Below are 288,358 nucleotides of genomic sequence, written 5' to 3' on the forward strand. Positions count from 1 at the left end.
GTCATAGACGGAAAGCCAGTTACAAAGCCTTAGTTCAAGAATTGGCAGCTCATCCGCCACAGGTAGGAGCAGGTAATATCTCTATATATCCTGTCCATCTTCCAGCCACCATCCTGCTGTTGAAGAAGAGGCTTTGATTCTCAGAATAACATTATCTCTAGATGAGCTTTCTCTTCTGGAATATCACTATCAATTTCTTAAATCTCTCATCCAGACTCACATTCTGGGAATGGATATCACAGATCAGTTAAATGACTACCTCCATGCTGAATTTTGTGTACTTGATGGATCGCTTCGGGATGTTCAGATGCCCAAATTCTGCAGTTGTGAGTGTTGACCTACCCATTCAAATAAAAATGATAATACCCTCTCCTGCTGTCACCACAATGCCCTTTTTTCTCTGTATCCATCATATATTTCAATGTAATATCAATGATATTATAATTTTAATATGCACTTCGCATTCGTGATAACCTTGACGTCTATAGACGTCTTGGCCGGTAGCGTGATTAACCTTCTCACCTTTGGATTACATTTAGCCATTGCATCTACTAGATAGTTTTTGAAAATCCCCCAAGCTGCATTGATCTTTTCCAGCTAACTCCTTATTCCATGCTACACCAGCAAGCTGTCTCCTGAGCTCTTCATAATCACCCCCCTTGTAGTTCTACTTATACCCTTTTCTTATGGAGGTCCTCTCACTGCTGGCAACCATCCAGGTAATCACCTCATGGTCACACTCACCAATTGGTGGATGATTTGACACCTCATTTATAATTACATCCCCTGATGAGATCACTAAATCCTAGACTCTCAATCCTAGTGTGCCCTCTGTTACATACTGTCTGAGGTAGTTATCCCTCAAAAACTCATTCACTTCCAGTTGCTATCTCATCATTCCAGTCTATATTGCCATAATTAAAATCGCCCAAAATGATCACTCTTTTCTTATTTGATTGGCTAATTTGATTATACATTTCATAGTCACTACCATCCACATTTCCTGGTCTATAACATCCAACCAACTTTTTCATTTCATTCACCTCTACCTCACACCATACTGCCTCAAACCACTCACTATTTTCCTCTTGCATCTCTATTTTGTATGGACAACTCATCAATAGCACTGCCCCTCCTGTTTTACCCATCATATCCTTCCATCTCTATTCCTGTCAGGATGTCGTCCTCATCTAACCATGTCTCACTTATTCCAACAATTTTTGGGTGAACAGACTCAATTAGTGCAACCATTTGATCTGCTTGTTTTTTACACTTCTAGCATTTGTATATAAACACAAGTCCATTCCTGGATCTACGGCTAGTTCCACTGATAACTTTAAGCATCCAACTTTCGCTTTCATTCATTCTTTCCGCTTTCGATCATTTTATCACGCTATTTCCGGTTTCTTTCGTTCTCTCAATTTTGTTTCCTTCTGCCACATTCGCCTCACTTTCGTTCTTTTCATCATCCGTTACGGTTTTCAAATCACTCGTTTTCTATGCTTTAATTTTTCGCCTTTCTTTCACACCATGATTATCTTTCGAACGAACACTCATTCTTCCCGCGACATTCTCGCTGCTAACACTTTATCAAATGCATATTAGCAGTCATCAAATCCTCCTTTAACTCGCACTTCTCACATACCCTCCTTTCATCAGCCCTAAATGTCCACAAACCATCTATGTGATCAAAAGAATGCATATAGCACACCTTGCACTTTACGAAACGACTGAAGTCTAAGTTAAAGTCATGCACTGACAAAGCTGCCGCCATCTTTCCTCTGCCGGTTACTACTCGTTGTTTTTGGCTTAAGAGCCAAAAACAACGAATTTGTAATTAATTTTAAGCAAAATATCCCACACCCTAATAATATTAGTAGCGCTCAACTTTCATAGCTGCTCTTACTCAATCACTCATATACAATTATGTATTTCAATTTCAAGAATAACTTATCTGAATCCAGAGCTCTTCTTACACATTTTTGGAGTTTGATTGACGGATTATACCTGTATACCTGTACCATCGTGAATAGGTAGTGGAGTTGGTGAGGATTGACAGTTCTTTTCAGTAATTGTACGGTGCAAGGTAAAATTTTTGACTTTTAATGCATCTTCCCCAGGCCCTCTCCTGTTCCCTGCCCAGTGGCCGTCAGTAGTCTTCTGCCTCCAGGAGATTTCGACTGTCGGTCTACACTTGGTGGTAGGAAAGGACAAGGCAGGTCCGGAACCACGCAAAGCTCCCATTAAATCACAGGTTAGGCCTAGAGATGGACTTTCCTTTCGAAGACCAAAATTTTAAACAACTGCTCGCAGTATTCAAACAAGTAGAAATATTGCTACATACCAAATGGCCGGGCAAAGTAGCGCTCCATAAGATCCCTGCAGTTGAATCAGGACTACCATCCCCTGACCCTCTCCCCCATACTTCTCAAGACAACACTAGACAGAATGTGTCAATAGCCGACGTTAAGTCCTTAGAAGACACAGACGACTACCAAGTAGTCAGCAGGAAAAAGCGTAGGAAGGAGCCTCCAGCCGCAGAGCCTGAAGCACCGATGGACACAGCGGCTCAGCCCGAAGAGAGTAGCACCGACGGACACGGCGGCACAGCCCAAAGAGTCCCACGGGTAATTCGAAGAGCCAAAGAAAAATGGTCGACAGTTACGGAGGTGATGAAAAACACCGAAATTAAGTTCATAACAGCTAAAAACTCCGATTAAGGAGTTCGCATTCACCCCGAAGGAGCATTGGACTACCGTCGGTTTACTAAGATCATGGACGAAATGGAAATTGCATACTATACATTTCAACTAAAGAGTGAGTAAAACTTAAAAAGGTAGTCATCAGAGGTCTAGTAGAAACAATAACATCAGAAGAAATAGCCACTGACCTCAAGTCACAAGGCTTAAAGTCCATAAAAGTCTCGCGTATGTATCGAGCAGACAAACGTTCCATGCCTCTGGTTTTGGTGGAAATCAGCAGATCAGAGAGAGATTTATGATCTGAAGACTGTTTGTAGTCTATAATAAAGACTCAGAAGGAAAACATGCAGGACAATGCCACCGCTACCAGAAATACGGACATGCGCATTAGCTCTGTAGAGCAGAGTACAAATGCGTAAAATGCGGAGACAATCACCCCTCTCATATGTTCCAACCCACGGACTACTCCCGCTAAGTGCGCAAATTGTGGCGGTCTGCACCCGGCGAACTACAAAGGCTGCACACTCCACCTATCTAACCTGATGAAAGCTAGGGAATGTCCCTATTTTACGGGAATGTCCATTATTACGAGTTTGTGTCCTGGCGTCCCGATGACTTTTACCGGGACGCAAAATTGTCCCGTAATTGGTGGATTTCTGTTTAACATTCCCATTTTTAAACATAAAACATGTAATTGCCAAGAAATCGATATTAGTTATTGATCATAAAATTGTCTTATCAATTGACAATACTGACATGTTGCGAGAACAGTGCAACTAGCAGGTGTTGTAATAACTAAGCACGGCTTATTTGATATGACACAGATCGGTTATGAAACGTAATTAGTTTTATTTTATATGCCTTTAAAATGCCGAAGAGAAAGTGTGTTCTCACAGAAAAGCTAAGGACTGAATACCCTTTTATTATAGCATGTAATTGTGATGGCAAGGTCGACGAGAAAGTGAAATGTACACAATGTAATGCAATATTTACAAAATGCAAGTGTAAGTAAAGTGTCAAATTATTTTTCTAAAAAAACAATCTGTGAAATGGAAAGAAATCTTGCAGCTGATGAAGCTACATTTGCATATCATGTATGCATGCACAACCAGAGTTTCAGTTCGATGGACAGCACGTCGAAAATAATCCGGAAACTATATGACAAAAAGTTCACTTGCGGTCAAAAGAAGACTCAAGTTATAATTGTGAATGCATTAGCACCTTGTGCAATGGCTGTTTTTAGAAACGAACTTGAGAAAGCTAATTATGTGTCAATAATGATTGATAGACAGACAGTTCTAACCACGGTGCTTTGAAAATAGTTCCAGTTCGATATTTTATACCAGAAGAGGCCATCAACACTATGGTTCTAGAGTTTTTAGATTTACCGTGTGAAACTGCAGACCAACTTACAGAATATGTATGGCAACTAGTGACAAAGTGGAATATTGAAAAGAAAGTTGTTTCCTTGTCAGCAGATAATACTAATACAAATTTTGGTGGAAGTTCCAGAAGCGGAAAGAACAATGTTTTTCATAAATTGAAATCAAAATTGAATCGTACGTTGATAGGAGTTGGTTGTTCATCCCATATCATAAATAATACTATACAATGGGCAGCTGATAACATTGCCCATGGACGTTCAAGTTGTCAATGAAAAATCATATCAGCATTTTTATATCTATACTGTTAGAGTGCATACACTCAAAGGTTTTTGTGACTTTTTAAATACTGAGTACAAGACAGTGTTAGGGCACTCAAAAACGCAATGGTCGTCTCTGTACCCTGCTCTCAAAAGGATGAATGAGATGAGATACACGAAGTTTTCAAATCATATGTTCTTTCACTTGATAAACCACCATTGCTTCTAAAAAATTTCTTTAGTAATCAAGTTTCAAAGCTAATAGCCACATTTCTAGAATGCCGATCTGAAATGTTTCATGCAACAATTTGTGCAATTGAAGGTGAGTCACTCTTGCTGAAGCAAAATCCATTATTGAAAGCCTCTTAGAGAAACTTCAGCAGAGACGAGATAATGATTTTGCAACAAGGAAAGAACAGTCCTTACTGAAGGCATTAATTGAAGATGGAGTCATCACTGAGAAGAATTATGGTAATTATAAAAATGAATTTTATAACACCTGTATAGAATAATGGTCATCCAATAATGGTCTTCTGACACTCTTACTTTTGAAAGTGTGTCTTGGATTTTATTGAAGAATCCAGAAGCCAGTCCCAGTTTGAAAAGTAACTATTGAAGAGGTCTGCCCAAACACAAAATCAATGAAACTGAACTGTTTGATGAGGTGATCTTGAAAAAGACAATTACAGAGAAAAAAGAAGAAATTAAAGCAAAATCTACAGGAGAAATTTGGTATGAATTATTCAACAGTGTTGGAGTAAAGGAATTAATAAATTTGAAGAAGGTTGTTGAGTTCTTCTGCTGCATTCCTGGCACAAATGCTAGCATTGAAAGACTGTTTTCCCCGATGAACTCCTTATGGACAAACGAAAAGAATAGGTTATCTGTAGAAACTGAAAGCTATGCTCATTGTTAAAGTGTTTTTCAATAAGGACTGTGTGGAATTTCATGATTGGTAAAACAATCATTCTTTACTTGAGAAAACACAGTCATCTGAGAAGTATATCACAGGCAAAGATCAATTTTAAGATTGCTATAATTAATTAAATTCTTTTCTCTTTGCTGATGTGTTCGTAAGTAAGAAAAGCAAAACATTTTGCTGGTTTATTCAAACTGAAAGTGTCCCATATTTTTTTTAAAAAAATATGAACCCTAAACCTACAAGATGTCCTGGAAAGAAAACCATGCTCCACCATACTAAATTTAAAAGGAAAGACTGTTTTTAGAATCTGTCGCACTCAGAAAACAATTTAAAAATTTGAATAGATAAAACTTCAAATTTGGGAAACAATTGTCAAAGGTCCCACTTTACATCCTAGACCACCTACAAATGCCCATAGAGGGTGCACCACCTAGATAAGATTTTAAGAGTCACCCATATGTTTCATTTAGTATTGTGTTACAAGAATTATTTGTAATCTCCAAAGATGTCTCAGTGACAGATGAAATATTGGAAGCATTAAAATGAATTTTTAATCCTTTCCTAGTGCTGTAAATTTTCCATTAAACCTCCAACATGATCTTCTCCCAGTACTTAAGTCTTAAGAATCTTCACACGTGGCTTTCAACTGAAGGTGAATTAGCCGGTCTCATACAAGTGGAATATCTCAGTAACTCTAGTTTGTCATGCAAAATAGGAAAGTAGGCTGGAAATTGCATGTAATGAAATTAGCATGCTAAGTTTTAGCAACTTAGGCCATTAATCCAAACCTCTACCAGTGAATGAATATAAGATCTAGACACTTTTAGGCGCATAAAGACCATGAGAGAAATTGCTGCAGTGATGAGATCACTGTAGCATCAATGAGTAGAAGTCAGAAGATTACAGTTCGACTTCAAAAAGGCTGATTAGATGCATGTTATCACATTCCTATGCAGATTGCATTCCTTCCTGCATTAATCCTTGAGTAATGGAATGCGATTTGAATTTTATCAGATTAATATAGAGGAGATTATTCATAGAGTGAGGAAGTTGTAAAGGAAGAGGATGGGAAAGATATTTTCTTTACTTTCAGAATGATGGGCGAGTAGTGCATTGCAAGATTGTGTGTGTGTGTGTGCGCAGAGAGAGAGAGATAATAAATAAGTCAAGACGTTAGTAAAAAATCAATTAAAGTGCAGAATACTTAATTAAAAAATGCAGCTTTTATTAATTTTAACAGCTCAGGACACACTAATTACATAATATTTTTACTTCTTTTTACAAACAATATTTTAATTCCTTCTATACAACATAAATTACTCTGTACAGACACAGCAATAAATTACATTTTCATAGTGCACTCACTCTCTCTTAGTTTACTACAACTTTTCACATTTCAGAATAACAAGTGTATATATATATATATATATTATATACATATAAGAGATGATATTTGGGAAACATAATATTTTCCACTTATGAAAATGGTATTACAAATTCTCGACAAATTTATAAAAAAAAAAAAATGCCAAGCTTATTAACATGGTGAAGAATGACTGGGTATATTAAATAAAACAATGTATAATTTACATCTACATTAACATTATACATAAATCATCCGACTGGGGGAAGGATAATAAATCGTCTTACCTGAAAGATTAAGTTCAGGTTTTCCAAATGCAGTGCACGCACATTGCATTCAAAAGATGTAGATAGATTTATCGGTGTAGTGTGCACTAATTTTAATGCATATAAAAATTTATAACTTATCCTTAAATCCACATTTTGTCACACTGCATGTGGTGGCGTACACAGTAAGGCATCGTATACTAAGAACACATGCCTTCCGTGAAATTTTTACTAGGCACACTTAAGAGATCAAACTAAATTTAAATACACATTAATTAGTCATCTGTTTATGTGAATTTCCCATCAGCTTCTATTGTGAATTACGTCAATAGTAATATGGAGGGAAGAGGTTACAAAATAAAATTTTATATTTGTTCCACTTAGCTCTTGTTTTCTTAAGCAATCAAAGCAAAATTTCTATTATAGATTAATAAACTATTAATATGCATTAAGAACTGTCATCAAGACATGCTTTTGAGTTTATATCATTACTAGGAAGCAATATTTGAAGTAGCTAAATCTATATGTACAACATTCATAATTTTTTGGGAGAAACTATTTTGACTAATTTATTTTTAATCCAACAAAATATCTTGTTAGATTAAGTATAAATTTAGTGAAATGCCAAACGATGCATTATATACTGTAATAACTATTACAGGTTACTTTTAAAATGGCAGCTTGTTCTGATATAATTAGTATCAAGACTGAGTTTAGGAAGAAGACATAATAACACTTATAGAAATACATATATATACACAATAGTGTAAAATTGTTGGTCTTTGTTAATTATTATAATAGTAATGGTGATTAAAAAGAGTATATATATCAAAAGAAGGTAAAGATATGTATATAAGTATCCGTTGTTATATTTAACAAGCTGTGAAAATCAGTGACGCACCCAGAGGGGGGGGCCAAGGGGCCTGGGCACCCCCCAAAGAAAAGGAAAAAACACTAGAAAAATTTCCAGAAATCTTTTCCTAATTAAAATTCATTTTTTTTATATATGTTGTGTGCTACTTATGAATTAGCGATCACTGCAGATGCTTATAGGTCGTATGCCATGTGTAGTGTGTATTCGCAAAACGTCTACTCAACTTCGCCCCCCCTCCAAGATTAAATCCCGAGTGTGCCACTGGTGAAAATGAATCTGCATTGAACTTCAGCACGATCTATGCAGGAAAAAAATTAAACAGTGCCTTGCCACTAATGATAAATGTTAACAAGCTGAAATGCATTGTTATAACCAGAATAAAATGCAAAGGATTAAAAATATTTTATACAGCACCTGTATAAAATACTAATACCAATCACAGAAATAACTCAAAAACAAAAATAGGACTAGAACATTTTAAACATTATTTACATATCATGCATATTATAACGGAATCTTAAAAGGGGATTTTCCACCTTTCTAACTAGTTTCACTTTGATGACTATATATATGAACATTATGAAATTACAAAATTAATAACCTTCCTAGGTTAGTAAGGTATGTCTAAATTCATGTAATGGTTTTATTTATTAATGGCAAATAGTAATCATTTTACTTTTTTTCTCTCTCCGTCAGAAGAAAAACTGGAATGATAACAACATTCTGGTTGGCTGTGATTATCGTTTATGGTTTAGCAATAGTTTGATTTTGAGAATACTTAGCCCCATTTAAACACTATTTTGAAGAGTTCTACAAGGAATTATCATTTTTATCATTGCAACGATTGTGAGGAGAGAAATTTTTGCTGTAATGATTGGGATCCATTTACTAGCATATCCATTTAAAATGACTAAATGATATGATTTTTCCAAGTACTACTGGAGTTAAAAAGGCATCATTTTTATCATGCTGCAATTGTTAAAAAGTAATAATAAGAGTATATTTCATGGTCTTTAGAAAATATCTTTGCGACTGCCTCTGACCACTTGGAAGACTATAATGCTACACTTACCCACAACGGTTTAAAGTGAATTGTGCTTGTAAAAATTTTGACAAACAGTAGTAAATATACACAGACCAGTTTTAGTTGACCTTTTATAAAGTGGATGTAATTAATCTCTTAAAATCTTGTACTGATTTTAAGAGAATGAAATTAGTATCGGACACTAGGATTACATTTTTAGTGCACTGTACACTTTAAGAGCTGGAAAGCTGAGTACTTAAAATACTTAAACTAGAGTTTAGTGTACCTCTGCTTACTCTGGAATGTGATAAATTTTACACATAATGTAGTCAAGAATTAACAGCAGTTAATTCTTGACTACATTATGTGTAAAATTTTGCTTTATGTGAAATTGCTGAAAAAAACATGTTTTTTTCAGAATAAAAACATTTTCTATCACTACTACTGCCTTTTTTAAAGATCCTCTTCTCCCTGATCAAAGATTTCAGAAAATGTATCCTCCTAACAAGTCTTACAGCTCTGAAATAGCAATAATATTATCAAACAAGCTGCAGGTTTGAATCCTACTGTGAGCATATGGATATTTGTGAATATCCACTCTCTTTAGGTAACAAATGGATTTCACTCAGTGTGAGGCTACTGCTCCATTTATTGCAGGCCTGAAGTGGCCTACTCTAGAGACTAAACACAAAGTTGTGTTTAGTCTCTAGAGTAGGGGTTTCTGTATGTAAAAAAATAAATAAAAATCTATAATAAAAAAAAGGTAACTTAAAAAAACACTTAATCCACCTACAGTACTGATGTACTATGGGTTTTTGCAGATGAAAGCAACATATATAAGCTTTCTATTGCTGTCACTTAAGATCACTCCCCCCACCCCCTCAAGAAATGAAAATTGTGTGTATATTTAATTTAAATAAGAGGATGAATTTGCACTATAATGCAACTTTTCACATCTCTATAAAATGTAATCAGAAACTACTCAGATATGTCAACACTGATACGAAAGAATAATTCCGCTTTTCATCTTCTGTTTCATAATATACCAGTCAGTGATTTGTGTACCACTCAAGAAAATGGTAGTTAGTACATATGACTAAGTATTACAAGAGTGCTGTTAGCAAGATTTAAAACAGCTTGAGAACTACCATGCAAACAAAATGGCATGTATCCTCATCAGTTTCATGTGCTCCAAAATAATAGCAATGTCTTTTGCAGGCATGCGAGAATGAACATTTACTTTCTTGTGAGAAATGGGATAGAAATTTTTTTGCTGTCAGGTGATGCTATGACCATAATTAACTATGCTAACTCCTGGTATGCAGCCAGTTTTCCTGCACCTTTATTTGCTGCTTATATCAGTGGTCAATTCATATTTAGTTTTTTTTTTTGTTTTTTTTTTTGCGAGTTCTGAAATTACTTCAGAAGGATATTTCACTGTTTACAGTGGACCTTATTGAACAATATTCCAACTAAAAATAGCAATCCTAAGAATAGGATTTTGAAATGTAATGTTGATATATTTTCTCAAGAGATTACCAATTTTGCATAGACTACCAATTTTGCATTATAAAGTGGATGAAATTTTGTTCATATTTGTTTCACTTTTAATGTGAATATTTCATGTCATTCTAGCAGGTAAGTATTGTTTATTTGGATGATTAACAAATATCTATTATTATTATTTTTAATATTGATGACTAATTCTTTGTGAAGATATATATATATACAGAGCTATGGGTACTATATCAGTAAGATGTAAAATTATGTTTAACTTTTTATGATCTAGTTATAATTTTTATAACTAGATAATTAATCACCTAGTTATAAAAATTATTCAGCACAGAGATTTCTCTTTAATACAAGAATAATCAGAGAAATATAAGTCTACATCATCAAAATGCTTAGTAATTATGGGGCAGAATTACTGTGCTTGCTTATATATTACTAGCATCCTGGTGTGAATAAATCCTAGGATAAGTAGCTACTGCTAAAGTTACCATACACACTATATATACCAATTAAACAACCATTTTGAGAGACTGCATACAGATAACAGCTGTGAAGAAACATACTATTAGCTATAACAAATTAGGTTCCCATAAAAGTAGAAATACAGTATTAGAATCTAGATTCTGTATAATTTAGAATCTGCAAGTGAAAAAATGCACCCAATAAGCAAAACCACCTTCAATTCCCTTTGTTTTTTAAGGCGGTGTCAAGGATTTTTCTACATTTAACCGCTACAGTATTGAGGATAAGATGATAAGATCCAGCCCTTCTTTCAAAGTACATAAATTTCTACAATATGATTGAAACCGAATGGTATTTTATCATAAACTCTTATGGCAATTATTTTTACAAACTATCTTTACTATTAACATATGGTAATGACAATCATCTTACACTGCAAGTATCTTAAATTCATGAACACTTCATAAATATTTTGTGCGACTAATTGCCAGATACCAGTAAAAAAATCAGATATTTTTATTGTATACGTCTGCACAGTTAGCCTAGTGGCTTTGCGCTTTGCAACTATATGCCTGGGGAAGGAGTGTCCTAGGTTCGATTCCCATCGGCAACAAGAGGACTCAAGAAAGGATTTTCCTCAACCATAGCCAAGTTAGCTGGTCTTGGGCGTAGACAGCAGAGTTTTTCTCCCTAGTTTAGCTGGGGTTTTTCATTCCGGAAACAGGCAAACTGGCCCCGTGAACGCACACGGATACAGTCAGGAATACCTAAAACGATCCCTCCAGCCATAGGTCTGAATTGTCAGCTATACCGGTCCCAAGCCTGAATAAAAAGGGGGGGGGGTTGAGGTGGTACCGTACCTCCCTGTAATAGGGACTCACGGCAGTTGAATCACCATACAAAATAAATAAATTGTATACATGTTAGGGCTGCAAAAAATTACTGAAAAAAACTGGTCCCCAGCTATGTAAAGTTTGAGAAATTATATACACAGTATTATGTTAAACCAAAAATCTGATGCAAAGTTAATAACATTCTTACTAAATTATTATCAGATTTAAATTACCTGCTGATTTATGAGAATGTGATATTCTCCTGTCATATTTACAATTTTCATTAATGTGGAATTCCAGTGTAACATGAATAGCTGGCCAGACAGAACTTGAAATATTACTTTGACTGCATCTGAATCAGCTTTTCAACATTTTCTGACATCAAATGGCAGTGTTATTTTAGTGGCAGTAATGCTTTAATATAAGACTTAAATTTAAGGGTGTGAAATGCTACAGGTGTGTAAACATAGGAAATCATAAATGCTATGCATTTATGATTTAAAACAGATATTTTAACCAAACCGTTGCAGCACCTTTTCTATACCCTTTGAAACATTCCTTACAGCCTATGATTTAATGCTAAAAATAAATTAAAATGCATAGTGATTACATATAATGGGATAAAATTATTTTCCTTGAGTTGAACTTAACTTTTTTTTTTAGTTATACACACACCAATTGAACAATAGGTGAAGGTCAATAGGTCAACAACAAGTCACAAGCTTGCATGATTTAATTTCAAAATGAAATGTACTTTTGTACACAAAGATGATCTTTATGATACCCTGTTCTTCAACACAAGCATAACAAGCTTACCGAAGCAAAGCAGAAAAAATAAAATGTATTCTTCCTTTTCACATCCACTACTGTTCCACTGGTTTGTATGTTCTGAGAAAGCAACCCAAGAAGTATAACAGGTTCTTAATTTGTTGTACAGTCAATTATATGGCAATTGGTGCAGTCATGTTAAAACACATGTTCTGCTTATTCGTGTTTCTAACTTCAGCTTAATAATCTGCCACATGCATTGCTCATCCTGAAGATGCCCCTTCTCTACAATTTCTGGAATATTTATATACTTTGTGTGGTCACCTCTGAATTAAAAGTATTGCCAGGGGGTATAATCTTTGTTTGTCCATGGCTGTCTGCTAGCATGTTGCTGATGGTGTTGCTTCCTCCAGTGCCTTCAGTGGTAAAAATAAATAAAAAATAAATGTTTAAAAAAATTATACATATGTATAGACATAGATTTTTGCCCTATTTATTGCAAAAAGAAAAGTAGATAACATACTAACTTTTTTTAAAAACTAAAGATCATAAAATTTTGAATAAATATATATATTTTTGGATATAATGCTTATTTGCATAAAAAGTAAACACTGCAAACTGTTTATGTTTTGATTACAAATCTGTCCAGTTAAATGCATAATGCTTATTATGCATACTTAAGCCAAATAGTTTCTTGGAGTTGCTCATTTTCTAATACATTTTATAATGGTTAAATACCCCCCCCCCTCCCTCTCTCTGCCAAATATTCTTCAGAAACTTGCAATTTTTAAATTTGCTGGCTCTTGAAGATGCTTCCCACATGCAGTCATAAATATTATACAATGTAATATATGCTGCAATGTATATATCTGTGTTCCCATGTTGAACTTTCTTGAATCAAGAAAGTGTAACTGAATGTGTAAGTTAAAACATATTTTAAACATTTTATTTTTACTCACTGACATAACAAAAACAGAAGGACTTAGAGATCAAGAGCCTGACCTGGTCACAAAATGAAACAATAAAGTATATGGAATATCACAGTCACAAGTGTTATAAATGGGTTTACTTATACTTGAAATATTTTAATTACAGTATTTGCATTTTTGTGTGTGTGTTTCTTCAAGAAACAAATGAAATGTGTTTATTTATGCTATAAATGTATTAATATATCAATATATAAGCAAATCACCAGGTACATGTAAGATGTTCATACTACCAATGCGTGCATGTGTATGTGCATATATGTATCTTTAATGCCATGAAAACACTTAGCCAGTAATTCTGGACAGTAAGGTCTGTCCCGATAACTGCATATGCAATTAAGCATTATAGTCTGCATTTATAAAGAATAATAAAATTTCAAAAGCACAAAGCAGTAAGGACAGGCCACACTTGAAGGCATGCAGTATAATATCAATGATAATATTTAATCTAATGAAAATTGAACTATAACACAATTTTATAATTATTCAAAACCTGTCTAAAGCATTAATATAAAATCAAACAACCTGTTGCATGCGCATTCCAAGAATTGTTAAATGTTTAACAAAGGTTTTAGTGAGTGAAAAAAAAATGCAAACTGCTACCCTTAAATTAATAATTTGGCTTTGAAATGCTGATAATATTTTTATTGTCTAGCTAAACAGCCAACTTCAATTCCCAGACTTCATTAGTCATCACCATCCCAGAATCCATTTCATAACTGAACAGGAACCTGACAATCATCTTTTATTCTGTACGTATCAAAAATGCACTGATTCATACCAGAATATACATGCATGAAGAATCACATGGGGGGCTAGTTTTTTCCCCACTTCTTCATGTACTGAAAAATTTCTTATCAATCTTATAGAACCCATTAGTAATGGGTTCTATAAGATTGATAAGGTCAAGGTCTTCCTAGACACCTATCATTAGGCAGGCGTGTGACTAAGGTCTTCCTAGACACCTTAGTCACACGCCTGCCTAATGATACACTTACCTTCACCGTATACAGAAAACCCACACACAGGCAGATACATTCACAAACTCTCCCACCACCACCCCTCTCAACAATATGGCATTATTAAAACTCTTACCAAGAGAGCCCACAATCTTTGTTCCAGTGGAACCGCCCTCACTACTGAGCTTAACCACATACACAGCACTTTCCTCTCCAATGGCTACAGCAATCACAGTATCAAAAAAATAATCAACTCCTCCCCCATTCCCCGTCAACAACATTTTAAAAATGCCATCACCATACCCTACATCCGTGGCACATCCGAAAAAATAGCCAAGATACTAAAACAGTACACCCTACACACAGCATATAAGCCCCACCGCAAACTCTACCCTTATCCGTTCTACGAAAGATCAGCTCCCTCCTCTCTCTCTGCCTGGAGTTTACAAAGTACCCTGTTCCTGTAAGCTGGCGTACTTTGGACAGACAGGCAGATCAGCATCCATCCGTCTAGAGGAACACAAGTCTTACATCTTCAAACACAACTATGGCCATTCAGGCTTGGCTGACCATGTTTTGGACACCACCCACAGGGTATCATGGAAGAAAACCACCATGCTCCACCACAGCAAATTCAAGAAAGAGAGACTTTTCTTAGAAGCAGCAGCAGCTCTCAAAAACCAACCAAATCTCAATAAATATGGTTGCATTAAGCTTCCGAAGATTTGGGAAACACTCATCACCAGAGTTCCCACCTTACATTCCAGGCCACCTACTACTGCCCTTAGAGGGCGCTCTACCTAGATAGGACTTTAGTGTCACCCACGTGGTTGGGCTTAGTATTGTTTGTTATTTGTGTATATGTTACATTAATTGTTTTTGTAATCCCCGTAGATATCCTAGTGACTAGGACGAAATATAGGAAGTATTAAATTCTATTTTAATTCTTTTTGAGTGTTGTAAAAAATCCATTAAACCTCCTACATGATGTCCTCACAGCACTTAAGCCTCTACACACGTACCATCAGCAACAATTAAGTTATCCGTTCATCCTCTTGCTTTTTAAATAGTAGGAGGAAAAAAAATCTTTAGTTAATAAGCAGGCAAAAGGAAATCTAATGTCATCTCAATCTGATTTGGCTTTTCTTATCATGCTAGTCACCCTTTTTGCCTGTTCTTTGAATTGTTCATGGGCAGGCTGATCACCTTTTTCTTTATATGTCATGTATGTTTTGTTTTTTTCCCCCAGCTCCTACTTGGTTTATCTTCTTGACTGAATATGCAGTCTGATACTGTTTCTCTCAGACAATTCATTACCATATCCCATGCATTGACATTTTCCTTTGTCATTTCTTATGCCATGGCATGCCTCTCAAGTTTGTTATAACTGCTGGCTTTGTAGTTCCACACAGTTCTATAAATTCCCCTTCTTAAGTGAGAAGACCACATGTTTAGCAACCTCTCAGGACAAGACTGAGGTAATTTTTCCTGTTCAGAGGCAGAGTGGTTACCTTGGTTCCAGCACTCAAATTCTAGGTCTATCACATGATGTTTCAGATAATTATCCTTTAGTAACTGAATAACTATTTGCATCTTGACATGTACCCTTTCCTCCTTCTAATCTATGTTGCTGCAGTTAAACTGCACCATAATAATGGCTTGGCCAACTCATTATCCCAATCTGTGGATATATCATGGCATCCACTTTCTGTATACTCCCTCCACACACACACATACACAGACCCTGCCACCTATAACAGCAATCAAATATATTATGTGCTTGCCTCAATTTCACACCAAATAAACCATCATCTTCAGTTCCTAAAATCCTCTTACCTGCTACGTTTGCTGGTTGCATTTCTTAGGCTATCAATAATACCTCCTCCCATCCTGTTTCCTCAGTCTTCTCTGAAAACAAAATACTCTTTACATGCTATTCATATTATCATCTTCAATCAACCAGGTCTCACTGACCAATGCCAAAAATTCCCCTTTATTTCTGATGCTTCTGGCATTTGTATAAATGCATCTCAACATCCCTTTGGACCCACAATTACCCTTGCATGATGTAATTACCAATGCATTTAGAATTTGAAAACTTTGGAACTGCATGTAGTATTGTATGCTCATTTGTCTCAGGGGAGGACAGACCCACACTTGACTGTATCCACCCCACACTTCTAGTTTCTCTGATTTTGTGCTTTCAACCTCTCACCTCCAAAATTATACAATATCAGTGGTTTCAAACTCAGGGCTATCTATTTAGCCATATTCCATGCTTGCAGGCTGACCAGAAATTTTCTTGATATATTTACTATAGGATTTGGCAAAGAAATGGCAGTCCGGTGAAACCTGCAAATTTAATACTCCTACTTGACAATTATTCTACATGTATTTTATGAAATTACATGTCTTCAGAAATTCAAATGTAGCAGTAATGAGTTTCTTTCTTCTCAACCTTTTTATATACCCACAGTGCTACACCTACTCAGGTTTGTTAAGCTCACTATTTCTGCATGCACTCACTCACACTTGTTTTTAACCCAATGCAGAAAAATATTTTAGAATTTTGAATAATACAAGTCAAAAAAGTTTTGAGATGTATATATCTCATACCTTAAAAATATAATGAATATGTATTGATAAATTAATTCTGATAACTGATGTTATCAGAATTAATTTTATAATTTTAATTAAATAACTGATGAGTTTATTAATGACTGCAGTCCTTAGTTAACATTTTTAATGTAATCAGTAATCGATAAATAGTATTGGCACATGTCTGTGAAGTCGCAGGACAGTGTTGTCATCAAATTTTGCTTAAAGAAATAACCAACTAATTCTAATTAGGAATTAGATTGTAAATTTTTTTTCAACAAACAATTAAGTTTTAACCATCCTGCTGGCCATGATGTATTTAGAGATCAACCAAAACATGGATGTAAAGTATGTCACTGAGACACTGTTGAAATAACATAAGATGGTTGATACATTTCATTCATCATAACCAGCTAGGTGATTAATGAAAGACTGCTTTAGACAGGTTTTAATGAATACATATTTTTAGTAATGAATATATTTAAGAATTTGGGAATTAATATTTTAAACTTAGAAAGAAAAATAGTGTCATGCTTGACAAGCACACGTAAAGTAACACACCTGAAGGGATGGACAGGTGTTGGTGTGTCTGTCTTGAAAGCAGAGTGAGCAGAGGCTCGCTGTGCTATAAAGCAAAGTTAACGATTATAGTATGCAAATTTATTAAAACAGAACTTTTTTTTAAAAAAATGTAAAATTTAAATTTTTTTTAAAATAACAATAAAATTAAGATAATTAAGGACTAGAAAAACTTAGTTTTTAATTAAACCACCATTAAACAATTTCAATTCACCAACTAAAAATAAGTAAATACTATTATTGCACAAATCTAACCAATTGTCTGCAGATTAAATTAGTAACTGCCAATTTAGCAGGTGCAAGTGAGGGTTACCAATTTTGAAAGTGTACATGTGTCTGACCTAGAAATTCTGGATCCCTTTGATAAATGATTATATTCAAACGACTTGCCTGGTTGGCTGAGTTGTAGTATATTCCTCTCCAGGCTGTGGGTTTGAATCCCACGGTGGATATGGATGTTTGGGAATGTCTTTAGGTGGAAGATGAATTTTATCACTCAGTGCGAGACCACAGCCCAGCTTACTGGAAGTCAGAAGTAGTTCAGAAAAAGTTCTACGCTCGATTTCTACAACAGAGTTTTTAGAATGTGTAGAAAAATAAATAAAAAAAATTTTAACATACCCATAGTACTAAGGAACTATAGGTTTACAACCTCCTGTGGGTGGAAGTCAAAAACTTTTCAGTGACTGATATTTGTCTGACTATTATATACAAGATGCTATTATTATTATTATTTTTGTTTTTAATGAGAAAATGTCAAAAGAAATTAAAATATACACAAAGCAATATTAATCTAAAAATTCAGCACAATGATATATTTATATTTTAAATTATTTCTTCAGCTTTACAGCAAACAAAATTTGTTTGTATTATCTCAGCAAACATAAGTTTTAATGAGTCACTACTTAAGAGATGTCCAAGCACTGAATTTATTGGTGCTACTAATGAAAAATAGTTATCATAATCATTAAAAAAAAAAAATTGAGTATTTGTTTATGTAACTCTCACCCACAAAAGGTGGTAAACTAATAGTAGTATATTAATACTCTGGATCAGCTCATGGCTTTTTTGTTATATATATATTTAAAAATATAAAGAACTTGTAGATCAGTCAGTATTGACTATGTCTTTTGGTTGAAAAGACCTGGGTTCAAATCCAATCTAGGATGTTTGTAAATTGCAAAGAACCTTTATCAGTTTTTCAAGTAGAGGTGAGTTAGCCAGTCTCATACAGAGGTTACAGGGTTTCAGAATCTAGAAACTCAGGATTTTCATCCTGCAAAAGGCAAACCAGTTAGGACACACACAATTTACAAACATAGCAGACAATGCAGATTGGATTAACTACCTATCATATGCAATAAACAGGTTTCTAAGAGATGTCAAATTACTTAAATCGATTGGCTGTAGCTTGCCATTGAGCCTAACATGAAATGGAGGATGGAATTCCCCCCCCCCCATATAATCGAATCCTGCTCTAGAACCCAAATATGGAACTTTTCAAGTCACTTCAGGCCTTCAACAGCAATAATTACAAGCTTGCAGTACAGTGTATGCACAATTTTAGATTAGTGCTAAAACACATTTCAAAATGATTTCAGAAAATAACATCAATGTCATCCACCTATGAATTTAGATGCCATTTGGTTTCACTCTTGTCCTAGTGCCTCTTAGTTTCTGTTTTCAATCCTTTTGACTTGTTAAAAATAACATCTATAATGAATTTTATTAAGAAATTCAAAGCCCATAGAACCTAACCTAAAAGTGAGTGAAATTTCTGTATAGAGGTTGGCAATCCTAGTACTGATGAAACCTGAATAATCAAATTAATTTTGTGCTGATATGCCCACAAAATTAATGACAGCAAAAGTTGTTTCTTACCATGAAAGTGAAAACTAACTAATGGAATAGGTTTTTCTTTCATATATATGGAACAGCCAGTTCTAAAACTGCAAGCATTATTCTGTGCTTCACAGATAGTTCACTAGTGCTCGTTATTATTAATGATTTAACAATGATAATCTCTCCTACCCAGAAACATGAAAACTATACAACAGACTTAACCAAAGCAGGAAGTATTTAGTCAGATTGTCAAGATGGACTCGACAGAAGGAAAAGTGCAATGGCAACAAAACATATTTGGAATTAGAAGTTGTTGCACTGATTCCTTAAATAAAAAACAAGACTTAACTAGAGAATTAGTTAACAAAAATATAAAGATAAATGCATATCAAGTAAAAAAGAAAGGTAAAAATAAATGAAACAATTATAATAAGATAAAGAAAGAGTTAATGTGAGGATTTTCAAAAATGAATGTGTATGCAGATGATACCACCTTGCTAGCAGAATGCAAAGAAGATTTGGAGCAACTTATTATGAAAGTTAAAGAAGAAAGTGCTAAATAAGGTCTTAAACTTAACCTCAAAAAGACAATTATGGTAACATGTGAACTTAATGATTTTGAAGTAGATGGGGAGAAAATTGAAGCAGTTAACAATTTTGCTCCTAGGATTCCGAATTAATAAAGATGGTTATTGTACTGAAGTAGTTAGAAACAGATTATTACTCAGAAAGAAAGCAACGACAAATTTAAGCAAGATCTTTAAAGATCTTAGCCTCCCAACAAAAATCAGAATCGTGAAAGCAATGGTATTCCCTGTGGTACTGTATGGATGTGAAAGTTGCACCCTGTGAAAGAGTGAAGATAGATGCATTTTAATTATGGGTTTGGAGAGGCTTACTAAGAATAGCATAGACTGCAAAGCAAACCAATAAATCAGTGATAGACAGAATAAAGCCAGATTGCTCCCTCGAAGCTATGATCATCAAGCAAAAATTGTCACACTTCGGACATGTTATGCAAGCAAATGACAGTCTAGAGAAGATGATGATGCTTGCTAAAGTTGAAGGAAGCAGGAGAAGAGAAAGACCAAGAATTAGATGGGTGGATGGAATTAAAGAAGCAACTGGAATATGCTTGGAAATTCTGAAAGATATGGCCAGGGACAGATCTGAATGGAGAATGTATGTTCATAGAATCACCAGGAGTCATAAACGACTCGATGGAACATAACAATCTGAAAGATATTTGGGACAAAAATAGAAATGCAAAATATAGATACAGAATACAGACAAAACCCAAAAGGAGATTTTTATTATATATATATAAAATTTTATTTACACATTTTCTTTCATACATGTATTAATAATTAAATACTATTTATATAAAATTTATTTAATAATACTGCATAGAGATTTAAATGCAAGAATTGGAAACAACTTAAAACTAAAAATATGACAAACATTCAACGAAATGATTGAAAACTCAAATGGAATAAGATTTAATTTTATGGATAATGAACTTAGAATAAATAATATATTTAAATAATAATCACAAGAATCAAGATAAAGTAATATGGAGAAATAATATAGGATTATTTCTCCATATAGTTTGGATTATATGGAGAAATATCTTTTACACACTCATAGATTATATAATCAGAAATATAATGAAACCAGATGAAATATTGGATATTAGAGTTCAAAATATTTGCAGTAATAAGAATGATACAGATTACTGGTAAGAAAATTTGACAACAAAATAAAATGAAAGAAATGTAAAAGAAATTCAAAGAAATAAATTTCAAGTAGAATAGTGTAAGAGTATGATAACAAAAGAGGCTAAAAGGATAATTTCAACAAAATATTTACAATGAGGAAGATATAAGCTCCTGTTTGGTAAAATTTAAAAAAAAAATGAAGCAGCATTTGAGCTTCACGACAAAAACAAACTAGAAAAACAAACCAGGACGACATCAGGTAACACCGAATCCAGTGGGGGCTAGAGGAGATAATGATAGGTATAGAAGCAGTGACATTATGCTTTATACTAATGCCAGGAGTATCCAAAATAAAGGAGATGAATTGGCAGCACTGATAGCATCAGCCTGGCCAAAGATTATTCGGATTTCTGAGACGTGGTTGATGGAAGATGATATAATAACAGGAATTAAAGTAGTAGGGTATAGCATTTTTCAGCAGGATAGGAAAGGAAAATGTGGTGGAGTACTGCTTATGATGAGACTTATGTCCTCTAAGAGTGGAGGCTTTAGAAGGCAGCAACACTAATGGTTTTGAAAGCATATGGTGTGAGGTAGAAGTGGCCAAGACAGGATATTTAGTGGGATGTTGCTACAAACCAAGGAGCACAGAGGGGTGGGGAGCAGGAGATGTTTAGGCAGTTGAGCTTATCAAATGCAAGAAGAATGATTGTTATGGGAGATTTTAACTACAGCAGTATAAGCTGGGAAGAAGAAAATGCATGTAGTAATAAAGGAATGGAATTTCTAAAATTCTTGAGGGACAAATATCTTAGGCAACATGTAATAGAGAGAACAAGAGTTTTGGATTTGGTCATAGCATCAGAAGAGCTGTAAGTGAGATGACATCTCTCACCAGTTGAAGAGAATGACCATGTGGTTTTGACTTGGAAGATGAATAGACATTCAGGAGTATCAAAAAAAAAAAAGGGGGACGTATGTTGAATTATAAGGCAGGTGATTATAATAGTCTTAGATATCAACTAGGGGCAGTTCCATTGTGAGCGGAATTGGAAGGCCAGAATATCATTAATGCTTGGGAAATTTTGAAGGAATATTTGTTAGCAGCAATAGTAAGCTGTATTCCACAAGTGAAGAAGCAGATGCAATTTGGTATAAAGTGGATGACAAACAATATCAAACAGCAACTGCAGTTGAAAAAGAGATATAAGAAGAGGGCAGATACACAAAGAATATAAGATGCAGGCCAGGAGAGTGACTGGTATGGTGAGGAAGACAAAACTGGAAGAGATTGGCACTAAGATCCAAAGAAAATCCTAGGGAATTTTCTAGCTATGTGGCCAGTAGGAGGAGAAATGATAGTGGAAGAATGACATTTGAGATAAAAATGGGAATAGAGTGACTGATGGAGATGACATAGTGGAGTTGTTCAATGAGCACTTTCTTGGAGTATTTCATCCTGGAGAAGAAGGTTTTAACACTAGAGAATAGGGCAGGTTCAGGGTTTAGAGGTGCAAGAGGAGAGTGTGTTCCAAACACCGAGTACTCTGGATGTCAGTAAAACTGTGGAACTGGAAGGCATTTCACATGGGTTTTGAGAGAATGCTCAAGAAATGACAGCTCCATTGACCTGGCTCTTCAATAAGTCTGGCTGTGGGAAAGGTACCCAAGGAATGGAAAGAAGGTAAGATAGTGCCATTGCACAAAAGGCAGTAGCAGACTGGAAGTGTCTAATTATAGGCCAGTTCATGTGTCATCAGTAGTTGTTAAGTCTTGGAGAAATTAATGAGGGACTATATACAGTGTTGGGCAGATGAGGATGATTTTATTGTGAGAATCAATACGGATTTGTTAAGGGGCACTCTTGCTTTAGTAATAACGACTGCCTTTTTATAATAAAAGTGACAAGAGCAGTTGATAAGGGATAGGTATATACTGCCATTTTTTTGGATTTTGCAAAGGCATTTGACAGGATGCCACATGATAAGCTGATATTTAAGTAGCAGCACATGGATTTAAATATCAGGTTAGTCAACTGGATTCAGGATTAGCTGTCTGATAGGTATCAGAGAGTTGTGTATGGTGGGGCAATATCAAGGAAGCAGAAGGTTACAAGTGGGGTTCCATAGGGCTCAGTGCTAGGAGCTGTATTGTTCAACCTCTATATCAATGACATTGTCAATGGATATTGACAATGTCATTGATATAGAGGATATTCAGCTGTTTGCAGATGATGTAAAGCTGGGAGGGGTTTATCAGTAATAGTGCAGATGTGGCTTCCAGGGATGGAAGCCACATCTGCACTATATCACCTCTCCTTCTATCCACCAAACTCTACTAGACAGGTGGGAAAATGAATGGGGGAGGTGTCGGTTTAATGCAGCAAAATGTAAAGTCTTGAAGTTTGGGATCCATTGATGTGAGGCTGCATACTTGATTTGAAGAGCTGTACTGGAGGAAGTAGGGGAGACAAGATCTCGGGGTGATGATTGATAGAAAACTGAAATTCAGGGAGCATATTGCAAAGGTGGTGAAGGTAACCCAGAGGATTGCTGCAATACTGAGAAGGATGCTGACCTGCAGAGATAAGAGTTATCATTCCGTTGTATAAGACTCTGATCAATCAGATCACACTTAAACTATTGTTCTCAAATTTCGTCCCCAGGATTTGTAGGGGATAAATAACTGTGGAAAGGGTACCGAGGCAGAGATGGTTTCAGGAACTGTTAGTTTTGAGGATCAGTTGAGGGAATGTGGACTGCAGAGTTTAGTGGATAGAAGGAGAGGTGATATGATCGAGACTTAAACTGTTGAGAGGCAGTTACAGGGTGGACATTAGAGAGTTCTTTTGCTTGGTGGAACAGCAGGAAGGAGCAATGACAAGGGGGCCATCCCTGGAAGTTACGAAAGGAAGCTGTGAGCAAGAGGGCGAGGAGTGGTTTCTTTGCATGGAGGGTGGTTGAACCGTGGAATGCATTGCCTGAGTGAGTGGTGAGAGCAACAACAGTCAATGAGTTTAAGGAGTGGTATGATAGACTGTTTCCTAAGGACCTCTCTCAATGAGTCTCTTGACTCCATGGAGGCCTGAATAATAATAATAAAATGTAAAACAATGTATAATGCAGCAAAATCCAAGAAGAAATAAATATGTGAAATTAAAGGGGGGGAAAAGTATTTAATGTACATTTACAGGATAAAACTGATATAGCCAAATAAGAATATAAAAGAATTAGAAATAAGAGAAACAACAAAATAAGATGTCAAAATCTTGGGATGATTATTCTAAATAGAATATAATTTTTGTTATTATACAGCAGCAAAATTTGGGCAATAAACAAACAAGAAATAAAAAAGTGAAATGAGATTCATGAGAAGAACAAAATACACATTAAAAAAAAAAGGAATGAAGATATTTTAAAAGAACTAAAAATAAAATCTATATAAGAACAATTACAAGCAAAATTGGATAGAACATAAACTGAATGGCCAACACCCAATATCCTAAACAATTAATACAATATAAACCAACTGGAAAGAGTAAGCCAGGTAGACCTTAAAAGAGGATATTAGTGGATAGTTATTTTTATTCATTATTAATATCTTTAATATCTATATCTTACCTCTACAGAGTCAGAGACTCTGTCATGGGAGCTACACACTATTGCACACAATGCTTATCCAACCATGTTTTAAACTGATTCAATGTGTCGACATTCACACTCAGACAATGCATTCCACTCTCCATGCAAAGAACCTTCTCCTCACTCCTCTGCTAACACCCTCCTTATACAGTTTTCCAGCAATGGCTTCTTGTTCCCCTCCCCTCATTCTATGAAAAATCTCTTCCACATCAACTGGATAACAACCCATGACTAGCTCATGTCTCAATCATATCCCCCCCCCCCCTCCTCTCGTATTCATGAGGCTTTGCAATTTACATTCTCTCAATCTGTCCTCATACTCCACACTCCAAAGACCATCTTTGTGAATCTTCTCTGGACCCTTTGTAACATATCCTCTTCACCATGAAAACCTGGTGATCTGTGCAATAATCAGAATGGAACAGACCAATATAGTGCATATCTGTAATTAGTATTATGATGATAATTTATATGTAGTACACAAATAAATATGGAAATGATTCAGAATCAAAGAAAAGAAATACAGTACATCAATTATAGAAGAACAAACCATGAGGAATTTATTTTACAAATTATATGGAAGCAAAAAATTACTTCAAAAAATTTATTTAATTCAGTTCATTTGTCAATCAATAATCTCAAAACTGAAAAATAGGAAATCAGTTGAAATTGACTAATTACATTTAAATGAAATGGTCAATATGTTTTAAGATATTGAACTAATCTTTAAGAAAAGAAAGATCCTCAATAAATGGAAGATAAATATTGAAATATTAATGTTTAGGAAAGAAATAAAATCTGAAGCTAAAAATTATCAAAGAATTATATATATATATATATATATATATATATAATGTAATACACACACACACACACACACACACACACACACACCTGTGTGGAAAGTTAAAAATATACACAAAAATTACCAAAAATAAAATTTGAATAATATCTTAGCAGCCAAGTGGTTATATACCTGCTCTCCAACCAACAGTCTACAGTAAATGAAAGATACCAAGAATTATATACTTGGTTTAATCCTTTATCTAAGTATAAAGAAGAAGTATTGCATCTAAAGTATTTTCAGGACTAGGGCAACTCATATATAGAAGCTCATGACTTTACATCACTTGCCTTAGTATCCCATAATGCAAAGCACATATCCTTGATGCTATGCATTATGGATTGAAATTCAATAAAGGTCAAAACCTAGACCAGTTTCGACTTTTATTAAGATCTCATCAGTGGGAACGAGAAGCGGTTCTTTTAGAAGAGGTTCTAAAAAGAACTGGGTGATAGACTGAGTCCTTGACTCTTTATCCCGTCATCTTAATGAAGAGAATCTGTGTGAATGGGGTGTTATTGAGCTAAAAGTCCTAGTCATGGCTGAGTAACGGCATTGGCCGAGCCTCAGTTAAAGCTTTATTGGCTACAGCATTGCCATCCGCTACCCTGGAAGTCCTAAAAAGGACTGGGTGGTAGAAGCAGAGGGGATACTAAAGTTGAAGAAATGTAGAAGTCATATAAGAGTAGCCAAAAGGTTTCACAACTTATTAAAATACTCTGGATTAGAGATAGTTGTTGGAAGTTTTTCCCACTTGGTTAATACTATAAATTAAAGATACCAAGAAATTATATACTTGGTTTATCCAACTGTATTTGCTTACACTTGGACATGTATAATGCATAGTATAACATGTTCATAAGGATATGTGCTTTACATTATGGAATACTAAGGCAAGTAGTGTGAAGTCATGAGCTTCTATATACGAGTTGCCCCAGATTATTGAAAATACTTCAGGTGCAAACTTTGTTTGCTAACACTTGGATAAAGGATTAAACCAAAAGAGAAACAATGCCCACCAAACTACGTTAGCTCAATTCTTTCTTAAGAAGTAGAATAATAAATTTATATTCTGAATATGTTTTATTGTCTTTCAGCTTCATGGTTTTCCTTTAACTAGGCCCTGAGATATACCATAATTCTTTAAAAAAAAAAAAAAAATTAAGGGTCAAAAAGGAAATTTGAGGAATGAATTATACTTTTTCCTATAGGTTATTATATTCGATAAGTGTATTTTCGATTAATGTGTCTGTTTTAAAGAACACATTAGGCGCATTAATCGAGGGATTGCTGTATACAACATTTTGATAATCAATATATATGACATTATGAGAGTTAATCTCTGGTCACTATTAGTTTGTCAATCTTCTTCAGACTATTCCATTATTTGCTTATCATTTGCTATTCAAGTAAGAAATTAAAATCGTTCTGTTATGAGGTTCTCACCATCAGGTTTATAACGTAAAGTGCACTCTCGACCACCTTTGCAGCTCCTTAGCCTGTTCAATTGTTGTCTTAATTCTTCTAATATTCCATAGTCAAGATCATATACTGCATTTCTTAGCTAAAAAAAATAAAATAAAAATTCTTAATTTAACAGAAGTTAATTAAAATATATGCATGCATATAATAATTTAATGGCATTATCTCATAACATTTCAAGAACAAAAAACTATGATATGTTAGGAATTTAAGATGCCTGATATTTCACTAGATTTTAAAACCATCATCTCTGAAGCACCAAGAACAGGACACTAAAATGTAATTTGTGTGTGTTGGGCCCTACCAAAATTTTGGTAAATTAATACATGATCATTCTCCAATCAACACACCTCCCCTGATGGTATCACCAGATCTACTGTTTCAGATAATTACCTCTTAGTAGCTGCAGAAATTTTATTTCCGTTTATTTACAACTACATCAGTTATATATATTCCCTTGTTGGCATCTATTTCATCTATATTGTGAATGGTTATGTAAAATTGTTGATTTTTTTTTAATCTGTTTTGTTGTGTTTTTGCATTAGAAAATGAGCATTATAGTGTATTAGTGTAGATTTGTGTTTTTAGAGTATTTAGTGTCTTTATAACATTTTTATTGTGATATTGTCGGCATGGCACCAATGTGACAAACAATGGCAGCAAAGACCACATTGTTTGGCGATTTGAATTTGCAGGATTTTATTCAGTGCAGCATGTACAGAATGTATTCATTGAGAAAATTAAGGAATATGTGGAAGAAAATTGAAACTAGAGAGAAAGAGAGAGAAAGTGTTTCAAAAGTGAGTGTCTGTTAGGTGACAAGAACACAGCAAATACAGACTGTAAGATCGAAAATGATGTTATTAATGTTGAACATGCAGCTGTAGAAACAGAGAATGAAATAGGCATTAATAAAGAAATAGTTCACTTTAATGTTATCCTTCGTAGGACAAAGTGCAAAGTTATAAAAATTGCAGAAGCAGCAAGAGATTAGCAGGCCTGAAAATAGAAAACAGGTGGTATAAAGGAATAATAAAGACCGACCGAACAAACAAAAAAAGCAAGTTCAGGAGAAAATTATGTACAGAGACTCAATGATCAGGAGAGTACTTAACGAAAGTGACAAAATCCTGTTTCCAGGGAATGGGGGGTACTGCTTATGATAGCAGATGAATTGCAGCAAAAATTCAGGATATTAGTCATCCCATCGAAATGCAAAAAAAAAAAGGTAAGTCAAAGGAAATTATTGTCTTGGTTGGTACAAATGATTTGAGAAGCAAGAAGTATTCTATGAGGGAGGATTAAAGGAGTTGTTAGAAGAGGCAAAACTAAAGAGTAAGGTGAAGATTGTAAGTCTATTATAGAAGTGAACTGACGAGGAGGGCATTGATAGCTGAGCCTATATGTAGATTGTGCAGAAGGAATAATGTGGGATTTGTTAATCTGTGGTCTGTGTTTGACAGAAAGAAGGATTTGCACAATGCTGATGGACTGCATCTAAATGGTTTTGGTGTTAGGTATCTGGAGAGAGCTTTGTTCACCAAGCATGCTGAAGCCCAAATTCAAGAAAACCTAATTAGGATAGAAGCAAGTTAGTTTGTATGAAGGCACCCAAAATATTGAATAGGGTAGTCAATTCAGGAAGTAAAGGTGGGCAAGAGATGCTGCAGTTTCTATATACTAATACCAGAAGTATCAGGAACAAGAGGAAGGAGTTTTTGGCATTGGTTAATGCAACCTCGCCAAAAGTTATAGGCTTGACTAACAGCAAATGACGTAGTTACAGGGACAGAATGTGAAGGGTTCAGTATTTTCAGGGAAGATAGAAAACAACAGGATGGGGGGGAGGTACTGCTGATGATAGCAGATGAATTACAGCAAAAAAGAATAAGAGATAGGTGGGAGGGTGGTTCGTTTGAAGCAGTCTGGTGTGAGATCAAGGCCACTAAGACAAAATGCATGGTTGGTTGTTGCTATAAGCCAGAGTTCCATGGATGATATGGAAGACATGCATTGCCAAATTAGTACAAAGCACAGGTCGAGTGATTATTATGGGGCCTTCAACTATGAAGATACAGACTAGAAGGAAGGAAGATCACATGGAAGGAAACAAAAAGAATTTATACACTTGCTAAGAGATAATTACTTAAGTGAGCATGTAATGGAGGGGACTAGGGTGGGAGAGTATTGGACCTGGTCATAGGATCAGAAGAGCTATCCATAACCAAGGTGACCACATTGCCTTTAATTGGTGAAAGTGATCATGTGGTTTTGACTTGGGAGTTCCACATATATCTATATGTGGAACTACAAGGCAGGTGATTATGACAAGCATTGGAAGAAGCTTAAATCTGTGCCATGGCATAAAACACTGCAGGGTAGTAGTGCATGGGATATAGTATTGTGTACCTAGAGTAAGGAGGGTTAATGAGGTAGGAGTTAGATGGATGAGTAATATCATTAAACACGAGGTGCAGAAGAAGAAAATGCTGTGGAAGATATATAAAGAGAAAGGTGACCAGCAAACTCATGAACAGTACAAGGCTCAGGCAAGAAAAGTGACCAAGCATGGCAGGGAAGGCAAAATCACATGAGAAGAATCTAGTGAAAAAGGCCAAAGGTAATCCCAAAGAGTTATTTCATTATGTGGCAAGAAAGAGGAAGAATGACTATGGAAGATTAACCTTAATGATTGATGATGGTCAGAGGGAGATAGAAGTAGATAAAATAGTTAAGTTATTGAGCAACCACTTTATCATCCTAGTGAGGTTACTGCTTTAATCTACGTGACAGACACTAATGTGGGAACAGATGTGGACGAATTGGAGGTTCTTAGGATATTGCAGAATCTCAATGTAAATACACTTGTGGGATTGGATGGGATATCAGCTAGGGTTTTGCTAGAATGTGAAAGGAAAATTGACAATGCATTAGGCTCTTTAATTTAAGTCTCAGCACTGGTAGAGTTCTAAGGGAGTGGAAAGAGGGCACAATAATTCCCTTGCAAAAGGGAGGTTCTAAGGCTGCAGTAGCAAATTATAGACAAATCAGTATCTCAGCCATGGTGGTCAAAGGACTAGAAAAATTGGTAAAAAAAAAAAGAGAATTCAAGAATGGGTAGATAAAAATATGATACTGCATGAGGGTCAACATGGATTTGTGAAGGGTTGGTCATGCCTTAGTAATTTACTAACTTTTTATAATAGAGTAACAGCTGAGTTTGATAAAGGAATGGCTACACAATGATTTTGCAAAGGTTTGACAGAATACCACATGGAACTTGGTTACACAAATTAGGGCAAATGAGGGATGGATATGACACTGGTCAAGTGGATGGCTGCTGGATAGATATCAAAAAGTGTTATATGGAGAGAGACAGAATCAAGGCAAAAACAGGTGACTAGTAGTGTGCCACAAGGTTCAGTGCTGGGACTATTGCTGTTTAATTTGTACATAAATGATATAGAAAATAACCTGAAAGGAAATATTCAGTTGTTTGCTGATGATGCAAAATTAGGTAGAAAAATAGTTAATCAAGGCGATGCAGAGAGCTTGCAAGACTATTTCAATTGTTGTCGGTTGAATGTCGAGAAATGTCAAGTTATGCACTTTGGAATAGATTACAAGCTGTGTATTGCATTGATGACACTGTACTCCAAGAAATAGATGAAGCTAGAGATTTGGGGGGTGGTGGTAGACAGAGTTAAAAGTTAAATGATATATTGCTAAGGCTCAGAATAAGTAACAAAAGAAGTGCAAAAATGTAGAGATGAAGATAAAGGTGATTAAGCCCATAAGATTACTTGGCTATTGAAGAACAATTAACATTAACAAGTAGAGATAAGGAAGTTATTCCTCTTTATAAGGCCTTGATATGCCCACATCTGGATTACTGGGTTAAAGTCTGGTCTCCCTGGGTTTCTTGGGAATGAGGAAGCGGTAGAGAGAATTCAGAGGTGAGTGACCAAGATGGTGAGTGGTCTGTGGAATGTTCTCTGTGAGGATAGATTGAAGGTTTGTAGATTGCAAAAGTTGGTCAATAGGAGAAAAGAGTGGATATGATAGAAACATTTAAGCTGCTTAAAGGATTTTATAGGATACATGCAGGGGAAATGTTTCAGCACTTGCTAGAGGGACCAGAACAAGTCGTCATCCCTGGAAGTTGAATAAAGATGTGGTTAAGTAGGGGTGTGGGGACTAGATTTTTTGCTTGGAGAGTTGTGAATGAGTGGAAGGGGTTGCCAGAGTCAGTTGTGAGTGCTTTGTCTGTTAATGGGTTCAAGAAGAGGTATGATAGATTGTGTGGATAGATTGGGTCTCTTGTGATGAGTCTTTGGACTCCATGGAAGTGCCCCTGTATGTCCATCCCATGTCTGCTTTCTGTTGGTCTTCTACTCTTCTGGATGCAATTCTTCTATAATCATCAATCCCTCCCATCCTGTTTCCTCTGTCCTGTATAAAAATAAACCCAGGAAATTTTCATCTCTATAATAATTATATGGTATGATAGGCATTGTGCAGATAATGGTTTTTGTGTACCTCCTTTGATGAGTCTTTGCACTCCATGGAGATGCTTAGATAATAATAATAAATTTATATTATTATATTAAATCCATAAACAAATATCCTTTGAAATAATCAAAAGCATTAGAAATTGGAGAAAGTGATCTGACAATTTTCATCTGGGATGGGGGGGGTAGTCATACACTGCTTGGAAAGAAGTCAATGCAAACCCCAATGGGCAAGGTGCATCAAGTCACATGTTTGTTGCTGGTGTAAATTGGATAATACGATGCTCACAAGTCAGTGCAACTGTTTCCTGGTGAAAGAGCTGTGAGTATGGAACTGGCAAAGTTTGAAAGAGACTGTGATATGATCCTATGTTGCAAGGCTATCTGTTTGGAAAATTGTTGACAAACTGTGCCATTCCTGGTCAGCAGTCATATCATACTGAGATGGAAGTGAGGGGAGTCAACTGCAGTGGACAATCCATCACACTCACTAAACATGACCACAGAATGCTATGAAGATAATATGTTAAAACCACTATTCATTGGCCAATATGTTGCATGTGGAATTCTCGGCACTGACTAGAACACACATCTGCACAAAAAAATTCAGAAGCAAGGCTCACAACATGGGGTTGCAATGGTAGGACTGAAATATGCAAGTCCCAGATTACCCAAACCAATATACAGCATTGTCTTTAGTGCAAAGAGCACATATAGGGAACATGGAAACTTGGAAAGCTGTTATAGAGTGACAAATCACACTACACCCTCTACTGAGCAGATGGGCAGGTGTGGGTGTAGCAGATGCCTAGTAAATATCTCTTACCAGAGTGCATAACCCCAACTATTAAATTCAGAGGTGGCAGTATGGTCCTTTTTTTTTCCCTAGTTTGGCCTCGAAGCTCTGTTTGTGGTGCCACGAACATAGAACTCCGAGAGGTATCTGAACATTCTGGACAGTGCAGTGCTTCCTACTTTGTGGCCTTTCTACAGAACTCACCATTGTCTCTATCAGCAAGACAATGCACCATGTCATAAGGCTGCTGCTGTGGTAACTACATGGTTTGTGGACATGAATGTCACCACACTTGATTGTCTTCCAATCTCGACCCTACTGAACATCTGTGGGATCAACTGGAGTGTTGAACGCGGTCAAGGGACATCTGCCTCACAACAATCCCACAGGATTAGATGCCCACAGGAAGAATGGTCCACAATTCCCATTGATCACTATCACACGCTTGTGGAAAGTATGCCTTATAGCAGGGATTTTCAACCTATGGTATGCGTACCACTGGTGGTACATGAGCCACTGCCTTACTGGTACATCAAATATCTTGAATTAAATATAGTGGTATGCCACTGGAAAAGGTTGAGAACCCCTGTCTTAGGTTTCTGCAGTTATCACAGTAAAAGGGGATCCTACATCTTAAGGTAGGCACTATGGTTGTCTGTTGACTTCTTTCCAAGCAGTGTAGTTCTTTTGGTATATGACAAGTAAAAGGAAAGAATGACTCTGGAAGGATAACCTTAATAAATGTTGATAGTAGGGAGGTGACAGAAGCTGAAAAAATAGACAGTACCCAACTTATATAAAAATTATGTTCTGCAAGCTTTATGTAACTCAAATTTTACATAAGTTGGATTTAATTCCCTTGCCTATTAATCAGACCCTATTGGTTATGTGTTTACAGTGCAGTAATATGTTTTTTAAAGCTTATTTCTGTACGTTTCATTCATAGGATGCACACACAAATTATATTTCAGTATGTAATTATTAATGCAGAGTAATATAATAAAGTATAAATAATATAAAAAAAATTATTTCATTTGGACATTCAGCGTTAAAATTATTAAAAGATGACTAAACAGCAGCTTTTTTTTTCCTTCTCTTCATAAAGCTAAAACATCATTTATTTCTCTTTGAACCTTTAAACACCATGAGGCATTAGGATCTACCCTCTAATTGTGTTGCCAACCTTCATTGACATTAGAAACGTCTTTACTGGTGTTATCCAGAAATATGTCATGAAACTGTTACGTTATAGAATCACATTCAAGAGTGCTGTATATGCATATAGCAAGGGAGAACTTTTATAGTAAATACATTTTGAATGCTCTGTGACATGAAAATTAACTTTGAAAACTTCTAAATATGCAGCAAGATACATTGTGTACCTGATAGAAAATCCTTTAAAAGATAATTATTAGATAAGTGCCAGATAATTTAATTTTTTTTTTCTTTATAATTTTAATTTTCAGCTCCAGATCAGTTTTGATGTGTTTATGCATGAGTCCACTTTTTCTGCTTTTGTTCCTTTTTCCAGTCATGATTGTACTACAGGGTACACTACTTCAGGTACACAAAGCTGTCTGCCTTGCGGATGATCAATGTTGGGTGGCATCAGAGTAAGGTGCATGTGATAAGTCAACTTTTTATTTTATAATTTGAATTTCTTTTTCATGGCCCTTTCAGAATAATTTGCATAAGCCAAATTTACATAAGCTGGGGATTGTTTGTAGTTGAGTTAGTGATTATTTTGTGAGGGTGTATTATTTGGGTGAAGATAGATACTGCAGTGGAAATAAAGACAGAAAAGCTGGAAGTACTGATAGTGGAAAATCTAAATGTGAATACAAACATGGCAGGAATTAGATTGGATGTTCACCCTTGTGTTATGAGAATGTGCAGGGGAATGGACAGTGTCTCTAACCAGGCTGTTTAAGTCTCAGGTAAACTTGTCTTTTTCTATTCAACCAGGCTGTTTAAGACAAGGTTCACGACATAAATGAGTCTTGAAGACAGAGGTAGCAAATTATATTCGGTATCACAGGAGTAGGTAAGGTACTGGAGAAGTTGATCAATGGCAGAATTCAGGAACAGGCTGATTAGAATATGATAATTCAAAGCAACATAGCCTAGTGAAATATAGATCTGATCTTAGTAATCTACTCACTCTCTATATTAAGTGACTGCTGAGTTAAATAAAGGACTTTGTAAAGTTGTAAAGGAAAAAAATGTTTTTAAATTGAAATATAGTTGGGTTTTTGTCTCAAATTGTGCTACAGTTGCGCTTCAGTTGGATACAAGTGTTCCTTCAGTGGTGTTGTTGAAACTTTGCTGTTTATATTGTGTTTTCACTACTTGTTTGTTGCACTGCTTCAGCGTCTAAAGATGTCGTTCACAAAGAGATGTACGTCAGCAGCATGGATGAGTTCTGTACGAAAGTCTAGCTCTACCTTGGATTTTTCCAAATGGATGTGTTGCAAAAACTGTTATATGTATGATCTAAGGAATGTTGAGGATCTGTGGACTGTTTGGCTAAATGAGAAGAATGAAAGCGTTAATGTATGTGAGAAGTGTCTAGATAGATTAGAGCGACTGGGAATGGAAGCAAACGTTGAGACCGTAGCGGAAGAGCTTCGGCAGGAGTTCATGAAAATGAAAAGCGACCTTCTCCTGCAAGAGGAATTGGAAGTGCTCAGTAAGGAGGTTCAGGATATGAAGACTGATTTAAATGTGTTGAATAGAGAAATTAGGACTATGGAGATTACTTTAGCTGAAGTAACTAAAACAGGTTTAAGTAAGTTGAAAGTTTATTTTTCACTTGGTTAGAGTATAATAAATTTAGTTTAATCTTTTATCCAAGTGTGAGCAAACAGAGTTTGTGCCTGAAAGTATCTTCAAGACTGGGGTAAGGTGGTACAACACCAGGGCACTCCTTGCAAAGGTGGAGCAAGCTACCGACACTCCTATGTCAGTATCTCCCATAATGCAAAACACATCTCCTTGCGGATATGTCTAATGTTATGCATTAAGGGAAGGGCCACAACCCAGACTAGTTTCGACCTTTATTGAGGTCTCTTCAGTGGGAGCCAGGCCCAAGTGGAGATACCAGGCAGAAGCATTAGCAGGTCATTATTACCTATAGGAGTTGCCAAATGGTGTGCCACCCTTTTTTGATATATTACTCTGGATTTAGAGAAAGATGTTGAAAGTTTATTTTTCACTTGGTTAGAGTATAATAAATTTAGTTCAATCCTTTATCCAAGTGTGAGCAAACAGAGTTTGCGCCTGAAAGTATCTTCAGGACTGGGGTAAGGTGGTACAACACCAGGCACTCCTTGCAAAGGTGGAGCAAGCTACCAACACTCCTATATGAATTTGTACCACCTTACCCCAGTCCTGAAGATATTTTCAGGTGCAAACTCTGTTTGCTCACACTTGGATAAAGGATTAAACTAAATTTATTATAGGTTTAAGTAAGGGAGAGTCTTTGGTGAATGATGAAGTAATGAATAGCATGGAAGTGATTGGGAGTCAACAGAATGAAAGCACAAGATGTCTAGAAGAAATGAGATGTTGTGAAAGTGAGGGAGTAAGTAAAAGAGTGTTGAAAGAAAGTAATGAAAATGGGAGAGGCATGCTGAATAGTGTAGAAAACAAGTCATCATCCTAGGCCATGAGTGATGCTGAATAGGTGTAAAAAATGAGGCCATGAGTGATGTTTGTTTGGGTTTGAATGAAATTATGAGATAATATATGGCAATTCAATGATTAAGGGTATGGAGAGTGGTATGCCTGAGGAGTGCTTGTCTGGAAGAACAATATATATATATATATATAGAGAGAGAGAGAGAGAGAGAGAGAGAGAGAGAGAGACTTTAGCAATAAAGACAGGGCATGATGCAGAAAAGATGATAGTTATGGTGGGTACAGATGACCTGAGTGGTAGTATTAATAGGGTGGCAAAAGATTTAAGAACATTGTTAGATATCCTGAAGAAGAAAAGTGTCAAAGGGAGGATAGTGTGTGTGTGTGTGTGTGTGTGTGTGTGTGTGTGTGTGTGTGTGTGTGTGTGTGTGTGTGTGTGTGTGTGTGCTGCCTCATTGTGGCAATTATGAGTTAAGTAGATGAGCAATGATAATGAATGATATGATTGCAAGAATGTGCAAAAAACGAGGTCTGGAATTTGTTGATGTCTGGATGCGTTTGAAGGCAAAAGACAGTTGTATGCAAGAGATGGGTTGCATTTGAACATGAAAGGTCATAAGTGTTTGAAGAAGTTACTGGTGTCTGAACAAGTTGAAGTAATTAGGCAGGGAAACTAAAATTGAAAAGGGTTGAGTAAGAGGGAGGGAGAAACTTATGCTATGAATGTATATTTGCTGGTCCTTTTTTGCAGAATAATTTGAAGAATAGAGTGGATAAAAATTGGCATGGGACTACTGAAATTAGTAGAATGGATATCAGTTCTAAAGCTGGTACAAGAACTAAAGGGAATCTGCAATTCTTGTATACTAATGCAAGAAGCATTCGCAATAAGAGGAAAGAATTTTTGGCATTAGTCAGTGCAATCTCACCAAAAGTTGTAGGTATTAATGAAACTTGGCTGTCAGCAGAAGATGTGGTTACTGGAACTGAATGTGATGGGTACAGTATTTTCAGGGAGGATAGAGAAGATAGAATGGGAGGAGGAGTACTGTTGATGATGGTTGATGAGTTGCAGCCAAAGGTAGTATATCAAGAGGATAGACATGTGAATGATAGTTCATTTGAGGTGGTCTGATATGAAATAGTGACCAATGCAACCAAATATACAATTGGTTGCTGCTGTAGACCAGCAGATACAGGAGGTGATATTGAATTCGTGCATCAGCAAATTAGTGAAATGAGTGCAGGATTAGTAATTATTCCTTCCAATTGATATCACCATCAATTGGAAGGAGGAAATATCATGTGGCAAAAAGGAAATGGAATTTATACCCCTTCTAAGAGATAATTACTTGAAATAGCAACATAACTGAAGGGACTCGTGGTGTGGATGTTGGATCTGGTCATAGGTTCAGAGGACATATGCATAAGTAATTTTACTCTTTAGAGACACTTGTGACATTATTATTATGAATTACAGACATTTTTACGCAAGAATATTTTAATATTTGCCAAATATTTCAGTCTGAAAATAACAGCCCTATCTTCAGGGGCTACATAGGAACCACTTTTTAACAAGGTGGAATACCAACAATTGATCATTCAAAAGTAGAACGAGCCAGGTGATGTTACATTGCTAAGCATTAGAGGAAAAAATTTCATCAGAGTGATGACTATATTATAGGTATTAATTCACAATTTCAATCTTAATTTATAAATAACAGACTAATGTAGGAATTAAAAGACTCAATTGAAAATAGGAATTAAAAGACTCAAAATTAATAATAATGTGTTATCCTGATTAAACTTTCCCATATTTTTGATAAGGATATACAACCATTTTGATTCAAGTTAGGGCGTTGAAGTAAGGCCTCAGCACTCTCTTTAAATAGGCATTCAAATTTATAGCAACATTTGTGTAGAAGGTGAGTCTTGGACCAGAAGATGTTGTGGCTTGTCTCTATTCCGTGCTAAGCCAATCCAGACTTATCGGATTTGTTGTGCTGAATATGATTAAGATTTAAAAGAAGTATACCGTGAGTAGACATATCGATACAAAATTAATAACGGAAAAAACTCAAGTACAAAGATTATTTAATAGTATAATTCGACTAATTTTTATAATTAGTATAATTAGATTATTTAATAGTATAAAGTTATTGACCTTTTTAATTATCTTACACCAGCTACTTAGGTGACGCTTTTTGGAATTGTCAGTTATTGTTTAATTTGAGCATAATGTACTGAAGATGCCTGTGACACACAGGTGAAAATTATACTATTAAATAATCTTTGTACGCGAGTTTTTTCCGTTATTAATTTTGTATTGAATGTATGATTGATGTTCTTGAATTCTTTTTCCTACAGAGCATCCTGTTTTGTCCAAAGTAGGACAGATTGCAGTTACAAGGAACTTGATACACACCAGGCAGAGACATAGTTTAGCGTTTATCTTTAGAAGAGGGGAAATAGGTGGATATTTTGTTAATAAGTGGCTGTTAAATCATATTTCTTCAGAATTCTTGAAATTGCTTCTGAAATCCCAGAAATATATGGAATTGGAACTAGACGTATTGAATTTTTGTTGTTCTGGATTGGATTAGGAATCTAATAGATGTGTACTTTTTTCGGAGAAGCCATTTAATTTCATGTGATGTTTGATAGTTGAAAGTTCTTTCTGTAATTCATGAGAAGTTGAACAATTAGTTCTGGCTTGTCGGATTAAACATTTTATGATTCCTGTTTTTCTGATAAGGATGATGAGCAGATTGTTTGAGAATATAACGTCTAGTGAAAGTGGGTTTTCTGTAAACTATTTTTTCTGTAAACCTGAAGGTGAACGGAGATGAGGAGGACGTCTAAAAAGGATAACTTGTCTTTTTCAATCTCCATGGTAAACTTAATACAAGAATGCAAGGAATTGATTCTGGCTAAAAAGGAAGGTAAGGAATCTCTGTTATGAGGTCACACTGAAAAGATGTCATCTATATATCTCATCCAAAAGGATGGTTGAGGGAATATAGATGAAAACAGGATGTCTTCTAGATGTTCCAAATAAAAGTTGGCTAGAACCGGTGAAAGTGGACTTTTCATGGCTGTTCCTTCCATTTGGTTGTAGAATTTGTTTTGACACAAGAAATATCCAGAGTGCATCATGAAATCAAATAATTTTATAATGTCTTGTGGGAAGATGTCGGCAAGTAATTGTAAAGTCTCTTTGAGAGGTACATTAGTATATAGAGATTCTACATCGAAGCTCACCATAAGATCAGTAGGTTGTAATGTATTGCAAAGTGGTTCCTTTGTATAAAGGTGGCTCTAAGACTGCAGTAGTTAATTACAGACCAATCACCATCTCGAGAGTCGTGGTAAAAGTATTGGAAAAGTTGGTTAAGGACAGAATTCAAGAATGGGAGTATCATATTCTGATTCACCTATAGGGACCAACATGGTTTTGTTAAAGGTCAATTGTGCCTTAGCAATTTATTAACTTTTTATTCAGAATAACATCTGAGATGGACAAGGGAAATGTCTACACAGTGATACTACTGGATTTTGCTAAGGCTTTTGACAGGATACCCTCATGAAATACTGTTGTGCAAATTACAGCAGATGGGGATGGATACTGGTGATATGGATAAGAGAATGGCTCATGGAGAGATACCAAGAAGTAGTGTATGGAGGAGAAGAGTCCAGGATGAGGCAAGTGACCAGTGGTGTGCCTCGGGGCTCTGTGCTTGGGTCGTTATTGTTTAATTTGCACATAAATGATATAGGAAATGGCTTGAAAGGAGATATTCAGTTGTTTGCTGATGATGCAAAGTTGAGTAACACAATAAAAAATCAAGCTCATGTTGAGAGTTTGCAGGATGATTTAAATAAGCTGGCAAAATGGACAAAAGGTAACAGATGTCAGTTCAATATGGAAAAGTGTAAAGTTATGCATTTTGGGATTAAAAGATTACCAGCTGTGCACCACATTGATCGAATGGTACTCCAAGAGATTGATGAGGCTAGGGACTTGGAAGTGTTGGTGGATAGGGAGATGAAGTTCAGAGGGCACATTGCTAAGGTGTCCAAGATTGCACATAGAATTACTTGGTTATTGAAGAACACACTTCATGTTGAAGAACACAGAGATTAAGGCACTGATACAAGTCTGGTCACCTGGATTCCTTGGAGATGAGTAGGTTGTGGAGAGGGTTCAGAGGAGAGTGACTAAGTTGGAGAGTAATGTAAAAAAAAAAAAATGCTCCCTACATTGATAGATTGAGAGCTTGTGGATTGCAGAGGTTGGTTGACAGGAAGAGAAGAAGGGATATGATAGAAACATTTAAATTGCTAAAATATTTTTATAGGATTGATGCAGAGGAAATATTTCAGCTGTGTGATAGTGATGGAAGAACAAGAGGTCATCCCTGGAAATTAAGTGTGGTTAACAAGGGTGTGAGAACTAGATTTTTTGCTTGGAGGGTGGCGAGTGGGTGGAATGCATTGCCTGATTCAGTTGAGAGTTCTTTGTCTGTAAATGAATTCAAGAAGAGGTATGATAGATACTGTTTTGATAGTTTGGGTCTCCCGCGATGAGTCTACTGACTCCATGGAGATACCAGTAATAATAATAATAAAAGTTGATTTGGATTTTGCAAAGGTGTTTGACAGGATACTGGGTGGAACTCTTTATATAAGATGGAGTACATGGAGACAGATATAAAGCTGATCATATGGATAGTTGGAGGATAGTTGATCAGTTGACATCAAAGGGTAATGTACAGAACAGAAATTTCTGAAGATGGATGTCCAGTGGAATAGCATTAGGCTCTGCATTTGAGTTGCTTCTGTTTAATTTGATGATAGTGGAAATGCTTTACAGGGGAATATTGAGTTGTTTACAGATATTGCAAAATTGGGTTGTTTAATTCAAGAAGAATGACAAACAGATTGAGATTATGGGCAAAAGAAAATGGTTGTGGTTTAATGTGGCCAAGTGGGAAGTTAATGCACTTTGAGATGTCAATATTACAATCTATGTACTATCTTGACAGAACTAGGGTGCAGAAAATAGATTAAACTAGGGATTTGGGGATGATGGTGTAGGTGTTTCAGAGGACAGACTGAAACTATCTCTGGTTTAGGAGGTTATTATCCCTCTTTTATAAAGCTAAGATAGAAAAGTGGTATAATAGCAACATCTGGGCTACTGTACATTATTTTGTGATATGTATCTCAGGAATGAGGAAGAGACAAGTGACCAAGATATTGACACATCTATGGAATGATCCTTATGAGGATAGACTGAAGACTTGTGCATTAAGAAATATGCTGCTATGATATCTCTTTTTTATCTAACAGGTAGAAAAGAGGGTGCATGATAGCAACATATGTTACTTTAGAAAATTATAGGATTGATGTTAAGGTTTCAATATTAGAATTTTTGCATCCAGAATGATGAATGAGTGGAATGTGTTACCATAGTCAGTTATAAGTGCTCTGTCACTAATGAGGCCAAGGAGAACTATTTACATATTGTGTAAATAATGATTAGTGTGAGCATCCTAAGATGCATCAATCTTCAGACTTCACGGAGATGTCTGTGCAGTAGTAGTAATAATAATGTCAAAAAATAAACAAATACCAATGAATAAATTGGAATTAAAAACTAAAAATTAGAAGTCCAACTTCAAATAACATTTTCCTCTCTTTTGATAAGTTTTTAATGTCAAATTATCAATCTGCCTTAAAGTGACTAGAATGCATTTAATTGTAATATTTAATATGCTTTAAGTGGTTTTCAATAAAGCATCAATCAATAAAATTCAACATAAAAAAAAACTGTAATATCCAAATATTGAAATTTTTCATATATTTTACAAATTCATAACTTACTTGATATGGATCTACTTTGAGGTCATAATATGTGATAAATCCTGTTATAAATTCACAATAAAGAAAATTATGAGTATCATTTATTGTTCTTAAACACCAAAATGTGTTGTTGTTTGAATTTTGGCAAAAGCAAAATGGTCCATCTGAAAGGATAAATGAATATGATAATAAGATGATCATTTAATTTTCTATGAATACTAAATATCAAAACTTTAAATAGTATGTGTAATATATATACCAGCCATTATTTAAATTATCAGAATGAAGTTAGATATCTAAAAATTTAATGCAATAAATAATAAAATAAAAATAACAAAAGAACTGGAGAGAATGCATACAAACAAATGGAAGATTAACAAAGGAAATAAATATAAACTAAAAGAAAATAGACACAGGAAGGCCTAGGAGAAGAATGAGAGTATAACCTTTGAGATGGCAAAAGCATCGGTATCTAAAACCTGTTTCAGCTTCTTGAAGGAAGAAGATTTTAAGCTATGTTGTCTGCTGAATGACAGCACCTCTCTGTTGTACAACTGATGTATACTAGCACAAATACCATTATAGTGAATCTGCATGCTATTATAAAAAATATTCCAGCAGAAGCTCATGTTAAAAGTTTAAAGGAGTGAAAACAGCATAGGAAAGGATTAAAAAGTATTTTAATTCTTCCAATATTTCATCTCAGTTACAAAGACATTGTCAGGTAGTACAAAATTAGACTTTTATTATTATTATTATTCAGGCCTCCAAGGAGTCAAAAGACTCGTCGTGGGAGGTCCTTCCTAAGACAAAGTCTGTCAAGACTCATCTAGGGAAGGTCCCCCCCTGAGAAACACAAAGTCTATCAAACCACTCTTTAAACTCACTGACCGTTCTCGCTCCCACCACTCCATCAGGCAATGCATTCCACGGCTCAACCACCCTCCACACAAGGAAACCACTCCTTACCCTCTTGCTCACAGTTTCCTTTCGTAACTTCCAGGGATGGCCTCTTGTCATAACTCCTTCCCGCTGTTCAACCAAGCGAAAGAACTCCCCAGTGTCAACGCTGTAACAATCTCTCAACAGTTTAAAAGTCTCAATCATATCACCTCCTATTCTTCTATCTGCCAAACTCTGCAGTCCACATTCCCTCAGCCGATTCTCATAACTATCCTTGTACAGTCCTGAAACCATCTTTGTCATCCGTCTTTGTATCCTTTCCAAAGTTAATTTATCCCCTTCAAATCTTGGGGACCAAATCTGAGAACAATAGTCCAAGTGTGGTCTGATCAGAGACTTATACAATGGAATGATAACCTTATCTCTGCAGGTCAGTGTCCTTCTCATAATAGCAGCAATCCTCTGTGTTACCTTCACCACCTTTGCAATATGTCCCCTAAATTTCAGGTTTCTAACAATCATCAACCCCAGATCTCTTGTCTCCCCTACTTCCTCCAGTATAACTCCTCCCATAGAGTATGCAGCATCCCATCGATGTTTCCCAAACCTCAAGACCTTACATTTTGCTGCATTAAACTGACACCCCCATTCATTTGCCGATCTATCTAGCTTATTTAAATCCTCTTGCAGGGCTACCACATCTGCACTATTACTAATAATCCTTCCCAGCTTCGCATCATCTGCAAACAACTGAATATCCCCCTGCAATCCACTGGCTATATCATTGATATAAAGGTTAAACAATATAGGTACTAGTACTGAGCCCTGTGGGACCCCACTTGTAACCCTCTGCTTCCTGGAAACTGCTCCACCATACACAACTCTCTGATACCTATCAGACAGCCAATCCTGAATCCAGTTGACCAATCTGACATCCAGACCCATGTGCTGCAACTTAAATATCAGCTTGTCATGTGGCACCCTGTCAAATGCCTTCGCCAAGTCTAAGAAAATTGCAGTATATGCCTTTCCCTCATCTAATGTTCTTGAAACTTTATTATAAAAGGCTAGCATATTGCTAAAACAAGAGCGTCCTTTCACAAATCCATGTTGATTCTCACAGATAACATTACCCTCATCTGCCCAGTGTTGTATACGGTCCCTCACTACTTTCTCCAAGATCTTAACAACTACTAATGACACATAGACTGGCCTATAATTAGACACTTCCAGTCTATTACCACCCTTATGCAATGGCACTATCTTACCTTCCTTCCATTCCCTGGGCACCTTTGCCGAAGCCAGACTTTCATTGAAAAGCCATGTTAAAGGCACTGTCAATTCCCTAGCACATTCTCTCAAAACTCGTGGTGAAATACCATCCAGTCCCACAGCTTTACTGACATCCAGAGTACTCAGTATCTGAAACACACTCTCCTCCTGTACCTCCAGACCTCAAACCAGTCCTATCTCTCTAGCATTACAACTGACTCCTCTAGGATGAAATACTCCAATAAAGTGTTCATTGAACAATTCCACTATGTCCTCTGCATCAGTCACTCTATTCCCATTTTTATCCCACAATATCATTCTTCCACAGTCATTTCTCCTCCTATTGGCCACATAGCCAAAAAATTCCCTAGGAATTTCTTTGAATCTTAGGGCCAATCTCCTCTCATATTCCAGTTTCGCTTTCCTTACCACACTAGTCACTCTTCTGGCCAGTGTCTTATATTCCTCATGCATCTCTTCACCTGTCTCCTTATACCTCTTCCATAGCCTCTTTTTCGCATGCAATTCCTGTTTAATATTGTTTGTCATCCACTTTACTCCAAATTGCGTCCTCTTCTTCACTCGTGGTATACAACTTACCATTGCTGCTAACAAATATTCTTTCACAATTTCCCATGCACTAATGATATCCCGGCCTTCCAATTCCTACCTCCATGAAACTTTCCAAAGTTGACATCTAAGACTATTATAATCACCTGCCTTATAATTCCACATAAGTTCCCGTCTCTTTGATACTCCTGCATGTCTATTCATTTTCCAAGTCAACACCATATGGTCACTCTCTCCAACTGGTGGGAGAGACATCAACTCAATTATTATCAACTCTTCTGATTATATAACCAAATCCAAAACTTTTGAACCTCTTGTTCCCTCTGTTACATGTTGCCTAAGACATTTGTCCCTCAAGAATTCTAGAAATTCCATTCCCTTATTGCTACATGCATCTTCCTCTCTCCAATTTATACTACTGAAGTTAAAATCTCCCATAACAATCATTCTTCTTGCACTTGCCAAACTTAACTGTCTAAACATCTCCTGGTCCCCATTCTCTGTGCTCCTGGGTCTGTAGCAACACCCCACTAAATATCCTACCTCTACCTCACACCATACGCTCTCAAAATCATTTGTCTCACTTCCTTCCAAATTCTCCACTCTTAGAGGACATAGGTCATCACTTATCATAAGCAGTACCCCACCACCACGCTTTCCCCTCCTATCCTGACGAAAAATGCTATACCCAGCAACTTCTATTCCTGTTGTTATATCCCCTTCTGTCAACCACGTCTCAGTGATCGCAATAATTTTTGGCCAGGCTGATGCTATCTGCGCCACCAATTCCTCTCCCTTATTCTGGATACTCCTGGCATTAGTATAAAGCATATAAATGCCATTGTTTCTATACCCAGCATTATCCCTTCTAGACTCCACTGGGCTCAGTGTTACCTGACATTGTCTCCCTTTTCCCAAGTATCCATTCCCACAAGAGGCCACCCCTGCTATCATCCTCCCTGGGACACACTGACTCATTCAGAACAGCAATCTCTCCAGATGCCTACATCCTTCCTCATTCAAATGTAAACGGTCTCTCGCATACAATTCCTCTCTTTCCTCAAATGCACTCCAAGCATCCACATATACCAGTCCTCTTGTCACACATTCTCGCTATTATGCCATTCAATATCACCGCTCTTCTTCTCAGCTCATCATTATCATACCTAGGCAACACACACTAATTTTCCTCTCTCTGTCTTCTTCCGTACAGTCTCAAGCAAAAATCTCATATCTCTTGCTGCCCGACTTACATTACCACTCAAGTCATTTGTTCCTACCATCACAATCATCTCATCCACCCTTTCACCTCTCTTAATTGCCATAGCCACCCTTTCTATTGTTCCTCCTGGCAAACACTCCTCACGCATCCTATCTTGAACACCACGGATCATTGAGTTGCCATACATTATACCTCTTACCATTCCCTCGCTCCTATTGTTTCCATTCTCTCCTCTTCTTAAAAAATTGGTTAAGTGCCACGAAGTAAGCGGCAGTGCCTTAACCTTATATGTATTAGGCGCAGAGGCCGGTCCGTCCTTATCAAGGGGAGTGCTAACCTTCTCTCCTTTCATACAACACATACAAACTTGTGACATACATACAAAGGCAGTACGAAACTAAGTGAAACACCTGGACAAAAGAGTAGAGTTCTAACTAGGTGGGGGTCACCCTCCATAGACATCTGTCAGTAGCCTAGGATGTAAACTGGAATCTCAAGTTTACATCCTAGGCTACTGACATGGTAAACACTAACACTCAGTATTAGTGTTTACCATATTTTGGGATATTTTATGCAACCATATTATTCAAATTAAGCTGATTTTTAAGAGCAGCAGCAGATTCTAAAAATCGTTTTTCACTTCTAAATTTACTGTGATGATTAGTCTGCAAAGCCAGATTGACCATAGTCATGACTGCACATGCATTTTTTTATGTTTTTCCATTCAGATGGTAGCTGATCTTCCTGTCTGTCCATAGTAGGCCAACTTGCAGGAACAAGGAACTCTTTATACACCTGGAACTGAGAGAGAAGAGAGTTTGTCTTCAGTGGAATGGATAAGGGTAACCAGTTTAAAGTGAGAATGTGCCTCGGACATAGGGGATAGCATTACTAAAATCTTTCTGAAGAAAAGGTCATGGATAAGTAGAGGATTTATTATTATTATTATTTTTTTTGATACTGTGAGAATTGTAGCTATTAAATAAAAAGTGTGGTGTATTTCCCATCACCCTTCCCTCTCAACAACATAATGTCATAAAAACACTAACCCATAAAGCCTATAACATTTGTTCCAATGAGACCTCTCTTGCAGCAGAACAAGGTGATGGGAAGTTTCTATCTGGCTGACTGAGTGGGCTGATTTCCTATATACTGAAAAGGACAGGTTACCATTAGGCAGCAGGTAGGCAGCCATGATATCTAGGAAGGCTAGGTTATTATTAGTTTCCTTTTCATTGTAAATTGGATTCTAGGGTGAAAACAATAAAAAAATACATCGGCAGTCATAACCATGGTCAACCTAGCTTTGCAGACCATGCTTTGAATACAGCCCACAGAATTAATTGAAAAAATCATTTCGTACTTTTTTTCTTTCAGATGAAAAAATAACTAAATAAAGTAAACTCAAAACAGTAAACATTATGACATAAATATAATAGTAGTTTTGTATAGTGAAAATATAACAGGAATATCTATTTGTAAAAATTATAATACTTTTTAGCTGTGAATGCTTGGTCCAGAAGAAAAGGCAAATTTGTAGCTGGAGAAATCAAATTACAAAAAAATTCTGGTTTTAAAAGCACCTATTTCAACAGAGCGACATGTATTTCATTTATTTATTTATTTTGAAATGGTAAATGAATGAGTTTAATGAGAGATATAATAGATATTATGTGAATAATGGTTAGTATGAGCCTCGTGTGATGAGGAACTCAGAGATGCCTGTATTGCTAAACTTTCTATTTCAAAGAAGCGGAATCACATGCTGGGCATTTCATTTCTTGGTGCCTCAATGGTTTGGCTTAGTTACTTTGATCATGAGTTCATGATAAGGTGCCAAAAATTTCAAAGTTAAATGACTGGCCAGTGTCAATTCTAAAACTAGGATTTTATAGTAAAAACAACAGTATATAATGAAATTTTATGCATTAAAACACGTTTAACATGCCATCTCTCTCTCTCTCTCTCTTGTTGTCACAAGCTCAGTAGTGCATTTAAAACTGTAGCTACTTATGGAAATATCCTGCATGTATATATGCAGTGGAGATGTGGGGATAGAGGAATTTGTGCCAACTACAAATATGATATCTAGATTACCTGTGGATCAATATATCATTATAGTTTTCTAATTATCCAAAACTATATTTTCACTTTCAATCCAACCATTAGTTTTCTTTGAAAAAAATATCTTCATATTTTTTTTGATTCATTCAGAGGAGAACAGCATATCTAGATACAGTTAAAACCTGTTCTTCCTTCTCATTCCAAGTCAGGCTTCTCTTTTATCGATTTAAATCAAATTGCCTTCTACCCTTTAGAACTTCCCTTTCTTTTTGTGTATTTCTTGAAAATTACCACCCATAACTAATCAAAATCCAATGTTAATAAGTTTCTTCTTTGTTCTCAACCAGCAAGTGATCCAATAACGTTTGTGTTTGAGATTAAATTTTAAAAAAGTCTTATATTCAGATTAGTACATTATGTTATTACATTATTATTCATGATGTAATAACATAATATGCTTATTCCCAGACTAACTAATGTTATTACATCAGTTAATCTGGGAATAAGCAATTCTTTCTGCTCTTGATGCTCTCTATATTTTGTAGCTTTACTTAATTCTGTAAGGAAAAAAAAATGTTTACTTGGATTATAATTTATTCTTACTTGTACAATCATGCACAACATATGATCATGAATTATAAAACATTAAACCTACATGTCCAAAATGGAGGAGTTTTCCAATGATTATTATCATGAGTGAAACAGTTCATCTTCTCTACATTACATGCCATATTCTCAAACTTTGCCTTTCTTCTCAATTTTCTTTCTTTTTTTTTCAACTTTTCTTCTTTTCTCCATTGCCTTTCATCTCGCAGTTGATCTCTATGTTGCCTCCATTCTTCTTGAAGCTGTTTCCTGAAACAGAGTTAGTACCATTTGATGGCTGTTACCAAGAAATTTTGACATTATTGCTCTTTTCAAAAAAGCAAAATAAAATTCTTGGAAAATTAGTATATACAGGAATACCTTGTATAGTACGGTTTTGAACAACACAGGTTTTGGTCTAACACGGTTTTTATTATTATACTTATCATTATTACAGTAACATTGTTAACACTGACTGGCTACTCCCAGGCACTGCAAGTTACAGTAGAGAGCAACATTTATGCAGTAGTTATTCGATTGGTTCTCACGTAGACACGTTCTTTCCCCGCGGCATTTTATTATTTACATTAATATTAGTATTTAATATTTTTTATTTATTAATTAAGTATGAGTGACAAGAGACGAAACAAAAAAGACACTGTTGGAGTAACAAAAAAACGCAAGTGGTTGAAATTAGAGAAGAAACTTGAAATTATAAAATGTCACGACAATGGTGCTTCGTTTGCTAAAATAGCACATGAGAATTCAATGAATGAGTTATCCGTACGAACAATTATTCAGAGCAAAGAAAAGATTAAACAACATGGAATGAGCACCGCTTCTTATAATGCTCACGATCTTGTGAGACTGTGATCACGAGAAATCGATCTTCTACAATGGAAAATATGGAACGCCTTCTAATGATCTGGATTGAAGATTGTAATCAGAAAAAAAGATTCCTTTGAGTCAAATGATAATCCAGGCAAAAGCAACAAGTCTATATGACAAAATAAAAGAAAATGAAAGCGAAAATGAAGGAGGTACAGCCAGTGAAACGTTTATAACAAGTCGCGGGTGGTTCTACAATTTCAAAAAGCGTATGGTACTCCATAACGTGTAAATCCAAGGTGAAAGCGCAAGTGCTGACACTAAAACTGCAGAATTATTTTCCAATGAATTGAAGGAGCTTATTGGCTACACAGATAATCAAATTTTTAGCGCTGACGAGACTTGCTTGTTCTGGAAAAGAATGCCATCGTGCACATTTCTAGCAGAGAAGGAAAAAACACAAGCTGGGTATAGTGTCAAAAGACCGATTGACACTTTCACTAGGAGGTAATGCATCAGGTGATTTAAAATTGAAGCCACTGTTAGTGTACAGAGCAGAAAACCCAAGAGCTCTTAAGGGCTTTACAAAGAACAATTTACCCGTTCATTGGCGTTCGAATAAAAAACGAGGGTGGCTCGTTCAATTTTTTAAGACTGGTTTAAAACTTGTTTTTGCCCTGAAGTTAAAAACTATTGTAAAAAGAATGATATTCCTTTCAAAATTTCGCTTTTATTAGACAACGAGCCAGGCCATCCAACTCTATTGACTGACTTAGATGAAAATATCAAGATTCGTTTTATCCCTCCAAACACAACATCAATTCTGCAGCCGATGGATCAAGGCATTATCTCCACTTTCAAGGCTTACTATTTAAGACTAACTTTTTCTCAAGCTATTAAAGCTGCAGCAGAAGAAGATTCTTGGACTTTGAGTGAATTTTGGAAGAAATTTAACATAAAAGATGCCATTCAAAATATTTATGAATCTTGGCAAGAGGTGACTCAAAGCAACATGAAAGGCATAATATCTTGCCGCATTGTTCAAAGGACTTTGTTGCCTTTGCAACACAGAAAGAGGAAATCTTGACAGAAATTGTGCAGATGGGCAAAGATCTTGGTTTTAAAAGTTTAGATTGTAACAATGTGAATGAATGTATTGATTCTCATTCAAATGATCTGGATGATGAAACCCTTTTGGAGTTGGAACAACAACAAGCCTATGAAGCAGAAGAAGACGAAGATGACCCCACTGATGTCATGGATGAAGAATTTTCCTTTGCTGACCTTTCAACTTTTGTGAGAAAAATCGACGAAGCTTCCGACTTTCTAATAAATGCCACCCCGAATTTGGAAAGAAGCATCAAAATGCTACAGAGATCTAGTACTTGAAGAGACAAGGAAGACAAGGATGATTCAAAAACCAACACTAAAAGACTACTTTAGTAAAAAGTAAATTACTGTATTTTAAAATTGAAGCAATATTTGTTTTGTTTTCTACAACTTTTATATCAGTTTAAAAGGATTTTATTTGTTATTTAGTTAATAAAAATAACAATTTTTTTCATTTTTAAACATTTTTATTATCCTAAATTTTTGTAATAAACAAATTAAATTGAAAACCTTTATAAATAGACCTCGAACAACGCGGTTTTGCATAGTGCGGACGCTTATTGGAACCAATTAACCGCGCTATAGGTATTCCTGTATATTGATATAGTACTGCCAAGACTTCACAGCAGCTTATGAATCATAATTTCTGAAAATGAAGTGACTAAAAACAAAGACCTCAGTTAATTTTATACTAAGTAACGCAATTTTTTTAATAATAAAAATTAGTTTCGTTATAATATTTTATGTTTCTTCAGAGGAAATTATGCTACATGCCATTATGCAGTACAGAACATATTTTAAGTTTAATATAATGTAAACTTATATGAACTATAGACTATAATAAATATATAAAAATATGGTGATTTCTCAATCATAGGACTGTGCACTCCCTAGAATTCTGTGGATAGTACTAAAAGATCCATGAAATGAGCTATATTGTACTCAGTAAAACATATTTATCCCATTTTGTTTTATTACTATTGCTGTTTGGATTTTTTTTTTTTTTAATAAATTTTGGCAATTTAATACAGGTTTTTACAAATTACGTATCTAAATTTTATTTGTAAAAATTTAAATTTTAAATGCTATTTTTAAAAGCAATAAAAATTAAAAAGTAATAATAAAAATAAACATTCACTTTTTATAGTATCATGTGACTCCTATTCTATGAAGAGTTGTAAACCTACAGTAAATTAGCTATGGATGTGCTAAAAGTTTTTTTTTTTTAATTTATTTATATTAGTTTTTATTTTTATTATTTATTTAATTTTACATAATCAGGAAGCCTTCCTGAAAGAAACCTTCTATAGAGCAAACAAACTTTTTCAAGTCACTTTAGGCATCTAGTAAGCAGCATGGTAGTGATCTCACACCAGGGAAATATCCAATAGACATTGTCAACCTGTTCACTATGCATTGAACTTTCTATTCACTATGCTATAACCTTGAACAAAAATCACAGAACCATTTCCACCAGAAACTGTTGCATTATCGAACACTGTAATCACATGTTATTCTGATTCCAAGACAAATTCTGAAAGGAAGGCCTAGTAACGAGCTCGTCACTACCTCCACTTTTAGCTAACCTGTTTATGAAATCATTTGAAAAGCACACCCTACGAGACTAGAAACTAAACTTTGGCTTTGCTATGTAACTGATTCTGTTATATGATGAATATGTAACTATGTAACATATTCATCATATGACCCTGCTCAGAAACATAAGTACAGGACGAGGTTTTTACTTGAGACTGGACAGAAGAAGACAGAGAGAGGAAAAATACTGTGTGTGTTGCCTAGGTATGATAATGATGAGCTGAGCAGAAGAGCGGTGATATTGAATGGCATAATAGCAAGAATGTGTGACAAGAGAGGACTGGTATATGTGGATGCTTGGAGTGCATTTGAGGAAAGAGAGGAATTGTATGCGAGAGACCGTTTACATTTGAATGAGGAAGGACGTAAGCATCTGGAGAGATGCCTATGTCCTGTTGTTCTGAACGAGTCAGTGTCTCCCAGGGAGGATGATAGCAGGGGTGGCCTCTTGTGGGAATGGATAGTTGGGAGAAGGGAGACGATGTCAGGTAACACTGAGCCCAGTGGAGTCTTGAAGGGATAATGCTGGATATAGAAACAATGGCATTTATATGCTTTAAACTAATGCCAGGAGTATCCGGAATAAGGGAGAGGAATTGGTGGCACAAATAGCATCAGCCTGGGCAAAAATTATTGGGATCACTGAGACGTGGTTGACAGAAGGGGATATAATAACAGGAATAGAAGTTGCTGGGTATAGCATTTTTCGTCAGGATAGGAGGGGGAAAGCGTGGTGGTGGGGTACTGCTTATGATAAGTGATGACCTATGTCCTCTAAGAGTGGAGGCTTTGGAAGGAAGTGAGACAAATGATTTTGAGAGCATATGGTGTGAGGTAGACAAGACAGGATATTTAGTGGGGTGTTGCTACAGACCCAGGAGCACAGAGGATGGGGACCAGGAGATGTTTAGACAGCTAAGTTTGGCAAGTGCATGAAGAATGATTGTTATGGGAGATTTTAACTTCAGTAGTATAAATTGGAGAGAGGAAGATGCATGTAGCAATAGGGGAATGGAATTTCTAGAATTCTTGAGGGACAAATGTCTTAGGCAACATGTAACAGAGGGAACAAGAGGTGCAAGAGTTTTGGATTTGGTTATAGCATCAGAAGAGTTGATAGTAACTGAGATGACATCTCTCCCACCAGTTGGAGAGAGTGACCATATGGTTTTGACTTGGAAAATGAATAGACATGCAGGAGTATCAAAGAGACGGGAACTTATGCGGAATTATAATGCAGGTGATTATAATAGTCTTAGACATCAACTTCGGGAAGTTTCATGGAGGGAGGAATTGGAAGGCCGGGATATCGTTAGTGCGTGGGAAATTGTGAAAGAATATTTGTTAGCAGCAATGCTAAGTTGTATACCACGAGTAAAGAAGAGGACACAATTTGGAGTAAAGTGGATGACAAACAATATTAAACAGGAATTGCATGTGAAAGAGGCTATGGAAGAGATATAAGGAGACAGGTGAAGAGAGGATGCGTGAAGAATATATGACACAGGCCAGAAGAGTGACTAGTGTGGTAAGGAAAGCGAAACTGGAATATGAGAGAAGATTGGCCCTAAGATCCAAAGAAAATCCTAGGGAATTTTTTAGCTATGTGGCCAGTAGGAGGAGAAATGACTGTGGAAGAATGATATTGTGGGATAAAAATGGGAATAGAGTGACTGATGCAGAGGACATAGTGAAATTGTTCAATGACCACTTTATTGGAGTATTTCATCCTGGAGGAGTCAGTTTTAATGCTAGAGGGATAGGGCAGGTTCAAGGTTTAGAGGTACAGGAGGAGAGTGTGTTTTAGATACTGAGAACTCTGAATGTCAATAAAGCTTTGAGACTCGATGGTATTTCACCACGAGTTTTCAGAGAATGTGCTAGGTAACTGACAGTGCCTTTAACCTGGCTTTTCAATGAAAGTCTGGCTTCGGCAAAGGTGCCCAGGGAAGGAATGGAAGGAAGGTAAGATAGTGCCATTGCATAAGGGTGGTAACAGACTGGAAGTGTCTAATTATAGACCAGTCTGTGTGTCATCAGTAGTTGTTAAGATCTTGGAGAAAGTAGTGAGGGACCGTATACAACACTGGGCAGATGAGGGTAATGTTATCTGTGAGAGTCAACATGGATTTGTGAAAGGGCGCTCTTGTTTTAGCAATATGCTAGCCTTTTATAATAAAGTTAAAAGAACATTAGATGAGGGAAAGGCATATACTGCAATTTTCTTAGATTTAGCAAAGGCATTTGACAGGGGTGCCACATGATAAGCTGATATTTAAGTTGCAACACATGGGTCTGGATGTCAGATTGGTCAACTGGATTCAGGATTGGCTGTCTGATAGGTATCAGAGAGTTGTGTATGGTGGAGCAGTTTCCAGGAAGCAGAGGGTTACAAGTGGGGTCCCACAGGGCTCAGTACTAGTACCTATATTGTTTAACCTTTATATCAATGACATAGCCAGTGGATTGCAGGGGGATATTCAGTTGTTTGCAGATGATGCGAAGCTGGGAAGGATTATTAGTAATAGTGCAGATGTGGTAGCCCTGCAAGAGGATTTGAATAAGCTAGACAGATAGGCAAATGAATGGGGGTGTCAGTTTAATGCAGCAAAATGTAAGGTCTTGAGGTTTGGGAAACATCGATGGGATGCTGCATACTCTATGGGAGGAGTTATACTGGAGGAAGTAGGGGAGACAAGAGATCTGGGGTTGATGATTGTTAGAAACCTGAAATTTAGGGGACATATTGCAAAGGTGGTGAAGGTAACACAGAGGATTGCTGCTATTATGAGAAGGACACTGACCTGCAGAGATAAGGTTATCATTCCATTGTATAAGTCTCTGATCAGACCACACTTGGACTATTGTTCTCAGATTTGGTCCCCAGGATTTGAAGGGGATAAATTAACTTTGGAAAGGATACAAAGACGGATGACAAAGATGGTTTCAGGACTGTACAAGGATAGTTATGAGAATCGGCTGAGGGAATGTGGACTGCAGAGTTTGGCAGATAGAAGAAGGAGAGGTGATATGATCGAGACTTTTAAACTGTTGAGAGATTGTTACAGTGTTGACACTGGGGAGTTCTTTCGCTTGGTTGTACAGCGGGAAGGAGTGATGACAAGAGGCCATCCCTGGAAGTTACGAAAGGAAACTGTGAGCAAGAGGGTGAGGAGTGGTTTCTTTGCATGGAGGGTGGTTGAGCCATGGAATGCATTGCCTGATAGAGTGGTGAGGGCGAGAACGGTCAATGAGTTTAAGGAGTGGTATGATAGACTTTGTGTTTCTTAGGGGGAACCTCCCCTCGATGATTCTTGACAGACTTTATGTTCTTAGGAAGGACCTCCCACGAAGAGTCTTTTGACTCCATGGAGGCCTGATTAATAATATTAGCAAAATTCACTCTCAAGTTATAGAACGACAGATCCCTGCCTTTTAAAAAAAAACATTCTTCTGGAGGTCCCTGAACAAAATAAACTTATCTATTCAATCTACAGAAAATCAGTGCACATGCAATGTCTCACCACCATACATCAATTGTATTATAAAACACTGACATACAAAATGGTATTATAAAAATCTTATGAGACAAGATATAAAGAATTTCCAGCAGCATAGCAAAAGCCAAGACCTCAAACACCTTGGTCTTATCCTTCCAAAAAATGGTTATAATGAGAAAATAGTAGAGAACATTCTAGTAACGTTCCCTAGACAAACAAATGGATAGCAAAAACTATATCAGTAAACTAGATCATTTGTTCATGTGGAATCTATTATGTGGATAAAGGAGGCAGTCAAGTGATATATGCATGTCAGAAAACATAAATTAGGACTAGCAACACATACAACAGAGATCCTGTGATGAGTCTTTTGACTCCTTGGAGGCCTAAATAATAATAATAATAAAGCATCACGTATTTTGGCAGCATACGGAAGCGCCCTACACTGATTACAATTTCTACATCAGGGCATTCAAAGAGTCATTGGAAATGTTAAAAACTACTACTGAATTGTAACATGAAACAAGGAATGATCCTACATCAGGTTTGGTGGTCTTTTATCAAAAACCTGGTGCACAAAGATATCCTACACATTGCATTACTAGCCATCATAACAATGTGAATTGAATGTATGCAACATCTTTAGGGGTGAGGAGTAGAGAATCCACAGGTCAGTGATTAAGATGGTATCAGATCTATGGAATGAACCCTATGAGGGCAGGTTGTGTTATGGAAATTGATTGACAGGTGGAAAAGGAGTCATATGATTGGGGTTTTTACAAGATTAATACAGAACAAGGAAATTTATCAGAACAAGTCTAGTGATGGAAGAACCAGGACCATCCTTGGAAACTGAGCAAAAGTGTAGTTAGCAGGGGTATTAGGACTATATTTTTGCTCGAGTTGAATAGGTTGTCAGAGTCTGTTGTGGGTGCCATGACTGTGAATGAGTTCTAAGCACAAAGTATGACAGATACTGCACAAATGTTGATTGTGCTTGGCATGATGTTTAGGGCCTCCCTTTATGAGTAAGGACTCCATGCAGTTGTCCATAATAATAACATTGTTAGTCTGTTTCAAATATGCTTGTTACAATATCAGTCATGAGCCTCCGTAGTTCAGTCATTATAGATGAAGCCCTTTGGTCAGAAAGATCTGGGGTATTTCCGTCAGTGACATGAGGAACTTTTATCTAGTCTCTTTCAATGAAAGGTGAGTTAGCTGCTCTCATACAGAGGTAGGGTTTTTTTTTCACTTGGAAAAATCGGATTTTTCGTCCCGCAGAACAGGCAAGCCCGGCCCTGTGAACACATATGCATATACAGACATAGAACGCACCAGGAGGAATTGGACTAACCACCTTATCCTCAAGTTACAGTTGTGGTTGCGAAGTCCAAGAATAAAACTTTGACACCATAAAAGGCAAAAGAAGAGGATTAAGTCAAGTAAAAGTAAAGTAATATCAGTCGTGTCATTTTTTATTTTTTTATTTTTTATTTTTTTGTATTTCAACCTCCTGAAGGAGTGTACTATACTGCACATGAAACTGGTTGAGATCAAAACATATATTTCCTATCAAAGTCTTTTATGGTTTAGATACCAGACAAACATTCAACATGTTCCCATCCACAGAAGTCTCCCTCACTATAGTGGATATCTTGAAAAATTTTGTGCTGACTCACTAGTTGGGTGTGTCAGCATTGATACTAGGCTGTCTAACATATCTTACTTGCCTGTTCAATCCTAGATCCAGTCAATTTATGAGCTTTTGTTAATGACTGATTTCTTGTTTAACTACCATTGTTAAAGGAAATGAGTTTTTACATATTAGTGAGTGTATCAGCTTGTGAGATAAGAAAAAAACTAGCTATTTATTATTATTTAAATATCTATCTATTAACCATGCTACCAGCCAAGACGTCTATAGACGTCAGGGTTATCATGGATGCGAAGTGCATATTAAAATTGTAATACTATTGATATTACATTGAAATATATGATGGATACGAAGCATATGAGGATGCGTATTTGATCCATAATAGCCAGTAAGGTGGTTAATGATACACGATCATTTTCACACAATCTACAGTTCTAATACTACAGTTCTAAGACAGCTCTAATATGCTGTCTTGAATCACAGTTATTAAAAAAACTCTTCTTTGCCATTATAAACAAATGCTGAGGATAAAAACATTCAAAATCACATCACAATTCAACTAAGTGAACAACCATTGGCCACACATACATATTAGTGGGTTTTCAAAATTCTGACAAGCTCTTTACATTAGCAGATAGATAGCCAATGACAATAGCAACTGAGAAAACAATTAGTTTTTTTTTCCCCAAATCAGTATAAAGAATTATGTATTTTACAAAAATAAAAAAATTTCCAAGTTTTAATATCCACTATTAATGGTTCAATTTTTAAATTTTGTTAAATTTTTCTCAAATTTGCAAGCCCCTTGTTGTTCTTGTTTACTTTTTTATTTTTTCAAAAAAAAAACAATTTTGAAATATATTAAGCGACAAACTCATACGGTAACCTTACAAAGTGATTTTATTAAAAAAAAATATTATAGTTACTGTTACTACCATTTTACAAATAAGAATTCACTTTTGGTAATTGAATATAAATAAATAGGACTATAAAATAATGCCCCTTGATTGGTACCATTGATTATCACTTGAAGTATAAAACAAAGAGAAATATAATGTACTTTAATATTATTGTTTTTAGATAATATTTATTTATTATTTATAGAGTGTTTGTCATAAAAACTTCTATCGCAAACAAAAGAAATTCATTTTGTTTATAAAAAATGTGGACTATTTCATAAGTGTGATTATAAAAGATTTTATTCTTATATTTTGATAGTAAAAAATGTTTTTCTTATGTAAGATAAACGAACACAGATGATTGTGCATAAATATTTCATGTTTAGATCATGAAATATTGGTTTAAAAATGATAGCCTTTACAGGTTGTCCCTTCATACTTTTTGATTGGTATTTGTACATAAGCAGTATTAATAAAAGTTTGTGTGAAATACGTTTTTTTTTGCTCGACGATGTGATCCCTTTATTAAAATTTCCGCTCACCACTGAGTATAGTCCATTATTAGATATAAAATAACTAATAACCACTGTGCGCGTATTTCAAGTGATTATTTCACAATTAGCTGTTACTTAACTTAGCCTGAACACTAAAAAGATTCATGTGTGTCCTACTTTCTTAATGATTGTATTCCATTATGCAAAATCAGAGATAATTGACAAAACAGACATTTTTAATAACCAGCATGTCCCAATAGGCACAATACATATAGTAAAAATACAAAAAACTAATAACATAAAATGTGACATATTATTATTATTCACATCTGACCTCCATGGAGTCAAAGGACTCATCATGAGAGGATGATGAGTCATGCAAAAAGATCAAACTGTGCCTTAAACCCATTCACAGTTTCCACTGTCAAGCTCCACTTGCCAATTACTCTCTCTCTCTATGCAAAGAACCTGCTTCTCACTTCCCTGCTCACATCCTCCTTATAGGGATGACTTCTAGTTCCACCCTTGCCTCCCTTTACTTTATGAAAAATCTCCATATTAATCTGGTAACAACCCCAACTCATCTCAATCATATCCCTTCTACTCAAGGCTTTGTAAGTTGCACTCCTTCAATCTCTCCTCTCATATCTGACATTCCAAACACCTGACACTGACTTCTCTGGACCCTTTCCAATACATCCTTACCCCCCCCCACCAAAAAAAAAAAAAAAAAAGGCAATTAAATCTGCTCACAGTAGTCCATATGCAGTCTGATCAAAGCTTTATATAAGGGAACCATAACTTCTTTGCTTTTACATATCAATGTCCTCCTCATTATTGCCATAATCTATTGTGATGTTCTTAGAATTTTAGCAATGTGACCCCTAAACTTTCAGTCTCTGTCCACCATTACTTCCAGATCTCTCAATCTCCTCTGCCTTCTTTAAAATTTCCTCAGCAATTGTATACTCTTTGCCTACTCGATTTCAATACTTTGAAACATTAAACTGAAGCTTTAATCATTTGCTCACTCACAGTCTATTCAGATCCTCCTGCATGGCCACATCTGCTCTATTTCTCATAGCTCTTCTCAATTTTGCATCATCAGCAAACAGTTGCACATCTCCAGTTACGCTGGTCCCAATGTCAGTAATGTACAAGTTGAACAATAATGATTCCAAAACAGATCCCTATGGCATAGAACTGGCATTATGTAAATAGAGGTTCTGATTAAACTGAAACTCTTCTTGTGATTTTTTTTTCCACCCAACTCAACTAAAAATTCTCTCTGTTCATGAATGAGTAGAATATTTTTTCAAGCTGTCTACCCCTGTGCTTCCTACAATTGTGCTACAGTGAGAGTCAACTATAATCAGTTATAATTCTGGGAAGTGCCATAAAGATTTAGCTAATCTTTACATTAAGAATTATACAAACATTCATTTCGAAGTACTGAATTGTCTGTTAAATGTTAAAAAATAACTTGGTTTTTATATGCCGTAATATTACAAGGAAAATAAATTAACCTACTAGCTGTCATGTAAAATTATCAACTCTAAACTAAAAATACTACTAAGCAAAGCCTGTACAGTAAGTTGTAAATGAATGCTGTCTGCTGCATTATTGTAATATCTTTATTCTATTCTTTATAATAATTAGCAGTGTGCGCTTTTCCTCTCTTAACCTTTCTCACTTACTCTACTGCATATTATGTTTATCCACCTTCCGTATTTACTAGTCATATGTCTATGAACACTGGAAAATTTGTTAGCCTGCGCCATCCAATATATCAATATTCAGCATAAGACTCAATTAAACGTCCGGTAGATCTCTCTCATACTAGCGTAAATTGCTTCAACAAAGTTTACATAAACAGTCGTGGTTCTTAAGTAATTAAACTGCACATTTAATGCCTTAGTTGTTTCCCGCTCACAAGTTTGATTTATTTAGGAACAGTGCAGTTGTAAAATAAAGGATCAGGCAGCACTCTTTTAACAAATAATTAAAACACATTTATTTACATTAATATGAAATATACATGGATCAAACGACAGGGAGAATTGCTTTCTCTACCCATCTAAAAAAATCTTTAGCATGAAATTAGAAGCCTTTTACTTCAACACTAAATAATAATCTCTTTAACTCAAAAACTTATTTACTCTCTGCTTACAAATTCAACTTATTAAACTTCTAGTTTACTTGCAAAGAGGTTAGCTAACTCTCTATTAAGTTAATTTTACAATTTTGATATCAACTTCCAACATGCCAATTGATTCTCTTAAGGACACTTCTTATTACTATTAACCAAATTCTTAATAGTCCATCTATAACATATTATAAGAGGAACTGTACAAAAGTATGGAACTTAAAAAGGCTCTGTATCGCACATTCAGTCAAAAGTCTTGCACAAAAAGTTCTATGGCAATTCTTTCATCTCAGATCGAGCTTCCTCAGGAATGTCTGGCATTAGCAGTATCTCGTCAGGAAAATAGTGGGCTGTGGACTGCGGTACTCTTACAGCTCTGGCAAAAGGTTGTTCTTCCACGGTGAAAAGAAAAACTTCCGAGCGAAGCTACTTCGGGTAATTTACATCACCTTTTCTCCTCTAGCTTGGGCTCGCTGTAATGCCTGTACGACTGGCTCCTCTATCTTGCCATCTCCAATAGATCAAACTGCTGCCGCCAATAACTGAAATTGCTGCAAACTCTCATTTGACTGCCGAATGGGTTCCCTCTCTTTTCTCGGCGACTGGAACCCTTACTGCTCGGCTCCATCCCTTTTTATTATGCCTTCTCTGAGACCTCACACGAAGGGTTGTAACCCCTTAAGAATTCGGCATGACTCTTTCATCTTCTTTTAAGTTCAACCCGCTCTTTGTTCTCTTCCATGCACTCTTTTGATCATAAGTTGCCAGCCAGTGGAAAGTTGTTTGAGCCTTTCAGACCGACTTTGGAGGTGTTTATGTGCAGAGCTTGTAAGCACTTTCTCTTACACACAAAATTCATAAACAACCTTTCTTATGCCCTCATAGAGAGCTGCTACATAATGTTCTGGTGGCAAAACATTGCCTTTGTTTTTGACATTCTAAAATATTCTAGTTAAAGAAATAAATACAGTTAATTTCCAAAGGTTATTTACAATAATATCTAGCACAAAATATACAGAGACAAACATGGTTATTTTTACAACATTCTCATGGGACTTAAGCTCTGTAAAAATCAATGTAAAGCGCTTTGGTATTTTTAAGCTACATCAAATTTTACAAAGTAAATAAGTAATGTAACTGTAAGAACCATTTCAGTATGAACAGTGAAAACATATGGAAGACATGAGAGGTGCCGCAAGTTAATCACTATCCAGCATTGCTTTCAGATGGTTTGCTGAAAAGTGGAAATCTAGCATCTGAAAGGATCTAATGAGAAATTTCCAAATGTCACCCAAGAATCAAGGAATAATCTTATGTGAAATTTGGAAATTTCATCAGATAAAAGTTGATTCTTTTATCTGATGAAAGATGTCTTCTAAGTAGGGCATAGAGTTCTCTTCCAATGGATATTATGGGGTTGAGGGGGGGGGGGATGATAAGCTAGACCAGAGTTTTCTTTTCTATAATAAGAAACATCTCCAAGATATTAGTTTTTCTCATCTCAAAACTTTGAAGTCTAACCTATATATGACAGGCCATGTGAGCAGGAAATTCTGTAAACTCCAGGATGTTTATAGAAGGGATTATTATCTTTAGGAGAGCATACTCTGTATAATAAGAATAGGTTTATAAAATATGCTGATACAGGGTGGGCCAACAGTTCCTAGGTGATATGAAATAGTAATAACTATTGTGTATGAACTACTTTTCGAAATTTTAATTACACAAAAAAATTTACAAAGAATGAAGATTTTTTTGACATCATGTGAAAAAAATTGTCATGTAAATGTCTTCCATTTTCAGCTTCACATAACTCTGCTTGATGTAGACTATTCTCCATAATAGCTCTGAGAGTCTGTCACAGTATTATTATTTTTATTATTATTATTCTTCAGGCCTCCATGGAGTCAAAAGACTCATCGTGGGCGGTCCTTCCTAGGAAACACAAGTCTATCAAGACTCATCATGGGAGGTACCTCCTAGAAAACACAAAGTCTATCATACCACTCCTTAAACTCATTGACGTTCTCGCTCTCACCACTCTATCAGGCAATGCATTCCATGGCTTCACCACCCTCCATGCAAAGAAACCACTCCTCATCCTCTTGCTCAGAGTTTCCTTTCTTAACTTCCAGGGATGGCCCCCTTGTCATCACTCCACACTGTTCAGCGAAAGAACTCCCCAGTGTCAACCCTGTAACCACCTCTCAACAGCTTAAAAGTCTCAATCATATAACCTCTCCTATCCACCAAACTCTGCAGTCTACATTCCCTCAGCTGATCCTCATAACTAACATTGTACAGTCCTGAAACCATCTTTGTTATTCACCTTTGTGTACCCTTTCCACAGTTAATTTATCCCCTTCAAATCCTGGGGACCAAATCTGAGAACAATAGTCTAAGTGTGGTCTGATCAGAGTCTTATACAAAGGTATGATAACTTATCTCTGCTGGTCAGTGTCCTCATTATCGCAGCAATCCTGTGTGTTACCTTCAACACCTTTGCAATATGTCCCCTAAATTTCAGGTTTCTATCAATCATCAACCCCAGATCTCGTCTCCCCTACTTCCTCCAGTATAACTCCTCCAATAGAGTATGCCGAATCCCATCGATGTGTCCCAAACCTCAAGACGTTACATTTTGCTGCATTAAACCGATACCCCCATTCATTTGCCTATCTGTCTAGCTTATTCAAATCCTCTTGCAGGGCTACCACATCTGCACTATTACTAATAACCCTTCCCAGCTTCACATCATCCGCAAACAACTGAATATTCCCTTGCAATCCACTGACAATGTCATTGATATAACGGTTAAACAGTATAGGTCCTAATACTGAGCCCTGTGGGACCCCACTTGTAACCCTCTGCCTCCTTCAAACTGCACCACCATACACAACTGATACCTATCGGACAGCCAATTCTGAATCCAGGATTGAATTCAGGCAACTTAAATATCAGCTTATCATGTGGCACCCTGTCAAATACAAGAAAATGGCAGTATATGCCTTTCCCTCATCTTTCAACTCTGATGTTGTTCTGCAACTACTGAAGAGTTTGGGGTTTGTTTCAGTAACACATTCCCTTTCAAATAACCCCATAAGTAGTAGTCAGGCACTGTTAAATCTGGAGACCGTGCTGGAGACAATCAATTTTTGATGGCAATTCAATAATTATTGAATGATTATTTTCAAAGTAAAACTGCACAGTTTTCATTCTCTGGTTCAAAGTACAACCTGTATTATGAGGTTTAAAGAGATTAGCAATTTGCTTGAAAGTCTACCGATGTAAGGGATAGAAATAGTCTCTCTCTAATGCATATCAGGATTTTGCTGCAGAGTAAAATCCTGCTATGCATTATCCTGATACACAAGCAAAAGCAAAACAAGGGGAAAATCCTGATACACGGGAAAAGCAATTTTTTTGATACCCATTGAGTTAGTTGGAGTTGAGTTTGTAGTCCTTCATTAACCCTCTGATTTCTTAAGATGGAAGCAGCAGCACCCTTCACAAAAAGTTTTTTTTGTGAAGGGTGGTACAGTGAAAATGAGTGGAGATAATAATGATATGTGGTGGGTTGTGTATACATTGTGTAAAACATTTCATCTGCATTATCTCATTAAATTTCTATTTCCAAAGAAAATTTTATTTTTTTAGTGCAATGAGTTGGATTGAGCTAAAAAAAGTTCTTTAATTTGGCAGCACTGTTACCTAATTAAGATATTATTGACATATGTCCAGACTGAAGGTTTAGGTTGGCTGATCCTTATTCAAAATTTTCCATAAACAAGTCAGCATATGGTGGAAACTTACAGTGGCAAGGCAGCAAAACTGTTTGTAAATTTAGTTCCATTTAAAGTAATTAGAGTTGATGCAGAAGGGGTGCTTAAGGGTCAAAGCTATATAACTGAGAGGAGACCTCCACATAGCCTTTAAAGGAATGCAGAGAACTGACCAGGGCTTCTGACCTAATGTCCAATCCTCGCCTTCTCGTGGTGCACCCTGTTAGGTATTTCCCTGAATACTGAACGAACGAGGATGAGCTGGCAATTTGGGATTTAGTCGACCAAATTGTATTCTTATTGGCTAAAACCAAAATATCAAATGATGGTACAACATTATGGAATTTCATGCCGGACGGGCATCGCCCGGTTAAACAAGGCTTGTTTTCGCCACGGAACCAGGGCAAACAGTGAAAAGTCAGCTACTGGAACAAATCTGAAAACCCACCACAACATAACATCAGAGTTCAAGATTGGAACTATCAGCATAAGAAGCCTGAATGGCAAAGAAATGGAGATAGCTGAAGAATTGGATAGGCACCAGATCGATGGGTGACTGGCGAGATCTTTCTGAGCAATAAATACAAAATGTTATATTCAGGTAATGACAATCAAGGAAAAGAAGAAGTAGCCATAGTATTCAACACTAAATACGAGGCTAATCTTCTTGAATGGCAGGCCATACCAAGTAGAGTGATGTGGGCAAATATTAGAAAGGAGAACTGAACAATGAGACTTATTTGTACGAGTCTATGGTCCTGCAGAAGGGACCATAGGCTTGTACAAATTCCTCCACTTCTACTAAGATAGAAGTGGAGGAATTTTTTGAGGTTTTAGAGAAAGCAACTGACACATTGAAAAAGGAAAAGCTGGTCCTTGTTGGGGATCTAAATAGCAGAGTAGGAAATGATTGTCAGACATACAAAAATATTTTGTAGAAAAGAGTAAAGATAATAATAATAATAGCAAATACCTGTTGGATTTCTGCTCAGGACATGAACTTGTTATTACTAACACAATGTTCCAACATAAAAATGTGCACAAATTCACATGGAGAGAAGCAAGGAATAAGAAAAGTCTCATTGACTATGTTATTGTTGATAGTGATGTTTTCTCCCTGGTGCAGGACACCAGAGTGTACAGAGCATTTGAAATTGGAAGGGATCACCATTTAGCCGTGAGCAGGATAAAAAACTGAATTTCATACTGAAAAGAAGAACATCTAAGAAAGTTTTAAAGCAAATAAAAATTGAGCAGCTCTCAGATATGAACTGTAGACTAAAATACACAAATATTATTAGAAAAAATGAAAGAATTTGAGAACAGGAACCGAACCTTGGAGATTCAGTGGCAAGTCCTGAAGAAATCACTGATTGATTCATCCAGAGAGGCATGTGGTGAGGTTGTCTGCAAGGATAGAAAAATCAGAACTCCATGGTGGACACGGGAAGTTAAAGAGGCAGTGAAGGAAAAGAAGAAAGCATATCAAAAGTTCCTGGCAAATAAGTCAGCTTGTGCTCTTAGACAATACAGAGACAAATGCAAGAATGCTAAACACTGAGTAAAACTAGCTAAACAAAAGTCATGGGAGGACTTTGATAAGAACATAGAAAATAAATATTAAGAAGGTGGCAAGATATTCTGGAGGTTGTTGAAGCTCAGAAATGGAGGAAAGAGTGCTGTAAAAGGAGTTAGAGATGGTAAAAGTGACAAAAACTGGAGAAAAGGATATCCTTGAGGTGAGGAGTAATAACTTTGAAAGATTGCTAAATGAAACAAGCAGTGATGACAGCACAGTGATAAAAAAAACACTGACCAGGAATGCAGTCAGGAATACATATCCATACTTGAAGTAGAAAAAACTAAAGGTTTGAAATGTGGAAAGGCAGCAGGAGTAGATGATATTCAACCAGAAATGTTCAAGTATGGAGGTATAAAGGTCTTGCAGGGCCTGCACTGCATAGTAAAGAAGGCATGGACAGAGGGATGAATTCCAGGTGATTGGAGTAGAGCTCTCATAGTACCCATATATAAAAAGGGAAATAAAACTGAATGTGAGAATTACAGAGGTATTTCATTACTGAGTGTTCCTGGTAAGATATATGCAAGTATGCTTGAGAAACGGTTGAGAAAGATTGTGGAAGAGAAGCTTGGTGAAGAACAAGCTGGATTCAGATCAAATAGAGGCTGTCAGGATCAGATTTTTACTTTACAACAAATAGTTGAGAAATTGTAGGAATATAACAGATCTGTATTTAAGTTTTGTAGACCTGCAAAAGGCATATATATCAAGGTGACAATAGAGAAGCTTTTCAAAATGCTATAGGGGCATTATATCAAGCAATACTTAGTCTTTAAGTCAACAGTTAGAACTGAAGTACAGGAAGATGGTTTAATGTTAAATCTGGTGTCAAACAAGTATGTTCATTATCCCCTCTGTTATTCATATGGATCACATTATGAAGGAAAATGGTATTAAACCTGATATCAAAATTGGTAATGTTATTCTCAGCTCTTTGCTTTATGCAGATGATATTATACTTCTAAATAAATCTGCTACAAGTCTGCAGGATTCCCTGACTAAATTGAATAACTGTTGTAATAGATATGGTATGAACGTCAGCAATAACAAGACAAAGACAATGAAAATGTGAATGGAGAACCTATAGAACAAGTAAAACATTTCAGCTACTTAGGAATGATTTTTAATGAAGATGGTAAATTAAATATGGAAATAGACAACAGAGTCAACAAAACTGGCATGGTAGGAAGTCAACTGAATAAATTTATGTAATAAGAGAGAAATTAGTCAAAACACTAAATTAACTGTGTACAAGACAGTGTTCAAACCAGTTTTAACTTATGGATCTGAGAGCTGGGTAAGAAGTAAAACACTTGACGAAAGATTAGAGACCACAGATATGAGAGTCCTGAGAAAGATCAGGGGGGGGGATGAATAGATGGCATCAATGGCAATATATTAAAAATGAGGATATTAGGAAAATTAGGAAAGAACTTGACATTGTCAGCATCCAGGAATGCAATAGCAGAGCTAATCTCAGGTGGTATGGTCACTTAAACAGAATGGGAGAGAAAAGATTAGTAAAACAAGTGTTCTCTGCCAGGTTGGCAGGAAAAAGACCCAGAGGAAGACTAAGATATAGGGTGATTGATACAGTAGAAAGTGCCTTAGAAGACAGAAATATAAGATCTGATAATATTGGAGTCTTGAGGTAACAGACTGATTTGTTGGAAAATTGTAGACAGGAAGTTAGTAATGATGTAAATTTTTCATGTAGTACTATCATATCCTGTACACCCCTTGAGGGTGTATACCAGGAATTTTATGATGATTGAGAGTTGATGCAATGTTTGAATGGCTTAGTGAAGGAAAAAATTATCAGGAGAGGGAACAAATTATCAAGCTCTAGATCTTCGTTTACAGGGACATTAGTTAACAATAAAATGAAGTCTAGAATGGCAAAGGTGTCTGATGATATAATGGAAATATCAGATTGTTTCTGGACAAAATATCATGTTCTTGGTGTAGGAGTCTGACATTCAGACTACTTGATGTCTTGGAATTGAAAACGCTTCATAGTCTAAGTAATAACAAAAATCTTACTATTACTAAAGCACCAACAAAGGCAATATTACTCTCTTCAGACTTCGCTGAATATAAGCATAAAATATATATTCTCTTATGAGTTTGAAACACACATGTCGTAATTAGCAGGAATGACCCAACCAATAATCAACTGAATTATTTAACTCTTTATTAAATAAATGCAATTTCCCTTGACCCAGATACTGTTTTAAAGGCTTGGAAGCTATCATGCAAGACCACCCAGGATTAGTGACGTTCTTAAATTCTGGATGTCCTCTGCAACAAATTGTTGGCTCACTGGGAAGTCCTAAAATGTCAAAGTTTCTCTCTAATCTCTTTACTTTCTTTAATGGCTACTCTTTCTTTCTATAAAGAAGATCTCCGATTTTACTTCAAGAATTAGAAATCTGAAACTTGACACTTCTGATTTACCAATCAGTTTTGATATTACCTCACTTTTCACCAACATTCCCCTAAAATGACACCTAGGAACTTATCTTCTTAATTTCCATCAGAGATTGTGAAACTAAATATGTCACAAATTCTGGATATTTCAGCTAGAATGGAAAGCTTTAAAGACAAATTGAAGGAACTGTGATGAGCTCTCCAGTTTCCCCAATTGTGGCAAACTTTTACAGATGATATGTCTATCGCAAAGAAAAAAAGTATCTACTTTTGATCCAAAATCTTTGTTACGTGGACAGGAAGTAGATGTCTTACAAAAAAATAAATAGTCTTCATCACAGAATCAAATTTACCTCAGAAATAGAATGGAATGGATCTATATCATTTTCTTTATGTCCTTTTAAAAAGAGAAATGGATAGTTCCTTATCCACCTAATATACCACAGGCAGTCTTTCTCCAGACGATATGTTCATTACATGTTGGCAGAACATTCCTCACAGAAAATTTGGTATTAATAAATGCCAAATTTATTATGTTGATAAAGCTTATTATCAACAGCCCATGTCTGTTCTTCATCTAAATCATTTAAAAAAGAAATTTCATCTATCAAACAAACTACCTCTCTCTCTCTCTCTCTCTCTCTCTCTCTCTCTCTCTCTCTCAGTGGCCATGATCCAAAAATTATTGAGAAAATCAGGTTTTTCTAAACATGTTTCTTGTATCTTTAAGAAATTTCATCTTTCAACCATGTTTAAATCTATTAATCAAATCAGCTCTTTGTTGCCATCTACAAATCATCTAGAGCACAACTTTCGTCACTACCTAGAGGCTAAGTTCATGTAATTACAAGTTATTTTGTATGGCATTGCAACAAAGCCAAGTGGGACAATCTGTGCAATCACTATGCTATTATTTCTTTGGATGAATTATTGCTTCCAGCCATCTGACCCAAATTCATGTACCGAATGTATCGCAAAAATAATTCTTATCGGAATGGAAACTTTTCTCCATTCCACCCTGTGTTCCTGTCCACTATCTAAGCCTCGATTCTCCCACAGGTGTGCCAAAGCTGTACAAGAGAAGAATTAAGCATACCATAACCAGCTTGCATCCAAAACCCCATCCACCTATACCACTTACACTAAACTTCAGAATAGCTGCACGAAAACTATCAAGAGGTCAAAAATTGACTTTGAAAAATATATAATTGTTTGCATTTACGAATGCAATTATACACTTGCATCCCCCTGTACTAGGCTGGCTGAAAGTAGACTAAAGTTAAAGTCGAGTTGCCGACTGGAGGAACTTTTTCTAAGCCTATCTTCGACTGGGTTCTGAGTTAGTCAATCTCTGGCATGGGCAAGCATGTTTTTCTCCTGGAAACTCAGGTTTTTCATCCTGTAAACTCAAGAAAACTGACCATAGAACCCACATTATTTCAGACAGTAACATATCCTGTTAGGGTTAGATACTAAGAAATGGCAGCACTTGTTTGCCCATCTCTTCATCGGTTGCTGCTTATAATTAGTGAGTCGTGGGCCAGCTATCTCTGATTGGCTACTGGTGGAGCCTGAACTGCCTGCTCAATCTCCAAAAGCTAGACAGGGTTAAAAGGCCTTGCCTACTCTCTATAAGGGGAATTAAAGACAGATTATTATACACTTAGCATTGCTGGGTACCACCATGTGGCTAAATGGTAACATAACAAAAGGAGACTTAAATGTATGTTGTAATCCTCAAGGATTTACACAGAAATAAATAAAATAAACCTCAGCTATGATGATGATATTATTGCTCATATTATTTGCTCTAATCCCATATGAGTCACCTTAAAAGAAGCTAATTTTTTTTGTAGCTTTATGAAATACTATCATCTTCATGCAATGAGTTTAAGCATCTAATATTACATAAAATAAAACTATTGAATTCAGTATAATTTGAGGCAAAATATGAGAATGCATGGCATATGATGACACTTTTAAATATAAAAAAAAAAGATCAAGATATTTGAATTCTTAAAAAAAACAGTTAATTTCAATAAACAGCATCATGATATCAGTGCCATAACTAGGCAGATGCAATGGGTGCACAAGCACAGGACCCAAGTCGAAGGGGACCTGAAATGGGGTATCAAAAAAAAAAAATAATCAGTATTATATTTTCATTTTCAAATTTTAAATTTTGCTGTGGGGGGCCAATTCCATAACGTTTTTGGTTAAAAATTGACTGATCTATTTCTGTCATTTGTTTTTTTTATTGTTTTTCCAAAAAATGAGAGTCCAAAAATAATTTTAAAAAATAAAAAATAATCTTGCACATGCCCGTGAAAAGCTAGTTATGACACTATAATAAATTTAATTTAATCCTTTATCCAAGTGTAAGCAAACAAAGTTTGTGCCTGAAGTATTTTCAGGATTGAGGCAACTCGTGATAAAGGTGGCCTAAGCTCTCATCACTAGTTATGGCACTGAGTACAATGCATGATTTGTAAGGAGTGTGAGAGAGTGAACATTAATGCTTTTTGAAATCTTAACTTACTAAAAGTTAAATAGCTGTTATAAGGAATTTCTTAGATTACTTTACCTCACTTCAGAAGTTTCATCATCATCACAACTACAAGTCCTATCTGGATTTCCACTACTCTCACCTAAGATAGAATCTCCAAAATCATGAATAAAAGACTGAAGTGGCCTTTTCTTTTTCAGATGTCTTCGAATATCCTAAACCATATAAGTTTACACATCAAGTTTATATGTTACTTGTGTAATTTATTAGTTATACATATATATCTACCTTAAACCTGGTTTTACTCCATATCCCAAGTAAGCAAACAGACAAACAAGTCAAGTTTGCACCTGCAAGTGTTGCAAGTAAAATAGCTTGCAATCTTTAACATTTATTATACCCAAGGTAAAATACTTTCTACATATATATCTACCCTATATATATAAAATGATAAGCCTTTTTATGTAATGTTTCTGTGTCACGTTTTTGTCAAGTTATTTGAAATGTTTTGAAACTCAGGGGCTATCCTGAGAGTCGAGTTTTCAAAATTCGAGTCATCAGAATTCAAGAAGAACCGGCCTACCAGTCTGGAACTGGGGGGAGGGGGGGGGGGGGGCATGCTGTAGGCGCCAGGGAAGCAGAACGCCCTTTCGAGTTTGAGTTTTCAAAATTAGAGCATCAGAATTCAAGTAGAATTGGCCTACCAGTCCGGAACTCTGAGGGTTGGGCGCCGTAGGATATTCCCTTTTGACACTCAGGGGCTACCCTGAGTGTTGAGTCTACAAAATTCGAGTCATCAGAATTCAAGGAAAACCATCCTACCAGTCCAGAACTTGGAAGGTTGGGTGCCGTAGGCATCAGAGCCCCCTAGTGTGTGTGTGTGTGTGTGTGTGTGTGTGTGTATAACAAATTTACATATAACTAATAAATTCATTAAAATTCAATGCAGTTTTATGTAATAAATAAATCTGCTAATGTCTTTTATTCCCCAAAGGGAGTAGGTGAGGCAATTTCAGCTCTAACTTTTGGAGACTGAGGGGCAGTCAGTATCCATCCTTAGCCAATCAGAGACAGCCGAACCAAATTATCAATGAATATAAATGGTATCCAGTGAAGAAAGTATGGCAGGCAATTGCCGATTTTATGGCCATTACCCTAATTGCAATGATTTATATCTGTAATAGCGTGGGCTCTGCAGTCAATTTTCTTTAGTTGTACAATTAAAAAAATCAGGTTTCTGTCGGGGGGACCTTACTTTTCCATGCCAGAGATCGTCTAACTTGGGAACTGGTTGAAGAAAGGCTCAGAAAATGTTCCTTATTGGTGACTAGAATTGAACTTAGAATGTTCTTCGGGTGGCCTAGTACTGTGTATGTAAACCCCATTTCCACCAGAGGGCTACTACATAGGCCCACAGTTTTATGTAAATTCTGTAAAGATGCCAAAGTACTGAAAATAATTTTAAAAAGAACAGAGAATTGAGTGTGTTGATAATTCTCTTAGCAAGTAGTTGGTCAATACCAACCTTCCTACTGGCTACCATCCATATTTCAGTGAATATGAAAGCATATGGATGTGAAGCACACAACAGAACTGAATAATATGAATAAGTGCAAGCTATGAATTATATATAGCTGTTAAGAGGTGCGATAATCCTTCACACTCAGGAGAACAATTCACTGGATTAAGTTGCATTCAGAGCTGCAACTCAGAGCCAGTGCTAAAAAGTCCAAAATGAAGTTTCTTAGAGTATGTAGAGTATCTAAATTTAAATACACATATTAGACTAATTGTATCAATATTAGTTTAATACCTTTTATGATATAGTTTGCTGTTCATAGCAGGACAAATTAAGAGAAACTTCTATACTGTACTATATAATATTTTTTTTATCTTTGGAGATTAAAAAATAAAAAATGGCCAAGCCTGCAAGAAATGGTTCTAAATCATTTGCTGCATATAAACCCTTATTTTTTTCCCCCAAAGAATTTTACTAAAAATAATGTGAGTAGCACGAGTATAGACAATGAGAAAACAAGTAAGACAAACAGAGAAATAGGGGGAGACAGGAAACACTGCGTGAGAAAGGTTGATGCTCAAAGGTGTCTGGTGTGTAGGGGAAAAACAGATGGATTTGAAGATTCTGGGATGAATAAGGAGAAAATGAAATGGCTAGATGAAGGTATGGAGAAGTCACATCTAATAAGTGATAACAGTGAAACTTATTACAGATCCAGGAATAAGCTGTTATGTTTGTATATGAATTCTAGAAGTATCAGAAACAAGGGAAATGAATTATGACTTGGCAACAAATTCACAATCTTCATTCTTTTGCTCTTCTTTTTCACCTTATTCAATAACTATCATATCTCTCATTACTTTATCTCATATTCAAGTCATTCATTTCAACCAAAAGAAAATGTTTCTTTAGTTAGTAACTATAATTGATTTTATAAGAGAGCAGGAATGGTAGGAGGTATAATGTATGGTGACTCAATGATCCGTGGTGTTCAAGATAGGATGCGCGAGGAGTGTTTGCCAGGAGGAACAATAGAAAGGGTGGCTATGGCAATTAAGAGAGGTGAAAGGGTAGATGAGATGATTGTGATGGTAGAAATAAATGACTTGAGTGGTAATGTAAGTCGGGCAGCAAGAGATATGAGATTTTTGCTCGAGGCTGTACAGAAGAAGACAGAGAGGAAAAATAGTGTGCGTGTTGGCTAGGTATGATAATGATGAGCTGAGCAGAAGAGCGGTGATATTGAATGGAATAATAGTGAGAATGTGTGACAAGAGAGGACTGGTATATGTGGATACTTGGAGTGCATTTGAGGAAAGAGAGGAATTGTATGCGAAAGACTGCTTACATTTGAACGAGGAAGGACGTAGGCATCTGGAGAGATTGCTGTTCTGAACGAGTTAGTGTGTCCCAGGGAGGATGATAGCAGGGGTGGCCTCTTGTGGGAATGGATACTTGGGAGAAGGGAGACGATGTCAGGTAACACTGAGCCCAGTGGAGTCTAGAAGGGATAATGCTGGGTATAGAAACAATGGCATTTATATGCTTTATACTAATGCCAGGAGTATCCGGAATAATGGAGAGGAAATGGTGGCGCAGATAGCATCAGCCTGGCCAAAAATTATTGGGATCACTGAGACGTGGTTGACAGAAAGGGATATAATAACAGGAATAGAAGTCGCTGGGTATAGCATTTTTCGTCAGGATAGTAGGGGAAAGCGTGGTGGTTGGGTAGTGCTTATGATAAGTGATGACCTATGTCCTCTAAGAGTGGAGGACTTGGAAGGAAGTGAGACAAATGATTTTGAGAGCGTATGGTGTGAGGTAGACAAGACAGGATATTTAGTGGGGTGTTACTACATACCCAGGAGCACAGAGGATGGGGACCAGGAGGTGTTTAGACAGCTAAGTTTGGCAAGTGCAAGAAGAATGATTGTTATGGGAGATTTTAACTACAGTAGTATAAATTGGAGAGAGGAAGATGCATGTAGCAATAGGGGAATGGAATTTCTAGAATTCTTGAGGGACAAATGTCTTAGGCAACATGTAATAGAGGGAACAAGAGGTTCAAGAATTTTGGATTTGGTTATAGCATCAGAAGAGTTGATAATAACTGAGATGACATCTCTCCCTCCCGCCAGTTGGAGAGAGTGACCATATGGTTTTGACTTGGAAAATGAATAGACATGCAGGAGTATCAAAGAGACTTATGTAGAATTATAATGCAGGTGATTATAATAGTCTTAGACATCAACTTCGGGAAGTTTCATGGAGGGAGGAATTGGCCGGGATATCATTAGTGCGTGGGAAATTGTGAAAGAATATTAGTTAGCAGCAATGGTAAGTTGTATACCATGAGTGAAGAAGAGGACAATTTGGAGTGAAGTGGATGACAAACAATATTAAACAGGAATTGCATGCGAAAAAGAGGCTATGGAAGAGATATAAGAAGAACAGGTGAAGAGAAGATGCATGAAGAATATAAAGACAGGCCAGAAGAGTGACTAGTGTGGTAAGGAAAGGGAAACTGGAATATGAGAAGAGATTGGCGCTAAGATCCAAAGAAAATCCTAGGGAATTTTTTAGCTATGTGGCCAGTAGGAGGAGAAATGACTGTGGAAGAATGATATTGTGGGATAAAAATGGGAATAGAGTGACTGATGCAGAGGACATGGTGGAATTGTTCAATGACCACTTTATTGGAGTATTTCATCCTGGAGGAGTCAGTTTTAATGCTAGAGGGATAGGGTTGGTTCGAGGTTTAGAGGTACAGGAGGAGAGTGTGTTTCAGATACTGAGTACTTTGGATGTCAGTAAAGCTTTCAGACTGGATGGTATTTCACCACGAGTTTTCAGAGAATGTGCTAGGTAACTGACAGTGCCTTTAACCTGGCTTTTCAATGAAAGTCTGGCTTCGGCAAAGGTGCCCAGGGAAGGAATGGAAGGAAGGTAAGATAGTGCCATTGCATAAGGGTGGTAACAGACTGGAAGTGTCTAATTATAGACCAGTTTGTGTGTCATCAGTAGTTGTTAAGATCTTGGAGAAAGTAGTGAGGGACCGTATACAGCATTGGGCAGATGAGGGTAATGTTATCTGTGAGAGTCAACATGGATTTGTGAAAGGGCGCTCTTGTTTTAGCAATATGCTAGCCTTTTATAATAAAGTTACAAGAACATTAGATGAGAGAAAGGCAATTACTGCAATTTTCTTAGACTTAGCGAAGGCATTTGACAGGGTGCCACATGATAAGCTGATATTTAAGTTGCAGCACATGGGTCTGGATGTCAGATTGATCAACTGTATTCAGGATTGGCTGTCTGATAGGTATCAGAGAGTTGTGTATGGTGGAGCAGTTTCAAGGAGACAGAGGGTTACAAGTGGGGTCCCACAGGGACCAGTACTAGGATCTATATTGTTTAACCTTTATATCAATGACATTGCCAGTGGATTGCAAGGGGATCTTCAGTTGTTTGCAGATGATGCGAAGCTGGGAAGGATTATTAGTAATAGTGCAGATGTGGTAGCCTTGCAAGAGGATTTGAATAAGCTAGATAGATGGGAAAATGAATGGGGGTGTCAGTTTAATGCAGCAAAATTTAAGGTCTTGAGGTTTGGGAAACATCGGTGGGATGCTGCATACTCTATGGAAGGAGTTATACTGGAGGAAGTTGGGGAGACAAGAGATCTGGGGTTGATTATTGATAGAAACCCGAAGTTTAGGGGACATATTGCAAAGGTGGTGAAAGTAACACAGAGGATTGCTGCAATTATGAGAAGGACACTGACCTGCAGAGATAAGAGGGTTATCATTCCGTTGTACAAGTCTCTAATCAGACCACACTTGGACTATTGTTCTCAGATTTGGTCCCCAGGATTTGAAGGGGATAAATTAACTGTGGAAAGGATACAAAGACGGTTTCAGGACTGTACAAGGATAGTTATGAGGATTGGCTGAGGGAATGTGGACTGCAGAGTTTGGTGGATAGAAGGAGAGGTGATATGATTGAGATTTAAACTGTTGAGAGGTGGTTACAGGGTTGACACTGTGCACTGTGGAGTTCTTTCGCTTGGTTGAACAGCGGGAGTTAGTGATGACAAGAGACCATCCCTGGAAGTTACGAAAGGAAACTGTGAGCAAGAGGGTGAGGAGTGGTTTCTATTCGTGGGGGGGGGGGGGGGTTTGAACCGTGGAATGCATTGCCTGATGTAGTGGTGAGAGTGAGAACGGTTAATTAGTTTTGACAGACTTTATGTTCTTAGGAAGGAACTCCCACGATGAGTCTTTTGACTCATAATAATAAAGTCTGTCTGAGTCATGGCCATTACCATGGAATTACGTAGGCATCTAATAATAACAACAACAATGATGACAATGTAAAGTATCTATCAATTATGAATGAAATTTAATTGGAGATGAAAATTAAATGTTACATGATTTTTATCCAACTGAATGTATAAATGAATTTTCAGAGTAATAAAAATTTTTCATACAATTCACAACAAACTACTGAGAACTATACAAGTTCTATACAACTAATGCATTTTAAATGATATGCAATCAACAGAATAAGCCTTTCACAACAAACTAGTTCTTTGGTCCCTATAAGTTGGTTCTAGTAAGAATTGGTTATATATGAGGCATCAATGATTTTAAATGTATATAAAAATTTTGATTTTAAATTCATAACTGTACCTTCAGTTCATCAAGCTTTTGTCGTAAGTTTTTAATCATATTGTCTAAACGTTCTTTTTTCTGTCTCCATAACTTTGGATCACGGTACACCTCTTCCATACAGGATACCGAATTATTTGCTAAAATAATACATCCACCAGCAGTTGTTGTACTACTTTCCTGATGAGCTCTTATATTTGCAGACCTTTTTATAAGAGTATGAATTTCAGCAAGTTTATACTTAGCATCCTCATTTTTTTCATAATTTTTGGATTCCATAGGCCACATATCTGTATAATTATTTAGCCAAGAATCCTGAAAGAAAAATTTATTTAAATCAGATCATATATGAAAACTACACTTAAAAATTTTTTAAATCTTTGAAAATATTTCAAAGGCAAAAATATTTTCCTCACTGCTGACTATCGCAAATAAAGAACATCCACAAAATGTTCGTTTTGAAGACAGTGATGACGATTAAAATATGCACTTTATTTTATTTTGCCTAAAACATTTACGTATTATGGGCAATGAAGTTTACGTACAATTTGTAATTTTATACTATGTATTTTTCATGTTTATATGTTTTCTTAACTTAAATTAATTACCTGAATTAAATAAACATAATTTTTTGTTGGATATGTCATTGTTTATATAATCTTAAGGAAAAAAAAGATTTCGGAACCTAACCCTACTTTTTTATGTGATCTGAGTCTCGCATAACGCGATTTATATAACGCGGCATTTTTGTGGAACCAAACATCCGCGTTATACGAGGGTCACCTGTATTTTATTATCAACAGCACACTGTTGATTGGAAAACTTGGTTCTTTAATTGTCAATATTTTCAGCACAAAGATTTTGACATAAGATTATAAATATAAATTATAAATAATGGATCTTCATTGTGTCAGTACTTCATTGATATCATCCACATATGCAAAAAAGATAAAAAAATAACACTAAGATATACCAAATACCATACCAAAAATACATTATGTAAAATAAAAGACAGAATGCTATGCAATGTGCAATTGCAACAGATAGCTTAGCCATCAATTCTGAGTATTATCAAAGAAGAGAACAGTTCAAATTCTGACCAATCATGAAAGTAACCAGTTGCCACATTTCAAATATGAATATTCTTCATTGCCTTATGTCACTCCTTTCAGATTTAAATCTGATTTCAGATGCATTTATGTGCATTTGCTCTTTTTGTGTGTCATTCTATTGATTTTCTCTACCAAAGGAATCTGATAAGATTCATGTTTAAAAGTTGAATGGATTTATCAGAAATATGCACTAATTGCTGATGATGCAAAGTTAGGAAGAAGAATGAAAATGTTGTGGAAAAGTGAGTGCAGCTATCAGTTTAATGTTGCAAAGTGTAAGGTCTTGGAATTTGATAGCAGGATTGGGATGGAAGAGATGAGAGATCTGGGAACAATGGTGGGCAGAAACTTTTATGGATACACTGATAGCATTATGAGAACATCACACTACATCATGGCAATGATCCATTGTCAGAATCCATACTGAATGTTCAGAAAGTGTGTTTGGAAGTGATAGCAAAGAAAAGAGTTCTATTGATGACAAAGCAGACAATAATGACATTGAAAAACATTAATGGTAAGATTGTAAGTGAAATTGGTGGCAAACAAGCATGTTTGGCTAGTAATAAAATAGTGAGAGTGAATGGAAGCAAAAAAATTATGCAAAATTTGAAAGCTGAGTTGGTGAAGAGGTAAGAAATGAGACAGATGCAGAGTAAAATGAAGAGAATTGTAGATATGTATGGAAGAGTGAAGACAAAAACAAATGATGTCGTTATGGATAAAGATAACAAAATACCTGTGAATGGCATTGTATTCAATTATTACAGTTGATAAACAAACAAAAAAAAAATACACAAGGTTTGGTTTCTGGGAGGTAAAATGAATAATGATTGAGGTGCTGGATACGAGGAGTAAACAAGCAAAAGAGTTGGTAGTAGGGACAAATGATTTGACTGGGAACAAGGAGAATGCAAGATTAAATATTAGGAGGTTGTTGAGAAAGATAAAAGATAATAGCGTGATAGGAAAGATAGTAGTCAGTTTGCTCAGTTATGACAGTGATGAATTGAGATAAAGAGCAAGAATTATATGTCAACAGAAATGTGCAAAGAGAAATGAGTGCAGTTTGTTGATATGTGAAATGAGTTTGAAGGATGAATCAAACTGTACAAGAGTGATGGACTGCATTTGAATAGTTTTGGTGTTTGTCATTTGGATTGCTGCTGGAAGAGAGGGTAATGAATGCAGAGAATGAATCTGAGCAAGTAAGAAGCGATATGAAATAGTAGGAGAGTAAAGAAGGAGAGATTAAAACAGAGCTTATGAATAAAGAAGTGGGTAGCATGATATATTCACTTGATATATTTAATGAGCAGTTCATAAAGGTCTTTCATCCTTATGAAGGTGACATCATAGAAAGTTTGAGAGCAGTGGATGATGAGCAGAGACTGATCATGAGTGAGCAAGTAGTATATGGGGAAAATGAGCAAACTTGATGTTAATAAGACTGAGACTTGATATATCATCACATATTTTGAAGGAATGTGCGAGGGAGTTAACATATTCATTTAATATAAGTCTTACTTTGGGCCAAGTTCCAAAGGAGTGGAAGGAAGACAAGATTGTACCGCTTCATAAGGGAGATGACAGAACCCAGGTATCAAATTATATGCCAACCCAGTGTCAGGTGTCACGTTATGGAGGCTGGTGAGAGTGAGGATTCAGAATTGGGTTGATAACAGTAGTATTATCTTTGAGGGACAGCACGGATTTGCTAACAGGAGGTCATATTTTAGTAATCTATTCACTTATTACAATAAAGTTATAGCAGCATTTGATGAGAGAGATGGATACATAGTAGTATACTTAGATTTTGCAAAGGCTTTTATAGATTACCACATGAGTTGACAGTCAAACTAGAGTTGATGGTGTTGAATATCAGGCTACTGCACTGGATTGGAGATTGGCTATATGACAGATGTCAGTAAGTTGTGTATGGGGAGTAATATACCGGAGGAGAAAAGTCACTAGTAGTGTGCCTCAGGGGTCTGTATTAAGGGGCCTCATTACTATTTAACCTGTATTTTAATGATGCTGGAGAAGACTTCATCATCATTAAATTCCTGCCATGTACCCTCAAGGGGTGTACAGGATATGATAGTACTACATGAAATATTTACATAATTACTAACTTCCTATCTACAATTTTCCTCCAAATTAGTCTGTTACTTGTCAAGACTCCAACATTAACAGATCTTATATTTCTATCGTCTAAGGCACTTTGTACTGTATCGATCCACCTATATCTTGGTCTTCCTCTGGGTCGTTTACCTGCCAACTTGGCAGAGAACACTTGTTTTGCTAATCTTTTCTCGCCCATTCTGTTTAAGTGACCATACCACCTGAGATTAGCTCTGCTAACGCATTCCTGCATGCTGACAATGTCAAGTTCTTTCCTAATATCCTCGTTTTTTATATGATATTGCCATTGATGCCATCTGTTCACGCCTCTTTCTCAGGACTCATATCTACAGTCTCTAGTCTTTGGTCAAGTGTTTTACTTCTGACCCAGCTCTCAGATCCATAAGTTAAAACTGGTTTGAAAGTTAAATTCTGTAGTTATTCTGTGGTCTATTTCCATATTTAATTTACCATCTTCACTAAAATTTGTGCCTAAGTAGCCGAAATATTTTACTTGTTCCACAGGCTCTCCATTCACAACACAGTTGACATTTTCAATGATTCTGCCTATTTTCATTGTCTTTTTATTGCTGACCTTCATACCATATCTATTACAACAATTATTTAATTTAGTCAGAGAATTTTGCAGATTTGTAGCAGATTTATTTAGAAGTATAACATCGTCTGCATAAAGCAAAGAGCTGACATTAACATCTCCCATTTTGATATCCTGTTTGATACCACTTTCTTTCATAATGTGATTCATATAGATAATGAATAACACAGGGGATAATGTACATCCTTGTCTCACACCAGATTTAACATTAAACCATCTTCCTGTACTTCCTTCAATTCTAACTGCTGACTTACAACTCAAATAAAGACTAAGTATTGCTTGATATAATGCCCCATTGACACCATATAACTGCAGCGTATTGAATAGCTTCTCTCTTGGCACCTTGTCATATGCCTTTTCCAAATTGACAAAACTTAAATACAGATCTTTGTTATATTCCCATGATTTCTCCACTGTTTGTCGTAAAGTGAAGATCTGATCCTGACAGCCTCTTTTTGACCTGAATCCAGCTTGTTCTTCACCAAGTTTATCTTCCACAATTCTTCTCAACCGTTTCTCAAGTATACTTGCATATATCTTACCAGGAACACTCAATAGGGATATACCTCTGTAATTCTCACATTCAGTTTTATTTCCCTTTTTATATATGGGTATACTATGAGAGCTCGACTCCAATCATCTGGAATCCATCCCTCTGTCCAGGCATTCGAACTATGCAGTGCAGCCACTGTAAGACTTTTATACCACCATACTTCAGCATTTCTGGTCGAATATCGTCTACTCCTGCTGCCTTTCCACATTTCAAGCCTTTGATGGCTTTTTCTACTTCACGTATGGATATGTATTCCTGACTGCATGCCTGGTCAGTGTTTTTTTTTTTTTTATCACTGTGCTGTCATCACTGCTTGTTTCATTTAGCAAATTTTCAAAGTAATTATTCCATGCTTCAGGGATATCTTTTTCTCACGTTTTTATTTCACCTTTATCATCTAACTCCTTTTACAGCACTCTTTCCTCCATTCCTAAGCTTCTTCAACAACCTCCAGAATATTTTGCCACCTTCTTGATATTTATTTTCTATGTTCTTGCCAAAGTCCTCCCATGACTTTTGTTTAGCTAGTTTTACACAGTGTTTAGCTTTCTTACATTTGTCTCTGTATTCTCTAAGAGCACAAGCTGACTTATTTGCCAGGAACTTTTGATATGCTTTCTTCTTTTCCTTCACTGCCTCTTTAACTTCCTGTGTCCACCTGGAGTTCTAATTTTTCTATCCTTGCAGACAACTTCACCACATGCCTCTCTAGCTGAATCAATCAGGGTTTTCTTCAAGGCTTGACACTGAATCTCCAAGGTTTGGTTCCTGTTCTCAAACTCTTTCATTTTTCCTTCAATAATCTTTATGTATTTTATACGCTTTAAAACTTTCTTACATGTCATTCTTTTCAATATGAAATTCAATTTTATCCTGCTCAAGACTAAATAGTGATCACTTCCAATTTCAAATCCTCTGTACACTCTGGTATCCTGCACCAGGGAGAAAACATCACTATCAACAATAACATAGTCAATGAGACTTTTCTTATTCCTTGCCTCTTCTCTCCATGTGAATTTGTGCACATTTTTATGATGGAACATGGTGTTAGTAATAACCAATCCATGTCCTGAGCAGAAATCCAACAGGTATTTGCCATTATTATTAGCTTTGCTCTCTTCTCCAAATTTTCCCAAAACATTTTTGTATGTCTGACAATCATTTCCTACTCTGCTATTCAGATCCCCAACAAGGACCAACTTTTCCTTTTTCATTATATCAGTAGCTTTTTCTAGAGCCTCAAAAAATTCATCCACTTCTACCTTAGTAGAACCTTCTGTGGGACCATAGACACAAATAAGTCTCATTGTCCAGTTCCCCATTCTGATATTTGCCCAAATCACTCTACTTGACACTGCTGCCATTCAAGAAGATGAGCCTCGTAATTTGTGTCGAATACTATGGCTACTCCTTTTCCTTGATTGTCATTGCCTGAATATAACATTTTGTATTTATTGCTCAGAAAGATCTCGCCAGTTTTTATCTTTTTTGTTTCAGTCACCCCTAGTATGTCGATCTAGTACTTATCTAATTCCTCAGCTAGCTCCATTTCTTTGCCATTCAGGCTTCTTATGTTGATAGTACCGATCTTTAACTCTGGTGATGTTTAGTTGGGGTGCGTTTTCAGATTTGTTCCAGTAGCTGACTTTGCGCTGTTCACCCTGGTTCCCTGGCAAAAACAACAGGGGCCTTGTTTAACTGGGCAACGCCCCAGCCGGCATGAAATTTTGTCATGTTGTACCATCATTTTGTATTTTGGTTTAACCAATAGAAATACAATTCGGTCGGTTAAATCCCAAATTGCCAGCCCATCAGAGTGCACCACGAGAAGGTGAGGATTGGACATTAGGTCAGAAGCCCTGGTCGGTTCTCTGCATTCCTTTAAAGGCTATGTGGAGGTCTCCTCTCAGTTATACAGCTTTGACCCTTAAGCACCCCTGGAGAAGACTTGGCATGGAAAAATGATAGTGGCACATCGTGAGATAGACGTAACCACAAAAGACTTGCTGAGAGACCTGGTACATCCATCTAGGATGGATGTAGCAGTTTGCTCAGGCAGAATTCTTTCAGAATTCCCTTTGGCAGAATTGGCAGTTCACTATATCCATCTGGGACAGTAATGAGAGAGAGAGAGGTTTTACCTAAGACTAACTTATGGTAGAGTCCAGGAAGAAGGAAATAATTCAGAATGAAGAGCCCATGTTGAAATTTAAGAAGAGCTTTATAGAGAGAGAGAGAGAGAGAGAGAGAGAGAGAAGAAAAAAGATCCTAGGGTAGATAGGAAAGAGGAACAGCCTGTCAGAGAACATTGAAGTATCTCCATTCCATTAGAATCGAGATAGAGGTAAACTATCTCGATTGAGATAATTTCATTGTGTTGTGCAGGGAAACTCAAAAGTTCCAACCTTTGATTTCTTGTCTCTACCTGAGGGGACAAAATAAAATATGCTCCCCTTTGTCAGACTGATATTAAAGCCTTGCATTTGAAAGACTGCTTGGTTGAAGAGTTGCTACAAGCCTTTTCTAGTAGAGGCTATAAGGTCATCAACAAATGTTATAACAATAACAGTGGTTGTGTCATGAAGGTAGTCAACATGGCTTGGAAGAGAGCGAAAAAACTCACCAATGACAGACAACTGAAGAAAATGGGGAGGATGGATGTTGATTTGTAGTCCAGTGTCACAGTAAGGAAATTACAGAATAAATCTAATACACAGATCAGAAAAGCTTCTAGATATCCTGTAATAGACAGAGCTCAAAGTATAGCTTGAAGGCATTGTCAAAGTCTTTTGAAGGTCCATGGATACCACAAAGAGGCCGAAATTGGTGTCAGGATTCAGAGTGAAGAAGAAAGGAAAGAATGAAGATCATCTCATCACAGCCATCTGCAAGGATGAAGGTGCTCTGCCTAAAATCATTTTGGATGTATTACCACAGACATTTAGCTAACACTTTATGAAAGCGACGTAACAGAACAGGAGTAAATGTAATTGTATGGTAGTCAGAGGGTACAGATGCATCTTCCTTCTTTGGAATGAACACTGTTTTTGACTGCAAAGATATGATGGTAGACATTTGATAAACAGAAGTGGGTGAATCAAATCTTACAGGATATGCACAGGAACCTGTCAAAGCTCTACATCAGTAAAGCTGTCTGGTTCCACAGCTGATGAACTAATTGGAAGACTTTATTTCATCAAAAGAAGATAGATGGAAAAGTTCTGCTTTTGAATGGACCCCTGAAGGAAGGATTAAATTGTGTATGCATGGTGGCAGGGTTGGACAAACTCTTTGCACAGGTCACTTGGAGAAGGAGATGATCCATCTAGTATTGTTCTAGTACAAATGCTTCTTTTCTTTTAATATAATGCCTGCATTTTGGCATAAAGACACTTTCCCTCTTTCTGCTTGGATCAAACAGATAATGCAGGACAATGCTCTACTAACTTGGAAGGAGGACCATAAGAATGGATTTTGTGAATTTCATTACTGTATTAAATTTTTACTACCTATGAATTTTTATGAATTAAACTTTTACTATATATGAATAAATAATAACAAAGCATTAATTTACAGGAAATCAGGCTTTTCCTAAAGTACATTAGAACCCAATGCTTCACAGGAAAACTTAATCCCATTCATGCTTGAATAAAAAACATATCAAACTAAACCACTTTTCGTGTAGGGTGGTTTAGTTAGGAAGAGTTAATTTGTTTTCTTGCTATTGTTCTCTCTCACACACACACAACTGGTGTGCAATCTGTTCATCCCATATATAATCAAGATTAAAATAAACCAAAAAATTATTCCAAACGTCACTGTCAAAATTTTTTTTTTTTTTGCTTTCAGCATTTTTTTCCTACATAGAACTCTTGATTATTGAACCTCCAGAAAACCATCCAGGAACTACCATGACTATGAGATATTTGCCAGCATTAATATGTGAAGTATAAGTTCAACCTATTCCAAAGGTCAAAAGGTTGAATAATTTAGGTATCAAATAGATGAAGGGATTAAGCATAAAATCTGGATGAAGGCACTATGGAGGCAATGTAGATGAATAATGGAAATAATCAGTTGCATGAAGACTATAAAGAGTAGGTTATGAAGATAAGGACTGCAAAAGTGCAATATGAGCAAAAATTTGCAAATTGGGTCAAGAAAAAAAACTCAAGGGTTCTTTTATGTGGCAAATAGAAAAAAGAATAATTAGGGCAAGATGACATTAATTGATAAAAATTATCGATTGGCAACTGCTGTAGAGGACATAGTTAAAGTATTTGGTGAACAATTCATCAAGGTATTTCATCCTCAGTGTGATATCATCAGAAGCTTGAATGGAGAGGAAATGGGAGAGGATGGACTGCTAGTTGGCAAGCAAGAGGTACATAAGAAGTTAAAAAAGTTTGATGTTAAAAAAAAAAAAAAGATCCCATATCATTACATGCTTTAAGGGGATGTTCAGGAGTGTTAATGGTAGCCTTGGTGTACCTATTTAACAAGTCTTGCAGCTGCAATGAGTCCCAGAGGGTACTGGGATTTTACCCAGAGGATAAAATCATTCCACTTCACATAGATGGTGATAAGGCTACACATTATAAACCACCTGTGTATCTAGAGTTGTGATTAAGGTGTTGGAGGCATAGCCAAGGTACAGAATTAGGTTGATAATAACACTGTCCTCTGTGATGATCATTATGAGTTTGTTAAAGGGAGGTCATATTTTACTTTATACTACAACAAGGTGACAAATGCAGGAGACAAGGGATAGGCAGTATCTCTTGGTAGTATACTTAGATTTTGCAAAGGCTTTTTCAAATTAAGATGATAAAGACAAGTTGCTAATAAACCAGATTAAATACTAGATTAGTGAGTTGGATGGGTGATTGATCAGCAAGTTCTGTATGTAGATGTGTTATCCTGAAAGAGGAATGCCACTAGTGGCATGCTGTAGAGATCTCCTTTGGACCATAATGATACTGGGAATGGTATAACTGAAGATATGCAATGTTTGCAGATGATGATGAGGAATCAAGTGGATGTGGAGGATCTGAGAAGATTATGAATGGGCAAGTGAGTGGAACTATCAGATGTTTAAGAATCACACTGAATGAGTTGTGAAGTTATCACATGAGATTATGGCAATGGTATGTAGGACCTTGACATGCAGAAATAAAGAGATTATGATTCCATTGTATAAGGACTTGATCAGGGCCTTATTATTTGTGCACATATCCTCATATGGATTATTGTGCACAAATTTGGTCACCTAGTTTTCATGGAAGAAGACATTTAGATTAGAAAGGGATCAGAGATGATTAACTAAGGTGGTCTGGTTTTTAAAATGTGGAATATGAAGACAGATTAATGGAATGTTACTTGCAATATCATCTGAATAGGAGGAGGAAAGGCAAAATGACTGAGACACAGACGTAAAGGGTTGTTACCAAGTTAATGTGGAAGAAATTTTTCATAGAACAAGAGACTATCTGTGGGAATTATATAAGTAGTGTATGAGAAGGTTCTTAGCATGGAAAGTGGTTAGTGGGTGGAATGCATTACCTGGGATTATGGTGAATAGAGACACTATGAATGAGTTTAAAGCATAGTTTGAAGTTTGTGTGTTGTGTGTGTGTGCGCGCACACGTGCCCCTCAGTCTTTAACTCCATGGAGGTTTGGGTTAATAATAAAAGCTCTTTCAACTACTACACATAATATTAAGTTTTCATGAAAAAATATTGAATGGTAATCCATTGAGAAAAGAAAATCAAATATCAAATGAAAATGATTAAAAAAAAATTTTTTTTTTACACCTACTTTGAATTCTGTTGTCAAATCCAGTAAATGTGATAACTGAAAAACACCATTTAGATCAAACTCTTCTGCTTCTCTGTATGGAGATCTCTTTGGACGAGAACCAATAAATACAGGTTTGAAACCTGAAGAGAAAAGGTTTTGCAATGAAATGAGAGAGATAAGTATACAGTACACATATTTTATGTATTTTTGATGAGAACTTTATAGTCTTGTATTATACCAAGTGTGACAGTCATTGCTTTTTTTGCTGGTGGCTGTTTAAAAAATTTATTACTGCATATACTGTGAGTTGCGACTAAAAAATCATGAGAATTCAGTCAACAAGCAATGAAGATAATTCTTTTTTTCAATAAATTTATCAAGTGTTGCTTGATGTTGCTATTATATTGATACCATCTGTTAGTATACAAGAAATGGTGTTCTAATATAGAATGTGTAAAAAAAAACAAAAAAAAACATGGTTTTGTGACTCCTTTTTTTGAAAAAATGTGTATGTTAAAATAAATGAAACTTTAAATTCACTTTATAAAAAAATAAAATTAAATTAAAAAAACTTGGAAAAATTAAAATGTCATTTCTGGAAACTGAATATGAACTGTTTAAAACTGAATATTTACTATATTTTAATAATTAAAACTTTTTCTTTAGCAACCTGTTCAAAAAACAAAAACATGACCTTGTGCAATCACAACTTGATGAACAGTGCAGAAATACTCAGTGGGACAAGTGAGACATTCTCTAAGAAAACGTTAGCGTTATTGGATGAAGTTGAAGTCTGCAATAACATGCTTTCCACTAGTAGAAACAATGATGCTATGCTTTGTGATAAAAAGCTTACTTTTATAATTTAAGTTCTAAGCCTTGGAGTGTAGGCAAAACATTTCAAGGGTGATGCATTATTGACAAATAGGTTCTTAGTCTGCACTTAGAATGAAATAGCCTGCGTTCATAATGAACTGAAATAGAGCAGAGCTATCAGAAGAAAATTTGGCTTGGATGAGGTTCAAGGTATCTTTTGAGTGGGACATTGGTGAATAAGGAGGAGACATACATCAAAACTGACCACTATGTCAGTGTGTTGGAGTGAGTTTTTTATACTGGATTTAAAGTGGGCTGAATTTTTCATGTGTGAAGGTGTGTTGCCAGTATATTGTGTGAGCACTTTGGCTAAATGTCTGGCTAATTTGTATATGGGGGGGAATCAATGCCATCCACAATGGAACATAATGGCACATTCTGTTTATGAATTTTTGGTAGTCCATATATTCAGGGGGGGGGGGGGATATCTAGAGTTAAAAAGTTTTAGTTTGTTAGTCACTTCCACAGGCCAAGAAATAACCTTCTTAAGGCATCTATGGGGTGTACTGATTTGGGAGCTGGTGGGATCATATTCTATAGGGAGGTAGGTAGACTGATCTAACAGTAAAGAGGTAAGCTTACCTATGTAGTCAGTTTTTTTGTTTAGAACTACAGTGTCATTTCCCTTATCTGCTTTAGTAATTATTAGTTTACTGTTGTTTTTTTATTTCCTGCAGAGCTTTGAATTCTTCTTTAGATAGGTTGCTTTTTGGAGGTTTAGCTTGGGTAAGAACACTGGCTACATCCAATCTGATATTGTTGGCAATATGGTTGGGAAGGTTGCAGATACCATGTTTTTGCAACTACAAGGGACCTGGAATATACCATGTCCCCTGTAGTTGCAAACTGTCTTACTATGGCCAAACAGGCAGAACAGCTAATATCAGGATATCTGAACATAAGGACTATATCCAGTTCCACCAATACAGCCCTTCAGGACTTGCTGACCATGTTTTGGACACCTGCCACAAAATATACTTGAAGAAAACCACTTTACTAGACTGCAAGTATAAGTACACTGAATGACACACTCAAAAATGTTAAGAAGAAAAAAATGTCATATTAAATCAGGTACTAACAACAACTGTTAAAAATTTTATAAAGTCTGGTTCGCTTAAAACAACTGTAATCTTGTACAATACTTTAAAAACAGAATGGAACACACAATGATGTTATCTTGTAAATATAATTCAACTTTTGAAAGAGTTCAATTTATCTCTTCAGTGAACACAGGAAATGATAGTTATAATAAAACAGGGCATGTAGCCTGTGTAGCTCAGTGGATGTGGCATTTGCACACCATGGCACTTGGCCGCACGAAGGAAGACTTGATTTCGAGTCTAGTCGGCGACTAGAGGAAATCTTTCTAAGCCTTTTTTCGACCAGTTCCCGAGTTAGTCGATCTCTGGCATGGGCAAGCGGGTTTTTCCTACCAGAAACTCTGGTTTTTTGTCCCATAAACTCAAGAAAATCGACCGTAGAACCCACATTACTTCAGACATTAAATATATTGTGTTAGGGACCACGAGATGGCGGCACATTTGAGCCATCTCTCTTCACTGTGTACTGCTTAATTAGTGATAGGCTTGGGCCATCACTCTCTGATTGGTACCAGTGGAGATTGAACTGCCCACTCAGTCTCCAAAGTTAGATAGGGCTAAATGGCCTCGCCTACTCCTGTATACGGGAATAAAAAGGCGTTAGCTGATTTTTTTTTTTTTTTTAATAAAACAGGGCAAAAAAAGTAACCTTGTATTCAAGAAGTTCAAACTAACTGTTTTGATATGTTCAATATAAAATAGACCATATAAAATATTGGCATCCCTTATCTGCTCTAATGAAGACCTGCCAGTGTCTACCAGGTATCATGCAGATGAAATTTTCCCTACTATGGCCAAACAAGCAGGGCAGCCTTCACCTTCAATGCTGCCAAAATGCAGTCCTACCTTTTTTCTTACAAAAGGGATTTCAGCTCACCTTCCCTCATCCTTAGTAATGCATGCATCACCAGACAGGATGAATTCTCTCTTTGGACTGTCATTTACCTTCAACCCATCTTGGCACATTACACCAATAGCTTCCTCAGCTTCGAAATAAACTAGGAATTCTTTTCTGCTCAAGAAGCTATTTTACACTCATCCAGCTACCAACCCTATATAAATCCAAAAATCCACACATCCTTACAATATTGCACACACATTTGGGGTGGTGCTGATAAAACTTCCTTAAAAATTCTTGATTCTGTCCAGAGGAAAGCAATTTGGCTCAGGTGACGCTTCCCTCGCAGATGCAATTTTTCAGCTCTACAGATACTTCCATGGTTCACTAATTCACATTAATTGGCAAACATCATTCCTCCACTTGGTGTTAGCCTGTAACAAGAGTAGCTGCTATTCAACATCCTTTAACAGTACAACTACAAACTTATTGAACTTGCTTCTCCTCTTCATTTATTCCATCTACCTCAGTCCTCTGGAACAGCCTTCCTCATGATGTGTTTGCCAACAATTTCAACCTGCAGCTCTTAAAGAAGAAAATCAGGTTTCTTGTTTCTCAACAAGAACCTCATCTGTGCCTCAGTGATGTGCAGATGAGGTTCTTGTACCTCTTGTGTGTGTGATTAAAAAAAGCCAACATAAGAATTGCTAAACACAGATTACATCTGGTTCCACCATTATGGCTGCTCAGGGCTTGCTAAACTGTCTTGGACACCCATCACAAGATTGATGGAAAAAGGTCACCTTAATTCACAGGAACAAATTTAAATACAAAGGACATTTCCTGGAATCTGCCTTGACAAGGAACTACCCAAACCTAAATAAATTTCATTCTATGAAACTACCTGAAATCTGGGAAGTACTTGTTCTTAGAACTTTAGCCCAACAGCCAATTGACACCCATCCCAATCCACTAAGGGTACTATTTAGGACTTCAGACTTGCCTTTCTGGTTCTACTTCAGCCATGCTTACCTTATGTCATGCTTGAATGTACATATCAATTTATTCTTTGTATCATAAAGATGGCAGTTTGACTTTGCCAAAATATTGGATATATTAATTAAACATTTTAATTAATATATAGTGTACAGTGTAACTTTCTTAAGCAATATCATTTTGAATAACATATACCAGAATTTCCAGAATGGATATCATATACGAGGGTGGTCTGAAAAGTTCTCAGCCTCGACAATAGATGGCAACACTATTGGCACCTTTTTTCCCCTAAGTTGGTACATTTGTCATAAGCATCCATGTGAAATTGCCAGTCATTCTATCAAGTAGTTTGTTTTATACAGCAGTCTGAAGCAAAAGTGTAGTAGAAATGAATAAAATTGAGTATTGCGGTTATAAATAGTTTGTAAAAGAAGGTTTAATGCCAAAAGAAATTCATTCGAAGTTTTCATAAATTCATAAAAGTTTATGTGCACTCTTCTCCTTCATTTTCGACAATTAAGAAATGAGCTGCCAAGTTTAAACATGGCTGTACCAGCCCTGAAGATGATCCACGTGAAGGACGTCCAAAAAGTGTAACAATACCAGAAATCATTTATCAAGTTCACGATACGGTATTGCATGACCGGCGAGTCAAAGTGTGTGAAATTGCTAAGACTATAGGTATTTCAAAAGAAGGTCTATGTAGGATATATTTTGCATGAAGAATTGCAAATGAAAAAGCTTTCTGCAAGATGGGTGGCACGCTTGCTCACAGCAGAAAAAAAAATGCACTCGCATGAAAATCTCTGAACAGAGCATTTTAACAAGAATAAAACTGATTTTGTGTATAGATTTATTACTATGGATGAAACTTGGATTCACCATTACACACCAGAATCCAAACAGTCAAAACAGTGGCTAGAAGCCAGTGAACAACTGGCTTCTAGCCACCAAAGAAGTCAGTCGGTTCCATCAGCAGGAAAGGTCATGGCATCAGTGTTTTGGGATGCCAAAGGCATTTTGTTTATTAATTATCTCTTGAAAAGGGTAAAGCAATAACCAGGGAATATTATTCCAATCTTTTAACCAGATTAGATGAAAAAAATTCGTGAGAAAAGACCTGATTTGCAGAAGAAAAACAACAGCTTTATCAGGGCAATGCACCTACCCACAAAATTAAAGGATGAATTGTTGGAACATCCACCTATTCCCCAGATTCGCCCTCCCTCTAACTTCTCTCTCTTCCCAAAACTCTTCCTTGCTGGTCAGTGCTTTTCTTTGAATCAAGAGGTGATTGCAGCTGTAGAGGGATATTTTGCGAATCTTACTGTGAACCACTACAGGGACGGGATAATGGCACTGGAGCATTGCTGGAATAAATGTATTAGTCTTAAGAGAGATTATGTTGAAAAATAAAAATAATTTTGAAATTATAAATTCGTTTTTTCATTGTTAGGTCAAGAACTTTTCAGACCACCCTCAAATGTAACTTGTTTCATTTAGCAATCTTTCAAAGTAATTACTCATAACATATAAGATATTATCTTCAATAAATTTAGTTTAATCCTTTATCCAAGTGTAAGCAAACAAAGTTTATACCTGAAGTATCTTCAGGACTGAGGCAACTTGTGGTAAAGGTGGACCAAGCTCTCATCACTCCTTCCTTAGTATTTGCCATTATGCAAAGTACATCTTGCAGACATGTATAATCTTGTTAGGTCTCCTCCCGAATCTCTAAGGTTTTGTTCTTGTTTTCAAATTCTTAATTTTTCTTGAATAGTAGTTGTTATTATAATATATAATTATAATTTAAAACTTTCTTACATACTTTTCTTTTCAATATGATATTCAATTTTATCCTGCTAAAAATTAAATGGTGATCATTTCCTATTTCAAATTCTCTGTATACTCATGTCTGAATCAGCATGAAGATATTATCAACATTAACACTGTCAATGAGACTTTTTCCCTCTTGCATCTTCTCTCTCTCTGTGCAAATTTGGGTACATCTTTATGATGGTGTTGGTGATGACCAGTCCATGCTGAACAGAATCGAGCAGTACTTATCATTAGCACCGCTCTTTTCTTCAAATTTTCCCAACACATTCCTATGTCTAGTATTCATTTCCTACTCTGCAGCTGAGATCTCCAACGAGAACCAACTTCTTTTGCTGTAAGTCAGCTGCGTTGTCTAATAAAAAAATCCACTTTTTTTTTTTTTTACGAGACCATAAGCACAAATGTGTCGCATTGTCCAATTCCTTTGATCTTTCCCTTAACTTGTCCTCTACTTGAAACTGCTTACCATTCAAGATTATCATTACATTTATAGTCCAACCACAGAAGGGAGAGCTCTCGTTGGCAGACTGCCAAGAAGAGTCAATTCATATTGAAGGGGTAGAAGAAATAAGGTGATGAATGAATTGCTCAACAACATGAGAAATCACTTGCTTTATAGGTAAAATTTTCCAACTGTTATACAAGCAAAATAGTTACCACTTTAAAAACTACAGTGATCATAAAAGAGAAGTTAATTTTCTGATGTGTAATAATAAACAACTCATCCCACAATACGGATTGATTACCCTATTATCAGAATGGATTCTCCTTCTGTTGACATGCGCAGAAATGTCGAAGGGTCTCATATCTGTGGGTGTACTATAGTAATGACTACTATGTCAATGTGGTACTTCTTTCATTCTTCTGCAAGTTCTACTTTCTGTTGATACTTCTTGTGTCAATGTTACGCATCTTGAATTCTGCTGATGTCGAGTTTGAGTTTGTTCCAGTAGCTGACTTTCCACTGTTCATCCTGGTTTCTCATGAAAACATCAGAAGCCTTGCTTAAAATACCTCAACCAGCAAGACATTTCATCTTTTTGTACTATCACTGTGTTTTGGTTTAAGCCAATATAAAATGCAATTTGGGTGGCTAAATCTCAAATTGCCAGCCCATGCACATTCCAGATGGATACTTATTTATGGGATGCACCATGAGATGAGATTGGACATTAGGTAAGAAGCCCAATCAGTTTTACACTTCTGAAAAAGCTGTGGAGGTCCCTTGGTTATCTAGCTTTGACTCTTAAGTGAGTTCAATATGCAATTCCATACATTTTTAAATATTCCCTTTATATTTATTAAAAAGAAGGAGAGACAGGAATGAAAATTATGATAATATGAGTATGAGCGGTGTTCCACTGAACACCTGAAAAAGTTTGTGAATCTAATATACCAGAAGAGGTTCCTGATATAGATCAGGGTCTAAGTTCTGAATCTAAATAAAGAAAATGTTCCTATTCATGTAAATTTATATATCAAAAACTTATTTGTTTAGGAGATATTTTATTCCATTTAAAACTTGGAAAAATCGTTCATTGAATTGTATAGCAAAATAACCATATATAAATCAAGGTACATATATAAAAGCCTTTTAATAATTTTAGTAAAACAAGAAATATTAACCTTTGCCAACATGTTCTTTTAAAAATCGTCTCTGTAATCTTCTTTCTTCAGGATCCATTTTTATTTTCTTCTTTCCACTATGTCCAAGTAATGAAGAATGAGTTTCAGGTCGCTGTTGTAATTCTAATAGTTCATCTAAATCTGATTCATCACTTCCTGATGTTTCAGGACAAATACAATTATTTTTTAAATTGTAGGATGGAAAAAATGACCTGCATTTCCTAATACGCCATCTGTAGCCATCAAGTATACATTCCCATTTCTTCAAAGAAAAAAGTGTTGCCAATAAGAATTTTGGAAACATTGAATGAATAATTATTTACATAAATAATAACTAACTTATGTCCGGTTTCATGTAATAATACCCCCTCATAATGAGATAAGAACACTTATTTTATGAGTTTATGTTTACTTAAAAGTTAATACTATAACTTCTGTTCCTATCTTCGATTTTATTTCCATCAAAAACAAGAAAACTAATACTGTGATTAACATAATGTAAATCAGGTCTTATGTACTGTATCTATTTCAGATATTATTATTAACATCTGACCTCCATGGAGACTCATTGTGGGAAGTACACATTGTATACAAAGCTCATCCAACTGTGCCTTAAACTGATTCAATGTGTCGACATTCACAACACACACACAGGCAATGCATTCCACTCTCCGTGCAAAGAACCTGCTCTTCACTCCTCTGCTTACACCCTCCTTATACAGTTTCTAGTGATGACCTCTTGTTCTACTCCCTCTCCCATTCTATGAAAAATTTCCTCCATGTCAACCTGACAACTCCTAACTTATGTCCCAATTATATACCCCCCCCCTCCTCCTCCTTCTATTCATGAGGTTTTGCAATTTATATTCTTCATACTCCACATTCCAAAGACCACTAACCACCTTTGTGTATTTTCTCTTGACCTTTTCTAACATATCCTTGTCACCATGAAAATCTGGTGACCAAATCTGTGTACAATAATCCATATGAGGCTTTACCAAGGTCTTATACCAGGGGGTGGGGGAACCCCTTGCCCATGGGTCTATTCCAATTCTCCCCTTTGCTGATGTACTCTTATGTACATGTAAATAAAATTTTATAATAATTTAAATTTATTATAATTAAATTTATTTAAATTTAAATAATTAAATATATAAAATCTAAAATACGATCGTCATACGTCTGGCAATCATCAAATTGAGACCAGCCATTATAAAACGAAATCAGGAGCATTTCTCGCGGGCAAAGTTCAGACTTTTTCTGATTGGTTGCTTCATGGCAGTAATCTGATTTGTCATGGCAGTAATTGGTTGCTTCCCAATTACTGCCATGACATTTTCCCGCGTGTCAAAACATGACTTTTGACTGTTTTTCTCATGCAGTACTGCGAGTGCCTTGTAATTAACCAGTTGATAACTTTATTCAATTTATTTTTTAAATGACAAGTTGTAGTGAAAAGCGTAAAAGAAGTGGTGACAAATGCACTTGTCATTAATTTCAATAAAGTAGTTCTGTCCATTATTTGAGTAAACATAAGAAATATGAAAATTTAAAAGGATCAGAACGTTTAGACAAGATAGCGACTTTGAAAAAAAAAATTAATCAAAAGCCAATCTCTTTTTAAAAAGCTTATTCAGGAAAGACCATCTCTAACTCAAGCTAGTTATGCATTGTGTGAACAATGCATAAAAAACTTAAAACTCATAATGAAGGCAAGTTTGTGAAAGATTGCATCCTTACTGCCGTCGAGATTTTATGTCCAGAAAAACTGAATTTGTTTAAAAATATTAGCCCATCAAGAAGAACTGTTTCTGACCATATTAAAGATATTGCTGATGACATCCAAACTTTGATAGTAGATTCAGTAGAATTTGTTTTACTCATTAGCTATCGATGAGACTACTGATCTGTCAAATATTGCACAAATGGTTATATTTATACGGAGAATAACTACAGATGTCAATATACGAGAAGAATTTCTTGTTTTAAAATCAATAAAGGGGACAACTAAAAGGTAAAGATTTATTTGAAACGGTCAATTCAGCATTAAAGGATTTCGATTTACTCTATGAAAAACTGAGTGGTCTCACTACAGATGGTGCTCTATCCATGGTAGGTCATGAAAAAGGGCTCATGGCTCTGATTAAGAATGAATTTAAGAAACGTCAATTGAACCCAAATACTTTGTGTGCACTGCTTCATTCATATGGAAAATCTATATGCAAAGTCACTCAAGATGAACAGCGTCATGAATGTAACAACAAAGGCCATTAATTTGATAAAGAGTAAAGGGTTGAACAACAGGGAATTCAAAGAATTTTTGCAAGATCTTGAAGCCCAATATGGGGACTCGTTGTACACTGTGAAGTTAGGTGGCTAAGTAGAGCTCAAATGCTCAAGCGATTTTATGAACTTAAAGACGAAGTGAAACTTTTCTTGAACATTAAAGGTATCCCCATTAAAGAATTGGAGGATAAAAAGTTTCAAAGTGATTTAGCATTTTTCGTAGACATAACTAGTCATTTGAATAATCTAAATTTGAAATTACAAGGCCCCAATCAGCTAATGACCTCTTTGTTCACTCATATCAAGAGCTTTGAATCGATGCTTCAATTATTTCTTACCCAACTGAAAAAAACTGCTTTTATACATTTTCACACATAGTATGTTTTTGAGTGTCAAAGTATTTTGAACCAATTTCAAAGGAGATTTGAAGATATAAAAAATCAAAGAATTGAGTTACAAATATTTGAAATACCTTTTGATATACACCCTGAGGAAGCTTCCGATTCCTTGCAATTAGTTGATTGATTTGCAGTGTGATAATACTTTGAGATCAAAATATAATCTGCCTATATTGGACTTTTACAAATCTATTGATTCTGAGAAATTCCCTTCTTTAAAAAATAACATCTTGAAAATAGCTTCTCATTTTTCTACTAGTTATATCAATGTGAGCAATTTTTTTCAAAATTAAGTCTGGCAAAAAATCGCCTTCATACAAGACTCACTGACGAAAATCTTGCCAATGAACTATGAGTAGCCACCTCATCAAGGGCAGCTAATATTTCTAAGCTTTCACAAAAAAAGCAGTTTCAGCCTTCTCACTAAAAAGTTTAAGATTAAAGGTAAGCTTCATTAACTTTGATGAAATATTTATTATGCTATTATTGCTTTAATAAAGTTCAGTTTTAACTTTAATAAAGTTAAAATAAAATAAATATCATTTTTTAAATAAAATATAGTCTTTGCTTGATTGTTCTAATTATATGTGTACACAATTGTAATTAAAATATACCATATCAGATGAGAATGTTGCAAATTTACTTATTGAGATATATATTGCACGCTAAACATAAGTTAAAATTTGCCAGTTGCTGCGGAAGTTTTTAAATTAGCAATTTGTGCCTTTGATACTAAAAAGGTTCCCCACTCCTGTCTTATACAAGGAAATTATTATTATTATTTAACACCTCCAGGGAATCCAAAGACTCATCAAGGGAGGGCATCTCCTCTACAACTCTTCGCCAACCGCAACTACCTTCATCATCTACACCAACGGCATCTACCGCCGACCACCACCACTAGTATTTTCACAGGTACAAACATCCATGCCCACGACAGGATTTGAACCCACAGCCTTATGGCTGGAAAGCAGATATGCTAACCACTTGGCCAACAATTATAACCTCTATTTCTGCACGAGAGTCCTCTGCATCACTGCCAGTATCTGACGTGACAACTTCAGAACTTGTGCAATGTTACCCCTGAATTTCAGGTCCTTGTCCACCACCACTCCCAGATCACTCAGTACATAAATTTATGTCATCCATTTATAAATTAAACTGTGCAGATAAACTTTGTTGGAAAACCAAGAGAAAAATAACTCAAGAATACTGGTGTATTTTGCTGCTACAAAATACACCAGTTAAAAGTAACACCAAAAAGTCAGTTCTGTGAAGGAAAATATTCACTGGCTTTTGATAGAGCAGTTGTTAATCCACATAGAGCATATTTCTAAATATAGATAAAATATACATATAAATATAAGTATATTAAATATAAGCAATTATATCAATTAATACAATCATTATTAGCAAGCATTATTTTCTTGGGCATCTCCATGGAGATGCCCAAGAAAAAAGGCCCATACTAGCTATTATTAACACAATACTTATGATACTTCTTGAACTAGTCCTTCACCAATAAAGAAGTTGATGGAGGCATGTCTCTCAGAAATGCTTCCAGCAACTTATTCTTCCAACCATTCACCTTCCAAACAAAAAATTTAGCCCTCACACTCTTATACAATTTCCAGGAGTCACCGATTCTCTCCTTTCTTTCCACGTGTTAAAAAAAACCTTCAATCCTATAAAACCCATTTAATAATTTATGTTTTTATCGTATCTCATCCCCTCTTTTCTATCTATCAACTAGTCTTTAACCCACAGATAATACTATTCATAGAGAGCATTCCACAGATCTATCACAATCCTGGCCACTTGTAATAATATGTGGATCTGGCTTTATTAATGCCTTAAAGAGAGGAAAAATAACTTCCCTATCCCTACTACTCAGTGTGTTCTTAATTATAATCTGATGAGTTATTTTGGCAACCTCTGCTCTAAACTTCAACTCCCTGTCCATAATCACCCCAAATTCCTAGCTACATTAATTTCCTGCAGTCTAGTTAAATCAACATAGCACAGAGCTTGTGATCTCTCCATCCTAAAGTGAATGACCATACACTTTTCCCTATTAACCTTCTCTCTGTGTACAAATATTTTAACGTTAACCGTGTACAGGGGTGTAATTACACCCCATGCATTTTCAGTGCAAAATGTAAAGAAAAAACTTGGGCATAAAACTTCCAGCATATATTAAAATGCCAATCATAGTATAGATTTCATCAGCATCAGTATCATACCAAATATGAGGTTGTTTGCATTGTTGTGGATTTCTGGATGCATCATAATGATCTCTGGCTTTTCCATTAATTTCACACACAATCACATTTATAATTGTTTCAGGAATTATTTGTTTGAAACAGTCCATTGCAGAGTGGAGAGTTTGAGTTAGTATTGCTCTGGCAATTCCTTCTCTTTCTCGAAATACCTGAAAGTCAGGAACTTTATGTACATCAGGAGGAACAGTGGATCATCTGTTCATTTTTGAGTTTCCATTTGGATACACAACAACATTTTCTGGAATATTCTCTGCAGAAGAACCAGCAGCTGAAGCGTTCACAGTAGCTATAGATTCTGCATTTGCTTCTTCTTCTCTTAGTTCATCTAATTGTGGTATATATTCTTCAGCAAGATCATCAAAAGCTGAGAAATTGCCATCAAAAATATCGTTTTCTAATTCCACATCTGAATCATCATCATCACTTAGCATATCTGATGAAGCAACCAACAACACTTCCTCTAAAAAATCTATCAACTCAGAACTGGTACGACGTCTTTTTCTTCCTGTCATAATTATCTAAAATATCCACAAAAAAAAATAAATCTATAAAAACCACAACAAAAAAATAAACATGACAAAACAAACTTACAAACTTAGTAGCAATAAGTAGTAATAAAAAGAAGCAGTGATGAAAAAAAAAACAGCAATAAAAAAAGCAGATAATAGTTCGTAATTCGCAAGACAATATCAGATGTGAAAACCATAAAATTATAAGCTAAAGACAAAAGAAAATAAATAAAATCACTCTGAACATATGTTATCATAATAATTAGCATCATCTTTACAATAAAAAAAAAACACTAGAATTTACCAAACACTCACCACTAATTCAATAAAAAACATATCTAGAGTGAACTGAAACTGCATTAAATCATTTTGGAGATAATGAAATTATGCTACAGTGTACACCAGTAAGCTGAACAAAAAATTACTAAAAATGAAGAAAAATATACATGCTCATACAAGAATCATACATAGTTCCAAAGTGAATACGATAGCAAAGAAAAAATATATTTCAGGCAACAGGAATGTTAAATACAAAACAAATTATGGAAAAATACTAATGTAGCTGCTTACAAAAACCAGTTTTTGTATGGAGAATATTGGGGTGCATATGCACCCCCTGTACACAGTTAAGTGCTCAGGTGCCTTTGAAACCTTACAGCTAAATTCGAATTCACTGATTTCAATGAACCTTTTTACAAATTGTGTGCGAAACATATCACAGATAGTATTCCCAAGAAAACTTTGGAAATTTTCCATTCGGCAACTTTTTATTTACGTTTTTATTAGCCTGGGGTGTGTTTGCACCCCTGTACACAGAGAGAAGGTTAAATGGGCAGACTTAATCCTTTGCCCATAGAGCCAGTCTATTTAAATCATCCTACAGGATCACTATATCATCATTAACTATCACTCTATCCAGGTTTTATAGTATCAAACAACTGCATATCTTCTTCTCTTAAATCATTTTCTACAGCACTAAAGTAAATTAAATAGCAGAAGCCCAAACAATACACCAGTCATGCACCTTCTAGATTCATTTCCCTCATCTACTATTCCTTCATATCTGTCTATCAGCTAATCAGTTATCCATATCATTAGTTGCATATCCATCCCTGCTTGATCCAGTTCATGTACACAACTCCATGTGGTACTCTGCTCAATGTCTTTATAAAGCCCAGCAGAATCATCATGTAGCCATTTCCTTCATCCAATTCAACTGTCACTTTATTAAAAAAAAAAAAAAAAAAAAAGTGAGCAAATCACCCACATGGCATAGCATATTACGCTCCACTAATTCTTGAATTTGTGGATGTTGGAGAACTTTTCTGTTAACAAGTTCTCCAACACCTTAATCACCACTCCTGAGATACTAACTAGTCTATAATTTACTACCTCTTTCTGGAGCCTCTTTCATGCAATGGAACTATTGAGACTTAATAGTTGAGAATTAAATAGCTTGGTCAGAGGAGCAGTCATTCTAACCTCAAAGCTTTATTAGCATTAAGGTTGTTCATCAAGTCAGGTCTTGATATTTGGTCTGCGATATCCTTCTTCTCTCTTCCATCATCTATGTGGATGATGATGAGGCCGAATGAACTCTTTCCACTTCTGTCTGTCCCCCGTGATATCCTAAGCACCTCCAATTCAACTACCTCTTTTCCGTCTTCAGTCAATGTCATATTTAGCACTGCAATATCTATATTAGTATCTCTACCTGGATGGTACACCCTTGCAAAAGGATCATTCAGCAGCTCAATTTTGCTTCTGTTACTTCCCTATCACAGCACTTATTAAAGTCATCCTTCCATAGCAGTTCTTCCTTTTACTTGCCACATAGAAAAAGAACTCTTTGTCCAATGGCTTGTCCATCGAGTTCTTGTCTTTGGACAAGAACTAGATAGACAATGCAATGCCAGAAAAAATCTGATGTTGCATTGTCCGTCAAGAAATGGAAAGCAGAGAGAAGAGAAAAATATTAATATACAAATATTAATATACAAAAATTGGCAAAAAAAAAATAGTTCTACCATAATACTTCAATATAAGCACAGTATTAAGAGGAAACTCTACAAAGTTCCCATCTGCTACATGGAGAGAGGATCTGCTGATTAAATGAAAGTAAATAGAGAACATAAAAGGAAAGTTGGCAAATTTGAAACCTACATCTATAGAGAATTTCTGGGACAAAAGCAGATCTTTCAAGACAATAGCAGTGTGTTACTTAAGAGAATTTATTGCAATATGTCTTGTGACTACATGAAAGCTTCATATATTGCTACTATTATTATGGCAATAGTTATGAATTTTGCCAACTCTTTTTTTTAATATATCAATCCCATACATTACAAGTTGCAAAATATAGTACATTGTATTATGAGAAGGAAAAACTCACTATCAAACATCTAGTCAAGTCTTGTATATACATATATTTAAATAAACATAACTAAACACAACATGTTGATTTCAGTACAATTTTAAGGACAAGTCCTAATTGTAGTGAAATGGATAATTATCATATAAACAGTTTGTGATGCATCTAAATCAATACGGCTGTAAATTCTTAGCACTAAGGTATTTATTTTCATTTTTGCATCAAAAATACTCAGACTTTACTAACCTGAAACGGCTGACAAGGAGATGCAAATTCTGGTTGTTCGCATTCGGCAGCCAAACGTTCTTCTTTGGTTAAACGAGTTATTTCTGAACTAGATGGCTGAAAATCCTTAGTAACTTTTCTGTGGGAATTAAAATAAATATTATGGAATATTAAATATTTCACAGTCTGTGTCACACTAATATGAATATTAAGCATTCTTCCTACTTCAAACTGATTGTATGCTATACTTTATCACTTTAAATGGATTTTTTACAACACTCAAAAAGAATTAAAATAGAATTTAATACTTCCTATATTTCGTCCTAGTCACTAGGACATCTACGGGGATTACAAAAACAATTAATGTAACATACACACAAATAACAAACAATACTAAGCCCAACCACATGGGTGACAACAAATTTTACTCAAAAAAGTATCTTCCTGGCCCCCTGACGTCACGAAAAAACTTAAACCTTTCTGCTCCGTCCCCCCGAATATACGGTTTACCAAAAATCCACAAACCCAATTCCCCACTCAGGCCTATAGTAGATGCCACAAATGCACCTTGCTATAGACTATCTAAACAGCTGGCCAACTCTCTGATCCCCCTCACCGGAAGGTCCCCTTCCTATATAAAAAACTCAACCCACTTTAAAGCCCTCACAGAAAATTTAACCTTGAATAAGACAGACATATTGGTAAGCTTTGATATCTCCTCTTTGTTTACCAATATTCCCTTAATTGACACCTTATCTTTCTTAGAAAACGTTTTTCCCTCTGACATCTTAGATCTCTTTTCCTTTGCCATTAACTCTGGGTATTTCTCTTGGAACAACAAAATCTACAAGCAGATAGCGGGAACTGCCATGGGTTCCCCCCTCTCACCCTCCCTTGCCAATTTCTATATGGAAGATTTCGAAAAACGAGCCATAGACTCAGCCCCACTCAAACCTTCTATCTGGCTAAGATATGAAGATGATGTGTTCTCTATTTGGCCTCATGGCCCAGACATGTTAGACTCCTTCCTCAGTCATCTCAATAGTCTACATCCAAGAATCCAGTTCGCTATGGAAAAGGAAAAGAATAATTATTTACCCTTCCTAGACACCTTAGTCACATGCCTGCCTAATGATACACTTACCTTCACCGTATACAGAAAACCCACACACACAGGCAGATACATTCACAAACTCTCCCACCACCACCCCTCTCAACAATATGGCATTATTAAAACTCTTACCAAGAGAGCCCACAATCTTTGTTCCAGTGGAACCGCCCTCACTACTGAGCTTAACCACATACACAGCACTTTCCTCTCCAATGGCTACAGCGATCACAGTATCAAAAAAATAATCAACTCCTCCCCCATTCCCCGTCCTTCTCGTCAACAAGATTTTAAAAATGCCATCACCATACCCTACATCTGTGGCACATCCAAAAAAATAGCCAAGATACTAAAACAGTACAACCTACACACAGCACATAAGCCCCACCGCAAACTTGCTACCCTTATCCGTTCTACGAAAGATCAGCTCCCGCCTCTCTCTCTGCCTGGAGTTTACAAAGTACCCTGTTCCTCTAAGCTGGCGTACTTTGGACAGACAGGCAGATCAGCATCCATCCGTCTAGAGGAACACAAGTCTTACATCTTCAAACACAACTATGGCCATTCAGGCTTGGCTGACCATGTTTTGGACACCACCCACAGGGTATCATGGAAGAAAACCACCATGCTCCACCACAGCAAATTCAAGAAAGAGAGACTTTTCTTAGAAGCAGCAGCAGCTCTCAAAAACCAACCAAATCTCAATAAATACAGTTGCATTAAGCTTCCGAAGATTTGGGAAACACTCATCACCAGAGTTCCCACCTTACATTCCAGGCCACCTACTACTGCCCTTAGAGGGCGCTCTACCTAGATAGGACTTTAGTGTCACCCACGTGGTTGGGCTTAGTATTGTTTGTTATTTGTGTATATGTTACATTAATTGTTTTTGTAATCCCCGTAGATGTCCTAGTGACTAGGACGAAATATAGGAAGTATTAAATTCTATTTTAATTCTTTTTGAGTGTTGTAAAAAATCCATTAAGCCTCCAACATGATGTCCTCACAGCACTTAAGCCTCTACACACTTATCACTTTAAACTTTATCCAAAAAATATATAGTAATAATAACTTTTCTATTCTAAGGTTTGGAAGCGCAATGAATTCTTACAAATGCTATTTTAAAATAATTCAAATCACTCAGACTTTAATTACTGATCAGATACTTCATATTCTTTCAGTGATCTCACTGAAATGTCTTACTAAACCAGTAATCTATTGAAGCTCAAGCTTGTTCACACTTGTTTCATTCAGAACACATTCTACTCACTTACTTCTTCACCATCCCTTCATGCAAATTTGAGTGATGGCTTCTCTTTTTTCCCTTTCACTATGTATAATCCCCTTCCATATTAATCCTGTAAAATCTTCTCAACAACTTAAACATCTTTATCATATTAGCTATCTATGGCCTATCTAATGAACTCTAAAATTTAGATTTCTTCAACCTTTCCTATAATCAGCATTTAAGTCCTAATCTTGCTTTGTTACTCATCCTGATTTTTTCCACAGAAATATAACCAACTATCTTATAACCTCAATTAAATCCTTCCTATGTCTACAAAATAATCTCCACAGCTGACATTCTGACAAAAGCTAGTCATGTAGTAGTAGTAATAATGAAATTATGATCTAGGTGACTCTCTCACACAACCATCTCATCTTCCTGAAACATAGAAGCAAGACCTAAAACAGTTGCAGAAATTCAAAAAATACGCATACAAAAGTCTTATTCTATTGCCATTTAATAATCAATTAAAATGTACAAAGCTCAGTTGTCTCACTATTGAACACAATTTACAACAGAAATTTTGAACATCTCTGCAGGAATTTCATATTACAAAATTATTCATTTATTAATTTGAGTTTATGGCTAGTGAATCTAAAAATCTACTTGCTGCTGTCCTTCATTAATTTGTATATTGAATATTGCTAAACAGATTGTCTAAAGTTCTTATCTATAGATTATTGTTGTTATCACAGCCATAATTTTCTGTACTCTATTCACTACCTCTGTGATGTTGTTCTAATCACTCTAAGCATCAGTTATACCCAGATCTTTTACTTCCTTTTTTTAAGGGGGGGGGGGTTGCAATTGTTGATCATTATGATAGTTAGCTAGTTATCAACTAGATAACATTCTGATATATTAAAACTGCATTTCTAATTTTCCTGCTTATTGCTAAAACATTCAAGCTCACACTGACGTGTCATGATACTGGTCTTATTACTCTTCTGACTTTGCATCATCTACAAGCAGTTATGTATCTTCAAAGTAAATTAATTGAAATGGTCCACAGTAATTTCTGTGGTGCTCAACCAATTTGTCTGACAATACTCCATCCCTCTACACTTTTTTGTTTTTTTTTGGCTGGTGTTTTTCTAGTACAAGTCTGCCAACCAATTTGCCACCCACCCACCATATTATATGTGTCCTTGGTGGCGCTAGTGTCCTTGGTAAATGTGGCGGTCGAGTTAAGCTAGTCTAGAAAACGTGTTTTTAAAGTTAAATATAGTGTGGCTTTTTGTCACAAATTGTGCTAAAATTGTGCATCGGTTAGAAACAAGTGTCCTTCAGTGGTATTATTGTTTAGAACTGTGTTGTATATATTGTGTTTTCACTGCCGTTTGTTTCACTATATCAACGTGTAAAGATGGCGTCCAACAAGAAATGTACGTCAGCGGCGCGCAGGACTTCTACTACTACACGAAAGGCTGGCTCAGCGTTAGATTTTTCGCAATGGATGCGTTGCGGAAACTGCTACACGTATGCACCGAAAAATGTGAAGGATCTGTGGTCGGTCTGGCAAAATGAAAAGAAAGAAAATGTCGACGTATGTGAGAAGTGTCGGGATAGGCTGGAGCGTTTAGGAATGGAAGCTGACATCGGGACCGTAGCGGAAGAACTTCGGTGGGAGTTTATGAAAATGAAAAATGACCTTCATCTTCTTCATGAGGAAGTGGAAGTGATCGGTAAGGAGATACTGGAAGTTAAAGCCGAGTTTAATGTGTTAAACAGAGAAATTAGGACTATAGAGATTACTTTAGCTGAAGTAACTAGAACAGGATTACATATGGGTGAGTCTTTGGTGAATGATTCAGTAATAAATAGTATGGGAGTGATTGGGAGTCAACATAATAAAACCACAAGTGGCCAAGAAGAAATGAGATGTAGTGAGAGTGGGGGGGTAAGTAATAGAGAGTTGAGTAATGAAGCTGGGAGAGTCATGCTGAATAGTGTAGAGAATGAGTCCATGAGTGTGGACTTGAATGAAGTTATGAGTGGTAAAATATATGGTGATTCTATGATTAAGGGTATGGAGAGTGGTATGCATGAGGAGTGCTTGGCTGATGGTACAATAGAAAGAGTGGCTTTAGCAATAAAGAGAGGGCATGAAACAGACAAGATGATAGTTATGGTGGGTACGAATGACCTGAGAGGTAGTATAAATCGGGTAGGAAAAGATTTAAGAACATTATTAGATATTGTGAAGAGGAAAAGTGTCAATGGGAGAATAGTGTGTGTGCTACCTCGTTTTGACAATTACGAGTTAAGTAGACGAGCAATGATAATGAATGATATGATTGCAAGAATGTGCAGAAAAAGAGGTCTGGAGTTTGTTGATGTTTGGAGTGTGTTTGAAGGAAAAAGGCAGTTGTATGCTAGAGATGGACTGCATCTTAACATGGAAGGACATAAGAGATTGAAGAAGTTATTGTTTTCTGAACAGGTTGAAGTTATTGGGCAGGGAAACTAATATTGAAAAGGTTGAGTGTAAGAGAGAGAAACTTTAGCACTGATTGTGTATTTATTGATCCTTATAGGCAGAATAAATTGCAGAAGAGAGGGGAAAAAAATCGGCATAGGACTACGGTAGTTAGTGACTTATATATCAGTTCTAAAGCCGGTACAAGATCTAGAGGGAATCTGCAATTTTTGTATACCAATGCTAGAAGCATTAGAAATAAGAGAGAAGAATTTTTGGCATTAGTCAGTGAAATCTCACCAAAAGTTGTAGGCATTAGTGAAACTTGGCTGTCAGCAGAAGATGTGGTCACTGGAATTGAATGTGATGGGTACAGTATTTTCAGGGAGGATAGAGAAGATAGAACAGGAGGAGGAGTACTGTTGATGATAGCTGATGTGTTGCAGCCAAAGAAAGTAGTATATCATGATGATAGACATGTGAATGAGAGTTCATTTGAGGCAGTCTGGTGCGAAATAGTGACCAACGCAACCAAATATACAGTTGGATGCTGCTATAGGCCAGGGAGTACGGGGGGGGATATTGAATTCATGCATCAGCAACTTAGTGCAATGAGTGAAGGCTTAGTGATTATTATGGGGGATTTTAATTATGGTGATATCAATTGGAAGGAGGAAATATCACGTAGCAAAAAGGAAATGGAGTTCATACATCTGCTACGAGATAATTACTTGAAACAGCACGTAACTGAAGGGACACGTGGTGTGAGAGTGTTGGACCTGGTTATTGGTTCAGAGGTTATATGCATAAGTAAGGTGACCTCGTTACCTCCAGTTGGTGAAAGCGATCATGTGGTATTGACTTGGGAGGTTGCAAAATCTGTGGATTTTTCTATTAAGAAGGGGTATGTACGAAACTACAGGTTAGGCAATTATAACAAGCTTCGGAGTGAGCTTGCAGCCATCCCATGGCAGAACATATTGCAAGGGAAAGATGTTAGCAGTGCTTGGGATAAAATCAGCAGGTATCTGAGGAAAGCAATATCAGATTGTGTTCCCATGGTCAGGAGGTCAAACAAGGCAGGCATTAGATGGATGAGCAGTAGTATCAAGCTTGAACTACAAAAAAAGAAAATGTTATGGAGAATTTACAAGGAGAAGGGCGATCAGGACACCCATGAGCAGTACAAGGCTCAAGCTAGGAAGGTTACCAGCATAGTAAGAAAAGCTAAATCAGATTATGAGAAGACCTTAGCCAAAGAGATCAAGGGTAATCCCAAAGAGTTCTTCCGCTATGTGGCAAGTAAGAGAAAGAATGACTTCGGAAGGATAACCTTAGTGGGTGCTGATGGTATTGAGGTGACAAAATCAGATGTAATAGTCGAGTTACTGAGTGATCACTTCTCAAAAGTCTATCACCCAAGTGAGGATATCTCTATACCTATAGCAATACCTAATGTGAGAATTGAAGCTAAAGAATCAGAGGTATTAAATATATTGCGAAACTTAAATGCAAACACTGCGGTAGGCTTAGATGGAATATCAGCTCGGGTGTTGCGTGAATGTGCAAATGAATTGTCAACCCCTCTTACCTGGATATTTAATTTAAGTTTGAACTCTGGTATGGTCCCTAGGGAGTGGAAGTTAGGCAAAGTGGTTCCTTTGCATAAGGGTGGCTCTAAAACTGCAGTATTGAATTACAGACCAATCACCATCTCAGGAGTAGTGGTAAAAGTATTGGAAAAGTTGGTTAAAGACAAAATTCAAGAATGGGTGGATCAGGATATGATACTCTATAGAGGCCAACATGGTTTTGTTAAAGGTAGATCCTGCCTTAGCAATCTATTAACTATCCATAATAGAATAACATCAGAGTTGGACAAAGGAACTGGCTACACAGTGGTACTTCTAGATTTTGCTAAGGCTTTTGACAGGATACCCCATAGAACACTGTTACGCAAATTGGAGCAGATGGGAATGGATATTAAATTGGTGATATGGATAGGAGAATGGCTCAGGGAGAGATACCATAAGGTGGTGTATGGAGGAGCCGAGTCCAGAATGAGGCAGGTGACCAGTGGTGTGCCTCAGGGCTCTGTGCTTGGGCCAATGTTGTTTAATTTGTATATAAATGATATAGGAAACGGCTTAAAGGGAGATATTCAGTTGTTTGCTGATGATGCAAAGTTGTGTAGTGCAATAAAAAATCAAGCTGATGTTCAAAGTTTGCAGGAGGATTTAAATAAGCTGGTAAAATGGGCAAAAGAAAATGGATGTCAGTTCAATGTGGAAAAGTGTAAAGTCCTGCATTTTGGGATTAAAAGATTACCAGCTGTGTACTACATAGATGGAAAGGTACTCCAAGCGATTGATGAGGCTAGGGACTTAGGGGTATTGGTAGATAAGGAGATGAAGTTCAGAGGACACATTGCTAAGGTGTCCAAGATTGCACATAGGATTACTTGGTTGTTGAGGAACACACTGACATCCAGAGATAAAGAGGTTATTATTCCCCTTTATAAAGCATTGATACTTCCACATTTGGATTACTGTGCTCAGGTCTGGTCACCTGGATTCCTTGGAGATGAGGAGGCTGTGGAGAGGGTTCAGAGAAGAGTGACCAAGTTGGTGAGTGATATAAAAAATGCTCCCTACATTGATAGATTGAGAGCTTGTGGATTGCAGAGATTGGTTGATAGGCGAAGAAGAGGGGATATGATAGAAACATTCAAATTACTAAAAGGTTTTTATAGGATTGATGCAGGGGAAATGTTTCGGCTGTGTGATAGTGATGGAAGAACAAGAGGTCATCTCTGGAAATTAAAGAAGAGTGTGGTTAACAAAGGTGTCAGAACAAGGTTTTTTGCCTGGAGGGTGGTGAATGAGTGGAATTCATTGCCTGACTTTGTTGTGAGCTCTTCATCTGTAAATGAATTCAAGAAGAGATATGACAGATATTGTTTTGCTAGTTTGGGTCTCCCGCGATGAGTCTACTGACTCCATGGAGATACCCGTAATAATAATAATAATAATAATATATTTCCATTAATTTTAACTCCCTCAATCTAAATGAAAGTTTCTAAATTTATCAATTAGCTTAGCCACATTCACACCAAATACTGCTATTAATATTCACACTTGAATTATATTAGTAATTCAATGATAAAATCCTTTCAGTACTGCTTCATCAACTTGCTACAAAGGAGCACTTTTCTATGTCTTGTTATGCCACAACCAATAAAATTTGAGAAGACTATGCATCTCTCTTTAAATACTGCAATCAAGATATTTCTGTGATTTGCTATCAGTGATGATACTTAACTAAAAATTTGCTATTTCATATTCTGTGTATCACTAAATTTCTCTTACCACTGAAATTGAAATCAAGCTGATATAATGGTTATTTCTATTGACCAGATGGCAATAATCAAATTGCTCAAGAGAGAAAGTAGAATTCTCGCTACTGAAATTCTCTTTAAATTCTTACTACTGATATTCTCTTAAATTTCTTGCTACAGAGAAAGCTTAGAAATGGAAGATACAGTACTGCAAAAGTAACCAGAGTGGATAAAGGTGACATGAAAGCTGAATATAAAAATATTCTAAATGTTTGTAGTAGTTATTTTTGAAAGAATGTTAAATGACACAAGAGGTAAAGAAACAATGGTAGAAAATATTCAAGAAGAATATTTTCTACCATTCAAGAGGAATATAAGCAATCAGGAGTACATATCAATAATGGAGGTAGGGAAAAAAAAAAGCCATAAAAAATCCTGAAATGGAGTAGATGTTATTTGAACAGAGATGCTAAATATGGAGATAAAAAAGATTTACTGTGGATGCATTGCATATAAATTTTGATATTTAACTTTTAAAAAAAATTATTTTACACTAAATAAATTTGAGCATATCTTAAGATATAATTAGATGTATTATCCCCTTCCTTCCTGTTTACAGGAAGTAATTATGATTATCACCCAAGACCCCATGGAGTCAAAGACCCATCTAGGAGGTCCTATTATCATACATACAGCTCATCATACAGTAAATGCTGTCTAATACACCATTATTTTTAAATTCTTGTAATAATAAAATTCACTTGTCTTCAATTCAGTAAGAATGGCAAAAATGTTAATATGTTAATAAAATCACCATTATAAGATTTCAAGTTTGTTCAAACAATTACTGTAACTTAAAATTATTTTATTAACAGGGCTTGAAAAATTTTGTGCTGGCTCACCAGTCAGGCAAATATCTCACTTATCAGATGTTAGCCTGGATGCACTCACGTGTTTATTGCTGGATCTAGTCAATTTATAAGCTTTTGCTAATACTATGACTAATTTAAATCCTGTATAACTACAAGTCCAGAAACAAATACAGTCAGTAGCGCACTCAGGATTTAATCTGGGGGGGGGGGGGCAAGTTGAGTACATGATTTGACAATACCCACTACACATCACATACGACCTATGACTGAGCATCTACAATGATCATTAATTCATAAGTAGTATAGAAATAGAAGACACAACACAACATAAATAAAAAGAATGACTTAATTAGGAAAAGATTTTTGGAAAATTTTCTAGTGTTTTTTTTTTTTTTTTTTTTTTAATTTTTACTTGGGGGGGGGGTGCCAGGCCCCTTGGTTCCCCCTCTGGATGCACCACTGAATATGGTAATTACTTATGTATTAGTGTGCTTATTAGTTTGTGAAGAAAAAAAATTCATGCATTATATGTGATACAAAACTTTTAATTTAGTTTATTTTTCTTTATTAATACTATCTTTTGCTACATGTCTGCTCCAAACATTTATGTCTTGAATTGTTGGATGGCATAGTGAGTGATGTCATATGACAAGGCAACAACTCAGAAACAATCAAAAAACATTCAGATTAGAATCAATATAATAAAATATTTTGGGAAAAGAAATATCCAATTAATGATCAATTTCTGTACATTCTATCACTGGGTAAGAAGCTAAATTGTGGCTGTGCATCTATTTTAAGTTGCTATGTCATGATTAACTGGTTACCTTGCAGCATGGCTGAGTGCTGTATAAGATAAAATGACGTGTATATATGTCCTAATCCTTGCACTGGTCATATTCTATTACAACAAAATCAGCAATAATTAGCAGAACAGGTATTTGTAATGGTCAGCATTCCCCAATATGTGATAGGCAAGGTAAAAACATTTATATAAGATGTGAAACAACATCAGCATTACATAGTGACAATTAAATTAAATTAAAAACAAAAACTTCTGATTTTTTTTTTTTTTTAATTGTCAACTAAAAACTCACTCAGTGCAGATGAATGCATTTTTCAAGCCCTGGTTATGAACTATTACTGAACTTCAATGTTTCATAACAGCAATGGAATCACTGCCTGGAGTTGACAGTTTCAAATGAAATTTTAAGAACTGCCCTAATTTCACTACAGCAAATATCAAAACTTGTCATTGCTTTACTTTAATAGACTGAAAACAGTACAATAAAAATACATTTCTTACCTCAGAATTTATTTTAAGTTGTTTATACCATCCATACAAGAAGAATGGCACTAACTGACAATTTGAAGCAAGTGCATGCAAGTTGGTCTATCAGTAAATCTAAAAGAAGGCCTCTCAGTGTGGTTTTAAAACTATAAAACAATCTGACAAAAGTTGCTTTCTTTAGCAACTGGACTGCTGACATATTAAGGTGGACTAGCACTCAAAAGAGCAATCTGATGGGACTTATAAGTCAGATGTTACAGATGGTTTGCTATACTGAATTTCTTTTTTAGCACAACATTGAATGTATGGAACTTTCCAGTAGTTTGTTATAAAGAGAGCTGGTTATTTTGAACTGAAGATAGAACAGCCAACTTACAAGACAGACAATTCCAATCCCATCTTATTTATCCCATCTTATTCCAATCCCATGTGTTACAACTTATTTAAGTTGTAACACATGGATGTCAGATCTGCTAATTACTGATTTTCGATCAATTTTTTCAATCAGGGAACTGCCATTTTTTGCAAATTAAAGCCAGTTCCCTGATTGAAAGAATTGATGGAAAAGATGTTGGCAGTGCATTGGAGTAAGTTATGTGACACTCTTGCAAAAAATGGCAGTATAGGCCTTGACAACCACTCTTGGTACTTTATTATAAAAAAGCAAATATTATCATAAGCAGATAATATTATCATCTATCTAATTTTGTATGCAATCTCTCACTGAATTCTCTAAAATCTTAACAGAAAAAATATTGGTCTATAGTTTCATGATACTCTCATTCTACTACCTTCTGCACTAACCCAGCAGACAGACTTTCATTGAACATCCAGGTCAATGGAGATATCAGTTCCTTAGCATTCTCTTAAAATGCATGATGAAATCCCATCCAGTCCAACTGTTTTTGTTCATTGGATGGGATTGAAATACATTCTTGGCAAGCACTTCTAAACCTTCAATCCAATCGCCGCCCTGGTTGGCCGAGTGGTTAGCTTATCCACTCTCCAGCCAAAAGAGTGCAGGTTCGAATCCCCCATAGATGGCGTTGGTGTAGTTGTGGGTCAGTTAGTGGATTGAGTGGCAGAGACAGAGTTGTAGAGAAGGTGCCCTCCCTCAATGAGCCTTTGGACTCCCTGGAGGTGTTATGTAAGAATAATAAAACCTGCTTTTCCAGGATGAAATATTCTCCCAGATGATCATTAAATAGCTCAATTATGTTATTTGCATTGGTTATTGACATTCATTTGCTCCACAAGCATCTTTCTTCCTGATGGCCACATAATGAAGTAATCGCAGAATGTTCCTAGTGCTAGTTTCTTCTCCTATTCCATTTTTGTCTTTCTTACAATACTAGTCACTTTCCTGGCTCCAGTCATATATTCCTCATGCAACTACTGTCCACCTCTATACTTTTTTTCATCTTTTTTTTTTTTTTTTTTTTATCTGTAGTTCCTGTTTGATCCACTTTATATTGCATCATGTTATTTTTTCACTTGAGGAAAAGAATTTTCTATTGCTGTTGAGAAATATTTCTCAACTAACTCCAGTGCACTGCTGATATCTTTTCCTTCAATTCTTTTAATCAGGGAACTGCTCCTAGCTAATTTCCTAGATCATTATAGTTACCTGCCTTAAAATTCCTTTCTCTTTGATACTTATTATTGCGCCCACCACAGAGCAGCAGACTCATCGTGGGAGGTTCATTCAACTGACAACATATTTATCATACCGAATCTTAAAATCCTTAACACTCCATGCATTAACAATATATTCTGGTAATGCATTGCATTCACTGATAATTCTCCAAGTAAAAAATCTATTCCTCACACTCCTCTTCACCACACAATTACATAACTTCCACGGATGACTTCTGGTTCCCCCCCCCCTCACCCTATACTCTTTTTATAATCGTATTTATTATAACTAAATAATTTTTTTCCCTTTTACATTAGCAGCATGACTTTGATAGTTAATAATAGTAAATGGTGGTATATATTAATTTGTAATCTGTTTTTTTTGTTTATTAAACACTACAAGTTAAACTTGCCAAGAAACTATATTGGGGTTGGCAAATAATTTCATTTGGTTTTTCAGAGTGGAATGAAACATATTTTATTTAATATATCTAATACATACTAGTCAGTTATATATTGACCCTCTTTATCAATGACCTCTTGCCATCTGTCCACCAACTTCATTATGCTGCGTTCATGAAACTCATGAGGTTTACTGGAGAAAAACTGATCCAGGTGTCTTTTGACAGCCTCCTCATTAGCAAAGGTTTTCCCATTCAGAGAATCCTGCAATGATCAGAATAAGTGGTAATCGGAAGGTGCCAGGTCTGGTGAATACGGAGGATGTGGCAAAACATCCCAGCCAAGACGTAACAACCTAGAGTAAATACTCTAGGTTGTTAACGATGTGTGGGGTCTTGTGTTGTCGTGGTGAAAGACAACTCCTTTCCGATTTGCCAATTCAGGATGTTTTGTGCTAATTACATGGGCCAGTGTCCTTAACTGTGAGCAATAGACAGTTGAATCAATCATTCTGCCTGATGGTAACACCTCATAGTGGACACCTTTATAATCCCACCACACAGACAGCATGATCTTTGGGCGCAATCCTGCATTCGAGGTTGTTTGCAGCGGTTCACTCTTATGCTCCCATGATCTTTTACATATCACGTTATTGTACGCAACCCATTTTTCATCTCCAAGCGATGTTGCAGCAAATCACAGATGGATATGTGAGCAGTCATATTGGCCTCAGTCAATTCATGCGGCACCCAAACATTAAGTTTTGAAACATATCCCAGCTTGTGCAAATAGTTTCAACACTTGTATGGGATATGTTCAGTACTGCAGCAATCTCCTGCACTGTTTGTGACGTATTACTGTCGACGATATCCTTCATAACACGCTAATCAACCTCTGTCAGGCGACCGGCGTGAGACGCATCACTGACTTTGAAATCTTCAGAACAGAATTTGGCAAGCCACTTTTGGCATACGTGTTCTGTTAAGGCACCATCCCCATATATGCTGCATATGGGGGGAATGGTGCCTTAACAGAACATGTATGCCAAAAGTGGTTTATGGGCCTCCGCAGCTCATTTGCCTTTTTTTGAATTAAAAAAAAAAAAATATGCCGGTAATGTACATTATTTCTTCCATTTCTAATGTTACACACACGCAACTGAAGTAGGCCGAATGAAAATTCGCTGAAAGGTTATGTGAAATGTCACCTTTCAACTGCGCAGCAGCACAACAATAGCGACAGGTGGAGCAGCGTAAACTTGTACTAATGCATAAACTGAACAAACTTATTTGCCAGCCCAATATTTTTTAATTCATTATCCAAGTTGTAAGCAAATAAAGTTTGCATGAAGTATCTTAATGACTGGGCTACTTGTGTATAGAAGCTAATGACTTCATTAATGTGATATGGGTGCAGGTACCTCTCCAAAAATTCTGAGTGATCTACATGATCACTAAATCTTATTGAGTGATCCAAAAGGATTGTTACTAAAACTATCACTCTTGACCTGAATTATTCCAGAGCAGAAAACTCAGGAGTGGCTCCACCCAGCAACACACAAACACCTATCACCAAGGCCAAATCACTCTACTCCCATTGTATAAGTAAAGGGTTTTCTCAAAAAACTATGCAATCCTTCATTCACTCTTGGAAATGCCTTAAGGAGTAACTTAAAGGATCTCTAACTCTTTGTACTCCATTTAACTCTGCAGTGGTTCTGCAAGACAAAACCTGCAAAAGCCTCAGCTCCACCCAATAGTAGGCAAAAACCCACCAAACCAAGCGACCTCCACAAGTACCAGCAAATACAGTACAACAGTGGCTGCACTCAGTAACAGGGAAAAGCTTGCTCTGAGCCTTTCTACTCCCCAGGAAGCAGGCAAACCCAAAGACAAGCATTATTAAATCTCATCAATGGGAGCCAGACAGACAGACACCAAAGTTGAATTAATGCAGAAGTCTTATATTTGCCATATACAAGTAATGAAGAAGGAAAAAAAAAAGCATATCACCTTATTATTAAAATACTTGGATTAGAGATAGTGGTAGAAAGTTTTTTCACTCGGTTATATATTAAACTTGTCAAGAAATTATACTCTTGTATAATCCTTTATCCAAGTGTAAGCAAAAAAAGGTTTGTGTGAAGTATATTCACAACTAGACTACTTCTATATAGAAGCTAATAACTTCACTTGCTTGCTTACACTTAGATAAAGGACTAAACAAGAACTAGTTCCTTCTGACAATTCTATATTTATTTCAAACTCTCTGTAATGTATCTGTTTTGTTTGGAAGCCTGTAATAATTTTCAGATAATCCAAACTCTAAAATACATTACAAAAGAGTGCATTATAAATGGTGAGAGAGAGAAATATATTGGTTACCAAACATGATTTAATTAATAATTACTGCTAAACCTCTCTAAATTAACAGAGAAGTTTGAAAACGGCTTCAGATTTTCTCAAATGAATTTTAAAATATGCACTTTTATTTCAAAAACAATGTGCATTTTTTTTAAGTGCAGAAAACTAGATGAAAAAAAAAAGTTGAGTAGATACATAAAAAAATAGTTTGCTACATATCTACCTACATATTATAATACAATGCAGCATATGAAACAAATATGAATTTTCATATTAGTTCAGACTTAGTCATCATATATATTACAGCTGAAAAATAAAATTTAAAAACATTTCAGATTGAGTATATCATTTCCTAATTTTTAGGAAATGGTAGCTGCTAGCTGCAATATATATATTGTTTCCAATAAGTACCGCAATCTTAAAAACTGCTCACTAATGTCAAATTCACCACTTTTTCTATGTTGTTCCACCAACTTCATCCCACTGTAGTAGACGGTATCTTTTTTTTGTTTGTTTCTGTTTGCTCAGTTGCATTTAATACAGATTACTGCAAAATTTTACTCATAATGAATAATGCAACTTTGCAGATCTATGGACTACCTTATAGAGATATACTTTTAGAAGAATGAACATTGTTGTTAATATTAGATTGTCCAAAACATCTGCGCGCCACACTTGCCCTCTTTCTATCAGGAAACTGTGTCTCCAAGCTTTCTTGCGTCGCACTTCTCCACGGGTACGGCCTGTTGAACTGCAATAAAATTAAGTTCGTATTATTTAAGGATGACTTTTAGAGATGCATATTATGTATGAAATTTTTTCTAATTGTGATAGGGAAGGGGAAAAAAATCATTTAAAGGAATAATTTCAATCCAAAAGTATGAAAACAGTAAATTAGAAACAATAGCAATAATTTTGAAAGTAAATATTGAGAACTGAATGTAATTTCATAATAGGAAGAAATTGAAATTTGTACTATAAAGGTAACTGACAAAATTAAAAATAATTACTAATAAAGTATAACAGTAATACCTCCTATCATTTCAAAATATTCTATATGAGATTGGTTATTTATTATGACTTATTTTCTCTCTAGAACTGAGCTATGTTTGTTCTTTAGAGAAAGATCACACTGGGGGTAACAAATATCATCTAGCATATTAGAGCTAATTATTTCTGCTATTAAACCACACACACACACACAAAGAAGTCGGCAGTAAGATACAGCAACCCATGAATCAGTAGCCAGTGCAACAGCAAATGCAGGCTTTCCATTGTTCACACGTTTCCAAATATTTTTCACTAGAAATGTTAACTGTTATTACTTTCCTTCTAGTTTAATTTATTCGTGCTATTTCATGATGAAGTGAAACAAAAGTTTTTCATGAAACTAGTTCATTAAAACAGTTTCTAATTCATCATAGGAGAAAAAAAAAAAGTAACAACACAGAAAATGTTATTTTTTACCTTTCCCTGAATGATAAGTACAATACAGTTACATTTTATTGGCATTTGAACTATGCAAATTTTGTGTAATTCAAATTAAAGTGAGACTGAGAATTATACAAAATAGTTCTGTCATATAGAAGAAGGTCTATCTATCACAATGGAAAAACTCTGGAGAGAATGCAGAGTTGATTCAAAGTGGTAGTATCAGGACTCCAAAATCAACTATGCAGATGGAATGTATCTCAGCTTCAGTTATACCAAAACTCAGTTCAGTTTTAGTTCATGCAAGAAAAATCACACTTTGCCTCACCTTTTACCTCTGGCCTTTCCACTTTTCTACTTAAAACTTTCATCTGTACAATTTCTATCACTGTATAAATCCCAACTCTGCCAACCTTAGAATATTATTATTCAGGCCTCCATGGAGTCAAGAGACTCATTGTGGGAGGTCCTTCCTAGAAAACACATACCACTCTTTGAACTCATTGACCATTCTTGCTCTCCCCACTATCAGGGGATGCATTCCATGGTTCAACCACCCTCCACACAAAGAAACCACTCTTCACCCTCTTGCTCACAGCTTCCTTTCATAACTTCCAGGGATGGCCCCTTGTCAACGCTCCTTCCTGTTGTTCCACCAAGCAAAAGAAATCCCCAGTGTCCATCCTGTAATGACCTCTCAACAGCTTAAAAGTCTCAATCATATCACCTCTCCTATCCACCAAACTCTGCAGTCCACATTCCCTCAGCCGATCCTCATAACTAACATTGTACAGTCCTGAAACCATCTTTGTTATCTGTCTTTGTACCTTTCCACAGTTAATTTATCTCCTTCAAATCCTGGGGAACAAATCTGTGAACAATAGCCCAAGTGTGGTCTGATCTTGGAAGTTTATTTATTATTATTTTTTTTCACTTGGTTAGACTATAATAAATTTAGTTTAATCCTTTATCCAAGTGTAAGCAAACAAAGATTGTGCCTGAAAATCCTTTGCTCTGAGTTGCCTGGTGTTGCACTGCCTTACCCCAGTCCTGAAGATATTTTCAGGTGCAAACTTTTTTGCTTACACTTGGATAAATGATTAACCTAAATTTATTATAGTCTAACCAAGTGAAAAATTCCAACATCTTTCTCTAAATCCAGAGTAATTCAATAATAAGGTGGTACACCTGTTGGCAACTCCTATAGGTAAATATGACCACTCCTATTGCTTCTGCCTTAGTATCTCCATGTTTGGGTCTGCCTCTCACTGACGAGACTCCAACAGAGGTTGAAACTGGTCTGGGTAGTGGCCCTTCCCTTAATGCATAGCAGTATACATGTTTGCAAGGAGATGTTCTTTGCATTATGGGAGATACGGAGACAAGGAGTGACGAGAGCTTGATCCACCTTTGTTCAGAGTTGCCTGGCGTTGCACTAACTTACCCCAGTCCTGAAGATATTTTCAGGTGCAAACTTTGTTTGCTTACACTTCGATAAAGGATTAAAATAAATTTATTATTGTGGTCTGATCAGAGTCTTATACAAAGGAATGATAACTCATATCTCTGCAGGCCAGCATCCTTCTCAGTAATGCAGCAATCCTCTGGGTTACCTTCACCACCTTTGCAATATGCTTCCTAAATTTCACTTTGTTCTAGGTGTTTGTTCTATGCTCCCTAAATTTCACTTTTTTATCAACCATCACCCCCAGATCTCGTCTCCTCCAGTACAGCTCCTCCAATTGAGCATGCAGCCTCCCATCAATGTATCCCAAACTTCAAGACTTTACATTTTGCTTCATTAAATCGACATCCCCATTCATTTGCCCATCTGTAGTTTATTCAAATCCTCTTGTAGGGCTGCCACATCTGCGCTATTACTGGTAGCCCTTCCCAGTTTCACATCATCTGCAAACTGAATATCCCTTACAATCCATTGACAATGTCATTGATATAAAGGTTAAACAATACAGGTTCCAGTACCGAGCCCTGTGGAACCCCACTTCTAACCTTTTGCTTCCTTCATATTGCCCCACCATACACAACTCTGATACCTATCAGACAGCCAATCCTGAATCCAGTTGACTAACCCAACATCTAAATGCAATGTGTTGCAACTTAAATATCAGCTCATCATGTGGAACCCTGTCAAATGCCTTTGCAAAATCAAAAAAAAATGGCAGTATATGCCTTTCCCTCATCAACTGCTCTTGTCACTATATTATAAAAGGCAATCATATTACCAGAGCAAGAGTAATTTTTGATTCTCACAGATAACATTACCATCATCTGCCTTTGCAAAATCCAAAAAAAAAAAAAATGGCAGCATATGCTTTCCCTAATTGGCCTATAATTAGACACTTCCAGTCTGCTACCGCCCTTATACAATGGCACTATCTTACCTTCCTTCCATTCCTTGGGTACCTTTCCTGCAGCTGACTTTCATTGAAGAGTCAGGTCTACAGAGCTATCAGTTCTTTAGCACATTCTCTCAAAACCTGTGATGAAATACCATCCAGTCCTACAGCTTTACTGACATCCAGAGTACTCAATATTTGGAACACTCTCCCATTGCACCTCTAAACCTTGAACCTGCCCTATACCTATAGTATTAAAACCTCCTCCTTCAGAATGAAATACTCCAATAAAGTGCTCATTGAACAACTCCACTATGTCCTCTGCATCAGTCACTCTATTCTGATTTTTATCCTGCAATGTCATTCTTCCACAATCATTTCTCCTCCTACTGGACAACATAGCTAAAAAATTCCCTAGTTTATATATATATAGTTTATATATTTGGGGTTGTGCACCAAGGATCTCCTTAAAAATGCTTGATGATAACCAGAAGAATGTGATCTAGTTAGCTGATGATACCCTCCCCCCATGATTCACTCTCATAGATGTTCTGTTTCTATATTATGTATTTTCTGTATCTTTTTGTATGAGTGCTGGTCTGCTATATTTTGTCAGTATGTGGGACTGATATAAAAACAAGAAGAGGTGATATGATTGATTGATAGGCATATAAATGGTGGGATAAGCTTATATTAAATGTATACCAGGGAGATGGTGGGAAGAAGGGTAGAAGAGACAAAAACAATAATATATCCTATTTCCTATATAAAGTAAACAAGGGGAATCAGTAGGTAAGTAGATAGAATAGTAAGTACAAAAATGCAGAATCGAAGTGTAGTATGCGATTGTAATGCACAATGGCAAAAGATCATGTTTTCTGAAATGTTTGATTTTTCTTTTCAAAATGTGGACTGATCAGAAAATAGGCGAGAGGAGGGATGAAAGGCTCTGATAAACATTTGATAAAGGTTCTGATGAATACCAGCCAAAAACATTGCAAAGATTCTGGGGATATCCAGGGAATGAATTGAGATCATTATCCACTAATATCTGGACATGCAGAAGCTTTCAGCAAAGTAGGTCCCCTAATGTTTGAATGCTGATCAAAAGAGAGAGAACATGTGGTGTCATCTCAAGGGATTTTGGGTCATTTTGAGAAATCAGATGCAAATGTTTTGGCTCGCATTGTAATTGTTGATGAAACATGGCTTCATCACTATAACTCAGAGATCAAACAACAGTCAATGGAGTAGAGATAAAGATTCTTTTGGCTAAACAAGTTCCGAACCCAAAAGTCAGCAGGGAAGGTTCTTGCCATTGTCTTTTGGGATATGGATGGTGTAATCCTTACCCAAGTACTCCAAAAAAGGTGAAACTGTTATAGCAGAAGTTTATTCAACAGCTCTGAAGGAATCAAAGGAGGCACTGAAGGAAAAATGCTAATGGAAAGTGAGTACAGGTGTGTTGCTTTTGCAGGACAATGCACCTGCTCACAAAACCCAGACAATACACAACTTGGGCTTTTAATGTCTACCTCACCCACCCTATTTGCCAGACCTGGTCCCATCTATTTCATATTCTCAAATTTAAAGAAACACTTGAGAGGAATGAAATTTACCACAAAGTCATATCTGCAACTAAGGACTGGTTTGTCCAACAAACCAAACATTTTTTTCTCAGAGGATTGTAAATGATGCAGCAGTGTTGTAACAAGTGTATAACACTTAGTGGGAAATATGTAGAATAATGCACAATCAATTCCTTCATGGTAATTATCACCATGAAGGGATAATTTTTCAGCACACCCTCGTATACACCAGTGACAGCTTGTACATAAGCACTGTGACACTGCAGCACCCCCCAAGGAAAAAACAAAAAAATTAAATTTTGTTTATAAATAATAACAATGCTTACAGCATTATATAAATGCAATACAACATGTTAAAGGTTACAGTTTATGTTTCAACATCGATTCAATAGTTAATAATTAGAATTGTTCGATTAATGCTTTAGATTATAAAAGCAATGCACTGCAATCTAATGCAGCTGAAAGTTTATTTTTAACTTGGTTAGACTATAATAAATTTAGTTAAATCCTTTATCCAAGTGTGAGCAAACAAAGTTTGTGCCTAAACATATCTTCAGAACTGGGGTAAGGTAGTACAACATCGGGCAACTCTTAGCAAAGGTGTTGTACTACCTTACTCCAGTCCTGAAGATATTTTCAGGTGCAAACTTTGTTTGCTCACACTTGGATAAAGGATTAAACTAAATTTATTATGATCTACACAGTGTCAGAATTATCATGTTCAGTCAGTTGCAGCTAGACTCACTAATATTCATTCACACTTATCACTGCACGTAACAAGTGAATCTGACACTGCTCAATGAGCAGACACTACAGATAAATTGCATGCTTGTGCACATTATTTCTGTGAGATACGAACTTTTATTATTGTTGTGTGTTCATGGTGAGGGTGAAATATTTTTGGTAAATGTTATTTTATTTATGGATTTTATTTTCAAATAATATTTTTAATAAAACAAATTTTTTAATACGTAAATTTACTTATTAATAAATTGGTTACTGATTAGGAAAAAATGAATTATTTTTCTTAATTTGTATATGCAGCACCCCCCACTTAAAATTTTCACTGGCCGCCATTGGTACATACAAACCTAATATATAGTCGTAGTTTTAGCATAATCTAAACAACCAACTAACCAATGCTTCTACAAATGGCTTTTTACTGCTATACCCTACATCTGGTGATGATGATAATGATAAATTTCTATCACACTGCTTTGTTAAAAAGTTATACTGAGTGCTATTAGTGGCATTATTAGTAGACTATTAATGCATCATGAATAAAATAATTTTTAATGTTAGTCTACATACCTCATCCAATGATAAGCATCATTGAGAATTGAAAGTATAGATTTTCCATCTATATGCTCTGGAATTTCCACTTGAGCAATATCCAAAAATGTTGGTGCAAGATCCAGATTTAAAACAATGTCCCTAATACTGAAGTAAAAAGATTTTACATGATATCATTCACGTTGTTTAACAAGACAAAAATAGAAGTACACTTAAACTACAATATAATAGCAATAAAAGGCATTAAAAAAGACGTGAATCTTGCCAATGAATGGCTGTAAACTTATCATACATTAATCATGTGAACAGATGAAGAACTAGACTGTCTGGATATCTGGTGCTTAAGAGGCCAAACATGGAACTTTTTTCCCCAAACCACTTGTCTCTAATGAGCCTAGAAGTGGTCTCACATTAGGTGGGTGAGGTGATCACCTACTATCTATTACAATTTGATTTTTAACAATTTAGTTATAACATGACACTTGCAATGCCCTGAATTGATGACAGACCACATGAGCAGTCAAACATAAGACAGCTGTCTTTAAAATTCCTTAATCCTCTAAAATTGCAAAACTAATCCCCATTTTTCTTAAAATGTTTGGGCTGTAAAGGATAAAATACAAATGTAATTCTATTGAGTTTCTTAGAATTTTTGGTATAGCTATTGTATTTTTTTTTTATTTATTTATTTATTTTTTAAGTGACACACATTGCAATAGTCTATAATACAACTGCATGCATTCTTACATTTCAGTTTTGTTAGAAATTATAATTTAGAAGTTATAATTTTGTAATATGTAAGAAACAAATTTTACTTGGTTTTCATTACATAAAATCTTTATGCAATCATGCTATGTAAATTTGATTTGAACTATGTAAATGAAACAGTTTAATTTACATTATACTAAAACAGAATTTCCTTTGGTGGGTCATGATGGTAGGAAAGCTGGGAACCACTGTTCTATAATGTTATAAATTCCTTTTGTAATTTACGTTTTTTTTATCATGTCCCCATAAGCTAAACTTCACATAATTAATCTATCCTCACAGAAAGCATTCCACAGACCTTACATTATCACAATCACTTGTAGATCTTCTCTACCACTTCAACATTCAGGACAGTCTTTGAACTGTTCTGCCCACTTCTGTTATGTGCCCACCAAATTTAAACTTCCTATCTTCAATTTCCTGCAATCCCGTTCCATCAATTTAATACACAACTTTAAATCTTTTCATCTCAAAGCACAAATCCATACATTTTTCCACATTAAAGTAGCAATTATTATCTTTTGTCCACACTCTTAATCTATTTAAATCATCCTCTAAGAACTCTACATCACTTTTATGAACTATTGCCCTTCTCAGTTGTCCATCATTGGTGAACAGTATATCTTCTCTCTCCTCAAATTATTCCCTATATCAATGTTCAATTATATATAACTTTCTAATGTCCATCTGTCCTGTCTATCAATCATCTTATCCATGTCACTAGTTTCATATCGGTTCTCATTTGTCCAATTTACAATATACTTTCATGCAGTAGCCTATCAAATGCCTTTGCAAAGTCCAACAGCATCGAGATGTAGGTATTTCCATTATCCAATTCAACTGTCCCTTTATTACAAAAATTTTGTATATAGTCTCATATACAAAATCATTGTCTCCCAAAGAGTATCATATTCCAATCTACCTTGTGAATTCTGTCCTTAACCAGCACTGTTGAGATACTGAACTGTCTATAATTTACTATCTCTGTGCCTCCAGTTATAATTGCAGCCATCTTTTATATGTACAGAAAGTTCTGTACATATAATCTATGTCTGAGAAAGATCCTTAAGCTCCTTACATCAGCGACAAGAATTGAATGTAGGCATATGGTTGTGGAGCACGTAACCACTCGGACCTTGTGGTTATATCAGTTGCTTTAATATCATGTTGTTCTAGGTGTTTATCAGAACTTACCAGACCTTCCTCTTATATTTTTTCTTTCATTTCTAATAATCTACATGCTATTCAGAGACAGACAGACAGAGAGAGAGAGACTGCAATAATGCTTATGTGATGCTTAGAATGAACTGATACCTTAGTAAGTTATTCAATAATCATACCAAATCTTAAAAAGACTAAATTACAATATATTACAATAATAAGTAAACATCTAGAACAAATGATATTAAAGCAACTAATATAACCACAAGAAAGAACACTAAAGGATAAGAACATAAGAAAAAAAGTAACCTTCATAACTCTGCTACTAGTATGTTCTTGTGGTTATATCTTCTTTAGCACCACAGCCACATGTAGGGCCTTGGCCTCCTATTTTTGGGTTTCATAACTCCCTACGAGGTGACCCTTATGCTCAACCATGTGTAATTTTCTACAAAGAATTGTGTTCTTAAGACCGGTTTGCCCTGATACCTTAGTAAGATATTCAATAATCATACCGGATCTTAAAAGACTAAATTACAATAATAAGACTAAATTGCATGTACACACATGGAAATAGATTACTAACTCTATTAATTAATAGATTTTGCCAAATATTTTAAACCTGAGATTTACAGATCATCTTCAATGGCAGGAAGGCTAGTAGTACAAAGTAGAACATCAATGGATTATTTAAAGTGCATGCTGCATGATGGTATAAAAGAACAACATAATATGAAATAATAAATATATATCAGGAAAAAAAAAAACGCTACTAATGTCTAATAAGACTTTCCTGAATTTTTGATAAGGAGAAGCAATTCCAATTTAGGATGATGGATGTGCACTCCTTAAATAAATGCTCAAACCTGAAGCAGCATCGATAGAGTAAGTGTGTTCTAGACTAGAAGATTTTGTGATCAGTATCAATTCTATGTTGCACAAAGTCAGATTTATCAGACTTTTTATTAATGATGTAGGACTGGGTATTGCAGAACATCCAGTTTGCCCAAAGTAGGAAAGATGGCAATCACAGGGAAGTTGTTTTATCCTTAGAAGAGGGAAACGACGAGGAGAATTTGTTGAATGAAAAAAATGTAGGTACTAGGTTATATTTTCTTGACGATTCTTGAAATTGGTTTGGAGATTGAAATATATGGAATTGGGACTCTTTGTACAGTTTCGTGGTAGCTGAAGAGAGAATCACACACATTTTACAATCCATTTTGAGAAGTCATTCAATTGCATAACACGTTAGATGTTTAATTCCTGTTTAAAATCTTGCAAAAACTCTTTACCTTCTTTTTTAAACAGTATTAATTCCTTGCATCATCATATAAAGTTTACTATGGAAATAGAAGAAAACAACCAGTTATCTTTTTTAGACGTTCTCCTCATCCAGTCACCTTCAAATATTCTTACAACTACAGTATACAGGACACCAACGTTCACAGGTCGTTATATTCTTAAAGAATCAGCCCATCATCCTTGTCAAAAAACAGGAATTATAAAATGCCTCATCAGAAGAGCCAAAACTAATTGTTCTACTTTTGATTATCTACAGAAAGAACTTTCTACTATCCAACAACACATGAAACTCAATGGCTTTTCTAAAAAAAGTACTCAACATCTTCTCAATTCTTATAATCCTCCACAAAACAACAAAGTTTCAATACGTCAAGTGCCTATTCCTTATATCTCTGGTATTTCAGAACCTATCGCAAGAATTTTAAAGAAATATGATTTAACAACTACATATTCACCTATCAACAAATTGTCTTTTCATTTTCCTTCTCCTAAAGACAAATGCTCAACTTTATCTCTTCCTGGAGTTTATCAAATTCCTTGCAACTGTGATCTTTCCTATTTGGGCAGACTGGACATTCTTGAAAAAAGAATCCAAGAACATCAATCCTCCATTCTTCACAACAAATCCGAAAAGTCTGGATTGGCTCAACACAGGATTGAAACTGACCACAGCATCTTTTGGTCCAGGACTCGCCTATTACATAGATCCCGTTATAGGTTTTCGAACGTTTGTTCAAGGAAAGCGTGGAGGCCTTACTCCATCGTCCCAACCTGAATCATAATGACTGTATATCTATATCAAAAATCTGGGAAAGTCTAATCAAGATTACTCTCTTTTTTTTTTTCAATCATGTCTCTACTTCAAAATGTTCTGTTTTATACTTAATACTTAGTGATTACATCGCGCGGTGTGTTCTATTTTTAACGATCTATTGTTAGTATTCTAGCTTGTATTTTTTAAAACTGTTCTTGTAATACCACTGAAGATGTCTGCTATATCCAGACCGAAATATTTGGTTAATTAAATGTCTTGGGTTTACATGCATTTATCATTCAGGAACGAGATTGCCATCATCTGAGAAGGCTTGTATGAACAAACAGAACTTTTGCAGGTTATAAAGATTAGTTGATAGATGGAAAAGAGGAGATATGATAGAAACCTATAAGTTACTAAGGGGTATCATAAGATTGAAGAATATATAAGAATAAAGAAAGACAGACACACACACACACACGAGAGAGAGAGGGGTGGGGACAAGGAAACAAGGAGTCACCTTTGGAAATTATGATTGTGGTTAGCAAGGAAGAAGGAAAAATTTTTCTACTTCCCCCATTCCCACACACATACACCACCACTAGAGTGGTGAATGAGTGAAAAACAGGTTGCCAGGGTCAGTTAAGTCTCAAGTGAATTAGTTGCATGAAAAGTATTGTGTGAAAAATGGTTGGTGTGGGCATCCCCATGATGAGACTCATGGAGATTCCATGTATTAATAATACAAAATTCTAGCAGTTTTAAAAAAAATATACTAATTTCATAAACAAATTTATATCAATACTGTTTAAAGCATGGACACTTACCGCACATCTCGAGGAACTCTAGGACCACGTACATAAAATGGGACTCTAATATCAAATTCAAATGGCATTGACTTTCCTTTTACAAGGCCAAATTGTCCAAGATGATAGCCATGATCAGAAGTATAGAAGATATATGTATTATCCAACTCTCCAAGGTTTTGTAATTCATTGTATAGCTGTCATAAAGGGAAGAAAATTTTCTTAATGTACAGATAGTATAACTTGAATTATTTTAATGTTTAAAAGTGTAAGAGTTAATGGAATACAGTAACTGAAATGTAATGATTATATCCTTATATCCAGGAGATGGTTAGTTCTTGAAAAAGTCACATTTGTCATTCATGACAAGACAAAAATCAGTATGGATGTGTCTACAACTAATGCGAGTATTCATTGATATGTTTTTGTAAGTATTCCTGTTGATACAAGATTTATTTCTATACTCCAGGAATGGTATCTTCCTGCAGTGCACTAAGCACTACTTTGAGTTAACAAAGCTTGAACCAAATTGTGTTATATAGGCGTTATATAGTTATATAGGAGTCATTTTTAGGACTATTTCTTCTGGTATAAAACCAGAAACAAAGATGTCAACTAGAAGCTGTTTTTATTTCAACTAGTTTCATGAAATACTTTGTTTCATTTCATCAGGAAATAACATGAATTAACTAAAAACTAGAAAGCAAGTAACAACAGTTATTATTATTATTATTCAGGCCTCCAAGGAGTCAAAAGCCTCATCGAGGGAGGTCCTTCCTAAGACAAAGTCTGTCAAGACTCATCGAGGGGAGGTCCCCCCCCCTGAGAAACACAAAGTCTATCATACCACTCTTTAAACTCACTGACCGTTCTCATTCCCACCACTCGATCAGGCAATGCATTCCACGGCTCAACCACCCTCCACACAAAGAAACCACTCCTTACCCTCTTGCTCACAGTTTCCTTTCGTAACTTCCAGGGATGGCCTCTTGTCATCACTCCTTCCCGCTGTTCAACCAAGCAAAAGAACTCCCCAGTGTCAACCCTGTAACCACCTCTCAACAGTTTAAAAGTCTCAATCATATCACCTCTCCTATCTACCAAACTCTGCAGTCCACATTCTCTCAGTCGATCCTCATAACTATCCTTGTACAGTCCTGAAACCATCATTGTCATCCGTCTTTATATCCTTTCCACAGTTAATTTATCCCCTTCAAATCCTGGGGACCAAATCTGAGAACAATAGTCCAAGTGTGGTCTGATCAGAGACTTATACAGCAGAATGATAACTCTCTTATCTCTGCAGGTCAGTGTCCTTCTCATAATAGCAGCAATCCTCTGTGTTACTTTCACCACCTTTGCAATATGTCCCCTAAACTTCAGGTTTCTATGAATCATCAACCCCAGATCATCAACCCCAGTCTCCCCTACTTCCTCCAGTATAACTCCTCCCATAGAGTATGCAGCATCCCATCGATGTTTCCCAAACCTCAAGACCTTACATTTTGCTGCATTAAAGACACCCCCACTCATTTGCCGATCTATCTAGCTTATTTAAATCCTCTTGCAGGGCTACCACATCTGCACTATTACTAATAATCCTTTCCAGCTTCGCATCATCCGCAAACAACTGAATATCCCCCTGCAATCCACTGCTATGTCATTGATATAAAGGTTAAACAATATAGGTCCTAGTACTGAGCCCTGTGGGACCCCACTTGTAACCCTCTGCCTCCTGGAAACTGCTCCACCATACACAACTCTGATACCTATCAGACAGCCTATCCTGAATCCAGTTGACCAATCCAACATCCAGATCCACGTGGTGCAACTTAAATATCAGCTTATCATGTGGCACCCTGTCAAATGCCTTCGCCAAGTCTAAGAAAATTGCAGTATATGCCTTTCCCTCATCTAATGTTCTTGTAACTTTATTATAAAAGGCTAGCATATTGCTAAAACAAGAGCATCCTACAGATAACATTACTCTCATCTGCCCAATGCTGTATACGGTCCCTCACTACTTTCTCCAAGATCTTAACAACTACTAATGACACATAGACTGGCCTATAATTAGACACTTCCAGTCTATTACCACCCTTATGCAATGGCACTATCTTACCTTCCTTCCATTCCCTGGGCACCTTTGCCAAAGCCAGACTTTCATTGAAAAGCCACATTCTCTCAAAACTCATGGTGAAATACCATCCAGTCCCACAGCTTTACTGACATCCAGAGTACTCAGTATCTGAAACACTCTCCTCCTGTACCTCCAGACCTCGAACCAGTCCTATCCCTCTAGCATTAAAACTGACTCCTCTAGGATGAAATACTCCAATAAAGTGGTCATTGAACAATTCCACTATGTCCTCTGCATCAATCACTCTATTCCCATTTTTATCCCACAATATCATTCTTCCACAGTCATTTCTCCTCCTACTGGCCACATAGCTAAAAAATTCCCTAGGATTTTCTTTGGATCTTAGGGCCAATCTCCTCTCATATTCCAGTTTCGCTTTCCTTACCACACTAGTCACTCTTCTGGCCTGTGTCTTATATTCCACATGCATCTCTTCACCTGTCTCCTTATATCTCTTCCATAGCCTCTTTTCGCATGCAATTCCTGTTTAATATTGTTTGTCATTCACTTTACTCCAAATTTTAGTTTTTTTTTATTCCCGTTAACATTTCTAATGAAATATATTTGAAAATTTTTAAACAATGAAAAGTATACATTTGCTATTCTGCTGCCTGCTGATTTGTGAGTTGCTGTAACATATTACTGGTAGATACAAGTGTGTGTCATGATGGATTAAGGGATTGGACTCAATATCTAGGGCAAATGCTGGTCTTGAAATTCACACTTGCTCTTTGTTATCATTCAGGGAGTGAGAGGTGTGATTGAAGTCTGATTAGCGGAATCATGAATTACTGACCATTTAAAACTATATATTTAGAAATTTATGTACATTTAATCATAAAAATACAACATTTATTATACAAATGATATTCTATCTTTTTCAATTTAGCTACTTGAATACAAATTCTACCCTGTAGTTCTTTATGAACTGGTCAATAACATCGTCATAAAAAGTTGGTTGTAACTTAATTTTCCCAAGCAAAATGCACACTTGTAAAGTGTTGGCTGAAGCTCACTGGCTAGAGCTACATTGACTGCATATGGCCTGGGTTTATTATTATTATTATTGTTCCGGGAAACTCCAAGGAGTCGACAGACTCATCGAGGGAGGCCCTAACATCATGTCTGGAACAACTATTCAACATTCACACAGTATCTATCATATCTTGCCTTGAACTCATTCACGGTCGTAGCACCCACAACAGACTCTGGAAGCTTATTCCACTCATTCACCACTCTCCAAGTAAAAAACCTAGCTCTAACACCCTTGTCAACCACGCTCTTGCCCAGCTTCCATGCATGGCCCCTAGTCCTCCCACCACCAGTCATATTTTCAAAAATATCTTCTGGATCAATCTTATAAAAACCCTTCAGTAATTTGAATGTCTCAATCATATCACCCCTCCTTCGCCTATCGTCCAATTTCTGCAACCCACAAATCTTCAACCTATTCTCATAAGGTTCATTCCACAGACCTGCTATCATCTTGGTCACTCGTCTCTGGACCCTCTCCACTTCCTCCCCATCACGAAGAAACCCTGGTGCCCATAACTGGGCACAGAAGTCCGGATGGGGTCTTATCAAGGCTCGATACAGAGGAACAACAACTTGTTTGTCTCTGCATGTTAAAGTATTTTTCATAAGCCAAGTGATTTGGTGAGCTGTTTTAGTCACTTTTGCAATGTGCCCCCTAAACTTCAACTCCCTATCCACCAGCACTCCCAAATCCCTGGCCTCATCAATCTCCTGGAGTACGGTTCCACCAATGCGATATACTGCTGCTATTCTTTTCACCCCAAAGTGCATAACCTTACACTTTGCCACATTAAACTGACATCCATTTTTCCTAGCCCAGTTCTCCAAACTATCCAAATCATCCTGTAAAATTTTGACATCCTGTGCACTCACAATTGCTCTACCCAACTTTGCATCATCAGCAAACAAGTGAACACTTCCTCTCAAATCCTTTCCAATATCATTGATGAACAAATTGAAAAGCAGTGGTCCAAGAACAGAGCCCTGCGTCACTCCACTAGTCACAAGACGTCTTTTTGACTCCACTCCTGAATAAACCACTCTCTGGTATCTCTCTTTCAACCACCCTTCTATCCATCTTACCAACCCTATATCTATCCCCATCTGCTCCAGTTTACTGATTAAATTTCCATGTGGTATCCTGTCAAAAGCCTTGGCAAGGTCCAGTAGAATCACTGTAAATCCATTACCCTTATCCAGTTCAGCCATCACTGTGTTATAAAACGTGAGCAAGTTACTGAGGCATGATCTACCCTTCACAATACCATGTTGTCCCCCATACAGTATCCCATTTTCATCTATCCAATCCTGTATTCTTCTCTTGACTAATTTCTCCAAGACCTTGACAACGATTCCTGATATGCTAATCGGTCGGTAATTTACAACAGCAATCTTGGACCCTCCTTTATGCAGTGGAACTATTTTCCCCTCTTTCCACTCCCTCGGGACTAACCCAGACCCGAGACTCAAATTAAACAAAATAGTCAAGGGTACTGACAATTCTCTAGCTGCTTCATGTACGACATGAGCTGGTATACCATCCAATCCCACAGATGTATTGACATTGAGGCTTTGCAATAGACTACTCACCTCCATTCACCACAATTCCCGTATAATCTACTGGTTTATTCATTTCTGCAATGTCACCACCTGGATGATATATTCTTGCAAAGTGCTCACTCAGTAACTCAGCTATCTCAACTGATTCAGTTACCTCCCTACCATCGGCATTCTTTAAAATCATTCTGCCATGTACATTTTTCCTTTTACTTGCTACATATCTAAAAAACTGTTTAGGATTCTCTTTAGCCTGCATGGCCAATGTTCTTTCGTAATCCTTTTTTGCTCTTCTTACCACACTCGTCACCCTTCTGGCCTGCGCTTTATACCATTCATGTGCCTGCCGGTCACCTTTCTCCTTAAATTCCCTCCATAGTTGTTTCTTTTTTTGCAGCTCAAGCTTAATGGTGTTATTCATCCATTTAACCCCAACTTGATTTATTATTCGGACTCTAGGTATACAGTCAGCCATTGCTTCATGCAAGCACTTCTTAACTACCTCCCATGCACTATCAACTTCTAGTCCTTGCAGTTGTACATGCCATGGCACTGAGCCAATCAAACTCCTAAGCTTGTCATACTTTCCAGCCCGATAATTCCACATGTACCCTGTCTTAATTGAAAATTCTACACCTTTAGCCACCTCCCAAGTCAAGACCCTATGATCACTCTCACCGATTGGTGGCAATGTGGTCATATTTGTGACAGCCAAATCCTCAGATGTAATTACTAGGTCAAGCACTCTCTGATCCCTAGTATTTTCCATTACATGCTGTCGCAGATAGTTATCCCTTAATAACCGCATAAAATCCGATTCCTTCCTCCCGTGTGTCCTCTCCTCACTCCAATCAATGCGACCATAGTTGAAATCTCCCATAATAATCACCCTCCTTCCACTCATTTCTTCTATTTGCTTGTGCATACTGTCACCACCATCTTTTCCATCACCTGGTCTATAGCAGCACCCAATTGTATATTTAGTTCTGCTAGCCACAATCTCACACCAAATGGGCTCAAATGTGCTCTTTTCTCTATCTTGCAATTCAACTTCTATTCTCCTTGGCTGTAGCTCATCAGCTATCATCAACAATACTCCTCCCCCCATTTTATTCTCTCTGTCATTCCTGAACACACTATACCCATCACATTCAATCCTTAAACATTCAATGTTTAAGCAACAGAGTGAGATAATGTGAAATGGCTATGTGCACGCATTAAATCACAGTGCTGCTGCGAGAACCTGTAAGCTCCTACAATCGAGCAAGCCAAGGTAGCTTTGACTAGACGAAAAGCATCAGCCTTTGATACACAACGCAAAGCTTAATTATTGCCGTGCAAGCTTAAGATGTCTTCTATCTACAAAAATAAAAGCCTAAATGGAATGCTTATAAATGCATGCATTTATTAACAAATAAATATTACTTCTTTCTCAATTAATGAGCTTGCGCAGCAAGCTTGGAGAATTTGCTCCTGCTCAATATAAAATCCTGTTTTTTTTTGTTTTGTTACACTGTACAGGATGTGTCATCATTTCAATTCATTCTTTGACTTTCCTTTTACAAAGCCAAATTGTCTTGAATAAAAATGGTAATCAATGTGGAGCATTTCAGTTTGCTGCCATTCTACTTGCCATTGTGTTTCTGTTGTGTGTGTGTGCTAGCAGCCCTGATTTGTGCTATCTTTCATTTTTCAAATCCTTGAAGTCTTCCAATCGGCTTACCTCACAAGAGCTGCCAATCCATCTTATATAGCATAGACCACAATTGTAGTTGATCTTGTATACACCTGGTTTTTTTGAGTGATGGATGTGGAGGTTTAGAAGATTTCAGGTTTTGTTGAGTGGGTAGAAGGTGACTTAAGTGTTGGTGAAAAAAATCTTTCTATTTTATCTTTTATTTATTGTATATATGGAAGAATCACTGCTCTTGTATTATTCTTTTTAATTCTGATTATTTTGGAGGTTGAAATAGAATTTTTTTTTTTTTTTTACTAATGTTCTGTTGTAGTCTTTTTTTGGAAGGAAATAATTAAGATACTGTAGCTGTTGGTTTCTGTATTGAAATTCTGTAGGCTGTATCATGTAAGAAATGAATGTTGCCCATTTTTTTTGCAGTGGGTGTGATGAGAAGTTGTAGGTAAGGTCCTTCATTACTTCAAGACATCTTCCTGTCAGACACAGTGGAACTTGATACAGTGGAACACTGTATCAATACTAATTTTTTTTTCAAATTTCAAGAGCATTTTTTGAAAAGAAATGACTAGCAATGGACCCTCCCCTTTCTCCTATGTTAGTTCACCTACTCATGGATTGTTTTGAAATAGCACTCCAACATCAAGGAACACAGCCAAAAATTTGGCAAAGATATGTTGACGATATATTCGTCTGGCCAGCTATGATTACACAATTAGAAGATTGTCACCTTCCTGAACAACATTCATCATCAGATTAAATTCACAGCTGAATAAGAAAGAAATTGGTCTTTGCCATTTATGGATACACTAGTTGAAATATCAGAACAAAACACACTCAACTTCTTTTTATTAAGAATGTAGCAGAAGAAATCTTCTGCTGAAGATTTCTGAAGAAATCTAGAGCCAATTTGTTGTCTGGTCACTCTTTTTGCCCATGACTCTGTCCTGCTCACCTGTCACTGATCCTTTTCACATTTCTCTTTATATTTCTCACTGTACTTTGTGTGTGTGCATGCAGCTTCTGCTTAATCATATTACTCCTACATTTTAGTCCCATCTGACTTATCCTTCTGACACTGCATATGCTGTTTGTTGCTACTTTCTTCAAATATTCCTTGATCATAATCCTAATGGGGAAGGGGGACTGACATGGAATTACATAATCAGTGTTAAAAGTGTTACACAAGTTAAAAAAAAAAGAAACTTAAAAACAGAAAAAAGAATTAACAGAAAAAAAGAATTACTCAAAATGACTAAACAAAAACTTACAATCTTATTTAAAAAAAACTTTTAATAAACACAGTCAATCTCCAGTTATGATTAACTAAAAAGAAATTCTGAAAAGAAAAATACCCTTCCAACTGCATCATCTACTGACTGCAGAGTCTGAAGCCGTTTGGTATGTAGAACATCCGTGAATCTAACATGGATTGGTTCCATCTTTCCTGTATATCTCAGTAACCATTGTTTATCAGGATTAGGAGCATAGTTCCAATTAGGAGTCCTAAATAAAAATTAATATAACCCAATAAATAAATAAATAAATCTATTTTTTTTTCTCATATACCTTATATGATCAATAAATTCTGCAATTTAATTTAATAAAAATCATAATTTTTTCGATGTATATCCAAACTTGGTGTGCCAGATATTAAGATAATCTAGTAACATTAGCATTTCATGACTAAACTGGTTTATTATTTTATAAATCTAGGATCAATTATAGTCTTCTAAAGTACCCAACTCAGCATTATGGATTGTTGTCTTGACATTTTGCTAAACTTTTAATTTCCCATTCTGGCAACAGGTATAGCTAATTGATGGTTTATGCTTAACTTTATGGTTTATGGCATAAACTAATTGATGGTTTATGCTTAACTGGATTAACTTTAATTCATAGTTGCATCACAACTATAAATAATTCTAATACTTCACAGTGAAAGAAATTCGCAATCTGTATATAATTAAGATTTTTCAAGATCATTCAACTCTTCGAGTTATTAAAAAAATGGTGCTTATAACTAGCAGCTGAAAATCTAGATCCATTTCCCAAAAACTTGATGCAACAGTCAGTTTTCTCCACAGTCCATATCCTTAGACAGTTCAGGAAATTGGCAGCATATCACCACAAGTTATTGATCTCGTAGAAAGTTTGGGTATTTTATTACTTTCCAAGTTTGCATAAAAACTAGAGATTTTTTGCTAAACAGGTGTGTACCACCCCCATACTGGTGGGATAGTGAATGGCAACAATGAATATATATCCTCTTTTACTATCCTTTTAAATACTTTGCACACCTGCTACAAAATGTGTGAAGCTCTGATCAAGTTATCTTCCAATTTACATCTCATACATGTGCTTTTTAGATCAGAGAACTGCGATTGTTTATTTCACAGATTTGAATGCTACTTCACCACAACACAGCATAACAATGCTCATACATTTGCACTCACATACTAGACATCATGCAACTACAGGAGGCAGTAAGAAAGGGTAGACTCATCCACCTCTTCAATGTTCTCTATTAGAGAGTGAACGATCAGTGAATTTTGTTTTTCAATGATAGGAAGAGGTGTTTACTCACTAATAGAGAACATGAGTTGGATTTAAACTATCATGAGAAACATTACCCTACTGATCATCCCATCCAATCTTTCCTTTCATGTTAGGTTCAAATGGCCTATCAAGGCCAAGTAACCTGACTTTTTTTTTTTAAGAAAAGTGATACCACTTATGATAGGGGACTAATACTATCTGCATTGCCTGTCTTGCAGAATGAAAAAGCAAAGTTTCTGGAAGGGAAAATCCTGTGATCTCTGTATGAGACAGCTAACTCACCTTAAGTTGAAAAGCCATGATAAAGGTGCTTTGCCTCCTGCACAGCATTTGAACCCAGGTCTTTCCAAAGGACCCTTGTCTATACAACTGAGCTATGCAATAGTCACTGCAATAGTAATCCTGGTCAGTACATGAAGAAATGCAGGTTTGGACAGGTGCTTGGCTGAGTGACCAGCTGTGAAGTAGCTATATCCATTATACTATTTGTAATGATATTTGTGCTTTGCCAAAGTATCAGTGGCAATGTGAGCCAGAATTAATTCTCTACAATTCTAGTAGAACTGCTATGACAATGAGAAAGCTGCTAGAATGGAATCATTAAGAGAAAAAATGACAGAATGTGTATCTTATGATGTTAGAAATTCCATAGGCTGGAATCATTTCAGTTATCTAATGCTTCATCTTTTCATTTATCTCCTCATCTACTCAAACCTCAGATGACCATATCTGAGCAGTAGTCAAGATCAGGTGTAATATGCATGCAGGCACCATATCATTCATAGATAAACTAGATATAATCTGGATGTTGTGCTTCAAAGAGCAGCCACCACACTACAATTTATTCATCCTCATGCAAAACACCAGTTAAGAGAAAGCAAAACCCGTCTACAAAACCAGATATGACACCAAGGATTGGCGGCTATACACATTTATCTCTTCAAAGCAGTGCAATCATGGCATAAAATGGAAGCTATCTTACTGGACAGTACTAACACATTACATGATATGATCAACAGCATGATCAAGAGTGTTAATCCTGAAGCAATACATAACTCAATGCTAGTGACTTCTATTGTTCTATCTATTATTGCCCTATTGTTTTATCATTTACTGTTTGTTCAAACAGTAAGTGATAGAATGACTATAGTAAGAATGTACTAAAAAAAAAGTATAGGTATCCTAGTGGTAGGGCCTTAAGCAACTAGGCAAGCCTAGTTGCTTAAGGCCCCACCACTAGGATACCTATCACCATGCTATTAACTTGACATAGGGAAGTACATATCACTTGATATGTACCTCCCTATGTATATGTATGAATATATGAAAAACTAAATAAAACAGACAATATAATTATAGCTGGATATCTTAATACCAGAATAGGAATGAAAAAAATTAATAATAAAATTAATGTGGAGAACCAACAGTAAACAAAAATGGAAAGCAACTCATTGATACATATCCAACACCTGATATCCTAAACTAATAATAAATATAAACCAATTGGAAAGAGGATATTAGATGGATAATGAGACCGGAAGAGACCAACATGGTCTATATCCATAATTAGCATTATGATGATGATGAGGTTGGAGGAAAATTGTGGATAGGAAGTTAGTAATGATGTAGTTTTTTCATGTAGTACTGTCATATCCTGTACACCCCTTGAGGGTACATAGCAGGAATTTGATGATGATGATGATGATGAAGTTGACTGAGAAAGAGAGAGAGTGCATGTGCACTCAGTGCAACTGGTACAATAGTGTGATACAGTTCAGAACAAATAGCTCATTTGGCATGTCAGCCCTGAAGAAGTCTCAAAAATCAAATCCAAACTGGACAGAAAATATGGGAAAAGACTGCAAACTGGAAAAGGTTAAGAAACTCTGGAAAAAGAAAAACATGGTGAAATATGCTACAGAGAACAATAGAAGCATATCACATAAAGAATTTGATAAAATTTTAAATGAAGAAAATATAGAAATTGCAGTTCTTACAGAAACAAAAAAGAAACAACTAATTATCATATATAGTGGCAAACATGCACAAACAAACAAATATGCACAAAAGCTGGTGTAATGATTTGGATCTATAAATCAATTAAAGCAAAAATAACTCATTATACATACTAGAATGAAAAAATATTAGAAGTGCGATTAAAATTAAATAAAGCAAATTTAGCAGTTGTTGGAATATAGGCCCCCCAAAGAAAGAAATTACTTTTACAAACAGTTATAAGGAATATGAAAAACTAAATAAAACAGACAATATAATTATAGCTGGATATCTTAATACCAGAATAGGAATGAAAAAAAAATAATAAAATTAATGTGGAGAACCAACAGTAAACAAAAATGGAAAACGACTCATTGATTATATAATAATTCAAAAATAATGAATACATTCTACAAATAAAAATACACATAAATATACATGGTGTGCAAGAGGACAAAAATCAATAACAGACTACTTTATAGCAAATGAAAAAGCAGCAAATCTCTTCCTAGATGCTAAAGTCAGAAGAGGGCTAGAAATATACACAAATCACTATATATTGCAGGCAAAATGAAGGTTTCCACCAAACTGGTCACAATAAATAAATAAATAAATAAAATAAAACAAAACTAGAGAAACAAAATCTAATTACAAAGTAAGACTACTAAAAGATTCAAGTATCAGAAATTTATACCAACAGAGGATTTAATAACTGCTTAGAAAAAATACAAGAAAATGAAGACATTGAGAAAGAATGAATCATTATTAAGATGTAATAAGACTTTATTAGATCAGCAGCATATGAAAGTCTAGAAACACACAAAAAATATCATAAAAATAAAAAATTACATATATGGGACAATGAAATAAAAACTAAACAATTACAAACAAAATTGGATACAACATGTAAACTGAATGGCCAACACCTGATATCTTTAACTAATAATAAATATAAACCAATTGGAAAGAGGATATTAGATGGATAATGAGACCGGAAGAGAAGAGACCAATATGGTCTATATCCATAATTAGTATTATGATAATGATGAAGCTGACTGAGAAAGAGAGAGAGAGAGTGTGTATGTGCACTCAGTGCAACTGGTACAATAGTGTGATACAGTTCAGAACAAATAACTCATTTGGCATGTCAGCCCTGAAGAAGCTTACAATATAGTAAGCATCATGGGAATGCCTGCTACTGGTTATTATAACAATTATAAAATTAAGTAGTAAAATTACATTTTACTACTTAAATACATTTAAGGAATGTTGCGTGCATGTTTCAGCAAACAGAATTGAAGCTAACAATTTGATCAAGGCCACATGTAGCCAGTGTTGTTTAAAGGAATAAACAAGATATAAATTATATAAATGATCTTTCATCTTGCATGGTTTCTCTTCTATACCACATACCCTCATCTATATCACAATAGTTGAAATCACCAACATAACAGTCCTCTTTGCATCCATAAAGTTTATCTGACTATGCTGTTCACTAAGAGGAATGTGAACAGCATAGACAGATAAACATCGTTGGATACTGCTACGGCCTGGCCTGTGGCTGTATTCAACTATGTATTTTGTACTGCTAATCTCTGCTTTACAACAGCCTTGAACTACCTGTATTACTCATACCACCATTTGGAATCTCTACTCTGGTTGAATTTAATTCCTCTTACAGTCATTAGCAATAATTACCCACCCTTTCTATCATGCTTGACCTCCCTGAATGAACTGTACCCATTACATTCTAATCCTGTACGAGTATTCTCTTCCATTCTCAGTCTATTCCAGACCTCACGGATGTCAATAATTTTTTATCCCTTTTCTACCAACCCTACAAATTTATTTTTATTCCTGATGATTCTGGTATTACTAAGAATGCATGACAACTAATCACTGGGCTAACGTATGTTCTAGTAACTTAAAATATGACTGGTTCAAATAAACAGCATAAGTTGATTCATCAATGAAATTCCTTACCATGCACCTAATCTGTTTAAGATCTGCTCTATAAATACAGATACTTTATACTATCAAAATACCCCTTATACCAACAAAATGCACCATTTCAGCTTAGTCTGTGCAGCTCACTAATGTCATACATTAGTAACAGGCTCATAATCTTACTCTCTTGTTCACTTCATTCAGCAACTCACAATACACTTACAAGTCACATAATACATCATTTGTTCTGACCAACACAATATCCTCCATTTTTTCTACCAACATATAGCATCAGTCATGACCTGAATCTCTTTTCCAGAACTCATTCTTTTGGTCTTTGTTCATCTAGCACACACACACACACACACACACACACACCCCTAATTCATTATAGAATCACTCTTTTCTGTTTTTATTTTATCTTCTTTCCTGCTTTTCCTGATACTTGCTAAATGCTTTTTTTTTTTTTTCAGTTTCTACAACTCCCATTTGGTATTATGAAGCACTTGTCGAACCCATGCAATTTGTCATCATTCTGTTTTTAACTCCACTGCATCCATACCATCAATCTCACTTTCTCTTGCTCTGTCACTGTTATGCACCCTACTACTTCCATCCATACTCGCATTTTTCTCACACATCACTAGTCATAACAAGATTTGTTCCTTTGTTTAGAAATCTTACTCATATTCAGAGCCTCACCTCTTATTCGTCTAATTATATGGATGTCATTTTTGTATTTAGTGTACAAGATTACGTTAAAATAATTACTTCTGTCTAAAAACAACTTTCAGTGTTGTACAGTGTAATTTTAAAACTTATAAAAATTTCTAGAAAAGAATGATATACTGGGGAATCTGTTTTGAGATTTATTGAAAAAATAATGAAATCTCAGGTATACTAAATTTGAAATTTAAAAATCAGCAACTTCTGTAATTACAAAGACGTTTTCACCTAATGTTACTTACCTATGTGTTGTAACATTATGAAAAAGGTTTTGATACTGGGGTGCAGCATCTTCTGGTCCATGTGGTGAAGGAAAAGAGAGTACCATTAAAACAGGCTTATTCACAAAATACTGCTTGGACTGCCTCAAGAAGGTGATACTATCATTAGCTATTAAATCAGGATAGTAATCCAGGAAGTAATCACTCCCATGTTTGATTTTGTTCCCATTCACATTGACTGTGTAATTATAAAATCTAGAATTACGTACCAAACCAGCCCATTCACGCCATCCAGGAGGTATGTAGGAACCATTATATTCATTCAAGTATTTTCCAAAGTAAGCTGAGAAGAAAAAAATAAGTAAAAAAAGAATTTTAAGTTGAAGTTTAACAACTTAGTTATCTTGAAATTGAAAACTTATTTGATACAACATATATTAAAAGAAAAACAGATTTTCTAATAATAGTGTATTTCAGATGCTCTCTGAAATACGTTAATAGTACATTTCAACAGGCTACAGGTTTGATGTTCATGAATGTCATTAGGTGGGAAGAATTTCATTATCCAATGCATTGTCCTGCTTATTAGAAGCTTGAAGTGGCTTGAAAAAGTTCCTTGTTTGGTTTCTAAAGCAGGATTTCTGGATCTGATAAAAAAATTTCCAAAAAAATATATAAAATCAATTAAAACAGAAAAAAAAAAATCCTCTTCCCCCACTAACAGTATGAATGTACTATAGGTTTATAGAATATTTTTGTGGATGGGAGCCACGTAAAAAAAAAAACATGCACTTATTAAAATTAATATTCATTTATAATGAAAGTATCATTAAAAGTAATAATGCTTATATCTTTAACATTCTTATTCGTTTTCTTTTTTCCAAAAAAACAGGAACATTGGGAGTTGAATGCTTTCTGCTGGTTTCTTATTCTTGCTTCGTCTTAGTTCAGTGAAATGTTTCTCCTCCATATATTTTTAGAACAGATAAACTTTCTCTTTCCTTTCAGGATGCATTTAATGAGTGCACAACAGATTTTATGATGATCTTTTCTATGTCCAATCCCCCCCCTGAAGTTGTTTTCTGGTTTCCATGTTAACATTTTATGAACATATGTCGTGCTTTATGTACCTCCTTTGAAACAGATCATGTTTTTCACATCCATATAAACAAATTCATTCAATGTGTACATTAAATATTTTACTTTTGTATCTGCATGAATGTTTTTCATTTTCCATAATCTAAGTTTGGTGTATACACCTCTTGCCTATTGAATTCTTAGAATCTCCAGCTGTTTTTCATATGCTGATAAAATACAACCAAGATATAAAATTTTGAAAGTTTTGAACTATTATTTTCAGTTGTACTTGGTACATTCTTTTCACATTAAATATTTCTTTCTAGAAATAATGAAATTTATGTAAAATGAGATTATGAAAGTTTTGTAAAAATTTTAGTGTCAAATGTTATGAAGTACCATTACGCCATAAATAATAAATCCAGAAATAATACTGGATTTAATATCCACTCAATTTATATTTTTAGTAAATCATTTCTTTCATTTTATTTGTATATATTTTTATGCCAATTTTAGTGACTTCTTAGAATGGGTTCAGTTTTATAATTATTTATATCTATTTGTACATAAGCTAGCAAACACGAATAAAACCTATTCCAGATCACTCACCAGTCTAGCTTTTATATTATTTTCCTTCATACATTATTAACATAAAAAATGTAAATATAATAGTGCAAGCAACAACTACAAAACTTAAGTTAAATTTCTTAGAGGAAATGGAATTTGCCTGGTTAATAAAGAACACCTTCACAAGCAAAAGATAAAGAGGTTATATCTTTTGAGGTATAATAACCTCTGCATGCTTGCCATTGCAGACTGTATAGATTAGAGATTGAGTAATAACTGTATAGAAGAACTAGTCTGATCCAAACATTATCTTCTGTATTTGCATTTCTTATTAAGACCTATGAACTAGAGAAAACTTGTGCATTTTGCAAAATGTGGAAGCACCTGTAAGAGCCATTTTTATCCATCTATCAATCTTTCTGCAAGTTATTTTTGGGACTTTAGCTGGATAGATTTTAACCCCCCAACCACTCATGGTGTCTTTAGACATCCAGCTAAATCTGGATATGATTCTGCAACACCCATTGAATAACATGGATAAGAAGTGCAATTTGGTCTCACTATTTCATCCACCTAGGAGGGAGGTTAAATCTGGTTTGGTACCAGAATCCTTCCAATTTGCTCAGTCATTCTAATTTTTATTGCAATTGCAGAGGCAATCATGTCAACACTGTATAATTCTAGATTATTAAATTCCACCCAGCTGGAGCAGAGATATTCACATCTTTCTGCTCTGGCTTCTTGGATTTTAATAATATTTGAGACTTAAGGATATGGCACAAAATAGCCATGTTGCTCAATTCTGGTCTCAATCAGCATATGTTTATTTGAAAAATGAATCAAATTGATATTAATAAATTCAGTACTGGCTCAGTTGATTTTCATGAAATTTGGCATTTGTAATCTCCAGTGAAATTTCTTCAGGCATTTCAATTTTGGTTTTGCTAAGACCATACATACAGACAAAAGTAGGCAAAACAAAATTCTGTATGTATGATAAGCCAAAAACAGGTTGAACTTTAACACATTTGTAAATATTTGAGTGTCAGAAGTCATGAAGTGTACCATTACTACATATTTCAAGCAATGTAATTTTGTCATTGGATGAGTTCTCAAGGAAACAATGACAACTGAAATAAATTCCATAAATTCTTCATGTAATGTAATTTTGTCTTTTTTGCACACCTTGCATCCTATTGTATGTAAATAGCTATAAGAACTCACTGTTGCAGTACTTATATTGTCTGGCAAGTGAATTTCATTAATGGTAATTTCCACTGCTATATTAGTCCTGTGGTGGCTTAACAGAAATTACAAAAAATTCAAATATATGTGAAAAACATCACTAGGTTCAACTATTGTTGTCATCATAGAAGAATGCAAACAACTTTTTACGATGGCATACAATTATCTCCTCATGTGTCTAGAATGTTTTCCAAAAAAGTAAAGAAATTTGATAGAATGCCCTATAGCTGAAAAGAACCTAACCTAAGATACTTTTGAAGAACCTTTATAAAGGCTTTTTAACTCAAGATGAGTTAGCCAGACACATATGGAGGTGGCAGTGTTTTTTTCACATTCTACAATGGTAAACCAATCACAAACACAATTGACTAAACTACAAAACAAACAACTGCTGCAACATATAATGTTGCACTTTTTTTTTTAGATGCTTGTTCAATTTCAATTGAAGTTAAACTGCTTTGATAAACTTTAGTGAGGTGTCAAATGCTAAATTTAATAAAAATTCATCCAGTCAAGGTATGCTGGTATATGCATATAAACCAAAAAAAAGGAGTAATTATGAACAAATTTATTATATAGAAAGAAGAAATATAAATTAATGAAGCAACTGGAAAAATAATCTTACCAGTTCTATACCCAGCATTGCTGAGGTAGGTAGCAAATGTCTTAGTTTCATGTTCTTGTTGCCACATTGGGGAACTGCAGTTGTCATTATTGGTATATACATTGTGATTATGTACATATAATCCTGTCAGCAGAGAACTTCTTGAAGGACAACACATGGGTGTTGTGACATAAGCATTAGGAAAGTGAGCTCCACCTTCACCCAATATACGAAGGGTTTGGGGCATAAATTTCATTGATCCTGGAAATGTTGAAAAATTAGACTGAAAAGTTAAATTGTATTCAGAAAGAATGAAATTATTTATATAAACATTTTAATGATATTATTAGTAGGCAAAGCTCCTCCAGGGAGTCAAGGATTCAGCAGTTCCTCTTTCAGATCACACAATGTGCATATCATATCACATTCTTTGAAAACTAGGTTCCTCCACAGTGCAAATGGAAGAACAATGGTACATTGCATCCTTTCATTGGAAAAGTCTTAAGTTCGATGCTTGTCATGATGAGAGGAATCTTTATATGGGCTTTTTCAAATGAAGGTGAGTTATCCAATCTCATATGGAGGTATGGTACGCCCACAGATTCGAGACCCTTCGACACTTCTGCGCATGTCACAAAAGGAGAATCCATTCCAATAATAGGATAATCAATCTGTCCTCTGGGAAGAGCTACTGAAAGGTTTAACAGCAGAACTTGACTGTACTGAATCCATCATACAAATTAATAATAAAAAAATAATGCAAAAAAGCGACAACAAAAATCAAGCAACTACTAGTACAGCGACAGACAAGAAAGCACGTGATTTTGCATGTTGGTGACCAATTCGTACATCCTTCATTTCTTTCTTCCCTTCAGCATGAATTGACTATTCTTGGCAAGTCACCAAGCAGAGATCTACAAACTGTGGGCTTACTACAGCAGGTTTTCTCCCAGAAATGTTCATCCTGCATACAGGCAAATCGGCCATGAGAACACATGCAATTTACAGACAAAAAATACTGTTATTGTTGGTGGTGGTGGATGGCAGATGTAGTAGTACTGCCAGACTCACTGCTTGAAAGTCATTAATAATAATAAACCTCAAGATACACTTCCAATAGCAGGGAAGTACAACATCCAATAGTAGGGAATTCCAATGCTTACTACACACCGTGAGGAGAATCTAGACCTCACATGCCTTTGGATCCATGCCTTTGCTTATTCCAGGGGATAACTCTAAACTCCTTCTCTACTTGCCATGGGATGATAAATTTCCCTATAAGAATCTACTTACCAACTTATATGGTGCTATTATAACATGCAGAGAGAGAGAAAGAGAAAATATTGTCTTTAAAGTTGGAATAAACAGAAGAAAGGACATATCCTTTCTTCTGAATATCACTCAAACTTTAAAGGCAACATTCCCTCAGTTTGTCCTCATAAACATTTCATATGCCAGATATTATCATAGTTACCTGCTACTGGATCACCTGTCTCCTCAACTAATCTGAACCATATCTGAGCACATCAGTAAAGATGTGGCCTCATCCTTGAAGTGGGAGAATACTTTTTCTGCACAAAACATTGCTATTGTTGGACGAGATGAATTTAATCACCTTTGGAAATGTGCCCCATAAACTAATTCTATCTACCTCACTCCCCCAGGTCTCTAGTTTCATTAACCACTTGTAAGAAGCTATCATTAATATAACATAATACAAGAGCCTCCATAGTTCAGTTACCTTTTATGATATCCATTGAATGGAAAGACCTGGGTTTGAATTCTGTCTAAGACCCTTTATCAGGCTTTTTAAATGAAAATGAGTTAGCCAGTCACATAAAAGGTGGCAGGGGTCCCCCCCAAAGAAACTCTGGTTTTCAAAGTGATTCAGAAAATTGCTTCAATAATTATGAACCCTTCTTTGTGACACTGCTCCTTCATACACAATTTGTTATTCTATCAGTCAACAACCATTCTTGTATTCATTATCCATCTCCATTCCCATTAATTTCAATAGTAATGTTCTGCAGTATCCTATCAAACTTCTTTACAAAATTTAGAAAAATTGCCATACATCTTCTACTCAATGGCTGCCATCCATAAAATGCAACTAGATTACTGAAACAAGACTCGTTTAAGAACGAGTCTTGTTCCAGAGTGCTGAATGGGAATTCCTCATTTTCAACCAGTCTGTTCTTTTCTGTTATTCTGTCTTTAAACCTCTTCACTCTGATCACTATACACAAAATACATTCTTCCCATATTCCTTGTTATCATCAGCACTCATTAAAGTCATCCATCCATTACTCACAACATGAACTCGTTGGGATTTCCTTTAGCCTAATCAGCTAGTTTCTTCTTATAAATACCAATGGTTTGCCTTGCAATAAGGTCATGCTTTTTTGTTGTGCTTTGTACTACTCATGATCACCTTGCTTTTTCTATACCCTACATAACTTTTTTTTGCAATTTCTGCTTGATGTCCTACCACTCCTCCAATTCACTCCTGAACTGGATGAGAAAGCATATTACTCTGTGTGACTTTACTCTGGGTATATACAGTTTAATATGCTTTCTTCCATGAACTTGATATCCCTTCTTCCCTGTGACTATTCTTCTCTCCAATCTATCCCTATAGTTGAAGTCTGCTACAATAATTACTCATCTTGCACTCATTGTGTTAATTTACTGATGTGTGCCATCAAACAAAGACACCCCAGAAGGGAAAATACAATACAGAACCCTGAATGACAGATTGAGAAGGGAAGCAGAAAGAAGTAGAGAAGATTGGCTTAAAAAACAATGTGAAGAAATGAAAAATTATGAGAGAGTGGAAAGGTATGATCTTTTATATGAAAAAGCAAGAAGCGTGAATCACAAGAGAAATGGAATTCGAGCTAGAGACATAGAAAATAAGAATGGAGAAATCATAACTGAAGAAGATAAAATCCTAATGAGATGGAAAGAATACATTGAAGATCTATGTGACAAGGAAAACAGACCAAATGAGTTGCCATTAGAAGATATAAAGAAGGTAAATGAAGATGATTTAGGCCCGAGATTTTGAAGACAAAAGTAGAAATGGCCATTAAACAGAACCCTGAATGACAGATTGAGAAGGGATGCAGAAAGAAGTAGAGAAGATTGGCTTAAAAAACAATGTGAAGAAATGAAAAATTATGAGAGAGTGGAAATGATCTTTTATATGAAAAAGCAAGAAGCAAGAACTAAAATATGGAAAGGCAGAAGGAATAGATGAAATACCTGCAGAATTCCTGAAACAACTTCAGAAGAAAGGAACTGAAGCAATAACCAAAATAATAAATTTAATTTATAACAAAGAGGAACTACCAAAAGATTTTACAACCTTAATATTTATACCTATACCAAAGAAAAGTAATGCAGTGAACTGCAAGGATTTTAGAACAATAAGCCTCATTTCAAATATATCAAAAATACTTATGAGAATCTCAACATGAAGAATTGCATCTAAAGTGGAAGAATTTCTTGGAGAAGATCAGTTTGGTTTCAGGAAGGGTAGGGGAACAAGAGATGCAATTAGATTTAAGAATAGTAAGTGAAAGAAGTCTAGAAATGAATAAAGAAGTTAACATCTGTTATATAGATTTTGAGAAAGTTTGACTATGTAAAATGGGATAAGATGGTGAAAGAAATGGAAAAGATTGGAAAGACAGAAGGCTAATTATCTCACTATGTATGGGACAAACTGCCATGATGAGAGACATATGGTACAACAGAACCAGGTATCATTGGACGAGGAGTAAGACAAGACTGTTCCCTGTTACCAATTTTGTTCAACATGTATTCCGAAGCAATGCTAAATATTTATTATAGCACTGGAGAAATCAGAAGAAGGAATAAAGATTGGAGATAGACAGATATTTTGCAATAAGATACGCAGATGACAAGGCATTACTATCAAACACTGAAACAGGACTACAACATCTCTTGAACAGATTACTGGAATCCTGTATCAATTATGGAATGAAAATTAACATGTCAGAAAAACAAAAAAATCAGAAAAACAAAAGGTGAAAATAGCAAGGAAAGAGGCAAATATGGATATCAGAATAAATGGGGAAAAATTGAATCAAGTAAAGACATCTAAATATCTAGGAAGTGTGATTAGCAGTGATGGAATATGTAAAAAGTGACATAAAAGCAAGAATAGCGATGGGAAGAGATGCCTTTAATAGAAAATGGAAAATTTATTCAGAAGTAAAATGGATAGAAACCTAAAGAAAATACTAATAAAATGTTATGTGTGGAATGTTACCCTATACATCTGAAACTTGGACATTGAAAAAGAAGAAATTAAGATTTTGGAAAGCTTTGAGATGTGGATTTGGAGAAGGATGGAAGAAAATCAAATGGACAGATAAAATAACTAATGAAGAGGTCTTAAAAAGAGTAGAAGAAGAAAGAAGTCTGTTAAGGAGGATAAAAAGAAGCAAGGGAAACAAACTGGATCAGACATATTTTGAGAGGGAATGGAATCATTAGAGATGCCATTGAAGGAAAAATAGATGGAAAAAACCCAGAGGAAGAGTAAGGAAAACAATGCTAGATGACATGCTGAATGGAGATAGGTACACAACCTTGAAAGAGAAGACTCAGAACAGAAGAGAGTGGAAGGAAAGTTTCTACAACTAAAAGAAGAACCTGCTCAATTGCAGAATACTAAAGAAGATAGCAGCAAACTATATTTTTCATCCTATTGCCCTCTAGCTTACACCAGATGGCCTCAAATGTATTACTCTCAACATCCTTGTCCTCCTGATGCATCCTACTGTTATCAGCTTCAATTCTTCTGGTATCAGCAAACTTTTCCCATTCTGGATATATATATATATATATATATATATATATATATATATATCTGTATTTATTACTAGAAATTGTTGACAATACAATAATAATGTAACCATATTATTAATGATTATTAACTATACTGACAGTAATATTTATATTTATCTATTATATTAATAATTATCTGTTTTAATGAATAAGAAATCATTTAATGCATTTCCTTAATGTTTATGGATTAATATAAGTTTTACAAATGGTAGTAATTTATATAGGAAAGATAGGAACAAAAAAGAAAGTAAATATTTCATTTATTTCAAGAGAGGAAATAAAATTTATGAAAGTATGAATATAATTATATATAAGCACTTAAAAAAGTAATAATATAAAATATCATTAGAAAAATGTGAAGTTAAACTGAGGAGGAGGTACCAAATTGTTTTTTTTTTTTTTTAGAAACTTACCCAATTCAATATCTTGATCATCTGTTAATATAAGAATTATATTTGGCTTATTATTCTTAGGTAATTCTGTTGTTTTCCGTAATCTGCTCTCTTTTCTTCTCGGAGTTGTGCTCCATGGCAGAAACTGGCTACTGGATTCTTGGTTGTCTGGGAAACCATAATTATTCCTGCGTGATGGCGATGCTGATGATAAAGTAAAAGACCGAGGAAGTGGAATTGTGGCTGATCGTGATTGGCCCCGATTATGCAACCTTCGGCAGATAATCACTCCACTTAAAACCGAGAGCAAAATTGTATAAAAATAAAGTCTTGAAGCTCTCATGATAGAGTCTATCTGCAAAGAAATAAAAATTACACTGTAACTCCATTAATAACCCACTGTAACATCATTTTAGTATTATTTCTATAGATACATGGAGTCATGAGATTCATCATAAGCCAAACTCTCTGGACTACAAAGCATATCATTCATACTTGTTTTGAATGGATTACACTGCTGCACTCACCCACATTGACAAATGCTTTCCATTTATTCACCACTCTCCAATCTATTTTTCACTTCTGTGCTCATGTGACCATGGTACTTTCCAGGGATGACTCATTCCACCATTGCCTTTCACTACCTTAATGCATTTCAGTCAATATGATCTCTTATCGTGTACACTAAGCCCTACATAGCACATCCCTTCGCCATTGCAGTCCCAAGATAGTCTTAGTCACTTGCTTCTGGACTTTCTCCAATGTTTGCTTATTATCCAGATATCCAGATCTACAAAATCCAGATGTGGTTCTGATCAGTATCTTATACTCTGGCACTATTACCTCCTTGGACACTGCTTGTTAAGTGTCCTTTGCATTATAGCAGCAATTTATTGGGTAACCTTTACAAATTTTGCAACATGCCCCTCAACTGTAACTCATTAGTCATCAGCATCTCCAGATCTCTCACCACCTGAAACAAAATTCCTCCAATACAATATTATTATTATTATTAAACAAAACCTCATGGAGTCAAAGACTCCATGAGGTCTTGTTTAATAATAATAATTCTGGTTCATCTGAGGTCTTATCTAGGAGGTCCTTTTATCTCGCACACATCTCATCATACCGGGTCTTAAACACATTCAAACTCCTTGCAGACACCACACTCTCAGGCAGGGCATTCCAATCATTCCCAACTCTGCACGAAAAAAACCTGCCTCTCACTCGCCTACTCACACCCTCTTTATACAGTTTCCAGGGATGACCTCTGGTTCTCCCCTGATCTCCCACTATTCTCTGCAGAACTTCTCCACCATTGATCCTATAACAACCCCTTACCAACTTGTAGGTCTCTATCATATCTCCCCTCTTCCTTCTCTCCACTAGACTCTGCAAATTACATCTTTTCAATCTTTCCTCATACTCTACATTCCAGAGGTCAGAAACTACCTTAGTCAGTCCCCTTTGGACCCTTTCCAACATCTCTTCATCCTTCTGAAAATCAGGTGACCAAATCTGGGCACAATAGTCCATGTGTGGCCTAATCAAAGCCTTATACAATGGAACAAGAATCTCCCTACTTCTACATGTCAGTGTCCTCCTCATCATTCCCAAAAGTCTTTGTGTTGTCTTCACAATTTTGGCGATGTGTCCCCTAAATTTTAGATCCTCATCCATTATCACTACCAGATCTCTTATTTCCTCTACTTCCAACAATATATTCTCACCAAGCATAAATTCTGCATCCCATCTTTGTTTTCCAAATTTTAAAACCTTACATTTTGCCACATTGAACTTGCATCCCTATTTCTGTGCCCAATCACTCAATTTATTCAAGTCTTCTTGCAAGGCCACAACATCTTCACTACTCTTTCTGGTTCATCCCAACTTTGCATCATCTGCAAACAACTGAATATCTCCATCCAAATCTTCACCAATATCATTAATATACAAGTTAAATAGTAATGGCCCTAAAACAGATCCCTGAGGCACTCCACTAGTGACTTTCCTTTTCCTGGATATTGCACCCCCATACACAACTTATTGATACCTATCAGATAGCCAGTCTCCAATCCAATGCACTAATCTAATATCCAACCCCATCTGCTCTAGTTTGACTGTCAACTTATCATGAGGTACTCTATCAAAAGCTTTTGCGAAATCCAAGTATATTACTCTGTATCCTTCTCCTCTGTCCAAGGAAGCAGTCACTTTATTGTAATAAGTAAGTAGATTACTAAAACACGACCTCCCTTTAGCAAATCCATGCTGTCCATCAAAGATTATACCATTGTTGTCAACCCAACTCTGGATCCTAGTTCTCACAAGCTTCTCCAACAACTTAACCACAACACCTAACACACAGATAGGCCTATAGTTTGATGCTTGAGTTCGATCACCTCCTTTATGAAGTGGCACAATCTTGCACTCCTTCCACTCTTTAGGGACTTGACCAAGTGCAAGACTCGTATAAAAAAATATGTCAAGGCAGGTGTCAACTCTCTGGCACATTCCTTCAGAATATGCGGTGATATATTATCAAGTCCCACAGCCTTATTTACATCTAGTTTACTCAACTCCCCAAACACCTCTTGCTCACTTACAGTCAGTCTCTCCTCCCCATCATCAACTGCTCTTAATCTCTCCATGAAGTCACAATCACAAGATCTTTATGAACTGCTCATTAAGTATCTCCACCACACATTCTGCAACAGCTGTCTTTATACCATTTCCTCCAATCAGTCATCCTTCCATAATCATTCTTTCTTTTGCTGGCTACATATCGAAAGAACTCCCTAGGATTCTTTTTAGCTTCATTAGCTAACTGCTGTTCATTCCTCTCTTTAGCTACTCTCACCAACCAAGTCACCCTCCTTGCCTGGTCTTTGTAGACCTCATGAAATTGGTTACTTCCACTTCTCTTATGCTGCCTCCACAATGCCCTTTTTCTCTGTATTGCATGCTTAATCTCTTTATTCATCCATCTCACACCTTCCTTATTTAACCTTCTCACCCATGGTATACATTTAGACTTTGCATCCACTAAATATTTTTTGAAAATCCCCCAAGCTGCAGTGATCTCTTTTCCAGCTAACTCCTCATTCCATGCTACACCTGCAAGCTGTCTCCTGAGCTCTTCATAATCCCCCCCCCCCCCTTGTAGTTCCACATATACCCTTTTTTCACAGGGGTCCTTGCACTGCTGGCAACCACCCAAGTAATCACCTCATGGTCACTTTCACCAATTGGTGGATGATTTGATACCTCATTGATAATTACATCCTCCGATGAGATGACCAAATCCAAGACCAAATCTAATCCTCTTGTGCCCTCTGTTACATACTGTCTGAGGTAGTTATCCCTCAAAAACTCAAGAAACTCATTTTCTTTACTTCCAGTTGCTATCTCTTCATTCCAGTCTATATTGCCATAATTAAAATCACCCATAATGATCACCCTTTTCTTATTTGCTTGGCTTATTTGACTATACATTTCACTATCACCACCATCCACATTACCAGGTCTATAACAACATCCCACCAAGTATTTGATTCTATTCACCTCTATCTCACACCATACTGCCTCAAAACCACTGGCCCCATTTCCCTCTTGCATCTCTACCTTGTATGGACATAACTCTTTCTCTATCATCAATAGCACTCCCCCTCCCTTTTTACCCCTTCTATCCTCACGAAACACATCATACCTTTCCATCTCTATTCCTGTCAGGATGTCATCCTCATCTAACCATGTCTCACTTATTCTGACAATCTCTGGGTGCACAGACGCAATTAGTGTAACCATTTCATCCGCCTTGTTCCTTATACTTCTAGCATTGGTATACAAACACAACAACTCGTTTCTGGATCTACAGCTAGTTCCACTGATACCACTCACTCGATGTGATCTCTCCATGCTGGACTGGGGTCATTTCCCTTTCTGCTTCTTCATTTTAGAACCCTTTGCAATTCCATCTGTTTCCTTTTGATCCCTGATCATCCCATTACTTTCCTGCCTACACATGCTCTCACCTCCTCTTGGAGCATCCACCTTTCTCACGCTGTGTATCCCTGTCCACCCTGAGCCTCCCCATTTCCCTGCTCCTCTTGCACACCCATTCTCTCATTTTCTATACTCATACCACTCACTTCCCCATTCATTTCCACTCCTTCAATCTCTCCTGTCTTACTCTCCTGCTCTTCCACATCACTCCCCTCTCGATCTGATTCATTCTCTCTATTCACTTCTCCACTTTCCAGCAGCAGTCTCTCCAAGCGACTCACACCATAACCACTCAAATGCAGTCCATCGCTCCCATACAGCTCACTTCGTCCCTCAAACTCATTCCACACATTAACAAACTGTACTCCCATCTCATCACACATTTCAGCCAGAATATCATTCATAATCCTTGCTCTCCGCCTCATTTCACCACAATCATACCTAGGCAACACACTGACCACCCTTCCTGTCACAATATTCTCCTTTATCTTTCCAAGCAGTCTCCTGACATTCATTTTGACATGCTCTTTGTTCTCTCTCTCAAATCATTTGTACCAATTAATACAATTAACTCTTTTGCTCGTTCCTGCCTCATATTCAATGCCTCAATCACTCTACTCATTTTACCGCCTGGAAAACATACCTTGTGCATTTTATCCTCTAGCACACCTTTAATAATGGAGTCGCCATACAACGCCACTCGCTCATCTTTTGTTAACTCTTTCATGCCATCATGATTTGTTTTAATAGTTTTGACCTGAATTCTCTTAATTTCATTCCGCATCCATTTCATTTCTTGCTTCATCCAATCCAATTCACCTTCCGAACCTCGCGACACATTCACTCTATCATTAAATCTTAATAACAACTCTCGACCCCCTCTTCTCACTTTCCCTCTCATTCATCCTTCTTTGTTTCCATACTTTCGGTCCAACATACGTCCAACTTTCACTATCATTCTTCTCACTTTTACTGTCATTCATCTTTCTTTGGTTCAGTACTTTCGTTCCAACATGCGTCCAACTTTCGCCATCAGTCATTCTTTTTTCGCTATCATTCATTCTTTCGATTTTTTTTACTTGCGATTTCTGCATCACGCCATTTCTACTTTCATTCGTTCTCTCAATTTTATTTCTTTCCGCCTCACTTTCGTCCCTTTTAACATCCGTTACGGTTGTCATATCGCTCTTTTTCTTTTTTCCTGATTTTTTAACATTTTTTCGCCTGTCTTTCTCACCATCCTTCTCTTTCAAAACGTGCACTCGCGACAAAATCGGTACTAGCACTTTCTGTCATCAACTTCATATTCGCATTCATCAATTCCTCGTTCAGGTCACATTTCGCACACACCCTTCTTCCATCCGCACTAAACATCCACAAATCATTTATGTAATCGAAGGAATACATATAACAGACCTCACACTTAACGAACCGACTGAAATCCAAATTAAAATCATGGAATGACAATGCCGCCGCCATTTTTTTTTCTCTGCAGGTTACTAGGTCTAATATTAACGTTTTCGTATTTAGTTTAAGCAAGGAAAAAACCCCACACTAATAATATCGGTAGCGTACAACGTTTACAGCCGCTCTTACTTAAACAATTACGCATATATACTTAATTATTCCTAGTAAAACTTATCTGAATCAGGAGCTATTCTTCAACATCTCTCTCCTGGGCAAAGTGCATAGTTTTATAATTGACAACAATGAAATGATATTCCAATTCATCTGCATAAATGCCAACTTATTCAAATATTTTTGTAATTAAATGACATCATTGCTCTCTGCCATCACTCCTACCAATTTAGTATATTTTATTGCCAATTTATATCACCTGTGAAATCCTAAACTATATCATCAACAGCAGTCCCAGAGTGATATCACCTTCTCTTTTGAGACAATGTTCTCCAACACTCAACTTGTGGCTTCTATCAGCCAACTCTCTCTGCATCCAAGTTACCAACTGACTATCCATTCCTTATCCTCCTCAAATTTAACAGGAGTTTTTTTGTAATGTTGTCTTTATCAGATATAAATTTTGATTTTAATTATTTTACAAAGCATGAAACATACTATATACAGTGATGATAAATCATAATGAAAAATAATAAATTTAACTAGGTATTAAATTTATTATTATGTGACACCTCCAGGGAGTCCAAAGACTCATCGAGGGAGAGTGTGCCAACAGCATCAAACGATTTATCCCTTCGAACTACTAACCATGCTGAAACTTGCTTAACTTTTTGCTTGAGCCAACAGAGCAGAGGCTCTACCAATCGACCAACCTTTGCTGGCTTTATACAAAACAAAATATTATAAAATGGTGTGGAAAACATAGTGCACAAAATAAACTTCAAATGTAAAAAATGAAAATTTCTAACAAAGAGCATTTTCTACAGTGCATGCACTGCGATTTGTACCAACATGCATGAATCTAATGTTGCATCTGGGACTTGCATCTAAGTTTTGCACTGGCTTGAGTCAAGACAAACCATGCAAGCCATTCTAAGTAATACATTTCTAATCTTTTCTAATTAATATTTAATGTATTTTATTTTTAATATATATTAATATATTTTTTCTAATTAATAATTTCTAAATTGTTCAGTGTTCATGGACCTCACTTAATGGAATATTGCAGAAATCTAGAAACCTTAGAAAAGTCCAGAGGGAAAAAGTAAATGAATTAAACAAATTCCTAAAATCTGTAGCCAGTTTAAATGATTTTTGAGACCACATAGAAAATGAAATTAAATAAAATAATCATCCTAATCAATAAACAATAAAGAAAGTAAAATTATGAACAAAATGTGATTCATTCTGCAGAAGCAGAAAGAGCTTTTTTGTTGATGAATGTTCTTTACAGTGATGGGAGAACTTAATAATTAAACACATCTCAAGCTTAATCATTATCAGTTTGTTAGAAAAACTGATACCATATGCAAAATCAAATAAGAATTCATCAGTCTACATGAGATAACAGTTTTTGTATCAAATAGCGTCCAACAAAAGATTGTGAATATCAAGAAGCCATTTGGAAAGTACGATCTAATTTAATACAGTACTTGTTTCTATTTCAATAAACGCATATTAAAATGTTGTATTGTTGTAAGACTACTAATGAATTAATACTTCCTAAAGAAAACAGAACAGAAAATACATACTGTAGCATCATCATGTCATCATCAGCTCTTTCAACTATGTAGGTAAGTTGTAAATTAGAGCTGCATGGGTTGCCTCAGTGGGAGCAGCAAAGTCAGAGGTCATGAGAATGGCAAGGTGAAGAATTGTAGGACAGAAAGACAGGGACAGCTGTTATGTTTATATAATACAAAGAATATTAGCAATAAAGAAGTGGAGCTGGTGGCCGTGATCAAATAAATTTCTTTCCAGGTTCCCGCAGGACTTGGTTAAAGGAAGATGATATACTGACAAGAATAGAATATAATGGATATGGCATTTTTTAAGAAAACAAAGATACAAGAGGGATGAATTATTACCGATGATCACAGAAGATATGTCCTCTCCAGGAGGAGGTTCAAGTTAGTGATTCCACCCAGTGGCATAGCTGGGGGGGGGGTCGGAGGGAGTGGTCTGCCCCGGGCAGCACTTTGAACCTTTTTGAACTTTTGCAGTTTATTCTAAAATACAGTCTCGAGAAGTCAGTTCCAAATATTGTAATACTACTGCGAATTTTCCTCACAATTGCTATAAATGTTGCTAGTTGTGTGAGGAGTTTTTCTAAATAAAACTGATTAAGAATTACCTACATTACTATGAAATAGACTTCACCAATGTCATCAACGATTTTGCTAACGGAAAAGCAAAAAAAATAACATTTTAGATTGTTGAAATTAAAGTTTTACTTCAAAAATAAACAGTGTTTTAATTTGTTTCCCTATACATCATTTTGACTTTTTTGTAGTATTTTTGGTGTGTATTGAGAAGGGCGGCAACTGTTCTAGCTACGCCACTGATTCCACCCCATTTGATCAGAACAGAAAGAGATCTTACAATCCTACATTACTTGGCTAAAAGCCAGGTAATGTAGGCTCTGAATCTGATCCTCAAATTCCTCAACAGTGATGACCAAGTATGGGAGTTGAAAACATGAGTAGAGTACTCACACGTACCGACAGGAACAGAATATATTAGATATAGCAATTTTCATGAACACAAAGAATAAAAGAGGAGTGAAGTATGACTGATTATCAGGAGTTGTGTCCAGAGTTGTTTAGGGATAACTACTTTACTCAATATATGGATGAGGGACATTGGGTTTGATCTAATAGCAAGTGCTTCATACAGTGATAACAAAGTCACCATGATCCCCCATCAGCTGAAGAGAGTGATTATATAGTGGTGCCATTGGAAAGTTATGTTCCAATGGCATGTTTCATAGGTATGTTCAAGTTATACTGAATAAAAAAAAAAAAAACTATCAAAATCATCATTCTAAGCCTTAAAAAAAAAAAAAAAAAAAAAATGAAATGACTAATAATATAATCAGAGATAATAAATAAAATTCTGTGGAAGAGAATGATATTTTTCATTCTGGATGTACTGTCAGTGAGTCCATCCCATTTGAGCAGAAGAGAGAGAGCTCTCTTCCTGTCCCCATGCACATAATATGGTTTTATAAGCTCGCTTAAGATGGTTCGCTTAAGATTTAAAAAAAAAAAAAAAAAAAAAATGAAATGACTAATAATATAATCAGAGATAATAAATAAAATTCTGTGGAAGAGAATGATATTTTTCATTCTGGATGTACTGTCAGTGAGTCCATCCCATTTGAGCAGAAGAGAGAGAGCTCTCTTCCTGTCCCCATGCACATAATATGGTTTTATAAGCTCGCTTAAGATGGTTCTTTATTAGAGAGAGTATTCTCTTAAGAGAGCTCATTTTCAATGGAAAAATTAGGAATACAAGCATTCCAAACAGTAAAAGACTGATAATGGAATTGTGTTCTGTTTACTGGAAGACATAGCAAGTATATTTATTCAAGAGAGAAAGAGAAAAAAAAACAAACTTACTTATTAAAATAAGTGAGAGAGAAAACATCAACTGGTAACTGACTTCAAGTTCATCTGATTCACATGAAAACTGTTAGCTTGAGATATACTAATGTGCAGGAGTTGTTTACAATGGAAAAATCTTTGCCTAAAGAAAAAAAAAAAGTTAAAATTTTCATATGGAAAAAAAAAACGATAAAATAAAAAATAGTCAATTTATTTATCAATAATTTATACTGCTATTAAAATACATAATTAAATTCGTTTTAAAGGGGTGGGGGGGAACATTTCCACTTACTAGTTTCTAGAGCGGTAACTACAGTCACGTACACTACTACTTTCTCATGCTGACCTAGGTATAACTTTCAGTGGCACTCATATTTGGATGATCTTTTAATTTTTTTCCCTATCTTTGTTGTCAGATTTTGTGTGTACATGGGCATTTTTATAGCAGTTCCCCACACATTTTAGCACAGCAGTGTCTATAGGAAAAGGCTGCTCCAAAGAACAGAATTAGATGGCATGAAAAGTGCGGGGGGGGGGGGGGGGGAAGAGGATAAAGTGGACAAGTTGGTTCAAGGAGTTTGAGCTGAATTGCATGAGCAGCAAGTACTCGTGTTTTTAGAGGAAAGTGGAGAACTAAGCAGAGCAGCATCCATTAAAATACCTATAGAATTCTAAGAAAATGACTGGAGAGACATTTATAGACTGATAATATTACAAGAAGTATATCTGTACTTGTAATACTATTAGTTTATAAATTAAGCTTATGAAATCAATGGAGTAACCATGTGCACCACACTAATATGAAAAAAACTTTTCATAGTAGAAGAAAAGGTGAAAATTGTTAACTGGATACAAATAATGTGTTTGATGCATTCTTATACATTATGTTACACACATTTTTTTCCCTCCCTTTTGTTCATTTCTCTATTGCTAAAGCAACTGGAGCAAATCTCTTTGCAATGTTTTCTTTTTCAGTACTATTTCAAGCTATGGAGAAAAATGACATGAGCATTAAAATTTTGGATGTATTATGAAGAGGGGGTGTGAAGTAGCCCCCATAATGGGTTTTGGAATCTCTTGGAAGTATTGCATAATAACAATCTATTCATTAGAAGTAGTGCCACTGGCAATAAAACATAAAATATTGTTATTATTCAGAGACTGCACATCCCTGATTTCCAGCTAGTAGTTTCCATATTCTTCATACTGCTATTAAAAGGGTTTTTTTTACATTTTTTGCAGAAACCTTTTTATAGAAGCAAAAAAATTAATACAGTATACTCTCAATTCCGCACAGTTAGCTTAGTCGCAATCATATACCTGGGGAAGGATTCTCCCAGGTTCAATTCCCATCGACTACGTGAGGAGCTTAAGGATCTTCCTCAGCCATAGCCAAGTTAACCGGTCTTGGGCGTGGACAGCAGAGTTTTTCCTGCCAGTTTATCTGGGAGGTTTTCATCCCGTAAGCAGGCAAACCAGCCCCGTGAACACACAGGATACAGTCGTAGGATATAATACGGCAAGGAAGGCAATGGGGAAACAACCTTGCTCATAGTTATTTCCCTAAATGGTGGCATATATATGTAGCTGTCCCCGAACAGCCGAAAGGTTATAACCCCAACAACAACACTCAATTATCCAGGTGCAGATTATCTGTGCATGATTTTAATTCAATTTAGTGATTTAGAAAATTATGCATTCTAAATCAACATCCTTTCAGGGATTTAGGTCCAGTAGCCTCTTCTGTCTCTTTTCATCTTTCCCTTGGTGCATTCTAAATATATACAGAATATTTGGTTCATAAAAACATATGTCCCTGTGTTACTTATCTCCTGGTGCAGGCACAACACACAGGGAGAAGGAAGTGCAAGAAAATTTCTCAGTCTGCCATCTAGCTAAAGCCAAACACTTTCTTTGTAGTAATTTAGTGATGTAATTTCTCGCTATATGTAATTTTTCAGCATGCGATTATCAACACCTTTTACTAAATAATATCTTAAGGAAAAAAAATTAGAAATTGGCATTATTTAATCAACCTGTAATGAATATATAAGTCACTAGAGTTGTTACTCTCATATTTATAAAAAAACAGTTTTCATACCCATTTATTTCAATGTATTCTTTTCCCCTTTCGTTAGCTTAGACAGTCAAGAGTATACCATAATGCTAGTGGATTTTCCATCATATTTCATTACTTGAATTCATGAATTGATGTATTAGAAGGTAATAATCAGCATTATCACCTGGAATATTGTTCCAAAACTGACCATGATGTCAGAATCTGTCAGTCAGTTTTGATATCATCTCACTTTTCACTAATGTACCTTTGAGAGAGGCCCTTGATCTTCTTAAGCAGCATCCCCCCCTACCTTCCAATGCAATTGAATTATTCAGATTCACCACATATGCAGGTTATTTCTATACAAAGAAATGGCAGAAAACAGTCAAAGTTCATAGCTATTGACGAATTGTAACTTTGCAGGTGATGAGAGTATAGATTACTGCCCATCTCTTTTTTTTTTAAAACAGGTATAACTAAAAATACCGTTTATTTTGTGGTAGTTAGAGTTTGCGGATTAAAAAAAAACTGAATTTCAGGGACAAAAATTCCAGTTGCTTGTGTGAAAGAACTACTAACAGGGGAACTGACCGAAACTACATCTTTTTTATAAGTATTAATAATTATAAACTAAAAACCACAATACAATTATTAGCACATGCAAAATACAAATTAAATCAAACCTATCAGTGTCAAATTCATCAAAAACACTCTCGTTTTTGATGAATAAGAATACACAACATATTGAAAGATTTATTATTTTTTCTTTATGTAATTCCATCCACGAAAAAGTTATTAAACAGTAATACCTGTTTATTGGTAAGCTAATGACAGATAATCAGGAATCCCGCTCTAGAGACCAAACACAGGTCATTTAAGAGCAATGAAATTAGTCTACCAGACCAAAAACATTCACAATCATCTATATTCACAGCGAGATTCCAACATACGACCAAACGATTGGAGAAAGACAGAGCGGAGTTCAACCAGACTTTCTTTTTTGCTTTAATGGCTCATTCTGTGCAAGAACAAAACTCGCAAATAAAAGCAGCCTACAAGACACTATAGATTAAGTGAATGCAGAATTGTTTCCGAAATCTCAGAGTACAGCATCTTAATATGTAACTATGTGATGAAGAACGGCTTTAATAGTTGTTAAAAGTTGTTTGCGGACCGTTACATCTTGTAGCGTATATGGCACTTGAGGAACCAAATCATGGAAAGCTGCAGATCAGCTTTCCTTGATTTGACACAGTGAAGTGACAAAATTCTTGAGTAAGAATATTATCTTGAATATGATTTATTGACCCTTAAGATGTATTCGCCAGCTAGTACGCTACTCAGATTACATAAGGTACTGGTAACATAACGCATTATCAGCAGGATGTTTTCTTGTAGTGATTTAATTTCAAAAGGGCATCACATTGGTTACTCAAAAAAATGCCCTTCTTTTCAGTCATTTTCTGTCCTATGCTGGATGAAGGCCTTCTCCAGTTCTTCCACCTTTCTTTATTCTTGGCAATGGGTGACCAATTTTCCCAAACAAAATTTTACAATTCATCGCTCAACCTTCTTTTAGGACGTCCTCTGCTTCGTTTCCTTTCTTTTCAAAACCAGTTCATTAGTATGGTGGTCCATCGCTCAATCCTCTCTTCTGGATAGATATCCACGCCTATTTCCATTTTAGTCTCTTATCATGAAGAATGATGTCAGTGATAAGTCTGGCTTCTTATCCAGGTGTTTCGTTTCTTATCTTTTAATGTGATGCCTAGCATCAACCTCTCCATTTTTCTTTGGGTTGTTGTTGGTTTATTTGCCAGTACTTTTGTTACACCAAGTTTCACAACCATGAGATGACTGGAAGTATACACTGGTTAAATGTCTTCCTTTTGAAACAAAGTTGGACATCATTGTTTTGAAAAATGCTTTTCAATTTTCTGAATGCACTCTAGGCAAGTTAAACTATTTATTTCCTTTTTGAGTCCACAGTTTAGATCAATGAGATGACCCAAGTATGTATACGGAAAAATGCCCATACCTGATTAAATCCAGCTACGACAAGACAGTCATCAGGATGATGGGAAAGAATAGCCATCCAAGGGGAATGCGATCGGGAGTCGTACACTTAAATGTTGTTGACACAGATATGGGTCTCTAAACTTTGGTGACAAGTATGAATTATGATAGGGACCAGTGTTGGTTTGTAAAACTAGTTGCAATAAAACTCGACAAGGATACTAAATATAGAGAGAGGCATGCAAGAAGGGGGGGGGGGTTAGAAACTCCAGCCACAAAAGAAAACACATTGACTAAAACACATCAGCTTTCAGGGCCGGCTCTACCGATGGTGCAAGACGTGCATTTGCATGAGGCAGCAAGTTTTTTTTTTTTTTTTTTTTTTTTCGGGCGACAAAGTTGGCATAAACTATACGAAAAAATAAGGGAGAAAGGGTGTCAACATATGCTACTACATGGGGCAGTAAAATTCCTAGGGGCAGCCCTGTCAGCTTTAAGTGCATCTTGCCAACCATACTTTATGACTGTTGATAGAGATACAAAGCATCTTACACAATGTATTCATTTAAATACAATGTATTATATTAGTAAACCTAGGCACGCATGTCAAAAGTCTATTGAATGCTCCCAGATAGATGTGTAAAGAAGATAAATTGACTGTGAAAAAGTTAGATAGGGCTAAAACAGCCTCCCCTCCTACTCCCTTGAAAGGGAATCAAAAGGAGGTTAGCAGTTTTTCTAAACTTAGGTTTCGTAAAAGGAAACAGTGTAAACTTTGGGTAGTGATTCCCAGTCAGAGGATGCCCCCCCCCCCCTCCCAAGAGAAGTGAAAGAATTCTTATGAAGAATGTAGTTGGATAAAGTTCGTTATAATCAGGGCCTCCTTATCCATTGGGCTAAATGGGCTATAGCCCAGGGGCACCATTGATCTAAGGGCACTTAAGAACCTAGTATGTTGAATTTTAATTCAACAATATTATAAATTTTGTTGATTTAAATAAAATGTGCAATATCGATATTTTAAAATTACATTTTTTGCAATGAAAGTTATTTAATTATTGCTCGATCCAATGTGACTAAGGTGCCACATTTTTTAGGGGGGGGGGGATTTGCGTAGGGTCGAAGTAAATATTTTTTACTAACTTTTAATTACTTTTATTATTATTCCTGACACCTCCAAGGGGTCCGAAGACTCATCGCGGGAGGACATCTACATTCCATCTCCATTCTTAGAATCGAACTTAGGCCTATTCCAATCGAAGGGCTCAATGTACCGTCGTTCTTCCAATTGCGCTACGGAGGCGCTTTGCTTTAACTTCTTTTTGTTTTATTGTAGAATTTTTTTAAATATATATTAGCCTTGCATTTCTTATAATTTCCGAGTTGAATTTGCAGTTGCTGATATTGCCGTTTTCACAAATACCATTACGGTTCGTGTAAATTTACGTCATTCAAAGCATTCTATCGAATATACGAGGGAGGTGGGGAATTGAAAAGTTCTCATTAACACCTAAAAACAAAACTGATGGTTTGTTCAACAAGGGAAAATACTTTTTTTCTCAGAGGATTGCAAATGATGCAGCAGCGTTAACAAGTGTGTAACACTTCGTGGGGAATATGTAGATTGTTCTATCGCAATTCCCTTTATGGTGATTATCACAATGGGGCATCCTCTGACTGGGAATCACTACCCCCCCGCTCCCCTAGATAATTTCATAAAATGAAAGTTGTGTTAAAAGTTAAATCTTCGGCGATGGGTTAAAAATTAGAAGACGACTTACCCGTCTCCCCCTCTCCGTTTATACATTGTTATGACAGACAGTTTTGTTTTAATAGCGATCCGAAATAAATTATTAAATTACATCCAGCAACACGAAATTATTATTATTTATTATCAATTCGAAACGAACAAACGAATGTAACAGGAGGAAAGAGTCTCTTAGTAAGATTTAATTTTATGTGGATTTGCCTAATACAAAATGCCTAATTTCGTAAATAGAAATGAGCGAAAAGAACACTTCAGGTGTCCAATTACATAAAAATCTGTCTGTCGTATTTGATGTGTTATATGTTTAATATATAACAATGCATATTCATTGAAACGAAGTTTCTTATAACTTTTCATTGAATTTTTTAATATATGCATAGACGCTGAAAGTTCTTTATAACGTAACCAGCCTTCCGGACTAATAAAAATCTTTAAGTTTGTACGAATTGCCTATAAAATAATTTCTGCAATTTACACTAGACGAACCAAACCTAATTTCTAAATGAATACCTAGTATTTTTTTTTTGTTTGTTTGTTTTTAGTTACTGATACTGAATGACTTGGATCACTATAAAACCAGCAATTTGAGCGTATAACAAGAAAAATAAAGTGTTTAAAAGACTTTGAAAAAATATTTATTTAAAAGATTTATTTAAAATAATAAAAAAATAAACTTACAAAAATATTTTGTAAATCTGTTCAAGATTCAAAATATATATATTTTAAAGATAAATTAAAAAGTGAAAAACACTAGGGTGGTGGATAATTCGCTTCGCCTGACGTAAGAAATTGTGTTGTAAAAAACAAGCAAGAACACACAATCAACAGACATAACAATGATCTCATTGCTTCTGTTAGAATTCAAAACAAGTCTCAAGTGACTTGGGTAAAAAAAAAAATCCAAGTTTGATCTTTGGGAAAAGGATTACAGATTACACTGGCCAACACAACTTTGGCTGACTTTTATATGAGACTTGTTTTTTTACTAATTTGGGTGCGCTGATTTCAAATATCAAACCCATTTTTCTCTATCACGTCAGATTTTTCCTCTGTGACATTTTCTTTTTGCTAATTTGTAAGTTTTTGATAGTTTTAAGGAGGCAGTACTATTTAGAGGATCAAAAAAATCGATTTTTTAATATTTTCTGAAAGTATGTACTTTTAAAAATCTGTTCCTAACTTTTTATCAAGAAATTCGAAAAATTTCCGAAGATATAGCCTATTATTTAAAGCGGTGCGCAGATCAGAATCTCGCTTGTTAGTAAACGTCCTTTATAAATTGGCACGGCTATTTCATTGGAATGAGCAACTGGCCGAATTGCTGAGTCGAGATTTGGATACACAATTTTTTCTTATTCTTCTTATTATAACCAGAAGTCTGAACTAAACAAAAATAGCAATCATCTACGTGATTTTTCGGTTCACAGCAAATCATTGGAATGCCAAAAGCTAATTTTTGGCGTTTTTCCTTGCTCCACTGTCGTAAATTTTCTACACATGACTTACTTTATTTGGAGCCCATGACTTGTTCTGATCTGCAATTTTTACGTCAAAGTATGCAAAGTACACTTTCTTAACGAAATCAGTAATGTTTGTCCTTTGACTGGGAACAGTAAAGCTGCCACAAATGTAGCAGACAGAATCTACACTATTGACACAATTTCGAGTAGTAGACATGATGTGTTCTCTTCACTGCCGACTAACATGCAATTAACAAGACAAAAAAAGCCAGACTTTATTGAAACATAAGCGCTCATCATACTTTCACGATCGATTAACGATTGACTGATTTCGATCGTTCTTTGTCCGCTATGACGCATATAGCATTCATTTGTTTTAGGCAGTTGTCATCGCCTACTTTTCATCACCTAAATGTATTAGGTCGGTTATTGGCCTCTCTCGCATTCAAAGCGCCAGTACGTGCCGTTGCAGGTTCTTACGCATTTATTCGTTTACTAACAAGCGAGAGCGGTGAGCGCTCCGATTCTGATCTGCGAACCGCTTTGAATAATAGGCTATATCTTCAGGAATTTTTCGAATTTCTTGATAAAAAGTTAGGAACAGATTTTTAAAAGTACATACTTTCAGAAAATAATATTAAAAAATCGATTTTTTTGATCCTCTAAATAGTACTGCCTCCTTAAAACTATCAAAAACTTACAAATTAGCAAAAAGAAAATGCCATAGAGGAAAAATCTGACGTGATAGAGAAAAATGGATTTGATATTTGAAATCAGCGAATTAGTAAAAAACAAGTGTCAGATCATAATCAGCAGAAAAAAAATGTTTTTTTGTTGGCCAGTGTTATCTAATCCTTAACGAACTTACTGCACCATACGTACTATATGAATTACCGCTTGTATTTGCAAATTTCTTCATGGGTGAATACAACACTTAACCAGCCGTTACGGTATTCATCTGCCTATCCATAATAATGGTAATTAACACAATAAAAAATACCGCTTTCTTTGGCTTTATGAACTTGTGCGTGCAGATCAAATGGCCAAAGGTCGTTCTCCATTTCCTGTGGGCACTGACTTTGAAGAGATACTCGTCTGCTTGTAGTCACCAAATTACATGGAAGTTATGTTATCATATCGTTTGTACTTGCCTCACGACGTCTACATTGACATTCATCAACGAGCCGCTTTTAAAAATGACATTGAAAAACGTGTTGGAGTCATAACAGCGAAACTTTAGACGGAAACTCATGCCCCATTGAAGGGGAAGAGAAAAAAAAATTTAAATTAAGGAACTGAACAACGACCTCTAAAATTAATGAGCTGAATACAACGTACACGGATCCCTCCATTATGTATCCCGAGCCGGCATTATTCTCTCGCTCTTCGTTTAATCCTATTTTCAATCTACCAGACTACTTTAATGGTTATGTGTTTCACTTACTCCTTCTACCAGCGTCCGTTATTAGCTCATGCCGTTCTGGTCTATTTATGTATCCTCACTCTTCCCCCTTCTCTGTTTGCTTTTATTTTATTACTGCTTATTCATCATTTTTTTTTTGTTGTTCACTTTTGCTATTTTTATTTTTCTACTGCGTGTTACAACAACACCTGCATTTTCGTATCTTCTTTTTTTCAGATAGTTTCCTTTTTATTTATTTATTTTTTTATTTTACAACTGGTTAGTTGAAAAGTTTGAAATTATTCATTATGTATTTTATTTATATATATATATATATATTCCCATTCGAAATACTGTCCAACTTAGCTTATGTATATATTGCAATTTTACTTGAAGTACAAATTAAAAAAACAAATTGACTTCTTTCACCTCTTATTCACTGTCTCAAACAGTGTTGGATCTCATTTCTCCATCTTGACTTGCTCATTACGGCACTTCCTCGTAACCCCCACATTGGCCTCCACGCTATAACCGGTTTGGTCTATCAATTTGCATTCTGTCGTGTACATAGCTCATTGCCGTACATCTTTTTTAGGCCTTTGTTGTCAGCAATATTTAGTTTGTTGAATCTATTTGTTCTCTTTCCCCGGTCCTTTTGAGCGATTTCTGTCATTGTTTATTCTTTCTTCAACCCTCCTTGAACCCATTTTTCTTTCAACATGTCAAGGCTGGAAGAATACATTGTTTGTAAACATTTTTTTTTCTTTCCTGCTTTTTTTTTCCTTTGTAAGATAAGTTCTCTTTATAATGTTTTACACATATCTTTTGTTCCCAATTTTTCTAGGAGGATGGAACATTAAAAGATGGGAAAGCAGACTGCTTACTTTAGCAGGTAGTGCCAAACGTTTTTTTTTTTTTTTTTTTTTTTTACTACAGATGCCTTTTTTTTAGCATAAAACACTCGTGAAAAGGTTTAGTCTTAGGACTAACCTCGGGCGTACCTTTTGCCAGGTAGCCGACTGAGGTAGACAGGTGCCTAAGTACTGAGGATTGGGTTGTTTTGAATTACAGCTCTGAGGCCGGTTTCGTATAATCTTCCGGCAGGTTTGCCTATTCTGATGGATGAAGAGCGGTTTTAGGAGGAACTGCAAATCCCTCATGAAACCGGCTAACTTACGTTCAGTTGTAAAGTCCTTCTTCGCGTCCTACACAGCATTCGAATCCAGGCGCCTTTCTAACCAAAGGCTGAGTTGCCATTTCACTCGTACAAAATGTCAATTCCTCTTATCAAGCAATACCACTAATATAAATGACAGTGAAGTAAACGCTTTTAAATCGCCCACCTCCTGCTTTCTCAATATTTTAACTCACCTTTTTTGTTTTGTTTGTTTTCGTGTGAAATGCGTTTTATGAGAGTTACTGGTCACTTGAAGAGAATCTCCTCTCACACACACACACAGCAGCCATTGAAATCCTCGAATCACCTGTCGAATTTTAAATATTAATTAATAAATAAATATTAATTTGTACTGTATATCAATATTTATCGAATGAAACTCCCCAGCTCAGACAAGTTGCAGCGATAATTCTACAGTCATCGTATTCTATAGAACAATAAACAACATTAAACTGATGCCAAAATATTCCTTTTTTTTTTTTTTTTTTTCGTTTTCATTTAACCCGAAATGATTAAGCCATGATATCAAATTTGTACAATCTTTCACAATCTACTGCATAACTTTTTTTTTTTCCATGTGTTCATTTACTTCCCCAGCTTGGGCAACTTGGCGCTGAACTTCCCTGCAAATGTTTTTGTTATTACCACGCATGCTCCGTGTTCTATACAGCTGTTTTTTTTTTTTTTTTTTTTTTTTTAATGCACACTAAACTTCTTGTTTTCATATTTTTTCCCCTGGTAAAGAGCAATTGTTTGTATCAGCTCTATGCTAAACTTACTCAGTTTCGCACAGGTTCTTCCGCATAGCTTAACGAAGGGATGATATCATCTCGCTCGATCGTGATTTTTCAGTTCCGCATTGTGCGTTGTCTTCCAGTTTCAGAAGTTGAAACGTTTCAGAGTTTAAACTTTGCTACGGAGTGACAATTACAATTGTTTCTACGATAAAAGGACAACGTGTTGTTTATGATTACGCCAAAGACTGCCGGGGGAAAATGAGTACTATATGGCACGTCTAATTGTGTGTCTTATGTTCGTTTTTATAATAGCCGAGGCCCACTCCCCTTCGAAATCGAAGGGTTTCGACTGCGAAACACTTCTGCTTTGAGAAAGATCAGAAACTAGATTCACTCCATCTATTCAGTAAATTGAAAACATTGTAACAGTATATATTGTTTGTATTATTATTTCATTTTTTTTTTTTTTAAATCGGGACTTAAGCCGAGATGATTCATGGAGAATTTGGATTGGGTTCTCATTACGTAGTTCAACAAGATATAAAAGCGATATCGTGTTTGGTGCTGTGGGTAAAGAGATTAAGAAGTGTCGGATGAATTATCTAATCTTTAATGGTCAGCTAAGTAGTTAGATCAGAGGAATAAAATTCAAGGATACTGGAAATCACCAAGAAGATCTATAATGAGAAAGGTGACCAACATGGCAAGGAAGCAAAATCAGATTATGAAAAGGATTTAGCCGAGCAGATCAAAAGAAATCCCAAAGAGTTCTTTCGTTATGTGGCAAGTAAGAGGAAGAATGACTATGGAAGATTAACCTTAATGAGTGATGATGGCCACAAGGAGGTAAAAGCGCATAAAATAGTTGAGTTACTGAGTGACCACTTTGCAAGAGTAGTCAGAAGTGAGGTTGCTGCTTTAACTAGTGTGACAGACACTATTGTGGGAACAGAGGTGGATGAAATGGAGACTTAGGATATTGCAGAATCTCAATGTAAATACAGCTGTGGGATTGGATGAGATATCAGCTAGGAAACTGGCAATGCCTTAGGCTCTTTAAGTCTCAGCACTGGTATAGTTCCAAGGGAGTAGAAAGAGGAGAAATAATTCTCTTGCATAAGGGAGGTTCTAAGACTGCAGTAGCAAATTATAGACAAATCAGTATCGAAGGTATGGTTGTCAAAGGACTACAAAAATTGGTAAAAAAAAAGACAGTCAAAGAATGGGTAGATAAAAATATGATACTGCATGAGGGTCAACATGGATTTGTGAAGGGTCGGTCATGCCTTAGTAATTCACTAACTTTTTATAATAGAGTAACAGGGAGTTTGATAAAGGAATGGCTACACGATGATTTTGCTGGATTTTGCTGCATGGAACTCGGTTACACAAATTAGAGCAAATGGGGGATGGATATGACACTAGTTAAGTGGATAAAAGGGTGGCTGCTGGACAGATATCAAAAAGTGGTATGTGGAGGAGCAGAATTGATGAGAAAGCAGGTGACTAGCAGTGTGCCAAAGTTCAGTGCTGAGACCATTGCTGTTTAATTTGTATATAAATGATAGAGGAAGTAACCTGAAAGGAAATATTTAATTGTTTGCTGATGATGCAAAATTAGGTAGAATAATAGTTAATCAAGGCGATGTTGAGAGCTTGCAGGACAATTTAAATAGGCTGTCAGTATGGGCAAAAGTTAATGTTGTTAGTTAAATGTCTAGAAATGTAAAGTTATGCATTTTTGGGATAAATAGATTACGAGCTGTGTATCACATTGATGGCACTGTACTCCAGGAAATGGATGAAGCCAGAGATTTAGGGGTGGTGGTAGACAGAGAGTGAAAGTTAAAGAGGACCTATTGCTAAGGTAGCCCATAAGATTACTTGGCTGGTGAAGAACACATTAACACAGAGATAAGAAAATTGTAATTCCTCATAAGACCTTTACGTACACATCTGGATTACTGTGCTCAAGTCTGGTCCCTTGAGTTTCTTGGGGATGAGGAAGCGGTAGAGAGGATTCAGAGGTGAGTGACCAAGGTGGTGAGTGGCCTGTTCCTTACAGATTGAAGTTGTGTGGATAGCAGAAGTTGATTGAGGAGAAAACGAGGGGATATGATAGAAATATTTAAGTTGCTTAAAGGATTTTATAGGATACATGCAGGGGAAATGTTTCAGCACTTGGCTGGAGGGACTAGAGCAAGTCATCATCCCTGGAAGTTGAATGATGTGGTCATTAGGGGTATGAGAACTAATTTTTTGCTTGGAGAGTGGTGAATGAGTGGAATGAGTTGTCAGAGTCAGTTGTGTCTGTTAATGGGTTCAAGGAGTGGTATAATAGTTGGGTCTTCCGCGATGACTATTCGGACTCCATGGAGGTGCCCGTATAATAATAATGACAATACGTGCATCTGCGGCATAGAATTCTATGAACTAGGAAGGATTCGGGGATTTACTTGCCGAAGTACCTTACAACAAAACAGAACTATAATTATTTACTAACAAAGCTCCATACATTTTGTGCATCCTACGATCAACTTACGACCTTTTTTCCTATCTGTTCTTAGAAGAAAGCTAATGCTGATTCGCTGACAACGAAACATGTGCAAATAGTTGGGATTCAGAGCGAAAACGAGTGACAATGAAAATAATTAAAACGAAGGAGGCTGTTAGAAAGAAACAAGAAGCTATTTTATTTTTTAAAAAAATAATAATTTTATGAAATGCAAAATTTTCGATTTAATAAATTACTTGGAAATCTGAAAAATTGAATAATTTTGCAATCTTTTTGTTGTTTATTTTTTAACATTTCAATCTTATGTTACAATGACCGCCAAGCTAACTAATCGAATCTAAAAACTCGACGATATACCGGTTTTGTTTGCCAATTAGGAGATCTGAAACCGGGAACTACTTTTCGAACTTGCTTTCTTGCAATTTGATATTCAGCTAAAGCACAGAAACCGTATTAAAATATGCACAGTGAACGAGTATATCCTTCGACTTTATATTTAATAAACTCGTTCACCAACGAAGCCCTTTGGTTAGAAAGACCCGGGTTCGAATCTCGTCTAGAATGCTAAGAACCTTTATCGTAGCTTTTTAACCGAAGGTGAATTAGCCGAACTCGCAGAGAGGCGGCTGGGTTTACAAACGGACCAGCAGAATATATGCAATTTCCACGAAAAAAAAAAAAAAAAAAACCCAACTAAACGTCTTATCTTAAAATTATGTTTACAAAAGCTAATCTTGGCGGGTTGTGGGCGTTAAAGGCCTACAAATACCACGGATTATTACTAAGCACACTGGATATATTGTCACGACGATCGATGAAAATCATATACCACCTAGTCTGTGCCACTGCTGGATTAGTGCCGACAGTGTGTGGGTGACAGAAGAGGTATCATCCGTCGTTTGTCAATGTCCAGTCTGTGCATTAACTCCACTTCTTTCACAGCATACAAATTGACTTTATATTTAGCTTGACATATTTACGTGTAGTCATAATTGCATTCTTGTGTCAAAAAATCCAGATAATAAATTTCAATACGTTTTTTTTTTTTAAATATTCTAATGCTTTCATGATAAAGATCTGCGTGTGTGTGTGTGTGTGTGTGTGTGTGTGTTCAAGGCTTGTATTAATGGCTGAAGTAAGAATGTTTCGAGGAACGAAAAACCGTTACCCCCCCCCCCGTATGATTAACTCGCCTTTGATCGAAAATCCCTGAAAAGGTTCTTCGCGTTACAGACGGAATTCGAGCCCAGAAAAGCTTTTATAAACACATTAGGCGAACTGTTTAATCCTATCATCTATCCCACTGATGCGTACAAAGTTGGTTACAAGTCACTAGCCAGTCGAGTGCTCTTTCAGTGGTCCAAAAAGATAGTAATCAAGGTGTGCAAGATCAGGACTGTACTTACCAGTAGTTGGGAATTTCCCAGTTATAGCGTTGTAAGCACTCGATTGTGTGGTTGATGGCAAGGTGTAATTATGCAATATGATGGCACGCAGTTTACAGCCAAAAAATGCTATTGGTGGTAGTGGGCGGCGTTGTGTATTGATGGAGTAGTAGTTCGAGAATCAAGTAGGGGAGACGGTGAGATGGTTGTAGTAGTTTGGATTCTCCCACGATGAGTCCTTGGACTCGTTCGAGGTGTGACGTAATAATAATGCATACGAACGGTGCCCATATAATGCCATCTAGTGGCCGTATGAGAAAAAGGCATTGTAAACGCTTTTTTTTCTTTTACGACTTTGAAATAATGCTGGATCTTAGTTTATATAGTTTTATATCCACTTAGAGAGTGGATTACGGTAATTAAAGCAACGTCTTGTACTAGAAAGATTTTTTCCTTTTTTTAATAGAATACCTGCTTTAAAAAACGAGTGACGCAAACCTGATTATCAGCTCCAACCGTAGTTTACCACAAGTGAATAATAAATAAAATAAAAAAAATCACACTCAAAAAGTGTCATCCTTAGATCGCGTCCAGATCGCTCTAGGATCCCTGTATCAACCTTTTTTTGAAAAGTATAGCATTTAAATTTTTCTAAGTGCAGTATTTAATGGCATTTTCCTTTCCTCCCTATTGCTCTTTGCTATGCTGTTTATTTTAATTATGTAATTTTACTGCAAGAACTTACTTTATGAATTATAAATAAGACTGAGGAAGACTATTAATGTCTTTTGTTACATTAATGTTTTTAAATATTTGAAAATAAATTCGTGATTGATCACAACGCTATTTTCAAATATTTAAAATTTTCCCCACCCTCTTGGTAGATACGATTATAATTTCGAAACTCATCTTAAATTTATCTCTGCAACCATTAAGATTTTTCAATAGTTTATATTCCGGCTTTGTTTTATTTAATTTTCAGTTTACGCCATTTTTTTTTTCCCAGTCGAGCCGTTTATTTTAACAAGACGAATGCAACATCAAAATAATCAGATTATTATTATTAAAACATCAAAAAATATGTATATAAATAAATATAAGTTAATTCGTTCAGATGCATAATATGCATGCTGACTGGACGCCAAAGCTGAAATCTACTTTGGCGTCAAAATGTCCTGAGTCAGCCTTGAACACGATACAACCACATGCTCAGGAACGAGTTGTCATGTGCGCCAAGATGTCTCAATGTCAAGCCACCCGGATGAATTGAACGAAGTGTCTGCTTCAATCCCTTTTAATGTCCCGCAAATTTGGAGCTACAGGTTTGCCAAGTTTAAACTTAAGTGTATCAATGAATTTAAACTGATTTGCACCATCTTTATCTTTTTATCCCCCACCCCAATTAATCGGGCATTTCAGATCTATCACTTCTAGTAGTTCCCGAGTTTTTGGAGAAATGCAGACCTGGAATTAGAAAAGGACCTATAGCATCAGGCATTGCGAATGACATGAAGACTGCTAAGAAACAAAAAACTTGATTTAAATAATAAGCATTTCATAAATATTTTTAGTAAACTACTTTCTTTGTTTTTGCGTAGAATAAGATTCTATGAGAAGACAATATAATCCTAGTTAGTAACAATACGTATGACTTATGTTCAGGGGTGGCTCGTGCACAGGGACTGCAGCACCCCCAATTTTTCTCGATATATAAATATATTTATTTATATTTGCTTGCAATATTTAATTTTATCAACAATCCTACAATACTCTTATTTTGTAAAAAAAAATAATAATAAAAATCCATCTTGTAGCACTTAGGAGGGCGAAGGACGCTAGCGGCACTGTGTTTTTCACAGTGCCATATTGCTACGCGCGCAAACATTGCACGTCATAGTGAGATACGAGCTATTAGCTTAATGCGGCACTGTCCGTCGCACAGTTCCACTGTCGTTTCTATGCAATTTGCGCCAGTAGTAGTGTTCGTAATGCTTACCGTGTTTACTCCGTCTCTTTAAATATTTGGACATTACAATTAAAGACATAACGTTTGTTATAGTAATTTTTAAGTAATTTTGAATTATACTAAACTGTATAATTTTATCGATAATAAACAATATATTTTTTCATGAAACAAAACAAGAATATATTTTGTAATTTTGAATTACACCAAACTGTATGTTATCGATAATAAACAATATTTTTTCATGATTAATTTTTACCATAATTTTGATATTTTATTCAAACACGTATACACTGTACTTACAGTGTGTATGTGTATTTCAAAAGTTGCGGAACCCAACGATTTCAAGCCACGAGCCGCCACTGCTTTGCATTTTAAAACCTCAAATCCGTTTCCTATCATACTTTTGTACAGCACGACCAATTTACACTTTGGCACTTAAAAGGAAAACAACCAGTCAGTGACATCAACGGCCAATCATTATAGGTCTTTGCAACTATAAAGGTAAACCTTATAGTATATTTACAGTATTATAAAGTTCAAGTCTATAAAGGGTGTAGAATTAAGTTAGCTGACAAGTTATAAAAAAAGAGCTGTAAAATTTGTTATATAGACTGAAACCTAATCTCTGAACACCTACCAGGTATTGGTGAAAAAAAAAAACTGCCGTGATCTTGAATAAATTCCTCCACAAGAGAATTGATTTGGAATTTGTGTAACGAGTGCAAAATATACTCTCAATCTTTCAAATTATCAATAACTCATCGAAGTGTGGAAGATGGCAAAAATCTACTTTAAATCTGGAATTAGCCGTAAACAAGCTGCACGTGGAAAAAGGATTGGATTTAGTTATTTATATTTAAAGAAAGTTTACAATGGCAAGAGAACTATCTGTTCTTGAACGGCTTTGCCACGTGATTGAATTCCATTTATCTATAATCAAGTAACTGACTTAAATGTTGGAAACATGTTTTTTACAGTGGATAAGACAAAACATTACTTTTTGCTATTATCCCATAAGGAAGTAACCAACCACTGATAAGTAATGAACAGATTAAATAAAACAAGGAATAAACGAAAATTAAGAATCGTGTTTGTTATCCTTGTGTGGTACTGCAAGGTCACCGTGTCGGGAGCGTCACGGAAACCAAATTTACCTGTATTTACTTACTGTTTTAATCTTCTAATAACACCAAGATTGGTATGCCATTATAATCTTTTTGTTTGAAATAGTAATTGCCTAGCGTTTCTATTTATCCCCCCCCCCAACAGATTATATACGCTTCCGGAAAATTTTGACCAAGCAGGAAGGTTACTCATATTTAAACTCTTATTGCTTTCATAAATTACATAATTATCTCTAAAAAACAAACAAACAAACAGAATACTAAGCATATTTGGACAACGAAACAACCAAGTCCTCAATCTAGACATCCTTGAATAATTCTTGTTGTCCTTTTCAAGAACAACAAGAATTATTCACCAATAAAAAATTTTCAGTTAGATGCAACGCAAGACGCAAGACGTTGCTGACTATAAGGGCGAAGCAAAATGCTTTTTTATTCCCTGCTATCTGATAAGGATTACTGTGTGAGGAAAAGTTTATGAGCTAAGAGCTCTGCCTGAGTGGGTGCGATTCAGAGATCTTCATTTGGAAGTAGGATGGCCTTCGGTCTCCTATATTTTGAGAAGTCTGTTTCATCATAATTTGCTGCTTGTTGCACTAATTCATTTGGATGTGAAGAGGACACTGAGAAGAACTTCACTGCTGAAGACTGCAGGAAAGAATAGATGTAGGGGATATTTGTATCCCGGTGAAGTTGGACATTTCTGACGTACCATGGTGCGTTTAATATCATGCGGAGACATTTGTTTTGCACTTTCTGTAGTTTGAGGATATTTGTACTTGAGGTGTGACTCCAGGCTGGGGATGCGTAAGTGATAATGGGTCGAATCAACAGTTGATAAAGGAGCAGTTTTATTTTGGTATCCAGCTTGCTATTCCTATTGATAAGAGGGTAAAGCTGTGCAATGACTCTTGATGCTTTTGAACATGAGGCTTTTATATGTGAACTGAAGGTTAGTTTTCTGTCCAGCAGTACACCCAGATATTTGGCTTCTGCTTTCCAGGGAATCTTGGTATTAAATAGGAAGATGTCATCTTTGGGAGATATTGAGTTTTTAGTGAAGAGCATGGCAATACTCTTCTGAGGGTTTACTTGCAGTCTCCATTCCGAGAACCAGTGCTCTAATCTCTGCAGATTTTCTTGCAGTTTCTTGGTGACAAGGTGAGGTTTAATAGATCTGGCTAGTATAGCTGTGTCGTCTGCGTATAGGGCAATGATGGATGACATTGGATTGTGCGGAATGTCCGCCATGTAAATCGTGAAAAGTATCGGTGCCAGAAGGGACCCTTGAGGAACTCCTGCCAAGATGCGTCGTTGGGTAGATAATATATCATTTAGTTTGACTTGCATTCGTCTGTCACTAAGAAATGACTTTATACTAGATCTGATGGAATGCCAGCTAAAATCAACTTGTATAGTAGTCCAAAGTGCCATAACTTGTCAAACGCCTTCTCTAAATCAAGAAAAACTGCCCCGGTGTATTGATGCCAATTATAACTTGTGATAATGAATTCTATTAGTCTGTGAATTTATTGGGTGGTACTGTGAAATTGGCGAAAACCAAACTGTTCTGAAGGAAGGATGTTTAATTTTTTTACTGAAAGTTGAATTCTGGAAAGGATAGCTTTTTCTGCTATTTTACCCAGATTAGATATCAGACTTATGGGACGATAACTTTGAGGCTGCTGAGGATCCTTGCCTGGTTTGTATATAGGAACTACGTCTGCCAACTTCCATGCAGAGGGGAAGTACTTAAACCTGAATATAGCATTTATTATTGTTGTGAGATATACGATGGCCTTTCGGGGTAGCAGTTTAATAACTTTGTTGGAGATGCCGTCAGGCCCTGGAGCTTTTTTATTCTTTAAATTCTTTATAATGTCATAAATTTCAGCTGGGGAAATAGGTGTGAGTTGGCTAGTACAGGTATCAGGCCGTTTTAACACGTGTCTGACGTGGCGGTGGACTTTGTAAATATGATTGAAATTTAGATTATTGTATGAAGGGCTACACTGTTTTTCTAAATTTTTAGCTATAGTTTCGGCTTTTTCTGCATCTGTGTAAACAATGTTCAGGTCAGATTTGAGGAGGAAGAGATTTGTTTTTGATGTTTCTCAGGAACTTCCAAACGGATTGATCACCAGGTGATATGGAGGCTAATTTATCTTCCCATAGTTTGTTTCTATGGACTTTAAGTGCATCTCTCACTGCACTGTTCATTTTGTTGAGATATTTCTTGTCTTGGGGTGCTCTGGTGTTGTGGTATCTTTTTCTTGCTTTATTTTTCTCCCTGATTAAGTTCATTATGTCATCTGGTAGTCGTTTAGGCTTAAAGGCAACTGAATTTGAGGTGATAGATGCTATGGCTGTGTTGATTTGATCAGTAAGTTTGACTGCAGAATCAATTTCTTCCTTGGAATTAATATGAGGGATGGGATCAATGTAGTTTGGAAACATTTTGGATAGTTTTTCCCAGGGAATGAAGGTATGAGGCGAATGGGGAAGATCCCTCTGATAACCCAGTTGGAGCAGAATAGGATTGTGGTCTGATGATAACTCATTCAATGATTCCAGGGAGTACTGTAGGTTAACATTCTGAAGGACAGCTATATCCAAGACGTCGGATGAGCCAGTAGGACTGTGGTGAGTTGGCACTGAGGGACCAGCCACAGTTGCGCAATTTGAGCTTGTGTAGTTATAGAGGATGCGACCATTCCTATTTATAGACCCACTGCTCCAGGCGTGATGTTTTGCGTTAAAATCTCCTGCAATAATAACCGGCAGTTTAATGCCGAGGATAGCATCCAGATCTGTGGTCAGCAATGTTTTTGATGGTGGGTTATAAGCAGAATATATTTTTATGTTTCCGATAGAGTTTGTGATGACATTGATACCTGTAAGTTCGAGATTGGTGGTTGTAGAAATGGCTACAGAATGATGATTGATGTGATTTTTGATGAGGATGGCTGTGCCACCACCTCTGTAATCCAGTCTATCATTCCTGTAGAGCTGATATCCTTTGAATTTAGGATTGTCAGCAGGTCTCAGGTGAGTTTCATTAATTAATAATATATCCGGATTATATCTGTCATTGAATTCCTGTACTTCTAGTATTTTATTTTTAAGGCCGTTGGCATTCCATGAGATAATCATTAGAGAATCTGGGGTAAATTTTTTCCTATGCATTGGAGAGTGCAGATAAAATGAGCTGTGTTTGCTGCAAGAAACTTTTTGTAGTGCTCAGTGATGGATTTGCGTTACTGAAATCCTGTAACATATTTACAAGAGAAGAGGTGACGATGGCTGTTATATTTGAATGTGGATTTGTCATATTCTGGTCATGGATTGCTTTTTTGGGGCGGGCCACGTCAGCATATGTTCTTGTTTGGTGTTGAAGATTTATTTTCTTAGGGGGCTCAGTTGATGGTGGGTGAACACCTGTCATCTTGTTCAAGCTAATAGGAGCCTGATGAACTTGGGCTTCTGGGGCTTTCGTTTCTGTCAGTGAGCTAGACTGACTGATTAACTCAGTTTGTCTGTTTTTTGGGTGGCATATACATCCTCTGTAATTTGCAGGGTGGGGGCCACCACAATTAGCACACTTAGCCGGCGTGGTTTTTGGCTTGGAGCAGGTATATGTGGGGTGGGTGTCACCACATTTCAGACATCTGTATTGGGCTTTGCACAACTTCTGGGCATGACCAAATTTTTGGCATCTATGGCATTGGCCAGAAAAGGCCCTCTTCCTAAGTGGCTCTGGTGAGATCTTGAGCCCGCAGATTGTCTTCAAATTGTAAATATCTTTATAGATGTTGTGTATTTCTACCAATACTAGAGGCATAGGGGTCTTGTTAGATCTGTACATTCTACTGACTTTGATGGGAGGCAGATCTTGCATGTTGAGGTCAGCAGCTGTTTCAATGTCTTCAGATACTCCTCGGAGTACCACTTTAAGATTTTTCTCCGAGGTAAGTGTGAAGGTATGGTATTGTATACCTCTTGTGTCCAACTCCTTGGTTAGATTTCTATAGTCAGACACTGTAGTGGGCTGAATTTTGATGCCCTCCTCTATGTTCTTGGCAGTGGAGTAATTTATTTGAAGGTTGGCCATGGTGGTTCTTAAGGCTGTCCATCTCTGTTTTTCCCTAAGAATGACTGGAGGCACCTTTTCATTGGTGGAGGCAGAGGAATCTATGTTGGGGGCATCTTCATCCATGCCATTTTCGTTTGCTGACTCCGAGGCGAGAGTTTTGCGTTTTTTACGCACGTGCTTCTCTCCTTGATCTGAATGAGTAGATTCAGAGGTGACTGGATTTAAATTTTTCTCCATTTGAGGAGTGTCTTCATTTGGATCATCGTCAGTCTCAGGTGAAGAGTAAAGATTCAGGAAGCCGGGCTATTCACGCTCGAACTTCTTAAGGAGTTTCTTTATGAAGCTGAAAGCCAATCCTTTATCTAGAGAGTCTATAATTGTATCAGGATCTATCAAGTTTGATGGCCATTTGAGCTTAAATTTCCTTTGAAGTTTATTTACAAGTATGAGCGCTGGCTCTTCGTCCAGCGAATCTGTGAGGGCGTCCAAATCTGACACATTCATTATTGACAGTTTGCGTATAAACGCAAGTAAATGTATCTGGAATAGATATGCTAACAATGGCGATTCTATCGGCTGTTAGGCCTAACGAATCGCCCTCGTTGCAATTACCGTCCACTTACCTTTGCTGATGTTCTTAGATTCAGTATAGTCCGCAATTTAATGACTTTAAATAAACGCGTCTCTGCTAGTTAATCTAGCAGCTACACTTCAAAACCATCATATTTAATTACCACGTTCTACAGAGAAGAAAGTTCACAACCGTATCAGTGAAGACTCACTAGCGACCACTATCTTCAGTTAGATTGACTGACAATTGACATTTATGTCTTTAGGGGTGAAGCAAGATGCTTTTCATATTCCCTGCTATCTGTTGTGGTTGCAGTGAAGGTAAAATTTATGAGCAGAATGCTCGCCCTGATTGGGCATGGAGATTATGCATCACTAAAGGAGGCCAATATAGCTTTTGGTCTTCTATATTTGAATATGTCCGTTGGGTCGTATGCTGTAGCTTGTTGAACCAAATCGTTGGGATGTGTGGACGTCTTTAGGAAAAACTTGGTGGCTAAGGATCGTAGAAAAGAGAAAATATAGGGAATATTTGTGTCTCTGTGGAGTTGAGTGTTTCTAACATACCACGGGGCGTTCAAAATCATTCTCAGGCACTTGTTCTGCACTCGCTGTATTTTGATGATGTTAGCATTAGAGGTGTGGCTCCAGGCCGGAGAGGCATAGGTGATTATAGGACGAATCGTCAACTGGTATAGCTGCAATTTGATTCTGTTGCTGAGCTTGCTATTTCTATTAATTAGCGGATAGATCTGTGCTATGGCTTTAGATGCCTTTGTGCATGCAGACTTGATGTGTTGATTGAAAGATAGCTTTTTGTCGAGAATTACACCCAGGTAATTTGTTTCTGACTTCCAGGGAATTTTAGTATTGAATAGTAACAAATCTCCTACAGGAAACATTGGCCTTTTTGAGAAAAGAACGGCTGAGCTTTTCTGGGGGTTGACTTCCAATCTCCACTTAGAGAACCAACCCTCCAGCTTTAGAATGTTTTCTTGAAGCTTTCTGGTAATGAAAAGGGGTCTGAGAGATCTGGATAGTATTGCCGTATCGTCCGCATATAGGGCCAAAATGGAAGTCATCGGATTGTGTCTTCAGTTAGATGTATGTTAAAAATATGATTAAAATCAACTCTCTATAGGATTTTATGTTGTGTTAATCGCTATTGGCGATTTAACACCACGTGGCTCTTATTTCGAATAAATCAATTTGCATTGGACGATGGTCGAACTGGAATATATGACAGTATTCAATAAATACTTTTACGTTGTATTTTCGTGTATATATTGTATGCGTTATATTAATCTCCTGTGAGGGGTGGGTAGGCGATGATTACTGATAATTTTCTTACCTGTTTTGTTTGTAAAGGGGAATGTGCAAAGACCGTCATCTCATTAACACAGAATGACGATAGTTCGGAGAAATTATCTTCAATATGTTAACAAAAAATCTAAATTAAAGTTGTGATATTTGCTCATAATATGGGTTTCTGATTTAGTTTTAATTACATTTAAATGTGGCAGTACATCTTTTTTAATGCCGATCACGAACTGGGTAGTTGTATGCATTTATATATAGTTTAATTGGTTCGTTTGAATTACTTTCAAGGTCGTTATTGTATATCGTTTGCGTTTATCAATCTTTCAGTTAGCTATAATTTGATTACATAACAAAGTTCAGAGATTGTTTTTTTTACGTTGCAGCTGTTTGAAACTGATTTGAATCTACAAATGATCGTGTGGCACGAAAGAGATAACAAAAATTTTGCCTAATGACGTACTTGAGAATAACCAACAAGGATTTCGAGTAGTTGCCTACAATAGAGCCGTAATCACTCAAGGACAAACTACTTATAATCTGATTCTGTTTTCTATAATATACTTCTCAATGGCATTCTTAAATTATTTTTTCTTTCAATGTAAAACGAGCTTTCCCATCATTCTGACACGCTGTTAGAACAAAAGCAATCGATCTTTCGCCTTCTACACGTCTCATGCAAACTCCTGCGCATGCGCAGTGTCAAATAACACTACACAGTAAGTCGCCAGCTAAACTTGCTGCTAGTTTCCGAAGTACCTTTCCAACAACGATACTTGTTTATTGATATTTTTAGAATCGCTTTTGGCTCGTGGATCGTTTACGAACATTACGTCCTCATTTTGACAGAGTTTGATGATACCGTTCATTTACCTCGAGTCATCTACATTCATCCAATGCCAAATGGCACGTGGGTTGAGCGTTATAAAAATAAAAAATGAAAATGAGCCGTGGAGATCAGCAATTTTCGTCAAAATGCGTGTAGATGTCAGCGACATGTTTGCTTAGAAATCACGTGATTCAGCACTGTTACGATTCGCAAGTCTTACCGATGAAATACCGTGATTAACATGAAATAGACACGCTTAAATAGTATTACTATCTAATACTGTTTTGATTAGTTACAGACCCCCCCCCTCCCCCCACACACACTTTATACCAGTGGCGAAGTTTACACAGCTTTATCACGGATAACTTGAAAGAAGTACCGATTATCGAAAATAAATATTCTGGACAGCCTCCAATGTTCATTTAGCGTAATGGCTGCACGTCGAAGTGTAATTTTTATTGTTAAAATAATTTGAAATTGTTAATATTTTTTCTTTTGTCAAACTATTCAAAATGTTATTTAGTTCAGCCATTTTGGGTGTTTAAACAGTCCTAGATTCAATCTATGTTGTTGTTTTTTCGTTATAATTTCATTCCTATTGGTCAAAACAATTTGAGATTTCATCGCTATCATTGGACCGTTTTCGTCGACCAAACGATTCGAAATGTAAATATGCATTGCCAAAAAGCTCCATAGGTTCAGATGATAATGAATGGCGTTTAGTATAAAAAAAAAATGCGATTATAAATGCAACTTTTATGATCGTATCGGATCAAGTAAAAATGGAGAGTGGAAGTAAGATGGCGGCTCGCGTGTTAGTGTTTCGTGTCGTGTATTTTTGATGGTGAATTGTACTGACGCTAGTATCGCCATTGTTGTATTTTATATCGCCACATCTTATTGCTGATAGACACCTTAGTGTGTCTACGGGATTTGCTAGTGGACCCTCAAAAGTCCACAGGATTATCTTTACCTGCTCGGAACACTTGAGCAATCTCTACTCTTTCTCCATCGGTGACTTATTTCCGAATATTATCATGGCAAAACTTCTAAAGGAGGCCAAATTCGAGGAAGTTTACTTTGAATTCCTCAGACTGGGAAAGCTGCTGAGTGATAATTGGCCAGGAAAAGTCAAGCTCTTTGACACATTTCCCCCCACAGCAGTCACAGAGGATAATATGGTTGACATGAGTGAAGCGCCCATAACTCAGACGCAATCAGATTTAGCACACTTCCCGAGTATGGAAGATGCTACATCCCAAGACAGCAGTCATCATACCTTGGAAACTGATAGAGTTCCAATTGGTGAAAAAGAAGAGGAAAATCTCCACCAATGTGGAAGAACCCAAAACATCAGGGATAGAAGCACTCAATGGTCCTAAAGAAAAGATACCACCAGTCATATTAAGGAATAAAGAAAGATGGATCCCTATCTCATCAGCCCTAAAAAAACAAAACATCTCATTCTCATGGGCTAAAAACACAGATGAGAGAGTTAAAATACAACCCGCTACAGTCTCGGATTACAGACAGATGACCAGATTTATGGACAAAGCTAGCGTCCCATACCACACCTTCACTTTACCTAGTGAAAAGAACCTGAAAGTTGTTCTACGTGGGATAGCTGAAGGTATCACTCCTGAAGATGTGTCCACTGATCTCTCCAGGCAGGGCCTGTCCCCAGTTAAAGTGAGCTCAGAGCAGATAAAAGGCCAACGCCTTTGGTGCTGGTGGAAATAAACAACACACAAAAGCAGATCTATGAACTGACTGTAGTATGCGGTCTCAAAATTACAACTGAGCCTCTAAGGAAAAGAGCATCTGCAGGTCAGTGTCATAGATGCCAAAGATTTGGACATGCCCAAAATATGTAAGGCAGCCTACAGGTGCATCTCTTGCACCAAACTTCGCACAACTCCAGCATGCTGTGCAAACTGCAGAGGACCTCACCCTGCCAACTACAAGGGATGCCTTTCCAATCCAAAAAACCGAGGACCAATAAAAGTCAATCTTGTTCCGCCACGTAACAACGTTTTAAGCAACCAAACAAATCGTCTTCCAGTCCGAAACACCTTGCCTTCTTCCTCACAAGAAGGAACAACCATGACCAAAATATATGCTGAGGCTGCAAGAGCTAAGCCTCCTACATCTCTCGAGCTAGAAAGCTCCAACATAACATCCGTTTTAACAGCCTCACTTGCCACTATGCTGCAAGAATTCAGCAAGACATGTTCAACATCTTCCAGAAAGATTCCTGCAAAGCACTGAAAACATTATAACAGCCATCTGTCATGAATAATAAATTCAAACCAAAAGCTCTTAAGATAATAGCATGGAATGCAAATGGATTGATGAACAAGATTTTGGAACTACAAGAACTTTCAACTCGTCTCACTGCTGATGTCATCTTGATTGGTGAAACACACCTAAGACCAGCTAATAACCTAAAAATCCGTGGATACGCTATGTACAGAAACGACAGAATTGGCACAAGAGGTGGAGGCACAGCCATATATATAAAGAGTTATTTGAATCATAACACAATAGACAAGGCCAAAACAGTAAACCTGGAGGTGACTGGTGTGGAGGTACATACCTTCAATGCTGGGAGTCTCAAGATCTATGCTGCATATAACCCTCCAAGCATTCCTCTGCTGACAACAGATCTAGACTCCGTACTTGGTCCAAATGACTCCATAATAAAAGCAGGAGACTTCAACTCAAAACACACATCTTGGTACAGCTCATCTACTAACACCAAAGGCCACACACTTTTCAACCATGCAATGCTCAACTCTGTTGTAGTGGCCGGCCCTACTGAGCCCACCCATTTCAGCCCTTCGGGTGGCTCGGATGTGCTGGACATTGTCATTTTTAAAAATTTTAGATACCAATTCAAATTGGAAATCAGTCAACGAATTATCTTCTGACCACAGTCCCATAGTGCTCAATCTAGGTTCATCAGATTAATTCTCTCCTCTGCACACATTCATACCATGGGACAAGTTAGCCAAGGTTCTTCCCGATCATATTGGTCCGGTACCCAATATCAGTAAAAAGGAAGAGATTGACAGTAATAAATAACTTAACCATACAAATTCAGAAAGTAATTGAATCAGTCAGACAATCAACTGTCTTCAACCCAACTAACCATATCCCTGAAGAAATCATGGACCTAATCAGAGCAAAAAATAGAGTCAGGAAGAGATACCACAATACCAGAGCCCCCACAACATAAAAAAGTATTGAACAATCTAAACAGGCAGGTCCGAGAAGCTCTTCAAAAACACAGAAACCATCAATGGGAAACCAAATTGGCTAACATCAATACTGAAGATCATTCTGTATGGAAATTCTTAAGAGCAATCCGCACCAAAAAGCAACTCATACCCCCTATCCAAACCAAGAAAGGGACAGTTCACAAAGATGAAGAGAAAGCCGAAGCACTAGTAGATAACCTAGAATCTCAGTGCAACCCATCGTATACTAATTTAAATATCAACCTTATGTACAAGATTCATCGTCATGTTAGGTCAACCTTAAGACAGAACATTGTCAACTCAGAACATATCACTCCTACAAATCCAACAGAAATGATAAATATCATCTCCCATCTAAACAATAGAAAAGCTCCAGGACCGGATGGCATAACTAACAGAATAGTAAAACTACTTCCAAGAAAGGCCATAGTCCATCTCGTCAACATTACAAATGCTATCTTTAGATTCCAGCATTTCCCTTCTACATGGAAAACAGCCACAATCATACCACTGAAGAAGCCAGGAAAAAATGCTCACCTTCCTGAAAGCTACAGGCCCATAAGCCTATTATCCAGCCTCGGAAAGGTAATAACAGAGAAAGTGATCCTCTCAAGATTCCAAGCAGAAACAGATAAGTTAGGAATTTTGCCTAACGAACAGTTCGGCTTCCGTAGGGCCCATAGTACAGCCCAACAAGTGCACTGGCTGGTAGAAATCATTACTCAAGGTTTCAACTGGAAACTCAATACAGCTGCCATCTTCATCGACGCGCAGAGAAGGCGTTTGATAAAGTATGGCATCAAGGTCTTCTCTAAAAACTTAAAAACTGATAAAATTTAATTTCCCAGTCAGACTAATAAAGGTAATACATTCTTATCTGAAAGACAGATACATGCAGGTCAGGGCAGGCGAAACGGTTTCGCCCAGACGCAGGATCTCGGCAGGCGTACCTCAAGGATCTATTCTGGTACCTCTACTGTTTTCAATCTATGTAGCAGACATCCCTCTGAACCCAAGAACAACATTCACTGCATTATATGCAGATGATACTGCACTGATGTCAAGATCACTGAGCCCAAAACTGGCAACTAAAAGACTACAAACTAGCATACACACTTTAGAAAAGTGGATGGCAGACTGGAGGATTCAAGTTAACCCCCAGAAAAGCTCAGCCATACTGTTTACTAGAAAGAAAATCCATACCATGGAGGATATTTATTTATTGGGAGTAAAGATTCCATGGCAGACCGAAGTTAAATATCTTGGAGTGATTCTTGATAGTAAACTCCTATTCAGCAAACATATTAGTTATATTTCCTCAAAGACATCCAACGTCTTAGCACAGCTCTACCCTATGATCAACCAACAAAGTAAACTGGACACGCAAACAAAATTAACAATTTACAAGATGGTAATTAGACCGGTTATCACTTACGCATCCCCAGCTTGGGGCCACACCGCAAATTCTAACATTCTGAAACTTCAGAGATTACAGAATAAGTGCCTGAGGATGATTCTGGATGCCCCCTGGTTCATAAGAAACACCCAGATCCATAGAGAAGTTAGTATCCCGTATATCTCTTCCTTTCTCCTAAATCTAGCTGAGAAGTTCTTTACCAAGACAAGTAACCATCCAAACCCGTTAATCAAGGAAGCCTCGGAATATAATGAAGAAGAAATCTACAAATTTAAAATACCAAAATCTGTTTTAAGTTCAGCTGAACGCAACTAACTTCATTGGCCTCAATGGGCGAGCATATAGCTCACAAACACTCCATTCAAAGTTCTTCCATTACAAGACAAAGGGAATATGAAAAGCAATTTTGCTTCACCCATCTAGCCAGAAATGTTAATGTTAATATATCGGATCATTTCATTGTGTTTTATCCATAATTTGAAAATTACCATACATTATATATTACTAGAGCATTGGCGCACCCAGGGAGGAGGCCCTGGCTCCCCAAAAAAATAAAAAGGAAAAAAATATTAGAAAAATTTCCAAAAATATTTTCCTAATTAAAATTCTTTTTTTTTTTTTAATTATGTTGTGTCATGTCTTCTATTTCCATGCTACTTATGAATTACTCGTCTCCCCCCCAGATTAAATCTCGAGTGCGTCACTGTATTAGAGTAATAATAAATATTATTGTAGATTTAATATTATTTAAAAATGTTAAATTACAAATTGTACTATTACAATGAATTCACAACTTAAGTATAGTACGTAATTATACTTAAATTGTAAGCGACAAAAACGCTTACTTGTAACCCTATGGAAACAAATTTATTACAGTAATATTTGCACAATAATTTACGTGCTATTCAAAGTTTTGGTGCACTCCATCGCTCCCCTCTCTCCAGGGTTGTGACATTGCTTGCACTTTCATATGTTACTGCTTTCTACTTCGATCTTTAAATGCAGTTAATTATTCAGTTCTTAATGCTTCTGAAAGCACCTCTCCAGTATACTTTGAACTGTTAATGGCTGAATTTTAGAGGTGGTCGTTTGAGTCCAGTAAGTGCGGAAAATCTACATGTGTTTTAGTAGTTTTTCAATTCGACAATGTACTTCTTCGCACATTTGTCACTTTAAACCAGCTATAACTACACCTTCAAGCAGTGGCGGCTCGTGGCTTAAAATCGTGGGGGATGCTGCAACGTTCGAAATATACATACACACTGTAAGTACAGTGTATACGTGTTTGGATAAAATATTTAAATTATGGTAAAAATTTAAAAAAAAATTAAACATGAAAAAATATTGTTTATTATCGATAAAATTATACAGTTTAGTATAATTCAAAATTACTTAAAAATAAAATTCATTCCTTTAATTGTAATTAAAGGACTGGATTTACAATTTTTGGCCATTACAATTAAATCCTTTAATTGTAATGCCCAAATATTTAAAGAGACGGAGTAAACACGATAAACACTACGAACACTACTACTGGAGCAAGCTGCATATAAAACATTGGAACTGCGTGACGGACAGTGCCGCATTATGCTACTACCTCACATCTGGCTATGACGTGCATGCTTGCGCGCGTAGCAATGACACTGTGGTAAACACAGTGCTGCTAGCGTCCTTCGCCCTCCTAAGTGATACAAGATGGATTTATTATTTTTTATACAAAATTAGATAATTGTATAGGTTAGTCGATGATAAAATTAAATATTACAGGCAAATGTAAATAAATATATTTATGTATCGAGAAAAATTGGGGATGCTGCAGTTCCTATGCACGAGCCGCCTCTGCCTTCAAGTATAGTACTGTACGCCCACAGATGCGAGACCCTTCGACACTTCTGCGCATGTCAGAAGGAGAATCCATTCCAATAATATGGTAATCAATCTGTCTTGGGGGATGAGTTTTTATTATTACATGTCGGAAAAGTAACTTTTCTTTTATGAATATTGCAGTTTTTAAAGTGGTAACAATTTTGCTTGTATAACAGGTGGAAAATTTTACCTATAAAGCACGTGATTTCGCGTGTTGGCGACCAATCGTCCATCGTTTATTTCTTTTTCCTCTTCAGCATGAAGTAACTATTCTTGGCAGTGTGCCAGACCCGGTTCTATGAAGTATGGGCGTACTATAGGTACAGCGATGCCCGACTTCTACATAAGCTTTTCTGATCAAGCTGACGTGCACTCTTTGTGCTAAGGACTACGTGTATTTCTCTCTCACCCCTCCTGTGCAACTCATGTTGTCTTTGGCGACATCTTTCTTCGTCTTTGCTCCTTTCGCAAGATGACAAAGTATACGTGTAATTCAATGCTTTTTTATTTTATTTTTTGACGTTACAGTAATTAACATAACGCTGCAGGCAATCCGACATAAACAAAAAAGCATGTCGTTTAGAAGTCATTTTAAATATACATTTTAATTAGGAGACGATCATTAAAAAAAAAAGTGCATTTATTCATTATCCCTGAAAGAACTAATAAACCAGTTGCATAAGTCAAAAACGGTTGTGTCTGTGCACGCATGTTTGCCAAATTTTGCTAGTGATAAACTAAGAAGGAGCTTTCTTTGGATTTGGTATGTTTCCTCACACACAAAAATACTATTGGTACACACACACACACACACACACACACACACACACAACACACGCAGTTGTCATGGACTCAATGAGCACGCATGCTGATAACTGTATAGTGTTGCTTTGATTATAATAGACTACAAACAGATAAGATTATTCTCACAACAGACTATCAACGCTGCTTATTTGGATAGGCTTTTTTTTTTTTTGATAAAAAAAATGTTTCCCCTTTGACCTCTATTTGGTGTCTAAGACGGGGATCGACGCGACAAAATGGTTACAAACTAATTCGCTACCATTCAAAAATGATCAATAATTATTTCAAAATATGAAGACAACTGTTGTCATCCTTATACAACACTTCTTCGGTACCTCCGTTGGCATACCGTCATTTTTTTTAATAAAAACAAAAAGAAAAATTTTATGTAAATAAACAGTTGTACCATCAAAAAGTTTAAATAGTTTACAAGATGGTCTCTTTGTAGCTTTTCCTCACACTCTGAACGCGCATCCGACGGTGTCTCCTATCACCCAATCTCAATCGCATTTTCCTATCCTTCTGCTCAATTATTTAAGAATGATCCTGTTTTCTAAACAATAATTCATCCATCCAAGACGAGTTGAATCCCCCCTGATTAGGGATTTTAGGCAATTAAATGCAAAACGCTTCATTATACCAATTGAGCTACGAAGGCTCTCAATAACAACCACAACATAAATTCACTCCAATAATGTAGTCCCCCATTCGCAAAATATCATTTTCGTATCCTTCCTCTGAATCATAATAATATTGCTAAAAAAAAAAAAAAAGTAATAATAATAGGTTACATAAATTCAGTAAAGTTATATGGTTTTAGAATCTGCGCATTAAACTGCGCAGTTGTCATGGGCTCCCAATAATTCTCTCATACCTAGTAGAAAATAGTTTATGGTTTTTAACTCGGCTGTATCCATTTTTTCTACAGATGAAAGTTTCTAAAAACTCTGCGAATGATTTCGAAACGACCAAAAAAAAAAAAAAAAAAAAAAATTAAACCAGCGAAGCGCTTTTGTAACGTCCATGAGTGCGTGCTTTATTGAGCAAACGACCACTAACGACTGATGAAATGAAAGTGATGCTGGAACACTATTCTCGTGATGGGAAGCAACTTTATGGCCTGGCACAAGTCTAAAAATACCTCGCTCACTCTCTCTCTAAAGGTCATTGCGTTATCTAGCCAGACGCTAAAGTATATTAACCTCGAAGCGTCTGCTGCGTTTAGTGTTATTGTGAAGTGTTGAAGGGGGCCGAGATTGGGGGGAGAAAGCGGGAACACCAACAACGCGATTGCCGAGAAGTGCAACTCAGACATCATCAAAAGAGCATTGAAAAAAGGAGCGCGATTCTTTTCAAAACACTTGCTTTAAAAAAAAAACGTTAACTCAATGATTTGTTTCCCAGTCTGCACTTTTACGAATTCAACTAACATCGGAATAGTAAAAACCACTCTAAAAGTTTGCAACTTGAAAATAAAACTACCTTTCTCTATTTATACAATGATCACCAGAGGGCGCCAAGAGATGTTTCAGTATGGTAACGAAAGGAGAATTCAAACAATCCATTTCTTTCAACTTCCTGGAATCCAATCAAGCGCCTTTTTCTCAAGTGGAAGCAATGTGGTATGGTTATTTGTTGTTTTCCCACCCTCAAGTCTTACGGGGAACACACACACACACACACAACTCTACGTAAACACTTCAACTGTACCCCCACTCACCCCTACGTTTGACCGCAAAGGTCGTTTTGGAGGAAAGTGGTCCCAACGATCCTTAGTTGGTGGCTGTTCATGAGTTGCACCTTCAACTCGAGACAGGGGTGCGGGAAGTGACGAACGGAAGCTCCTCCCGTCGGGTGACGGCATAAGTGACCGATGATATGTTGGCTGCCGCTGTTCTTGCAAGCGCATACACTCATAAGCGCAACAAAAGGTCACATTTTACTATCCTTGGGCGTCGTACGGAATGTTACATTGAGTGACGTGGGGTTAGAAAAAGATAGTGACACAATCAGAAACCTTTTCGTTTTTAATGCTTTTATCTTCATGAGCCGTGCGTGTTATGTGTTTAAATTGCCATCCCAGACGATTTCAAATTTGGAACACTCATTTGAACACAGGACCAATCCTCATAACATGTAAATCAACTTAAAATATACGAGTCGTTTCCAAAAGTTCTGTACACTGTACTCTTGTGAAAAATTCAAATATTTAGTTAACAAAAACATTTATAAGCCTTCAATTATGATCTACATGCTTCCATATCACTATTGTCAACGTTTGGCTTTGCATTTCTTATCAGTAAACATTTCTTTGTTGCTGTAGTTGAAAAGCTCGGTCACTTGAGCAGAAACCTAGTCAGTGGCAATAAAGAACCGGATCCTACAAAGGAGTTCCATCAACTTGGCGGAAATTAGCATTCATTTGTTGTCTTGATCACTTTCCAAATTCTCTTTGGTACAAAAGTTAAATGTCCACAACTCAAACTGGTTTTCCTTCTGCAACTCTACTAATCAAGCTGGAAAGGATGCCGAGGTATCGTCAATTAGCATTGACCTGACACAAATGGTCCATCTACTCACCAGAATGCTAGATAATTCTCACCGTCCCTAACACCCTTGACCTTTTCTCAACCAGTTCTCCTTCCAAATATATTACAGATCTCAGTTCTCTTGTTACTTACTCAGATCATTATGGTTACTAACCTTGATCCAACCAGTGTGGGCATCATCCCTTTCGCATTACAATAGGATATACTGTACATGACAATATCCCCAACACTGCCATTCTTGAAGAAATCAGTCTAGGAATCGCTAATAGAAAGAATCCAGAAAAGTCAACCGAAGAAGAGTAGACAAAGTTTAGACATCCACGACGCCCTGTTCTTGCTCTTTGCAGATCAATAAATGGAAAGAGGGGAATAGAAAAACCGTCAAGTAAGCAAATTTCATTATGTGGAATATCTGAAATGCATTGTATTCCAAGATATTTTCAACCATTGTTCTATTTATAGTTTGAGGCTGAAAACACTGTAGCTATTCCATATGAAAATATGACGTCTCTCCCTCCCAAAAAAATATCGAAAACATGCCTGAATAACCATGCATGTCCTATTCAAAAGAGTTCGCATATTTTCGAGTTCTAAAATTGTTACACACATACCGGTAATTAAGAACTTTTACTACCAACTGCAGCGAGGTGATATTGATTCTTTATGTATGGTAATGTCTAACGGAAGAGGGAGTCACAGCATGAACGACGTGCTTCCCCCCCCCCCTCTCCCATGCTTCAGCCGTCAAATCTGATGTGCCAATCGCCCATCATCCGAAGTTTGGCGACAACTCATTGAATCAGGAATGCAGATGGCACATTAAAAGCATTTCTAAATGTATTCTCATCCATGTTCGCCTCTCGCGAAATTTTTCACCTGCTTCTCTCCCCTTTTCCGTTCGCGTACGTCGACACCACAGTGCTAGAACAAACACGCTGTTGTCACGGGGGGGCTTTTGTCACTGATCCATATAAATTACTGCAGGGAGATGGAGTCCGAATTTATCACAGTAGCGGAGAAACGGAATGCGTGCGACCCATCAGAAACGGTCGTAGACAGAGAGAAAAGAGGCCACACAAGTCGTTATTATACTGCGCACCCCCAGTTACTTTTCCTTTACCGTTTGGCGCGCGTCAGAGGAACACGGAGGGCATCAGTCGACGTTCGTAGTGGCCAATGAACTGCATACTTACCGAGTGTGATTCGCAATTTTACGCCACGGCTGGAGGGTTGGAAGGGGGAAAGACGATGGAGCGTGTTACCCTGTTTTAGGCAAGTCTTAATTAATGGCCGAGAACACCCACTTTAATTGATTTGGCGGGGAACGTTGATCAGACTGGGGTAAGACAGAGCGACCGGAAAGTCTATCCCCACACCTGTACTTGTCGGCGCCAAGGTCGTACGGATGATGTCACCCTCGAACCCTTGCTTTAAGTAAACGAAAGCAGTTGACGATCAAGCAGTTTGATAATAGAACTCTCCAACCAGATGCTACATACGCTTACGCACCTTTCTGGACGTCTCTTGAAGATCTTCAAAATCACTGGTGAATAGTACTGTGAAACTCAATGCTAGAAGAACAAAAAGGTTGTTTCTTTTTTAGTCAGATGCGGCACGCCAACGATTTTAATCTAGCTAGAGAGAATACTTCTAGAAGGATTTAAAAAAAAAAAATCTACACGATGTCATTTCATGGCCATTAACTTGGGGCGTTAAGACATTAACCATTCACGAGCGTCAGCCACCCACATCACCATCCAGCGAATTATATTTTAGTTTTAATTTCCATCTCAGTCATACATTGGCTAGCAAATTTTATCTCACATGGAATGGAATAAATCTAAAAACAAGATAAGAATCATCTTCACTGTTTATTACAAAAGATTTTTTTTTTTTGGAAGAACTGCCTCCAGGTTAAAACTAACGCAGAAACACAAATCCAAAATCCCTTTGAATTACGAAAGTAGTTTTTGATATTTTAAATAAAACTTTACCATCACCAATAAAGTAGTTGGTGAATTTCACCAACCACCTAAAGACATTCACAGCTGAGTCAGTTAGCCGAAACACTATCCAGTCGTCGCTGCGACTTGTTCTGTACCACCAGCAAATATTTTCACTGTACACTCCTCCCCCCCCCAAGAAAACATTACATGGGTTTTAAAGTTTTCATAGGATCTTCTGAAAGTTTCGTGCGCAACTTCACTTTCGCTGCGTCTATATCGGAGTTCGGCAGTAACTGTGGAAACTCATGCTGTTCAAAGAGCTCCAGTTGTTTGGTCCTTTTGAAGCATATTCGGCAATCTTCCCAAGAAACAGAGCTTCCGTTGAAAATATTGGCTTATGAAATATTCCATCACATTCTAAACACCCCAAAAATGCAATTGTGTAATAAAATATTCAGGAATGAATACAATTTTGCATACGATAACCTTTGACATGAGTGCCCTCAGTAATGTAATAATCAAAATACGCGATTTCCGAAAATAATTTTATTAGTGCTTTGATTATGAATTCCGCTAACCCATGATGATTCAAATATTTTTACTCCACCCGTTCATGTATTCACCTCTTGTATCCGGTAGTCTTTATGGGAAGATCTATTCGTTCAAGGTTATTTGGTCTCATGAGCAATCCCTTCAGTACTGGTCTTTTGTCGGCAACCCTCCTGTGAGGGCACGTCGAGATAAATGTCCACCTTTTGTATACTGATCGGGATTCACAATCAGGAATCCTGCTGGATAAAAAAAAAAAAAAAAAAAAAAAAAAAAGGTAAATGACTTCCCATTTGTCATCTATCGTGGATTTGACCTTTAGAGAAAAGCTTTTATTAGAAGGACACCTGGACAGTTAGGGAAGAAACATGAAACTGAAGCAAGAGGGTATTTTGTTCTTCAGCGTTATAGATCAAGGGAACGTGAACAATAGCCAGACACTAAGGGGTTTCGGTGCAGTCAAACAATATTGTACAGCACGATTTTTCTCCGCGAGTTAAAAACTTGACAGTGCAATCAGTTCTGGATATCCTTTGGTGCAACTCGCGCTAAGACTCCTGAGCTACATTTTTTGTTTGTGCACTACACAGAACACATTCGATTAACTCTGACTACACTCCAACAGAGGAAGTGAAAATAATCTTCCCTTCGTAACAGGCCACTAGGCCTAATACCTGGAGCTATCTTTAGCCCTTCTAAGTCGTACCCGTCCCAAAGATAAGGTGGCTAGCCTTATGCCTCCCGGTGTCCTATGTCTGTAGCTACGTGTGTTCACGGGGCCAGTTTGCCTGCTTGTGGGAGGAAAAAGCCTGCTGTCCACCCCCAAGACCGGCTAACTTGGCTATGGCTGAGAAAGATCCTTAAACACCTCACATCAACGACGGGAACCGAACCCAGGACTCTTTTCCTAGGCATATGGTTGCGATGCGCATAGTCACTAGGCTAACCGCCCGGACGTGAAAATAATTTTAAATCCAAAATCGCAAACCGACTTTGCAATTTTTGTTTTGACTGCAATTTTGATTTTGCATAATCTTATAACGAACCAACTAGTTTTCTTCGATAAAATTAATTTTTTTTTTCACTTTATAATTGTTATGTATAATTGTCATGTTAAGTGAATGAAGTTGGTATTTAGTTTCAGTTAGCGCAGCATTTTTGGGGGGTTCATAAACTGACAATCTAGTTTTAGATAAGTTTTGCAAAATTGCTTAAATATTTGTTAAGATTCGTTTCTGTCCACTCGCAATGGATCACTCTATGCTCGGATTTTAATAAAATTCTGTATTTGGGATTCTTACAAAAAATTTGTCGAAATATTTTAAGTTTGATTTAAACAGTCACTATTTGCAAGGACACAATTACATAAAATGTTTCGAAATGATTAAAGTAAGAATCTCTTTCGTTGGATGGAATTTCTCTTTCAGAAATTATTGCATCGATTCAGTTTTCGTTTAAATCGGGATTAGACAAAGCATTTCGAAACGATACAGAGCTATATGTTACAAATAACAATAAATAAGCTATTTAAAACTGAGAAGCCAAAAAGGGTATTGGTAAAAATTAACTTCCAAAAGCAAGAATTCTATTGGTTAAATGTCTGTCTGTCTCCAATTATTTCCATATTTGTTCATTACAAATTCAGCATGTTACATACGCAGAAGTCAATGCTTATTATTAAAAGTGGTTGCTTGGCAACTTTGGAAATTTACAATTCACGACTTTTTTTTTTTTTTTTTTTTTTTGAAATGCCTTGCTAATCTAGAGAGTTAGTAAACAACAACCAATGAATTGCAGATCATTTTTCTTTCTATTAAATTAAGTTAATAACATAATTTATTTTAAGTTATTATATTAAATTATTATACTAAAAGAAAGATTATACTATGGCATTTTTACACTCTTTTGGGAGGGGAAGGAATATCGGCACATTTGAGCCAATCGCCATCTGTACCGAAAATTGATATCGAACCGACAGACCTCATTCTTCGTTAAAAAAAAAAAATCAAGTGACCGCACGAGTTGTTGCCAAACGCGTATAACGCTACGAACGCGATTACACGCTCGGGCTGTGAAAGAAGCGTTTGTACAGCATGACGGTCTTCAAGGCACGTTGTCTCAAATGATGCCGCTCACTTACGGCACCAAATGATGGGCCTAAGAGGCTGGCGTCGCGTTCTTCTAATAGTGAAGGTTATTGGCTCGAGCCCACACCTCCAGCTACGGGCAAGGAGGTAATTTGGCATGTGCCGGCGTCGGCAAATGTCAAGGTCGCACCCCCAGCAGGTCAGCGAAGAAACAAACAGGTCGCTAGGCAACGCCAATTGCCGGTTCTTGGGGAGATGGGCTTTTCCACGAAGACGAGAATGCTTTGCATGTTTGGAATCACGAAAGGAGAAAACCTTCAACCAGCCATTCACGGTGTGCTCCTCGCTCAAGTCTACCGAATGGATCAACTCCATTATAAAAAATAAAAAAAAAAGTATCTTTCGGGTGAATTTAAATTGATTTTGTGCGAAGTTCCGCTGTTCGTATAAAAGTGCGGGGAAACAACTTTAATGAATCATCCTTGAAAGATTTTCGTGTAAGTTAATCTTCGGTGTTGGCCATACTCGAGGAAACACGATCCATTAACCAGGTAGCATAAAAAAAAAATTGTTTTCAAAATGGAATTCTCTGAAAGCTTAAATATATAGTTCCATGAGGGACCAATAAACTTCCTGTTTGGAAATTCTCCAATCCCCCTTAAGACTGGCTAAGCCACTTTCAACTGAAAGAGGCAGGAGCGGCTCGTGCATAGGCACTGCGGAACTACAGCACCCCCAATTTTTCTCGATATATAAATATATTTATTAATATTTGCTTGTAATATCTAATTTTATCATCAGCAATCCTATACAATTCTCTTATTTTGTATAAAAAATAATAAAAATCCATCTTGTAGCACTTAGGAGGGCGAAGGACGCTAGAGGCACTGTATTTTCCACAGTGTCATATTGCTACGAGCGTAAGCATATAAACGTCATAGTGAGTTGCGAGATATTAGCGTAATGCGGCACTGTCCGTCGCGCAGTTCCACTGTTTATATGAAGTTTGCGCCAGTAGTAGAGTGTTCATAGTGCTTATCGTGTTTACTCCGTCTCTTTAAATATTTGGACATTACAATTAAAGACATAACATTTGTTATAGTAATTTAAGTAATTTTGAATTATACCAAAATGTATAATTTTATCGATAATAAACAATATTTTTTCATGTTTAATTTTTACCATAATTTTGATATTTTATCCAAAACACGTATGCACTGTACTTACAGTGCGTATGTATATTTCGAAAGTTGCAGCGCCCCCACGATTTCAAGCCACGAGTCGTCACTGGAAAGAGGTGAGGAAGAAAAAAACTTAATAAAGACTTCACGCGTCATGACGAATTCCAAGTCATCTACAGAGGTGTTTAAAAGAATGTATCAGTTCCGAAAAATGAAATTTTACCACCCGTTGCGTCTAGCTGACTTATCGCCAGCACACATGAGAAGTCCGTAGACCACGTACAGACCAAGAAGTTTGCATCTCCAGAAAGACTTTTGCCCATCGCTAAATCCGTCAGTTTTAGGATTAGATCAAAAAGATGTTATGAATCCGTGCGTGAAAGGATGCAAACATATTGCACATTTAGTATCGTGGTTGGGCAAAGGGTTAGATAATCTGATTCCCAAGACCGAATCAAGTAATTTGAAGATTTTCAGAAACTAAAATAATATCTAATATTGTAAATCTGTACATAAAACATTTACAAAATGTATGACATCTTAATTGATTCAACCTTAGTATCTTCCTGAAGCTGGCTACCACAGATGAGAACTCCAAAGTCGAAACCAGTCTGGATAGCGACCATTCCCATAATGCATAACAGTATACAGGTCCGAAAGGAAGTGCTTTGCATTATGGGATACTGAACCGGACTTGTGAAGATACTTCTTGTACAAACTTTGTTTGCTTGCACTTGGGTGAGGATTAAGACAGGAATACAATTTCTTGCCCAGTATGATATACATTTATAAAATGAACCTCTGGTATTAGTTCCTAACACAACAATTAATAGTCCCCCGTTATAAAGCCGGATGGAAAGATGGTCTTCAAATTAAGTTTACTTTAAATTACTACCAAAGCCAGCAATCCTTTGAATAACTGTTCATGATGAGTTCCAGTTTCATGATTTATACGTAGTTCATTCCAGCCATGAACTATTTCTTGGTGGAGCTTCATGTTTTTTTTGTTTTTTTTAAGACTGCCACTTTTCACTAGCAGAAGCCCCCTATTTAAAAACATAGATGACAAGGCGAAACAGGAAGTTCTACAGTAATTTCCTAACCCTAACTATAAATTAGTGTCTTCAGTTTTCGAAGCTAGTTCTTCGGACGTTTCATCTTACACAAGCTGCGAGTGTGATTTAAATCACATCCTACACACATTCACTTATGACAGTTTTTTTTTCTCTTTATTTTGTCATGACAACTTTCCCTCTTCTGTCCATCCAGTCTACCTGTCAGTAACACCCTTCATCAACCGACTTCAAATGCACGTTCGGGATAGATTGACCGTGGGTGTCCCCACATCACTATTACCTCTACCATCTTTTTCTACCCGGATAGCAAGTAGAAAAGTAAGGTACGCACTGACACGAGCTCAGTACGTTGCACAATAGTGCGTGCAAAACATTTAATAATAACCTAGTGACAGAGTTTGCTGTAATTAGAGAAACTGGCTTCTTAGCCAGGGGGGGGGGATGGAAGATTAGCAGCTCCCATTAATGAACGGTTTTGAGCTGGCGTAATTGGCTAGTTAAGACAGTTCCTGATGGGCAAAGATAGCGTACAGGATAGGGGTGGGTTGCATTAAATGAGATAAATTATCTTGGGAAAGGTGAAAGAGAAACAGCGCAAAAAAAATAAAAATTGAAACAATAAATACGCCACTCTCTACCCCTCACCATCACTGATGTTGCTAGATAACCCACGATGTTCATAATCCTAGCTGGTATTTAGTTTTATTTTCTAAATGCTTCCTACCAACGAAAGATTTGTAAATGGTACAAATATACCTACTAGTATATTTGTATCATTGGTTGGCTAAGTATTTTTTTTCTTAAAAAGAATCAAACAACGGAATATTTTTTCTTACCGTAAGGATACACTCAGCAAGAAAAGGTAACTAGGCAGCTATCTGGGTAGTTTGGAAGTTGTAAGATACCTTTAAAAAAAGGAGGGGGGGGATGGAAGACATCAGTCGTATGAAGAGGTTTAAGTGCCTTTGTGTTGACTCATGGCTACTCTAAGTTGGCCCCCCCTTTGCTCGTTATGTGCGGATTCAGATAAAGAAATAAAAGTCATGTGATTGCAGAGGGTCGTTCAACCCTGCCGCGTTACCCAGATGGTTGGTAGGATAAGTGCTGGAAAAATCTCCAGGTGTATTTAATCTGTTTCCCTTTTTCTTTATCAGCAAACTAATAAGTTGTGCGCAAATACAAACGACATGCCGGCATTAAAAACGTCTTAAAGGGGTGGGGTTTCTAAGCAAACACAAAATGTGGGTGTCAAGTATTAGCGATTCTTGATTGTGTCAAACTACAGGTGGCGATAAATTGGAAGGACTCGAGTTTTTTTTTATTTTTATTTTTTTTTTTTTTATAGTTATGAGGATCAATCAAGTATATAGTTTCATTTGTTTGTTCGCGAAATGAAGTATACAATATAAAATGAAATATACAGCAAATACTGAAACATACAAAAAAAAAAAATAAATAACTTGCAAGTAAGCATCAACTAGCCTGTTCTCTAGAGAAATTGTAGGTGTGATGCATGAGCTCAACGTGGGTGTTTGTCCATCACTTATCAAAAAGGGTTGCCCTTGCAGGCGACGTACATTTTGAGGAAGTAGGGTTGAGAATTTTTCTCGTAGGCAGGTAGAGGGAGGTGCGGTCACCACATGTGTCAATGGATGTGTTTGCGTCTAGTGCTGTAATAGTAGCCTTGACATATTAAACTGAGAATTCGTAATCTCTCGTTTATTTAAGCTGTTCGGGAAAATTAATCGAATAAATCACGTTTCTAATAAAAAAGAAATGGATAAGTCTGTCACTAGCCGTGATAAATTTATAATTTTCACATATTTCTTAAAGTATGATTGGTGTAATCAAAATCATGAGTAAGGCCAAGCAACATGGAGGACCCGAATGCGAAGCATGTGCTAACTAAAGTTAGCACATGATCACCTTTGGTTCCAAATGCAGAAAACTATGCTACTGTCCAAACTAAAGGCAGTCTACCTGATTCCTTGACAGGAATGACTACTGTGTGTCATTCCAGCTCTTCCACTTCTCTCTCACACGCGCGCAGATAGTACCATGACGTCACCTACTGGAATCAGTATTCTGCTCCATACGACCAAGGTCTTGTCTCTCACTATAGCAATAGCAGGTCGCTACATTCCTCCATTAAACTTTCGTCAGACAGAGAAACTTTAAACTTTGATACCAACAAGTCTCCTTGGCGCAGGTAATATTCCCACTGTTCATTATGCTCAAATTGCTCCAGCATCAACACCCATTTAATGTAGAATTGCTTCCATGCTATCAACAGATAGCAGATGAATGTGATATCGTTTATACAACTCCAGTCAAACTATCGTCCTACTGCCTTCATCACTTCTCTCAAAAATAAAGCGCCAACTTCATGTCTTGGAGACACACACCAATGAATCAGTGGGTTACCAATCTGGATTTGGCAATTGGTGTTTCGCAACAGATCTCCTAGTCAACCTTACCTTTGAATACGAGTGGGTAAGATTGGCTAGGAAATCTGTTTGGGGTTAATTCGGTAAGTTCGGATTAACTTCTCATCCTCCTCCCTAAAAATAAATAAACAAGTAAAACTCAAATCAAAGAAACGATAGTTAACTCTTCTATGAGGAAAAGATCCGAAATCTGAATTACTTAGTGAGAGAGTTTTAAGCTTCATAGCAGATGCCACGTCATACATACCTTTACAAAGTTTGCATAAATATTTTATTTCTCTTAAATAATAATGTAACTTATATTTTACTTATCATCCTACATTCAATATTAAGTAGTTGAAAATATTCTCCGAAATTTAAAAACAAAAAAGGTACACCATTTATTGTTCCACATCGTATCAATACAACCCCCGGCCCTGACGGCATTACCAATAGAATAATAAAGCTACTCCCACGGAAAGCCATAATTCATCTAGTTAATATTACCAATTCCATCTTAAGATTCCAATACTTTCCCTCTGATTGGAAAGTCGCGGACATTATACCTCTGAAAAAACCTGGTAATAACCCACAACTTCCCCAAAGCTACAGGCCCATCAGTCTTCTTTCCTGTCTTGGCAAAGTGACAGAAAAGATCATCCTATCAAGACTGCAAACAGCAGTGGACCAACAGAAAATAATCCCAAATGAACAATTTGGGTTTCGCAAAGCTCACAACACGGTGCAACAAATTCACCGACTAACAGAACATATCACTCATGGTTTTAACTGGCACCTTCATACTGCTGCTGTATTTTTGGATGTTGCCAAGGCTTTTGATAAGGTCTGGCATCAAGGCCTTATCTTCAAACTAATTGAAAACAATATCCCAATTAAACTAGTGAAACTCATATATTCATATATCAATGAAAGATACATGCAAGTAAAACTCAACGGAATTGTTTCTTCAAGGCGCAGAATCCAGGCGGGAGTACCTCAAGGTTCTCTTCTGGCCCCAATACTTTTCACAACTTACATGGCAGATGTTCCTCTCAACCCAAAAACTACTACGGCTCTTTATGCCGACGATACCGCTATTCTGGCCAGATCGCTCAGCCCTCACCTAGCAATCACTAGACTCCAAGGAAGTATCAATGAGCTAGCAAACTGGTTCACCAACTGGAGAATTCAAGTAAACCCCCTCAAAAGCTCAGCCATGATGTTTTCAAGAAGAAAGATCTGCAACAAAGAAGACATCCTGCTCTCTGGTCAAAAGATCCCATGGCATTCAGAGACCAAATATCTTGGAGTATTGATGGATAAGAAACTCCTTTTCAACAAACACATCAATCTCGTTTGTTCCAAATCTTCCAAAGTCATAGCTCAGCTCTACCCATTGATCAACCGCAAGAGCAAATTGAACCTACATAATAAATTGCTTCTTTACCGGATGGTAATACGTCCAGTCATCACCTACGCCTCACCAGCATGGAGTCACACTTCAAGATCAAACATTTCAAAATTGCAGAGAATCCAAAATAAATGCCTTAGGATGATCCTGGATGCACCGTGGTTCGTCAGAAATTCACAGATTCACCGAGAAACCGGCATTCCATACATCTCCTCCCTTCTTCGTGATCTTGCAGAAAAATTCTTCGTGAAGTCAAGTTCACATTCAAACCCACTAATCGTGCAAGCTGTCAATTACAATGAGACTGATTACTACAAACACAAAAGACCGAAGGCTATTCTTCTCTCAACTGATCATAGCTAACACTACTGCCCTCAGAGGGCGAGCTTAATTGCTCACAAATCTCCCATTCCCAAATAACTCTCATTACAGATAAAGGGGAATATGAAAAGCACTTGTGCTTCACCCATCCTGTCAGTAACGTCAATGGTCAATGGTCCCTGAACTGGGAGCATTTTAAATAATTATATTATATTCAAATTTGAAACATACGTTGATATTTTACTCATCTAACGAATCAGTCTTGGAATGAAAAAAAAAAAAAAAAAAGGAAATTGGAACACAGAAGTTTAAAATTGCAACACTCTTCCATTACCTTAATACTAACAATTTTGTGCTTCACCGAACATTGAGAATTCTTTCACAAGAGACAATGAGAAGTTAATCCTCATTAAAAGCCTACAATCTGAAAACAAGCTTGTTATCTGCGCAGCCAGCACACGCATTACTAACTTTGCATTCGCTGCAGGATGCTTCTAATTTTACAATTTTGTAAATCCTGGTGTGATAGATTAACTTAAGTTGAATGTCGTTTTCACGAGCTGGCAATATGCCAACAAAAGTGACCAACACTACAGATTGACTGTTCAACAATCAAACTTGTAAGAATACTGATGAGAACTTAAAGGTTATTTTTGTCATCTCTCGGGGATTTCACAAAATGAACGCGCCCAAGCGTTGCTCAACTCATCGTGAATAAGATAGTTTCCATATGAATGGCTGCGTAACGGTGCTGGGATTGTTTTGTTCGCCGACAACTAGCACACTCTACTCTTATCGGCACAATGCACCAGACTCGTTTAGCCAGTTGCGATTCACTGGGTGGTAAGACACACGGAAGCCGTTACCTAGCAACAGTAAAAAGATGCTCAAGAATTCAGGAAAACTTGGACAATAGCTGGAATCAGATACGCTAAGTCACTTTGACGAAATCAACGTCCAAGCTTCGAATTATGAGACGGCGAAAATAAAAGATTTTTCAATTTAAAATCTAAATCGGAGAGCCAGCTTAGAAGCTTTTGTGTCATTTTTTAGACTAAATAAGTAGCTACCTAATACTAGTACTACTACTCCGGTTCTAGTAAAGAAAAAAAAATGCTGCAAACTTTTGAAAAGACTGTAGTTGAGAAGGATTCTGGAGAATGTGAGATATCGTTAGTTATCTTTTTTTGACAGAAGTTAGAAGCTGAGTACTGATGGAGGAGAAAGTATATATTTTTGCAAACTTTTAGTACTTAACGATAAGTAGTTGGGTTTTTCTTCCCTGTATGAAATAGCTTTCGATAACAAATCTCTTCTTTCGAAATCTCAAGGCTTACTGGCAGTAGGATTCAGATTACCAATGCTAACGAAAACAAACTCTTCGTTTAGAGAAGGAAATACACTACTTACTAAAAAGTTAAGTATCTCTTGTGATAACATCTTTCTCTGTACAGCTTAAACGTCATATATAATAGCTGCATATTGCTGATGAGTCGTTACTAGCAGAAAAATATCTAACATTTCAGTTATTCATGCCGGTTACGGTTGAAAAGACATTGAAGACAAAGTTCTATTTATGGTTACTATTTAGAGTTAACTAAGGTAGTGAAGGCAAAATAGTATTCAGGTGAAAGCTGAGGCCAGAGTATGTCTTATTAATTGCATGTGTTTGCCTGTATGCAGGATGACGGCAGTAGCGGTCCAGACTTCAATTATGGGAGGGGATATTAAGAAATACTTTCAAATATTTGTTTTATTAATGTAATTTGCCTTGATTTTCCGTAAACAATTTTAATTTATATTAATATGATATAATTGAAAATTCACACTTCTCTGTCCTGATAAGTAAGGGGTGCGAGATCCTCCCAAGTTATAATGCACCACTCCGTCTTCCTAAGTTACCAGTTCAAAGGTTTCAGCAGGCCGTCATTTGAAGAATGCCGAAGTTACAACTCAGATTTCATATTTCGAAATCTGTTTTCAGACAATTCGAACCATTTCTTTGCTGCTTTGGCATCCTATGAGGTGTTCAATGGAATTTGTGCGAACGGAAGTTGACGGACCAAAAATTCCTTGCATTCATGTTTTATAAAGAGAATGTTTTATTTATGAATTTTCTAACAAAGCAGGATTAAGTAAGGAGGTGAAAAAAATAAAACTATTTTTTCTATCCAAAATGGATTTTCTTCGGGAATTCTTTTTTTTTTTTTTTTTTTGGCTAATCTATCATCCAAAGCCTTCTGTCACTTTTTGGAGAAGAAATGGGCACAGCGTGTAACTGGCGATCAGAAAGAAAAATGTGCTGATGGACCAAGAAACATTAGCGTTGTACCTCTTACCATGGTCGCCCAATCTCTGCTAAGGCATTTTTGCATTCTTAAATCAGAACATTCTAAAAAGATGAATTCCAATATTTTACGGAAATCTTAAAGTATGATGACACGTTGCTTATTGCCGACTTGAAAATGACCACATGTGGTCACTAAAGCGATGTTATCGGTTTATCTAACCCTACCAAATGGTAATGTGCTATCAGGTTTCAAGCTTTCAGTGGTGAAGCTGTCAAAAAAAAAAAAAAAAAAAAGCATTTCGATTTTTTTTTTTGTTATTGTAAAAATGTCCTTTTTTTTTTTTTAATCATAAAAGTGATTCTTAAGAAATTTTAATACATACACACATTTTATACGTACGGAATAGCATATCCGAACTTATTTAGTGGTCCTGGGGTTTCGGTAAATACTAAATATCGTTTTGCAACCTCATATTCGTCCTGGAGTTCGGGATCGGAAATAATTTATATATAAAAATAAAATAAAAATCCAACCGATCTTACACTTAGTTGTTCTAAGAAAACACGCGCACATAGACTAAATATACATCGTGCTAACGATGTATATTTAGTCTAAAATATTAGATATTATTATTATAAATTAGATATTATTATTATTATTATTATTAGATATTATAAATATTTAATATCTACTCTATAATATAAAATAAGCTTTTTTGTAATGTGTCACGTTTTTTGTCAAGTTATTTGAAACGTTTTGAAACTCAGGGGCTACCCTGAGTGTCGAGTCTTCAAAATTTGAAGCATCAGAATTCAAGGAGAACTGCCTACCCGTCCGGAACTCGGGGGGGGGGGGGGGGCGTAGGCGTCAGGGGGAGCGGAGACCCCTAGTAATAATATAACATAATAAGAACTGGAGCAAAATACAGTTTGAAAACATTCTGAATTGAATTGAATTTTTTAAAGAAATCTATTGAATGATGGTGGTTTGTCAAAATCTAGACTTTATTTTTACTACTACTAGTACAATTGAGACCAAAATTTAAACGATTCGATACTTACTAGAGTTTGTTAAAAAACCAAATTTCGTTAAAGTCCAACCATCCAGGGCCTAATTAATTCGAATCATTTGCCAATAAAAATGATCTCCGATTGAAGCCAAAATTGAACTGCGTGCAATTTAAGTCAGAGCAATGTTTTCTAAACCTTTTAACATTTGTGCACCTGCAAATGGCCCGAACGAAACAAACATCTTTGTAAAGATTTCAAAACATCCAATTTCAAGTGAATCCTTCGAAACCCAGAGATCCCGAACGATTAACGGATGGAGAAAAAAAAATAATAATAAAGGAGCTCACACACATTATGAAAGGCACCCAAACGGCGACGGGAATAAGAAAAATATTTGTTCAAGTTTAATTCCAAAAAGGTACACGCCATAAAACTCTTACATTATTTCAGCATATACCAAAGTCCAACGCTCTACCACCACTACCCAACTTCTACTACTATAAACATGTCATCCTGAATGAGTACCCGTTTCCGCACTCTATTTTCTGATGGTCGGGGAGAAACGACCGGATTGGGATGAACGAACACAAGCGGAAAAGAGAAATGAGTGCAATGGTTGAACATATCATCGACATATGTTGGTTGTACTTAGCTTGGTGACAGGCGAACTTCAGAACTCTTAAAAATGGAGTTAGCACCTTAAAATCCGCAAAACTTGAGAAGTGTGCGTGTGAGCTCTACAGAATAATCGTTCTCCTTGCCCTGTTCCTTGTAAATTGTCAACAGATGCAACAGCAATTAATATTGGCTGAAATTCGAACAGATCTCTTTGTATAGTTGTCAGTGAAGCTATCAGCAGCATTTTTTTTCTATTTCCATTTGTTTGGTTGATTTATTAAAACGTTTTTTTTTTTTTTTTAAATGATTTTATAATTCGGTTGATGTTCGAATTAGATGCAGCTGGAATTCATTTGATCTAGGTTTTCACCTCCCACGTGTGAAATGCACTACATAGTGGTTTTATGCAATAGCAACAATAATGTAGTGTACTGAACACACAATAATATTAATATTATGTGACACCTCCAGGGAGTCCAAAGACTCATCGAGGGAGAGTGTGCCAACGGCATCGAACGTTACCCCTTCCAACTACTAACCGCGCTCAAACTTGCTTAACTTTTTGCGAGCCATTAGCAGCAGAAGCTCTACCAATCGACATATAAAACAAAATTTTCTGTTGTAATCGAAGAAAAATTGTACGGGCCCCTCAGATCTAGATTACGATCGTACAGAGTAAGAATCTTCTGAAGAATGTCTTCAGGACTGAGGCAACTCGTGGCAAAGGTGGACTGAGTTCTCATCACTTTCCTTAGTATCCCATAATGCAAAGCACATCTCCTTGCGGACATGCATCTCTAATCCAGAGTCATTTAATAATAAGGTGGTACACCTTTTGGCAACTCGTACATGGAAAGACGACTTCTGCCTTGCTTCAACCTTGGTATCACCTCTGGGTCTGGATCCTACCGAAGAGACCTCAATAAAGACCAAAACCAGTCTGGATGGTGACCCTTCCCATAATGCATAGTATTATACATGCCCGCAAGATGTGCTTTACATTATGGGATACTAAGGAAAGTGATGAGAACTCAGTCCACCTTTGCTACGAGTTTCCCCAGTCCTGAAGATACTTCAGGCGCAAACTTTGTTTGCTTACACTTGGATAAAGGATTAAACTAAATATATAAATTATTAAAATTCATTTATCATATGAGAAAGCTAGCGAGGCTCGACCATAAAACAAATGATTCTCTTCGCAAAGAATTCAAAAAGATGAGATAAATTCCTATGACGCTCGCAAACCAAAATAATGTTTCCACACGTAACGTTTCTGAACCTATGACAAGTTAGTACTGTGTGTGTAGGCAAGGCTTACGAGAAAAGGAATCTGTTAATGTTCCTATTGAACTTCCATACGCTCATTTAAGTCTTTAATCTGCGAGTTGCCTTCTATTGCACTATATAAAAGACGAACTATCCCAGTAGCCCATACATTTGCCTTTTTGTCAATACCTTCAGCTAATTCCTGTGCTTTCAGTGAACCCATGGGAGCTGTTTATAGATGCCATTACATCGGTGATACATCACCGTCAGCTTCTTGGTATTAAGACAAATCCCATTGCACTGCCTGCATTTCTATATGCGCAGACACGTGTCATAGGAAAAGAAGATGGGTTCTAAGTGCATCACACCATGCACAATATATATACACATGTTTGTACATACATCTTGTAGTAATGGAACGCTTGGATAGAGATAATATTCTCCAACTTCCAGTGACACTCAGTGATTCCCTTTGCCATGATACGTGTCAAAGAATAAGTTTGCAGTAGTTGTCAAAAGTCCTGATGTTTCCTACAAAACGGTATTTTAGTGGTGCAGTTATCAAATTGCTGTCTGAGTAGTTCAAGTGCATGGGTTTTGTGCGAAGACAGCTTCACTGTTTAGAATTTCACTTGCTAATTATAAACCGGCCTGATCTAATAAGTCGGCTATTTTACAAGTGTAGACAGTCTATGATTAACGTTACAGACACGAGGATTTGGTAAGACCATAGACATTAAATCTTAGCAACAAAAACAAGTCTCTATGGTGTTTACGTTACTAAGATTTAATGTCGCATTAAAAAGACGGATGTGTTGACAATCGTCTCTTGTTAGCCTTCAATGGCCCAAAGAAAAATTTTGCCCTCTGGATAGGTGTAATCCACTGACGCGTTTCACAGCTGGCGAAAAACAGACGCAAGTTAAAATCGCATGTTTCATAGCAGCATAAATTACATCCCTATGTCAGAAGCAAGGACTTAGCATTTAGATATGGTGAGAGAAAACTTTCGCCTTTTTATTTTCCATATTCAATGAGATTTGTTAAGCTTTTTATTCTTCATTATAACTTTTCGAATTTTCTGAAAAATGTGTTTTTATACCAGCGCGGATGTGTACCATGTGAGGGGGGGGGATAAGCAATCACCTCTTGATTCGAAGAAAAACGCTGACCAGCGAGAAAGGGTTTTAGTTTTGGGAAGAGATAGAAGTCAAAGGGAGCCAAATCTGGGGAACAGAGTCGATGTTCCAACAATTCATAGTGCAGATCCCTTAATTTTCCAATTGCCAAAACACTTTTGTGGGATGGTGCATTGTCCTGATGAAAGATCATTTTTTTTTTCTTCTGCAGACTGGATATTTTCTAACGAATTTTTTTGAACTAGTTTGGTTAAAAGATCGGAATAATATTCCCCGGTTATTATTTTACCCTTCTCAAGATAATTAATAAACAAAATGCTTAGCATCCCAAAACACCGATGCCATGACCTTTCCTGCAGATGGAACTGACTTTGTCTTCTTCATTGGTGCTGAACAACCGGCGTCTGTTTGCTGTTTAGATTTTGGTGTGTAATGGTGAATCCAAGTCTCCTCCACAGTAATAAATCGAAGCACAAAATAAGTTTTATTCTTCCAATGTGCACTTGATCAATGATTTCTGGTGTTGTTAGACTTTTTTCAGAAGTCCTTCACATGGATCATCTTAAGGCTGGTACGGCCACGTTGAAACTCGGCAGCCCATTTCTTAATTGTCAATAATGAAGGAGAAGAGTGCCCATAAACTTTTATGAACTTCGAATGAATTTCATATGGCGTTAAACCTTCTTTTACAAAAAATTTTATAACCGCATGAAACTCAATTTTATCCATTTCAAGGGATACAGACAACACTTTTGCTTCAGACAGCTGTATAAAACAAACTACTTGATAGAATGACTTGCAATTTCGCATGGATGCTTATGACAGATGTACCAACTTAGAAAAAAAAAATCTTGCCGATAGCGTTGCCATATATGGTCGAGGCCAAGTACTTTCAGACCCTCTTATATGAGATCTTAAATGCGTGTGTTCTCCGGCCGAATGGTCTGATTTTTGGCAGTTGAATAAATATGGCAGCTATTATAGATCTTATAATTATAAGTAATCTATTTAGTTTATTCAAACATTTTTCTATCTTATGTAATATCTTTTATTATCTAACAACTTGCAGACTTTTACACATAAAGCTAAGCTGGCACGAGGAGATCCTTCTCCCCCCCCCTCTACTGGGAAACTTTGAGTGTTTTTTTTCCTCCATTAAATAAATAAATAGATTAGATGCGATCAATAAATATTTTGATATCTGGTGTACTAAATTAATTTTGTTTTAGATTTTTACTAATCTCTCAAGAAACTATGAATAAAAGCAACTTACCTTACGAAAGAACTGAGCCTTAGAAAGGTCAGCAGCTAAGCCTCTTTTCACTGATGGCCAATCGAAGCATTTATTTCTCGAAGCAGAAGAAAAATGAAAGACCATATTCGAATTTTGTATCAGACCATCATACGTGGAACTTGTTAGCGCAACTTACCCTAGGGAGCAAGTTTCCTGCAACAGCATTAATTAAGTAGTTATCTTGTATCAGGTGACTGCGCATGATCAAATTCCGCGGCAAACAGCAGATGAACAAGGCTTTACAGGAGACATGCGGTCAGAATCGAATTTGATAGTCGGGTTTGTTTTCTCTCATGCGTTTCAACAGTGCATCCACTAAATGCTCTTTCGTGATTTTTATACATTAATAAAACCTGGAACACTATCGTAATACTGTGAGTACACGGTGCTGCAAGCTCACCTTGGCAGAGTCAACCAGGAAATGGAAGGCTACAATGAAGTCACGTGACGCAACAATAGAAGCCATCAGGAAGCAGATACACGAGGTGGTAGAAGCAAGGATTAGTGGCAACTGATAAATAAGTATGAACTATGAGTGGGGGGGGGACGCGTCGCAGATTCGCATCAACAAAGAAATGCATCAACGAACACTAGCCTGGTCAAAGACGTGGTGACAAGCTAAGTGTGCGATTTTTTTTGTCTGTTTGTTCGAGGTATTTGTTGTTGTTCGCCATGATGCATTTATGTGTAGTGGAGCTTAGTTTAAAAAGGTATTTTGTAAGGATTACGTGGTGCGTGTGTTCACAAACGTGACTTTGAGCTTAGTGTATACATTTATTATGCTAGTCTCGCTAGTAGAGTCAAATAATAATGCTATTCTAGGTCATTATTCACATAAAGAGTGTTGGTTATTTGTATATGTATGTTGACAATGCCTAACAAGATGAATTAACAATATTTGTTCGTGTTGAATCTATCTAATCTAACCCCTTTTGAAAGACCCTAATGAAAATGACCCTTCTTGGTCTATTGTTGTTCGTTATCTTAATAATATAAGAGGCTCACCACGAAAATAAATTGAAAAGATTGGCTGGACAAAAGGGTACATGACATACAGCGTTGTTGATGCTGAAATCAGGATGCTAGAAGATCATTTGTGACTCGACCTCCATGGAGACCGAGGACTCATCTCAAGGAAGCAATTCCACACCACAATTCACCCGTCTACGTTACGTAAGCATGTAGATGGCGAAATTGTAGTGTGCAGTGGCCTCTCCGCAATGAATCCTCGTGCTACACATTCCAAGGTTTGCATTGAAGCATCTACCACCAGCTATACAGTATTTTACTATCCCAATATATTTTTTTAATCAGCTGTCACATATACAGTCTGTTGTTCCTAATGCTAAAGTTTAAAATGACATGTTTACTCAATATAATGCGCTGACCCCATCCTGGATATCTGCTTTCCGTCTGTAATAAAATATTATTAATAGATGATCTATAATAACAGTTCGTCCCCCCACCACAGTGGATTTATGATTGTTTTACTGCTCTAGTTCATTATACTTCTGCGGCGCCTGTGTATATTGCACACGCCACCAGCCGGGCCTGAGTACGTGTATATATAAAGTTACACCAGTTCGATGTGTAGCATTTTTTATTGAAAGGATTTACGTAATGCAAAGAAATTATGCGTTATCTGAATGTAATTTTTATTTTTGTCTTTCCATGACTAATAATTATGAACGTTTTGCTTTAACATAACGACCACTATCACCATTTTTCGCTTCGAAATATTTCTTAAGCGCTTTAAGTATGATGCAATTATTTGCTGTAGGAATGCAACCTGAAAGTGAATTCCATACAAAAAGTAACTTAATCGCTTTGTGGCTATTAGAAACAATTTCACGAGAGAATAATGAGATATTTATATTGATAAAGCAAGGTTTCTCAAAGTGTGTTCCGCGAGTAGTTTTGGAATTTGTCATTTTAGTTTTCTAAGCATTTTTTTCATGAATAAATATTTTATAATAAAAATATTCCGAGGAGAATAATATTCGTGAATATGTCGGTTCAGACCCAGAACGCCTATTAACATCTGTGTGTCGTTAATTTTCACACATGGAAACCTTTTAGCATTTGGGAAAGGGAATACCGCTGTTTATGACCGATCATAAAAATTGCCTGCAAGCCGATTGCAACAATGGGTGGCGTATCCTCTGTTCTCGAAACTGAACGAAATAACATCTGTGTTGCAAATGTCAGTGACCAATCAGCAAGGAAGTATAAAGAAAAATTTTCCACTGAAATTGAAGGTAGTCTGTATCAGGTTCTCAAATCGAGTAATACTGAATACTTTCTTCGCAAGTTCGTATTGTAGGGTGAACGTTTCGAAAGCGTAGGGCCGTGATTTTTTTAAAAGTAATAGGCCTGCAGGTTTAAATTTTAATATGAATAAGAGACTTGGTTTAATTCTGGTGTTAAGAAATCTCTTATTGAAGATGTTTGTGATGGAACAGATAGCGAGTCATCCACCTCAAGCCTACAAAGATCTCCAGGATGTACAAAAGGAGGGGAAACTACCAGCACACAAGAGAAAACGTCTACATTCACTCGTAAGTACTTATATTATTGGTGATCAGAATAGGATATGTCAATGAAATAGGATGTCAGCAAAATTAATTTAATGATGGTTTATTGACTTTAATTAAATTAATTAAAACATCAATTAAATCAAACTTTAATTGATATTTAATTAATTAATAATAAAAATCAGCTAAATCACCAATCAATTATTAATACATTACAAAATAAACAAGGTGTTCCGTGAAAATTTCAGGATTTGTGAAGTGTTCCGTCGAAAAAGTTTGAGAAACCCTGTGATAAAGTATCACTTTCAAAAAAAAAAACAAATTGTTTCGTATTTCAAAAAAAAAAAATTCTCTCCAGTTAGAAGGCGTGGGAATTTTTCTACATATGCTACACCAACGTTCGATATTTGAAACCGCATTCTACTTTTCCTGTGTACCTTGTGCTGTCCTGGGAGACCTTCACTAAATTCCAGGAATGAAAAATAACTTTAATGAAGGATGGTTATCGTATGCTACCCGTGCAAGCTGTGAGAAATGAGACACCCCAGCGGTAGTAAATTAGACCTAGCAATGTGGTCATCAACCAAACGCTCGATATGCAAGTTAAAATATCAAGCAAGATCACTCCTGTGATAATTAAATTACAGTTAACAAAACTTTTTTTTTTTTTTTTTTTCAGTTTTCTGATCCAGACTGATACACGAGAATGAAATTTGACATTTTTATTCAAGCTTTTTCTAAAAGTACATACAATGCATTTCCTTCTAAAACACTGAATATAATACAAGATATTTATTTTAAAAAAAAAAATAAAAATGATTGGGTATTTTTTTTGTCGGTGTAATTCCTTTCGTTAGATCTTAAACTTCTCTTCAAAACGTTCGAAGGAATTTTTCATTTTATGAAAAACTTGAGGCCTCTTACTCTTATCCAGAGCAACCCCGTGTGCCTTTTGCAAAGATTTGATTTACTTTTTATTTTATTTTCTCCTGATGTCATCACATTCATACAGTTACATCCCCAGTTACGCAAGTAATGCGTTCCGTAAACCTTTACGTAACTCGAATTTGTGAATTACATACATACAAAGAAATGTTCAATGGCTACTCATACCGCTGTTTTACATTATTTTTTTTTGCCATTAATCGGATATTTTCCATTTTTAATGTTTTTCATTTTTGGGGTAATTAAAAAAATCAATTGTATTTGAATAATATACAAACTGTAAATATGAAAAATACATAATATAAAAACAAACTGAAATATTTCAACAATGCGAACTTGATCCTTCACTATTGTATTCACTGTCTAAATAGGTCGATTTATATCCCGAGCTATTGTTGATAGAATTTCCCTGCCTTCATACATACAAATTATTTTCAACTTTTCTTCTAAAGTAATTGCAGACCTTTGTTTTTTAGATTTATTACCAGCGCATTCGGTTTTGCGTTTGCATTCCATTTTAAGGGTAAAAAAAAACAACGAAACTAGCAGGATGACAAGTGACTGAGCTAACCATGAGCGGCATCTACTGTACTGCAATAAGGCTGTCAAAGCCGCAAATGTGTTCATATGCGTTAGATTTATTACGTAACTGCGAATTTACGTAAGTAGTGTTACGTAACTCGGGGTTTAATTGTGTATATATATTTAAAAAAATTTAACGACGAACTCGGTTCTGGTCATTAAAAGTAATTCTAATTTCGCCATTACTTCCACCTCAGTATCACCACTTCTGGGTCTGGCTCCCACTGACGAGACCTCTAAGGGTTGAAACCGGTTGGAAGGAAGCTTGGGTGATGAATGGCAATGCTGTAGCCCATGAAGTTAACTGGGACATGGCTGTTGCTGTTACCCCCCCCCCCCCCAGATGAAATATGGGCGGTTCTGCTCGGTGGTGGGGTGAGCCTGCAAACGCTGAGAGTTCTTCTCAGTGACAGGGTGGGCCTGTTACTGAAGGGAACGCTGAGTTTTGATCCTTCGGGTCGCTCATTGTTGGGGGATTCTCACGAGTTTTTGGAGAGGTAATCAGCACTTAATACAGGGAAACCGGTCCGGGTAGTGACCCTTCCCTTAATGCATAGCATCATACATGTCCGCAAGGAGATGTATTTTGCATTATGGGATACTAAAGCAAGTGATGAGAGCTTATACCACCTTTCCCTCAGTCCTGAAAATACTTCAGGAGCAAACTTTGTTTGCTTACACTTGAATAATAGATTAAACCAAGTATATAATTTCTTGGTATCTTTAATGTAAAATGAAGCTCACTTACCGAAACGTTCGAAGATGTATGAACACTTTTGTTGCCTTACTATTGTTCGTGAAACCTGTGGAAATAAAAAGATTACAAAAATAATCAGCAAGACAGTAGACACAATCTCATTTTCATAATTATTCAGATTACTATTTGAAACATACACAAAGAGAGAGAAAAGAAAAACTTGACAGTAATAAACCCAAAATCTATATTCGGTTGATATACAACAGACGTAAAAGTTTTACTCTACTTTTGCTTGCGTGATATATATAAGACAATTTCAAATCCTTTTAAACACTAAAAGAAAAACCTACTTTGGCTTTCTCTCCGGGGTGCAATAACAACTAACTGTAAGAAGCTTCACCACACAAAAGCAATCTAGTAGAATTTGTATTCCGGGTTACACGAACCATGCACTGATTTTTTTTTTTTTTTTTAAGCGTGGAATCATTTGTTTTAGTAGCTTTGAAAGACTAATACGATAAATGCATAGTATGTGGAAACACACAGCACGGCCGAACCAGCATAATGATATTAACCCATCCCAGGAGGAAACTAACAAGGCCTGGTTGAAGAGCGTAAAGCTTTCTCCTTATTACTATCCACTCCATCCCGCCTACTTGTGCGTCGATGTTTGTAGCGCAGAAACTACGACCATGAGAACAAGTGCGTAATGGGAGAAAGGGCTTTCTTCGAGAAAATGCATTGATTAAAAAACGGAATGTAAATAATGGGAGCAACACGTTCTGCTAAGAATGTGGATGAACCACTAGCTAACTCCACCCCCCCCCCCCACTGGGTAAAAAAAATGGTACGGCAGACAGTTTGCCTTGTATCATACGTTTCATGGCTTGTTAAAAAGCCACTGATGGTGTTCTAAATCATAATAAAAGACATTTTAAAAAATAAACAGTTAAATTTTAATCAGCCCTTTTAGAGTGATTAAAGTTTAACCTGGTGAATAAATATCCCAGCGAAGGTGTGCCTTTGTTCTCTTCCTCGTCAACAGAGGGCGTGTGCGCGATGTCATAGAGTACTGATATTAAATGCTCTTTTTTTGATTGCAAATATCTGAAGTATATTTATCATTCTAAAGTGTTACTTATCACGACATCGTTCGCAGTTTTTGTTCCCCCCCCCCCAAGACGTTTCAAGAACACGTTGCACGGCTCAAGTGTACCAAACTGTAGGTTATTTTTATTGGTTACTTGAACTTTTACCGTGAAATAACCCTTAAAAGGTATTTTATATCATAAGCGAGGTCTATAACAGAGGGATACTCCAGCTTCAATTTATTAGTTTTAAAGCGTATTTAATTTCTAGAAAAATTCTCAAATAACCAAGTGCATTTTTCATATCCACACATGTTATCAATTGTAATATTAAAAATAAAATAAATAAAAATAAGTTTAACAGAATCTTAACGGCTAGTTATTCCGACACAAAGTTAGCGAAGTTTATTTTTTCTTTGCTAGAAATTCTTTATGATCAACTTCTCAAGAGGCTTTAAGTTACTTAACCGCGACCTTGGACCCGGCAGCGGATAACTATAGCGTACCGATGTTGCCGACAGAACGGTACTACCACGGCTAACGAACAAACGATCTCAAAATCAGAAGGGAAAAAAAAAAAAAAAAAACTAATGAACCAAATAGTTTAATCCCTTACCTTACAAACAGCGATGCCGTCCAACCTTCTTGATCACTTTACGGTATTTTTTTTTTTGCCTTAAAATTGATTACGTTTAAAAATCAAATAATTCTCGATCAAGTGCAAGTTAATGTCAACATGCCATTTTCATACTCGGAAATGCAAAGTTATGATCCGGCAGCAGCGGCCACCTGCCTATTTCGATTCTGGCAGCAGAGCATGCCGAAGTTAACGCTCGCAGTTCAACCGCTAGTACGTTCACTTTGCCCTCTAACCAAGCCAGAGGTCCCGCGTCCTTGGCAGCCTGAAATGACGTCACAGTTCATTCCTGACTGCGGTACGGTGCAACCGACAGCTTGTGGCAGCCATCACCCACATTCTATCGTCACCCGTGCCGAGCGGAGCGGAACTCGTTGTCTCTTCTCGCCACCTGCAGAACAGTCCACTCTTTCGCAGCACGTCACCCTTCCTGTTGGTTCTACCTGTGTTTTCATTCACAGAGTTGGATTGCCGAATAAAGTAATGTACGCTTTCTGAAGAGACACATGCCTACTGCCATAGTTCTCATATTTTTGCTTTTATTACGTCGGTTATAAAGGTTATTGAACACTTTGCAAGTGCTGCTGGGTTAATATGTTAGTTTCTTTCAGAAATGAATTAAAGAAGTTAAAAGCTACTAAACAAACAAACTCAGCGTGAAGAATGATAGAAAAACAATTGCAATTCACATTTTGGTACCATTTTGAAAGAAAACGCAATTGCAGTGAGCACTTATCGTCTGCTAAAATTTTATCGCGTACAGCACGTGATGTTCGAAATCTACAACTTTTTGGAAATTAATTATATAAAAAAAATCTAAAATGAAATACGTCATTATTAATGATAAATTAATCGTATGGAATAAAAGAAATGTTCTCCCGTGTGATGTGTTTTTTTTTTTTTAATTTATTTCAAATTGCTTTGACATCTTGAACGCACGATTTCAAGTAACTCAGTCTGGCAGTTCAAATGTTTCCCCAATTCAATCAGTTTTGCCAAATGACACTTCCTTGTTAAAGGCAATTTATCATTTGTATCAAGTAAAATTGGGTTTATCAACCCAAAAACCTATCAAAGACCAATTTAAATTAATATAAATTTATTAGTAGAATGATCACTCATAATCAAAATATTTATTTTTATAAAAATAATGTGCGCGCGCGCCAGCGTAGCCTCGTAATGACTCCCTTGACGCTTGATTCGCAGAAAGACTTCTCAATCAAGTTCGATTCAAGAATTACTTCGATTTTTCTCCGGTGAACTGTCAACTCACAAATCAGCAAAATCGACCGTAGAATACACGCACACCCAAACTGCAATAGTAAATCGAATCGCTCAGTTTTTTCCCTAAGATGCTGATAGTCTTGTTCATTTAAGCCTGGTTGCACTTGAAAATAATTTTATAAAAATATAAATCCTAGCTAATAGCTACGTATCAACGTTCAATGTGCCGGTCCATACCTGTCTGGGACAATCAATATCTTTCAACAATAACGAAGACCAAGAAATACAGTTTAGACGAATGGGTAGCGTATATTTATCCCGAAACGATTTTTCTTGGCCTACGCACCGGTATCATCCACAACCAAATATCTAAAATATTTATTTTAATTTAGATTAGCGCAGACACTTTATTGTGCCGGTGTATCTATCTATTGCCATTCTGGATACACACAGTATACCATAGTGAATATTCCAGTTCTTGAAGAGCGGATAAAACTCGTCAGCTAACCCCTTCTCTCCTTCAATGCGTGCAACTTTTTTTTTAACCACTGCAGATGGATGATAGCCATCAAGCGACATTTATTCCAGCTCTGCTTCAAAAGTCAACAACCTATTGAAAATGTAAGCTACAGTTTAAATTGACGCCAGTAAAACTGGAGCCACAGTCGTTTACATTCAAATCTGACATGTAGATTTCATGCTGCGACTGCAGACGAAACCGACATTAAATCCTTAGCACTGATAAACTGAAATGTTGCATATGTTATGTTAAAGATATATACTAGTAATGCGTTTATAGGAGTGAATGTAAATGTTGTCATGGAAACCAAACATGATTTAACAATGCTTAAAAAAAAAACATTATTGACGTAGTGATTCGCACACATTTCATTCTGGGATTTTTTAATTTTCTTTTTTTTTTTTTTTTTTACCTACTAAATGTTTCCTGGCCCGAATAACGCTTAGATAGCCTAGTTCACAATGACTCCAAAGACATTCAATCAAATGCGACTGCTCGCTGGCGAGTCTCTCCTTTTAGAAAGTGTGCCAAGCTTTTTTTTTTTTTAATTTATATTTGTTTTAACACAAACTCTTGATAAGAGCAACAGACAAGTGCCAACAATAAAGCAAAAATATTTGAATTAGAGGCTCAAGTCAGAGCAGCATGTAGTCTTTCGGGTTCAAGGCGATGTTGACAGTTTAGCGGGAATGTGCTCGTAGAAGGAACGTCTCCAAGACTGGAAAAAGAAAGTGTGAAATGTGAATATCTTCGCTCATAATTCGTATATATTAAATGTCAAACGATGATTAAAAAAACAGGGAAGATGCTATACATCAAAGAAAGAGGTTAAAAAAGGCATAGAGAATAGTACGTTACCAATAAATCAATTTTGAAGGTTAGCAAGCAGCGTAAGAGCTCAGCTCTAACAGAGAAGAAAAGGGTTGAAAAGACCACACTTAGAATCCAGTCCGGGACACAAAAATCTTTATAAGAACGCACACGCGCAATTAACAGCCTATTATCCATAGATCACATGATCTATGGATAGTAGGCCAACAGGATCTTTAAATCATATTGCCCGGAGTTTTGTTATTCTTATTGGTGGTGAGACGTTACTCTCCCTCTTCCCCCCCCCCCAAGGGCGTCCGCACAGAGTGGGGGGGGGGGAAGCATGAGCTCTGAATTTCATGGGCGTCCACACAAAGGAAGGCAAACGGGACACTTTCCCCCGCGGGATCTATTTGTGAAAAACCAAAACAAAAAATAATTAAATAAAAATTTATTGATGTAATTATTTGTCTCCAAGCTCCTCCCCCCACGAAAAATGTTCTGCTGAATGCAAATAAATGTATGATTAGTCGGTTATGTACTTCTCCTTACATACGAATCTTATATATGACCATCAAACAGCTTCAACAGTTCTATAACTCCTCCTCCCTTAAATCCAGGTTCCTAATGGTCCCCCCACCCCCTCTAGTGACGAGGTGGAACTCCAAGCGTTTCCCAAAGAACTCGCCATGCGTTGATCTTCCGACTCTTACAAAAAAAAAAAAAAGTCTAAGCATAAAGAAACTAAATACATGGCTCAGTTAACGGGATAAAAATCCCTTATGTTTTTCAGCCAGTAAGCAAAACTACGATCTGAACGTTTCATGCCGACGAACAGCGTATCCAAGCGTAAGTGACCACTTGGTAGTGCCACACCACGGCAACTCGTTGCAAAGGTGGAGCAAGCTCCCTCACTGTTCTTGATATTTTCTCATAATGTAAAAAACACACAGCTCATAGGAGATGTAGTACTGTTTTACATTATGAAGAGAGGTCACTACCCAGACCGGTTTCAACCTTTTTTGAGGTCTCATCAGTGAGTAGCTAGACCTAGAATATCAGAGTTTAAGTGAAAAGAACTTACATATATACTTTTGCTGCACTATTGCCAGAAAGGTGTGTCACTATATTATAACATAGTATAACTAAGATGAACATCAAGAATAGTGAGGGACTTGCTCCACCTTTGCAACTAGTTGCCGTGGTGTGGCACTACCAAGTGGTCACTTACGCTTGGATCCGTCGACATGAAACGTTCAGATCGTAGTTTTTCGATCTTAGTTTCGCTTACTGGCTGAAAAACATAAGGGATTTTTATCCCCTTAACTGATCAACCTCGCCAGAAAAAAATAGCCGTTTGGCTTTTCATCTTAAATACATGGCTGTCAGCTTTTAATTGTTTTTGGTATAAAATATTTTAAAATATTAGACGTGTATTTTCGCATAATCTACTTTTGATTTTTAATTAATTTTCATGAGATTAGGATTAGATCAAACGTAAATGACGGCTTGTATTATCAAAGTACCGCGTTTGGTAATTATCGCTTCAGTTAAATCATAGGGTATAAAGAAGTCTCGGAGAAAAATAATTGTCTCTGAAGGGGTATATTCTTTTTATTATTTATCGATTCATCTTCTTTAGGATAATAAACGCAGTGAACTAGATCGATCTCAGCCGGCATTTTTTTTTTTTTTCCTTCTCAGCGTCATTAAGACGTCTGATTCTGCCCACCCACTTCTCCACTTCCACTTAATAAGTACGTCATTGGAGAAAGAGTGCAAGGCACACTTCCACATGTAGGTCTATGCAGTCTTTCCTAAGGGCTCCGTTGCACCTGCCATACCATTAGCACATTCGAAGAAATACAAAGTGAGGAGAAATAAAAAGATTATTCAGACAATGATCTAAGCCCCTAGAGCAATAAAGAAGAAACATTAAATGGTACTTAACCTTGCCCCAAATGCACCAGTGTCTGCTAATGGAAAAGGTAGATCTTTACTTAAGCCTAAAGTTTCATTACTGCCTACTACCCAGGCTATGTCTTTTTCATAATGATCCCGAAAAATTAAAATGACTGTATGAAGTGCATTTTTTTAAATGCAGTTCATACAATCATATAGTACCACTGTACTCATAGTACACTAGTACCAGAAGTTCGCTAAGTTTAAAAACCAAAAAAATAAAATTAACGCAAAAAAAACCGCTATTGATGCGAATGCCTGTCAGAATCTCACAATACGAAAATAAATAATACCTGTTTATGATAGGACAGTTTAAACCTAACTGCATTGTTTACTATATCTAAATTGCGTGTTCTGGTAGGTTTGCCTGTTTGCGGGATGAACCCTATAAGATCGGCCAATTCACCTTCATTTGAAAAGTCCTGATAATGGTTCTTTGCGTCCTGCGTGGGATATGGACTCCGTCTTTCCAACCGAAAGATATCTCATATACTCGGAAGGGATAAATCTTCCCCACAGTCCGGGGATTGATTTTTATTTCTTTCATTGCAGGATTTTTTTTTTTTTTTTTCAAATTTTAAAAGTTAACCTATCTTTACCGTTCGCTCCAAATCCGCAAGCATCCATGCCTACGGCGTTTATGAATGTCTTTAGGTATTATATAGTAAGCGCTATCCATTGCCTAAAGACACTCATAAATGTCTAAGCCACAATAACAATGTATGTAACGTATAACGTTAAAATAAAAAATTAAAAAAAAAATTTTTTTTTTTTTTTTTGCACATCTCCATCAAAAGACTCCATCCCATGTTCTGTAAATCCACCCCATCATATACGCATCTGAATAAAACAAAAAAAGTGCAGCCTATAGATATTGAAATCTAATAACTTCTTTCTTTTCAACCTGCAACTCATCATGTCACGACGAATACCCTCTTTTAAGTATTGGAAATCAACATATCTATTGTATTATATTATTTTATTATCGTTTTTCAGTCATAAATGAAAAATAACCCTTTGAATTGAAACATAATACCATAACTACATTGAATTATTTTTTTTAGAACGAAGGTGATAGTCTCTAACTCATTCCACACATTTTCAGCCGTTTCCCCCACAGACAGATTTTGTCCATATCTAAATACCCATTATTAGGCAAGTACCAGACAAACAGAAGTCATTTTATAGAATATTTGACTATCTACTTCGATGACACCTTAGCTAAGCCTTATTACATAAAAAAAAGTAACCTAGAAACTTGAAGCAATTTGTGTTCCCATTCCCGTAGGTAATATTGGCGATCCATTTAAGAAGATTTCAAATTTTCTCTCGAATACGATTAGAAGTGGAAATTCTTGAGGCTGTTGTCGCAAACAGGAGGAGGGGAGACAAAAGTTAGAAGCGTCACAGTGACACATTTGATTTGGCTCCAGGCCCTTCCGATCATCATCACAAGGTTAGCGGTTTATCGATCCCAGAGGCAGTTAAAACGGGACTTTTGCCAGCTTCCGTTCTACCCTGAGTTACTTTTTTTTTTTTTTTTGGAACGCTGACGTCAACGATAGGGGATAGCTAGCGGGTTTAGGCTTACTGATCGTTTATCGACATTTGGTGACGGGTAGACAGCTCACTAAGTTATCGCCTTTAGAGACAATTGGTAGTATGCTATCTTACAGACTTAATGGATATTGAGTAAGTTTTCTCCAGGAAATCGGAGCATTTTTTTTTAAAGTGCCTGGCAAAAGACAAGACGTGAAATACTCCACTGGTATATTGACTTACCCTTTTTCACTCCTGGCAAGTAAGAACAGAAAATAGAATCGGGTAGTAGCAGTTAAGGGTCGTAGAAACTTTGCAAAATCCATTTACTCAAATGACTGCACATTACACACTAAATTTAGACCTAAATGTCTGGCAAGCGAAGTGGGTTTTTTAAAGTGTATTTAAGACTTCGTTAAAAAAAAATAAGTCGAAAACGAAGAAGTTTTTTACCCTTCTAAACAGAGTTTTCTATAATTACATCTAATGCGTATATTTAGCCGTTTGTATATCAATAAAAAAAGCTTGTGTGGTTTAGTGAAGTAGAAAAATATTGACGTCCATTGTTCTGGTTGAAAAACAACAGAAAATGGAAACGAATAAAGTAACTCTGCCTGTATATGTCACATCTATAATTAGTTTATTTATTTAATGTTCCAAGTCAGTTTACACGAGGTTTACCAGAGTGCCATTAACCTAGTAGTTTGTCCTTCCAGTAGTTTCATGGAATTTGGAGCTAGTCCTTGTTTTTTTTTTAGTACAAAGGAATAGAAGGTGTGTCTGTCCTTGTCACAGTTATAAGAATTTCCATAACTAGTGGATACTCGTGATTTCTAAGACTTAAATTGTAACCACACCTTCTATTAACGTTTAATACGGTTTCGGCCTTTCCTCTTAAAAAAAAAAAAAAAAAAAAAAAAAAAAAAAAAAAAAAAAAAAACACATTAGAAACATTGACCTGGTAATTACGCATTATTTACTCATTTGCGTTATTATTAGGGAAATTAGGCAATTAATTATTTCCTATAGGTGGCAGTGCATCTCCCGAGAGAGAAATGTAAATGCATAAATAGAAGAATGCGTGTTAGTTTTCTCTTGAATGCCATCTGGAAATGACTCATCTGACAGTTTTTGAAGAAAATTACATTGTTTAGCCTTGAATGATCACGTGCATCAAGTGATCGAGATAAAAATTTGCAGGCGAACTAGAAAATGACATCGCCAGCAGGAACTATTTTCGTCTGCAAAGTTTTTCGGTTTTTCTTTTTTTTTATTGAATAGTCGTCTGCATTTCTTGGAAATTGATTTTTCACCTCGATCCTATCGTATTAAGTCGTTTTATTTCATGCAAATTTCAGGAAAGAAAAAAAAAAAAAAAAAAGATTCGAGAATACCGATCGATCCGCCCGCATAAGTATTATATCGAACAGAATTCATTACCGAAAGCGTGCAGCCGAAGTCAGTAAAAAAAAAAAAAAAGTCGATAAAAAACTAAAACAAGACGAACAACTTTTAAATGCGATTTTTTCGTAAACTATCCAACTTTCATGAATATAAATACAGTTTAAATAGCACCGCAGATTATTTGTTTTGAAGAATTTGATTTCATTAACCTTACAAGGAAGCCGCTGACAAAAGAGACATATACACTATGTGACCAAAAGTAAAGGGACTCTCCAGATAAGTTCTTGTATAAAAGCCGATAAATTGCCTTTGCCTGGTAAAACTAAAATACGCATATAGAATATATATGAGGTTTAATTTGGCAATAAATTATTGTCAAATTAAAATAAACTTCTTTAGTTTAATCCTTTATTCACGTGTAGGCAAACAAAGTTTGCGCCTGAAGTATCTTCAAGACTGGGGTAACTCGTGGCAAAGGTGGTCTGAGTTCTCATCACTTGCCTTAGTATCCCAAAATGCAAAGCACATCTCCTTGCGGTTGGCAAGTTTATTCCATCTTCCCCCCCCCCTCCTAAAGATCTGGGGAGTACAGAGGATGTGGAATAACAGTCAACTAGTATCGGTAGCAGCAGTTCTGTCTTTGCCAACATTCACGGACAAAGCAGTTATGTTGAGAAGCCGATCTCCAGCATTCCACTTCACGTACTGCTTTCGCCGCACATCATCCGATCGATGTCGTAGAAAATCTGATGCGAAAAGTCCATTCACAACTCTTGGGAAAGAATTTGTAATGTGTAAAATTCCATGGGGAAAAAAAAATGCTTCGAATGAAATGTCTGCAAATTTATGTTTATAGTTTATTCTTCGAAGACAAGTTTTAGCATTCTCGAAGAGTCTTTTTGTCCAGTTTTGAGGCAGAATTCGATGACCAAGTGTTGGTGCTATCTTTGAAGTATATCATATTCTGATAGAGTAGAATTGTAAAATAGAAACACACAATCCTTCACAAAATACTACTTCTCAATAACTCAGGCTATAACTTTAAAACGAAAGTGATTGGTTCGGCGAATTCTGCGCCACCTATGCCTAAGGCAGGCTTTGTACCAACTGTAGTGTCATCTGGCAGCCAGTGAAGAAACTTTATAATCACGCCCAAACACTTAAATATTTCAAATATATTAGCCTTCTGAGAGAAAGAAAAGAGAATAGTGATAGTTAACCTTAGTTATCAGTGTGCCAGTACCCAATGGGCGCCATTCATTACTAAAAATTCAAAACTTTTCAATGGTAGGCTGCGTAATTTGCTGACTGAGCTCTTGAAGGCTAGCAAACAAGAAGCCATCTGACAGAAAAACTGGCGTCTATAAAATTGAAGTATAGCCAAGCTGCCTGGATATTATTCGCGTGTAATGCAGCATGCCAATTACAGAAAACTGGTCTCTTTCTAAGTGAAGACAAAAAAAAAAAAAAAAAAAAAAAAAAAAAAAAAAAAAAAGGCATTCGTTATCATTGTACACAGAAGAAGTTAAACAACTTAAGAATGTTCTACAACAACAACAAAAGTCTCCATAAATCTTTGTCATTTTTGTGACCGGTAATTTCCGTTTCTTTTTACCAATACTTAATTGTTCTTGGAAATCTGAAGAATAAAAGTACACCTTAGTCGTCGCAATCCTTCACATCACAGAAAACCGACACCAGAACTCAATTTCCTCTCTGACATACGTCATATCCTCTTCATGAATCAAACACTATTGTACCGTAGTAGATATACTTTCCCCAAAATGTTTTTATGCTATTGATCATAGCATAAAAACATCGTTAAACATCACGTAAAATCGTTTTAATACCGGGTAGGATCAAAATAATGTCTGGAATGACGACCAGATAATACTGATGATGCTACTACAGTTAGTACAAAGTTTCTCCGCTTGGCGGAGATAGAATACGATTTGTAAAAGTCACACTTTTGCATCACTGAAAAGTAATACCTTTAAAATGCGATCCTTTGCAGTTTCCAATTCATAATGGTGCGAACCCGGACTTGTAAGTGGAAAAGTGTGATCTCAGGGACAAAAAAATGCATAGCAGGAAACTTTTTTTTTTAATCACACCACAAACATAACTTCTTCCAAGCATCAGAGACGATAAGACTGGAAATCATGCCAAAAATAGAAACAGCAGTAACCGAGTTGCTTTCACAATGTATATGTATACACGATACTGATTAAGACAAATGCATAAGTGTGCAGGTTAAACGACTGTCCAGTCAAGTAGAGGATATAGCGTCATGTCAAAGTGGCTGTGTTCCAATATGGCATCCTTATTCTGGATGTTTTAAAACATCACTCCCAGTATACCGAAACCATTAGGTATTCGCATCGAGCGTGATAAATTTATGACAAAATTTATTACTGACGATACTTTTTCATTGATTATTCTGGAATCTGCTGGCCTTTAATACAATGGGCTCATTAATGTTGCAGGATCTTAAGACTTATTTTTATTGCAGATTTTTTTTTTTTTCTTTTGGATGACATATCCAAAAACAGGTGCTGTATTTATTATATATTTGTGAATGCTTGACAGGATTTTGACCCTAAGGGCGAAGAAAAAAAAAACCTACCTTACCCGCTGATTTAATATAGGATCTTCATTACATTTACATGACATTTTTTTTTAATACGACTTTTAATTTTTTCAGGAAAAAAAAATTACAATTTGAAGTATCATCTTAACCAACAAAGTAATCAAGGGTATCTTCGGGATATTCCAGTTTTCCTCCGGTGACCATTGAGCTACCAGGATACTCTGAATCTGGTTTTAGGAATCAAAAATAAAAGGAGACAATTTTAGAGAAAAACTACAGATTTTAAAATTACTCATAGCATGACTATTCATCATTGATAAAGGACACGGCAACGTTTGGGGATTAAAATTTCATTTACACGATGCTAGAACTTTTGATGAAAATGCGAGTTTTCAAATGGTTATTATTTTGGACAATTATATAAAATTGTGACTATTTTCAATAATTCGTGGTTATAATGTTTAATAGAAAAAAAGGTGGAAAGAACAGGAAATGACAATCTGTGTGGGGTCTTATATATGAATATGATAAGGCAAAAGTGCAAATGGGATTACTTTTTCATTCTCATCGTTCACTTCTTTTGTGAAGCAACAAAAGAGTCATAATCGATAGTGCAAAAAAAAGCATCACTATGAAAAGCAAAAGATATCCAAACGTGCAACTATCTACTATTTATCATACTGTTTTTTTATTTAAAATCAATTTCCTCGTGTACAAAAGTCACTACATAATTTTACCAATTAAAAAAAAAAACTTATGCTGTGCGCTTTGAGAACCTGTTTTCAGTAAAACCCAAAATCTTTTGTTCAAACTAAAAAAAAAAAAAAAAAAAAAAAAAGTGGCACTAAAGAAAACAATGCGATCTGTACATATCTATAATAAAAGTAATATTTGTGTCAGACAAGTTATGATCGCATGTTGCCACAGTAGGTTCTACTTACGTAAACCAGTTTTAGCTATCAGTAACACAATATTGCCAATAAAATGTCTTCAAGGACCGACCAAATTCTAAAGTAAGTCAAAACCGAACACATCAGAATTAAAGTGCAAAGGAAAAATAGGAGAAAACAATGCGAGTATTTATTATTCTAGTTATATCAAACCGGTGTTTATTATTCGCTAATTAATTTTAAATACACAATGAGCAGGAAGACTCGCTGACAGTAATTTTAACGACCTCAGTACCTTTGAGCCTCTTTTAATTTTGCAACTTGGAAGATCCATCCTGAATGTTTAATTTGTTGCATTTCGGTAGCAATAAAATAGCATCCGTGGACAATAATCTCCAACAATTCATCAGCTGTTGCAAGCATGAGCTGTCAGCCTGAATGGCTTAAACCTCATCCAGTGCATGTAAATAAGCCACCATTCTAAATAGATGACTTTAATTAAGGAGGGGAAACAAAATTCTGGCAAGGTATACGTTACGCGTTAACTGAGCAGGAGGGAAGCACGCACGCGCGCGCGCGCACACACACACACGAGGGATATCTCGATAATGGCAAATTAAGTTGTACATCTTTTCCAGACGGCTGAACTCATTTTAAGGTTTATTTTGGCTCGGTTTCAGTTCGAATATTAAATTTATAGACAGCTTTCTCAGAAGAGGATAAAATGTAATAAATATGACATGAAATAACTATTCTGTCGCATTGACGGTACAAGGTCAAAGGAAATTTTCTTACAGGATAGTGTAAGACTACGTGCAATATATAAACAAAAAAATCAGGATTAGTGGATTAAAATCTACAAACTCGATCGTTAATTTTTTATTCTATTCACATACATAGAATTAAGGCAGACATTCTTTCATTTACAGTTTAACCAGAAATTAATTTATTCCTTTAAACCTCTGGATTATAGATTGAGTAAGTTTAAATAGCAAATTTATCAGTTTTTTTTTTTTTTTAGGATTAACATGCCCAATCAATCTGGATGTTAAAATATTTACATGATTCGCATGCTTATGATAGTTTTTAAATAAAACTGTTTTTTTTTTAAACCAGAATTGGTTTTAAAAAAAAAAAAAAATTAGAATTCGCAGCAGGATTGTCCCAAACATCCCAAATTTCTGCTGATGCTTAGTTTTGAGGAGCCTCGATAGTCAGTCGGTATCGACGATGGGAGAAATCTAGGTTCGCGTCCTACTTAGGATATAAGGGACTTGCAAATAGAGGTAGCAGCATTTTTTTTTCTTTCTGAAAGAATTTGTGTCCCAATCTAGCCCAAAGGACATACACAATAAATGCACGATGTCTTCATAGCCTTAACATGACTTAGTTTTGAAGAAGTCTTCAAAACCTTATTACTTCCTTACAGATCCCGTAAGGAAGTAATAAGGAACCTTTCCTTCCCCCTTTCCTCAAGGGGGAGAAGGTTCCTTATTACTTCCAGGAACACACAGGAACGAACTGCAACAAATATTAATGTTAGCGAAAAAAAATCAAGGTAAATTACATTAAGAAAACAAAATAATCCGAATAATTATTTTTTTATGCTTTGTTGGTTAAATTTGTAAGATTTTCTTCAATTAGTTCTTATAAGTTTATAAATGGTGTATAGAAATAATGTAGTGTATCGTTATTTGCCGACAGAATGTCTTTTTCTTAGTACGTTAATTTTAACCTATTTTAAAGGTGCAGTTTAATAACCGAGTTCTTTATATATTTTTTTCGTTTTTTTTTTTTAATCTGTATAGATGTGAAATAAACTACCTTCTAAGATATATTTGTGAAATGCTCTTTTTAAACTCACAATCTCTCCTCTAAATATTACAAAACTTTATAAATATTTATATATTTGTAAATATATAAATATTTACAAAACTTTATAATTACATTTATAATTAAACGAATACTTTGATTAATTTAAAATGCAATAGTGTTTTTATGAAGTTATAATACTCAATTATTACATTTAGTTTTATTTATTTTTCATATTAGGTCACACCTCAATTTCACAATACTCAATTCCGGTAATACTTGAACTTATTAAGGTTGCTTTTAGATTTTCAATTTGTATCATTTACTCAATACACCAAAATAAATAAAATAGAAAAAAAAATCTAAGTAAGTATCTAAGTCTTTTTCAGGTCATCATTAATACTACCATTCTGGGATAAATTCATTTTTCCCCATGTGTTGTAGCGATCTATATTTATATAAACGTGGAAAACAAGGCTACTTCTGTACCACACCCACAAGGGTAGGCAAACACGCCCAAAACTTGTGTCATTTCTTAGAAAATACTTTATTTCACATGTGGTCGGATTCCACAAAACACTAAAAAGATATATTTAGGATTTGGTCATTAACTGCTCATTAAAAACAGGTTCAAATTATTATACTAGGAAAAAAAGATATTCGTTTGGAAAATAGATATACGACATTCTTTATATACAGCATTTATAAACTTATATCGTGAACTTATTAAACAAAAAAGCAATTATGGTTAACTGAAAAATACACGTGGTAGAATTGAGCAGAATTTTTCCATGATTCTAACGTCTATATGAACATGCCGCAAAAACTACGCTAATCCGTTCCCGCCAAGCGATAAAGAAATAGCAGACGAAAATACGACATTCTCCAGTTGTACGGTGTCGAGAAAAAGCAGTCAATGAGATTCTAACAAATGATCACTTACCTCGTATAAGCTTCCGCTACGAGATCGCGTCTTGCAGAAATGACACACTCCAAAACCGTAGAAACCTGGCGGTGAGCGAGTGCAAAAGGACCGCTTTTTAGCTTAGGGCACGCTTCTCTCTCTCTCTCTCTTTTTCTTTCTCTCTTTCCCTTCGCTAGGACGAGAGCTGTTAGACCAGTGTGGCAAGAGCAAAAGGAGGTGCCGCTGCTACGAATCTGTGATTGGGCAGACAATGTATCTTTCATCGCGATTGGACGACTTTAACCATGCTCCGTGAATTCTGTCTGTGCGTGTGTGTTTGTGAACTAAAAATCTCGAACGACCTATTTTTTTTTTTTTCCTCCCCTACTGTCTCCTATGTTAATTATTTACAGCATACCATTATTTATATGATAACAGTGAAACGAACAGGGGGCGCACTCTGCATGGGTAATTTAGAATGCACGTATCGTCTCTTTGGCGGAACGTATATGTTACTAATTTGCCTTCTCCCCCTTAATAACAGGGGAAGAAAGATTAAACTTCTTGTACCGTCTGGCAAGTCGTGTAAATCTTAGTGGAACTCCGAATATGTTTGGGAAGAGAATAAGTCACTTCGATTTATGAGTTTGCGAAGGCTCTTTATGGTGTTTCTTCAACGAGGGGGAAACTGGAGTTTTCTTAAAGAAAGCACTGGCATGCAATATTTTACGATTAAGTGTGATTTTTCTGAAGACGAAGTCTACGCTTAATGATGAAATATATTCGACATTAATATTCTAAATATAAATAAAGACACGTGGAGTAATTATCATTTCAAACTATCTTGGAAATGTACTTTAAAAATTGCAAATTTAAACCCCGTTAAAATGACATTGATTGTTGTGTTGATAGTTCAATTAGATTTCAACCAATTAGAAGTTATTACTGAAGTGCATGCGCATTTGTAGTGACTGCTTTAAATGTCGATTTCTGCTGAATATGTTTGTCGTCTGCTTTTTATCAAAACTGATGTAACCAGTCATTTAATGAATTATTATTATTTTGAATGAATTAATTTCTGTTAGATGCATTTTGTTATATTTGAATCGCCAAATTAAAAATGAATGATATCTGGGAAAATTCCCATGCTACTCCTCTTAAACACTATTATTATAATTACGGCTATTATTAGCCTGTTTTTGTTTAGGAGTGTCCCTTATTTTAAATACATTGGCTACCTATATTTTATAGAGCTATATTTTAAATAGCTATAGCTATATTTTAGCTATATTTTAAAAACATTGGTAGCCAATGTATTTAAAATATAGATTTTTTTTAAGATTGATATAATGAAAATTGATAACTTAAGTATTTTTAACTCACTATTTTCTCTTAATTAAATGCTTGCAGCCCGATCCTTAAAAATAAAAAAAGTTTAATGTGGCCCGAGAATCTGGAAAGGTTGCCGACCCGTGCTTTAGATAAATACATACTGCGATAGTCAAATTTTTTAGCTAAAATTAAATAGTTAAGGCGATGTTCTTAAAAATTCCATTTTTTAAAACGAATTTGATTAAAAAAATTTCTTTGAATTTTATTTAAAATAAAACTTAAAAATAAATTACAGTTTTTAAAAATTAAAAATAAAAAATTGAAAACAAAACCTAAAAATATTTTTGTTTTTTTTTTAAACTAAATTTAAAAAAAATGGAATGCGATGTTTTACTTTTAATTTTTTTAAAAAAGGAATAAATAAATCAAAAATAATAAACATGACAGCGTTTTGTTCAAGTGATGCTAATCTTTTTCTTGTTTTACATGAGATCTTTTGAAGTCTATTGACTACAACTTGTCCGGATTCGTTTCACTAGCCTTTCATGGAACATACCTGCGGTACGTGACTGCAAACAGACTAGAGCGTGATCACTGACGCGTGGAAAACAACATTTTATTGTTGTGCTAACTTCATCTATTCACTGATTGCACACATGAGAAATCAACACGAAGTCGTTTGACAAGGAACCAAACGATAACGTTTTGATCTCCCAAGGAAGGTGGGAAGGTGGGTGGGGAGGAAGAAATGTACCTGAAGAACTTCCTAGTGGAAATTTACATGGAAAATTGAAGGATTTAGAACACACGACATATTGTTTATGCATGTTAACAGCTGACTACATATTGGGTACTAGCACGACTTCGAGGATTGTTTAGTTTATGAATTTCACCCCAGCAACCGACATATCAACACCAAGACTTGCGCCATACAAATGTTTCTGTTGAATGATGCTGAAGGGCACTGAGCTTATAAAACTCAACACATTTCTTTGATCGGTGCCGGCAACCATCAACAATTTTATTAGTTGTGTGCTAAGCCTCACTTTGGCCGCAAAGCATGAGAAATTGTAGTTAAACAGATGGCAACAAGTACTATTATGTGACATTGTTTGCTACTATTTTTTTCCCACCATATTTACAGCTATTTCATGAGACTGCTATATAATGCCAGTTGTTTTTAGAACCAGCTCTTTGGTCCATAAGGTTTTAAGGGCCTTTCAGTTATTGTTTGTTTCAGATTGATGTACACATGAGAATATATCCGTTTCGTATGGCCGACCCCATGGGCCACTTCAAAAGGGGAGCTGGAAACTCCTTTCGCGGGTTAAGTCTCACAGGGGAATTGAAACAGTGTTGTTAGCAAGTACCTGTAACGCTTCCGTGAATGGCACTTTATGACCGTACAAGAACAAAGAAGAAGTCCCTGGTCAGCCATTTATCCAGGACGGAAGTGTCCAAAATAATGTCTGTGCAGGTCTCTGTGGGTGATTTAGTATAGCAGTCCCGTACTCCATAACATTCTGATCTTTCCATGGTCTCCTATCGCCGTGGGATTTTCCTGTTACATAGACCGAATCAAAGTTCTTTGTCTCATTAGGTCCGCTCAACTGCTCATGCACTTTAGCAAATATTTGATTGCAATTATATCTATAATCGATGCAATTTGTCAGAATATAATAATGCTTCTTTCTGTACAAAAGAATACAGTTCGTCTGAGACAATAAATTAATCGCATTAAGATCGTCATTTTTCCATGAACTATACAAACGTATGAAATGTGCAAATATCCTTCAACGAAATATACAAATATGTGAAATGAGCGTACCTTTTCATGAAATATACAAACATATGAAATGTGCAAATGTACTTCCATGAAATATACAAATATGTGAAATGCGCGAGTGTCTTTTCATGAAATATACAAACGTATGAAATGCGCAAATATCCTTCAATGAAGTATACAAATATGTGAAATGAGCGTGCCTTTTCATGAAATATACAAATATGTGAAATGAGCGTGCCTTTTCATGAAATATATAAACATATGAAATGTGCAAATATCTTTTCATGAAATATACAAGCATATGAAATGTGCAAATGTCCTTCAATGAAATATACAATATGAAATGTCCAACTGAAGTCATCCTTCATTGAAATATACAACAAATTACGTCAAAAATTAAAAAAAAAAAAGATTATAGGTAACATTTTTCGAATAGCCCTGACTTTTACTCTTTTTTTTTCTTCTGATGATATAATTGCATATTACATCGTCAGAAAATATAACAAAAAGCGAAAGACTTAAAGTTTATTTTCGTATTATATTCAAATTTTTTTTTAAAAAAAAATTACGATTGTTCTTAGTATTTCCTGTTCATCATAACAGTTCTCTTAGGATATAATATTTCTGAATTATAACAAAATAGCATTTATTAGCAGTTTGATACAATACGATACAATTTATTAATATTAAGCTCATCTAAAATTATTATAATAAACATTAAATAAATAGTAAATGATTAATATATTAGTGATGAAGACATTTATTAGTATTAAACTGACTTAAAATTATTATGTTATATATTTTTTCTTCGGAATTATTTTTATTTGTCTGCCACCAAACCAGTGCTCTGTACCTCCGTAAATTACCTCAGGGCAACATGCCTTTAACGAGATTATGCTAAGAGTTTTATTCCACTGTAGTCAAAAGAGTCACTTCACAGCGATAAGATGGATCATTTCGCAAAGGAAAGGAGAAAAACGGGGGGGGGGAGAAAAAAAAACGGTGGCGACAACAAACCAAAGCGTGCAATCTAACCTAACCGCGTTGAGTCATGGGCTTCTATGCAATAGCGACATAAACAGATGACCCCAATCTTCCAGTAGATGAGTAAAGGTGACAATCGGTAGGGTCATTGAGGACAGCACATCCAAATCTAAGAGCGAGTGAAAAAGATAGACAGAGAGCAGAAGCAGTTCTTGTTTTTCCGCCGGAGGTTTTTTTTTTTTTCTCTCTCTCTCTATCTCTCTTTTCCTTCCACTTCAATGCGTACAACCCTCACGGAGGTTGTGCTATTCCTGGAGTAAGTACGAGGGCTTTTAAAGGGAGGTGAATGAGATGTAGAGCACAGAAATTCAACAGGGGAAAGTGTAGAAAATGGCTTCTTGTAATGGGTGATGCACTGCGAAGAATTACATCTTAACGTAAATTTAGTTGTTATCTGAGTCTTTTGAAAGTAATGATTGGGATCTCTTCCGCATGAAAAACTTCCGGTGAACTATGAAATCGTTATAGCATTAAGAACAGTACACGAACGACTTATATGGGATTGTCTCCAAGTAGCTTTACCTAAAATGGATTCAAACTTACATTAATTTGTTTAATTTTTTTAATCAATCAATGTTAATTATTTTTTCGTTAGGGAAGGGCCTGCTTTTTAATTTATTTTTATTGCCAGGTAGCACACAATGTAATGCTGTAGAAGTTTGTACGAATTCTACTGATTTTTATGTATTTTTTTGCAAGATGATTAAAAATATGCTGTTATTATTATTATTAATCTGTTATCCATCATTTTTAGCAGACAAAGACATTCAAGTGGCTCTAAAATTGCTATGTCAACATTCACTGTCGTCTGTTTGTAAAGATTGATCTGCTAGACAGAATTTTGTTGTTTCAGAACAGACGAATGTCTCGAATGAGCCTATAGCGAATCCGAAAATTAAAACAAAAAAGAATAAATTTCCAAGCAACTAAAATAAAAAAAAAGAGCCTGTTTTGTCTATTGGGCCATAAATACTAACAGGTATGAAGGACATCGAGTTTGAAATGAAGTATAGATATCAACATGATGAGCTTTAAAATCAGGGTGTGTTCATACTTTCTGAGTAACGTCAAATCTGATGAATATATTCATCAGATTTGACGTTAAATCTGATGAATATATTAATAATGTGTTGGAGATTTTAAGATACTATATATTTATGGATTATAATATGTCGTCAACGATGCCAGATTCACACTGCTATTTTTCCCTCCTGCAGAATTAGATGAATTAAGCTATGAGCACGGCGAAAGATTCCATCAAGGATGGAAAAATGTCATTCTGAGGAAGATAGAATACAAATATGCTGATTTCTTCTTCTTATAATGATATGACCCCCCCCCCTTCATGAAGCCCCGGAACTCATCACGGGAAACCAATCTGTGCTACACACCATTACACGATCCACCATCTCTGCTAAGTAAGACGCCTTCCACACTACATAATCCGCAGTCTTCGCAATACCACAGTATACAATATTACTCTCTGTTAATTATGGGTATTCTCTGGTCGATTTGTCTGTTTTGTAAGAGAAAAAAACCCTGTTGCCTCCGAATGAGACTGACTAACTCACTTTTAATATACAATAGAGTATTTAGTGTAAGATTACATATGGCTGTGAGTACCATTATGTCATCATACACTAGATAAACTGAGGCCCATATGGTCAAGGATGCCATCTTATTAAACTTTTTTTTTTCAAACAAAATGTTTGTCTGTAAATTGCGTATATTCTCTGGCCGATTTGTCTGTTTTGCTGGATGAAAAACCCCAGTTTCCAGGAGTGATTATTATTTGGTTTTTTGATTCTACCTTCAGTAAAAAAATTCCGAAGCATGTTTCCTTTAAAAAAAAAAATAAGTTGAGAGGATTTTTATATGGGAATTTTTCAACTGAAGATGATTTAGCCAATCTCATACGGAAGTAACAGAGTTTTTCCCTCTCGGAAACTCAGGTTTTTATACAGACAAATCGGCCTTCAGAATACATGCAATTTACACGTAAAAATACTAGTAGTGGTGGTCAGTAGATGGCGTTGGTGTAGATGAGGATGGTAGTGGTGGTTCGGTATAGTTGGTGGATTAAATGGTGGAAACGGAGATTTGTTGAGTAGATGTCCTCCCTTTGGACTCCTTGGGGGTGTCACGAAATAATAATAATAATAATTCTCAAAAACCAAATTTCGAATTCTCCACACCGGACTTTATAAAATTGATCATATTTTTCTTAAATAAAAACAACAAAAGGTATAAAGTTGTGCAATGCGCTCAAAATCGTTAATATAATTTTTAGAGTATTTCTCTGTGCATTTTTTTTTTTTTAAAGATATTACGAACTCTAAACGAAATGCAGATACTGAAAAAAAGGTGGATGAGGAAGTTCTATTATTTCAATGGCTATATTGACTGCCATAGAAATCAGCTGAGTATATTATTATCATACAAAAGAATCCTCTGTGTTTAACAGGTTTCGGATTCCCCTTTCCCCCCCCCCTTCATCCATACCGTGCACTTTTCTTTTGACTTATGCACTTGTTACCGCTTTATTACGTGCTAACAGGCTTCTGTAAATCTTAAATCTTAGAGGCTATGAACCGTCTGATCACACTAAAAAAAAAAAAAAAATCTGATGACAGTACGTTGTTCACTAACGATACAATAGGAAAGCAGAACGATGCGTTTATGACTCTGGATTGGGGGGGGGGGGGGAGATGAGCGCAGGCACCTGGGAAGACATATATTTAGACTTGTCTACCTGGTAAGTATAATAACCTTGAGAATGCATTCTGACACGCTGTATTGTTATTATACTCAAATTACCTTTACTTTTTTGCTTATTTCGTCTAGCATAAATAGTTAATAAGACCAATAATGATATATTCAGTGGAAACAAGATTGACTACTACAAAAACTTCAGTTGATGCAAACATAGGAGAATTTACGAAAACCAACTGGTAAAACTGGACTATATGAAATAAAGAATGAGGTAGCCGGAGGCAATGGAACAATAAAAATCAATAAAAGAATGTAGCAATAAGAAAAATACATTGAAAGAATGAAAGGTAAGGGTCTGGAAAGCAAAGAGCAAAAGAAAAGTAGGCAGGTACATACAAAATAAAGGAAACGACCTAAAAAAATAAAAATATTTGGCCAACAACAGACACAATGTCCTATGTATGAAAAAAGTACTAGTTGTTATTGTGTTGTTTACTGCGGATAACGCAGATTACTCGTTTATGTATTTTTATTTTTATTAATTTTGTATATAAATCGGAGGTCAGCAAACTATGATCAGGTAGTCGTTGATTAAAAATGCTGACTTTGCAGAGACAAAAAAAAAAAAAAAAAAAAAAAAAAAGCGTGGCAGAGTATATATTAATGTCGCTACGCAGCAAGGCCAATCAAATTGCAAATTACTCAAGCTTATACTGTATATGATGATGAACAGTCTATTTTTCTACCCACTGCAGGGTGAAGACCTCTGCTATTGCAGGAGAGTTTGGATCTACTACTCAAATGGTGACCCAGTCCATATTGAGAGAGTGTATCTATACCTGGGTGAATGAATGTATGAAGGGGAAGGACAATCACAAACGTCCATGCCTATGCGGGATTCAAACCCGCAGTCTCTTGACTGGAGAGCGGATACACTAACCACTCAGCCAACATATATAACATACCCAAGTTATAAAACTTTCTACATCTATCTCTCATCCTGAGATTTCATTTAATAAGGTCAAAGCACCTTATGGCAACTTGTTTAGGTAAAATTCATAAGCTCTGAATTACTTCAACCTTAGCACTGTCAGGTCTGGCTCCCACTGACGAGACCTCAATAAAGGTCGAAACCGGTGCGGATCTGACTCTTATGATTTGAGAGGCTCGGCTTGGGGGTAGGTTTTTGTCTGTCTCTGAGTGGAGCCACCGCTAAGATTATGGCTCTGCTTGGTGGTGGGGGTGAGCCTGCCACGGGTAGAGCCAATGCTGAGTTCTTCTCGATGATGGGGTGAGCCTGTCACAGAGTGTGGAACAACGCCGAGTTGGGCGATCTTTCGAGATTGTCTTATTTTTAGAGCCCGCTTCACCTATACAAAGGTCGAAACCGGTATGGGTAGTGACCATTGCCTTTAATGCATAGCATCATACATCTTCGCAAGGGGATGTGCTTTACATTAAGGGAAAAATACTAACGAAAGTGATCAGAGATTAATCCACCTTTACCACGAGTTGCCTCAGACTTACATTACGTGCAGGCGAAAACTTGACTTACTTGTCTGTTTGCTTACTTGGGAAATAGGATTAAAAACCAAGTTTATATAAAATTACTTGGCATCTTGAAAAAAAAAAAAAAATACACACACACACACACACACACACACACACACACACACACACACACACACACACACACACACACACACCAACACTCTTAGCAAAAATTAATTCAATTCTTATACCAGTAATTCTCTATCAGTTCTTGTGTGTTAATTCAACGTGAGGGAATTCCCCCCCCTCCTCTTTCTCTCTCGAATTCAACACAGTTCATCGGTATTTGGCAATTTTCATTCTTGATCACGACAGTGACATGACCTATTGAGAAACACACCTCTAGATTTGCCGATGGTCATCTTTTCGTTCTCGTCCTCCTTACATTCGACTGCCAACTATATTTACACTGCATGGATCCATGTCCAATTTTGGACTTTTTCCCTGATTTTACGAAAATGGCATCTCACCTAGAGCAAATGACCGAAGATAACCATTATTGAAAATAAGACGTCTTTTGTTCGGACCCGAACCGCGCAAACCGTTAAAACAGGTTACGTTGTTGCACACAAGGGGTCATTATTTACGTTCAAAGATAATCACAGTTATGAAGAGTAGGGAGGAAAAAAAGAAGTCAATTTTAGTTGCTAGTTGGTCAGAACATACATGGATAAAGATATGAAAACATTTTGAATGTACATTTCGAAAATGTCCATTTCATTTGAAATGAAATGGACATTCCTGTAGTTTGTGACTGCAGAAATTAAATGCCAACAATCAGGCCTTCCACGATTATCCACAATATGACTTTTCTGAATAGCCAATGGGAGTAGAGAGGATGCAGACCGGATATAAACATATCCTGCTAACTTTCGGAAATATCGATTCCTCTTCTTTGTCTGGCCCTCCTTTCTAATATTAAAGTTTTATAGCTGTGAAATCTGATGGTTATGTAGCACGGGGTGGTGGGGGGGGGGAGAGAATGTTGACGCCATAACTGTCTACCCTCTTTTCGTTTTTTTCTACTGCTAGTAAAAATGAAATGTGATGCGTTTCTCGCTCGTCTACTGAAAACGGCTCGAGATCACGCAAAAGTGTGGAGTAGGGGGTTGGGGGGGGGGTAGAGACACGAGCATGTGTGGCGCTTACCAAAAACCTAAGAACGCGTGGTCCATGACAATGGCGACAACAGAACAAAGTACGACATGGGAGATTTACAAAGAAGAAAAGGATGGGGTGGGATGGAAGGTTATGTGGGATTTGTCGGTTCTAATTAATCACAGTTCCCGAAAACTTCCTTTCGTGATAGAAGCGACGCAAAAAAAAAAAAAAAAAAAAGCGTTTCTTAGGCCTAGCACTACGTTTTACTTTAGGGGTTAAAAAAGATAATTTTTAATTTAGCAACAAAAAAAATTATTAAAAATAAATTAAGGTGAAAGGTTTACCTAATCGATAGTTTAATTAAGATAGTCATAAATTAAGAGATAGGAATAGATTATTAAAGGGTTTAATATAATTTTTTTCTTTTTCTTGCAGACTTCCGTTTTTTTATTTATTTTTATTATTTTTTTTTCAAAAGTGTCTGACTTAAAATTAATGAATCTAAGCTAGGGTACGAACAAATAGTTCGGCTGTCTGTGGTAGGTCATACTCGAGACCCTATTGGGCAGCGTCCAAGGTGGGTTCCAACAAACCGGAAAGATACACCAAAGCTAGTCTAAGAACAAAGCAAACCGAGTTACAGACGCGACGCCTTGTGTGGTCGACTTAAAAAGGCTGATCGCCAACAAACACCACGTTAAGCTAGTGGAGTATTCGAAGTGGAATTCACCCGTGCGACCACAACACTGCGATTCGTGGGAACAATGGTGAACTGACAGTATGGTAAGAATATCACCTTCACCCTCGACAGGGGGATAATTTTCCACACCCTCTAACGTTCTCCTTTAGTAGAGGGAAGGTGCACTTACCACAAGTGGGTTAGGTGAAAACACCGTCACTATTTTAGAGTATGTGTGAATAACACTTTCCCAATTTCCTGTCTTAATAACTGTGCCAAAACACAGGGGTTGTAAAAGAAAAAGACATGGCAGTTTTCTCTTATGGCAAACACAGAATGGGGGGGAGTTTATAGCGGAATCTTTAGGTAAACGCTCTCTCGTTTGAGTGACTTAACTGTTATGTAACGAAGAACCTTGTCAAACAAGGAATCGCTTGAAGGAAGTGAAAAGTACTTAAACAATCTCCTCTGACCACGTTTTTTTTTTTTTTTTTTTTTTTTACTTTTGTCGTAAGTATATATACTGAGTACAGTGAATAAAACAATTTTTTGTCTCTCTCTCTGAAAATTTAAATGATTTTAACATATTAAAATATAGGATATTATGGATCCGTCCATATTTTATAGCCAAATCTAAAAAGAAACTTAAAAGGTTCGAAATTTACCAGAGAATTTATGAGAACATAACCTTTAGCATCAGCTCCGAAAAATTAAAGAGCCGAATCGACTCCGATTTGGCATTCGATGTTTGTCTATAAAATATCCTTCATTTAATTAAGATTATTTAATAATTAAGATATTAATTATGCCAAATTAAAGCCTTTCGGCTCTATATTTTATTATTTAATCTTAACATCGTTTTTTTTTTTTAAATTATGCTCAAATAAAAATACTCCACAAAAAGAAGAAAACGGCATTCTATATCTTATTCACAAAAAAAGAATGTCTACACGATAATGCCAAGAGCCGTCGTTGGCAGACTGCCAAGAAGAGTCAATTCATGTTGAAGGGGAAAAAGAAATAAGATGTACGAATTGGTCGCCAACACGCGAAACCACGTGCTTTATAGGTAAAATTTCCCAACTGTCATACAAGCAAAATAGTTACCACTTTAAAAACTACAAAGATCATAAAAAAGTTAATTTTCCGAAGTGTAATAATAAACAACTCATCCCAGAAGACGGATTGATTACCCTATTATCGGAATGGATTCTCCTTCTTTTGACATGCGCAGAAGTGTCAAAGGGTCTCGCATCTGTGGGAGTACACAATCTATCTGGAACATAACAAAGTATAGGATTTAAAAAAACAAAACAAAAGAGTACTAGGGATGACATAGAGCAGGAAATGGACTTTTCAGATCAGTGCCGTGGGCCAGCTGTGTGTGCGAATCCCCCCCCTCTTGCAATCCGTCACCCTCGTTCAATGATTTTCGAGGTAGGACCTAAGCTGTACTACCATTAAGGGGTTGTGGGTTGCAGGCAGCAGTTCTTTCGAAGCTGTATCTGTGAAATATGTGACTGCGTATAGTCTGCGCAAACATAAGTGAAAATAAAAAAAATAAAATGTATACCACTTTAAATTTAGAAGTTCACACAGGCACGAAAAAAAATTCAAGGAACAGTAATTGATAATATATCAAATAAATTCGATATTATAGGTGGCTGATCATTTTCATCGTTCGACATAACGCCTCCATCTTGCTTATCAAAGATGTGAAGTAGCTTAAAAAATGAAACGCACTGATAAAATGTACCATATTTATGAAACAGTAAGATTAATTTCCCAAAAGAGTAATGATGAATAATTTACTCTTCATACATACAAGTATTCATAATATGTTTTCTATATCACGAGTTCAAAACTTGACAATTTTTCTAAATTCTATACGGGAAACACAAATTTGTCAACAATAAAATTATTCTACTATTTTTTATCAAGTCTTCAGTGTTCAGTATTTAAGATATAGCTTTGGGTTAAATATATCTTTGGATATTTGTCATCTTTGATCAACGGATATTTAAAGATACAGTTTTCCATAGCATAAAACTGTATAAAATTCTTTATTAATCTTCCATTCAGCAATCTTTTCAATGAGACATTACTTCTTATAATTAGACTGTATGATATCAAAATATAACAAAAGATATCCACAAGATTTATTTGCGAAATTGAGACTGGATTCCTAAAACTTCAGAGAAAATAAATATCAAATTTTGTTGAAATAATAGGCATAATAAATGATGTATTTAAGTCATCCCTAGTTAATAAATATGCTGTCTAAATCAAGTTTAATTATATGGAGGAGAAAAGTGGACCATTAAAAAAAGTAAAAGATGAAAAACGAATTCAAACTGATGCAATGAAATTTCTTAGAGGAATAAGCCACTTGGCTTAAATGCACAAGAGAAAGAAAAAAATGGAAAAAGAGGAAAATTTTGGGTCCCATGCATGCAATTTGCAAGACAATGACGTAAATGGAAGGATAAAACAAACTCAAAAAAGTAATGAGAAATGAAAACAATGGGTGATTCACAGTGACTGACCCCTAGCATTTAGGCGACCGCTTAATTCACCCTAGGGCGGGTATGACGCAACCTGGCACTTAGTCGCGTTTGTGACGTGTTTTAAGGAGACTGTCAGTCTTTAAAGCAAAAAAATTAACTCACATCGCATAAAGTAATTACAGTAATGAAAACAAAGTGGTAAAACGATATTTCTTTGCAAAATTATTTGTAAACATATTTCGCGATAGTTCAGAAGCATTACTGCATTAATAACAACCTTTGCGAGATACAGTTTCTCCATTTGAACACCATATTGCTTGAATAGTAATTGCTATGGATGGCTGACGGTATTTTAGATCAGCTTGCGGATAACAGCAACCTATCACTGACATTTACCAATCAGACTTATGCCTGGCAAGCATATCTAAAAATGTTTTGTCAAACTAGGGTTAGATCAGTACGCGCAGCAGTCTTTTTCTACGATCTGACCTTCCCTGCCCGAATACTGGAAAACCTGAATATTTCAGTTGATATCAGTTAACTTGGTTGCATTACTTACTCTTCACAGTATCCAAGAACCTAGAATCCAATATCCTGGATTCTAGGTTCGTGCTCAATTAACATATTAGTCCTTCTACTACCGCAGCATTTATATTTATAGAAGCTTCTTAAATCTGTGGCTTCCCTCGATGAGTCTCTGACTCCCTGGAGGTCTCTCTTAATAATAATAATAATAATAATAATAATCTGTAGATTTCTTCTTAAAGAAAATCCTATTCATTTATATAGTTTTACATAGAATGTGCACGAGGACCTACTCTAATATTGGCCAATAGTCATTTATCCTAAATGTCGAATTACAAATACTTAATTTATATTAAAAAAATTAGATATTTCGCCGTAGCTCTTGCAAAATTTAGAGTCAGTCCATATCAAGATAATCACCCTTCCTATTGATTACAGATCATATGGATAGAGCCTTTGTAGCTCGGTTGGTAATGATGATGCTTTGGGTTGGAAATATCTGGGTTTAAATCCCGTCTGAGAGGTAAACAACCTTTATAAGGTAAGTCTTTTTTTAACTGACGGTGTCAGGGTTTTACCTCTGGGTAAAGTCAGGTTTTTCATCCCAAAAAAAAAAAAAAAAAAACGGACAAAAGGCCAGAGCAGGCCAAACATGTATTTAACAGTCATACATACAGGTCTCATAACTTCAGTTAATTCACAACAAAAAAATCCGCTGTATTAAATTAAGGGGATAAAAATCCCCTTAATTTAATACTTAATTTAATTATTTTACAGCCAGTATGCGAAACTCTGAGATCGAAAACTACGATCTAAGAGTTTCATGCCGAAGAACTATCGGCGAATCCAAGCGTGAGTGACCACCTGGTAGTACAACACCAAGGCAACTCGAAGCAAAGGTGGATCTTGGATTCGCCGATAGTTCTTCGGCATGAAACTCTTTGATCGTAGTTTTCGATCTTAGAGTTTCGCCTACTGGCTGTAAAATAATAAGGGATTTTTATCTCCTTAATTTAATTAACTTCGCCAGAAAAAAATAAAAAATAGCCTCTTGGCTTTTCATCTTAGTTATAAATCCGCTGTATGTTTGTGCGCGCGCGCGCTTTCGTTCTTGAAGGTACTATAGTGTGAGATTTGTGTACCAACGACATACTTCGACATTCAACGTAATTAGCATAGAATTTCCATCTTGTCTAGTGACACTTGTTCAACGTCTATCCTCTCTCACACAATTACAAAATTATGGTACTTGATACTCAACATTTTTGCTCGTAATAACACGTTATACAGTTTGTTGATGTTTACTGGCTGTATTATTAACACAGTGAGTTTTTTTTTAAAAGCATATGGAATGTTCTAAGCAGTTGAAAACACTAACAGCAATTGAAAAACAACTACTCGATGCTCTGTAAAAAAAAAAGTGGAAAGATCGTTGACAGAGATGCCGGCAAGATGAGAAGAAGCAAAACATCTCATTAGTATTTCTAATGGCCGATTTAAATAACACTGCCGTAAGACTGTGATAGAAGAGCCCAAAGCTTCTCTAATAGAAATTACGTTAATGGCTCAAGAAGCTATTTAAGAAAAAAATATAAAGCATGTTCTTGTTAACGACTTAAGACATCGGTGGAATTCTTTCATTGATAGCATTCTGTCATAAAAATGTTTTGCAATCCACTACATAAGATACTAGTTTGAAAGCACACCTTATACTTAAGAGAATAAATAAAGAGTTAAAGGGGGGAAAAAAAAAGGAAAGATGTTACGTATCTTTCACCCTTGTATTAACACTATGTACGCAAAGAGGAGAAAACTGAACTATGAATAGCTTGCTGTTCACCCCTGTGATATTTTTATGTGTGAAGTTGTTCTACAAATATCTCGCGTCGGTCAAAAGCGGCTTTATGAGAGTGATAAGTGTCCTCATGGATTATCAATGGTTCTATTGAACTTAAAATATATGGACGCGCTTGTCTCTCGGCGCCAGTAGCGAATTCTCCATGCTTGCTGCGCAAGCTCATTAATTGAGAAAGAAGTAATATTGATTTGTTAATAAATGCGTGCATTTATAAGCATTCCATTTAGGCTTTTATTTTTGTAGACAGAAGACGTCTTAAGCTTGCGCGGCAATAATTTGCGTTGTGTATCGAAGGTCGATGCTTGCTCGTCTAGTCAACCGAGCAAGCCAAGCTACCCTAGCTGGCTCGGTTGTAGGAGCTTCCAGGTCCTCGCAGTAGCACTGTGATTTCATGCGCGCGCAATAGCCATTTCACGTCGTCTCACTCTGTTGCTTAAACACAGGCCATACGCAGTCAAAGTAACTCTAGCCAGTGAGCTTCAGCCAGCCTTTACAAGTGTGCGTGTTGCTTGGGAAAATGAAGTTAAAACCTACTTTTTATGACGATGTTATTGACCAGTTCATAAAGAAGAACCGTAGGGTAGAATTTGTATTCAAGTAACTAAATTGAAAAAGATAAAATATCATTTGTAAAATAAATGTTGTATTTGTATAATTAAATGTACATAAATTTCTAAATGTATAGTTTAAAATAGTCAGTAATTCATTATTCCGCTCAAATCGAAGCAAGAGTGAATTTCAAGACCAGAATTCGTCCCTGCTCGGCACTGAACCCTTCCGAGGGTTTGTGAAGACTTAATCGGCTCTATAAATCCAGACACGAAGCAAGTCGAATATGACCTTCATAGTACTCTCATTCTGGGTTCGAAAAACAGCCTTACATAGGTCCTCTCCTCTACAATATCCACATCCATACAATGAGCATTGTTATTCACACACTTTGCAAATACATCAATGTTTGATTGAAATTACGACTTAAATAATTAAGGTTATCGCAACAACGAAAGAAGTCTGGAAGTGAATAAAGAAGTGAATGTCTGTTATATAGATTATGAAAAAGCTTTTGACTTTGTAAAATGGGATAAGATGATGGAAGTAATAGAAAAGATTGGTATAGATTGGAAAGACAGAAGACTAATTATTTCACTATACATGGGACAAACTGAAATGGTGAGAGACATATATGGTACAACAGGACCAGGTATCATTGGACGAGGAGTAAGACAAGACTGTTCTCTGTCACCGATTTTGTTCAACATGTATTCCGAAGCAATGTTAAAAGAAGCACCGGAGAATTCGGAAGAAGGAATGAAGATTGGAGGTAGACAGATATTTGCAATAAGATACGCAGATAACAAGGCATTGCTATCAAACACTGAAACAGGACTACAATAGCTGTTGAACAGATTACTGGAATCCTGTATCAATTATGGAATGAAAATTAACAGAAGAAAAACAAAAGCAATGAAAATAGCAAGGAAAGAGGCAAATATGGATATCAGAATAAATGGGAAAAATTGAATGAAGTGAAGACATTTAAATATCTAAGAAATGTGATTAGCAGTGATGGAATATGTAAAAGCGACATAAAAGCAAGAATAGCGATGGGAAGAGATGCCTTTAATAGAAAATGGAATTTATTCAGAAGTAAAATGGATAGAAAAGACTAATAAAATGTTATCTGTGGAGCGTTGCCCTCTATGCAGTTGAAACTTGGACATTGAAGAAAGAAGAAATTAAGATTTTGAAAAGCTTTGAGATGTGGATTTGGAGAAGGATGGAAAAAATCAAATGGAACATAAAATAACTGATGAAGAGGTCTTAAAAAGAGTAGAAGAAGAAAGAAGTCTATTAAGGAGGATAAAAAGAAGAAAGGGAAACTGGATCGGACATATTCTGAGAGGGAATGGAATCACCAGAGATGCCATCGAAGGAAAAATAGACGGGAAAAGACCCAGAGGAGGAGTAAGGGAAACAATGCTAGATGACATGCTCAATGGCGACAGGTACACAACCTTGAAAGAGAAGGCTCAGAACAGAAGAGAGTGGAAGGAAAGTTTTTGCTACTAAGAACCTGTTCAATTGCTGAATACTCAAGAAGAAGAAGAAGAAGATCGCAACAATGTAGTTTGGAAGTCAGTCTCAACAGGAAGTGAAAGAGTTTTTCCCTCCCGGAAACTGGCATTTTTCATCCCGAAAGATATGCAACTGGCCAGAACATGCCATTGAACATAACGTGCTAGCCTCATCCCCTTAGTTGCTTTTTCAGCCTTAATGCAAAACAACAACTTGGCCGGTTTGCCTATTTTACGGGATGGAGCACCTGAATTTCCACAATGAAGGTGCTCTGCTATTTCTGTATGAGCTAAGTTTAATCGCTGTCCGATGAAAAGCCTTATGTAGGTTCTTCGAGTCCTAGACGGGACTTGAACCAAGTCTTTCCAAATGAAGGACCTTTTCATGTTTTCGCCACTGCACCACTATGGAGGCTTTTCATTTGAACGTCAAAGGTCATGAGAGTTATATAAATTCAAAAACCAATGTGGAAATATGAAGGGAAAAAATCCTTCTCCATAGATGTTATACAGAATCTTTGAAATGATACTGACACTATTTATGAAGAAGAAAAAAAAAACGTGTTAATAATCATTCGCAATTTAGAAAAAAAAAAAAGTACTTTTGAATAAAGCAAAGTTAGGCAAGTGAACATAACCAATCATATAACATGTGAATAAATAAATAAATAAAAATATGCTACTCGGGTTAGTCGTATCCGCCTCCAGTCAAAAGGTGCCCGGTTCGAGTGGGTCCTCCCATACTGATCCCTTCCATCTTGCAAGAATGCATATATTGTATGCACGAAGGAGACATCACAAACAACTATATCGAAGGCGGGAGCTTGTGATGTCTCCTTCGTACATACAATATATGCATTCTTGCAAGATGGAAGGGGTCGGCATGGGAGGACCCAACCCTCATAGCAATGAGTGAAATCAGAGGCAACTCTTAACTCTTATGTATATTTAATGTTAAAAATATCACCGAGAGGTTAGCGAAATGTTATAATTTAGCGCCAGATGTGGCTAGTTAGAGTACAGGTAACCCTCGTATAACGCGGATGTTAGGTTAAATAGAAACGCCGCGTTATATAAATCGCGTTATGCGAGACTCAGATCAGATAGAAAAAGTAGGGTTAGGTTCCAAAATCAAATTTTTTTAAAGATTATATAAACAGTGACATATCCAACAAAAAATATTTTTATTTAATTCAGGTAATTCATGTAAGTTAAAAAAAATATAAACTCTGAAACAAATACATAGAATAAACTTATAAAAATTATAAATTGTACGTAAACTTCATCACACATAATGTAAATGTTTTAGGAAAAATAAAATAAAGTGCATATTTTAATCGTCATCACTGTCTTCGAAACAAACATTTGTTAGATGTTCTTTATTTACGAGTGGCCGGATGTCGTCATCACTTGAAATCTCTTGGACATAATTTCTATAATTCTCATTGCATACTTCGGCTGGTTTAGTTATGAAGAAGTCAGTAATAAGACCTTGCTTACCACTATGCTGCAATTTTTTTATTAAGTTCATAATATGGAGCTAAACAAATATCCAGTTGTCTCCTGAATTTTCCGAAGCGCTCCATTGAGGGATCATCATCTGTAAAATAACTTCCTTCTACTAATTTCTTTAAATTGAATTTTTTAACGGATTCATCACAATCAGAATCTTCGGCAGAAATTTCTCCACCATTTGGTTCGACGTCATCTATTAATTGGACCAGTTCCTCCTCATTTAAATCTATTTCCCCATCAATTAATTCACTAATTTCGTTTTCAACCACATCGCAAAAGCCTTCTAAGTGGCCATTACTATAAAAATAAAATTTTTACACAAAAAAAGCATTACATATTGTATGTAACTCATCCGAAAATAAAGTGCTCAGCTCGAGATGAAGATACATGAAAAGATAAAGGGTTACTACATTTGTAGATCGTATTATATCGAAACCGCTTTATACGAGGGTTACCTGTATGAGAAAACAAAGGAGTTTATTGATATGGTTTCTCCTTAAAGATGGAGTTTGTAGTTCTTGGTTGCTTTATAAAGGTATATAGCAACTTTCTTCCATGCCTCAAAGCATGGAACCATTCCCTATTTTTTGTATTTATTTATTTAATTTTATTTTTTAACGACATTTGAAGTTAACAACTTACAGTATTACAAGTTTTCAAATCTTCACTACTGGCTTAAGAAATTAAGTAATTAAGGTTCTCCCGCCCCCATTTCCGCCTTCTTCAAAGGATCCTTTTCAAAACCCTTTGTCAGCCATTCACTTAGTGTAATAGTTTCCAGGTGTGGCACCATCAAATTCAAGATCTCAACTCCCGTCTAACAAATCATCTTTCCGACAAGTCTCTGTAAAAGCGGATGACTGCTGTCTGTTACTATCCAATTTGACCACAGTACCAATTAGGAAATTTTAGTCTGTTTTTATGCTAATTTCTATCCTTTGGTCAGACGAAAGGATGTCTTTAGCTATATTAAATTTACAATGTCATCCTTCGTTACCATTCAGAATATGTTGGCCTTTGATACAAGCCCAGAGATCAAAATTATACACCACGGTTAACTCTGGTGTGCAATTATCTCTTCAAGCGGTTCCACCTCACAAGAAACACGCCACGAGTCTTTCTATGACAACTGTTTAAATTAACAAGCTGTTTTCGTAGCTCAAGAATATGTGTCATTCATCTTCTACAACTTTCATCTTGCGACTTCCGGTTTTAGCCAGGAGTTAGAAGGGCTACACTGGAAAAAAAAAAAGGCGAATTCAGAACACTTTATGTACTACACAGCCCTCTTAATAGTGTGTTATTAACTTATCACACATGATAAAAAAGAAAGAAATTTCTATTAATGAATGAAGGATTCTCATCCACAAATTGAAGTTGTATTTAAATAAAATCAACAACACAGTACGCTAGTTGAGGATCCATATTACCACAGACAACTGAAACGCAATCAGTAGTTTGTTCTATCCTCCTCTTTCCACTTAATAATATTCTTACAAAAAATATTTTGCACCACGTGCAAAGGGACATTGCGATGGGAAGATTAATTTGGAAGGGGATATTTGTGTTGATGGAAGATCGTTAACGTAATGATTTCCCATTAGTTTCCATCCTCGGATGTCGATAAAAGACTTCGGACCTTTGACCTCCAACACTGTTTTTCATGTGGTTGCTTTTGGTCCTCAATAAGATTTTTTGATAGTGGAGACCATACTACCGCGTTGGTTAAAACGTTTTTCTTAAATATATAGTCTTTAATGAGATGGTTCCTTTAGAGGGTTGTTAAAGGACGTACCATCTATTAGATTCCATTTCTACCTTTATGGAAATTACGCTTTTTTCTTTTTTTTTGTTTTTCAATCGAAATTTGGTAGATGGACATAGACGTAGAGCCTCCGTAGCTCAGGTTAGTACAGACGAAGCCCTTTGGTCGCGAACACCTGGGCTCGATTCCCGTCATTGATGTGAGGCACCTTTATCTGGTCTCTTTCGACTAAAGGTGAGTTAGCCAATCTCATACACAGTTAGGGTTTTTTTAACCCGGAAACTCGAGTTTTTTGTCCCCCAGAACAGGCAAACCAACCCCGTAAACACACATGGATTACAGTCATGAATACACCGGTTCCGAGCCCAGATAAAATGGGGGGGGGATCAATAGTGAACTACCCTGTAAAAATCTCACTAGGAATACTTTGTGGGTAACAAAGTATTCCTAGTGAGATTTTTACCTATTGGCTCTTATCTCAGTAAATAAATAAACTTATAAAGGTTCCACTGTGTGTGTGTGTGTGTGTGTGTGTGTGTGTTATTTCACAGCTTATTATGTTTACAAATATTTTTGTTTAATGTCTTAACTACGTGCATCAACCTTGATAGGCAACAACTGTGTTTTGGTCTTATCCCTGTAAGATTTCCTTTAGCTCTTTAATCGATCATTTGCGTTACTTATAGCGTAATAAGTTTCTGCTATCATTCATTCTTTGGATATTCTAAAACTAATTATCCACTCGCAATTACTGGATAAGAATTTAAATTACATTTATCAATAAATCAATATTTTACACGTCCAAGTTTAATGACATACTTGTTTCTTTAAACTTTGCAGAATGCCATTAGCAGTTTTTTTTTGTTTGTTTGTTTGCGCTTAAATAAAAAAAAAAATCTAAGCTTGCTGATGTCTCGTCATCAGTGAAGTTTGTTTTCTTGTTTAAATACATACTAGAGAAAATAATTAGAGGAAGACTATAAAAAAGTTGGTATTTGAAATTGTTGTGTTCGCCAACAATTTGAGAGTTGTTAATAAAATATATTAGGGTGGAAAAATCTCAATATTTTATTCTTTCCCAGTATATGAAAGTATGCGTTACTTCCCACTTTCTAAACGAGGAGAACCATCTCAGGAATGTTACGTGATCAATTTGCATAAATACCACACAAACGAGCTACTGATATCTGTTAAATGAGGAAGGGAAAAGATTTCGACTCGTTATGAACTTGGAAAAAACAAAGGCAATGGTATTAGGTGAGAAGTACATGAAACAAGAGATATGGATGGAATTGATATAGAAAATGTAGAACAATTCTCATATTTGGGAAGTAAAATGATGTATGACTTGGACTGTAAAAAAGAAATAAAGACCAGGCTTGCAAAGGGAAGAACAAATCTGAAGGCCATGGATAACATCTGGAAAAGTAAAGTGATCAGCCTGCAAACAAAACTAAGAGTACTGGAAACATGCATCTTTAATGGTGTACTGTATGGATCTGAAACTTTGGTAATGAATAAGGAATCAAAAAGAAGAATTTTGGCATTTGAAAGAACTTGTTACAGGAAGATTCTAAGAATAGGATGGATACAGAAAGTCACCAATGAATAACTCTATCGGAAGATACAACCAAAGGAGAATCTAATGCAAAAGATTATAAAACGGAAGCTGCAATTATTTGGACACATCTGCAGAATGAGTGAGGACCGGAAGATAAAGACATTGATGTTTGGGTATTATGGTTGGTGTGAACAGAAGAGGTAGACCAAACAGAGAATGGATAAATGACAAAGGACTGGTGTGTGTAATGGGTGTACAGAAACTGCGATACTGTGCACTAGACAAAGAAAGGTGGAAGAGATAGTGAATCAGGCATCGGACACCAACAGGCAGTGAGCCCATGGTTCATGATGATGATGATGATTTTTTACTCAACCTACGATAATGAGCAAGCAAAATTAATAAAGAATAGTCAAATATAAGAACATCTAGAGACAATAGTGGTAGAATGCACAATTGACTATTTCTCTTCACACGCACACACACACGTTTTCTTTATTGATTTTGCTTAACTGAATCTAATCTTCAATGTTTTCTTTCCTTTTATAATTTAATACTGTTTAGGATATCGAATACATTCAAGATTAGATTCAAGCTTCAAGAATTTCCATAACCAATGTCTTAAACGCCAATCTTCTCTCATTCTCGTGGGATGAAGATAATGTAGTGAATTTCAGTGCCGGTTTTAGCGCCAATCGAAGGTCTGTATACATTTGTACCCAGTCCAGGCAGAGAATTTAGATGTCTTACGGTTTTCAGTATACTTTAGACTGAGATTACTATCTACGGTTCTCTTTTATTTGGTTGAAGGCGGGAGAGAGAGAGAGAGAGAGAGAGAGAGAAGGAGCAAGTTTTACGTCACTGGTTACTGGGAAGAACACTTAAATCGTACTCATTAAAAAGCAATTACGTAGGTTCTGAAGTATGCTAGTGAAATAAACAGGGAGTACTTCTCTTTATTGGCATGTTCTACAAAGGCTGTGTGAAACAGAGAAAAAAAAAATTAATTCAACAGCAACCTCCAAGCATACATTCTTTTTTCATTACTGTGATTTCTTGCTACCGGCAAGACATTAAAATTAGACTCAAAGAATAATTCTATAAATAAAACATAAAACCAGAGTCATGTATTAAGTTTCTGGACGTTCATAGGATGTAAAAATCTAGGTTTGAATCCTATCATGGCTAGAGGTGAGTTAGTCGATCCCATAAGGATTTTGCCGCTCGAAAACTGTTCTATCTCTAAGAAGCACGAAGTTGTCTGTCTGCAAATAAGTCGGTTGGTTGATTTGGATTTACGACCGAAGCAACTCAGGCTATGAAGCCAATGTGTTATATTGAGTGGAACATTGCGCTCTTCGATTGGAAAAGACCTGGATTCGATTCTCTTCTCGTCGTGTCGAGGGAAAATCCTCATATGGACTTTTTCAGTTGAAGGTGAGTTAGCCGATCTCATACGGTGGTAGTAGGGTTTTTTCTCTTGGAAACTCAGGTTTTTCATCCCGCGTACATACAAATCGGCCTTCAGAACACACGCAATTTACAGACAAAAAATACTGTTGTTGCTGAGGATATAATAGTAATAATAATAATATATGCATTATTTAAATCAGGGGTTGGCAACTGGTGGCCCGCGGGCTGCATGCTGCCCAAACGGGCATTTTTGGCGGCCCATAAAAGGTTGACCATACTTACGTGGCATGTGGCCCGTATGTATGTTGAATTAGTTAAATAATACATTTTATAATATGAATAATAAATTAAAATTCATTTTATACCTATACTTTTTGATATCGCCCTGCAACTTGGTGCGAGTCAACCGTGTCAGTCATCATGAGTGGGGATGACAAAGATGACTTCATCCAACGACAACCGAGATTTTGGCGAACTTTCACAGTCGCGTTCCCTGGTCGGTCATATATTTGTTAAAAATAATTTCAAAACTGGGTTAAAAAAAAACATAAAATTGCACATGAAGGAAGAAGGTTTAATAATGGAACAGCAAGTACTTCTTTATTGAAAATGGGGGTAAGCCCTTTGTCTTATTTCTCATAAAAGCGTTGCTGTTATGAAAGAATATAATATCGGACTTCATTACGAGAATGAACAGGAAAGCCAATACAAGAGTTTGAACTGTGAACTTAGAAAAAATCATTAATAAATTAGAAGCTTCTTTGATTGCTCAGCAAAACATATTTAAGAAGCAAAGTAGTCGTAATGAATCGATTGAGTATAAGGACGTTACACAACTATCTGATAAAAAATGGATTATGTCTCTTGCATTTATGATAGATACAGGGTATTCCAAAATTCACGCAAGAAGTAATTTTGATAGAAAACACAGGTTTTTAATTAAAAATTGTAATTTTTTATTGATTCATAAAGTATACAGTATAGGGTTATGCATGGAATAGCCTATCGGGTAAATGGCCTCCACGGCTTTGCTGGCACATACGCACTCTTTTGTCGAAATTTTCCATGACCGTTTTGCATAAATGTGGCTGAATTTCGTTGATACAGCGCTCAATTTCCTCCTACAAGGCGTGGGCTTGTTGGCATAAACCTTAGACTTCAAAAAACCCCAAAGAAAAAAAGTCCAACGGCGTTAAGTCACATGATGTGGGCGGTCAATTCTGATCACCAAAACGGGAAATTACACGACCAGGAAATGACTCATGCAGTAATTGAATTGTTTCTCGGGCTGTATGGCATGCGGCACCGTCTTGTTGAAACCACATGTCGTCCACATCCATATCTTGCAATTTAGGCACAAAAAACTGGATTATCATGTCGCGATAGCGAGCACCATTAACTGTTATTGCCTTACCAGCCGCATTTTCGAAGAAGAATGGACCGATGATGCCTCCAGCCCAAAATCCGCACCAAACAGTGACGCGTTGTGGATGCATTTGTTTCTCAACAATCACTCGTGGATTTTCTGAACCCCAAATGCGACAATTTTGTCGATTAACGAAGCCATGAAGATGAAAATGAGCCTCATCGCTGAAGATGATTTTGTTCGAAAAAATAAGCATCCACTTGTTGTTATTCCATAATCCATTCAACGAACTCTCTTCGCTGTGTATGATCATTTTTAATAACCCTAAACTGTCAGATGTCACGCTGTCTTTTTTTCTCGTTGGCAACACTTTACCGCACAAATGGCGCTAAATTTAAATCTTGTGTAAATTTTGGGACACTCTGTATTACGACATACCTTATTCGTCGAGAAGCACATACATTTGCGAACAAGCATCTCGATTGACTGATGAACATTTGCATGCTTCGATTCGAATTTGCACCTCAGGTTATTGAGAACCATAACAATAATAACATGATAATAATAGTAATAATAATTAAAAAAAAAACGTTTAATTTTCTTCACCAAAAAGCTCTGGAAAGACTTTTAATGGGATTATATTGACCGAGTGCATATAATAAACAACTAAGTTATACCAACTAGTTGCACCAACTAAGGCTGTTGGCATCTTCAGGGTACATAACTGATGTAAGCCACTAAAAAGTAAAAAACTGTTACAAACTATAATCAACCGATTCCAATTATATTAAACAAAGAACGGAGCGCGTACAATACATTCATCCGAATTATGGATGTGTGGTTTGAGGAGGCCTGCCAGGTGTTTAGATAACAGATAAGTTGGCGAATTGATTCCGATCGTGGATGGAATCAATTCGCCGCCCCTCTCAATACACACCAAAAAATACTATAAAAAGTCAAAACGACGTATAGGGAAATAAATTAAAACGCTATATTTATTTTTGAAGTAAAACTTTAATTTCAACATTCTAAAATGTTATTTTTATTTGCTTTTCTGTTAGCAAAATCGTCGATGACATTGGCGAAGTCTATTTCATAGTAATGCAGGTAATTCTTAATTAATTTTATTTAGAAAAACTCCTCTGACAACTAGCAACATTTACAGCAATTTTGAGGAAAATTCGCAGTAGTATTACAATATTTGGAAATGAGTTCTCGAGACTGTATTTTAGAATGAACTGCGAAAGTTCAAAAAGGTTCAAAGTGCCGCCCGGGGCTGACCACCTCCTCCGCACCCCCTCCTAGCTACGCCACTGTATCAGAAGCAACATGTAGGAGAAAGGACTCCGGATTTCACAATAGCAGCAGAGGAATTCCTCTAATAGCATTGATTTGACCTTGAAAGAGAATTAAGAATAAAGGAAGAAACAATAATTAGTAAGTATTACAGATGGAATTTCAAGAAAGGTTAACTATGAACGATAAGAGAGTTAAGAAATACTAACTGGCAGTCATTGTTTCATGGAAGGGAAGTTAAGCAAACACTGACAGACATATTGCATAATTTAATGTCAAAGTGTATTCCTAGAAGTAAATTTCGTGACAAAACTAGAGCCAATTAGATGAATAATGAAGTTCTTAAAGAAATACATTGTAAGAAAAAATCCATGGGAAAAAATCCCGATCTGCTTGATCAACTATATAATAGAACAGACAGATGCAACAACCATTAACTGAATGGTTAATTAAAGATTCTAAAGAAAATTTAATGACAACTAACTGGGAATGCCAAAATTAATTCGAAAATCTTTTATCGGAAGTAAAAAAAAAAAAGGTAATAATAGCACAAACGAATTAAACTTTTACTGGAAGCCTGTAATGGTGAAAAAATCCATCTTTGGAATCTAGGACAGAGTTATACATATATTGCTTATTAATAATATGTATAAATTATTAGTCTTATCTTAGAGACGAAGTACTAGAGAAATTAATTAGGAATCGTATCTAGGGTATCCTTGACAGGATCACTTCTTCAGCAGGCACAGCATGACTTCGTTAAGGGGAGAACGATTATTACGGACCTGTTTATTTTTTATGATGAAGTCACAAGAGAAATAGACCAAGGTAATGCGATGATGTGATGAATTTGGGTTTTAGAAAAGCCTCTGACAGCGTGCCACATAAGACTAACTGGTTAAAATGTGCCAAATACGAAGGGTGGTACGAAAGCAATGACTCCAATAGATATTTTACCCTCAGGCAAATATAATTTATTTTCATAAGTGCTCTTACATGAATTAATTCTCCATCTTTCGAATGCACTGTCCTATTCCAACAGTCTCCATAATTCTCTTACTACAGCTGAGTGAAACGTTGTATACTGTACAGTAAAAGTCCGGAGCTCCCCCCCCCCCTTTTGATAACTCCTACAAAGTATATCAAAGATACCAAGCAATTTTAAATAAAACTTGGTTTTAATCCTATTTCCCAAGTAAGCAAACAGACAAGTAAGTCAAGTTTGCGTCTGCAAGTAGTGCAAGTCAGGGCGACTCCACACGTAGTGCAAGTCTAGGCAACTCGTGGTAAAGGTGGAATAAGCTCTGATCACTATTCTTAATATTTACCCTTAATGCAAAGCACATCTCCTGGAGGAGACGTATGATGCTATGTATTAAAGGCAAGGGCCACAACCCAGACCGGTTTCGACCTTTATTGAGGTGGGTCTGTTTGCTTACTTGGGAAATAAGGATTAAAACCAAGTTTTATTTAAAATTGCTTGGTATCTTTGATATATAACATACCCAAGGTAAAAAAACTTTCTCTTACAAAGTATGTTATCGTGGCCAGTTAGGTTCGTAAGCGGAAAACCGGTGAACCTGGAGGAAAAGCTAAACACAGTTATAGTCCGAATCACCCGTATCGGATTTGTCTTCTCTCCCCGCCCTCTTCATATTTTCGCTTTTTTTTTCCCCTGTTATTTTTGTTTTTATTTTTACACAAAATATCAGCATGTTTCAGCAATGATAATTTATACATAAATTATACTTGCATAAATTGTTTTAATCCTTTATCCAAGTGTGCGCAAAGTTTGAGAATGAAATACATTCACGAAACGTTGTTAACTTTCACATCAATTGCCTCAGTATCCCATAATGCAAAGCGCACTTCCTTTCGGACGTGTATATTGCATAGCAGTATACACTATGTTGATAACAGTATTTGAATGCCTTATGTGCGATGCAAATTTCAGCGTAAGTCTGGTAATAAAAGAAGGTGGGCTGTGCTGCATGTTTTGCACTGTACTCGATGTCAAGATTCCACGTTCAGCTGAACCGACAGACTTCCCAAGTAGGATGGTAGTTGGGTGTCACATCAGTGGTCTTTCTGTCCGTGACATTGCTACCCGTCTTAGTATGCTTATGTCATTCGTAGATGGAAAGTCGATGGTGCAACCACAGCAAGAAAACGCCCTGGGAGGCCACCGACATTCACTGACCGAGATCGACGAGTTCTGTCTCGGATTCGAGCTTCCGCACGTCGCAATCAACCTGGAAAATACTGTAGGAATATCTGTCAGCACTAGAACTGTCCGCAGACGGTTGCATGCCTTAGGTTACCATGGCACAGATGATGCAAATAAGTCACACATCACCCCGTCAATACAAACTACATTTGGATCGGGGTGTCTTTAACACCGTTCCTGGATCATAGATGATTGGAAAACGGTTCTGTTGAGCGACTAAACAAATGATGCTTCGAAAAGTTTGTTGGTCTGATAGATCTGGAATCTTCCCGCAAAACAAAACCCGTGTCACAAGCTCGCATTGTGCAAGAAAGCACATCCAAACATTCCATATGTTCCCCAGCTAATTTGATCCCATCGAACATTTGTTGGCTCACGTGGACGTTGAAATATCGAAGGTAGATAATCTTTGGATTTCCCAAAGCAGGCTTCGCGGAACCCTAAGGCTCCACAACTGAAATTCTAGGACACCGCGAATCTTGTTTACAAACATCCAATTATTTACTTTTTTTAATTAATGAATTGAATTCGATATTTGTTTGTTTTATAGCTATTTTTTTTGCAAGCAGTTTTTCTTTCTTTTTTTTTTTTTCTGAGTCAGCAGACACCATAACACGGTAGTTACCATTTGTCTCCATCACGCATGATATGTAAAATTTTATAGCAAGAGATTGGCCAGAGATTTTAGGGATGGAGTTTAAGGTTTTTGATTTTCCCATTCATTTTATGTATTTTGTATTCAACCTTTGAAGTTTTTGATACGTTTTCCAGCAACATGTATCTGTGAAAAGACGTTCTCACTATATGCAGCTAGTAAAACTAAATATAGAAACAGACTAAATGCAGAAAATGATATAATGCTACAAGTTACGTCATCATACCAGACTTTAAAAAACTGCAATTCAAAACTACAACTGCACTGTAGTCATTAAAATGAACTTAAAATTTTTAAATTTATAGTGCACCAAGTCGTAAAATGGTGAATGTTTATTTTAAAGATTGAGTTGTGAGGGCTCTGCAAAAAAAATTGCTTGCTTTAGGGCTCCACTTTAGCAAGAAGTTGGGGAAACTCAACAAGCGATAAGTCATCTACCACCTAGAGGTCTTCTTTCTCAACTCATCCGTCCCTGAGGACGCTAAGGGTCCCTGCCTGATCGCGGTGAATTAATGCAGCCAGCATTAGCTCATCTTTGGATAATTAAACTGTATTTGATCAACTTTAGAGATAAATCATCAAAAGAGATGAGCTAGATGTCAAAAGAGAAATATCGAAAGATGTAAAACTAGACATCATGAATATGCCTAAGGTATTCTGCCACATCATCATGTATAAGAATATACAGAACAGACACAACACAGGTTAAAACTTGCATGAACAAAATTAATTACGAAGAATTAGACATTTCATCCACAGATGGTACTATCTGGTCCAAGTGTAATTAGAAATATCATATTCATTATTATTAGTAGTAGTATTGTTCTACAATAATATAACGGCTATTATGATATTTAATGTAATATATTATTATAAGCAGGGGCGGCTCGTGTATAGGCACCACGGAACTGCAGCACCCCCAATTTTTCTCGATATATAAATATATTTATGAATTTATTTATATTTGCTTGTAATATTTCATTTTATCATCAACGATCCTATACAATTCTCTTATTTTGTATAAAAAATAATAAAAATCCTCTTGTAGCACTTAGGAGGGCGAAGGACGCTAGCAGCACTGTGTTTACCACAGTGTCATATTGCTAATATTTGCTACTCACGCAAGAAAAATGGACGTCATAATGAGATGCGAGCTATTTAGCGTAATGCGGCACTGTCCGTCACGCAGTTCCACTGTTGTTTATATGCAGTTTGCGCCAGTAGTAGAGTGTTCGTAGTGCTTATCGTGTTTACTCCGTCTCTTTAAATGTTTAGACATTACAATTAAAGACCTAACATTTGTTTATAGATTTTATTTTAGAACATTATTGGAATTATTGACAATTATGACCTCAGAAATGCAACCACAAGAAATAAGTTCTGTGACAGTAGTGACTATAAGTGAACTACAATTTCTTCAACAGTCACACAAACATCAAGGAAAAAGTTATTGCCCTTTTCGCTCGAAACAAAACAAGAAGAATGGATTTTATTTTTAAGTAATTTTGAATTATACCAAACTGTATAATTTTATCGATAATAAAAATTTTTTCATGTTTAATTTTTTTTAAATTTTTACCGTAATTTTGGTATTCTATCCAAACACGTATACACTGTACTTACAGTGTGTGTGTGTGTGTGTGTGTGTGTGTGTGTGTGTTTAAAGTTGCAGCACCCCCACGATTTCAAGCCATGAGCCGCCACTGATTATAAGCATCTTAAATAGCTATATTATTCTCCAATGAAAGCGGAAATACCACAATCACCGAAAGCTAATAGGAACCGCATTACGATTTCGAGTTTCCTGGATTTTTTTTATTTTTTATAACGTTATTTTTATTTGCAGAGCAATTACAAAGACGAAATATAGTACAGTATTCCTGATAAGCGATCTGTATGTTGTAAAGCCACTTGTTGCCCATGCAAACCTTGATTTCTTAGAAATGCTGTTGGTTACGTGCTTGTGCTGAATGACACAAGTGGGAGGATGATTCAGCTTGGTCATTTCCGCTTCAATCTTTCTCTCTTTCTCCTTCTTGCTTGTGAGATTACACTCTATATTTCACCGTCAGCCCACGTCGCCCAGATCTAGCCGGATATATGGAAATTATTACAGTAATATCACGACGAGGGAGTTGCGAAGAAATCTGATTACCATTTGTAGAGACAGAAAGTCGTTAAAGTTGTTACCATGACACTTCGCTTTTGTAAATAATCTTGTTTGTTATCTTTATTAGTTGTGTCACGATTATTGTGTTATTATTAGCAACATACTACAATAGTAATTACAGCTTTCCCATGGTAATAATTGAGAATGGGACCGTAACAAAAGAAACCAGGAAAATTAGAAACATAACTATTCCTTTTATTTCACAGGTTGCCCTCGTTTTCTACCAGAGGGATGCGTTTCCAGAAAGGCCCAGCACAATAAATGGTCGGCGTAAATAAATATTTGTCTTGTTTCTATGCGGAAAAGGAGAAATGAGTTTTACAGATACAGTCTAAAGTACCATTTGTCACACACACACACACACACACACACACACACACACACACACACACACACACACACACACACACACACACACACACACACACACACACACACACACACACACACACACACACAATAGGTTTTTTAATTTTATTACTGTACACCCAGAGATGCGAGACCCTTCGACATTTCTGTGCATGTCACAAAAAGGAGAATCCATTCCGATAATAGGGTAATCAATCCGTCTTGTGGGATGAATGTTTATTATTACACATTGGAAAATGAACTTTTCTTTTATGATCCTTGTAGTTTTTAAAGTGGTAACTATTTTGCTTGTATAACAGTTGGAAAATTTTATGTATAAAGCACGTGATTTCGCGTGTTGATGACCAATTCGTACATCCTTTATTTCTTTTTCCCCTTCAACATGAATTGACTCTTCTTGGCAGGTTGCCAGACTAGGCTCTCGAATCTCTAATCGAACAGTACTGGAATAACGAATATACGTTCTCATTTATTTCATTCTCGATCTTAAAATCTCTGAATCTATTCACTTTTTAATTTAAACGCAAAACTGTCAAGTACAATAAGTGACGCTGGCTGGCTTGGCGATCCTACTGTCAAGATGCTACGTAATACCATTTAAAACACTACATTTCCATATATATTTGGCTTTTGTTAGTGATTTTTAGAATTCCATTACCTAACTGCTGTTTCTTATTGGTTTACTGGTTCATCGAATTCATACTAGTTCGTTTTTATTACTTTCCTTCGGTGGCATGTAAGAACGTGCGATATTAACCATATTGTATTATGGACAGTAACGAATTTACAGAGCCAAGAAGGAAAGAAAGAAAGAAAGAAAACAAAATGCAAAGTTAAAAAAAAATTAATTATCAGAGAGAAAGAGAGAGAGCCTCTGTTGCTCAGTCCGAAGCTCTTTGGTCGAAAAGACCTGGGTTCGATTCCCGTCAGTGAGGTTAGCAACCTTCATCTGGTCTCTTTCAACTAAAAGTGAATTAGCCGGTCTCATACGGAGGTGGGATTTTTTTTTCACCAGGAAACTCGTGTTTTTCGTCCCCCAGAACAGGCAAATCGGCACTGAACACAGATGGATTACAGTCATGACTACGTCCCAGCCATATGCCGGTTCGGAGCACAGATAAAATTGTGGGGGTTGTGGAAAGCAATGGTGAACTACCCTGTAAAAATCTCACCAGGAATACTTTGTGGGAAATGCCGCAAGATCACCTACGGTCGGAAACAACTGAAAGGGAAAACCAGATCAGAGAGAGAGAGAGAGAGAGAGAGAGAGAAAGAGACCAGAAGGATTGTATACAATATGCTGAGAGTTACGTACTTGTAAAGGTGCTAGAACATGACATAAAATATGTTACATTTAATTAATATTTTGTATAGTTGGTTCTTACGAGAGGAGTCTCCATCGCTTAGAATTCGAATTTGAATTCTAAGCGACGGACACTCCAGGTGCGAATTCGAAAATGGATTCGAATCCCATCTAAAACGCGAAAAACCTTAGTCTGGCACAGGGAAAAAAAATGAAAAAATTAAATTTTGTTTGTGTTTATAAATAATAACAATGCTTACATTATATAAATGCAATACAACATTTTAAAGGTTACAGCTTATGTTTCGACATTGATTGAATAGTTAATAATTGGAATTGTTCAATTAACGCTTTAGATTACGAAACAAATGCGCTGCGATCTAACGCCGATATTCGTTTGCGCTTGTCACTGCACGTTACGTCATTCGCACAGTGCATCTTTAGTATGCTTGCGCGCGTTATTTCTGTGAGATATGAAACGTTTATTATTGGTGCGTGTGCGCGGTGAACTATTTTTTGTAAATCTTATTTTATTTTGTTAAAATCACATATAATTATTTATTTATTATCGATACAAGGCTGAATTATGACGAGTGTCACGGTTGAAAATATGAAAAGAATTATATTTTTTCAATTATCGTTACACGAAACAAATGCACTGCGATCTAACGCCGATATTCGTTTGCGCTTGTCACTGCTATTGATACGAAACTTTTATTATTGGTGTTCGTTCGTGGTGAGGATGAAATATTTTTAATAAAGCAATTTTTAATATGTAAATTTCTTTATTAATAAATTCGTTACTGATTAGGATTTTTTTTTTTTTTTTTTTTGTATATACAGCCGCCACTGGTCTGGCACCTACCTCTCGACTTGTCCACCTAGGGAGACCGTACCATAGCTTAGCTAACGTTAGCATGGCTCTTGAGGTCATCGTAGATACCATTAAGGAGGTATACTGATTAATTAGCTCAAAAAAAGCACCAAACAGAAGTGCCCATTTCCAAAACTATTATAAACAATAAAACTCATCTAAATTTATTTTAAACGTCGTATAACTTGACATATACATAAAATTTAAATTATGAAAGTTAATCAAGTTAATATTAAGCGTTCGTTTTGAATTTGCTTTCACTTGTCTTTCTACAATCGAACTTGCACCAACTCTATAAGCCTTTCCCTCCTGAAGCAATTTTCATGCGCCACACGAGAAAGGAAAATTTCCATTAATGATGATATTTTCCCATTGATTTAAATTCCCGCAAACTCATTCTGGCATTAAGACAGTATTAACTTTAATGAAGCCAAGAAGTCTCATTATCGGAACGGCAATACCCTTAATGAGAGTTGCCACAAGAGGAGTTATAATCCTGGAACAAAAGGCTGTTCAAGTTTGCTGGTGGAAGAGGCGAGCTACGATGAGAGATCACACTCCATTTATACGTGCGTGCGTGTGTGTGTGTGTGTGTGTGTGTGTGTGTGTGTGTGTGTGTGTGTGTGTGTGTGTGCCAAAAATGATAAAACAGTCCAATTCTCATAATAAGAAATTTATTTATCACCATGTCCGTTTTTCTAAATACTTTTTATCATTAGCTTTTACAATTTTACATAAATAAAGTTCAAATTTTAAATTAACTGAATACTAATAATAGGTGTTTTGCTGCCGAGGTAATGTGCGATGAATAAGCTTATCGAATTTATCTCTTCGGAGAGTGGGATATGAACGAAGATTCATTTAATGAGTTAGGAAATGGAAACTTCAAGTGGAGTCGAGTCGCGTTTTCATGAAGGGGGATAGGGGGATGCATTGAGAGGTGATAAAAGAAGGTCAGTATCGTTTGACAGACCGTCAATCACAAGCTGCTTGATTGTTAAGTGGCATGCATGCCACTCTTAATAGACAATGCCAGAATCTTGCTGTAATATATACTAGAAAGAAAAAAAATCTACAAATGAAGTATTTTACTACGTTATTAGATGAAATTTGATAGCAAGTCAGCTGCGACACTTGTAATTTCAAGCAGTCATGAAGTCTACTAAAAGAGAGGCCTTCTAAGCCATTTCTTATAAAGATGCAAGTACGAAGTCTTTTCTTCATACACTAAATTTAAACAAAGCTTGTCGAAGGATTTCTAGTCAACTCACCACGTCAATGTTACTTTTTGAATCCGTTTAACTTAAAATGTAAATTTAATTTTTCTCTTCTAGCTTAAACCAATTGAACTCGAATAGCCGAGCAAACTGAGATCATCTCCAATGGTATTCAAATTTCACGAATTTATTCTACTGTTTCAATCTGCCAGTTCCTTTTCAATATACAGGCGAAGATCGCAAGAATACTTGGACGAAATTTTTCGCTGAAAATCAAATATTCCTTATAACGCATTTGTATAACAAAAATGAAATAATACATTTAATGAAACAATTAAATAATGTAATTCAGATACTTAAAAATCAAATACAGCCGTTGTTTGGACAGAGGGAAAAAAACACAGAGTTATTTGCTACTCTTAAAGGGTAAAGTGACTTCTTCCTGCCATCCACATTCGCTCCCTCTGCTTTCCCCGTATGCCATCCATTTAAGTGGTTTCGTATTGTACTTGCAAGAGGTGTTTAGCGTGGCATACTGTAACAGAGCATCACTCATCTGTGTGCCACTCATTGTACAATCAGCAAAATGTCGCCACTAAGGGTGATAAATGTCTGCGGCTACATTTTGACGGACTGTTATTACATCCAACACTTCCTGTTCAGCCAAACGCTCGCATGTTTTTCCCTCCGGACTAAGGAATTTCGGTAATCTTGTGTAGCATTCCTTAGTCAAGCGATGAACCAACTTCTATCCATACTCATGATTCATAGCACATGCCATCTTCCTACGAGCTCGCTTAATGGAGATAAGGGGATAAGCGGGGAGTGTGATAATCCCAAGTGGCTCCACTGATTTTCTTTTCTTTAAACTATAAGGAGTGAGTCTAGAATTAATACGGAAAATGACTTTTAGTGCATTCGTTTGGGACCACGGCGTGTGGCGAAAGTACAATAAAACATTGCCTGAATTGAATTAACTTGTGAGCAGAGTAAAGGAGATTTTGGTAGGGGAGAAGAAAAATGAGGGAATAGAAAACCATTGTTGCTATAGTAACAATAGTCGTAATGAGCTAGTATCTAAGACAGTGAAAACAATGACGTTTTCATAAGATTTTTTTTTTTTTTCCGGCATCATTTTTTGACAGGTTATAAGCCGGTCTTAAAATAATCCCATAAAATAACAGACCTATCCAGTAATTATACCCACCACAAGTAATGTTTACGTACATCCTTTTCATTTGAGCTGCTTCTGACATCATCGCATCTCAGTCAGGCAGTAACATGAGATAAAGTTACAAAAGAGAATCTTTAGAATTCATGCTGATAAGATGCGGAAGTTCAAAACAGGAGGTTACAACAAACGTGACATCGTGTCAATTGAAGAACGATCTGGAAGGTTTCTCATCTACCGACTTGCGAAGAACAAAGCTATTTACAGTCCTCCCTGCAACTGGAAGCCATATTGGTGATTTCTGTCTCCGATATCGGATCGCCGATGTCATGGCGAGCGAAGATATTGTGTAAAAGGATTACAGAGGAATGGTATTAATATCTCTTAAGAGTATACTTCAGTGGTTAAAGTATTTAGTGAGATTTTTATGCCGTAAAATACGCAAACGGCTGGCGAAGACGGACATAATCTTAGCATAACAGACATGCTTTCTAAGCAATGAATATTTCCTTAATCATAACCAAAAGAAACATTTTTATTACGATTAGAAAGTTATGAAACATTCCTTCAACATTCTGTTGATTGAATCTAAAATTTTATTTAAATAATGGACTTTTTTTAAAAAAAGTCAAACTCTTCAACAGAAAGAAGCTCATGACACACCCTACTTTATGCAAGCGAGAATTCTATGAAAACAATGTAGCAGTTATAATGAGCTTTAGGCATTTTCTACGCTTCACTTTGACAAGATGCATTTAAATCATTTTTCAGGTTATCTGTATCCCTGAGGGAGGACAAAGTGATGGGTCTAAGATTCATTCCAAAGAACTTTTGATATGAAATTATCGGCCTTGAAGCAATCTCCCTTCGAGGTCATTTTCATATTCAGAAAGCATTGAAAAAATGTGGAGAAATTCTAGGTGAATAATAAGGCAAGCAATGCCTGTAAGTGCATAAAACTTCCAGTGACGTTTTTAGAATGTGAATATTTATTAAATGTTTTCTATAAATTAAATCCAGTTTTTTCAATGTCGTCAGTGAAACATGTCTAAATCTCTGACCAGTTATTTTTGTTTAAAGAAAATAATTAATTTCAGAATGTAAAATTTGTTAATGCAAACTTCCCTGCTTTATTATTATTATAAAATAAAAAGAAAATCACTCGGGATACCAAAAGCAGACAGCTAACACCCAAGACGTCTACTGCTACACCTATCTCTAACAAGAAACCTCGAAGATGAATTATATAATAAGCAAAAGCTCACTGGTCTCAGTGTTAGGTGAACAATGCTTGTCATAAACAAAGGTCATCCCTCCTTTGTCAAGGGAGGAGGAATGTGGAGCAGCTTGCGACAGTCACCGAATGACACTCCCAATGTCATGGAACGCTCTGTCTCATCGAACCACACCTTTCAATTTTTCAGAATCTATGCGAGAGAGAGAGAGTTTAATAGAAATGATAAGAAAAGGGTCTTTTATGTCATATCTTTTGAAATATCCGATGTTTACTTGAATATATTGAATGACTTTGAAGTTAAAAGCACGTTCTAAGGAGAGATGCCAGCTGTCAAAACTTTTGGTTGGAAAAATATGTGTCCAAATCAAGTATGACGTCAGAAACCTTATAAAACTTTTTTTTTTTTTTCCAATTGAAAGTTAGCTAGTCTCATTCGAATAGACAGGAACCCGAGTTTTTCCTCCGCAAAATAAACAAACCACTTGGAGAAAACACTCGATTAAAATAAAAATTCAGTTTATTTATGCAATAGACGGAATGGAGGCTGAGTAGATAAAGGAGTTTGAAGTGTGGAGTGAGAGTTCATGGAGGTGTCAAATAACAGTAATAACAAGAAAACAATCAGAAATGTGATTTTTAAAGTGTTTCGGCCATCTATATATATATATATATATAGATATAGATGGCCGAAACACTTTAAAAAAATATATACATATGTTTACACACACACACATTAAAATCTGATAATGTTGGAGTAATTAATTATCGGCCATGAGTTCCCGTAAGGGGGCCCTTTACGGAAACTCACGGCCGCTGTACGGCACCATCTCAGTCCCCACAAATTCTATCCGTGCTCCGGAACCGGCATAGCTGACGAATCAGACCTATAGCTGGGTCAGTATTCCTGACTATAATCCGTGTGTATTCACGAGACCGGTTTGCCTGCTTGCGGGATGAAAAACCCCAGATAAACTTGGGAAAAACCCTGCTGTCCACGCCCAAGACTGGCTAACTTGGCTATGGCTGAGCAAGATCCTTTAGCTCCTCACGTCGTCGACGAGAATCGAACCCAGGACACTTCTTCCCCAGAAACATCTGCCACTATAATTACCTTGCTACGTTTATTTGTTGTAACGAAGATAAAAATGATTTTCATTTCAGGAAAAAATTTTGAAGTTCTATTTTTGAATCTTTATTGGAGAATCACTATGGCAACACCTAAAACGCACTCAAGAAAGACCATTAGCTTATAGTAGCATTAGTCTATAACAATAGCAGCATGGGTGGGCTAAAGGTTATATTATCCATGAGTGGCGCATCCAGGACACACACACACGCACACACACACACAATCACAACGAACTCACCTCTACCATCTTTTGTAGGCAATCTGGTTTCTTCGTGTTATAGGCAGATTCACATAACATAAAAATTTCTATAATATTTTGGCCATCTGTCCATCCCTATTTCTGTCTGTCTATACGCATCTATTTCTTCGCTCTGGTAGGATAGATTTTGATTAATTCGATCTTTGTGAAAATTTGTTGAGCAATCCAAATTTCGGGTGATGATGTAAAGTACCAAAATTGAACAAACTGGTTTGCTCAACAAATTTTCACAAAAATCGAATTAATCAAAATCTATCCTACCAGAGCGTAGAAGAAATAGATGCGTATAAGACACACAGAAAAAGGAATCGACGGATGAATTAAAAGAAGATGACACGTTGTTGCGAAACGTCTAAAAACGAGGAATGTAACGTTAATAGCGAGAGCTATATCTGAGACAATTATACACCAGTCTCACAAGTATCTTAGTTTAAAACAATCACTTTATTACTTGTACCTGTCCCATTAGGCAAAAGCTCGCGTCAAATAATAATAATAATAAAAAAATTAAACATGTGAATTATTAATTTGTCATCATTAAATTGAATGCATGAGCACGTTCCAACCTCATATAGTCAAAGCTCTTCCAGTATCCTTCAAACGAGATCCTTAAAATTAATTAATTCAATGAGGTCATTGGTTATGTAAAATTTTAGTAATGCAAACCTTCATTTTAATGGAAATCAGATAATTCGTTCCAACCCCTCTGTACTGTACTTTTAACATAATTTCTAACTCAAATTTAAAACAAAATACAGTATTGTATGTGTATCGACAAAATTATTTTATAAACATTATATTATTAATAAGATGAGGTCACTTGATAGATATGTAGTATGATCCCTTCCGATGAGCAAGAATAAGCAATAATAAACGCAAAATTAAACACATATTATTGAATTCACCGAGATGTTCCTTGCAAACAGAGAGAAGGATGCCCAAGTTCATGGCTATTGGAAAGCACTTTAATAATGCTGGTTTTGGAGATGGGATTACGAAGAAGAATAATGTGGTTGAACAGAAAGAGATTCAAATAAACGAATATTTGAAAGAGGTAACCAAAAAAGAGGTTTAATGAAAGAATGAAGGAGAAAAATAAATTCTCACGTTTAGGGCAGGAGATTTGACCCATGTGATCACTACAGGGAAGAAGTTGAACAGGCTAACCGATCTAAAGGACACTGAAGAGTGGACAGGCAAAGGTACCATTCACATCTATAGAGATGAAAACAAGCCAAGTGGAGAATGGCCGCCAATTTTTAGATCGGAGATAAACAGCACTGGATGAATGAATAATCACACACACACACACACACACACACACACACACACACACACACACACACACACACACACACACACACACACACACACACACACACACACACACACACACACACACACACACACACACACACACACACACACACACACACACACACACGTGCGCGGGCGCGGGCGCGGGCGCGAGCGTTATCTATAATAGGGAATTTTATGGTTGAATACTTTCAAATTTAATTTTGATTCTCTGGACTCCTTGGAGGTGTCATGTAATAATAATAATAGTTACATCAGCAGCCTCATGGGTGCATTATCTTGCTGAAAGAGATAATGGTCATTTCCCCTAGAAACGTCACAAAGTGGCAAGCATTGCATTGTCCAAAATGTTCAGATACCTCTCGGAGGTCAATGTTCGTGGCACTTCAAACAGAACTCACCTCCGAATTTCATAGTTGAGGTTACACTCTGGTAAGAGACGTTCACCAGGCATCCACCACACCCAGAACACCCATCTATCTGTTCGGTAGAGGGTGTAGCGTAATTCGTGGCTCCATAACACAGCTTTCTAAGCTTCCACGTCCCACTGTGCACGCTCTTTGCACTACTGAAGACGATGCTGCATGTTGGTTCGGGTAATGTGAAGTTTGATTATTGCAGTCCTACCATGAAAACCCATGTTGTGAGCCTCGGTTCTTAATGCTTTTGTGAAGATTCGAGTTCCAGTCGATGTCCTGAACCCCTCATTCAACGTGTCAGCTCACAAATAGCGGTTTTTAGCTATTATCCTTCGTATCACCTTATTATCACGTTCGGTGAGTGTGGTGTGTCGTCCATTATAGGCAGCACTTCCAGTTGACTCCCTGCACTTCCATCTCAGTATGGCATCACTGATTGTTGATCTGGGAGAGCCAATTTGTTAACAATTTGCCGAACAGACAGGCCTGCAGCATGGCATCCTATCGTAACACCTCTTTCACATTCCATCAGTTCCTTATCGCAGTCATTTCACCTGGACACAGTTGCACTGACTTGGGAACATCGTATTTCTCCAACTTATACTGGCTACAAACACGTGACACGATGCACCTTGTCCGTGGGGGGAGTGCCCGCTGACTTCTTTCCAAGCAGAGAGTCTAAAAGACAGCCTGTGACTAGTGGTGTGCCACAGGGTTCTGTTCTTGGACCACTGCTGTTTAATTTGTTCATTAACGATATAGGGAAGGATCTGAGAGGAAGTGTTCATTTGTTTGCTGATGATGCAAAGTTGGGTAGAACAATTGTGAATGCACAGGATGTCAAAATGTTACAGGATGATTTGGATAGATTGCAGGTCTGGGCTAAGGAGAATGGATGTGAATTTAATGTGGCAAAATGTAAGGTTATGCATTTTGGGGTGAAAAGATTAGCAGCAGTATACCACATTGGTGGAACTGTACTCCAGGAGATTGATGAGGCCAGGGACTTGGGAGTGTTGGTGGATAGGGAGATGAAGTTTAGGGGGCACATTGCAAAAGTGACTAAATCAGCTCATCAAATCACTTGGTCGCTGAAGAATACTCTGACGAGCAGAGATAAGCAAGTTATTGTTCCTCTGTACCGAGCCTTGATAAGACCCCATCTCGACTACTGTGCTCAGATTTGGTTTCTTCTTGAGGGGAGGAGGTTGAGAGGATCCAGAGGTGAGTGACCAAGACGATAGCAGGTTTATGGAATGAACCTTATGAGAACAGGTTGAAGATCTGTGGGTTGCAGAAATTGGTTGATAGGCGGAAAAGGGGTGATATGACTTAGACATTCAAATTACTTAAGGGTTTCTATAAGATTCATTCAGAAGATATTTTTGAGAATAGGACTGGTAGTGGGAGGACTAGGGGCCATCCATGGAAGCTTGGTAAGAGTGTGGTTAGCAAGGGTGGTAGAACTAGGTTTTTTACTTGGAGAGTGGTAAATGAGTGGAATAAGCTGCCAGAGTCTGTTGTGGGTGTTATGACATGAATGAGTTCAAGGCAAAGTGTGATAGATACTGTGTGAATGTCAAATAATTGTGATGGATATGATGTTTAGGGCCTCCCTCGATGAGTCTAAGGACTCATTCCAGTCGCCCGTAATAATAATAATAATAATAATAATAATAATAATAATAATAATAAGTATTGACTCCGTCTCAAAGTGGAATGGAATGCATTGAAATTTGATATTTAGGATGGAGGATAAAATGAATCCAAATCATCTCAATTTGAGTGGCAAAATTAAGCAAAATAATATTATGTGTACAGTAAATAAAATTCAAAAAATGATTTTGGATTCAACTGTTTATGATAACGAATGACGTCACTATACTAATGTTCGGAGACGATTCTTGATAACATTTTGGTATGACGTCATTTCATTCATTAACACAACTGAATTTAGAGTCCTCTTTAACATCTTACAACCATTTTAGTGTAAAACGTTATGGAATTGTTGTTATCAATTATTAAAATAAATAATTTTAGTAACCAGCTAGACAGCAGATTCTTAAATGCAGATATGACATTCCTTTTTGTGGGGGGGGGAGGGGTTTCATACTTGTTTCTTTTTGGGATTCTGACTGCAAATGTGCAGGACATGGTATACCTATGACAATTACGGGAACAAGGGGTCTTTTGAAATGGACGCATGGTCACTCACGAACCATTTCCCCTGAAGGGAAAAAACGGACGATGAACGTATTGGTTTTATGACCCTCCAGCCACGAGTTCCTTTTTCTAGCGTGGGGACTTTTGAGGAAACGGGGTGACCTGATAGGAGTGGTCTTCAGCACACAGAGAAGGATAAGAAAGAAATAAGTCTTTGTCGGCGATTTATGACCAACGGTAGCATGGAGAGAAAACGTCGGGTCTTTTATTTGGCGTGTTGGAAGCACGAACGCGAGAATGGACGCTAAGTGACTCATGACGACAGCGCTCTATGGAGCGGTACGGCATACGTGTAACGGAGACACTGCCGTGAGAAATGTCACCTTCGGTAATCCGGCACACTGGGGATCTGTAGTTAAACACGAGTAACCATTAACAAGAGCATTCCGACGTTTTCTATCCCCACTTTCTTCTTCACCCCCCCTTTATCCCTTACTGCACAGATAGCAGTAATTTGCGTGTACTTCAGGCCTTTGTGAGAATCGAGTAATAATGTTGAAGAAGTTAGAAGCTTGAAGGAAGTGGGTGAGTAAAAGGAAATAGATATCAATAGAGGGAAGTTTCTTAGAAAGGTCGCAACTTTATTATTGAGGATTGCATACATTTCGATTCCTTATCTTGCTGTAACGCCTGTTTTTACGACTTGCTCGTTAGAACTCCATACGAAAAAAAGGACCGCTAATGAATGAAGAGCGATACATCACTTAAGGCTGCGCCCACTCCAATTGAAATGTTACATTTGCTGTAATTACTGCAATTAACTAATTAAGGAGCAGTGGTGGCAACCAAGCGTTTCCCATTCTAACAACAGAACCGGCTAAGTGGGGAAACAGTCTGTTTATTGCTTGCGATTAATTATACCTACTTGTCATTGACTAATTTCTCGTTTACTTGTTTGGAAAGCATTGACCACTTCCCGTTATTTGTTGCTATTTAGAAACTATACCAGTAGGAATGATTCGCAATACTAAAAATGGTGATTTACGAACAGCATTAGTCAAACTGCAATGCAATTACAGTGCTGGATAGCCACACCAACAAAGTCGACTTTTTTTTTCTTTTTTTTTTTTTTTTTTAATCGGTAAGAGGCCCTCTCTACCTTTTGCTAATGCTGTAGTTGGGTACACTTCTGCTGATGGGCTAGACACGAGGTCACAAGAATATACATTAAAAGTAAAATATTTGATTTTATAGAATTAGATGAATATGCTGACATTTCATTCTTATGTGTATAAGTATTTATAGAAGAGGCCTCAATAGCTTAGTTGGTTTCGACGAAACCCTTTGGTTGTAAACACTTGGGTTCGAAACCCGTCTATGAAGCGAGGAACTTTTTCAGTCAAAGGTGAGTTAGACGGTCTCACACGAAAGTGGCACGTTTTTCGTCCCTCAAAACAGGAAAAACCGTGAACACCAGGGGCGAATTCTTTCTAAATTCACTAAATTTTGGTGACCTGTTTAAAAGTTAAAAAAAAAAGTAGAAATGGATTCACATTTCTGGTGTAGATTATATTTTTTTCCCTTTCATTTATTAACCCTTTTTGCGATGATCCCTTAATTTGCGATCTCACAGTTATTTTTACACGATACAGCACAATCAGCATTAAACTCAATTAACTCGTGTTGCTATGACAAGTTTGCCTAAATAATGCCATGGAATCAACGGAAAAGAATACTTCAAAAGGACAAATCACTCAATTGGGAATCTAGTGACTTCGAGGCAGCAGATTACACATTAGCTGTTAGCTTTTCTGTATGCTTCTTGTTTAGTTGTCTTTGTAACGAGAGTGAAGTAAAAGTTGGCTCGCAACTAATTAGCAATTTGTGGTGCCCAGTTCTATTTTGAACTGGGGCACAGATAAACAAACAACGCGGAACAAAATTAATTAAAACTAGAAACTTTATCTTTAACTTATTCTGTGGTGGCCGCTACCGGAATCGACAAACAAGAAAGGGGGGGGGGGGTGAATTGAAATTAATTAGTTCGGGAGATCTCTTGAATATGTCCAGTTTTCGTACAATTAGAAAGTACAGCACACAGTTCGCTATCTGTTGCTGATCGCATAGTTAAACCATTCGTATAAGATTTTCAACTCATTATGATGCGATGCTGGAGAAAGAATTTGTTGTTCTTTTGAAAATAGCAATGTTTGAATGCTGTGGTCTTTTTATCGTATAACATGGCCTTTCCAACACTTTATTTTCATTTATTTTTTTACAGTTCATCTTTGGACTTATTCAGTCTAAAGCTAGCTGAAAACGCACTAGGATTGGGTTCCCAATTAGCAGTTTTTCGGTGATCCTAGATATCAGAAAAAGAAAAAAAAGAAAAAATTGCGATCTAAGGAACGTATGCTATGTTAGTAAGCGATCTTGGTAATTGCTAAATGAGTTTTTTTCTTTGAACTATGACCGGGAAGATATTTAATTTAAAATATCGAATTTTTTTTCTCTCGCATCAAACTATCTATATTTTGTGCTCTGAAAGATTATCGGATCGTGTAAAATTGAAATGATGCCACACGTGCTTTCGAAATCGTGAAGAGTAACAGATGCGCAACCAAAAAAATAAAGAAAAGGAGAAAAAAAAAATTAAATAACATCAAACATCTTTGGACCGTACTTAAAGACATATCTCTGTAAGGAAGCGAATTTAATATTATATTTCCTTGCAGTTAACTAATAATAAGCATAACGCACTGCAAAGAGCTGCATACATGTGTATATTTTGACGTAACTTAGTACTTATGAATGTACTTCCTTGAGTAGCTTTTTTGCAATAAAACTGCCGCATGATGAGGGCGTCAATGTACACTTTTATAAAGTTTAGCATTTCAGTTTATTTTCTCAATTTTTATACAGTACAGTTAAAAATAATAACATAACTGATATGTTTCTTAAAGTAAAATAATAAATCTTCTAAAAAAAAGTAAAATAATAAATTTTAAAATCTATATAATTCATTTGACTTCAGTAGTACTAAATGAAGTTATTTCTTCAGTAACTGATGTCCCAGAATAAGAAATGGACACCTAAATCCAGAGCTACATCCATCACTACAAAATAAACTGCTAATTTGTACTAATTGAATATGTAGAACAAAAGATTCTCATAACAAACAGGTATATATGACTTCGGCATAAATATTCAAATCAGGTTTTCTTGCTTGCAGGGGCGGCTCGTGCATAGGCACTGCGGAACTGCAGCACCCTCAATTTTTCTCGATATATATATATAAAAAAAAAAAAAATCAGCTAACGCCTTTTTATTCCCGTATACGGGGAGGAGGCGAGGCCATTTAGTCCTATCTAACTTTTGGAGATTGAGTGGGCAGTTCAATCTCCACTGGTACCAATCAGAGATAGATGGCCCAAGGCTATCACTAATTAAGCGGTACTCAGTGAAGAGAGACGGCTCAAATGTGCCGCCATCTCGTGGTCCCTAACCCTAACGCAATATATTTAATGTCTGAAATAATGTGGGTACTACGGTCGATTTTCTTGAGTTTACGGGACGAAAAACCCGCTTGCCAGTGATCGACTAACTCGGGAACCGGTCGAAAAAAGGCTTAGAAAAATTTCCTCTAGTCGCCGACTAGACTCGAAACCAAGTCTTCCTTCGTGCGGCCAAGTGCCGTGGTGTGCACGCCACATCCACTGAGCTACACAGGTTCATATATTTATTAATTTATTTATATCTGTCCGTCGCGCAGTTCCACTGTTGTTTATATGCAGTTTGGACCAGTAGTAGAGTGTTCGTAGTGCTTATCGTGTTTACTCCGTCTTTTTAAATATTTGGACATTACAATTAAAGACATAACATTTGTTATAGTTTTTATTTTAGAACATTATTTGGGTTACGATAATGGATTTTATTTTTAAGTAATTTTGAATTATACCAAACTGTATAATTTTATCGATAATAAACAATATTTTTTCTTGTTTAAATTTTTTTAATTTTTACCATAATTTTGATATTTTATCCAAATACGTATACATACACTGTACTTACAATGTATACGTATTTGTGTATACACTGTAAGTACAGTATATACGTATAGTGCATCATTCGATTATCTTTTTCGTTTGTTTTTGAAGATATTATTGAAAAGATTTTTTTTGGTTTTCTTCCATTGTCTTCAATCTAGGTTTTTTTTTTTTTTTTTTTTCTATTATTCAAGTATTTGTTCCCGAAGAATTTCAAAACAGTCTTTAATTATATTCTTAATAGTGTCCCATTCTTCGTTATTAATTAATTCAATACGCATTCTTGCTTTCAAAGATCGTAAGCTCTGCATGATCCATTGAGAGTCTACTGATGTTCAATCGACTAGGATCTATCTGTTATTATTACAATAATTCTTCTTATTATTATTATATTAAACTTGCATATGGATGCTGACAGAGAAATCACGAAACTATTAATACAAGAGCGACGTGCGTGGGAAAATGGTTAATGAGAAAGAGGGAATTAATTGATAATCCACGAATTTGTAATCGACTAGAGCAGTGCTTCCCAAACTTCTGGATGTCAGGGCCCCCTTTGCAAAAATTAAAATATTTCATGGCCCCCTCGAAAAAAAATCGTAATGGAGAGATATACTATAATAATATTTATTGTATTTGTATTCAATACAAAACATACACAGCGAATATTGCAAAAATCAAATGCATATATTACATTTTTTGCCTCTTACCGTTTGGTTCTGAAGACGATGCGGGCTGTTCTGGTAAAATATGAAATACTGTCCTTTTTTTTTTTTTTTTTGAGTCTGTTTCTGCTTCTTCTGATTGTTCGCGGGAATTTTTTTTTTATATTTTATATCAGCCACTTATCCATCTCAGGATTAAATTTTTTAACGCAGAATAGATCAAATAATATCACCACTTACCGATACTGGCACACCACAGACTGATAACATGAAATTAGTGAATATTACCTGAATAAAGGAATCCCCGGACCAGGAACATTTTTCTCTTTTGTGACTTTTCTACCTTTACGGTAATTAAGCCTAACGCGAAACAGACAGCAAAGGCAGGTTATTGAAACGTGCATATGATTGGTGCGGTATTAACAAAAGATCGCGCAACTGAAAGATAAAAGCATAGCTGACAATTGAGTTGAAATGCTAACTCTCTTCAACCGAATTCCATATGTGAAACTGCCATAACATTCATTATATATATTTTTTACTTAGTTTTAACACTTTTGCGAATTTTAACACGTTCCGTTGAATTTTATTGCTGCCTTGGGAAATCGAACTCACACAAATTTAATTAATAACAATACTTTTTAGTTAGATACTGTGTTTGCCCATGCAACATATGGTTTTGTTTCAGTCTATACAGCATAGTTTCTGTATGAGGGGACATGTGATTCATTAATTAGTGTGTTTTTATCTCAGTTGTCTCTGATTGCACTATTTCTTGAGAAATATATTACACAGACTCCTCATACCTTATTCACTGGAATAATAAAAGTACTTGTTTTTATTGCCTCTGCAGTACAGTGACTGTTAGGGAGGGTGTTGTTTACCACTGCAAGTAAGTTACTATCTCCCCACACGAACCTGTTTAAGCTTTTTTTCATGTGTGAAGTATATGCGAAACTTTTATTGGTAACAGAAAACTAGCTCGGATGACAGTGATAATATAAAACGAGTTTTGATATGTATATAAAGTCAATATCAACAGTCCCTGATTACGAACGCGTGATGAAAGGGACAGGAAGATTTGGAGCTTCCCTGGAGAGCATTCGAAATAAATACAATTAACCACTGCTTTGAAATGAAACATATGAATAAGCAATATTTACTAATATTCATTAAGCGCAGAAATACGCAGGAAGCAAAGTTTGTGAACCAACACCAATGTGTGAATTTTTCCATTAAAATATAAAAAATAACAAAAAAGAAATAATAAAAGTTAAATACGTTTCTTTTAAAATAAAAAAAAATCTACTTAGTCTTAAAACATTTTAAATTTGTTTTCATTATTTCACGGCCCCCCCCTCAACAAAACCTACGGCCCCCAAGGGGGCCGCGGTCCACAGTTTGGGAAGCGCTGCTCTAGAGTATATTCTTATTGTTACTTGAAAAGTTGGTTTTTACTCATTGGGGAAAACGGTATGGAGAATACTGTTCCCAAAGAATAGAGGTAAATCGTTCATGCGTGATGACAGGGATATCATTGTACTTACTGAACACGGTGTGAATATTCTACGAATTATTACCATCTATCTTTGAGCAACAGAACAGTTTTCATCCTGAAGCTCTTTCCATTTTCTTGTGTACTCGTTGCCCCTTAAGCAATTTCCACTGTTAATTTACAGAATTCCTAGTTATACATATTCGTAGGCGTGTTCTGGATGAAGTTTTACAAACTGACCTCATTTGAACTTACGGGTCACAAAGGAAATTGCTTGGAGTAACAGAATTGGGCAAAGGTCACATTTAGAATTAAAAGCTATTCCGGATAAATCTGTGTTTGGAGGGGATTTTCCTTGTTCAGGTTGTCTGTCGGGAAACGAGGTCACAGAGAATGCAATTAGCGAAGTGGAGGGACTGCCTTCTTTTCTTCCTGTTTTATTGTTAACTTTTTACTTTATGGGAAAGAATTAAGTATTAATTAATGTCTTAAAGGCGGCATTAAATCCTCCCAATAAAAGCTAATTTCCTAAATGCGTTTATACAGTGGAGTCTTCGTTTCCTCGACCGACAGTTTTACCATTAAACAAGACTTCCCTTTTCTTCATATGAATTATCATTTCTCAGTCATTTTTGTTTTCGTAGCAGTCTAAGACTTTATTTTGTATTTCATTTTTTTGATTCGCTCCAAATGTACAAAAGCGTACTATTATTAATGGCGTTATTAATTATTTATTGCATTATATATACATATCCTTTTCGGTCACTTAAATATGGAGTGTTCATTTTAATATATTCGTTCTCGAATGGGTTATGTCTATTGTGTGTACTGGACAAATTATAGGTCCCGAGTAAGGAACAGACCTTCCAAGAAATCTTTCAAGTTCTGAATAAAGAATACGACTTAACACAAAGAATCTGTACAGCGTTAGTATAAAAAGGCTGTGATGATGATAATAAACCAAGCACATCCTATTAATACTGACCCCTTATCAAACTTCACGATGTTCAACTGTTAAACGCTGAAATCTGTAGCATACTTGAACGAGTGAAATGACAAAAAACTTCAATTCTATCGATGTGATATTTTATGTTGAGCTTATCGGTATAAGAGGGGTGTTGTATTATCGGAACCGTATATTCCTCCCCTGAGTCTCCGTAGCACATTCGATATAGGACGAAGTCCTTTGGTCGGAAAGACCTGGGTTCGATTCACGTCTGTGAAGTGAGGAATCTTTACCTGGTTAGGACCACTGATAGGATATTCCTGAAAACAGACCCGGAATACAATTTTACAGGAAAAATAAATAGATAAATACCAATTAGAAATGCTAATTATATAGTTTTCTTTTATTTATTTATTTATTTTTTAATTCCACACTGGTATCGTTTTTTTTTTTTTTTTTTTCATGCTGTAGAGATCAAATACAGAACTATACAAGTATATACATCAAGTTCAGTATTCCGAAAATTCTAAATAACAAACATGGAACGTTTACAAGTTACTTCAGGACAAAACAAGTACATTGGTGGTAGTGTTACACCGAGCGATGAAAATCATCTACTACTCACAGACTTTCAACATCCATGACAGAGTAAGAATCGAATCTATAGCAGACATGATATTAGTCGGTTAACCTGGCTATCTATTGGAATATTTTCGATTTTATCTACATTTTAAAAAGAGTAAATAAAAAAGAATTTTTTTATCTACTCCGAAAAAAAAATCTCCGAAGAACTCACAAACCAATAAGTAACTCGTCATCTAAGATATGTACGTGATATGTGATACGTCTTCGTTATCTTTTTCTCTTCTGTCAAGCGATGATTTCAAACATCAGTCATTTTCCATGGCGTATACATGACATAGCTGTCAAGCTGGAAGCTGGTTGGTGACAATAACTCTCACTCAAGTTATTTCCTCTCTGCTTGGGTCCTCTGGTGACGTCGCGTGTGATAAAATGCGCCATTTCCTTATCTTCAATCCGTGAAGAAACTTCTTATGGATCACAAATGCCGTGAATGAATATCTTGACTGATACTGTCACCAGTTCTAAATACCAACTGCTTAGATTTTGACAGCGGGACTGATTTCGCCCATTTCCGTAGACGTTTTTCGGGAAAGCGCCATTGCCGTGAACTTTACAAAACCTTTCCGCTAAGACTATCAATCTGAAAAGTCGTTCTTGGCAACGTAGAAGATGAACGGCAAATGTATAAGTTACTGATGACACTAATAAGGATCTCGAATTCTGCAGCAAAAGGAAAAAACGTACTGCTGTTTTTTTTTCTCTCCTTTTTTTTTATTAAGAGGAGGGGCAAAAAAGCGAAGACACCATTTCTCTTTCTAATGGCTTGTACTTTTTTTTACTAGTATTTTGTTTTCATATATTTATTATTTTTGCAAAAAAGTGTGGCATCTTTAATACTTGACCACCATTTCGACTGATTTTTCTACTAATTAATCTGTGGAATTATTCGCTATTTTTTGGTTTTGACAAAATAGTTCCAATGCACCTTACACACTGCAGAGAAGCATTGAACATACCCTTTTTTGTCTATTTGAACTACAGTGACAATATATTTATTTGAATTTACCATCATGGTTATTTCAAAAATAACACGCAAGGGACATGCAGTGAGCGGAGATAGGTGCTTAGTCACCCATATAGAGCATCTATCCTCCATACCATAACGTGACCTAGACAGTTCCCTTCCCGGTACCACTACTCATTCTTCTCCACCTCCAGACGTAATATGGCAGAGGGACCACGTGCCAGCTGATCGGGAAGCCTCCCTACGCGTGGCCATCAGGTTCAATCTGGCCGTCATCCTGTGGAACCACCTCACTACTGTACCTTCGAAGATCTCGGGGGAGGGGGGGGGAGGGCAGAAGCCATAATCCCTGGTCTTGGGATCAAACATGGGCATCAGGCACGTGCTTCAACGCTATGAGAGGTTGGTCATCTACCACATGCTGAGCATAATTGGCATCCCTTCCAACTGGGAAGATATCGCCGGTTAACTCAAATGTGTGTAATAAAGAATAAAAATAGCGTTTGGACTGAAAAAGAGAATAGTAAGAGAAAGAGGAGAGAAAGCGTAATATTATTTTAAAGGTACTGAAAGAGAACAGGGAATGGAAAAGCATCGAATCGAGATAAGGTGGCGAAAATATACTAAAGAAGAGCGTAAAGTAAAGCCTCGTGGTAGTAATACGATGCGAACGAAAACAGATGCGAGTCTATAATGATTTCAATGGGAGTAACCGATTTACGAGGGTGGTCTGAAAAGTTCTCGGCCTAACAATGAAAAAAAAAAACGAATTCATAATTTCAAAATTACTTTTATTTTTCAACATAATCTCCCTTAAAACTAATACATTTATTCCAGCGATGCTCCAGCGCCATTATCCCGTTCCTGTAGTGGTTCCCAGGGACGAATCACCTCTTGATTCGAAGAAAAACGATCACCAGTGAGGAAGACTTTTAGTTTTGAGAAGAGACAGAAGTCAGAGGGAGCCAAATCTGGGGAATAGGGTGGATGTTCCAACAATTCATAGTGCAGATCCCTTAATTTTCCCACTGCCAAAACACCTTTGTGGGCAGGTGCATTGTCCTGATGAAAGATGATTTTTTTCTTCTGCAAACCGGGTCTTTTCTCACTAATTTTTTTCATCCAGTCTGGTTAAAAGATCGGAATAATATTCCCCGGTTATTGTTTTACCCTTGTCAAGATAATTAATAAACTTTAGCATCCCAAAACACCGATGACATGACCTTTCTTGCTGATGGAACCGACTTTGTCTTCTTTGGCGCTGAACAACCGGCTTTTCTCCACTGTTTTGACTGCTATTTGGATTCTGGTGTGTAATGGGGAATCCAATCTCATCCATAGTAATAAATCGACGCACAAAATCAACTTTATTCTTGTTAAAACGCTGCAAGCACTGTTCACAGATTTTCATGCGAGTGCGTTTTTGATCTGCTGTGAGCAAGCGCGGCACCAATCTTGCGCAAAGCTTTTTCATTTGCGATTCTTCATGCCAAATATATCCTACACGTTCTTTTGAAATGCCTATAGTCTCAGCAATTTCACGGACTTTGACTCGCCAGTCATGCAATATCATATCGTGCCCTGATCAATAATTTCTGGTGTTGTTACACTTTTTGGACGTCCTTCACGTGGATCATCTTCAAGGCTGGTACGGCCACGTTTAAACTCGGCAGCCCATTTCTTAATTGTCGAAAACGAAGGAGAAAAGTGCCCATAGACGTTTATGAACTTCGAATGAATTTATTTTGGCGTTAAATCTTCTTAAACATTTCTCAAAGAATTTTATAACCGCACGATACTCAATTTTATCCATTTCAAGGGATACAGACAACACTTTTGCTTCAAACAGCTATATAAAAGAAATTACTTGATAGAATGATTTGCAATTTAACGTGGATGCTTATGAAAGATGTACCAACTTAGAAAAAAAAAATCTTGCCGATAGTGTTGCCATCTATGGTCGAGGCAGAACGTTTCAGACAACCCTCGTATATCAGCAGTAACGGTAGGTAAATTGCATCGTGGTTGACAGACGAGGATTAGTAAAGGAAAAGAATAGTGTATTTTTCAGGGAGGATGGAAGTTGATTGACTGGAAGTCTTAAAGCTATTGTAAGGTCTTGACATATAAGATAAAGAGAGCATGTTAACAAAGCGGTAGGAGAATAGCTTTGAAATAGGTACTTATTTGAGTCTTAGCTCAAACATTACATGAAATTGCATCAAAAAGTTCCACGATTGGTCTCTGGAGCAGAGTTTCCGGATTATGTAAAAACATAAAATATAAACACAAAAAATTAAATTAATAAAAACAGAACAATATCCTTAGGTTTACAACCTTTTGTGCGTGGGAGTCACATAAAAATAAATTAAAAAAAAAACTATTTCTGGCTGGGAGGACTTTTATTTTTGATATTTACTAATATTCCTCAAAACATCTCAATTTTTCATATGATTTAGATCGAGCTATCCTTATGGGGATGAAGAAGTTGTGGAGAGAATCCAATGGCGAGTGACAAAGATTGTGGCCTATATATGGAATACTCCTTATGAGCATAGATTGAAGGTCTGTGAGCTCCAAAAACTAGTTGATAGGCGTAAGAAGAAATGTGATGGAAGCATTTGAGTTATTAAGGAGGTTTTATAGGATTGACACTGATGACTCTTTTCGGTACCTGGCAAAGGAGAGAATAATTGGGTCACTAGGTGGAAGTTGTGTAAGAGTGTGGTTAGCAAGGGTGTTGGGACTAGAATTTTTGCTTGCAGGATGGTGAATGGGTTGCCAGAGGTGGTTGTGAGTGCTATGTCTGTGAATGAGTTTAAGGAGAGGTATGATAGGTACTGTGTGAATAATGGCTAGTGTGTGAATATTAGATCTCTCACAATGCGTCTTGTGAATCCATGGATTCACCTGCATCATCATCATCATCATCATCATCATTATTATTATTATTATTATTATTATTATTAACTACAGGCCAACTACAGGACAGTCAGAAATACATACCGTATAACAAGACCTCAGACAACTAATTATATCACATATAAATACAATCATCACTATGGAAAGGCCACGCAAAACTTCTACATCCCAGACATGATAAACAAATTACCTTTTGAATACAAAAATCTTACAATAGCCCGAAAAGAGCTCTAAGGACATACTACGAACAAGAAACACGCACCCAAAATACCATACAAACTTAATGAAACACAAGATATTCGGTTCAGGCTTCCAGTTCAGCGATGCATCAATACATTCCAAGTTACTGTGTGTGTGTGTGTGCGCGTGCGAATTTCTCACTCAACTTTTTCTTTTCTTTTTTTTTACGTTGTCTTGTCCGGAAATTCTATACTTGTTGTGATTAGTTTAA

At 36.3% G+C, this 288,358-nt stretch overlaps 1 protein-coding gene and 1 non-coding gene across 2 annotated transcripts; both read right to left on the bottom strand.

The window, feature by feature from the left end:
- Positions 1-10,168: 10,168 nt before the first annotated feature.
- On the bottom strand, positions 10,169-233,803 carry Sulf1 (Extracellular sulfatase Sulf1). The gene is made up of 20 exons (XM_090414246.1): positions 233,668-233,803; positions 218,300-218,354; positions 160,577-160,703; positions 151,554-151,887; positions 146,284-146,523; positions 142,791-143,112; positions 136,677-136,827; positions 128,918-129,093; positions 124,121-124,249; positions 118,112-118,183; positions 102,739-102,856; positions 94,647-94,908; positions 87,390-87,511; positions 77,188-77,481; positions 71,053-71,189; positions 48,515-48,714; positions 41,850-41,992; positions 26,982-27,099; positions 17,473-17,536; positions 10,169-12,784 (listed from the first exon to the last, which is right to left on the bottom strand). Exons 4-20 carry the CDS (start codon positions 151,873-151,875, stop codon positions 12,700-12,702), a joined length of 2,955 nt encoding a protein of 984 aa, XP_090270372.1. The 5' UTR covers positions 151,876-151,887; positions 160,577-160,703; positions 218,300-218,354; positions 233,668-233,803; the 3' UTR covers positions 10,169-12,699.
- Positions 46,033-46,154, bottom strand: LOC150092627 (U6atac minor spliceosomal RNA). Its single transcript, XR_016550552.1, has one exon. It is a non-coding gene; the product is annotated as a U6atac minor spliceosomal RNA (small nuclear RNA).
- Positions 233,804-288,358: the final 54,555 nt, after the last annotated feature.

The sequence above is a fragment of the Typopeltis vanoorti genome, chromosome 25 (assembly GCF_054136105.1).
Source record: "Typopeltis vanoorti isolate ZY-2024b chromosome 25, IOZ_Tvanoo_1.0, whole genome shotgun sequence".
In the NCBI taxonomy this organism is placed as follows: Eukaryota; Metazoa; Arthropoda; class Arachnida; order Uropygi; family Thelyphonidae; genus Typopeltis; species Typopeltis vanoorti.

What these genes read in the sequence shown, in the direction of transcription:
- Sulf1 (XM_090414246.1), bottom strand. Translation starts at nt 151,875, where the DNA reads ATGAGAGCTTCAAGACTTTATTTTTATACAATTTTGCTCTCGGTTTTA. An exon ending in GATGAAACTTCTGAAGTGAG is followed by an intron (nt 48,715 to 71,052) that starts GTAAAGTAATCT and finishes ACTCTGTTTCAG; the next exon opens with GAAACAGCTTCAAGAAGAAT. An exon ending in TTTACGTTATAAACCTGATG is followed by an intron (nt 17,537 to 26,981) that starts GTGAGAACCTCA and finishes TTTGCTTTATAG; the next exon opens with CACAGCGAGCCTCTGCTCAC.